General features: G+C 35.8%; 2 long non-coding RNA genes across 10 annotated transcripts; both read right to left on the reverse strand.

Annotated features, from left to right (window-relative positions):
- Window positions 1–40,905: 40,905 nt before the first annotated feature.
- Window positions 40,906–56,429, reverse strand: LOC147917447 (uncharacterized). Its single transcript, XR_015551705.1, has 3 exons — window positions 56,133–56,429; window positions 42,091–42,197; window positions 40,906–41,141 (listed from the first exon to the last, which is right to left on the reverse strand). It is a non-coding gene; the product is annotated as an uncharacterized LOC147917447 (long non-coding RNA).
- An 8,911-nt stretch (window positions 56,430–65,340) lies between these two features.
- On the reverse strand, window positions 65,341–233,512 carry LOC147917448 (uncharacterized). 9 transcript variants are annotated; one of them, XR_015549772.1, is made up of 9 exons: window positions 233,323–233,512; window positions 167,902–168,007; window positions 167,351–167,431; window positions 102,194–102,236; window positions 101,190–101,649; window positions 76,294–76,337; window positions 75,830–75,953; window positions 73,286–73,433; window positions 65,341–66,161 (listed from the first exon to the last, which is right to left on the reverse strand). It is a non-coding gene; the product is annotated as an uncharacterized LOC147917448 (long non-coding RNA). The 9 variants fall into 9 exon arrangements; XR_015549773.1 differs by having other exon boundaries at window positions 167,351–167,434; XR_015549764.1 differs by adding an exon at window positions 127,553–127,790 and having other exon boundaries at window positions 167,351–168,007.
- Between the last annotated feature and the right edge of the window lie 54,846 nt (window positions 233,513–288,358).

Genomic DNA, 288,358 nt, shown 5'->3' on the forward strand with positions numbered 1-288,358 from the left:
GATATGGAAAAAAATTAAACTTCTTTAGAAGGCTATATAATTAGTCGCATAGCTCTTAATTCTTTAATCCTTTTCCCATGACATTCCTAGTAACTTATCACTTACAAATATTAATCATATATGCTCATCTCTATATTAATCCATCAAAAACAAAGCAAATGCTTTAACATGGCATGGGGATATGCCACAACTAGCTTCTTAGTATTTTAAGTCTCCTGCAGTATTTTAAGTCTGCTGTATTATAAACAAATACATATACAAACACGAAGAGATGAAAATTTAGTATTTATTTCTTACTTGAAGTGTTCCAAGAATAACATTGAAAAGAAAATACACGATGATGCCTAAGAATCTGTACAAAGCCACCTACAATCAATTCAGGATAATATAGCAAGCCAAAACCATGAGGAAACATTTGTCAGTAGCTATCCTCCTCCCCACAATGGCAAAGTCATGTTTTCAGACAGATAACCATCTCTGAAAAATGGCAGGATAAAGTAGAGGAAATGAGCTGTATAGAGATGCTGCCTACTAACCTACATAACAGTATGATAAACAGTATATAATGACTTCTTTCTTACTCCTACTCTGTCTCTGCTACCAGACCCATGGGCACTGCATAAGACCATCACCTCAATAAAATTCTGCACATCATAGACTGTCCATTTTCTGGCTTGAAATTGGAGTTATGGTTGCCATGGTGATACATCTTGCTGTAGACTCTGTTGATACACAAAGGCTGTGCATTTCATTATAGCAAAAGACAGCAGCTTGTCACCTATGTGATTTACATAGAGAAGCTAGGGATGGGAGTTTACACCGCGAGCTCCTATTTTGTGAACCCTACTGTACAGCCCGTCTAGTAGGGTCAGTGCCTCACTTCCTCTCACCCCGAACTTGTTGAGCTATCCCTTTTTTGTAACAGCAAATCTAAGACATGCTTTTTGTCTGGAAAATTGAGAGCACAGGGGTTAGCCACTATTCAGGCCTGGCTCTACTTCCTTAAACTTTCATCCCATCCACTCTTCTCTTCCCATTCATGAGAACCAGGCCTCCTCAATTAGTCAAAAACTTCCATAACCAGCTCCTGGATTTTCCAATTCCAAATCCCTTAAAGATAAGTTATTAGCAATCCATATACATAAAGGATAGAATAATTACCAAAAATTTAGAAGTACTTCAGGGTTGAAAATTAGAAACTTCCTGATACTTGCCTAAAATATTTTCAGAATACTAAAAATATAAAGTTGGTTTAAAAGAGGAAATGACAACTTCACCATGCCATTTATTTTCCTTTGACTTCTATTTAATTCTCAATTTACATCTCCTGACTCCTCCCTTACAACACCCCACTGGTCTTGTTCTCCCCTGACCTAAAATGCACCTTCACACTTTAGAACATTATCTCATCATTACTTCTACCTTAGAGGCTCACCTCTTCTCTCTTCCCTCCCTTCAGCCCTTTGACTGGCGTCTCTTCTCCTGCTTCTGGACCCAGTGTAAATGACATTTCCTCAAGGACTTCTTCCTTGATCTACACCACCCTCCCAATCCTTCCCCACCCTTAAGAAGATTAGGGTTCCCTTACACTTTCTCTAGTAGCAACCAGCACTTTTTACAGTTGTATCTTTATCACTATTTGTATACTTATCTCTTTACCTTCTGTGTTCATCACCACACTTCCAACCACATGAAAACTAGCACTGTGTACACACAATAGGTAGCCTGAAAATAATAATGATCATTGAATGAATGAGAAAATAAATAAATGGACATATGTATAAGTGAATTTCCTGAAGATAATAAAGAAACAATGCTTTTCTTAGCATATCTATCTGCTTTGCTTTAATTGTGGATTATCTATAGCAAAAGCACTTTTAATAAGGTTTAATTATTTTTCTAACATCAGGCAGTGAATTTGTGTATAAAGAGTATCTTTATTGTAACACTTATAATTGACAAGCCTAAGTTATTTTCAGCTGAGACCGTGACCTGCTTTATTTTTTTATAACTTTTTTTTATAATTTTATTTATTTATTTTTCCCCCAAAGCCCCAGTAGATAGTTGTATGTCATAGCTGCACGTCCTTCTAGTTGCTGTATGTGGGACATGGCCTCAGCATGGCCGGAGAAGCAGCGCGTCGGTGGGCGCCCTGGATCCGAACCCTGGGCTGCTGCCAGCAGCGGAGCGCGAGCACTTAACCACTGAGCCATGGGGCCGGCCCCGTGACCTGCTTTAAAGATTCATTACAATACTCACCGTAGAGAACACTTGTATTTGAGGCTCTAAGAAGTCACAAATAAAGCAAGTTCCCTGCCCTGCAGATGCTTGAAATTTATTCCAACGCCCTGTGGGAAACACCATGGCTCTCCAAACGAAACAAAAGAAGAGCTTTAAAATAATGAGAAGGAAGTATAGTAGTAAATTCTTTGTGTTGTGCACATTTAAATAAAACCTTCCCTAGCACTTTGCCTGTCTCTCCCTGGAGCATTTTATCATATGTCCAATATGGTTTGAAGCTCTATGGCTAAGAAGACATAACACCTTTCCTCACAAAGCACATATTCCAGTTAGGAGCACTGACCAGAATAGAGATAATTTCTATCCCACAGAGCCAGCGCTCTACCTAAACTGGAAATAAAGGTCTGTGGGAGCACTTATGAGGAATAGGGATAATTTGCATAGGGAGACTATGACTTTATACAATAGACCACAAAGAGCTGGGTCTTCTTGAAGGATGAGTAGGTTTTGTCAAGTGGACCAACAGGATTATTGGACCAACAGGAGCATTATTAGAAAAAGAAATTGCATGGGAAAAGGCAAACACCCTTTACAGGATATATTTTAAAATAAGTGTGGCAGTCATGATTGAATCTTATTTTAATGAACAAAATTGTTATAACAGAAAATATCAAAACATAAATTGGAGAGAATCATTTCCAAATTTTCTTAGGCATTTTTTATAACTGGTAATTATTCTATTTATCACAATACTAAATTATCACAATACTAAATGAAGAGTATTAATAGAGTGGTCACTGTAATAAACAGAATGATACCAATGTCAATACCAATGTCTTTTTGATACTGTAGAATTTACTCTCTTCTGGTTTTAGTTACTTTACAGCTGTACTGCTGGAGACATCTACATACAAAACCATTAGAGAATATTTCCTCTGATTACATATCTTGAAAAAATGTAATAGCCTAGAAAGCCAAATAACTTAAGATTTCTAGTATATTCCGAACTCTTTGCAATATGGAAAAACTATGTTTAAGACTCAGCAAGTATGAGTTAATGTCCTATTAGATTGAGGGATCATAATTTGCCTTTATTAAATGCCACCATCAAGGCAAATTTCTATTTGGAATAAAACTTAGAAGAATATTTTCTTGGTCAGAAACTGAAGAAATTGGAGTTCTCATAAAAAACCCAATGCAAATCACTGTTTTATGTTTAGATATGTAGATTTATATCTCTGAATATTGGCATCTTTCTTAAAACACCTAGAGAATGTCTGGATAGATTTATTTCTGTCAATTTTATTTAACATAGGATTTGTGAACTTATAAATGTTTTCCTTATAATATTTAAATAAAGCTGTTAATTTCATTTTAAAGCTATATTTATCCTGATTATTTAATTTTAAAAGTATTTTAAAGTGAATTTAGGGTCATTTCTAATGAAAAAATAAATAAATCATTTAGAGATCAGAAATTCTAGCTTCTGTGAATAATGTTTATGAACATGTGACACCAGCACCAGACTGGGGAGGAGGAGAATTTGGGCAATAAAATATCTTCTTTATCTTGACTTAGGAGTCAAAAACTAAGAAATATTGTTATATCATCATAGAAATTTGAAACAGTAACTTTTGACATTTCTCAAGTTTGCCAAAAGATTTCCAAGTATTAAATTTTGCAATACCCATATTTTAATGTTTTATATCCAGAAATGACCTGCCAAATTTGTAATGTTTGCATTTCTAAAATAATAACAATTTTACTATAATTCTCTGAGAAATGTTTACATATTCTGGGTATTTGTTTGTGGAGTTAGATAATTCAGAATAAAAGCATCATGTAGGCAACCTCAAACATTCTGTGCATACCAATTAGACCTCTTATCTTTCTGTATCAATCCAAAAATAGTTGTGATTTGATGGCCTTACTTAGAGAAGATAGTCAGTATGTTTAGAGATTTTTTTTTTTCCAGAGAGCTAACTGGGCTTCTAAGAGTTAGTTGTATTTATATCTAGAACATTTATCTTACTTGCTTACTTTCTGAGATGAATCACTGGAAAAACATATGCATAAAAGAAAAATAGACATGCCAGCTTAGTACCCATGTGCAATTGTGGGTGTGTACAAAAATATATTTATCGTCATTCCTACAGTTTTCCTTACATACAGTGCATGGACAGTGATGCTATTGAACCAAGTTCCCATATGGACATATAGAGAATAGTTTATAAATACAGAAATAGGTGTAGTATGTATTTACATGGGTGCAATCCATTCTTATTGCAGTGAACTCCACTGGGCATTAGAGTTTTCATCTCCTTTTTTCCCCCTGCAATAGTAAGATTTCATTGTATACTGCTGGAAATCATATTCTCAGTTGTGGCTGAGAGTAAACAAACTCAAAACAGGATCTCCAGGTCTCTTTATTGATGCTGCCCTGGGAGGAGGCAGTGCATTAACAAGTGGGAAAAAAGTAGAGGAGGAAGGATTCTAAATTCAATGCGGTGAGAAGAAGGAAAGAAACCCTCAAAGGAAAGCCATTTACTTTCTGACACTACCTGATAAACAAATTTCCTCTTTCTTCCTCCAGGCCCTAAAACGCCCGCCTGTGTTGGGGTGTTGGGGCTAGGGGTGATGAGATCATGGATAGGAGGAAAAGGGGCATTAGGGAGGAGATGGAGTTCTCTGGACTGGATGTTTGTAATTATTTAAGGTGACTGTGATTGAAGGAATTAAGGGTGCCTTGTTACAGATAGCTTTCTTTTCAGAATAAAAGATTCTGTTCTGTTTTAAAACTGCTTGTTTAGATCTAACAGTGGAAAGAGACTCACAAACAACTGGCACTCATATGCAGTCAACACATAAGTTTGTCATTAGGCACTTTTTTTAAGAGTTAGAGAAGGATAATAATAGGAATTTCTATGCAAAGTATATTTGCTGTGAATATTTACACAGAAAATACACTTGTAACCGAATTAATAAAGCTGTAGTCTACAGATTATATATGGAAATACGGAATTTGGGGTAGCTGTTGTTATAGTTTTTGTTACAGAGAACTTTCTTTGTGCAGACGTTCTTTGAAATCCTGATCTGCATTTTGTTGATGAGGTATGAGTGTATATAAGATCATCCCCTTCTAGTCTAAGAGAATGTTCATCTAAATGGTTAGAAACAGGAATAGTGGTTCTAAAAACTAGATTATGTGGTGACTTCCCCTAGATATACTTCTTTTCCGGCTGCTCTACCCACATGTTAGTTTGGGAAATGGATCCGATGGATCTGTTGACATCATTTTTATTTGGGAGGCTTAACCTCACCACCTTGTAGCGCTGTTCCCACCACAGGTGACTGCCCTTCCCTTTTGTTTGCTTCACCACAATTAGTTTCTTACACAGTGGAGGCAAACGGGAAAATTTCAACTGTTGGTAAATAAAGGGCTCTGCATGAGTGCCTCTTAATAGCTTATCATTGTGTGTAATCAAACTGAATAATTGCCGGAGAGGAGAGTTCCTACGCATTGGCAGATGCCCGTGGGCTGAGCTGTGTTCTGGAATGTCATCACGCAGCAAAGCCCTGGATGGATAATGCATCAGCAGTACTGGGGCTCTAGGCACGTCACGCAGGTGGGGAGAAATCAGCAGGGTGAGGCAAATGTAAGTGTGCCAATGACATGGGGATGGTGTTAGATGGATAGGGGGCAAGTAAAAAGACAAAGAAGCCAAGAAATTGAAGAAAACAGCTTTCACCACTAAATGGAAATTACCTTGAATGCTGCATTGCACCAGTGACTTTGACAGCTGAAGCAGCAGCAAAGAGAACTTGACTAAGATATTGGCCATGCTGTTTGCTTTGCAAGGGGCTAAGTGTGGTTGACTTTCTCCTGACAAGATCAATTACCATTCATACAACACAATGAGCCAAATTCAAGAATATTTTCTTGGGGGCATTCATAAAAAGATTGAAAAGCAGTAGGCTGTTCCTATGCCTTGAATCCACAGGGACACAGAAACACATTCTCCAAAGGGCTATTTACCTAAGAATTTTCTTATGCATTATATAAAATTATACTTTGTGAATTTTTACTATTTTATGTCATATAATTAAACTTTAATGTCATTTATCAATCAGAAAATAGATTCACAGATTCCAGATAATCTGAAATCTACACTTATTTCGCCCCATTTTGAACTGGATTTTACAGACTAGAGCCTTGTTTTCTTGCTCTGTCTGTTCTCCATGTTCTCCTACAGAAGACGGTATGTATATGGCAGATTGGCTGGCATTTGTTATTGGGTTTTGCAGTGAATTAGCTTTGTCATACACATGCTCATACATACACAGGCACATCAAGTCAAGTGAGCCTCATTATAGGCTGGCATTCCCTGTGACAGACAAGTAACATCTGTGCTGCTTTGTCTGCAAACAGTGTGTCTGCTGGGGAATCTTATTCACAAATCCTTTAAAACACACAGGCTCCCCCTTTCCGCTCTCTCCTTTTTGCACAAGGATGTGAATACGAATTGAAATTCCAAATTAACTATTCCAGATAAAGCTTAAGGTTTTCATTAATATTTAAATTGAACTATCAGACGTGATGTTGTGATATTTCATACCAACAGCTTGCACAGAAAGGTTTTTAAATATTAAGGTTTCATCATTTTCAAAGGAAAGGAGGAATTGTTCTTTTCTTTCAAACAGTGATACTGTGGGATCTAACGTAAGCCATGTAAGAAACAAAAAAAGCATGAAATTAGCCACAGATCCTTAGGTACTATCTCTGCCTTTGAACATCGCCTTGAATACCAAAGTTCTGTGCTCTGTCAAACAGGCTCATTCCAGCCTAAAGAGAAGCGACTACAGTTGTTCAACCAGTAGGTATTCGTTTGGCTCTTTCCAATGCCTGTCTCATAATAGCCATTCAATAAATATCTATTTAGTATTGAACAAATAGAGACGTGAGCTAGATTTTGTGGGGGACATAAATACATAATAAACAGCCTCCATCTTTGATCATATTAGAGTATTGACAAATTATTCTCGTGATTCTCAGAGTAAAAATGGGAAGACTTTCTAGAAGAGGAATGACTAGAATTGTTCTGACATTGATTGAATGAAGAAGGCATCAAAGAAAAATAAAATAACTATAAGCAAAGAAAAAACTATGAATATTCCAGACTGTTGAAGAGACACAAATAGCTAGATGGTCCCGTGCAGTAGGTTCATGTAGGGAAGCAGAAGTTCATCTAAGAGAACAGTAGAGGTCACAGTTGAAAAGAAAAGTTGAGACCAAATCATGGAGCACCCTGATGTCAAGACTTTGAACTTTCTTCTCCAATTCATGAGAAAGAAGCCATTGAAAGATGTTTCAGCAAGAGGTGTGTTGAGGAGAATTAGCCTAGCTATCCCAGAGGTCTGTCCATCTTTCTAACGAGAAAATATAAATATTCAATCCAGACAATTTCAAAATTTTCTAAATAAGAAGCAGCACATCTTTAAAGTGCTATGACCAACTTTCTTAGAGCTATTGATCTTTTAATCATCTTATAATGTCTACGTCAGTCCTTGATATGCTCTTATGTCTAATTAACTGCTCCTTCTGTCCCCTTTAGAGAATCATCTTTCTCTATCAGGATATTAAATGTTGAGGCATCTCCGTGCTAGGATTTAGACTTCTTCTTCTTCTAACTCCATACTCCCTTCCTAAGATCCTTCTTTGTGTACTCATGATTAACATGGCTACCTACCAACAAACGACCTTCAAAATTATACCTTCAGCCCAGCTATTTCCTTTGAGGTCTTAGCCCTTATAGCTAACTGCTTACTTAACATTTCCTCTTGAGTATATCAAAAAAAATTATCATATCCTGAGATGCTAAACATGTATTTAATATTGTCAATCTCCCCTTTGCAAAAATGTAGGCTCTTTGTGGGCAAGAACTTTTATCTTTTTGTTTACTGATGCATTCCCATGTCTACTACAGTGCCCAATACATAGATAGTACTCAAAAATATTTGGAATGAATAAATGTGTGAATCTCCGTTCCAAGCTGTTATTTATCATCTCTCGCTGTATGCTAAGCGAATAGACTATTTTCATCACCAACATTGTTTAGAATTATAGGAACATACCGATAATAGAAAAATGGGCAGATTTTTAACTGGTTACAGTATTCTTTTTTTTTTTTTTTTTTAAAGATTTTATTCATTCAGCTTTTTCCCCCCAAAGCCCCAGTAGATAGTTGTATGTCACAGGTTCACATCCTTCTAGTTGCTGTACGCGGAACTCGGCCTCGCGTTGGACGGAGAAGTGGTGCCTCCGGGCGCTCCCGGGATCCGAACCCGGGCCGCCAGCATCAGAGCGCGCGCACTTAACCGCTAAGCCACAGAGCCGGCCCTACAGTATTCTTTTTAAATTCTTTACCGATAACATACTCCTTTATTACCCAGTCTTAAGGAGAACAGCTTCCACCACCTCCTTCTTGGTAAATTATTGATCATCTCTCTCCTGGACTGTGTCATTCACCACTTTTCCCATTTCTAACTCCACGCTGTAGTCATATACACCATTTTAAAACATATATATGATCATGACATCACTCTGCTTACAACACCAAAAAGGCTTTTTATTGTCGTTAAGATAAAAACAGCGCGTGATTAACACAGACAACACAGCCTTGCGTGATCCAGCTCCTACCTAACACTCATCTGCCCTTGAGTAACACTCCTCTGCCCGTGCCCACTCCTGCTGTCTCTGCTCCAGCCACACGGGCCCTCTTGCTTTAGATGCTCACACTTGGATGCCCCTGCACTCCTCAGAAGACTTCCGTTCCTCTCTTCACCTGATTAATTGCATTGCACCCTCCACATCTAGGCTCAGAGATGCTCTTCCTTAGGGAAGACTGTCTTAATCTCCTTGACTCAGTCAAGTGTCCTTTATAGAATTTAGGACTACAATTTGATATTTGCATGTGTCTAGTTTTGTTCACCTTTGCAAATGCTTAATTACTTAAATTACTTAATTACTTAAATACTTAACACTTATTAGGTGTCATGCATGAGCCATGCACTATACTGGGCACTTGAAATACAGCAGTAAACAATTGCAAATACGGAACTAGCATTCAGTGGGTGGGGTGCAGATAATAACCAATATAATACATATTATAATGTTAAGCAACACTACGAGATAAAAGAAAAATAAAGCAGGATAAGTGGTTAATATAGAAAGCATTATATCAGGTAAGGTGATCTGGGAAATTATTTCTAAAGAACAGATATTTGAACAAATAACAGAATGAAGTAAAAGAGAAAGTGCTATAAATATTTGGGCAAAGATCACCCCAAGTAGAGGGAATAGAAGGCGAAAGGCCTTGAGGTATTAGTATGCTTGACAGGTTCAAAATCCAGTCAGAGCACCGGCGTGGCTGGAAGTAAGTGAGCAAGTAGGAAATGAGAACAGACACAAGGCGTTAAGATCATATGGAAGATTAGAGGCCAAGATGAAGAGTTTGAAATTTGCATTTATTCTGAGTGTGCTAGAAAGGTGTTTGAGAACAAGCATGTAATAATCTAATTTTAGTTTTAAAAGGTTCACTCTAGCTGACATGTGGAGAATAGTTTACGATAGCGAAAGAGCAGAGACTAGTTAGGGTGCTATTGCAGTAGTGTGGACAATGAACTCAGAGGATAATGATAAAAAGATGATGAGACGATATTAGACAGAATAAATTTTGACAGTAGAGCCAACAGAGATGTTTTGGGTGTGGGATATGAGAAAAAGAAGAATCAAGGATGACTCCAAGATTTTTGGCCTGAGCAACTGGATGAATGGTGGGTATCATTTACTGAATGAAGTAAGAGTTATTGGAAGAGGGACAAATTGATGAAGATTTGGACTTTGGACATAATAATTTGGTGACGCCTATTAAGAATTCAAGTAGAGATATCAAGTATACAATTGGATGTTTAAACCAAAGTTCAAGTTTTAGGACATTATTTAATGCTGCTGATTTCATTTTATTTTTTATTTTATAATTCATATATAACATTATATTAGTTTCGGGTGTACAACATAATAATTCAATATTTGTATATATTGCAAAATGATCACCGCAATAAGTCTAGTTAACATCCAGCACCATATATAGTTGCTGCAATTTTTTTTTCTTGTGATCAAAACTATTAAGATCTACTCTCTAAGCAACTTTCAAATATACAATACAGTATTATTAACTATAGTCACCATTTTATACATTACATCCCCATGACTTATTTATTCTATAACTGGAAGTTTGTACTTTTTAACCCCCTTCACCCATTTAGCCTACTAATGTTGCTGATTTTAAAAACATCAAAATGAATAGAACTGAAAATATGATTGGAATTCCCTCATAGTAGCTTAAAAATAATTACTTGGTTTATAACATTCAAGATAAAGGCAAACTATTTGACTTGGTATGTGCTGCCATTGGAGACATCTGCGGGCATGAATATGCCTTATATATCTTTTCTAGCCTCAAATACTGAGGGGCCCGAAGTAGGTGCTAAGTAAACATTGACTGTTTCTTTTTTATTTTCTCTTGGTAACCAAGATAAGCAGAGAAAGAAAAGGACAGCAACTCATCCTTTGGCATAATGTAGCCCTAAGAGAATTTACAGAACAAAATCTGATAAGCTGTTGAAAAGCAAAGTATTAGGACAGATGACAGAATACATGTAATAGAAAGAGTAACGGACAAGGAATTAGCCTTTGAGTTCTGGCTCTTTCAAAAATATGTTTGTTAACCTTCGGCCAATATTCTCACCTCTCTGGCCGTCAATAAAGTCTGTTCAAAAAAGCTACACAATCTTAGTACTCTAATGAATTCAAAAGAAATGAGCCTCATTTTCTTGATCACTTAGCTTTCAAAATGGCTTGGTTTTTGTTTGCAGGTTTACTTTATTGTGGACTGCAATATTAATATCCATTTCAGAAACTCCTGAATCTGGGCCATATGCCATTACAGCAATATTGTTCTACTAACCAAAATTAACACATCCTCTTTAGTCGTATAGTTAATAGGGAACTGTCAGCTTATATAAATTTTTACACCTTGGTTAGCCATTTTGTGGGGACATAAATTATCTCCAATAAACAAAGAAATTGTGTAAACAATTGAGAATTTCAGGAGGAAAGAAGGTACTGTTGGTGTTTAAAGGACAATTTCATGATTATTCTCACCCCCATGGACTTAAAAAGCAACACAAAAACTAAATATCTAGTATGGGCACCATCATTTAATTAATAATGAAAGGATAATCCAATTAAAACTTAAAAAATACGTCTAATACAGTCTTCCATTGACTTGGTAGTCTAGAAATATTTCAGGTCACTCATTCAAATAGGAGAGGCTCAAAATAAATATGAGAACTATAGGACTTCTTGAAAATTGCTTTTTGGTGAAATGAGAGCTCACATTTTGACAGTAGGAGCTAGATGCCTTACTACAATCAAGAGATTCTTTTTGTCCTTCTGAGAAGCAGCCCTAATATAAAGAAAGTATATTCTACAGGGACCAGTCTAATTTATATTTAATAGATATAATATATGATATTATTAAATAATATGAAACATGAATAAATTAAAATTATGTATTACCATTAAAATGGTTATTTATAACTTTATCTATCTTTAACTCTCCTTCTTTAGCTTTCCATGAAATAACTCTTTCCTTACTCCAGAAAAAAACTGATTGACTCCTTTACTGTGTTTTTCAGCACATAGTTTCCTAAACTGTGTTCAGCAGAATATTAGCACTCAAAAAGGTGTTAATAGATACTTTATGAAAAAAAAAGTAATAGTAAAGAAATAAATAAAAAAGGAGACCATGGTCAAAGAAATTGGAGAAATGCTGCATGATATATTAATGGCCCTGGAAAGTCTCAGAAAAAATAACTAATTGAATTTGTTTAAACCAGCAATTTCCATATTTATTGATTACAGAAAACTTTTTTCGCTTAGCATCTATGAACAGTTCCCGGAACCCCTGTGTTATATAGAGTCCAGTTCTGAAAACAGTCTCCAGAACTTGACAAATACCTCTACTGCAGCACTTCCTATATCGTATTGTAGTTACTGGCCAATGACTCATGTACATATAGGACCTTGTTTTATTCTTACTTTTCTAGCTTCTTTGACAGGTTCCGATCTACAGTAAGTGTTTACTAATGTTAAGTTGATTACGGTAAGAAATATATTATTTAATGACATTATATATAGAAATCCACTCATTTATTACTACTATTCAAAAGCATGCTTTGGTCAAATCTGAATATATTGGGCTCATGGTGCTCTTTCTGCCTGGTGTGACTTTCCGTGCTATATTGGCTTGTTATAATCATATCCATTCTTCAAGACTTAGGTCCAATATCATTACCTCTGTGCAGTTTTCCTAATGCTCCCACTGAAAATTCTGTCTCCTCTCTCCCTCCTGATTTCTCATAGCACTCCCCACGCATCTTGGTTCACAGCAGACTTTCTACTTTGCAGTACACTTTATTTGTGAACATGTCTCATTTTCCATATGCCTGATCCATATTTGCATCCATCCGTGCACCTGTACAAACCAATATTCAAAAAATTACTTATTAAAAATATGAAGGAAAGACTACCCTAATAAGACAAGATACACTTGTAGTAGAGTTACCATTTGATTTTTTGAGCAGGACTTCTGAAATTATTTAATCATATAACAGAGTAGAGAGGGCAAATGTTTGAAAGGATTTAGTCCAGTTGTTTTCAAACTTGACTGATTATCAGAATCAATCTGAGCCCTTTCAAAACTACAGATACTAAGACCCTATTGCAATGTTAGCTCAGAGCCGGTCTTCCTCAGCAAAAAAAAGAGGAGGATTAGCATGGATGTTAGCTCAGGGCTGATCTTCCTCACAAAAAAAAAAAAAAAAGACCCTATTGCAGATCTGAATTCTGATCTCCAAGGATGGATTTAGAACTCAGATTACACAGATTGCTTCTAACCTCTCTGTCTCAATTCCACATTCCACACCCCCTTCTCTTTCACCACATCATCATCTGAGAGGCTGACCCAAGAGACCCAGAGCCTGCAAGCAGAACACACAGAAACAGTGGTTGCCATCTTTCCTGCAGACACAGAGGTTTGCCAACAGGAGTCACTTGCAGATTCTTTGCCAGGGATGAGGACTACGAGGCAGTTGGAAATAGCATGGTATTACTTACTGTTACCTACTGGCCCAAAGCATCAGAGTCACTGGAAAAACTGGTACAATGCGGGTAACTCAGGCCCAGCAAATCGGAATCTCTGGGGCAAGGTCACGAATCTGCACTTCTCACATATTTTAATGCCCACTGAAGTTTGAAACTAATGCTGGTAAGGATATGAACTTTGGGGTCAGGAAGACCCGTTTTGAAATCCCAGATCTGCCACTTGCATATGTTGCTCAATACTGGGCAACTGTATAACGGGAATTTTTATAACTGTTAAATGTGATGTGGCACACTGAATCAACAAATCATCAGGACTTAATAAATAATAGTACTTTAATGTTGTTGTTACTGTTGGTAGCGGTGGATACATAAAGCAGAACATCTGGCCCAGCCCTGAGTGTACAGTGGCCCATTTGTGCTATGTGAGTGACACTCACCTTTACCCTACTTTCTACTCATTGACTCACTCCCTGTGGGTCTGTAAGATTCTACTTTGTATGTATATAGCAGTTCACACAGCATTTCTCTTTTGGACTCCTTATCGACAGAGCAAAATGAGTAACTCTTATTACTACAAATATTTCTGCTTCAAAACAAACTTTTAAAAATTTTGACTTTACAAAAATTTTGATATGCAAATATTTTACTTTTTTTTTTTTTTTTGGTGAGGAAGATTGGCCCTGAGTTAACATCTGTTTGCCAGTCTTCCTCTACTTTGTATGTGGGATACCACCTCAGCATGGCTTGATGAGTGCTGTGTAGGTCCGCGCATGGTACCTGGGATTGGAACCCATGAACCCCGGGCCACCAAAGTGGAGCACATGAACTTAACCACTACACCACCAGGCCAGCCCCTACAAATATTTTTGATTTCTAAAAAGTGGTTTTAACTATTATTCCAGTTTTGTGGGTGAGAAAAATAGAGGTTTAGAGGTGTTAATGGACTTTCCGTAGAGCACGTGGGAGGTACATATGTGGCAGAGCTGAGACTCAAAATCCTTGTTTCTGCCACTGTACCCAAAGCAGGCTGCTTGAAAAATTTTCTGAAAAATTAAAGAAATATTTATTAAACTCACTTTATTTTATTTTAACCCATTGAATATTGGTAATGCCTGTAAGGTAACTCTGTACATCAGAATATTTTATTAACCATGCTATGAGATTACAGTCTTAAATGTATAAGGAAAAATCACCTGGCTCACCATGATATGAAGAAACTCCTTGTTTTATACAGGAAATATCGGATATATTTAATTTGTGCACAGGGCAAAACATTCATGTCGTTCAAATATCAAAACATATTAAAGCATATGCAAATGAACATTTCCTGCTCCGCCCACCTCTGGGCCCTACCCACACTGCTGCCCTCTCCCACGAGCATCATACATTTTCCAGTTCCTTGTGAATCTCACCTCCAAATGTTGTGTCCATATGCAGAAGCTCTGATCCACCTCTTCTCAAAAGCTAACCATTATTATAAATTTTAAGGTTTTTTATGCCTGTGCAATTCAATATATCATATACTCTAAGTTTCCCTCATTTTTACACAAAACACAGTATATGGTACACATTGTTAAAACTCTTGGTTTTTTTCCCCACATAACTTATATTGGCAATCTTTCCATAGGGGTATGAAAAGATTATCTTAATTATTTTCATATAATTATAATTATATCTTAATACAACATAATTTATTGAACCACATCCTACTAATGAACATTTTTTTCAAACTTTTGCTATTATAGGTTGAACCATATGAAATCGCCAACATTCAACCATTTTTAATCCATATAAAATGTCGATTTCATGTAGTTCAAACTAATATAAACAATTCTGGAATAAATTGCCTTATATATTTGCAATTTTGTACAGAGGGAAGTAGAACTCTAGTATTAATTCCCAGAAGTGGAAGTACTAGGTCAAAGGATATATAATTTTAATATATTTTTCTATGATTTTGATATATTTTGTCAATTTATATGATAAATTATACAAACTAATACTCTCAATAGCTGTGTATAAGTGTCTATTCTCTCATAGTTCCTCCATCACAGTTTTGATAATAACATTTCCTTTATCCACTTTGGATTTTGAGTCAAAGTCCAAAAGTTTTTTCCACCCCAAATTTATAAATGAATCACTTCATGCTTTTTCCTAGCACTTTCACAGTTTATTTCTTGTATTTCAATCTTTCTCCTATTTGAAATATATCCTAATGAACATTGCAATATTGGCCCAAATTTATTTATTTCAGATGTCTTCCCAGTTGTTCTAATACCACTTACTAAATAGTCTATCTTTTCCCCAGTTGATTATAGATATCACATTTAACATATACTTAATCCTCGCATGTATTTGTTTCCGTTTCTGGAATATCTTTTTCTTTGATATGTCTCTCTGTTGTTGTACCCTTATCAGATCATTTTAATTTTCAATGCTTTGTATTTTAATATCTGTTAGACTAATTCTTTCTCACAATCTTTTTCAGAATTTTCCTAGTTATTGTTTTAATTTTCTACATTTTTTATTTATAACATTTTTAATTTTCTTGTTTTAAATTTAATGTACGGTTTATGACTAGGTAATACATACACATGCTTCAAATATAAAAATCAAACAAAATATATTCATTACTATCTCCTCTGTACCCAGTCACTCACGCTCACTCACGCACAGTAACAATTGTTGGCAGGTTTTATGTATCATTTCATAATTTATTTATCCATATACAATAAAATGAATATAATTTATCCCCTCCATTTTATACACAATAGTATACTATACACCCTGCCGTACAGCTTTTGCAAGCAATCTTTATCCAAAGAGAATCTCAAGGAAGTCAAAATATATGTTAATTTAATCCTCATAGCAATCCTCTGAGTTAGGTAATAATGAAGAAACTGCAGCAAAAAGAGGTACAGTAAATGACCCAATGTCACATAATTTTAAGTGATAAAACTGGGATTCAAATCCAGTCAGCCTGATAATTTTCATCCTTGGTCATCTTAAATGTTTCCAACCATTACTGTTTCTTTTGTGTTTTCCCCATTTCCTTGTGCAATTGTTCTCCCATTTAAATCTTGTACTTAAAATAGTATAATTTGCTTTTGGACTGAAATTCTGGTCAATAACCTCTTGTTTCTGAGCATTGATTTAACTTTTTAAAGAAAACAAGTATGATATGTATCTGTCAAGTGTTTGCAACCTGAAAAATGTTGAGTCATATGGTAGTTGGAGGGTGGGTGAGGGGGGTAAGAAGGGAAGGATGGCTAGCTGGATAATCACTGTGCCATGTGGAGAAGTGCAAATGAGCTGGTAAAGAAAGACTCAATTTATTCGGTGTTAGCTACAGAAACAGGAACTGGGGATGATGTATGACAACATCTTGTATACATAAACCTTCCAAATCCATCTCCAGGAGATACTTGAAGTAGACATTTTTTTTTTTTTTTTTTCTTTTTGGCAGCTCCTGTTCTAAATCTTCTTTCTGTATTTGGGTATTCTCCCATTTTAGGATTCCTGGTGGGAGGCATAGCCCATCTCTCACTCAAGAATCTGAAAGTGGTAGATTTTTATATTCACCAGTTCTCTTATGCCTAGGGAGTGGGCCTTTGGCTCCTCTAATCACGTAAATCGGCTCCAGACTTTAGATGTAAGCTAAGGAATCTGCTCTGCCCCCATGCTCTTTGCACATGTCTCTGGGCCACAGGAACAGATGGTGGTAAAGTGGCATCCAGTTTCTTTTGTCAGATGTGTTGAGGGGTAAGCTGCAATGAATAATGCTCAACACTGGTGGCATAGTGTTCTCATAGGGCCAGTCATGCTTTGTTATTTTTGCTTTTGTTCCTGATCCTGTCACCTCAGAACCACAATCTCTGTTCTACGCGCAAGAAACTCCCATCACATCTGGTAGGAGGTCCCATAAACCTCATTCATCAGTTTTCCATAATATCTGAAATTCCCACCACTCTAACAATGATTCTGAGTTAAGGTGTTGTATATCCAAGTGACTGTACTCACTAGCATTTCTCTGAAAATTTTCCCAATTATTCATTGCATTCAATCTTCATTCACAGTAATTAGTTGAGTGGATCCATCATTGTGACCTTGGAAACTAAAATTAAGGAAAACTGAATATATGTCAATTGGAGAGAGACTATCCACAACACCTGCCCTCCAAAACTGCTCACATTTCTTGTGCTTGTCTTGTCTACATCCATCCCAGGCAAGGGATCCCATTGTTGCCATCTTTCCATAAACTTCATGGAATGACCTAGGCAACAGCATATTTCCCCCCTTCCTTCCCTCACTCTTATAAATTTATGTCTCACTCTTGTAAATTTTACTTTGGTTGACTGGTTATACCTTTGTTAAACAAGTTGGATTCATAGTGATTTTATTGAGATCCTATTCCTACCTCTGCTAAAAATGCTGACTGCATTCTCTGGCAAAACCACCTCACCCCCTATTCTCTTTGAAAAATGTTATAGCTTGGAAATTATAGTACTTTGCTGAAAGTAGTTTCAAATGACAAAAATATAGGAAATAGCTTTAAAGAAGACTTATCACATTATCATAAAACATGTATTTGTTTCTGTTTTTTATCCTTTCTAGCAACCCAATCAACAACTGCCAAAGAAACCTTTCTGTGTTATATCTGTGTTACACAGAGCTCTCATTTGGGAGTAATAGAAAACATATTGAGCTATAGCGTGTGTAGTCTGAGGATATTTAATGTCATGAAACTCAAGGGCAGGAGTACAGCTGAACCTTAAAAATGGCCTGAAATAAGGCATGAGAATGCTGTAGAGAAAAAAGAAAGGACCTTCTCTCTATTGCTAATCTCTGATTCTCTCCACGGATGTGCTGTATTCTTCCACTGGCTTTGGGCAAGTTTTCTCTAATTCCCAAGCTATTTGGAATAAAATGTTCACTGACAACAGCTCCCAAGTCCCTACTTCTCTGCTTTATTCTGTATTTTACGTTCTCAAGGAAGAAATCTATTAAGCCCAATATAAGCATACTGACTACCATTGGAAAATTGTTTAATTTTGTCTCGGTGCAGGTTCATGCTGATCACTGTCACCTCCACAACTCTTCATTACATGGTGTTCTCCTACACTGACCATCACTATTCCGGTGTTACGGTGTCTCTTCTGAGAAACTTTCCTAAGCCTGCCACCCCGTGGGCTGAGTGACCTGTCCCTCCAACTGTTTCCCACAGTACCCTGGGCAACTTTGTTTTATTGTATCATGTAGACGAAGAAGGTCAAAGGAAGTTCCCAGAGCAGGGATATGGAAGGAGCAGAGAAAGAGTGGCCAGACAGGTAAATAAATCTGGTGAACACCATAATGTATAATGACATATTTGGACAATGTTTTTTTGTTCGTGTTTATTTTGTTTGTCTTATTTTTTCTCTTCAAAGGGGACTAAGCACAAGAATATAAATGAATCAAAATGCTCCCATCACTAGAATAAGAAAAAATATGTTTAATATATTTTTTTAAATATATGTTGAAGGTAAATTTTATATGTGTGTGCGCGCACACACACACACACACACAACATATAAACACACAGATCCCCAAAATATAAATTCAGCAATTGCCCTTAGAATGTAACCTTAGAAGAAATAGGAATACCATTGGGTTGTATGTAATGTAAAGGCTGTAGATATAAATACTGCTGCTGCCGAAAAAAATGCCTCTCTTAATAGTTAGACTTTAGGGCCGGCTCCGTGGCTTGGCGGTTAAGTGTGCGCGCTCTGATGCTGGCGGCCCGGGTTCGGATCCCGGGAGCGCCCCGAGGCACCACTTCTCCGTCCAGCGTGGGGCCGGGTCCCACGTGCAGCAACTGGAAGGATGTGAACCTATGACATACAACTATCTACTGGGGCTTTGGGGGGAAAAAACTGAATAAATAAAATCTTTAATAGTTAGACTTTTTACCAGCTGCTAAAAGATTCTTGTCTGTCATAATAGTTTTAGGATTTTGAGACTAAAACAAAACACGAATATTATCTTATATTCTCTCCTACTCATCCACATTCACATTTGCAAAATCAGATCCAGAGAGACTGTTCAATTAGCAAATTTCATTACGTTTTACCATTAAAATCTCTTAGTTCTTTGTACCCCAGAAAAAATGTTGGTAATATTATACTTATGAGATTACAGAGAGTAAACATATAAGAAACAAATAATTATGATCGATCAGTCGAATATGTTAAGTGTTATGTTAGAGCTAAGTACAAAATAGCACATATCTTGGTGAATAATGTTCTGTCCCTGCCTTAACCCCATACTCAATAATTTATCATATCTACCTAAATACATTTCTACTTATCTCATAAATTGTATCATCTTAATATTTCTCAAAAATGCTCCCTCTTCACCTTCGTTTGTTCTCATCTGGATTTCCATGAACTTTTAAAGCTTCTTCTCCTCCCTGACCACAGTCCTACAATCTGTTCTCCACATAGAATCCAAGAGACGTCAGGTATGACCGTGCTACTCCCCTCATTAAGTCTAGTGATGACTCCCCACTACACTCCCAACAAAATATGAACATCTTAACGTAATGTATAGTGCCTAGATGATCTGTCTCCTATCTGCCTCTCCAATTTCATTCTTACCATGTTCCAACACTGAGCTACGAGTTGAACCATGTGCTTTTTTTCTGAACCATCTCTGTTCTTAGATGGTTTTGAATATCCAATCTTCCCTGGGTCCAAAATGCTATAAACACCCTTCCCCCATCAACCACTGTGACCCCTGCAACTCTTCATTATCTGGTGATCATCTACGTTGACAATTCAGGTATTATAGTGCCTCTTCTCAAGCTTTCCATCCCCCTAAGCTGAGTGAGGGCCATTCCAGTATTTCTCATAGTATCCTGTGATTCTTTGTTTCCTTGCATTAATTGTATTTAATATGTCCATTATTATGAGTTCTTAAGAAGTCTGTCTTTCTCACTAGGGTATTATCACATGACATCATGCTTTGCTTTATCATTTTTAGATCTTCTCAGAATTTACAAACATATAAATATGTAAAGGGAATTGCCCTATCGTTTGCCCATGTTCTTATCTCAGACTGTAAAATGGGAGTGCCTAAGAAATAGTGGGAGACAGCTTCTGCTCTTCTTTTCCACTCTCCTTCTCAAACCCGTCAGGTACTCACTCCTTCCCCACCACCTCAGACAGAGGAGGAATGATATGATCTGACATGAGGCTTTAGGAAGGAGGGGGTGAGTGCATAGCTCAGCTTCTATTGGAATCTGCCTACCTGGAAGTAATGTGCCATCTCCTTTGCCCCAGTTTATGCCTACTGGGACAGACCCTGCCCCTTGAAGAGATGGGGTTGAGTTGCTGAGTTCTTATGCACTGACTAGGTGAGTGATGTCAATTCAGAGCTAAACCTGATTTAGCTTTAAATCCAGGCCAGATGCCATATTCTGATTTTACTAGGAATAATGATAGACATTCTATCTCTATTTGACTCTTATTGATTTCTCAATTTAGAATTTGGAAGGAACAAAGATATAATAATTAGTCCCTTCAGAAACCCTCAAAGTTATATGAAGGTAATATGAAGGGAGTCAAAAGGTACAAACTTCCAGTTATAAAATAAATAAGTCATGGGGATGTAATGCACAGCATGGTAGCTGCAGTTTTAAAAAGAGTATATGAAGTTTAACACTTAAAATTGCACTTAAACTAACCTTTAAAGGAGGCTTTCCAGTAAGAAAATGTACCTATATAGAAATGTAACAGTAGAAAATCACTGATAATAATAAAGTTGTTTTAAAATTTGTCTTCAATAGCTAGTTATAGATTTGTAATGTATGTTTAAAAATAAATGAACTCCCCACCAACAGAAGCACAGGTTTGAAAATTTACAGCTCTTTAGATGCTGTTGGAAGAAATTAATGAGGCTTTATTATTCACTACAGTCAATACTCAACTTCTACAGCTTTGATTTAAAGAGTTAATTTATCTTTGCTGAGGAAAATTATCAATACAAAATCTAAAATTAATTGTACATTGAGTTAGAGGAGACTTGAGTAAAGTATTTTAAAATAACCATTCCCTTGAACAGTGAACTCTATGTGACCTTTACTAGAGCCATATGATGTTAAAAAAATTAAGTGAGTAGAAAATTAAAAGGAAAATGTTCTACCATTTTTCTTTGGTCTCACTGACACCATTGCCCTCTATTTATCTACAACCAAGAGGCACTTAGTACTTCCAATAAATAGGAAGTAAAATCATTTTAGGGCTAACATAAGAGTAGCAGAATCAAAGGGATTCTAACTGCTGGATAAATTTGAGGCAGCTCTCTGCAGTGGAAAGAGATGTAAATTGAGAGAGAGGGAATCTGAATTCCAGGATAACCTACGCTAAGTTACTTATGTCTCTAAGCCTCAGTTTCTTCATTTATAAAATGAGGATGATGATGAGAATACAACGGTTTCACAGGGAAATGTAAGGATTTGAATGAGAATTATAAAAGGTTCAAATATGTAAAATGTTTTCAAAGCATCTAGCATATAACTATTAAATAGTTATAATAACAAATACCTATAAAGCACTGGATACTTCCAGGCACTGTCCAAATGTTCCACATATATTAACTCATTTAATGCTCACAACTCTATGAGGTAAGGATTAAATATCAGTTGAGATTATTGCTTACAGTACTTGAGTCTCTAACATGCTTATATGTCTCTTCTGCCCCATTATACACATTATCCTTTTGCACTCCCACCCCCATTTATTTTGAAGACACCTCAAGGGAAGGAACCATGTTTTTCATTATATTCCATAACTCCCAGGATCTCACTGTTTAATCACACAGCAGTAAAAGCAGCCAACAAAGGAAAGAATGCGGTAGGCAAAGGCATACCTCAGAAATCTAAAAGCAAACTATGGGCAAATTTTTAGTTCTGTAAAAGCACTGACAGTTCTTTGTGGCCCTGGGGCTTATCACTCTACCTGGTACCTGGCAGTTATGATATAGATGCGAACTAATTACAGGAACAAATGAGGGACACTAACAAGTGTCACATATGGATTCTTCCAGCTACAGACTTGAGCAGAGACAAAAAAAAATTGAGGACCCCACATTCAATATTGGCATATTTATTACCCAGGGCTAGATCGTGGCAAGCAGCAAGGAAAGCCATTGGGCTCTGGCACACGTACACTTTCCAACAGGTAGAGAGAGAATTTATTTGTCTATGCACAATTTATTCTTGGAAGGAATCAAAGAGAGCCCAAAGAGGGCCACCTACATCACCACATACCTGAAGATATTGTTTTCAAAGGCACAGCAAACTAATTGCCTGCCTTCATTCTTGTCCTCAAGAGGCTCAAAGTTGAAGGAACAAATGGAACATTAAAATATAGCATTGCAACTCACAGAGAAAGGAAATCTGACTCAGAATCGGTAGATCAAGAATGGTTTCTTATGGAGAACAAGCCTCAGCTAAGACTTGAAGGTAGAGAAGACAATAGTCAAGTGAAAACAGAAGGAAAGACATTGCAAGCCAAAAGAGCAGCCTGTCTACTTCAGCTGGTTCAACATGAATGGAGAAGTTGTGGGTTATTGAATGTTGGAATGAGAAGCTGGAAAGTGAGGAAAGGACAGTTAGCGGAGGAGCTCTTGTTTCACACACAGGATTTTAGCTTTAGTTCCAGAAGTAACAGGGCTTGCTGAGGTATTTTAAGCAGAACCATAATCTAATCAGGTTTTCTAGGTATAAAAAAATCTATGTTAACTTTTTAAGAGTTTAGGTTATAATATATAAAACAAAATGATAGGAGCATTTAAATTTGTATCTTCACAAAGCAAAAATGTGATGAGACTCAGTTTTTAAACAGTACACCTAAAAAATGCAACTCTATATTTATGAACTTGGGAAAATAATGCTCCAACAGTGGTCATTCCATTCTCAGCGTAGGTGCTATTCCAAATACTAATGAGATAAATGGAGACTAATTACACAAATGAATGAGGGACACTCATTATAGAAGCCTCTAATCCTGCAAAATGAGAGGATGACTGGAAGGGAGCGACCGGTGAACAGCCGAAGAGCTGCTTTCAACTCTTTTTTAAAAATGATATGATTTTTTTAAATGCTTTGTTCAGTAAGACACATGTTCATTTCGAGATCATCTCTAACTAAAGGCAATACACAAAAGAGAGGATCCAAGAAAGTTGCTTTCAAAAAGGTGATAATTAGAAACTATGCAGCCAGTAAACAAGATATTATGGAATATTTAGGTGACATGGAAAAATATTTGATATATATTATTTAGTGAAAAAATCTATATGATATTTTGTACAAATAAAGTATGATAATGAAACAAAAAATCTGGGTAGACTATTAACAGTGCTTTAGATGAAAGGATTATAGATGTTTTATGTTCTTTTTGCTTACTTGTATTTTTATAATATTCTACAATAGACATATATTTCCTGGATAAACAAAACATTAAACATCTATTCAAATTAAGGAATTTGTAAAAAAGAGCCATCCTATGAAATTGAAGAGTTATAAAAAGAGAAGATATGCTTTTAACAACACAAAAGTAAAAGCACAGTGTCCATATGATTCAATAAATTTTGTAAATTTAAAAGTATTTCCCTCTTTCAAAAATGTATCAGTGTCTTATATTCATAAATAATTTATGCTTAGGCCAATTTTTTAAATTATTTTTAATGTTTACAGTTTTACTGTTTTGCAGTAAATGCTCTCATAATCCCTGTTATAAAAACTTTCAATGATCCCCGAATCACAATGTTGAATAACTTAAAAAACAAACGTAATAACTGCAAAGACAAACCAAGAAGATAGCTAAAGAAATACAAATGAGCTCAAAGAATGTACAATAAGCAAATCTAGAAGTATTTTTAATTTAAATTTTTAAAAATCTCATTTTATGGATAATTTGGTTTAATTTGAGTTCTTTAAATGTACAGAAGTAAAGCTGCAAAAGATTGTTTCGGTTCTAACTATATCTTTTGATATGAGAACTATGTAAGCATGAGCTAAGAGTACTTTGCATATATTCAGGTAATGTTTCTGAGCATATTACACCTACATATGCTATGCAAAATGTTGCAGAAGATTAAATTATCCTAGCCACATTTGGGAAGCGGCAGTATGTCTGTCATTGCATGTAAACATATGCAGATTTATGCAAAAGATTCTCAAATATGTGTACCTAAAGTCCCAAACTCCCCACAGACATGCAAAGCCAGAAGGTTTTGTTTATGTTCAAATTATTGGAAAACCTATAAATGCGACTAAAGAAATAGATATGCTTATGTTGTATGTTCAAATTTGGGGCATCTGTGTGTGTTTTTTTCCTTTATTTCTTTGTTAAGTCATTTGGCCAAGATTTTTAATTCATCTGTAGCTATCTGTATGGCAGAGTTAGTGCAAGTACAAAATTTCCATTTGCTTCAAAAAGTCCTCCCAGTGTTAGGGAAAGAGTTCATGCACAATTTTATATAATGAATCTGATTTTTTCAGCACTTAAGTCCCTTGCTGATGGTACTTACTGTTTGTTAGCCTTTCAAGGGGTGCGTTTAACTCTTTCAGGTTATTGCAATAGAATATGAAATATTGCTAATGTGGTTTGCCAGGATGAAGTCACTTTCCAGAATAGGTGATTTATCACAGCATTATCAATTAAATTCTATTTTGGTAAATCAGGTAGAAATCACAAAAGTGGCTCTGATGGGGTTAGGAATAAGGTAGTATTAATAAGGAGAAATAAACAATAATATGAACATTTTCTAAAGGAGTCATACTAGATTTTATACAGTAGACAGTGTCCAAAACTCTGCTGTACATTGAATCCTCTTTTATATCAAGTGGTCGATTTTCCCAAGGGAGTTTTTAAAAGAGCTATGTAGTATTTTAAAATTTGGACCCCAAATTCTTGACTCCCTTCTCATCAAGAGGTACAGTATATACTTCTTCTTCTTGAACCTGGGCTCTGTAACTTCTTGACTAATAAAACAGGGAGGAAGTAACACTGTTGAATTCTGAACTCAGACTTCAGTAAGCTGGCAGCATCCACTTCCTGAGTCCCTTGGGATGCTCACTTTGGGGATCCATCCACTACACCAAGAGTAAGCCAGGCAGCCCGGAGAGAATCAGGTGAAGTCCTTGAACCTTAGCCCCAGCTAAGCTCCCTGCCAACAGACAGCACCACTTTGCCAGCCTTATGAGTGAGCTCTGTTGAAAGTGGGTTGCCCAGCCATGTGGAACAGAGCGGAGCATCCCTCCACTAAGCCCTGCCCAAACTGCAGACTCATAGCTACACCAACAATTATGGATTTAAGTCATGAGGTTTTGAGGTTCTTTGTCATGCAGCAATAGTTAACCAGGACAGGATATTTTTGTACAGTGACCTTTGTGTGGGTGTGTGTGGGTGCACATGTTTGTGTGTGTTTTAAATACATTTACATTTGCTCATGTTGTGGCTTTTTGGAATAATGCATACCCCCAAAGAGTTGGTTCCTACTTAAGGAATCTGAGATCTATTGTCACTGTCTAGTAATGATTCTGAACTACAAAAAGCATATAAATAATTTCTTATATAAAAGATACAAGGGCCAAGGAAGAGTGTGTTCAAGGACCTGTGCTTTAGAGTTACTGTAATATTTACCCGAGTTGAAAGCACTTATCTTGATTAATCAAACCATATTAACTTTATCAAGAGTTGTTCCTATTTCCCTCCTTACCAATTAAATGATAAAATAAGAAACTGTGTTTCTGTTCACAATATTTAACCAACTTCTGTTTGACTATTTAGGTTTAGTAAATTTATTACTGGTGCACTTCGGAGGAGAGGTAGCTTAAGGTTGTTTTTCATTCTATGATCAACTTTCCTTTCCTTTAAAGATATGTGGTCAAATTCAAATTTGACTTCACCTCCTGTGAAGTACCTCCCTACCAGTCTCAATAGGATGTTGCTGTGACCAGTGACTCAAGTTTGCAACCACCTGACAAGAACCAGGCAGATACTTGTGCAGAGTGATTCAGGGCTATCTTCAAAAATATTTTCCCAGAAATCTATCCCTGATGCCTGAAATTTCCCTTTCAGAAAGAAAGGGCAAATCAAACAGTTGTGTCATGAAATCCTTAATGTGAATTGGTTTCTTTTATCAGCTCCCATTATACGTAACACCTAGCTCAAAGTTTGTTTCGACGGCAAGGGCGGAAGCAATGTAGAGATACTGTCCTCAGAAAATCAGGTGTTGAGCTGAGGATGGGAAAAAGCTATTGAAGTCAAATTTCACAATCTTGCCTCCTGACCTTGTTGCTGTAAAGCTGAGTCAAAGAGAACTTATATATGTGTTCAATGGGATTTTTATCTTCCTGGTGCTACAGTGTATTTTGGTAGCATTTTACACTCAGGGAAGCACATTCGGGTTTTCATCCCACTGGGGGGCACTTAGCGCAATACTGCTTCCTTGTTCTCCTTGTCTCCAAGAGTGAATGAGCTTCTCTGTATCAACTTACTACCAGAGAGTGGCTTAGGCAAGGGGAAGAATCAGGTTAGGACTCTTAAGGCTCCTTAAAATTCTTGTTACTGTTTAAAAGTGAAGTTTGCATGGTTATATGATCAAATTCTTAAGACAAAGACTATTCTCTGTTCTGGCAGTTGCTTTATCAACTACTGGTCTGTGCTGTCTTGAAAATACACATCATTGGCAGCCATTGTCCTCCTCCAATTAGAGTTGGTGTCACAGTAATTCTGCAATCCCTTGTGATCAATGTTCTACAGTTTTTATAGGCATCTCTCCTCTGCATAAATATTTCCTGATCTGCCTTCCTGCTCTGCCCGGGAGGTCTATAACCATTTCCTAAAATGGCTTTGAAAAAGAAAAGTATTTCTTCCACCTCTATTAAGATGTCTCTGCGGCAGTAGATAGGAGGCAGGAGCTGTTTCTGTCATCATTATTTCTGTCAATCTGTTGTGCACAGCTATGTGTCCCCACTCCGTAGAGTCTGTCCTGTATATTAACAGCTTCTTGATAACCCAGAGCAAAACAGACATATATTTGCCAAAGTGAGGCGGTATAAAAACAGCATTTTCTAATTAGATGATGATTTCTAATTAGATGAAGAAGTACTTGTCACTGTGTCCTTTCACTGGGCTTTCTTCTCTGCTTTTCAGTATATGTGCACATATTCACATGTTTTCACTTATCTATATCTTGACATAATAATAATCTCCTAGTACTCATTTTCCTTACAACTGCTTTCTTTTAGGAGTTGATGCTATTGCTGCGTAAATAATGTCAATTCAAGACTTTTGAGGGAACTTTAAAAAAGATAACCAAAAATGAGCAGATCAATTGAAATTAGGAGTCCTCCTTTATAAGTAAACTCATTTGACAGAATTTGAAAAGTTTTAGATTATTTAAAACATTGACAACAACAACAACAAAAATTCAGGCTGCATAGCCATATTCTACTGCATATGATGTTGTAGCAGCTGCCGAAAAAGTGCAACCTGGTTTTATTTGGGGAAAGGAAACCAGCGGAGAAAGGATAGGGGAATAGCATTTTTAGCCTTTACATTGCCAGGACTCTCCTTAGTCTTTTCTACACATTCTTTCACTGCTACCCACAATAATATTATGAGATAGGTATTGATTTTTCCATTTTATAGATGAAGAAAATGAAGTTCAGAGAGGTTAAGAAAATTGTCCAAGTGCAAACAGCTGGTAAGCTTCAGATCCATAATTTTATTCCTGATCTCTCACTCTAATCTGAGGCTTTTCAATAATGTCACACAAATAGCTAACCTAAAACAATAAAGAATGACCAAATATTGCATAATTTTAAGATAGGAGTTGAAAGTTTCAAAAGCATGGGCAAAAAATTCTAAGGTTTAGTACAACGGCAAATGATGGAGATAAAATCCCAGGACTGAGAAAATGTAGTGACTTTTGCTGAAAGTGACCAGCTGGGAAAAGGAACAATCAAACAAGGAAACAAACAAGTAGCATCAACAAAGAAAGGTCAGGTTGTAGACCGCTCAGTGATAATGGTGAGCTTGTCACAGAGTAGACCGGGATCTTATACTTCCTTCTTCCAAATGTTTTCAAATCCATGGATTTCAGCATCTTTTTCCTATACAGAGTACCACACCTCCCTTTTTAAAAATATTGTAATTGAATAAGAAAATAGGTTTTTCTTGAAATTGGAAATGTGAAGTCCATCAAACAGAATACTAGATGTTTCAAAAAGAGCAACTTTTAAGATATGATATTATTTAGGTTTTCAATCTTTCACATTTTAAACTTGGAATGGATGAACAAAGTAATTTTAATATCAACTAAATTCCTAAGCTGATAATTTATTTTCTTAGATTTTTTTGAGGTGAGGGTAAAAGGTAAATAAAGAGATCATATTCAAAACAAACCAAAGTAAAACACTCTCTACTTAGAATGAAAAGAGCATCATGTCTAATAGTTAATATTCACCAGGGTTTTAAGGAGTATTACATCTGATATTTGTCTTCAATTTGAAGTAGGCTTTGAAAAAGCTTGGATAGTTTTTAAGAGTTTTGGAAATTAGATGGGCCTTTAAACAGATTCTAGAAGAAATGATTTTATTAAGTCATTTTTCTTAACAGTGAGTTAATAACAGTTGTCAAGAAGAAAAGAAAGAACTGATGACTTATGCTTTACAATTGTTTCTTTATTCCAATGAATAGTAATGCAACAAAGGATGAGTTTACAGAGGAGCAAGAATTCCTGGATATGAATACAAACTTCCAGATCATTAGACTGTAAGATACTGATAGTTCTTTTAGAAACCTAGCAGTCTTTGGTCTGCTACATAATAAATATGAGGAAGCATTAAATATTTAAACAATTCCCACAAGAGATGAATGGTTAATAAAATGAATGAGTAAGAATAAAGTAATGTTTTGTCAGAATAAATGATTTTACCGGATGTGTATGCCAGTGGCCCTCTAAAGGAGGAAATTTATATGATTTCCTAAATAAACAGGTTCATTTGAAACAACTTTAACCTCAAAAGGTCCCTGGAGGTGATAATTCTTCTTTTTCAAAGTGTCTAAATAATCATTTATTTGTTGCTTTAATTCTGATTAATGAGCTTGACCTATCCCTTGATTGATTTTCTACTTATAACTTCCTTATAGTTTTTCATGCCTGTCAGGAGTTTGTCTTTGGAACTTTATCTCTCCTTCATTTAATTTCTCAATCCTACACACCACTGTGAACTCTCTTTGTAATAAAATTTCCCAGACTGGAAGATTCCTGAACCTAGGCTGCCCCCACGTCAAAATGGCATCAGGATTCCTACAGACTTAACATTGAAGTTTTATTACATCAAAAATGATTCTTGAGCCTCTTACTGTGTTTCAGGTCCTGGTGATGACCAAAATATAATAATGCCATCACCTCATTCTGCCACCTACTCAGTTCAATTTCTGGACTCCTTTTTATATTCTGTCTAGGTAATGATCCATTCTACTTTATTGTCCTCATGACTTTTTTTTCTGCAAAAGCCCTATGGATCACATCACAAATGTTATAATTCTCAGGGAGATAATGCACTCAGAGTTGAAATGACCTTCACAAGGTGACTTAGCTTCCTGCTGGACAAATGCATAATGTGATACTCTTCTGAATTCATTCAAAATATCTTTCTGATAGTTGCCCTCTTCTATCTGTTTTAACTCTTTACACAGAGTTTACCATCCATAGTGGCAGTAAGGAGCTAAGAAAACAGCAAGCTGCTACAATTGCTTTTACCCCAAGCTATTTCACAAAACCATCAGAAGAATGAGTCAAATGAGTTGTACTGTCCTCCAGCTGAGGGGTTTTCTTCCATGAAAAAAAAAAATGGACCCAAGGAGAAGAGGTGAAATACTGTGGTTTCTTTACACTGATTACAAGAGCATCTATAGGAGTCACAGCCAGTCTAAGGAACCGGGAAGCTCCCTGGGTTGCAAGCTCAGGACAATATCTTTTACTTATAACCAAGGTCACTTCCTTATGTTCTCCAAAATGGCTCATAATTTCTTTCCAAAAGGTTATTCCAAGGTGAAGCTAGCATGATCTCTTGGTATTACACACTTTATTACAATTTACTTCATTTGAAGGAAGCATTTTCATGCTAATATCATTATCGTGAAGATGGGGTCTTATAGCCAGGCCAGCTCTGGATTGGACCTGCACAGTTCACTCTAGTTTTGTCTCTACTGGGCGCTCTGCCCCATTTGATAAAACACCGATCGTGTTCTTGCTTCACGTCATTTTTGAGTTGTAAAGAGTCTAAGCATTCTGGCTTTCTTCTTTTTAAAATGTTCTGATTCTTTATAATATCTTACTGATCAGCATAGGTTTTCCTACAACCACTAAATTAGTACATTAAATTTCTACTAAATAACATTCATTTTGTATGGTTATGAATTCCCCTAACGCGTTCTCTCCCACTCATTTCACTTTCCATCTCATCAACACTAACCAATACTTGATTATGTACCAAGCATTATACACGGGCAAGGGTATACAATAATAAGCAAAAGATAGTTCTACCATCAGCAACATTCTAGCAGAGGTAGAGAGATAATAAACAAGTAAAAAATGAAGGAGTAATTACAAAACTAAAACTTAAATTACTACAAAGGAAACTGAGGAGGTACCTTTTAAACTAAGGTTGGAAGTATGACAAGGAATGAGCTCTACAAAAAGGTGATGCCAGCTTATGCAGAGGCTTGTCAGCCATGGGGAGAGAAAAGAAAAAGTAAAATATTACATTACTAAAATAATAATACTAAAATAAAGGACAATTAGATAACATGAGATACATGTTAAAAATCTCAAATATAAAATTAAATTTTTTTTAAAAAAAGGAGAGGATGGAAGATAAAGTCAAGGAAAAGTCCCAGAAATGAGAATGAAAAGATGATATTAAAAATAAAAGAGAATAGATCTTTAAAAAACTTAAAAGACTATTCAATATGTCTATTATATCAGTGATAGGAATAAAATAAAACGAGACTAATAAAAACAAGTAGAAGAAAATTATCAAAGAAATAATAGAACAATATTTCCTATACATGACAGGAAGTCATTTGTGTCTCAAGGATAAAAAAAAGTTTCTAAAATCGTCAGAGAGTAAAAAAGGCTCCACACAAAGGAATAGGAGTCACATATCAGAGAAATTCTGTATAGGAGCAGCCAGAAAACCATGTACTAATGCCATCACAATTCTGAAAGGACATGACTTTCAATTTAGAATTCTGGATTCAGCACACTTATGAATTAATTGGGAGAGTAAAATACATTCATGTTTAGACACGTAAAGTTTCAAGAAATATATAGCCCATTTTTCCTTTTCATAGAACTACTGGGAGATGTGCTCCAGCTAAACAAGGGAACAAACTAAGAAGGAACAAGATTCAACAGAAGAGGGGAAGAAAGGGAAGTCTCTAAAGGACAGGAAGTCCCCAAAGACAGAGCAGCCAGAGAAAGCAAATGGTCCAGGCTGCTGCAAGAGGATGGAAGATGGTCTTCAGGAAAAAAAGGAAATGATAAAATCTTTAGTGGAATAGAGCTTTTGGACCATAATGTTATTCATAGATTGATAACGCATGAATATATTTACGTAGAAAACTAAGCAAATGTAAAGCGAAGCAAATATTAATTTCAGGGAAAACAAACGACATAGCTGATAAAACATACATTTTATACAACTTTGCTTATCAGAGGATAATATTTATATCATCATAGAATACAAAGAGTCACAATTAATTTAACCAAAAACTTTGATTGAAATCAAACAGATGCACCAAGAAATAGTACATGCATGTTATTTTGTCCAGTGGAAATAAATAACCCAAGACAAGGCTAAAAGAGTCAAATCAGGACTCCTAGGGAGCAACCTTTGGGTGGGGCAGAGAAGAACAAAGCACCACTCCTTATTTTTACAAAAACTTTTAGTGCAATTTGACTTTTTAAAAAGTGACCATTTTATTGATTAAAGTAAAAACTAATAAAGTGTCAACGTGACAAAAATAAACAAAAGATATGTATATTATAACATAAACCTTTAACACTCAGAAAGATGTAGAGAGGAAAACCGAAGTCATTCTAAATCCCACAGCCTAGAGATAATGACTATTTCTTCCCATGAAATATTTTCATATATGTTTGAACATAATTAGCATCGTATTTAATATGGAAAAAATTGTATATACCAATTATCCTCCACTCAATTTACTGATTATAAAGAGGACAGTACATAGTGCCAATGATATTTAATATAGATAATACAATGAATCTACTCCATTCTTAATACTATGAATTCAAGTTACTTAAAATTTTTTTTGAGAATGTAAGTATGTACATACACATATATATAATGTAGGGCACATTTTAAAAAATGAGAATAAAAAAGATAGCAAGTGAAGGAGGGCTGCTCCTGTTCTGATTTGAATAAGCATCCACTCCATTGCAGGTGTCTGGGAGAAAAGTGATTCTGGCAGAAGGACAAGCAAGGTTAAAAACCCCTGATGGGAGCAGGCAGAAACATTGGAGAAACAATCAGGGGGCCACTGTAGCTGGAGCAGAGGCTGAGGGGAAGAGGAGTAGGCGATGAAGTCAGACAAGCAATGCCTTGTTTCTGCAGACTCAAGGGACTTGGGTATTTTTCTGATTGACTTGGGGGCTCATTGCAGTTTTGAGGAGGAGAAAGACAGGGTCAGATTTACACCTCACCGGGCTTGATCTGGCTGCTTTATTGGGTTCAGTATTCCAAGACAGAGGTAGTAAGAGCTTCATCCAGGGTCTTAAAGGTAGAGAGGTAAGAAGTGGTCAGATTCTGGATGTATAAATGAAAGGGAGAATTGTCAGGATGTTCCCTGCATTGATGGTTCCCTTTTACCTTCCTCTTGCCTCCACTTTACCGAACAGATCATCAGATTTTTTAAAAACGCTCAAATTGCATTCAAAGACAGTTCAACGCCAAAATTCAGGGTTCCAGATATTTTCAGCACTTTTCCCTGTAGTCATTGAGGTTTTATGTCATAAGACTTATGTCTTAGTTGTTGGTTCCACCCCCTTCAACCTCCCACCCCATACAGAGTATAACAATGAAAAAAATCTGTTTGACAGCATAGCACTGTGAAGGCGTTAACTCACACCTAACGGCCATGGAAGCCTAATGACACAGAAAAGATCTGGCAGGGATCCTTAGAGGATTGTGAATCGCTATGAACACAAGTTTCCCAGGAACATCATGTTATCTAGTTTTATACACAATTATTTGCATTTCCCAGTGTTAAAGACTTTGAAAATGTAAATTATGGTTAAAACTTATACACCTGCATTGAGTCTCAAAGAACATACAATTTCTACTTTAAAAAATGGGAAGAAATATTTCCCTGAATCTGTGCTTGCCCATCCCTCCACTCCCCAAATTGCAGTAAGCGATCGGATCTGCCAGGAGGGAAGGAATAAAAGCATCTGCGTTTGACAGGTCCCAGTTAGGTTGTGTTGAGTCACAGAAGACAAAAAATACATGAGCAGGCTCTCAGTTACGCTTTTCAGTGGCTTCCTCTGCCAATCAGTGTGGTAAGCATCTAACGTGGGAAACGGTGTTCTGGAAGTTGGTTGCATTAGAATAAAGATAAAGCTCTTTAGATTTCAAAACAATTATATACGCATGTTCTATGCATCTCATTTTTCAGATGAAGAGAGGTAGAGGCTCAATAATCTACCCAGGATCACACAGTCAGTTAGCAACAGAAACAATCCTTAAACGCTGACCTTTCACCCTACAACTGAACACTCTTTCACAATGAGAGAATGTCCAGCCTTAACCAGAGCCTCCTATTTCAGTTATATATATATATATATATACGCTCATACATTTAATAGAGAGTCTACTGCCCTTTTTGAAATGGCTTCAGTGTGTCAATGCACCATCCTTTTCCACAAAAGAATGAAATTAAATTAAATATTGGTAAATTAACTGGCAGTATAACAGTGGTATCTACATTCAAATTCCCAAAGCATACTTACTATGTGGATGATACCAGTCTAGTTACTTCAACTCTGTACATTTTCAGGGTATTTTTCCTCTATATAACAGAGAAATTAATGGTATTTACCTCAGAGTTGGGTTGTGAGGATGAAATGAGTAAAAACATGTAAATCACTTAATATAGTCCCTGGGCATAGAAGTGACTGAGTAAATGTTATTAATCTTATTAAGCAGTTGATTGCACTGAACTGACAATAAGAAACCCTCTTTGCTATACTCATTTTAGTTTGATTCTGCACATAGTTTCCTTCTGTTGAAAAAAAGCAACATTTTAAAGTCAGTAAATAAGGCAATATATGGCAAAGTGCTTGGTGGCTTATGTGTGCCCGGGAGGTGCTGAGGTTTGTTGTATTATAAATAATACTGTTCACGTTATCCCTCCTGAGTTTCTGCAGCATGGTAAAGGTAATAATGTGTAACTGATGGAATTTCAAATAAAGCATTATTAAAATATTTGTTCAGTGACCTTTTTGCTCTTTACCTTTTGTCTTCTCGTGGCTGTTAACATTCTGGTGCAATCTCCATCCATCTTATACATTTTTTTCAGTTCCACTCATGATGTCCCCTTAATTGGTTCAGGACACCCATTTTATTTTATTTTTGGAATTGAGCAAAGATATGTGAGAGTACTTGTTAAGAAGTTTATATCCTAAGTTAGGAGATCCAGGCCTAGAGAAAGACACAGCAGTGAGTAGATCTCTTATTAAAAAAGGGAATAAAACATCAGTCAGCTTCTTACGGTATATGAATTACAATAAGTGCTTTGGAGGACCTTTTCCATTCCACAACCTAGCAGGGTGCCATATGGTAAAATCCTTCCTTGGTACTAAAGGATGCTTTTGCCCGTGTGGGGTGCTAAATCTGTCAGTGGTATTTTATTCCTGACAAGTGAGAATGCTGAGATAGTCTATAAACCTATTTACATATTTACGATATTCTCAGGATATAATTCACAGATTGGAAAATTTTAGATGAAAACAGCAGAGGAGGGCAGAAACAAGAAAGCATAATTTTTCAGGAAAAAAATGCTTAAAAGAACAAGAAAAAGTAACTTCTCATGATCCATGGATTAGGGATGACTCAGAACTTTCTCACAATAACAGTCTGTTTCCACAAGGCATGAAATTCAAGGTAACTCAGAGAACTGAAATCGTGCTTTATGAGGATGTCAGGGAACATTGTAGGGATGAGTGGGTACCTGTTAAGTTTACCAGGCACATGAATATTCCAGAATCTAAGTTTGTGATGTAGAGAATCAGATTCATTAAGAGCCTTCGAGGCAAAGAATACTTTCTTTAGAATACCACTAGATTTATAAAAGCAAGAATAACAGTTCTAGAAGTCTCAGTTTCCTGGAGAACAGATTTACAGAAATAGCAAAATATACCTTAATTCCAAGTTGATATCACCTGTGAATTTATCTTTTTCTGAGCAAAGAGATAAATAGCTCATAACAGTTAGTACTGCATGACCAGAGGAGGGCAATGGAAAGACAAACATCTCAAAAGAAACAGGCCTAAAGGAAGGCAGGGAACTCATCAAGTTGTATGTCTAAAAATGTCTAACTGGATGAAAATCACAAAACTGAAATTCAGTAAAGAATTTGCATGTTTTATAAAAAAAGGAAAGCTCTTCTAGATCCAACAATATGGCAGACTAAGTTAATATCACAACCCCTTCCCCTACAAAAACTTGGAAATTCTGCATAAAATAAAACAACAATAAATGAATACTAACGAAGTTTAAAAGGAAGAGAGGAAATCAGCAGGTGCTGGGATGAAGAGGAATCACAAACCCAGAGCGATAAGGGTACAAGTTGATATTGTGGTTTATGTGAATGCCTATACTGAAAAAAGTACACACCACCTTACAAGAGTTAAAAATTCTCATTTGAATTGCTCAATTTTTTATTGTTTGCCAAACTTGGGCAAACAATAAAAGCAACTCCCCTCCTTTCTGTGTTGATAACAAACAATTTTAGACAGAGAAATGCAAAACAGTGTAGGTGACGGGGTCACTGATATGAGACCATTTGACTTTATTACCTGGCGGATAAATTCCTACTAGATACAGAGCTACCTGATATTTGGCCAGTGCATTCAGTAACATGTGACCTGATGGTGGATCTAATAAAAAACATACTTTTGGCTAACGATGGATGTAAACAAGATTTTGAGATATTTGCAAAAACTGCAATGTGGTATAAAAATATCTGTGATTTCTTTTTTTAAATTTTTTGTTTATTGCAGTAACATTGGTTTATAACATTGTATAAATTTCAGGTGTACATCATTATACTTCTATTTCTGCAGAGATTACATCATGTTCACCACCCAAATACTAATTACAACCCATCACCACACACATGTGCCGAATCATCCCTTTCACCCTCCTCCCTCCCCCCTTCCCCTCTGGGAACCACCAATCCAATCTCTGTCTCTATGTGTTTGTTTGTTGTTGTTATTATCTACTACTTTGGTGATGCCACAGCTCCTGCTAATACTGCTGTGATTTACTGCCCATACAGAGGGAACAGTACCTTCTAGTTACAGCTTGATCAAAATGAAGATGTAATTTTTCCATCAAATTCCAGACTCAAAATCTATTCATCAACCTCCTGGGTAAGAACCTCTACTTTACGTGTATTACCTCATTTAATCTTTACATGACCCCTGTGAAGTAAGAATTATCATTATTTAACAGATGATAAAACTGAGGGACACAGTTTGAATCTTTCTATCGATTCATATCACACAACAGGTAAACCGTGGAGCTGGGATTCTAACAGAGGCAAATTGACTCTGGCATATTTGCTTTTATTTTTTTATTTTGAACTAAGTTATTATGCATTGTTGTGTATTTATGCATTAGGTAGTTCTAAATCTACCTAGCCAATTGTTCTTTCTATTGACTCATGGGTCACATCCATAATGCTTTCATTGCAGTTTGATAACATGTTTACTATTTGGTAGGATAATTTCTCTCTCAATATCCTACACATATTTTTCAATATCCAAATTAATTATCTGAATTTGAGGCATTTTTAGAATTCAGATTTATTGAGGTATAATCTTGCACACACTAAAATTCATCCTTTTCTGAGGTACAAGTTGATGAGTTTTACAAATGTATAATGCCACCACAATGGAATCATAGAACATTTCCATCCCCCCAAAAAGTTCCCTCATTCTCCTTTGTAGTCAATCCTTTCTGATCTAAACAGAGTAAACATTAAGCCAGAGAAAATTACATTTTTAGTTTATATATTTAAGAGCCTCTTTAAACAATTTTTAAAAATAAGTTTAGGTAAATAGAAACAATATTATGTAACAATAACAGACTTCTCCAAACAAAGCAGATTGGATAATGTTAAGACTAAATTTAAGGTTTGGGAGGGATTATGTTGGGTAAGGTTTAGGAATAGAATTGTGTAAGAAGAAAAGTCAAGTAGGGATGATGACATCTACCCTAGGTAGGGGTATCATACAGTGCCTGATAAATTGTAGACTTAGAAAGCTGGAATTTTAACCTTTTAAAAGCCAGAGGAAGTAAGAAGGAAGCTTGTTGCTCTGGACTTAATTCTGGCTGCCAGGAATATACTTGCTGAAGTGAAAATAGCAAGAAATTTGTAAGAAATCAAACACATTGCCTTTGTGTTAACCAACAGAGATGTCTGATACAGCCAACTATAGTTCTTAGATTTTTAAACATATAATTTCATAAAAACCCAGTGAAGGTAGGTTTGGTCCCATAGCCTGAGATTTTAAAAAAGATGACTCAAAGTAATTCAAAAACACAAAGTCAAGATTCTATAAAATCCTTTTCAATCCCTTCTATCAGAAATAGCAAAATCAACTTTCACAAAAGGGTAAGGTGAAATACATATTACGGCACTTACAAGTTATACAACTCGTATTTCCCACTTTGGGTAGAAGAGGGTTTCATTTTATGGAAAAAACTCATGCACTAAATAAAGAACTCCAATTATAAAACTTTGGATATTAAGTAGCAGAAAAATGAGGTAATTTACGGACGGATTACATTTCCTTTGCATCAGTGATAACACATCATACATCTCTTATGCTAAATATTTGACAATGTGTTCTGTCTTTACAACCCCCCTTTCTCATGCCCTTTCCTCCTCAATCCACTGCAATCTCCCTTGTGCCTCCATTAAAACTACTCCTAATCCAGACATTACTGACTGCATAATGCAACACACATTTTCAGTCTTCACTTCTGGTAACTGATTCCTCTGCCATTCTTGTAGACCTCTTTCTATTTCTTAAAACTTTCTACTCCCCTCATTTCTACAAACCCAAATTCGTAATTTTCTTTTGAATAGTGTTGGTCTTCTCTGTCTCTTTTATGTCATAAATGCTAGTGCACTCAACTCTTGCCTCTCCACTGAAGAAATTTTCTTATACTGAATTTCTCCTTGAACAATCTCTACCACTTTTGTGATTTTAACTCCTACCTAGATGCTCTTATGATTTCGAAAGTCATAGCATTAACCATGATCTCTCCTTAAAATATTAAACATGTGTATATACTTAACTTCTGGACCTCTCCATTTTGATATCCCAGGGGTCTTTCAAAATCTAGATATCTAAAACTGCACTCATATTCCTTCCAAAATCATTTTCCCTCCTAAATTCCATATTCAGTTGATAGTTCCACCAACAATCCAAACACCTAGCCAGAAATCTTAGGTGTTTTTTTTTCAGTGGCCCCTCAGCCTTACCCCTATGATTAATCTACAAATCCTACTGGACAATTTTACCTGGTAATTATGCACTGAAACTGGACAACCACTTTTATTCCTGAGTTCACTCTGCCAACTTGACCTTTATCGTTTTGGCCTAGACTATTAGAATATACTATTGATTTTATATCCCAGGCCCTTCAAATCCATCCTCCCCACTACCAACATATTGATTTATCTAAAGCATAGAGCTGATGCCACTCATTTCCCTAAAATTCTTCAGTCTCCTGTTTATCTAAAAATCTAAATTTTTTAATTCATAAAATTATCTGCATGGCCTTGTCCCACCTGCCTGTCTAGCTTCATCTCCTCCTGTGTGCCTTGCACTTTAGCAACAATTACTTGGAAAGCACTGAACACATCGTGCTAAGCCATGATTACATCATTTGCCCAAACTCTTCCTTCTGCCTAAAACAGACATACTCATGCCATTCTCTCTTCCCTTGGTAATCAATACCCTGTCTTTTAAGATTCAATTCAGGGCCGGCCCCATGGCTTAGTGGTTAAGTGCATGCGCTCCACTGCTGGCGGCCTGGGTTCGGATCCCGGGCGCGCACCGACGCACTGCTTCTCCGGCCATGCTGAGGCTGCGTCTCACATACAGCAACTAGAAGGATGTGCAGCTATGACATACAACTATCTACTGGGACTTTGGGGGAAAATAAATAAAGAAAGAAAATTATTAAAAAAAAAAAAAAGATTCAATTCACAAGTCACTTCCTCCAGAATTCTTCTAACATTTCTCCCTTGTTAGCTTAACTATAATTCATCTATTTTTCACAATATCTTACACAACACATTGGTGACATTTTGATCATTGCAACAAAATATTGCTTCATGGTCCTCTCTCTTTTTACTCCTTTCTCCCAATAATCAAGATTCTATAAAAAACAGTTTTATTCTTCTTTGTATCAACATAGCCTGATAATTACCTGATATATAATAGGGCTCAAGAATGATGGTTGAAATCACATAGAAAAAGAAAGAGCAGCTGACATGAGTTGTCTTGTTAAGGGGGTAGAAATATGCCTTCACTGGAAATATTAAAAGATATTTAGATACTCCAGTGCCTGTTATATCTCTTCAACTATTTATCAGGGGTGTCATAGAGGGGATTCATATATCAGACAGAGTTTCCGGCTAAAGTAGAGGTTCTCTTAACTATAATAGTCCATGATTCCAATTATGCTGTGTCTCCCTTAGAGCCTAATTTCCAGCCTCTAAGATTTAGGCACTATTAGAATTTCAATTACTAAATAATAATCAGTGTGTGAAGACACATAAAACATTGTATATGTTAATTTGTGTTTGGCATTTTATTTCTTGGAACCTCTGATATTTGATTTCTTCTCCAAAGCCAATTGCCTGTTTAATATTCTTCAATCATCTTTTACTATTATTAAAGATGATGTTCAGTTTATACAAAAGGACACAGAATTCAATTTATACAATTAATCAATTTACACTATTCAGTATGCACAAGGGATATCATTTATTTTTCAAATGTATAAATATATTTGAAAATAAAATTATGAGAAATATGGTTTTATGGTTAGTTTTATATTATCTAAGATTTCAAAACTCAGCTATCTCAGTTCTTTACCTTTTATTGGATCCTTTACTGGAGAGTGCCGTGTATTTTCTATTTAGTGCTCTTCTTCCCTGATTAGACTTTTTAAACACTTACCAAAGAAACGTGTGATTAATGACAGTTAGAACTTATTGGACTTGAAGGACAAATGCTTGCTTCACCAGTTAAGGGAATGAGCTCATCAAGATGAAGAAGTGCAGGGCTGGGGAGAACAAGGAGAGAAAGTAATGCAGTGAATCTATATGGATTCGCTTGAAGTGATGAGCTGAACTGTTAACTTTTCATTTACTGCATCACAAATTTGACTCAACCTTTGTCTGTATTAAGAATAATGGAGCAGTTCTTACAAGAAAGTATAAGACTTCTCAAATGAAGCCTCCTCCCTCTTATTTGTATAGCTACCGGTTGGTATTATTCCAGCTTCTTCACAGTAAATGTTTCACAATATCTTGCACAGATTGGAAAAACTTTTCCACCCTCCACGGTTACAAATCCTACTATAACAAACTGAACTGGCTGTCTCTTCAGAGACTATACTTCATACTTCAGCACAAAATTGAGACTGAACTTTTTATTTGCTGAGAAGGTGACACAATTTTCTTTTATATGGTGTGGTCTCACTCTTTGCCTTTCCAGTGACCTCAGAGGAGTGGGTGCCTCTAATATTTCAATGCTAGATTGTTTGTGAACTAGAGATGAATCAGTCTTGTGAAGGAGGCAGAAATCCTTTTTGGTGGAAGGGTGCCAGGTAACAATTCAGAGTTTGCCATGTGGGTATTTGCTATGTGTTTCATCAAAAAATTGCACTGTTGATAGAAACTCAGGCATCTAGCAAGGTAACCTAGCTGGGTATGTGTTCTCCCTTTCCAACCGATCTCTGCAAAATCAAGAAGGAAGGGGTTAGAAAAACAGGGATGAAGTTCACTACTGTCTGAAGATTTTTTACATGTACAATGGTACTAATTGCAGGGGGGGCAAAAACTGTGTGCTTCCTACATGGTATGGAAAAAAATTACTAATCAAAAAATTATACCTACCCTGACTTTCAGGACAACTTCTGTGAGAATGTGATATGTTAGGACAGAATATAAAAGGGGCTTTACTGTACTTGAAAATTTAAAGTAGCTAGGAGCTTACTTTCCTTTTGTTACCTTTGGTTCTCCAGAGAAGATTCATTTGCATGTTTCTTTAAAATATTTCTGTTCTAGATGCGCTGGTCAATCTAGTAAACCACCATACGGACCAAGTAGAATGACAGCTATAAGGTGACACAACATGAAAAATACAAAGTAATTCGGCCATTTTTATTTCTGTATTTTTTATTGTCTTAAATATCCTTCTCTTCCCTTAATAACTTTCCAGAAAGAGAGCACTTGTTGTTCCATTTGAGGTCTCCAGGGGGCGATGAAGAGAAACATCATATCCCCTCTGCAAGTTACTCAAGGGCTCCAACAGACTAGTAGGAACAATGTTCCCAAAGCTGTTCTAGGATGCCAGATGCCTGTTTGGTTTGGCAGACTCAATGGCTAGTACTTTTCCTTCAGCCAATTTACTGGGAGCCCCTCCCTTTCTTCCTCCTTTCCCTCTTCTCATACACATAAGCTCCCTATGGGTTCACAGTACTTTTAAACATTTTTAGAATGCTCATTTTGTTCTGTTATTAACAGAATTTTTTATTCTAATATACAAGCATTTCATACATTTCCTTTGTTAAAACAACTCTTTCATGTTTCAGGAAACTACTCTGTAGTTTATCTCAGAGGATAAATCCTAATACCTAAGTACAGTCTTCAAAAATCACATTGACATATTATTACTAAGTTTACTAATATGACTCAACTTTCATCTCATTAGTAAGAATTCAAGTTTCCTATCTCTTTGTTGAAATTGTGTGATATGTTTTTAGCCCATTTCTTTCTTAGTCAATTCTCCTCATGTACAACCTAGAAATTGAGAAGGGAAAAAAGCTACATTTGAAGCTCAAGGGAAATTTATCTATGAAGCTGACTGTAAAATTTCTTTGAGACGGCACAAGAAATAGAATAACAAAAAGATGGGCGGAAAAGAAGAATGAAGTGAGAGGAATGACACTATCTGATTTTAGGACTTATAACGCTATAGTAATCAAGACGTTGTGATATTGGCAAAAGGATAGACACATAGATCAATGGAACAAAAAGAAATAGACCTACACAAATATGGTCAATTGATTTCTGACAAAAGTGCAAAGGCAATTAAATGGAGAATGGAGATTTTGTCAACAAATGGTGTTGGAACAATTGGACAACCATATGCAAAAAAACGAACCTCAACCTAAAGCTCTCTCCATATACAAAAGGTAACTCAAAATGAATCATAGATCTAAATATAAAATGTAATACTATAAAACTTTTAAAAGTGAACATAGGAGAAAGTCGTCATGATCTGTGGTTAGGCAAAGAGTTCTTAGACATGACACAAAAACATATTCCACTAAAAACTAATATCTATAAATTGTAATATATCAAAATTAAACTTTTGTTTCACGTAAGGCACGCTCAAGAGAATTAAAAGACAAGCTATAGACTAGAAGAATGTATTTGCAAAGCACATATCTGACCAACAACTTGTATTCAGAATATATTAAGAACTCTCTAGGGCCAGCCCGTGGCTTAGCGGTTAAGTTCGCGCGCTCCACTACTGGCGGCCCGGTTTGGTCCCAGGCGCGCACCGACACACCGCTTCTCCGGCCACGCTGAGGTTGCGTCCCACATAAGCAACTAGAAGGATGTGCAACTATGACATACGTCTATCTACTGTGGCTTTGGGGAAAAAAAGGAGGAGGATTGGCAATAGATGTTAGCTCAGAGCCGGTCTTCCTCAGCAAAAAGAGGAGGATTAGCATGGATGTTTGCTCAGGGCTGATCTTCCTCACACACACACACACAAAAAGGAACTCTCTAGACTCAAAGTAATAAAACAATCCGATTTAAAAATGAACAAAGACTTGAACAGACACATCACTAAAGAGGATGTACTGATGAAAAATAAACACATGAAAAGATGTTCAACATCAGAACATCCTGAAAGTTATTGGGGAAATGTAAATTAAAACTGAAATGAGATTCCACTGCACATCTATAAAAATAGCTAAAATAAAAAATAGTGACGATACCAAATGTTGATGAGGATGAGGAGGATTGGAATTCTCATAAATTGCTGCTGGGAATGCAAAATGGTGTGGGTACTTTGAAAACTAGTTCATCAGTTTCTCACGAAGTTCAACATACATCATAAGACCCAGCAATCTTACCTTAGAGAAATGAAAATTATGTTCACACAAAAACCTATACACAAATGTTTTTAGCAACTCCGTTTCATAATTACCAAAACGAGAAACAACTCAAATGTCCTTCAATGAGTTAAACATATTCATAAACAAATGGCAATATTCATACACCAGAATTCTACTTATCAATAAATAATGAACTATTACTACAACCAACAATGTAGATATATCTCTAGAGATTATGCTCAGTGAAAGAGCCAATCTCAAAAGGTTACATACTGTATAATTTCACTTATATGATATCCTTGAAAAGACAAAAATATAGTGATGGGGAACAGATCAGTGGTTGCCAGTGATCAGGGGTGAGCAAGTGTGTGACCACACGGAATAGTTCAAAGGAATTTTTGGTAGTGAAGGAGATATTATATATCCTGAAAGTGGAGGTGGTTATACGAATATATACATGTATTAAAATTCATATAATTTTACACAAAAAGTCCATTTTACTTCATGTTAATTTCTAAAAATAAAATTTTAAAAATTAATCTGTGCAAAACTGAAAATAAATTTGCAATTAGTTTAATTTTTTCTTTTATTAAGACAAAGAGGAGGGGAAGAGACAGAATGATTAATTCAATTAAGTGCTTCAAATATATGACATATTTTGAGGATAATAACTTTCCACTTTTTTTGAGTTGAGATGAAGAGTAAATGGGATTTAATTTCAGCAGAAAATATTTTGAACACTATTAGGCAAAAAGAACTTGAGTTAATGGCAGGTATGGAAGAAAGTCCTTCTCTACGTATCCAAAGTGCTATATGATTAATTTTTATTAGCCTCAGCATAATCAATTGGTCAAGAACTATGAAAATATTCATTATCTCATATGGTCAGCAAGAAACAACATTAGGATTGAGATAAAGGAAAAATCAGGCAACAGCAGCGGTTCTAAAAAAATTTAGTGTTTTCCTCCTGTGAATTTTATTTATACATTTTTGGAAATGTATAGTTTAGAAAACCTTTGACTTTATTTATAAAGATAGTTACTTCACCCTGTTTAGCAATGAAGGAAAGAGATGAGAGGACATCATTATGCTCAGATAAGATGTCAGCCCTGGTGGTCTAGTGGTTAAGTTTTGGAGCTTTCACCACTGCAGCCCAGTTTCCCTCCCAGGTCAGGGCCACACTACCTGGCTGTCGATTGTCGTACTGTGGTGGCTGCGTGTTGCTGTGATGCTGAAAGCTATGCCACTGGCATTTCAAATACCATGAGGGGCAGGAACAGGTGTCAACGGAGCTTCCAGACTAAGACAGACTAGGAAGAAAGACTGGCCACCCACTTCTGAAAAAATTGGCCATGAAAACCCTATGAATAGCAGTGGAGCATTGTCTGAGATATGACCGGAATGTGAGAGGATAGCACCAACAAACCAGGCAGGGTTCCGCTCTACTGTACACAGGGCCCTAGGAGTCAGAATCGACTCCACGGCACTAATACCGACAAATAATGTCATTAATAGATAAAAATTTCATAAAGTAAATATTGTATTTGATGCTTAAGTTATCCTTAAAATCTACTTTAAAGCATGCCTGGGTGATCTTTCAAATCCTACCATTTATAACCACGGGTGAAACAAGACTAGCACTCAACATGGGCAAACCTAGCCCCAAATTCCCTTGTTCTTTTTTCCAAAATTAAAGCAAAACGCTAAAAATTATAGCCATAGTAGTGCAAAATCATTTTTCTTCCTATTTACACTGGTATATTGTATATTCCAGTTTACATGGAATAGACAAAATGTCCTCATTAACAAAGCAAAATATGTTCGAGCAATAAATTACTGAATAAAGCAGTCTGAATATAAAGATATAGACATTAATGAATGACTTATGAGATCATCCTGATTCTGTATATAATTTACCAGTTTTCAAAGACTTCGAGTACTAAAAAATGGAAAAAAATACTCTAATATAATTTTATCTCTCTCTGACAATTTCTCAGCATCATTCACGAAGTAATCGATCAGCATAGTCTTGTGCTTTGTTTTTCCTGGCTTGAACTGATATTTAAATGTTCTTTTGGGGGCTGGACCCGTGGCCTAGTGGTTAAGTTCGGCGCGCTCCATTTTGGCAGCCCGGGTTCAGTTTCTAGGCATGGACCTACACCACTCGGTGGCCATGCTTTGGCAGTGACCCACAGACAAAATAGAGGAAGACTGGCACAGTTGTCAGCTCAGGGCGAATCTTCCTCAGCAAATAAATAAATAAATAAATAAATAATAAAAATAAATGTTTTTTTGGTATGAGAGCAGCGACTGTTGCCTTGCCCTTCTTTATATGGCCTTCAGGACCTAGTAGAGTATAATTCTTTAACTCATTTAATGTTTTTTGATTTTATTCTTATTTTGTGATTGGTAACAACCAATAATTTTAATATGCAAGAGCTGTCATTGTGAACATGTTCTTTTACTGTATAAAAATAGAAAATTCTGGGGACAGCCTGGTGGCATAGCTGTTAAGTTCGCACATTCTGCCTCGGTGGCCCGGGGTACGTGGGTTTGGATCCCAGGCGCAGACCAATGCACCGCTTGTCAAGCCATGCTGTGGCGATGTCCTATATAAAGTAGAGGAAGATGGGCACAGATGTTAGCCCAGGGCCAATCTTCCTCAGCAAAAAAAGAGGAGGATTGGCAACAGACGTTAGCTCAGGGCTAATCTTCCTCAAAGAAAAAATAGAAAATTCTTTTGCATGCTTTAAGTTTATAGTTATTGGATTCTGGAAAGAAAGGAGTTTGGTTTTTTTTGTTGCTGATTTTATGCTTCACTGTTATGCTTTACTTTTGTTGATTTTATGCTTTACCTGTTAGAGCATTACAAGACTAAATTAATTGCCTTATAACATTGGAGAATAACCTTTAAATTAACAGTTGTGTGTTATAGATCATTTTTAACTTTATGGATAACACTATATGACCATGCGTCCCAAAGAGTCTGAACACAAAAAGCACAGAATCCATAGGCCACATTGTTATAACTATTAACCATGCAAAGGTTGGTATATCCTTTCATCTCTCTGTGATAATATTTCTTGCTCATGCTGTAAAGGACAGGACGGCACCAACCTTATGAGGGTTAATATGAAAGTTATTGCCTGGAGGTATTCTCTCCTAAATGTCACCCAGAACAGTATTACCCCTTTAATTCATCAGACTCCAGACTCAGGGTCATAAAATAAGCGCAATAAAGTGCCTTTTGTGCCCTCCAATTGTCAACAGCTTCCTTCGGAACCATTCATCCCCATAGGTGATAGATTTCTTGTCTTTTCCCTGTTTCTTTTGGCTCTTGACTCTATAAATAATTTCCTGTTAACAGCTTTGTCTCACAGTTTGGAAATGATGTTTCCTATGTCTTCCGTGGCCTTGACTTCTGGCTTCCCTCGACCACAAGAATGATATATACCCCCTTAATTACGCTGCCTCTAGCTTCTCTGGGTAGATATCTCAAACGCTGTAGCCTGGACCACAAAGTCTACAGTCTGTTAGCAAAACTGTGCAATCAGCTTTATCATTTGGTTTACTCTGAATATATTGTAGTAGTTTAGAACGTACAAAATGCTTTCATTTATGTTATTCATTTATCTTATTGTTATTCATAATAACTAGTTTAGATATTCAGTGTATATATAATCATTCTCATATAAAAGAAAACCGAGGCTTAGAGAAGTAAAGTACCTCGACTAAGGACTTGTTCCTCCCTAGGCCCACTGACTCCTGTTTCAGTATCTTCTCACAGGTCCACATGACATCTAATTTCTCTCCTGGGAGAATGAAACCATAAACAAAAACTGTTGCTTCTTAAAGTTTCTTTGTTTTTTTCTTTAACAACTTCCAAATTCTAAAATTTCTAACAGTGGTCTTATGAACTTACTTTCTCTTTTTTGAATATAAATATTTAATAGCTATAAACATGCCCGTATACCCTGCTCTATGCCCAAAGGATATATGATTAGGCCCACGAAAAATCAGGTAGTAGTCTAATAGGAAAATTCAATGCACTCAGCCTCTTATTTCTTTTCCATTCTTATTAATTTTGCATGAAATGTGCCAGTAAATTAACTCTTAGTATCCACTGGTTGTAGGATATGCTGATACATGTGTTTTCTTAGCTTTATGGAGAATAAAAGAATTGTTTAGTACAGAAAAAGTGAAGAAAAGAGAAAAATGAAATGAGAAGTAAAGTTAAGGTCAACACCTAGTTTTCAAGAGAATTTATGTGTAAAACCCTTCTATCATAAAGTAAGTCAATAGACTTGTCAAGTAAATAAATATATTTGACACTTACTTTGATATTATTCCTTTTTATTCACTCTAATTTAATTGAACCTATGCTTATTAAGCATCGATGAGGACATAAGATACATCCATTGATGCTCCAAAGTTTCTCTCTTTAGTTAAAAAACACAAATTTAACCACATCTTTGCCAAGATGGCTTTGCTGTTCGAATATTTGGTATACTGTTCATAAAAAGAACATACACATATTAAGTCCTGCATACACACTTGCTATTATAATAATTGCTAATATTATGGAATGAGGTCAATAACATTAAGAGAGAGGAATAATTTAGCTCACATTATGCCTAGTGGTTATAACAATGTATATATGCTGCTCATTAAATAGCTCAAAGTTTTCTAATTTCTCTGTAAAATTTCAACAATTAAAATCCTATTAAAAGCATTCTTAGATGTTATTTGTTTCTTGAATACTATTTTTGTCTTTAGTGTTTGTCCCCCAAGTAATTTTTATTTTAATTCTTTATTTTTAAAAATATGAACAAAATCTCATAAAATGTGATTTTGTTTTTTTTAACTCATACAATGTGTCATTGTTTTGGTTTCTTCACTGAGGAAGTGTAATTATTATTCCTTTTCGTTTTTGCTTTTCTTTACTTCCTTTTTAAAAATTTTCATCAAGTTCCTTGTTAATGTGTTTGAAATCTTTTTAAAATTTTACTTCTTACTCCAGAGTTATGTTCAATGCCATAGGAGACTTGCCTGTGTTCTAAAGTGAACTCTCCCCTTGTCTTTTGTAGTTCTTATAGAAAGACACATAAAGAATTATAATTGAGGCATTGTTCACTGTCTTTTTCTTCTCTTTTATTTCATAGAGATATGGGATCTTTGGATATTATTCTTACAATATTGCCAAAATAACAGACACCTCCTTACTCTTGGACAGGCCTAGCTTTGATTCTTTCTATTAAGCTTGAAGTTTTGAAACACCACAAGACACAGACCAAACTCTTTTTTAAAGAAACTATCTCCTTTATTCTCTACTCTAAAATAATGCTAACCTATATTCAAATAGTACCCATACACTTTCCAGCTCTCTGCTAGTGAGATTTCTCCTCTCAAACATCTTAACAGTTCAGCATCTCTACTTTCCTGGGGGAAACCCCTTCTGTCCCATCCCTAAGTTATCATTTTATTTTTTATATAGAAGACGATTTATCTAAGTATTTTGCAAAGCATTTAATATTATATTACCTTGTTGCAAAATTATTATCTTTTAAGAATAGCTATTCAGAGCATGTCAAAAGTGTCACATCAAGAGGATAACAAGTAAGTGGCATGAGTGGTGGCACATGTTTCCAGAGATCCCAGTTGCCAGTAAATGTCTTAAACAGGGAAGAAGTACCCAGAACAGGGCCAGTTACACCATAGACATCCCATGAATGTGTCTGAATAAATGGAAGGATAGAAGATGAGGAAACGAATAACTGTTTAAGGTGAACTTAAAGCAGGCTATATTAAAAAGCAGTGTGGGGTGTTCTTGATTGCCCTTTGGTTCTTTTTAGCTCCCAGAAGATACAAAAATCCCTAAAATGAGTCAGTTTCCCTATTCAGCTACGAGATAATGATTATACCAATGACACTCTACTCTAACTCCTATACCTGGGCAGCCTCATTCTTGGGAAAAAATAATAGTGGAAATAGTGAAAGTAGTACAGTTACAACAGTATTCTTGCAAGATCACTACAATCCCAATTTACTAACCAGGACTGCCAGAGAATAAACTGCCAGGTCTCTTCTCTAAGAACCAGTCTTTGCAGTGATATTGATAGGTAAAGGGGTCAAAACAACATCAATCTGTTTTCTACAATTTTTTCCACAATTAGACTGATAGAGAGAGTTCACTGAGAAAAAAATATCCATGTATAGAACACCAGATGTCCTCAAACAAACAAGCTTAGATTTGCACACAAACACAAAACTCAAACCCAACACTTCTCAGTCCCTTTTTTTTAATTTCACAAGTAAATAAATAAATGAGCAACTCCTGATTGGGTGGTCCTATATTGTCACCTATTCATATGCCTAAACCAGGGATACGAAACCAACTCCTTATGATGATATTTCACTTTAATGTAGGGAGTTGTTGGTGTCCTAAGCTGTATTGTCTAGCACATGTGCAGCCCTCTTTTGGTGACAATCCTAAGGCTAGTTGCTTTTCTTCCAAACATGTGCAAATGATATGATGTGGCTGTTGCCCAAATTATGCGAAATATCACAGCCTTTTCTTCCTTTCATCTTACAGATGGTTTTAAATTGAACTATGTTTTTCTTTACTGACCTTGAACTTATAATTCAAACTCTTCACACTTTATATTTTTGTTTATTTTTTCCTGATATACTATTTAAATATTTTAGTGAAATTTACCCCTTATAATTTTACTCCCAATTAATATTAATTATAAATGGATATTTATTAAATACTGCTTTTTGGACACTGTTATTCCATTTTGATCAATATTTATTACATGACATGGTCATTCATTAAAAATTTGGCTCTCCAGCCTTTAAGTTCAAAGTTTGACTTTATTCTCATTCAGTTATTTAACAAACATATATATTGAGTGATCCTTTATGCCAGATGTTTTTCTAGGTCCTAGGCTAACAGTCGTGAACAGGACAGAAGAGGTCTCTGCTCCAATGGAGCTTACATTCTTCCACAGGAATACAGATAATAAAAAATAATTTATAAAATAAGTAAATGAGAAAACTATAGATTAGAAATAAGTGCAAGGTAGAGAATTAAATTAAGGTATTGTAATAAAGAATGACAGGTAGATACTTTACACTCAATGGCCAGGGAAGTCTTTTTGAGGAAATAACATTGAAGATGAGATTTGAATTTCTAATAGGTAATTTGCACTTATGCCATAAGTTACTTGCTTTCTCTGTGTGACTCATTTTTTTTTCCTGAGGACTGAGCTAACATCCACTGCCAATCTTCCTCTTTTTTTTGCTTGAGGAAGATTAGCCCTGAGCTAACATCTGTGCCAGTCTTCCTCTATTTGGAGGAAGTGTGTGGGTCCCCACCACAGCATGGCTGATGAGTGGTGTAGGCCCATGCCTGAGATCCGAACCCACAAACCCAGGCAACTGAAAAGGAGCACACAGAACTTTAACCACTATGCCATGGGGCCGACCCCTCTGTCACTCATTTTTTTTCACTGTTTCTCATCTAGACTTTTATTATTGCTGTTATTGTTACTATTTTATTCATTTTAAATTTACATAGAATAAATTTCACTCTCTTTGATGTGCAGTCCTATGGATTTTGATAAATACTTACAGTCATATGAACATGACCACAATCAAGATACAAAACAATTTCATCACCCTAAAAAAATTCCTCTTGCTGCCCTTTATAGTCAACCCCTCCTATTACCCTAGCTCATGGCAAACAATGATGTGTTTTCTGTTCCTATAATTTACTTTTCCAGAATGCCACATAGATAGAATCATACTGTATGTTACCTTCTCCATCTGGTTTCAGTCACTTAGCATATGCATTTGAGATTCATCCATGTTGTTATGTGTATCATTAGTTTGTCCATTTTCTATTGTTGAGTAATATTCCAGGTATAGTTATGTCACAATTTATCTATCTATTCACCAGTTGAAGGACATTTAGGTTTTCCCAATTTTTGACAATAATAAATAAGACCATTATAAACATTTGCATACAGGTTTTTGTGTGACCTTAAGTTTTCATTTCTCTTGGGTAAACATCTAGGAGGAGGATTACTATGTCATATGATAAGTTTATGTTTAACTTGATAAGAAACTTTCAAACTGTTTTCTAAAAAGGCTATATCATTTTTATTCTCACCAGCAATGTATGAGAGTTCTAGTTGCTCTACATCCTTGCAAGCCCTTGGTATTGTTTTAGCCATCCTAATAGGTGTGTTGTGGTATCACATGGTTTCAATTTGTATTTCCCCAATGACTTCTGATTTTGAGCTTCTTATTAATGTGCTTATTTGTCATCCATCTATTCTTTGTTGAAATATCTGTCAAATATTTGCCCACTTTTTATTTGGTTGTTTGTTTTCTTACAAGTACTCTTATTGAGTATTACTTATTAAGTATTTTGGATTCTTTATATATTATGGATGAAAATCTTTTGTCATGTATGTATTTTGCACATATTTTCTCCCAATCCATGGCTTGTCTTTTCATTTTCTTAACAGTCTGTTCACAGAGCAGAATATTTTTTGATGAAATAAAACTCATCAAAATTTTCTTGTGTATCCTTTTGTTGTCATACTTATGTCATCCTTTTAATATATTTTAACAGGACCATCCATTGAGAAAAGGGGCTTCCCATAACCTCAAATAATATCCTAATTATTTCTACAAAGTGTTGTGAAAAAGTCCAACTGCCTACCTTAGAGGGAAATTGGCATCATTTTTAGGTGATTGCCAGAAAAGTGTTCTATCTATATTTTTATGTCTCAAGTCAAACAAACAGAGCAACCACTTGACAGAAATGAGATTTAGTGTAAAGAAGGAATAATTGTAAACTGGTTATTCTTTGAAAAGTAAAGTACGCCAATCTGCTCATTCAAATCCAATAAATATATCTAAGTAAACATTATTTAAAACCTCTCAATACATAAATATATGTGTCAGTGCATATATAAGATACTATTTTAATAGTTTAACCCAGAAAAAAATTAAGGTTAAAGCATTGCAATTATTCTTCTTCAAGATTTTTTTTCTGCAAAAATAGTATTTTTGTCATCCATCCAAATATAATATATTTTAGGTGTAAAGAGAATATTGATTTATTTTTTCCCAATAAATTTGAAATTTTAGAGCTGTTAGAGAATTAAAAGTCATCTAATCAATTGCCTTTATTTTAAACACAAGATCCCAGGCATCCAGGAATATAAGTGATTTATTGAAGTTTGAAAAATCTAATCAATTAGTGACAAATCCAAAAGGAGAACCTGATCTCTTCCCTGCTTTCCCACCAATCCTCAATACATCTCTCTCAATGTAATAGGGTAAAAGAGAGTAAGGGTACAATATGATAAGAGGGATTTAGCTCAGAGTAAATAATGTTTTCTTAGCAACAGATATTTTGAAAGGCCAGTGTGGAACCAGAGGGCTCCAGGCTGGGGGAGAAGACAAGAGGAGGAATCACTATAATTAAGAAAATATGTGGAAGAAGGGAAAGAGAATTAATTTCCTTGCCATTTACACAAGAATTAATTGTCTATTTTCTCTGATATTCATTCATTTATTTGTATATTCACACCTATTCTTAACTTACTAAAGCCGTGATATATGCCCATGTGAAGAAAAATATTAAACAGTACTGAAAAATCGAACACAGAGGGAAATATCCTTCTCTCTCACTCCTCCTCTTTCCAGAAACAATATGACCAAAGTTTAATATTTTAATAATTTTATTTCTCTCCATTATCAATTTAAATGATATAACTCAATTTCTTAATTTATCATAATTAGACAGTTATATAATTATTTCCTGCTTTGATGGATGACATAATGCAGTTATAATACCTCTGCCTCCCGTCCCTCCATTTTGGGTTGATAGATATATTTATGTCATAAAGTCCAGTGGTCCGGAACAGGAGCAATTTTGCCCCCCAGGAAACATTCGGCAAGTCTGGAGACATTTTTGCTTGCAACAATTGGACGATGCTACTGGCATTTAATGGGTAGAGACCAGGGACACTGTAGACATCCTACAATGCATAGGATAGCCCTTCACAATGAAGACTCATTCCATCCAAAAAATCAATAGTGCTGCTGTTGAGAAATTTTACTCTAGAATTTGCCTATGTGACTTTAGATAATGTACTTAAAATAATCTTGATAGCAACGTTTGATCTAATTGACTCTTTGCTACTAAAAATGAGGCAATTAGAACTGTATTCTTTTTCCACTTATTTACCTGATATTTTTGTTTTTGTATGATTAATTTTACATTGGTATGATTTATGAAATTTTCATTCTTGATTGTTATTATAATTTTGTCATGTGTGCTTTATTTGTCAAATAATTCTAAGAACTCTGAACAATCAGATAGAATTTAAAATACCATTGTAAAGGTATTCACAATAATGATTCAGACAAAGACCAACAATAGATGTTAAAACCATTGGGTTAAGTGTTATGGGGAACAAGGTATTTAGACAGTCTCAAAATATTACCCCAAAACCAGGTTTGTTCTTGGGGTACAGCTTATTTCTTCTGATTTCTTTTAAAAAAAACTGTACTCATTTTCTTTTTTCCTGAGAACTGTCAAATTTTCCAATCTTCCTGCTACTCCTTTTCCTGTTTCTCATTACTAATTTCTTTTTGTAATTTTGTTTTCACCATTCAAGAGAGACTTTGAGAGAAGAGTGGCAAATGACTTTTCAGTCCTCCATCTTCCACCACAAGATATTATCTGATAATTTCCAAAGAGATTGTTTATCCAAGTAGAATGATTTAGAAAAGTTCTGTCCCTTTCTGAAAGTATGGGGGCAGTGTACAAGATCTCTTTAGTGGCCTTACAGATCAACATATCTATTGTTTTTATTTGGTAAGAATACAAGAAATATAACATCATAGTGAAAGGATAGTTGGGACCTAATAGAGTATAATTATTCCATAGTTTCTCTCTAACTGTCCAAAATACATATTTTTGTAACATACTTGATCCTGAGGTATTAAAATTTCTACTCATGTATTGAAATCTCCAACAAATATAAAACTGAACTTTGTCCCTGATATGATCAGGGAATTTATCTGTTTTTAACCTTTTAATGGAATTAATACATTTTTATATTTATGTTTTTATCATTCTATGTTGTATATTTATAGTTTGCATACAGTTTTTAACTGGGTGAATTTTTACTTGCTGGGCAATAGAAACTCTACATGTTAAAACTTGTTTAGCTTAGAAACTATTTAGTTAATGCTATTTAGGATTTTAAGTATGTATTGATTTCGTTAGTTATTCATCTCAGAATGTTGTGGTGCACTAAATCTGCTATTACAATGAGAAGGTAGGATAATGCTTAATTCCTTTTACATGTAAAGCTAAAATTCTTTATTCCACCTAGATTAGGGTAGAAATTCAACTGAGATCAATCAAAACATAAATTTTGTTTGGCTAAAAAGCTTACATAGCGACCATCAAGCATTAAAAATGTTTATTCTTTTACATCTCATTCTAAATAGAACAAAATGATTTTTGTAATCCATTGATCAATGAAAAATATGGAAATTACAGCTTGGTACATTATTTTACGTCTTCTTTCCACTTTTTAATCTCTCCATTACTCACTCGCAATTTAAATCACTGTTTATGATCATAGCAAAGATTTCAGCCCTACTTCTTTTATGTTTCAACCATGATTATGAAGAAGTTATCAGATCAAGACGGCAAAATGTAAATTATCACCCTATTAGAGAAGGTCTGTATTTGTATTTAGGTGGTACATAGTATAAATTGCTTTAAGGGCTTTTTCTAGATCTCTTTTGAAAAAGCTGCTTAAAAAAATAAAATCAAGAGAGAAATCAAAATAGTCTATGTAACTCCTTATGGGTAGAACATACCTTTAAATTATTTTGACTTTATATCGTCAACTCTATAACTAGTTCATTTCCCTCCTTGCTTAATTATTATTATTATTATTTTTTGTACAATTAGTTTTCGTCGTCTTGTTCTTTCTGAGTAAAGCTGCTGTATAGAGACACCTGCTGGGAAATAAATGAACAGAAGAAAATTCAAACCTGAGCTTTGGAAACAAAAAGAGCTTTCCTCTTATGTAAGTTAAGTATGCTTTCTTCAAATAACATATTTCATTTCAAGGCACTTGCCTCTGAAACTTATCAAAACCCACCTACATCTGGGGTTTTGCTATTGATCTAAAAACCTCTACCTTAGCATGAAGTTTCCAGAATCTACATATATGTGTACCTGCTGTATACAATAGGTATATGATACAAGAAAGCTGAAATAAATATATTTCAATCAAGCCATTTATTAGATGTTCACATGTGTTTTAAAATAAATTTTAAAGGGAATTATTTTTTAGAGTAACTAGGACTTTTCCAATTCATAATTTTTTATATCTTAATTTTTATTTAAAATATTTGCTAAAGCAAAGAAAACTTTTATCCTTTACAGTTTAATGTAAATATTCTGACAATGAAAATGGTCTCTTAATAGTCTATGTATGCCATTGTTGTCAATTTCAATCGAAATGTAACCCAGTAGAGTAAAAATATCAGAAATTATATGTAAAAATTACAGTGTTTAACAGCAAACCATCAAATAGGTATTTCAACTGTGTTCCAATCTCAAGGTCAAGCTTAACTTCTTCAGAACTATGTTGAGGTACCATGTATTATAAGGTCATAAGACTTAAAGATGACATGAGCATATGTTATTTCTTGTGTGGTTTTCAAAATTTTATCTAGGTGCGCACTGAATATTAAATCATAAGCAAGATTATAGCTAGGTCTTGGAGTGCAGCCACTATAGCAGTTCTCAACTGATATTTACCATAATTCAGCTGAACATGGACCAGTCATGTGTGGAGAATGGATGACAGTAGGATTTCCAAGCACCTGCTCTATGCTCCCAACCAGATAGAGGGAATACATTATACGGTGACAAACTGATATCTAGCCTCCAACCATGTGGCAAAGATGCTGACAATTGCTAAGAGGCCAACCAAAGATGTCATGATTCGAGATGGGATGAGCATTGTATAATTTCTGAGGAGAAAAAGAGAATACACTTTGAGAAATCACAGTTATACTTCTTATTAAATGACCTTAAAAACCCACATTCTCCTTTTCAGATCAAATACGCAAACCCATCCCAAGGCAGTCAACAGCACCTTGAAAGAGAGAATAGCATACAGAGTAAGAACATAAACTCTGAAATCAGAAAAACTCAAGTTCAGTCTCTAACACTAAGTAGCTGATGCAATATCCTTTGGCAAGGTCTTTAATGACTTTAAATAGCATTTTCCTCATTAGTACAAAGGAGATATTAATGTTACTATTGGCATGATTGATGTTAAATGAGATAACACATATAAAGTTCTTCCTAAAATATTTGGCACATGGTAAGCGTTCAACTAACATTAATATTTTAACGTTGATCATCAGCTATAGGGGAGATATCATTAAATCATTGTACACAGCATTCCTACTACTTTTGTGAGATTATAATGACATTATTATTTATATTCTTTGGAGAAAGTTGTAGCCAGAATCATAAATGCTGGTTTTGAGAACACTATCAATTCTGTTGGAAAATCAGATTGAAGGATAGTTCTCAAAAGATACGGGTTTAAGTAGATTGAATTTTAAATACTGCAGATTATAGTGTTATTTTCAGTCATCTTCAATGAAATTCAAAACCATGTTGTACCAAAATTTATAAACATGCTGGCAAAAAGAAAATCCCTATTAATTATGAATTATTTACTTCGTTGTAACTTCTGCCTTGCCATTGATATTTGAACGGCTTCTCTTAGGCCTACCCCTTAGCCTACTTAGGAAATTTTTAGAATAATAATGTTTAGAAATGTATAGAATAATAATAATAATAATAATAGTCATGGAAGTTCAAAGAAAAATATTGAAGGAAATTTTAGTTGAGATTCTAAAATGACTGAAGACACATCACAATGTGAATCATTATATTGTTTGTTGTGGGTCCTGAGATTGGAAGTTAAATTGTTAATCTAGGATGGTTGAGTGAAAAAAGCAACAGCTGAACAATTGCAAACTGGAGGCCCTATATAACACCAAGATTATTCATTGTCTACTCTTTTGTGAGGAAACAAAGCCAGTTTTTCAGGGCTTTTTCTTTTGTTTTTGTTTTGCATGTGATTGGAACATATGCTGCTGAACATAGAGAGAAGAGGAGCTTGGAAAACTGGGAATGTTTACTTTGCATAATATTGAGCTTCCTGTTTTGCTTGATGTTCCTCCTATAAATAAGTGAAAATATATATATAAAATATCTATGATCAATCCATCGAGAAACTAATTTAAACTTTTCACTATATGATGCCAGTGATCATATTTGATATGTTCTTTTCTTTAAGAAATGGTATTATGAAGGCACAATTTTAAGGTAGATGGATAATAGATGATAGATAGACAGAAAGATAAAGATATAGATAAAATAAAAATGAATTGATGCAGGTTTACCATTATGTATTCTTTTGATTATGTGGGAAAGTAAAAGATGAGAGAAAAGATAATTGTGATGAAAATCCAGAAGGAGCATAAACCAGAATTAAAGATGAAGTAAAGTTTAACAGAAAGATATCAGCTTGGGAAAATTTTATAAAAAATATTACATTTAGCCAACTATTTTTCTTTAGAAGTAGAGAGCAAATTATAAAATAATAATTTAGTGTTCCACTTATGTTACTTTAACTAAGCAACTTTTCCTGCATGTGCCATACAACCTGGACCCAGATATAAGCAAGACTGAACTCATTATCGTCCCCTGAAGACAGCACGAATGTAAATCAGCTAAAATATAAGGCTCAGGATAACTTTTGGGTTGGTAATAAAATTCATGGTGTTTAAATTGCTCTCTACTAATGCATAATTTACAAGTCTCAGAGGAAATCTCTGAAACTCATAGATTTTCCCCCTTTCCTCATTACTGTTATTTGATGCACTTTCAAACTCTATAAGATGCCTTTAATACTTTGTGTAGCACTGAAAGTACCTATCAGAGAAAACCTGAAGGTTCTATAGAACATTTTCTATTTAGAATAGTCCATTATGGGGCCGGCCCCGTGGCTTAGCCATTAAGTGCGCGCGCTCGGCTACTGGCGGCCCAGGTTCAGATCCCGGGCGCGCACCGACGCACCACTTCTCTGACCATGCTGAGGCCACGTCCCATGTACAGTAAGTAGAAGAATGTGCAACTATGACGTACAACTATCTACTGGGGCTTTGGGGAAAAAAAAAAAAGGAGGAGGATTGGCAATAGATGTTAGCTCAGAGCCGGTCTTCCTCAACAAAAAGAGGAGGATTAGCATGGATGTTAGCCCAGAGCTGATCTTCCTCACAAAAAAAAAAAAAAAAAAGATTGAGTAGAAGTGATATTAAAAAAAAAAAAAGAATGGTCCATTCTGGATCACTGATTGGGAAAACTGAGGATAAATTTGCCAAAGTTAGATGGGTTTAACATCAGAAAGAGCTCAGTCTTTTCAAGTACACTGTGGTGCTGGCTTTTTCCACATAGTCCCTTGATCTAATGACTTCTGAATAAATTTTCACTGTCAATACAATAAGCCCTTTAAAGTAGATTTTTTTATGGTTGGTTACATGTTCATTCTGATTTATTTATACTCTCATTCTTTGCTCTCTGTTTGACAATATGTTCTGGATGTTACTGGGTGATAATCTATGACCATGAAAGAGTACTAAGCTTACCAGTCTATACTGGGGATGAGTATATGACCTTTACTCCATTGACATAATTCTTAAAATAGCTTATCAAACTAACCAGAGGTATCAGAGAGACATTCCACGGGGATACAGAGGTGTCAGGAAAAGTAACAAATCTTTTGGATTCTGCTCTAGAATCTTGTTTTCCTTTAGAAGAATATTAACTAATTCAATTTATACTGACTGTGATTATATACCACTAATTTCTATGGTGAAAGAGAGACTTCCATATCTTTGAGTAATATGAGAATTTAAAGCAGGTAGACTTTAAATACTTTTGTAATAAAAAATATGCACCTACCAAAAGTGTAGATAAACATTAAGTAGACAAGAAAACAGCTGATTTTTTTGGAGGGCGATGGGCTGATTATATATTTTACCTTCATTCTTTTAAGATAATTTTGCTGGGTATAGAAAACTACACTGATAATTATTTTCTGTCAGAACATTAAAGAAATCATTTCACTGTCTTCTAGCTTTCATTATCATTGAGAAATCAGCTGCTGCTCCTTGAAAGCTATTCTGTAATTATTTTTTCTTCTGGTTGTTTTGTACTTTAGTTTCACAATATGTCTAGGTGTGAATTTCTTTTTATTTCTCCTGCTCCAGATCCTCTGGCCTTTTATATCTATTCAGCAGTGACTTTCATCTGTTCTGGGACATTTTCAGGCAATATGTAATCAAATATTATTTATTGCCACATTTTCACTGCCCTCTCTCTTTGCATAATTGATTAAACCTTTCACTCTATCTTCCATGTTTCTTACCCTTTCTAATATTTCTTTTTGACCTTTGCTTCTCTGTACTTCTTTTGAAATAATTTCTTCTGATCTGTCTTCCAATTCACTAATTCTTTCTTTGTCTCCATACAATCTGTCCTTAAACATGTACATTGGGTTTTTAATTTCAATTATTGTATTTTCAGGTCATACCTTGTAGTTTATTTTTCTATAAATATTTTCAAACTTGATTTTTTATATCTTTAAATAGAGTAACTATTGTTGGCTTACAATCTGCATCTAATTGTTTCAGAATTGAAGATTTATGAGTCTGCTTTTGCTATTTGTTGTTTTTTGCTGATTTCTAACTCATTTTGCCTTGTTGATATGTGTTTGCTTTTTTTCCATTATTTATCATTTTCCTCAGGAATTTGTTCATACAAATTACTTAAGGCCAAGGATGAACTGTATTCCTCTAGAGATGATTAATGTTGCTTCTGCCAAAGACCTGAGAGGACTATGAATCTGGAATCAATTTAAACTGAATTTCTAGTTTAAGAATTTTGAGTAAAATCAGGTAACACTACTTTTGAATGCATATTTGTAAATTACTAGGCTTGTGGTTACAATTTCTCTGGTGTATTATTCTACTTCTCCATGAGGAAGAGACAGGTTTATTTTGTTTCATCCTTATTCTATGAGTACAGTCTTCTAGAGCTCTAGTTTCATGGATAAAGTGCTGCCTTATAGACTTTTCTTGGCCATAAACTTTGATTCCTTTCATTTTTGTCCTGAAAGGCAATCAAATGCTAAGCTCAGTTTCATTAGATTCAGTAAACCTCTAGTAGTCCACTTACCTATCTTAGTTCCCACTTTCTTTCAGATTATTGTCTGGTAATTTCTGACATTCTCTCAGTACCTCAGTGCTTTCAAAAAATATCTTAAAATATTTTACCCAACATTTTTACTTGTTTTGATAGAAGCATTGGTCCAAATCACCTATCCTGTTAAGAATGGTTCTGGAGCCCTTCTCTTCTTTCCGTTCTACTGTTTAGGGTCAAAATATTTTAATTAAGTAAGTTCCCTTCACAAACAAATTAAAATTGCGACAAGTCAAGTATTGTGAGGGATACAGAAGTAGAATAGTAAAAACTACAAGGTAAGGAATAGTGATAAATTTTATATAGAAAGATAAGATAATAAGCATAAATAAAAAGTGATTTTTATTTTAATTTTGACATGTGAAGGATATTGACCTAAACTGTATAGAAATATTTAGGCTAAACAGCACAAAGAGTTTTAGCTTGAAGAAATAGGAGTGGTGTTAGGAAATCTACTTTAGTAAGGCATTTATATAAGATATATTACCTCAACAAAAATAATAGTATTATTTACGGAGTGGACTTTGGAGGCCAGACAATTTAAATCTATGATTTTACATAATCTTCACAACTTCCATACAATTATATCCTTTTTACAGATGGCAAGATAAGCTCAGAAATATTAAGTAATTATTCAGGCCCACAGCTAATGAGTGAAAGAACTGAGATTAAAATTCAGGAAATTTCACTCTAGAGCCCACTGGACTCTTATCCAAGACACTGTATGATTGTTTAGATATATTCATATTCTCCCCAAGAGTCTATCAGGTAAACTTTCAAAGTCCTTTCCAACCCTATGAAAACACATACAGAGGTAGAAGTACACTACAAAATTTATTAATCATTTGTGTTTGAAAAAAACATAAACACATACAAACACTCTATCTTGTCTTTACTATCTTCACAGTATCATATTCATATCGTCTTAGATTTTCTTAGGTGAGATACTAACACGGGAGTTTCATGTATAACCCAGCCATTCTTAACTCAATTGTAATTGCACAAGACTCTTACTCTTTCAGTTGTTGGATGTTAGTTTGACAGAATAAAAAGAAAAAGAATCAAAGTCAAGAACAATGTGCAGGATATTATTTATTCTGTCCACACAAATACTAAATGAATTATCTCTGATTAACATTATGAGAAAGGAAATGAGGTGAGGTATTATTCTTTGGCCTATTTTGTTAAAAAGGCATTCCAAATATATCTATAATCCTCTTAAATAAGACAAAATACTGTCTACTTATTTTCTACCATAAGATTGTTTTTTGGACTTCAGCTCAATCCAATGAGGTTATGGGCTAAGCAATATCTCAGCTTTCCTGGTGACAGTAGTTAACCTGGAAACCTAATGACAATTTCATGCAGCTAGACTTTCACCTCTAGCCTGAATTTAAAAACCAACCTGAATATTTTCAAATAAAATTAGTTCAATTATTTTAATGCAAAGTATACTAAAAATACTGAATATAGCTTATTAAATGATTGATGTATGACATTACCATTGCATGAAGCTTGATTGATATACTTAGGATTTCTCTGGCAGGGAATCTATATAATGAGTAAGATTATTTCAAAAGTATATAAAGAAATATGAAGAAAATGAAAGGAAGGCTGAGATAGGGAGGGAGGAGACGGCTTATTTATTATGCAGCAATCGAAAAACACTGGAAGATAGGTTAGGTGAATATAATTTTCAACTTTCAATCTGGGAGTGATTTAGTGGAAATAATTCCTCAAATTACTCAAAACTTGAGAAACAAACTCAAAAAAAAAAAAAAAAGTTGGAAAGAAATTTCTGCCTATCTGACCAGGCTTTGTAGATTGAGAGTTAAATCACATATTCTAAACATACACTAAAAACTGTTCAACTACTTGTGAACCCAAACAAAAACTTGCCAGTCTCTGGTCTTGAGCTCAATTGGGGTCATGATCTATGTTTTATTTAGAAATGGCTTATTTTGCCCATTATAAACAGTGAAAACATAAGCTTTTTTTCCTTTTTTTGCATAAAACCACATATTGGTTTGCTTCATGCCTTACAAAGGAGAAAACAGTAGTGTACATTAATCTTTCACAGCAACTATAGATGAAACAATAGGCCTGGGAATTTTATCCCTACTGTAACCACAAGCTTAAATTAATCAAGTAAGCTACTTTAAGGCACTGTGACTGGTTGATTTAAGATTCAAATGACTGAAAGAGTTCACCAAACTTATATTCCTTGTTTTCAGAATACTTGACACATAGTTCTTCAAACCTATCCAAGCCATTATTAAATGACATAAAAGGTGTTTACTGCTTCAAAAGGCAGCCTACTGGAATATTGCTTTTTTCCCCTCTGAGCTATACAGTCCTTTAAACCACACTTTCTATAAATGCTAGATCTTTTCTAATAAGAAGCAATGCTGTAATCTCAGAAAAGCCTCGCATATTGTGACAAATCTTTAGGCCTCTGGGCTGTTTATCTAATGCTGAACTTACACTGTATGCTTCTCCATATCTACGTTTTCCTCTGTACAGTTCATCTTTGTTCAAAAAATAAGTGAAAATATATATTCTGCTCATTTATCAAAAAAAAAAAGGCTAAAAATGAGATATAATCAGCTCTATCAACCCTATTAGAAAGCTACAGTGAGGGTTACTTTGAGTAAACTCAGCCCTTGAGGTCTTATTGAACACCCACAGATGGTGATAAATCTGTCCTGTGCCACCATATACCACAGCTCTTCTACAGAAGAACTTTTTTCTTGTTTTCTCTCCTAAGAACTCACTAAGTATAAATGAAAATATAAGAATGACACGATAATTTAGGATGAATTACAGCGTATTAATGCAATAAGCATTTATAAAGACTCAGTTAATAGAAGGTACTGTGTTATGTACTACGAAGGAAAGCAAGGAAGTATAATACTTCCATCACATCTGTTCTAGGGAAATCTCTAGTTTCCTAACCACTACTTGTTTTAGTCCACCAATCGGCTCTTGGTCTCCTTCCTAATCTCGGCATGAATATTTTGGCCCTTCACTTTAACTACACACTCACACTAGCCCCCCCACACATTCCTCTTTTTTTTTTCCTTCTCTTTCCAATTCTCCACAGCTGCTGTTCTGAATCTTTGTCTTAACTTCCAAGTCCACAATCACATAGCAACTTTTTTGTAGAAACTTAGTGTATCTTCAACTTTACCAAGAAAATAGAGGTTAGTCAAAGCAGTCTTTCTTCTTCCTTATATTTGATTCAAAATCTCTTTTACAGTGACCCATTTTCAACTGTTTCAGTTTCATTTGTTGTGGCACTGGCTAATGTGTCAGATCCATGCCCTTCGGTCTGTCCACGTCAATTATCCCCCATTTAATCTACTTTCCATCTCTTCATCAGATATTTCCTCTTTTATTAAAAAAAACAAAAGTGTCAAACCAATAAACATTTGTTCCTCTGTCCCACGCTTACACCCATTTTCAGTGCTCCCTTTTCTAATGAACGGTAGCACTCATCTCTTCCAACTCTCTTCACCACAAAGTCAAAACTTGCCTCCAGCTGGATGTCCAGAGCTCTCTCAAGATGCACAGGCTGTTTTTCCACTTTTGACTTCCTCATACAGTTTCCTTCTATACTGTCTCCTAAATAAATGCATATTGATCCTTTGAGGTCAGACCAAATATCATCTTCTTGAAGAAATCATTTGGGGTTTCCTTCCCATTCTATCCTCAGAAGAATTAATCACCTCCTCATTTGTAATTCTGCAATGTGTTGTTCATTATGCTGTGCTCGTGTTTTAGTATTACTTGTATAAATACCTTTCTTTTGGTAAATTATGAAATCTTTGTGGGCAGGGGCATTGTCTCTATCATCCTTCCTACTTCAATCACCTCTAGCATAAGGCCTGACAAATAATAAGTGCTCAATGTATATTTGTTGCAATGAACTAGTTCCATCCCTCAAGAAGCTTATCTAATATGTTTATGGAAAACTTCATAGAATGATATTGTAGGAATTTAGAGAAAGATCACCTGAGAGTGACCTAAGAAAATGGAAATATGCTTGAGGAGAAGAGAATTCCAAACAGATAGACCAGGGAACATCTTTTATTGTGCAGAAAGAATAGATTGAACAAAAAATCAAACCTGAAAAGACATATGCTTACTAAAGGAACACTGAACATCTAATCTAGCTGGACTTTAGTTATAGAGAACAAGATAAGATTTGTAAAACAGGATGAAGGGTGAAGAACTTTGCATAGTCAGAAATAGGTTTGGATGCAAGTGACAAAAAAACTGAAAAAAAATGAGCAATTTATTTCTCTCACATATAAATGAAATCCAAAGATAAACATACAAGAGTTAACTAGTCATTCACACTTTGTGCTCCGTGACCATCAACACATGACTTCCCACTTCAGTCCAGGTGACAGTTTGAACTCCAACCATTCTGCATTTCAATAAGCAAAAAGGAGCAAGGAATAAAGATGGTGCACTTTTTCTCTCAGAAGACATGTCCTGGAGATTTCAAATAACTGGTCAGAATTTAGTTCCAGGGCCATACCTAGCTGCAAATGAGACAAAAAATATCATATTTCTTATGGGTAGACATGTTCTTCCCCCCTCATCCCAAATAGGACTTTCTTTCCTTATGCAAGATTTTAAAAGATAAGTTGAAGCATTTGCATTTTTAATGGTGAGAACAGTACAGGTAAACTCAGAAAACATAGATATTTGCTTAAATTGACATTTTTAGGAACTGAGTTAACCTGTTGGTTTGTGTCCTTAATGTTTGAGGGAGAAATTAAGCACTCAGTTTCTATTTACCTAGTAATTGTTCATCACAACTATTCCTCTCTTTAAAAATAAAAGGGGCCTGCCCGGTAGCGTAGTGGTTAAGTTCGCCCGCTCCGCTTTGGTGGCCCGGGGTTTGCAGTTTTGGATCCCAGGCATGGACCTATGCATCGCTTATCAAGTCACGCTGTGGCAGGCATCCCACATAGAAAGCATAGGAAGATGGGCACAGATGTTAGCTTGGGCCAATCTTCCTCAGCAAAAAGAGGAGGATTGGCAACAGATGCTAGCTCAGGGCTGATCTTCTTCACCAAATAAAATAAAATAAAATAAAAACATTCATTATAATGTTGAGCTAAAAGGAACAAAGAAAATCTGCCAAACAGTTCTTATCTCTGTGATTATGTAACAGCTTTTTGCCCAGTTCCATGTGAATGGTCATTTCAGCATATGACACTGGAATACAGATAACTAAACACAAGGAAAGGCTGAGTCCCTACTTCTGTTTGCTGATTGATTTGGTTTTGTTGAATGTAAATAAGCAAAATCATTTATTTCAAAATAGCTGCCAGGGATCATCCCTCATTAATCTCTGCAAGGCTTTTCTTGCCTACATCATAAACCCAGCAGCAGGAGGTACTAACACAAAAGCTCACACACCACCCAAGTTAGCCCGGGAGTGAATGCCATTCCTTCTCATGCTCAGATCTTAAGTCAGGAAATATTCTGGTCATGATATTATTTCTTTAATTATTAAATACTGCCTTTCAGTCCTAAATGTGAGAATAAGAAACAGTGCTTTAAATATTATGTATTTATACACTTTATATAATTGAAGATATCAAATAATTACAGAAAAATAATAATCGAAATTAATTACTACGGGACATAAAATTGCTTTTTTGACAGGTATATTCTCTTTATATACAATTCTAATCATGGGTAAATGCAGGTATATCATGACCAAAGATGAAATAAGAAATCATATTGACAATATAAAAATATACTTTTGTTTAAAAAAGGGCTAATTAGTTAGCTTTAGGCATATGTCTTCTAACATTCTAAACTACCTATGAAGAATAACTAAATGTATAAACAAACTAACTAAATAAATAAAAGCATGTACTACCAAAACTGAGATGACAAAAAAGTTTTCAGAATTTGAAAGAAAATTTTACTAACTCTAAGGAGCTGTCCTTAGAAAAACAAACTGAAAATTAAGTAACCACAACTACATAAAAGAAAGCAGGAATATACATTTTCTTTTGCATGTTATATATCCTCTCTATACGTCCTTGGTAGTTTCATATAGAAAACCACTCAGCTATTCCTCCTTCTACTCTGAGGGAGAAATTTTATGAAGTGACCAGGTCACTGTTCTCAATCCCCTTGGCCTCATATGTTTTCATCTATTTAAAGACTAGAACTTCAAGAACAGGACAGGAAGAAAGTATGGTGAAATGTGCACACGTTAATCCTCATATGCATTATCCCTATACACAAAGCACTTCAGGTGGAGGCGAGGAATACGAAGATTCCTTGAAGTGTATTGTGGAGATTATGCTTTCTCATGGACCCCAGTCCACAGTATCAGAGAACAAACCAGTGCATGAGATTTCTCAGAATAGGAAAAACATTGTCAAGGAGATCCTGTTGGGTACTAGAATCAAAGTGATGATCACGAAGATTTCTCAATGAACAAACTTGACCAGGTTACCCTACACTGAAGGCAAGCACTGGTAAATTCTGTCCATGTACACAGGGATTTCAACTAGGTACCCAGGAAAAAGTTCTGAAAAAAAGACAGAGACCATGCAAACATGTAGATAAAAACACAATAAGAGAAAACAGATTATGTAGCAAAATTACTCAATAATTAAAAAAAAATTCTTATCAATATTTTCAGAAAGATAAGATAGGATGTTGCATCAATTTTATAAAAAGGATTCTATTTTTTAAAAAGTATTAAAAAACAGAAAATACAGACTGGAAATGAGAAAAATGATAGCAGAAATAAAAAACTAAGAAGGACTAGATTACAAAGTTGAAAGAATTTTGGACAAAGAAGAGCAAAAAGACATAAAGATGAGAAATAAAAGAGAAAATACAAGAAAATTAGCAGATCAGTCCTGGAGGTTTAATATAAACTGCAATGAATTTCCAAAAGATAGAATAATTTAAAAAGGAGGAGGAGAAATCATCAAGGGAGAATTTTTTGTGTGTGTGTGAGGAAGATTGGCCCTGAGCTAACATCTATGCCAATCTTCCTCTATTTTGTATATGAAACACCACCACAGCATGGTTCAATGAGCTGTGTGTAGGTCCGCCCCTGGGATCGGAACCCGCGAACCCCCAGCCGCCAGAGGGGAGTGCCCACACTTAACCACTATGCCACTGGGCCAGCCCCAAGGGAGAAAACTTTTTAAGTGTCTCAAAGTAGAAGAACATGAGTTTGTGGACAGAAAAGATTCACTGAATGAATGCCCAAAACCATGGATGAAAATATGGAGATCTCCAAAATATTTCAGACTTAAGAGTAAAGAGTTAATTTGAAAAGCTCTAAAGAGAAAATGAAAATAAAAATAGGCTTCATGTGAAAGATTAAGAGAATGATGCTATCCGACTTTTCAACAGCATCTTTGCCTTCTAGCTTAGTAGAGCAATTGATTTCCAACCTATAATTCTTGACCTAAACAAACTATCAATGAGCAGCTGAATACAGTATGAGAAATGCAGGATCTTAAAAATATTACCTCCAATGCACAATTAGTTTGGAAACCACCAGAGAATGTTCTCCACAAAAATAAAACAAAGGCATAAACCCAAAAAAGAGAAAGATATAGAATGCAAGAAACAAAGAGTGTTTATCAAGAGAGACCTCCAGGATCACAATCATGCAGAACATCTTAAAAGGAGACCAACAAGATTGGAGCACATCAAAAATTTCCAGGAACATTTCCAAATAGTTAAAATTGATAGAATTCTGGATATTTTTAACGCATTAAGCAAATATTTACACAACTTGAGGAGACAAATTAGGTACAAATTAGTGATAAGCACGTAGAAAAAAACTAAACAAACAAGGATATAGGCAAAAAAGACAGTTTTTACTCCAGGAAGATCAAAAAGCCTTGCAAGAAAAGGAAATTAATTACAGTATTTTCCGTGGTTCAGCTCTAAATGGAGTTTATAAAGTCACAATAAACATTGCATATTGAAATAACTATAATTAGATTATTACACTATTGGGATGATAAGAAGATGGGAATTGTATGTGCTTTGGTTAGAGTGAGGGATGAAAAAAAAGTATATCAATATCTTCCATAGTAAATAGATAATCTCTAAATATAAAATATCAAGAATATCAGCAAATTATTTAGAGATGTGGATGGTTTATGTCAAAAGAAAGAGTCAAGAGAAATGAAATTGGATGCCTATTAAAGCGGGATATGTACAGGTAAAGATATTGTTTCACAATAAAAAAACTCAGATAATATATCTACAAAATGGAGAAAAATGAGACTCAGAATTTTCTTTGAAACACTCTCTGACAGAATACAATATAATACTACCCAAAGAAATGTTTAGTACGAAAGGATAGGATCCAAGCATTTTTATGCCCAGTCAAGTAATTCTTTTTTTAAGAGTTAAGGCAACTTTTAGAGATATGCTCATGTAGGCAAGGGCTCATATAATAAATCACATATTTTTCCTTTGCAAAAACTAAAAGAGCATTCTTGTCAGCCAACTAAGAGATAAATCAAAAGAAATAACAATTCCTCTTCTGGCTAAGATGGACTAAGTTAGACTAAATTTGCCCTCTTGCATCAAAGAACCAAAAAATTGGACAAAATAGATGAAACAATAGTTTTCAAGACACTGAACGGCAATCCCTGAAAGACAGAAAACAAATGTGATATGCCCTTTGATTGACCAAGCTTACTGCCTTGAGAGAGTTTCCAGGAATGACACAGGGAGGGGGAAACCAGGTAGAGCCAAGCACACTTCCTGAGTTGAGGACACATAGCTAAAAGGTCCAGGAGACTAACGCAGATAGAATTCACAGAGAAGAATACTAGAAAGAAGAGATCTGAACAGAGAATTATGGAGATCTGCACTGGTTAGGTACCCCTCAAGTATTCAGCAGACCACTGATCAGTGGATGCACAGAAGGAAACTATGTGAGGTTAGAGAAAGAATTGCCTAAAAGGATTAGAAATAACAGTGCTCAGTGTCCACTCAGGCCCGGCAATGACGTCTGTTTCCACCAGCCAGTCTGGAAAAACCTATAAATCATAGGTCATTGGGTAGACTATCCAGAAGTGTCTTGATTTCATAGAGGGAAATAATTAGCCTTAGACTAAACAGTACCCTGGTCTTCACTGAAAAATCTCAAATGGATAAAATTATTTATAAGTATCTTAGTTGCATTCCAGAACAAAATTCATGAATATTGACTAGAAAACAAAAAATATCCAGCATTCTAAAGTTAAACATCAGAATATCTTGCATCCAGTCAACAACAACCAGGCACGCCAAATGACAAAAAAATACATCACAAAGAGATAAACCAATCTATCAAAACAAATCCAGAAATGATACACATGTTAGAATTAGAAGATAAGGACATTAAAATAGACATTATAATTGAATTTATATGATCTAAAAGTTTAATCTAGGTATGGAGGATGGAATAAAATACAAAAATAAAAATCTAAAGATGAACAATACAACATCCGAAATTAAAACCAAAATATAGTGGGGGCCAGCCCGGTGGTGCAAACAGTTAAATGTGCACTCTCCGCTTCAGCTGCCCAGGGTTCTCAGGTTCGGATCCCGGGCGTGCACCGGTGCACTGCTTGTTAAGCCATGCTGTGGTGGCGTCCCATATAAAGTAGAGGGGGATGGGACGGATGTTGGTTCAGGGCCAATCTTCCTCAAGAAAAAAGGGAAGGATTGGCGTCAGATGTTAGCTAAGGGCTAGTCCTCCTCACAAAACAAACAAACAAACAAAACGAAAAAACAAAATATAGTGGATAGATAGATATTACACACGACTGGTGAACTTGAAGACATAGCAATAAGCATTATCAAAAATGAAACAGAGAGAGTGAAGAAATGAAAAAATTAGAAAGACTATCAGTGACCTACAGGATAAGTTCAAAGTGGCACAACATACATGTAATTGAATTCTCCAAAGGAGAGGAGAATGACAGGGACAGAAGAAAATATATTTAAATAAAAAATAGCCAAAATCTTTCCTAATTAAAATGAAGACACAAAATATCAAAACTAATATTACCCAACCTTAAAAAGAAGGGAAATTTTCACACATGGATGAACCTCGAAGACATTATGCTAAGTGAAATAAGCCAGTCGCTAAAAGACAAACATTGTATGATTCCACCTGTATGAGGTTCCCAGGGTAGTCAAATACGTAGAAACAGAAAGTAGAATGGTGGTTGCCAGGGGCCAGAAGCAGGGGGGAATGGAGAGTTAGTGTTTAATGGGTACAGAATTTCAGTTGGGAAAGATGAAAATGCTCTAGAGATAGATCGTGGTGATGGTTGCACAACAATGCGGATGTACTTAATGTTAAAAACTGTACACTTAAAAATGGTTAAAATAGTTAATTTTATATTATGTATATTTTACCACAATAAAAAAAGAGAAAATCTTAAAAGCAGCCAGAGAAACATACAGAGAAACAAAGATAAGGATGGAAACAGATTTCTTGCTAAAAACATGCAATCAAGAAGACAAAGCAACACCTCAAAATACTGAAAGAATTCTATACTCAACAACAAAAAAAATTTCAAAAGTTAAAAAAAATACTTATCATCAGGCATAAGAAAGGTGAAAGAATTCATCTCAAACAGACCCACACTACAAGGAAGAGTCAGGTGAAGGAAAACGACAACAGATTAAAAAGTGAATATACGCAAAGGAAAGAAGAGCACTGAAAATGGCAACTGAATAGGTAAATACATAAGAATTCTACTCATTACTTAGATATCTTTAAAACATCACTGACTTAAAAAAACAAAATGTGGTGTGGATCTTATAAAATACATAAAATTAAAATGTATGATAATAGCATAGTGGCCAGAAGGGGGAAAATGGAAATTTATTCTTGTAAGATTCTTATACTATCTGGGAAGTGAAACTAGACTGTGGTAAGTTAAAGATATATACTATACACCCTAAAGCAACCACTAAAACAACAAAAGTCATATTTAATAAGCCATCAAAGAAGCCAAAAAAAAAAAAAGAAAAAAAGAAGAAACAAAGAAAAAAATGGGACAAGTATAAAATTAGCAAGATGATCGACTTAAGCCTAACCATATGAATAATCACATAAATATAAATAGGCTAAACATCCAATAAAAGGCAGAGATTGTCAGATTGGATAAAAAAGCAAAACCCAACTCTATATTGTCTACCAAAAATCCAATTAAAATATAAATAGACAAATCAGTTAAAAAGTTAAAAGTTAAAAAACATATACCTTGGGGCCCGCCCCGTGACTTAGCGGTTAAGTGCGCACGCTCCGCTACTGGCAGCCCAGCTTCAGATCCCATTGCGCACCCACGCACCGCTTCTCCGGCTATGCTGGGGCGGTGTCCCACATACAGCAACTAGAAGGATGTGCAACTATGACGTACAACTATCTACTGGGGCTTTGGGGAGAAAAAGAAGGACGATTGGCAATAGATGTTAGCTCAGAGCCGGTCTTCCTCAGCAAAAAGAGGAGGATTGGCATGGATGTTAGCTCAGGGCTGATCATCCTCACACAAAAAAATATATATATATATACCTTGTGTATTAGTTTTCGAGGGCTGTCATAATAAAGTACCACAGACTGAATGTCTTAAACAATAGAAATATATTTTCTCACAGTTCTGGAGTTTAGCAGTCCAATATCAAGGTGTTGGCAGGATAATTTCTTCTGAGACCTCTCTCCTTGGCTTGTAGATGGCCCTTTTCTCCTTGTGTCTTCACATGGTCTTATTTTTGTACCCATCTATGTCCAAATTTTCCTCTACCTATAAGGACACCAGTCATATAGGATTAGAGTCCACCCTAACAACTTCATTTTAACTTAATTACCTCTTTAAAGATCCTACCTTCAAATATAGTTATGGTCTGAGTTATGGGGATTTGGAGGTTTAACAAAAGAATTTGAGGGAACATACTCAATTTAACATATGACTTTACTATTCAGCTCATAACGCCTAGCTAACATAATTCAAAAGAAAGCCAGGATAGCTATATTAATAGCAGACTAAGTAAATTTCAGAGCAAAGAATGTTATCAGATATAAGAAATAATTTCATAATCATAAAGGAGACAATCTTTAGGAGGACATAAGAATCATAAACCTCTATGCATCTAACAACAAAGTTTCAAAATACATGAAAAAAAGACTAATAGAACTGTAAGGAGGAATAGACAAATACACAATTATAATTGGACATTTCTACACCCCTCTCTTAATAGTTGATAGAACATGTGGACATAAAATCAATAAGAAAATAGAAGACTTGAATAGCACTATGAACCAACTTGAACTGACATTTATAAAACACCACACAACAGCAGCAAAACACATACCTTTCCAAGTGCACACCAAACAAATATCAAAATAGACCATATTCTGGGGGAAAAGCAAGTCTCAGCTTAAATGGATTCAAGTAAAAAAATCTCTGGCAAATCCATCACTAAATAACACACATTTATATAGCACATGTGTCAAAGAGGAACCCTAAAGTAGTTAAAGTGCATTAAAATGAGGAAAAATAAAAATAGAGTATATAAAATCTGTGTAAAACCACTAAATCAGTAGTACTTAGGGAGAAGTTTATAGCAGTAAATGCCTATATTAGAAAAGAAGGAAGGTCTCAAATAAATGACCCCAACTAGAAAAATAAAAGCAAATTAAACCAAAGAATTTTAAAATATTCTGCATATTTAAAACATATAAGATTTACAATATATAAACTCAGTCATTGTTAAAAACTAATATACCACTCAGTGGTAGAATTTATTTCTTCCTAGGATTTTTTTCCATGTCATTTTCCATCTAGGACCTGGAGATACTGTGCTAATTATTCTTTAAATTACTTTATACAGAATTATCACCTTCACATTAAAATGTATAGACGAAATGACTAAAGAAATATACCAAGATATGAATGCTATTCTGGGAATTGGAATTCTAAGTGATTAATGTTTTACTTTGCATATTTCTTTATTTTCCAAATATTCTCAAATAAACATGCATCGCTTTATAAGAAATTTGTTTTTAATTGGGTCATATAATTTTGTAAACGCCATATAATCACCGTTATGTAACACTTCTAGGAAAATTGCAAAAGCATTAACTAATATCAGTTGTCTTTAGGTGTTGAAAATATAGGAGATGATTTTCTTCTTTAAACTTTTCTGAATTTTCCACATTTTCTATAATGAGTTATATAAATGCTTAAATAGATAACTTTATTTTGAAAACTTTAATATATATCAAAATCAAATAAGAATACAGTTTTGCTAAGAAATTAATCTGTAGAATCAATTTGAGAATGATAATGCATATTAAGTTTTCTCTTATGAAGGCTAAATATTATTAGTTTAACAAGAACTTATACCTTTATTTTAACCATCCAATTATTGATGGTACCTAACTTTCTGCTTCCAAAAACAAGATGAATGAAAAAGTGGCAGATAATAATTCACATAATAATTCTCTAATGGTATCTAATGGCCGAACTAAAGTCCAAAAGCTTAGTTCAATCAAATACATTATTACAGCTTCAGAAGAGGGGTGTAAATGCAGCTTCAATTTTAAAAAATGATGATTGCCTTTTCTTTCACTTTTCACTGTGACTTAAATATTCAGTTAAGTACAGAACATTTTTGTAGTAACAAGTTATAAATTAATATAATTAATATAACAAATCAATATTTTATACATGATATTTAGAAACAGAATTTAAGATTATTAAAAGGATGGAAATACCATCTACTTGGGAAAATGTTAGAAGCCAGGATTATTCGACATGGCAACAGAATTGCATAATATTGACTAAAAATTCCCAAATATATATGTCGCTATATATATATGCATACACATGTGTGTGTATATATATACACATATAAAATATGTATATACTTGTGTGTGCGTATATATACATACACACGCATATAAAATACACTGCTATAATGAATAGTTCTCTCTTGCGTCTACAGAAAGTTGAACCAGAGACATTTGGCTTAAGCACAAGCAGTTTGAGTTCTTGACAGTGAAAAATATTTTCCAAATTGACCTTGTTTACCTAGAGTATGTTTTAGTTATCTCTCTATGTAACAAACCACTCTAGAACCCAGTGGCTTAAACAATAGTGTATTGTCTCCCAAGTTCCTGTGGGTTGACTGGGCTCACCTGGGCAGTTCTCGCTTGGGTTTTTCATGCCTTCTCATGAGATGATGACTGGGGCTGGAGTCATCGGAAGATGTGACTGGGCAGTATGTCCAAGATGACCTATTCACTTACATGTCTGGTGCTTCTGTTGGGATGACAGAAACACTTGCATATTGGTGGGCCATCTCCCTCTCTACACATAGCCTATCAATGTGCTCACTTTGAGCTACCTCACAAGCATCTCCAGATAGAATCTTGCTTGTTGGCTACCTTCCTCCAGAAAGAGCATTTCAAGAAAAGGAAAACCAGAAAACTCATGCCAATTAAATGCTAGGCCAAAACTGACACAGGGTCAGTTCTGGCACAGTCTATTGATAAAAGCAGTCCCAGCACTAGTTCAGAGTCAAAGGGCAGGAAGATTAGCCTTGTCTCTGGATTGAGGGCACGACATGTGCATGAAAGAGGGGAGAATTTATGGGAAGCACCTTTGTAAACTCGTTTCTGCCGCAGATCTTCTTCTTGAAATTGACTAAAAGATAAGATAACTTAGAATCATAACATTGAAAATTATGAGAAGCATTCTGGTTTGATTTCCAAGTCTCCAATCTGAATCTCTAAAACAATTAAGAAGGAACCATATAAAAAACACTTTCTCCTTGATTTGGTCTTCCATAATGTTGGAAAAAATGCTCAATGTGTTTTTATTTATTTATTTATTTATTTTAATTAATTAATTTATTTATTTTTTTGTTTATTGCAGTAACATTGGTTTATAACATTGTAAAAATTTCAGGTGTACATCATTGTACTTCTATTTCTGCATAGATTACATCATGTTCACCACCAAAATACTAATTACAACCCATCACCACACACATGTACCGAATTATCCCTTTCACCCTCCTCCCTCCCCCCTTCCCCTCTGGTAACCACCAATCCAATCTCTGTCCCTATGTGTTTGTTTATTAAGACGTTTCATACTCTTCTTCTTTGAATGACCACTCTCAATCACAATTACCTTATTTTTGTCTTAGAGAATAATTTTACATTCATTTAGTTTGCCTATATACTTTTTTTAATTTAACTTTTAGGTTGAGGCAATTATAGATTCATGTGTAGCCATAAGAAACAATACAGAGAAAATGTTGAATCACTTATCCAGTTTCCTTCAATAGTAACATCTTGCAAAACTATAGTACAAAATATCACAACCAGGATATTGATGTTAATAATACAGTCAAAATATATAAGATTTTTATCACCACTGGAATCTTTCATGTCCTTTTATAGCCACATCCACTTCTCTCCTGCCCCTCTCTCCTCCTTAATTCCTGATCTGGTCACCATTTTAAAAATTGTGTCTGGGCTGCCCCGTGGCTTAGCGGTTAAGTGCGCATGCTCCGCTACTGGCGGCCTGGGCCCGGATCCCGGGCGCGCACCGAGGCACCGCTTCCCCGGCCATGCTGAGGCCGCGTCCCACATAAGCAACTAGAAGGATGTGCAGCTATGACATACAACTATCGACTGGGGCTGTGGGGAGTAAAAGGAGGGGGATTGGCGATGGATGTTAGCTCAGAGCCCCTCTTCTTCAGCAAAAAAAAAGAGGAGGATTAGCAAGGATGTTAGCTCAGGACTGATCTTCCTCACACACACACACACACACACACAAAAATTGTGTCAGTTCAAAAATGTTATAGAAATGGAATCATGTTTTTTGGGATTGGCTTTTTTTCGCTCAGCACAATTCCCAAGAGATTCAGTCAAGTAGTTATGTGTGTATAGTTTGTTTCTTTTTATTGCTGACTAGATCACATTGGTAGATGGTGGTGCTGAGTTTCTTGGATTTCTATCTGATTTTCTGTCTAGTTGTCCAATCAATTGTTGAGAGAGGAGTACTGAAGTCTCCAACTATAATTGTGGATTTGTGTATTTCTCCTTTCAGTTCTATCACTTTTTGCTTACATATTTTGCAGTTCTGTTATTAGGTGCACACACACTTAGGATTGCTGTGTCCTCTTGGTGGATTGACCTTTTTATCAATATATAACGTCTCTCTGTCAATTTTCTTTGCTCTGAAGTCTAGTTTATCTTAATATAGCCACTGTTGCTTTCCTTAATGTTTGCAGATATATCTTTTCCCCTCCTTTTACTCTCAGCCTGCCTATATCATTATATTTGAAGTGAATTTCTTTTAGATAGCATAGAGTTATGTTTTTTAATCCACTCTTCTGATTTGTTTTTAAGTTGGTGCATTTAGATGATTTACATTTACAGTAATTATTAATATGTTAGGGTTTATATGAGCCATTTTATTCATTTTATTTCTGCTTCTTTAACTGTTTCTTGTTTCCTTGTTTTCTTTTTTCCTGAATTCCTCTAGATTATTTGGACATCTTTAATAATTCTATTTTGTTTAATGAATAGTGTTTTTGAGTGTGTCACCTTGTATAGTTTTCTTAGTGATTGCTCTAGGTATTACTTTATATATATATAACGTATCACAGTTTACAGGTGTTATCATTTCACCACTTCATGTGATGTATAGAAAACCTATCTCCGTACACCCTCTTTACCTTCCTCCACTATCATTCTAATTAATTTTCTCCTATAGGTAAGGTCTTGCTTTTCTCTGGCTGCTTTCAAGATTTTTCTTTGTGTTTAGCTTTCAGAAGTTTATGATGCGTCTTGGTGTGGATTTATTTGGGTTATTCTTGTTTAAGGTTTGCTGAGCTCTTTGAATCTGTAGGTTTATGTCTCTTGCCTAATTTGGAAACTTTTCAGCCATTATCTCTTCAAGTATTTTTTTAACATTGTCCTTTTCTCCTCTCTTTTCGGGACTCCAATAGCATGATTCGTTTTTTTTTGTTTGTTTGTTTGTTTGTTTTTTTATGGTTCCTAATGTCGCTCAGGCTCTGTTCATGTTTTACTCAGTCTATTTTTTCTCTGTCTTTCAAGATTGGGTCATTTTTATTTTTGGTTCTCCAGTTCACTGATTCTTTCCTCTGTCCCCTCCATTATTCCATTAAGCCCATCCATCGAGCTTTTCATTTCACTTACTTTATTTTTCAGTTCTAAAATTTCCATTTGGTTCTTCTTTATATGTTCTCTTTCAATGTTGAGGATTTCTATTTCTTTGCTGAGGCTTTCTATTTTTTCATTTGTTTCTAGTGTGTTTTCAATTGGTCATTGATGCATTTTTATCATGGCTGCTTTAAAATCTTTGTCAGACAATTCTAACATCTCTGCCTTCTCAGTGTTGATGTCTATTATCTTCTTTATCATTCAGTTTGAGATATTCCTGGTTCTTGTTATGAAAACTGATTCCTTATTGAAGCCTAGACATTTTGGTATTATGGTATGAGACTCTGTATCTTATTTAAACCTTTTTAAACAGACTTTCTTGTATACTGCTCTCACAAGAGAAGGCAGGGAGGCATCTGACTAGTGACAGGTGGAGGTAGAAGTCCAATTTTCTCTCACACCCGTCATTAATACCTGAAGGAAGGCTGTACCTCTTTACTGCTGGGTGATGGTGGGACTTTCAGCCCCCCAAGTGGTCTACACTGACACTATGGTGGGAAAGGCCTTGTTAGCACTGGGTGATGGTATAAGTTTGACTGACCATTAGGCCTCCTCTGACTCTACCCCATTGGGGTCACCCTCATTACGGCTGGGTGGTATAGATCTCCAAGTTCACCACCTCAAGCTCTCTCCTAATACCATAGGGGGTGGGAAGCCTCATTACTGGTCATCAGGGATGAATAGTTGTCTAAAAATTTCTGTCTTTCTAGGCTGTCCCTTTCATAGTCCTTTGGCTAGAGAGAAGAGGCTTTTGTGGAGGCATTTTTTTTGTCTGCATTTATTGGCACTTCCAATTTGCCAGCTTCTCTTGCTTCAAGTCTGAGATATATAAGGTAAAAGAAAACTCAGAGAACTCACCCTGGATCCCAAGTTCCCTGGCCAATCTTCCTTATTCTCGCCACCTTTCAATCTTCTTATTTTTTTTATGATATACAATGTGCAGGGTTTATAGTTGTACTTAGAGGGAATAATAGGAAAAACTATGTCTACTCCATTTTCCAAGAAGCAGAATTCATTTAAATATCTCTGTATACTTTTTAATCCCCTAAGTTCTATTTAAGAACCTTTAGATTGTGGTGTCTGTTACTTATTTTTGTTGACTGATAAGGAGAAGGGTGATGACAATAGATTTTAACAATTAACAATAAATAGCAGTTCCCAATATATTTCAGTGAAACCTATGTCCTGTAACAAGAGAATATCCTATGATAAAAATATTTACCAGCCTGGCTTCATTGTTGATTTTATTTAGGGACACTATAAAATCTGGATCCACATTGAGTTTGTGGAGTGAAGCGTTAACATGATACCAAAATGCCTTTATGTTTTAAAAAAATCAATATTCTATTAGAATGTATATATGAAGCTTCATTATATTATTCTCTCTACATTTGTGTGATTAAAAATTTCAATAATAAAACGTAAGAAAAAGATTCTGTCAACAGAAAATGAACAAAGATGTTCCTTTGATAATAACCCTGTAAATCCAATACTGGATAAGCTTAATACCTAGAAGAAATTTCAGTAAACTCTGTCACATTAGACAACAATCCAACTTTTTTTGTTATAATTTATCTTCACTGTCTCTCAAATTTTAGTATTTAAAATGTATTCTATTCTTGCTTTAGTCTTATTGTGTTTGCTATTGGCAAATAGAATAGAAAACAGAAAATGCCCTGCTTAAAATAAATAATATAAAGCCCTCTACAACTGAGATTTAACTGAAGGTGCATTAGAATAGATTTTACCTCCTATTTTTCCACTGAATTATTTTCCATTCATTCCAATATAGTGTTGGAACTTTTTTCCAGAACAGAGAACATTGATTTACAAGTATATATGGCTGTCATTGTGTCAAGATTTTCTTCTATAATATTCTTGCTAATCAATTATTTATTTTTCCTGTAGTGTTGGTAGATTTTAGGGTATTTTGTTTTTGTTTTAGCTTTTTGGTCTTGCATGATTTTTTTTTCGTATTATTAAATAAAATTGTATTTGGAAAAGTTGACTCAATTTACTAAAGCATATTGTTTTAAAATAAAAGAGACTTTAAGAAATAATGTAACATAAACATTTCATTCTATAGTTAAGGCCCAGAGGTGTGAATTAATTTGTCTTGGGTAATAGCATGGTAGAGCAAGCCATAGCTATAAAGAATTAGTACCTGATCTTGACTTAAGAATTTCTGCAAACTGGTTAAGCATTTCTCATCAAAAGTTAAACATCTTCATAACAAGACAGACTCCAACAGCACTGATTTTACTTGTTAGTGCATTATAGTACTGTTATTGCTATTACTATATAAAGATATCCTGTCCTTGAATATAAAGCAAGAGTCATAATAACCTGTTTAGAAGACGAATAATAACAATAACCTATGTTGAAATGAATAAGGTATATCACTTATTACTCTGTTAACCATATGCTCACAGTCACAGGAACCATCTAAAGACACGTCTTTTGAAGCACCATATTTTACATACAATTTGAGGATATTGAGAGCCATACAAACTTAAAATTCTTTTGTCATGAAATTGTTTACTAACTCTATCTACATCACATACTGGTGACAATGATCTAGAAAATGTACAAATATTTTGTCCATTTATGAAATTTTATTAAAAATTGTCTTTCCAAAGATAAGTTACTCTTCAGCCCTGGCCTATTATATCATTTTACAGGCACATGTTTGAGTTATAGCAACAAGAGCTAGCAGTTCTAGCATTTATTGAATGCTCACTATCTTCTAGGCTCAAAGCTTTTTATATACACCATCTCATTTAATCTTCATAATATTATCCTTATTTCAAAAATGAAGAAATACATTTTAAAAAGTTAAATAACTTGCCTGACATGAGAAAGCTAATCTGTGCACAAGCTGGGAAATTGCATGGCAGTTTCCGTATAGGCACTCAATAACCATAGTGTGAATAACTGAATCGATGAATCAAGCCTGCTAACTTCAAAGTTACATACTGCCCTTCAATCCCCTGTAAGAACTCAATTACAAGTTATGTTGATAGCATCAACACAACAATAACACAATGAGTAGAATTTGTAAATAGAGAATGAACTACACAAATTCCTAGACTGGATATTTTACCTAGTTCTCTCTGACCACTCCAATTCTACACCAAGACATATCTGCACCAAAGTTTATCTCTTCCCTTTTTCCAACTGTTCAAGAAACATGATGTTTTCCTTCATGCATCTCCAGAAGTGAACAGCAGGAAGACATTTTAGAATCACATTTTCTATCTCCACCGGAGATAGAAACACACATTCTCCGACAGAAATTTAAAAGTGACCTTAAAAATTATCTTTACTTATCCTTTTTTATTTTACAGTTATAAAGGTGAGGCCCAAAGAGACTTGGCTATGAGCTTAAGGTTAGTACGGAGCCAAGACCATAACAATAGTCTTTTCAAACTCAAGATCTTTATATGATACCATAATACCTTTACAAATAAAATAATCTGAGAAAGTGAACTTCTAGAGATTAAAAATTATATACATGCAAAGCTTCCTTCCTTCTGATGTCTGAGTAAGATAGGCAAAGTTTGCAATATTATAGTCATCATCTTTCTCATTAATACTGATCCCATTCAGCTTGGAGCTAGATAAATAATAATAGTTAACATAAACTGAAAGCTTGCTCTGATTCAGAAAATGTTTTAAATGTTTCATATACATTCTCATTAAATGTGAAGCTCGAATATAATTCTTTTTTAAAATGAAATATTCTTATATTACTATGTAGAATCACGAAGTTTTAAGTAGTTGGGAAATTAGATGTGTATTGGCTTTCATTTTGCACTAACATACAAAATACTATGTGACTGCAAGGAGATTGCTAATGTTAGAAGAAACTTTCAGAGAAACTTGAGTTTGAGTGAAGTTAAGAAAGGTTATCTAATTTAAAAACTTTTCAGTTGAAACTCAATCTGGCATAGATGATATTACAAGTACCCAGAAACTATGTCCCAGCTACAACTGACGAAGTTTAAACTGTGTAGTTTTGTGCAGCTCAGGGGGGGTGAAAGAAATAACAAATATATGTATTTTATTAGTCATAACAGGATTTCAACATCCTCCAGCAAAATCCTGAAACCAAGTCAAGAAGATTTGCAAGATTTATTATAATATGGCATATTTAAACTTATGGTATATGATAAATTTTATTTTATGAAAAGAATAGTAGTTTTATTTATATGTAATGACTCACCAGGCAACAACTACTTCTTCAAATAACAAGTGATTTAGATATATGACTACTGACATAAAATATAAAATTTCAGTATACAATGTAAGAATAAATATGCATTATAAATTATGACTGTAATCAGAGAAAGTAAGGAATTTTAACTATTAATTTCTCTATGGCCCAATTATTCCTACTCTGTGAACTTGAAGGAATTATATTCTAAATAATCTTTGTAACACAAAATAACAAAAACTTCTGTATCTTTGGCAATGTGATGTACTATTCTGAATTTTAAAAAGCTTTAACAGCCAATCAATATAAGTGTTTACATTCTATTGCACACACTTCTCTGATCAAAGAAGCATAGTGAGAGACTCGGTCCTTCAGAATCATGCTATCTACTTGAAGAGGTTAAACTAAAAATACAAAATAATTAAAATCTGTCCTTCAGAGTTCTCGTGCAAAAGGGACTCAGAGTGGGAGAAGAGACTAAGAGAGCTAAAATGGGAAAGGATGCCTTCTCGGAGGAGGCAGCCTTGAAAGTGCTTTTTTTGGGATGAGACAACATGGCGAGATGTGAGAATGGGCTTCAGCCCTGGGTCTAGACACAGCTGCAGTTTTCAGAGGTACTGAGAGAGGCAACCTAACTACAAAGCGGTATTTACCATTAGAGAGTAGGTGTATATAAACCTAGATAGGTAGAGTTCTGGATATTAGGGTATTTAGATTTAATTTTGTAAAAATAAAACAAAACCAAAAGTCACCTATTAAATGTGTAAAATAGTGTGTGGAAAAGCCCAAGCACAGATAATACATGAGGTAAAGTAAAGAGAATGAAGCATATTCAAATGCATAAATTCATATTTGCTAACATGAAATAAAAATAATAAATATTAATGGAAGCTGCCTCTTATTTTATAAAATCTCTCCACAGGAGAAGAAAAACATGAATTTAATTATGGAAAACAATCATTGAAAACAGTATGAGAATACTGCTGCTTTGTCTGGAGGGCTTGGAAAAAGTTATACGGAACTATTCCTAAGCCAAAGGAAAATGAATGTAGAACATTCCTATATGAGAATGCAAATATCCACCGGGAAATTACCAGGAGAAAGCTTTTCATTCCTACTCTCAGTTCCAGGAGAACAAAAGGCAAGAAGTCTAGTTAGACAACCCCCCACATGATTACCTTTGAGCAATGAATTAAATAGGAAAACTAAATAAACATTTTAAACTACCCTGTTCGTTTAAAAGGGAATCTTAAAGTTTATATCAATTTCTCTATGATGTTAGAAACATAGAGTGAAAAACTTACATTTCAACCTCTCAGTTGTCTTTAGACAAGGAAAAATGAGAATATATATATTCTTAGAAAACAAAATTTAGAACCACAGCTTTCACAGGTGATTTTTAAAACTTGAATGAAAACGGAGCAGTCTTTGAGCATGAAGTTGTTTTTAAATTAAAAGCTGTGTGTTTGTTTTTATTTAATTGGGGGTGGGCAGTTAATAATTATGGAAATGCTCTTTTACTTATAACCTTGAGATTTCGATGTTCTAAAACTGAAGCAAATTTTTACTGATAAAAACCCCCTCGAAATAATTAATTTCATTAGTTAAGTATCTGACCTTTCAGGGAACTCTGAATTGAGAGGGAAGGAGGGATAGATAGATAGATAAAGAAAGAAAGAGGGAGAGGGAGGAAAGGAGGGAGAGAAGGAGAGAGAGAGAGAGAAAAGGGAAATTGTAAAACATCTTTTTATATGTCCATATTCAGAAATCTTTCAGTTCTAATGGAATAAAATAAATACTAGAGATCCACATTTTATTTCTAAAGGCATGCCAAATATACCACCTCTCAAACACGGATGGCAATAAATCAGCAAGAACAAAATTGTTCAATATTATACCTGGTGTTCTACATCAGGAATGAAAAAATAGTCAGTCACATGAAGTATCAAGCAGCTCTGTTGTAGCCAGCCATACCTCGATAAGACAGAGTAGACTAGCAAACTGAATCACAGTAAAAATGAATGCTTTCCAGGGCACAAGTCTTCCTGGATGACTTGTAACATAGAGAATATATTGTGTTGTTCTTGACTGGTTAAGAAATATTTAACTATGCACAAAATGTTCCAGTAAAATCTATACAGAAAGTGGGTTCCACCAATCTTTGCAGAGTTGTGTTGCAAATTACAGTATGGTGGGAGGGTGTGTCTGTATGGAGAGAGAGAAAGTGTGTGTGTCTGTGTGTCAGTGTGTGGCTGTGTCTGCATCTGACCACGAAGGAAAGCGGATAATCAGGTCATATAAGTTTAATATCTCTATTTTCAGGCAGACCTCTATGTGTCATTGTCTGTTGAGCTTCAGGGATGGGTATCATGAATAGGTTCAGCAGTACAATATCAGGGCTGGAAAGGATGTCAGTAAAACTTTTCATTTCCCCTCCTATTTGCAGGCAGGTTTTCTCTTAAATTAAACAAGATCGCTCTGCTGCCCTTTTCTAGAGGTTTTTGGAGAGGAATATTCTTTGGCCATTCTTTACCATTTCCAATTAAATTAAAACGTATTTAGGCATCTACTCACTATGTGAAAAGTTAACAAGGTAGTTGAGAAGAGGTCACAGATATGAAGATGTATATGCTTTATCCATACAACACCTGGAAGTCAAGTAAGTGCTAACTGTTTTCAGTATAATCTAATAGTAAAAGTACAGTGAGAGTTAAGGAAAAGTAGTTTGGGTTCACCGATTTCCTATGAGAAAGTAACCTTATCGATCTAATCATATAATATTGTTTATTCTACAGAGTAAGAACCTGAGAAATATTTTTAAATAAAAAGAAGAATGAATGAGTGATGAAATAAACAGTATTAAAAATGAGAAAAAAATGAGTGTCCCATCTTTATATGACTCAGCTTATTTCTTAATAAAATCACTACTTCATTTGTTAGGGTAGGTATATGCACGGCTGGATCCTAAGTGTCTTTTTCTTGTTTCCTTTTTTTTTAAAATAAAACGTGAAGATTTTTGGAAGTAAATCTGGGTATTAAAAGCTGACAAGAATCCAAGGACTCTAAAAGCAGACAATTATCATAATTGTTAGTCCTATGACAAGATGATATATTATATCATTTTGCAACTCAGACTTTGGAATTTCTGAGACCTGGGTTCAAATTCCAGAGTAGCAATTATCAGCCAGGAGTTAATAAACAAATAACACTCTCCAATAATCAACTTGTCCAGCTATAATACGGGTAATAAATCTAACATAAACTTATTGTTACTATAAAAATAGTATTCTTAATTTATTATTAATATTATTAATTTGTGTTATTAATCCATAACCTGTATTTCATGTTTATGTTTGAGGCACTCTGATCCATGTTGTACATGCATCATTTCATCAACTCACTCCTCTACTCAACAGCAGGATGCCTAACTGAGTACCTGGCAGGTAGTGGACCTTCAAGTAATGATAGCAGTTATTGTGCAGTGTATGAGAAATGGGTGTTGGCTTACAAAGAGATTTTAATTACACAGTGGACAATTTAGAAATTCTTTGGGAGAATATAACCATTGTATATAAGTAGAAAGCAGATATGAAGTGATTGAGGTGAAGGTAACACTGCTCTCGTTGTTTAATTGCACTTTACCATGCTTTAAAAATAGGATTATAAATATACATATTGGATCTACTTATGAGCCATGTAATCACTTGTAATGTATAGCAAGGTCATGAAGAGAACCAGACAGTTGATAAAAGGACCAGGAAATAGCTCTTAAAAAAGTTTCAATAGAGCTTTTGTTTTGCTTTCGGTAACAGAGAAATTGGAATGTGGTGGTACTTGACTGACATAAAAAGTAACATGTCTAATTGGTCACTCTTCGTACGGATTAAGGAAGTTTTATTCAAGAAGGCAGAATGGAAACTTTTCCTGAAGGTGACAATGCACATGGTAAGAGAGACTATAACCTCTTTGAGGGTCTTATTGGTCTTTACATAATGGTACCTGGTGTACAGTAAGTGTTGAAAAACATTTGTGGAGAGGAAGAGAGAAAGAAGGCTGTAGGGGGGATGGTATCCTCCAACTCTGACCACACTAGTGGTTGAAAATGTGGCCACTCGTGAAAATTGCCTGAAATGCTTCTTACAAAGACAGGGTGCCAGAATAAAACACACAGAATTAGGAATCTGAAGAATTTTTGAAAAGGAATGCTCATAGGTGTTTCTGATGGTTGGTCAGGACTGGCAACCATTAGAGTAGGCTATAAAATCACTGGATCAGAACTCCAAATTCCATTTGGAAGATGACAATGGCCCTCAGCTCATACCTTTGGTGGTGGTATAGGGGCGTGAAGGGTAGAGCTTTGACAGAGGCTGGGGCTAGGACACTCCCATAGCATATTTATGTTAAACTAGAGTTCAAGCAACTTCAAAATGCTTATGAAGGAACCATGTTCAGTAGAAGGTATAGGTTGACAGGCCTCATCCCATTGTTCTTAGTGAAAGAAGAAGCAATGAGCTTTCCTTTTCTATTCCCCAGAGACTCACACTATTAAAATAACTAAACAAGGAGGCCATTAGACTGAGGTGGCTTTAATGCTTTGGTAGCCTAGTAAGCAAACCAAAACCTAAGCCAGAGTCAATGCACTTGTATGTGAGAAAATGAAACTTAAGAACAACCAATCACCAACAGCCAACTAGGTTTCCCAAATAAGGCAACTGTTTAAGCTACAGCCAATCAAATCATTTCCTTGCTTTGCTTCCCTCTCTGCTCTGTAAAAACTTCTCCCCAGCTCCTGTCCAGGAGCATGTCTAACCACTTTCCGTTTGGCACTGCCTGAATTGAACTGATAATTGCTCAAATAAACTCTTCAAGATTTTAATGTACCTCAGTTTATCTTTTAACAACACTGAACCCTTTATTTGGAACTTGACTGTATTTACAAATCCAGAGGTACTTTTACTTTGCAAGGAGGATAATTGAACTTATTTTAAAATCTTCAGCCCCTTCCACATCTTGGGGAGCATCCTCTTGTCTCTCTATAATGATGTGAGGTTATTCCTGCATCATCAAGTGTAAATATGCATTAGGACCATGTTAATTTGCTAACGCTGGATATGCATTCGCAACTTCAATCTGGTGTATTAAAATATATATGTCTATAAATGTTAAATAAAACCAGACAGTTGAATTACACCCAGAGATGCTCCTAGAAATGGCGAGTGTTACATCATGAGAATGGGAAAAAAGCAGGGTTGCCAGCATTGCTTTTTCTTTAGTCAACGTATGATTAGTGAGACTTCTGCAGAGACTTGTCAGGGGTGTAAAGTACACTTGAATTATCAGGTAAGACAGCCTTTTAACATTTTTCTTTCTCCAATAGACATAAGGTTTAGATTAGTGAAGGTGTAGCCTTCTTAGATAAAATTCCTTCTGTACTTAGTCTTACAGCATTCATAATTCTGATTCTGGCCTGTTCTCTAAAGTTATTCAAAGAGATGGACTTTAGGGTAAACAGACATCATTCACTTTATGAATCACCACAACACTAACCAATCTTACTTTTACCATGTTTAGTCTGGTTGGTTTCAGTAAACTGAAACTGAACTTAAACTAGTAGACTCTGCTATACACCATTTTCTTCTGAAACATTTTCCACCACCAAGATCTCTACCACCACCACCACTATTTTAAGTTTGCAAGCCAGAGTTATCCTCAAAAAGGACAGGAAAAGAGAACTTTCCTAAATTTATGGTAAATATATATTAGATTCTAAGTAATTTCTACCTGAAAATGTTTTACATGCTCAGTATGCTTCCCCCTGTAGTATTTAATAAAAATGAAATTGACTACAGATATTAATTTATGAAATATCAAATTTCCACATGTACATGGTATTTGATTCATTTGTAAATGCACACACTTTTCTCAAATCTGTAATAGTCAAATGAAATCTGTGAGACCTTAGTTTGAATCTAGACTCTACTACCTACTTACTCTCATAAGTGTCTTGGGAAAGTTCCTTTAATCTCTCTGAACATCAGTCTTTTCCTATATAAATGTCAATAATGTCACTCTATTTCATGAGGTTGTTATGAAAAGCAAATAAAATAAGGTTTATGAAATGAGTTCAAACAGCATTCATTGAAGAGAAGCTTGAAAATTGCCTACCAGAGTAAGGAGAGCACTTGCAAGACAGGTTATTGGCATGGTAGGTGACCATCGAAGAATATTGGAGATGACAGAAAAATGGAGATGAGAAATATAGTTACCATTTTCAAAAATGGAAAATAAGTAGATTCGACTTGAAATATTTTCTGGAAAATACTACAGGGAATGCAATAAAAGGAATCTTTAGATGAACAAAAGAGTTGAGTCCTAGTAATCTAGGTTCACAGAGAACAAAAACTAATAGTCTTTCTTTACTTGTACATCTTTATTGCAGATTGAAAAACTCTCTCAGGATAACCATCTGAGAAAGATGGAGAAAAATTATCTAAATGCTAGTGTAACTAGATATGCTCCTAAGTATTAAAAAGATTATGCTTGGATATTTTACTAAATTGATCCACGCCAACCTGAGAAATATCTAGACACGTATTAAAATAGCCTGGCCTTGCTTCACTCCTAATACAAACTTTGGCTCTCAATTTGAATATAGAATAGGAAGTAATAATAGCAATAATAATGGCAATTATTAAATCCCAGTTATGGGCAACACACTTTGCAAAGTATCTTTTCTATATTATCCACTGTACTCCTGAAAAACACTCTGTGAAATAGTACTATCATCATCTCCATTTCTTATAGATAAAAAACTTAGGATCTAAAAAAATTAAAAGTGACAATAATAATAAAGGGAATGGCAGGAAATTTGGGGAGGTGATGGGTAGGTCTATGGCCTATCAAGTGGTGCTTGTTTCATATGAATAAAATGAATTCAACAATACATTAAAAAGACCATACACCATGATCAAGTGGGCTTTATCCTAGGGGTGCAAGGATGGTTCAACATCTGCAAATCAATCAACATGATACACCACGTTAACAAAATGAAGAAGAAAATCATATGATTATCTCAATAAATACAGAAAAAGCTTTTGACAAAATTCAACATCCATTTATGATAAAAACTGTCAACAAAGTGGTATAGAGGGAACATACCTCAACCTGACAAAGGCTATATATGACAAACCCACAGCTAACATCACACTACTCAATGGCGAAAAACTGAAAGCATTTCCTCTAAATAGATTAACAACAAGACAAGGATGCCCACTCTCACTGCTTTTTTTCAACATAGCATTGGAAGTCCTAGCCACAGTAATCAGACAAGAAAAAGAAATAAAAGGCATCCAAATTAGAAAAGAAGTACAACTGTCAAGTTTGTAGATGATAGGATACTATATATAGAAAACCCTAAAGACTCCACCAAATAACTATTAGAACTAATAAATGAATACAGTAAAGTTGAAAAATACAAAATTAATATACAGAAATCTGCTGCATTTCTACACACTAATAACAATCTATCAGAAAGAAAAAATAAGAAAACAATCCCGTTTACAACTGCATTAAAAAGAGTAAAATACCCAGGAAAAAATTTAACCAAAAAGATGAAAGACCTGTACTCTGAAAACTATAAGACATTGCTGAAAGAAACTGAAGAGATCACAAACAAATGGAAAGACATACTATTCTTATAAAGTGGAAGAATTGATATTGTTAAAATGTCCATACTATCCAAAACAATCTACAGATTCAATGCAATCCTTATCAAAATACCAATGACATTTTTCACAGAACTAGGACAAATAATCCTAAAACTTGTATGGAACCACAAAAAACCCCAAATAAACAAAGCAATATTGAAAAAGAAGAACAAAGCTGGGGGTATCACGTTCCCTGATTTCAAACTATATTTTGAAGTTATAGTAATCAAAACAGTATGGAATTGGCACAAAAACAGACACATAGATCAGTGCAACAGAATAGAGAGCCCAGAAATAAACCCACACTAAAATGGTCAATTAATCTACAACAAAGGAAGCAAGCATATACTTGGGGAAAAGACAGTCTCTTCAATAAATGATATTGAGAAAACTGGACAGCTATATGCAAAAGGATGAAACTGGGCCACTTTCTTACATTATATAAAAAATAAACTCAAAATGGAATAAAGACTTAAATATAAAACCCCAAATCATAAAACTCCAGAAGAAAATATAGTCAGTAAACTCTCTAACATTGGTCTTAGCAATATTTTTCTGGATCTGTCTCCTCAGGTAAGGGCAACAAAAGAAAAAACAAACAAATGGGACTATATCAGACTAAAAAGCTTCTGCACAGCAAAGGAAACTATCAACAAAACAAAAAATCAACCTGCTGAATGGGACAAGATATTTGCAAATGATATATCCAATAAGGGGTTAATATCGAAAATATATAAAGAAGTCATACAACTCAATATCATAACAAACAAACAATCCCATTAAAAAACAGTCAGAGAATCTGAATAGACATTTTTCCAAAGAAGATATACATAAGGCCAACAGACACATGAAAAGATGCTCAACATCACTAATCATCAGGGAAAAGCAAACAAAAATCACAATGAAATATCCCCTCACACTTGTTATATCATCAAAAAGATAGCAAATAACAAGAGTTGGCAAGAAGGTGAAAAAAAGGGAAGACTCATACACTGTTGGTGGGAACGTAAATTAGTGCATCCACTATGGAAAATGATATGGAGATTCCTTAAAAAATTAAAAACAAAACTACCATAGAATCCAGCAATTCCACTTCTGGGTTTTTACCCAAAGAAAACAAAGCACTATGTATGCACCCTATGCTCATTGCAGCATTATTTACAATAGCCAAGATTTGAAAGCAACCTAAGTGTCCATGAGTAGATGAATGGATAAAAAAGATATGTATGTAAATACAATGGACTATTACTCAGTCATAAAAAAGAATGAAATCTTGCCATTTGTGACAACATGGATGGTCCTAGAGAGTATTATGCTAAGTGAAATGTCAGACAGAGAAAGACAAATGCTGTATGATTTCACTTATACGTGGAACCTAAAAAGCAAAACAAATGAACAAACAAAACAAAACAGAAAAAGACTCATAGATATAGAGAATGAACTGGTGGCTGCCAGAGGGGAGTGGGGTAGAGAGTTGGGTGAAATAGGTGAGGGGATTAAGAGATACAAAATTCAATTTATAAAATAAATAAGTCACAGAGATGTAATATACAGCATAGGGAACATAGTCAGTAATATTCTAATAACTTTTTATAGTGACATACGGTAACTAGACTTATGATCATGATCATTTAGCAACGTATATAAATGTCAAATCACTATGTTGTACACCTGAACTAACATAATATTGTATGTCAACTATATTTCAATACAAAAAAATGACTACTTGATTCTGACTGTGTAATAATTATATTTGGAAAATAATTTAAAACTTATCCTGTGTATCTTTTTTTTTTTTTTTTAAAGATTTTATTTATTTTATTTTTCCCAAAGCCCCAGTGGATAGTTGCATGTCATAGCTGCACATCCTTCTAGTTGCTGTATGTGGGACTCAGCCTCAGGATGGAGAGAGAAGTGGTGCCTCGATGCGCACCCGGGATCCGAACCCGGGCCACCAGCATCGCAGCGCGAGCACTTAACCACCAAGCCACAGGGCCGGCCCCTGTGTATCTTTTTGTTAAAAAATTAAAAAGCTATACTGGTGATGTCAGCATCACGGAGGAGTGCGTTGTTCCCTTTGTCTCTCCCCTCTAAGTTACAACCAGTCAGACACCCACTGACTAACAAAGGACTCCCTGCACAGCACACCAGAATGCCTGAGCCATCCATGCATCTATACATCTGAAGGTGGGTGGATTGGACCTCCACAAGGCAGTGGAACTAGGAGATTAGCCCCTCCCTCTTCCCCGGTTATGGAGATCCAAAGCACAGACCCTCACACTGGTGCTTGCCACCAACCACAGGCTGCAACGGCAAACAAGGCACTCACAGCTTGGCCTTGTTCTCCTCTCCCAGCAGTAGCAGATGGTGCACATGTCCTGAGGATTCGGGACACAGAGCAAAGACAGAGACCTGGCCCCCTCTCCCACCAGGAGTGGTGCCAGTCTTTCCAGCAGTAGGGACAACATCTAAAACATGAGTTTCCCCAGTAGGAGCAGGGTGCCCTGACCTGAGGTTTTTGAGCACACCTGCACATGCCAGTGACCAGAGGCTGTATGAGCAGCAATGACACCCACTCAGAGCTTAGCCCCTGCCCCCACAGTGCTGGTGGATGGCGCACACATCATGAGGCTCCAGGACACAGAGTGGTGCCAGTGACCCAGCCCCTTCTTCCTCCCCTGGCAGCGGCACCAGTCTTTCCAGCAGTGGGACCAGCAAGCAAAACACAGATTTCCCTGACAGGAGCAGGGTACTCTGACCTGAAGTCTCAAAAACCACACTGGCATGCTCCAAACCAGAGGCTACAGGACCAACACCAACACTTGCAGCTTAGCCCCTGCTGCTCCCCAGGCAGTGGCAGGTGGCACCTGCAACCTGAAGCTTCAGGAACCACAGCAGAACTCATGACCCAGCCCCTAGTGGTGGCACCCCTGACACTGTATAACAGCAGCAGGGGCTGCATACAAGAGCCTAGGCCCCCAGCAGCAACAATGACACCTGTGAACCCAGCACCCCAGGCAGCAGTGCTGCCAGAACCCCCAGATAACCTAGGGGCAACAGCACAGGTGATGCATGGGGCAGCAGCAGTACCCAAGCCTGAGGAGAGCCCGTGGAGAGCCAGTGGAGGAACACAAGACCCAGGCGACCACAGAAGCAACAGAAGTGCTCACAGCCTGGTGACCCCGGTGGTGAATCCTGAGACTGTAGCAACGTCCTAAACAGCAAGGCACCAGTAACTTCAGAGGCACAAGTGGCACAAGGAGGGCACTGACAATGCCTCTAGCAGAGGCAGTGGAGGATAGAAAGTGCGGGTTCTCAAATAGAACCAGAAGTAGCTCAGAACCAAAGTAACCAAAGCCATACCCAAATAAGAAAGGTTGTTACTACCACAAATGTGCTGGCAGAGGGTCAATTCATCAAGTACCATGAAGAACTACAGTAACAAGGTAGAACAGAAAGAGATTGATAACTCTCCAGAAACCAAACTTGAAGTCACAAAAGATTAAAATCTGACAGGAAATTCAAAATAGCTGTTATGAAGAAACTCAATGAGTTAATAGAAAACTCAAAAAGACAGTTCAATGAGATCAGGAATAAAATTAATGAACAGAAGGAGTAGTTCACCAAAGAGATTAAAACTCTAAAAAAAAAAAAAAAGAAATACTGGAGATGAAAAAACTATTAATGAGATGAAAAATAAAGTAGAAAGCATGAAAAATAGAGCAGATCATATGGAAGAGAGAATTAGTGAGCTCGAAGATAAAAATCTAGAAATGATTCAGCTGGAAGAGGAGACAGAACTAAGATTTTTAAAAAAGGAAGAAATTCTATGAGAAATATCTGACTCAATTAGGAAAAGTAACATTAGGATAATAGGTATATCAGAAGGGGAAGAGAGGGAGAAAGGAGAGAGAGCTTATTCAAAGAAATAATAGCTAAGCATTTCCAAAACCTGGGGAAGGAACTGGACATGAAAGTACATGAAGCTAATAGAACTCCTAACTACCTCAATGCAAGACCTTCCCCAAGGCATATAATATTAAAGCTATCAAAAGTCAATGACTAAGAAAGAATATTAATTGTAGCCAGAGAGAAGAAAACCTACAATGAATCCCCCATCAATCTTTCAGCGGATTTCTTGGCAGAAACTCTACAGGCTAGGAGAGAGTGGAATGATATATTCAAAATACTGAAAGACAAAAACTATCAACCAAGAATACTCTAGCCAGCAAAATTATCCATCAGAGAGGATGGAGAAATAAAAGCTTTCCCAGACAAACAAAAGCTGAGGGAGTACATCATGACTAGACCTGCCTTAAAAGAAGTGTTGAGAGGAGCCCTCCCATCTGAAACAAAAAGGCAAAGGTTTATAAAGCTTTGAGCAAAGAGACAAATAGATGGACAGAATCAGAAAATTGCAGCTCCATATCAGAATAAGTTAGTAAAAAATTATAACTAAAGGATAAAAGGAAAGAAGGCATCAAAAATAACTATAACCACTTCAATTTGGTCACTAACTCACAACACAAAAAAGAATAATTTGTGACAACAGAAAACATAGAAGAGAAAGAGGAAATGGATGGAAACTGCATAGACTAAGGGAAAGAAGAGGCTATCAGAAAAAGGACTAACTCATTTATGAGATCTTTTATACAAACCTCATGGTAACCACAAAAAAAAAAAAATCAGAGCAGTCACAAATCATAAATAAAAAAAAAAACTCAGAAAAACATCACAGAAAACCACCAAATTGAAATGGCAGACAGAAATACAAGGAAAAAGAAACAATGGAAATACAGAACAACCAGAAAACAAAAGATAAAATGGCAGTATTAAGCCCTCATATATCAATAATTACTCTAAATGTAAATGGATTGACTTCACCAATCTAGACACAGAGTGGCTAGATGGAATAAAAACAAGACCCAACAATATGCTGCCTTCAGGAAACATACCTCAGCTCTAAAGACAAACACAGGCTCAGAGTAAAGGGATGGAAGATGATACACCAAGCAAATGGCAACCAAAAAACAGTGGGTGTAGCTATACTTATATCACACAAAACAGACTTCAAGACAAGATAACAAGAGGAAAGGATGGGCATTATATAATGATAAAAGAGACATTCCACCAAGAAGACATAACACTTATTAATATACATGCACCTAACACAGGAGCGCCAAAGTACAAAAAGCAACTATTAACAGACCTAAAGAGAGAAATTGACAGCAACACAATAATAGTAGGGGATCTTAACACCCCACTTACATCAATGGATAGATCATCCAGGCAGAAATCCAACAAGGAAATAGTGGCCTTAAATGAAACTTTAGACCAGATGGACTCAATAAATATCTATAGAGCATTCCATCCAAACACAGCAGAATACACATTCTTCTCAAGTGCACATGGATCATTCTCAAAGATAGACCATATGCTGGGAAACAAAGCAAGCCTCAATAAATTTAAGATTAAAATCATATCAAGCATCTTTTACAACCATGATGCTATGAAACTAGAAATCATCTATAATAAAAAAGCTGGGAAAGTCACAAATATGTAGAAACTAAACAAAATCATACTGGCCAACTACTGGATAAATGAAAAACTCAAAGGAGAAATCAAAAAATACCTGGAGACAAATGAAAATGAAATCAGAACATACCAAAACTTATGGGATGCAGCAAAAGCAGTACTAAGAGAGAAGTTTATAGCAATACAGTTCTACTTCAACAAACAAGAAAAATCTCAAACATCCTGACACTATACCTAAAAGAATTAGAAAAAGAAGAACAAAGCCCAAAGTCAGTAGAAGGAAGGAAATAATAAAAATCAGAGCAGAAATAAAGAAAATGGAGACTAAAATAAACAATAGAAGGAATCAGTGAAACTAAGAGCTGGTTCTTTGATAAGATAAATAAAACTGAAACCATTAGCCAGACTCACTAAGAAAAAAAGAGAGAAGGCTCAAATAAATAAAATCAGAAATGAAACAGGAGAAATTACAACAGACACCACCAAAATACAAAGGATTATACGAGAATACTATAAAAAGCTATATGCCAACAAATTGGATAACCTAGAAGAAATGGATAAATTCTTAGCATTATACAACCTCCCAAAACTGAATCAAGAAGAAATAGAGAATCTGAATAGATCAATCACAAGTAAAGATGTGGAAATAGCAATCAAAAACACCCCAAAAAACAAAAGTCTAGGACCAGACGGCTTCTCTGTTGAATTCTACCAAACATTCAAAGAAGATTTAATACCTATTCTTCCCAAACTTTCCCGAAAAAATGAAGAGGAAAGGATGCTTCCTAACTCATTTTACAAGGCCAACAATACCCTGTTATCCAAACTAGACAAGGACAACACAAAGAAAGAAAATTACAGGCCAATATCGCTGATGAACATAGATGCAAAAATCCTAAACAAAATATTAGCAAATAGAATATGGCAATACATTAAAAGGATCATACACCACGATCAGGATTTATACCAGGGATACAGGGATGGTTCAACATCCACAAATCAATCAATGTGATGCACCATATTAACAAAATGAAGATTAAAAACCACATGATCATGTCAACAGATGCAGAGAAAGAATTTGACAAGATCCAACATCCATTTATGATAAAAACTCTCAATAAAATGGGTATAGAAGGAAAGTACCTCAACACAATAAAGGCCATATATGACAAACCCACAGCCAACATCATACTCAATGGTGAAAAACTTAAAGCCATTCCTCTGAGAACAAGAATAAGACAGGATGCCCACTCTTGCCACTCTTACTCAAGATGGTACTGTCAGTTTTAGCCAGAGCAATTAGGCAAGAAAAAAAATAAAAGAGATCCAAATTGGAAATGAAGAAGTAAAACTGTGACTATTTGAAGATGACATGATTCTATATATAGAAAACCCTAAAGAATCCACAAAAAAATTACCAGAAATAATTAACAAATACAGTAAAGTTGCAGGGTACAAAATCAACATATAAAAGTAGGTTGCATTTCTATACCTTATAATGCAGTAGAAGAAAGAGAAATCAAGAATAGAATCCCATTTACAATTGCAACAAAAAGAATAAAATACCTAGGAACAAATTTAACCAAGGAGATGAAAGACCTATGTACTGAAAACTATAAGACATTATTGAAGGAAATCGAAGAAGACATAAGGAAATGGAAAGATATTTCATGCATATGGATTGGACGAATAAACATAGTTAAAATGTCAATATTACCTAAAGCAATCTACAGATTCAATACAATCCCAGTCAGAATTCTAATGATATTCTTCACAGAACTAGAACAAGGAATCCCAAAATTTACATGGAACAACAAAAGACCCCAAATAGCCAGAGCAGTCCTGAGGAAAAAGAACAAAGTTGGAGGTATTACACTCCCTGAATTCAAAATATACTACAAAGCTATAGTAATTAAAACAGCATGGTACTGGCACAAAAACAGACACACAGATCAATGGAACAGGATTGAGAGCCCAGAAATATAACCACACATCTATGGATGGCTAACCTTCAACAAGGAGCCAAAGAACATACAATGGAGAAAGGAAATTCTCTTCAATAAATGGTATGGGGAAAACTGGACAGCAACATGCAAAAGAATGAACGTTGACCATTTTGTTACACCATATATAAAAGTTAACTCAAAATGGATTAAAGACTTGAACGTAAGACCTGAAGCCATAAAACTTCTAGAAGAAAAAATAGGCAGTAAGCTCTTTGACCTTGGTCTCAGCACTGTCTTTTCAAATACCATGTCTACTCAGGCAAGGGAAACAAAAGAAAAAATAAACAAATGGGACTACAGCAGACTAAAAAGGTTCTGCACAGCAAAGGAAACCATCAACAAAACAAAAAGACAATCCACCAACTGGGAGAAAATATTTGCAAATCATATATCTGACAAGGGGTTAATTTCCAAAAGTATATAAAGAACTCATACAACTCAACAACAAAAATTTGAACAACCCAATCAAAAAATGGGCGGAGGATATGAAAAGATATTTTTCCAAAGAAGATATATGGATGGCCAACAGGTACATGAAAAGATGTTCAACATCACAAATTATTAGGGAAATGCAAATCAAAACTTCAATGAGACATCACCTTATACCTCTCAGAATGGCTATAATTAACAAGACAAGAAATAACAAGTGTTGCAGAGGATGTGGAGAAAAGGGTACTCTCATACTGCTGGTGGGAGTGCAAACTGGTGCAGCCACTATGGAAAACAGTATGGAGATTTCTCAAAAAATTAAAAATAGAAATACCATATGATCCAGCTATTTCACTACTGAGTATTTGTCCAAAGAACATGAAATCAATACCTCACAAAGCTATATGTGCCCCTAAGTTCATCACAGCATTATTCACAATAGCCAAGATGGGGAAGCAACCCAAGGGCCCGTCAATGGATGAATGGATAAAGAAGATGTGGTATATACATACAATGGTATATATATACTACTCAGCCATAAAAAAAAGACAAAATCATGCCATTTGCAACAATGTGGATAGACCTTGAGGTATTTTGCTAAGTGAAATAAGTCAGACAGCAAAGACAAATACTGTATGATTTCACTCACATGTGGAAGATAAAGAAACACACAGATAAGGAGAACAAATTGATGGTCAGCAGAAGGGAAGGGGGTGAGGGGAGAGCAAAATGGGTAAAGGGGCACATATGTATGGTGCTGGATAAAAATTAGATTATTGGTGGTGAAAATGATGCAACCTACACAGAAACTGAAATATAAGGATGTAAACCTAAAATGTACAGTGTTACAAGCCAATATGACCTCAACTAAATAATTAAAAATAAATAAATAAATAAAGTTTACTTGGCTCAAAAAAAATAAAATAAAAGGTTGTACTAAGTTTGGAGGAAATAAATAGAAATTTTACAATAAAAAAAGAAACTTAGGTCTAGTAACTAGCTCCAAGTCTCGACAAGTGGTTATGTAGCAGTGCTAGGCTTGCAACTCAGGCTCATCTCACTCACAATACCACTTAAGTACTACTCTATACTGCCTCTTGGTATATATGTGCCAATTATACTTGCAGGTGTCAAATCAGGAGCAGAGAATAAGTACCTTGGATATCAGATTAAGGTCAAAAAATATCTTGATAAACTGGTATAGGAAGCTGGAGCTGGACTTTAGCAAAAATCAGTAAGTGTTTTTGTTTTTGTTTTTTGTGAGGAAGATTAGCCCTGAGCTAAGACCCGATGCCAATCCTCCTCTTTTTGCTGAGGGAGATTGGCCCTGGGCTAACATCTGATGCCCATCTTCCTCTACTTTATATGGGACGCCGCCACAGCATGGCTTGACAAGCGGTGCATCAGTGCGCGTCCGGGATCTGAACCTGCGAACCTGGTGCCACCAAAGAGGAGCACTCGCACTTAACCGCTATGCCATCGGGCTGGCCCCACTAAGTGTTCTATCTTATATCTATGCTCCAAACTCCAGCGGTACAACTCAAGGAAAGGAGAGAGGTGATTTAGTAGCAAGGGCTCAGTCTGCATATGTGCATATGTGCCTTTGTGTTTGTGTGTGTGTTGGAGTAGGGGCACCCTATTTAATAGCATTATCCAAAGACAGAATTGTCTGCTTTTGAAGAATATAAGTCTCCTGGTCTGAAAGCATTCAAACCCAGGCTAGATGACATTTAAAAAGGTACTACGGCTAGGATTTAAGCACCAGATGGATTGAACATTTAAGTATATTTCCAACCCTGATATTCTGCTCATATGGTATGCTCGACGTTCAGATTAAAAAAATACAATGTTGTTAGGAAGAGAGTCAGAGGGGAATATATACCTCTATTCTCTTCAGCTTGTAGTAAATAGTTGAAAAATCCATCAAAAGAGCAAAATTATATCTCGACTGACAAGCCTCACCCAGCGCACACCCCAGGCAATGCTCTAGTGTCACTGGGAAACAAACTGGCCCACCCAGAAGACAGCCTCACTAATCTTGATGCCTAAAAGCTGGAAGCCTCACTGGAGAAGTGAGCAGTCAAGTGGGGCTTGTCACTGCTGATTAGTTGAATATTGAGAGATGCTGCTCTTTATACAAAGAATAGAAAAGAAAAAAAACAGAGGAAATTTCTCTGCCAAGATGGATAAGATCCACCAGCTGAGCTCTATAGCTGGAGGGTAAAGGTAAGTTGCATCGTTGGCAAGGGTCACTTAGCTGGAGTTGGAATACAGTCTGTAGCATAAAGGCAGGCATAAGAGAGCACCTTTCTCTTCCCTGAAGGGATTGCTGGCTAAAAGAATACTGTCAGCCGCCTTCCGGGGTCCCTCCCCTCAACATATGTGGACTCAGATCACAAGCAGCCAACCTGGGCTTCTCTCCAGTCAGGGGCATATGGTGAGGTCACTGTGGCTGAAGGGGCTGAGACAGAAGATTTGATTTCAGAGCCAGTGTGAGAAAGCCTATCAAACGCAGGCGCAATGAAATTAGGAGATCAGAACAGCTTCTGGCATTTTTGCTGCTCTTCAGTGTTTCTCTATTCCCTCGCTCAGTGACTTGTCAGCACACCTAAAATTGGGGGGTTGATAAGAGAGGAACAGAAAAATAAGACTGAAATATTTTCAAGTAGGACTATGAATTTTGCAGAATGAAAGAATCATTTTACACAGAACAGCAGTTTATGATTATTGAGGCACCAAGGAATAGCACTGTCAAGAATTTACTGTGCAGTAGGGCTTCTCCGACAGGAACTGTGTGGCAACGTTCTCCCAGCAGCCTGACGTCATTCTGCTTTGGTTAGGGTGGGCATGAGAAGAGTGTGGCTGAAGCTGACAAGAAAGAGATGATGCAGGTATGTGAAAGCAGAGGTACATAATTTACATACGGTTCTCCATCCAGCCAGGAATTGTAGTTCAGATGAATGCTGCGGCTTTCTTGTGGCATAGAATTCAGGATATAAAATACGTTTTATACCGGGAAGTAATATTCTGCAACTTTGACCCAATTCACCACCCACCTAAGTCCATTAGGAAACAAATGAAACTGTCTAAATAAAGAGAATCGACTAAATGAGGTTAGGATTTCCAGAACAGAGAGAGAGCGAGCTGAGACTAATTAAAGGAGCCTCCCAACCCCACACACGGAGCAAAGGAACTAAAACACAGAGCACATGAATTCCTTCTGCTCTGCACCACAGTAGCACCATCTGACAAGTCAAGCAGCTGCCCAAATGACCAAACATATGCACAGCCCAGTTTAAAATGACAAAACACAAACATTTAATGCAGAGATATTTGAAGAACTATGTGAGCTTCAGGGAGATACAGAGAAATTAGGATAGAGGAAAACGGGCCTGCCGACTTAGAGACTGACCTTGAATGCCAACCAAAAAAAAACTTCTGGGCTTTCTGGGTTCCTGAAATAAAAAATAAATATTAATTTTAGAAAAGCTACAGACATGAAAAAGTTTCCCTGAAACACTTATCAGGAGAGTTGGGCTCGGCATTTTTGCTCCCCACAATCTAGTGTTCAAAAGAGCTGTACTGGTTGCTTTTTTGTTCATTTACTTCACAACTCAATGTATTCATTCAAATCTTAACAGAATCTATCTTTTCCCTTTTGTTTCAATGGCTAAACAGCCACATCAAGTAATTGTTCTCTGCTACTGAAAATTAGAGTAAAGAACAAAAGCCAAAATAACATAGTTAATGAAAACCCACCAATGTTTTAAGTCATTAGATGGCACAGAAGAATCTCTGGTTTATTAGGAAATGTCACCTGCCAGCAGCTAACATTTGGACCAAGTCTTATATCACTATCCTGGCCAAACTATGACAAAGCGGAGAAATTGCTTAAGCAAAAACAAGGACAATAAAAACAAAGGTTTTCTAAATTACCGTTGCCCGTGTCATTAAATTTCATATTGTGCATGGAATATAAATACATCACTTTGTTCTGCATGACAAGCAGAAGTGAGCATTCATACATTACTCAGCCACTTAATTAAGTGCCTGGGATATTTGCAGTTAGCAGAAACTAATAAGGGAATCACATTTAAATTCAAATCACTCCTCAGGGTAGCTGTCTGCAACATAAGCAAAGCTTGCTGGGTAGACGTTTCACTAAATGCTCAGCTAAAAGCTTAAATTCACTGTATTTGTGAATAAAGAATAACTCTACTTGTGATTAAAGGTGAGAGTAAAGTAAACAATTCTGTTAGAGATTTTTGAGTGACGTTTTATTTCCCCTGTTTTAAATACCCATTTTGTCTAATACTTTGTCTAATAGAACAAGGCTATGATTTAGGGCTTTGCCAGCGTAGAGAGGCGTTTCCATAAAAAACAAATGACTACCCTGACCCTTTCATGGCAGTCTTTCAACAGACCTGACAGTAACAGTTCTTGCACCACAGACAGTAAACAACAAAATTATAAAGTCCCCATTCAGAAAAAAGCAAGCAGGAAATAAAGTGATGGAGGGTCGCAGGCGGCCAAGGAAGGGGAGGAGCGAGGAGGGGTTCACATTTTTATAACAAGAAGCCAAGGACTCAGTATTCCAAATTCTGAGGGATTGCTCCTCCCCTAGCCACTGCCCAAGAATGGGTTTATTTTTAGTCATTCATCTTTATAAATTTTAACTTTCCTGGACTAAAACAGTCCCATATGGTTTCAAATCTGCCCTTGATTCCAAACAGTCTCCACACCGAGCTTCTTCAAAATTTCAAAGCCATCTGGATGCCGGTGGTACAAATGACCTCTCACGATTCCTCCTCACACAAAGTGTGGTTTTTCAGCTTTGGGAAACTCGAATCTCAGGCCCCTAAGCAATTACTAAGGGCACAGGTAGATGTGCACAAAAGACCCTGGCTTGAAGGGAAAAATGCTCTAACCCAAGTTGGCTTATGGTAAAGTGAGTGGAATAACTTAGATTCAGATTGTACACCCTCGTTCTTCTACTCACAGAAATTACATAATTTTACCTGGATTCATGCATCATTTTGCTACAGAAAACATAAATTCCCTAAATTCCAGATTTTATTCCTAAGTAGAAATAAATCAAAGTGAACTTGAATATTTTAACATTGCATTTAGAATGAACATAATATTTTCGGTTAGATGGAAATTTGGCATCTTCTGCAAGTCATAAAATCTTTGAAGCATAAATTCTGATCGTCACAATAGGTACTGTCACACAGCATCACCTCAGATATCGCCAGGGTACCATCTGGCATTAGTTATACAGCAGTGGATGAAAAAGGTGTAGGTCTAGCGCTCAATTCTTAAAAGTATAGGGCTCAGTATTCATACCAGCATCAAAAATCATCACAAGACATACGTAGGGTATATATGCAGAAAAAATTTTTGAGGATTTACATAGAAAATCATTAGCCTAGTTACATCTGAGACTTACCTTTTAATTAATTGTATATCCTTTTATACAATTAGAATTTTTTGCCATGTATACGTATTAGTTTTGGTGGGGGGTAATTAAATTAAAAAATAAAGTTTCCCCACAGCTCTTCAAAGTTTTCCACAATTACCTCTCTCAAATAACTCAGTATGAGAGCACCTTTAAATATCCGTATGCATCCGCTGAAATCCATCCTACCATTATGAATAACAGCCTTCTAAGCATGTAACCACCCTCTCCCTTCAATCTGCCAAATGAAGTGCCTCTGGAAACATGTCCTACTAGATCCACCTCATTCTTGATGGAATTGTTGATTATGATCTCTTATTATTTATTTGAGTCATGAGTAAAATTATTTTAGACACTTGAATAATTCAGGATAGATTTAAAAAGTTGCAGAGTCAAACATGGTAGGCTGGCTGCTATCACAAATAATGCCAAAAATCTGAGAAGATTCACCCAATAATATTTTATTTATCCCTAATGTCATAGACCAATGTGAAGCTACTTAGAGACTCCATTAAATAAAATGAGGTCCTGGTTCCTTCCATTGTGTAGCTCAGGCATATCATTCTAGGTCCTAGGATTCCTCCACATCCAACCAGCAGATGAGTAATGAGAGAGCATGGAGGATAGTATGAGAGATTTTATATGAACTAAACATGGAATTGGCATTCATCACTTCTAACCACATTTCACTGGCATCATTCAGTCACATGGCACCACCTATCTGCAAAGGAAATATAACTTAAATGTTTGCTTAGGATGAAAAGTCTGGTAAACACCATAGTAGATTGGATCATTCTTGTATTTTCACTCTTTCCATGTATCCACACCCTTTATCACGTGACTTTGCAGTACTTCTCAGGAGAATGAGCAGTATAGATTTCCCCATCTCATTGACATTGGCTTTGGCCATATGATTTGCTTTGGTCAAAGGAAAGTTAGCAGAAGTGACGAAAGCAGAAGTTTTAAATGTGCTTAGGGATTTTTGGCTCTCTCTTGTATTCCTTCCTAAACCTTGAGAAAAACATGCCCCAAAGAGGATGAGAGACATGTGGAGTAGACCAAAACCTTGGAGATACAAGTCTGGAATCAAATCCAGCCAACCGTCAGCCTGAAACAGAGCCACTCAGTTTAGCCCAGCCTCGATCAGCTGAACAGCAACTGGCCTACATACCTGTTAGTGTGAGAATACTCTTGTTGCTGTAAGCTACTAAACTGGGGGAGGGAGTGGGAAGCTGTTTGTTATATATCATTATTGCAATAGTAGCGACCTGATACAGATACATAGCAGTCTCTGCTCCAGTTGATGTCTGTGGGCAATTATAAGTTTTAAGTACCTCACTGAACATCATTTTCCAGAATATTTTGTCTGTGTTGCAAGACATTGCTCTACTTTGATAAATATCGAGAGAATCGTGAAATATAGTAAAATTTGGTACAACAAAATGGGTTAACACTAAGAATGGTAATCTGGAAAACACATTATTTTTTCACCATATTTTTTAAGGACTCTCTTCAATAATTATTTACTGTTTTTGTTTTTTGTTTTTTGTTTTTTGCTGAGGAAGATTCACCATGAGCTAACATCTGTGGCCAGTTTCCTCTATTTTGTACGTAGATTGCCACCATAGCATGGCTAACGAGTGGTGTATGTCTGTGCCCAGGAACTGAACCTGGGCCGCCAAAGTGGAACACGCTGAACTTAACCACTAGGCCACAGGGCCAGCCCCTATTTACTGGTTTTTTTTTTTTGTTTTTTTTTTTAGCTTTTTTGAGGTATAATTTATATACAAAAACCATACATGTTTAACCTATATGATTCAATGAGTTTGGAGATATACATAAACCCTAAATGCCATAGGATGCTCATTTTAAAATTGAATACATTTATGACAGGTTAATAATTCTCCCAAAGTCTTTTGCAAAAGGATGAGAAACATAGTATCTATCTCAACTCCTGTAACTGTAGATGACCAGCAAGAGACTGATATTTTTCATCTGTGAATTATCTAGGTTTCTTCTCTTCATGCCTACTTTAGAACATTTATTTCACATCTGGTTAGAACTTTCAACAGAGGATGACCAGAGGCAGGGGAGATTTTTTTATACCAATCATGAACTAAATAATATCTGGCATTTAAAATATATTGCTTCAGGGCCGGCCCCGTGGCTTAGCGGTTAAGCGTGTGCACTCCGCTGCTGGCGGCCCGGGATCGGATCCCGGGAGTGCACCAATGCACCGCTTCTCCGGCCATGCTGAGGCCGCGTCCCACATACAGCAACTAGAAGAATGTGCAGCTATGGCGTGCAACTATCTACTGGAGCTTTGGAGGGAAAAAATAAATAAATAAAATCTTTAAAATATATTGCTTCATTAAATCCTGAAAATATTCCTTCCTATGCAGCATTTATCTTTTTCCCTATTTATAGATGAAGAATCTGAACCTTTTAGTTTTTCCTAATTTTTCCATTGTTATATCCCACTCATATGTGATAGATCTGAAGGGCTAGGCTTAAAACTAAGAGAGTCTTTCTCCAGAGTTTCCTACACTACACCAGGCTGTCTCCACAATTCATGTAAATTCAGTAACTTTAGTTAATAAAATAGAGGCTTACATCATGGGTTAAAATTAGGTTTAGGGATAACCAGAAAAAATACATTACCTACACATACAGATATTTGTGATTTAGATTTATTTTCTTAATTACACAATAAAGTTTCATAATAATGCTTAACTTACATAAGAGAAAATAATTCATTAGCATACGAGTTTAATTGAAGAAACAGGAGATTCATTTGTAGAATAAAAACCAGCAGATTTCAAACCCTGAATTCACCACAACTTGTTATAAATGGAGATAAGAAGATATGCAAAGACTTCCCCCAATCCTTCTCTAAAACTCTCCATGGGAAAGATTAACTTCATATATGTTATAATTATGAAGAAAATAGCTTCCAATTTTAGACGTACTAAGCTTAATAAGTAAAAAGTGTAGGGCAAGCCCCATGGCTTAGCGGTTAAGTATGCACACTACTCTGCTGGCGGCCCGAGTTCGGATCCCAGGCACACATCGATGCACCGCTTCTCCGGCCATGCTGAGGCTGCGTCCCACATACAGCAACTAGAAGGATCTGCAACTATGACATACAACTATCTACTGGGGCTTTGGGGAAAAAAAAGGAAGAGGATTGGCAATAGATGTTAGCTCAGAGCTGGTCTTCCTCAGCAAAAAGAGGAGGATTAGCACAGATGTTAGCTCAGGGCTGATCTTCCTCACAAAAAAATAAATAAATAAAAAGAAGAAGAAGAAAGTGTATGTGTAGCCAACATAAAAAAGAAGTATATTGCAAGAGACTTTCTGTACCTGAACTTTGGTCAAAAAGTGTCATCATCTTTCTTAGCTTCTGATTCATTTACCTTAATAATCAGAACAGGAAGAAATAAACCAACTCAAGATGAGTTTTGTTTAAACTCTTGTCAAGTCAACTAAATTTTTAAGTCAACACAGCATGCTGAGCTTCCACGGGGACTGAAGAATAAGAGCATAGTTGTGACTGGCAATGGGAACAACATTCGCTACTTCATGAGCTCACTGGAATTCGTGATGCGCTCCACCTCTTGAGTCAGCCTGTGGTGGGTGGGTGCTGGAAAGGGAAAAGTGGGTGACAGATGCAACTTCCATGGACCAGAATAGGTTCTGGCACGTTAAGTTCAAAAGATTTCTTCTATTTAACTCTTCTGAGGAAAATTTGGAATAAAAAATGTTTACCATACAAAGCTTTTTATAAAAAAGTACTTTTATAAGGGTTGGGATGTAATCCTAGTTTCTATTGCAATATAACCTAAAAAAAAAACTGTATTCTGATTTCTCAAACCAATTTCAATTACAGACAGTACATAAGATTACCTTTCTCCTAAGATGAGCTTCCTACTTTTTAGTAAAAAAAAAATCAACCAGGTGACAAATCAGCTTTAAACAGGCCTTAAGTCAGCCCAGAATTGGAAGTAAGCTCTTTCTTGCCAAAACTGCAAAGACATCTGTTATCTCTTCCCTAATTTTTCATGTTGAAATTGTAATAGCTGAGCAAAATCTTAACCTCATCTCTCATTAAATTATTAATCTGTGGATAAGAATTATTAAAATTAAATAATATCAGATATGCTCATTTCCAAAATGTTCCTTCTTGTATTTGTGCACTTTTCCAAGGGAAGACTCAAAACCAAATGAAACCTGAGCCAGCCCTGATGGCCTAGTGGTTGAAGTTTGGTGCACTCTGCTTTGGTGGCCCAGGTTTGGTTCCCAGGCATGGAACCACACCACTCGTCTGTCAGTAGCCACGCTGTGGCGTCAGCTCACATAGAAGAACTAGAAGGACTTACAACTAGAATATATAACTATGTACTGGGGTTTTGGGGAAGAAAAAAAAAAGAGGAAGATTGCCAACACATGTGAGCTCAGGATAAATCTCTCCCAGCAAAAAAAAAACCCAAAAGAACCAAATGAAACCCAATTTTGGCCTTGCTTTGAACATTTTCTTGAATATGACCTCTTTGAGATCTTGAGGTCTTTCCCTCTTTAAGATAATGTTGAATGCATGCATTTACATTATAGTACTACTTTAAGGCTCACCTTGGCTGTTTCTCTCAATTCCCATGTTACCTTAACTACTCTCAATTTCCATTTTGTATTAAGTTGAATATATGGTAAATATACAACTAAATCTCTCTTTCTTTAATAAATGTCATTTTCATTATATATTAAAAATGTAACTGATTTATGACAAATTAAAATAAGTAATTCAAAAGTAATCAGGTTTAATTGATCTCTTCAAGTTTGTCATTGAAAATACTCTATTAGCTAAAATTCTCTAGAAGTATTAACTCATGTCATTGTATATGTATAAAATTAGTTTAAATTTTATGATATTAGTAAAAACACATCATTAATTATTTTATTATTTGTCATTTTTATCATTATATAATTGATAGTCATTGTTGAAAATGTGTAAAATAAAAACAAAAAATCTATCATAATCTGTCTCCAACATCTAAAGATAATAATTTTTAATGGAATAAGTTAATAAATGTTTATATATAATTTATCTGTACATATGTATAAAACAGTTCTATAAAATTAGAATTATTCATTATATTCCATTTTTTAACTTTTTCAATATGTGTTCTCTTTGCTTTTTTTCCTCGTTATTTGAAAAACGCATTCTTAATCTATTCAGGCTTATATTCAGTACACGTTATTTTGTCTAGTTATCAGTGATAATAAAAAAACATAATCTATTAAGTCCCCAAGCATAGCATCCAATATTTAGTATGCCAATCCTCATGGAGCCCTCCCACTGACCCAATATCCTTTTCCCATATTTTCAAAAAAAATGTGAAATGTTAGTATCTTGTTATTACTTTTATGGAATCATCTGTTTTCAAGCTCAGAAATTTCCTTTGAAAACTGCATTAATTTATAAGATGATCTTTATTTAATTGGCTCCAATGCCCTCTGTGAGAGCAACTTATTCCTTCATCAAGTCATGATTTTTATGCCTTTATTTGAATGCATTCTTTAGGAAGAGGATGTGAGAAATCTGAGAATACTCTTCTGTTATCCTCATACACAGATATAGAGTTCTTAGACCTAAGGAAACTCTCCAGATGTTAATCCAATATTTTTTATGAGAAATATGACATCAGTGTGATTATCTTTTTTCCTTTTGTCTGAACCTATTTTATATTCCTAACTAGATGCTTGTAGAATCTTTTAAATTTATTTCTAAATGTAAAACAAAAATCCAGCATGTGTGTAAATATCAATTTCTTAAGTGAATTTTGTCTTATGTTCAGCAAAGCTTTTCAATCCAAATATTCGTCTTTCTAAGTTTAGCAGAGTGTACTATAATTATTTATTTAATTATGACCTCTCCTCCATCAGTTATGTTTAATCAATCTGGAACTTTACATTGTCTATCTCATTTGAAATTATATAAACTCTGGTTTAAGACAGATGTATATATAGAGATAGAGAGAGAGAGATAGGTAGATAGATAGATAGATAGATAGCCTGTTACATTAGAAGCATTTAATAAATATGAATAATTATAATGATGATGTGCAGAAGAAATCATGATTTCAGAACACTACAGCCATGTGCCCCACAACAATGTTTCAGTCAATGATGGACCACATATATGACATTGGCCCCATAAGATTAGTACCATATAGTCTAGGTGTGTAGTAAGCTATACTATCTAGGTTTGGGTAAGTACACTCTACGATGTTTGCACAATGATGAAATCGCCTACCAACACATTTCTCAGAACGTGTCTTTGTCATTAAGTGATATGTAACTGTATTAAACAACACTCAATCCAGCGTGGTAACTTACAAATACTAAATAATACTGATATTGATAGTGTTGCATATGTTTACTTTATTAGAAGGGACAACCAACAATTTTCTTTTCAAATATCCAGTAAAAGAAAATAATTGAGTTCATTTGATAGCTGTTATAAAATACAAAATAATGAAAAAATCCAATCTAGAAGAGTGAATCTGAACTTTCAGGAGATAAGAATTATTTGACTTGTTTACAGAATAGAACATACAGTCAGTGTATATATGTAAAGTTAATTTATGGGTCCGGCCCCATGGCATAGCGGTTAAGTGCTCACACTCTGCTGCTGGCGGCCCAGGTTTGGATCCCAGGCGTGCACCAAAGCACCGCTTGTCAGGCCATGCTGTGGTGGCATCCCATATAAAGTGGAGGAAGAAGGGCACAGATGTTAGCCCAGGGCCAGTCTTCCTCAGCAAAAAGAGGAGGATTGGTGTGGATGTTAGCTCAGGGCTGGTCTTCCTCACAAAAAATAAATAAATAAATAAATAAAGTTAATTTATGAAAGTGATTTCAAAACGTATTCCTAGATCATAAGCCTCCTTCACTTAATCAGAATACAGTACTCACAATAAAGAGTCCTTGGCAGCAAAACTTGTAACAATTCTTTCTGAATGGAGATTTAATTATTTGTAAGAGGAATGCCTGGATAACCACCGCCTAAATGAGTAAATGCCGCCAAGAACATAGGCCCTCCATGTAATTTGCATTGCATTAACAGTTCTCATTTTTTTCATCAACAACTCCTTAAGAGGAATTCATTGTGAACATAGTATTTGCATTACTCTGGTTATTACAGTGTATCTGTATCTGGTTGTATCAGTGTATCTGCAGGTGGACCAAGGGCAAAAGTGAGCAAAGGGTGAGTCTTCTGGCCTTTCGGTTTCATATGGAGCAGCTGAGATATTGAGATTCCATCTACAATGTCATTTGTTTGAAACCACTGATTTGTCCGAACTTCTACTTAGAGAAAATCACACACATTTTCCCAGAGTTATGAGGATCTGTGAGAGTTCTAGTACAGAAACAGACATTTCCCTGTCAAGATATGTCTACTATCAGTCTCTTGTATTATTGCCTAAATCTTAGGAAATAAAACAGTCTAAATTTAGCAAATCTAACTATTTATGTATTTATTTTACTCACAGTGTTATGTTCTAAACCTATCATCTTAATGGCTTATCTCTTGTGCTTTAAAAGCATCTGTTGTCACTTCACTTATGAAACTTGGCATTGAGTATAGAAACAGAAATCTTGTTAAATTCAAACACATGCTTCTCTAATGAGACTACAATCAAATTCTGGTCTGCTTGTACTATACATTTTTTGATATGCCTCATTATAATGCTTAATTTGTGTTTTAAAGCTAGTGCTATACTGTACAGTTAATGTTAATCCCCCTTAATTTACTTTTGGCCATCAAATAGCACATAGGTAAGTAGTTGATAAACATTTTTGAAATTAAGCTTGAATAAGATAGTTCAAAGTAAAAGCTGAATAAGACACCATTATGGTGTAATGGAATAGGCTTTTGTGTTTTTTTGGTAAGGAAGATTGGCCCTGAGCTAACATCTGTTGCCAATCTTCCTCTTTTTGCTGAGGAAGATTGGCTCTGCATTAACATCTGTACCCATCTTCCTCTATTTTGTATGTGAGATGCCACCACAGCATCGCTTGATGAGCGGTGGATCAGTCCTCACCCAGGATCCGAACCTGCAAACCCCAGGCTGCCGAAGCAAAGCAAGTGAACTTAACCACTACTCCACCTGGCTAGCCCATGAAATTGTTTTTAACCCTATTCTTGTTGCTTGAATGACAGCTTAAACTGGGAGACAAGAACTAGCCACAACGTAAAATATATGTGAATGAATGGGGAGAACCTTCAGAGCTACACAACACTTACATGATCTTTTCTGCCATTAAAAGTCCGGACAGTCTCTTAAAACTCTCCTGCTTCAGATGACAGCCATAAGCATTGAGTTCTTTTAGAAGGTCTATTACAGTAAGCATTAGTCTATTTGCAGATAAGGAGAGAGAATCCTCCAGACTTCTAAAATTTCTTGCATTGTGTGCATTTATAAAATAGCAAACAGCAATAGGTAAACCTAGAACTATATTAATAGCATTGAAATCTGCATTGGTGAGGTAAAACGCCCATAAACAATGAACTTAAAGGTGTAAGGCTCTCTCTAAGAGACAATTTAGCATTTATATTGAGGAGAGACAAGTCATATTAGAGGCTAACAAAACAAGAAACCAGGTCTCAAATTACTAATGTCCCAGCTACACTCGGCCAGGAATCTCAGCAATATCCTAGTAACGAGAGCTCCGTAGTTAACACTAGAATCATCACTATAGACGATTTCACACAAGGCGCTCAGTTATTTCCACTCTATTCTTTGTTTTATTTATAAATCTCATGCTTAATAGAACTTTTTCAAGTCCTCTTAATTTAAATTGGATTCTGCTACCTAGATATTGAGACTGAGCTCTTTGGGGGAATTTTTATTCTAAATGAAATTAGTGATGACTAGATTTCCTATCTCACCAATCCAACATCGATTTTTGGCATATACGTTTGTGATTCTGTCCAGAGGCTTGGCTGCACGAAGTCTATTCTTGCTGAATGATAAAGGCTTTAAGAGTGTATGTAGAATATCCACTGGGAATTGTTCCAAGACCTAGATCTAGAATACTATATACAAAAATAAATTGAGTATTATTAGATTACTAGATGACCTAATTTTTTCTGTCTTCATTTCTCAATAGAATTTAATGAAATCATTGTAAGCAACCATAACAAAGTAGAGAAGAGGCCAGGAAACCACTCGTATTTGCCCATTTCTTTCCGTTATTTCTCTTTATTTTTTCTGAGTTCTTTTGCTTTACTTTATTAAAGTTCTATGATTCATCATTCCCAAATATCTGTCAGTATCAAATACAAAATTTGTCTTTGTTTGCATCCCTTGACAACTCCGACAGTAAAATATTAGCTCCCTTCTTGTCCCTTCTCCACAACAAAACCATCCCACAAATCATTCCAAACTTTTTCCCTTATCATCACTTTGACCCTTCACACCCCCATTCCTGAGGATACCACTCTTACACATCTGAAAACTACAGAGATAATGAAGACACGGGGATGCAGTTTTACCAAAACTGTTTACAGTGGTCAATGATCTTCATTTTGTTCATCAGGTAAAAATCATAAATAACCTGAAAAGCATGAGGTAGAATAAATTAATGCTTTGCCCTAAAGGATATGCTTGTATATTCTAGTATCTGCCTCTCACAAATTTATTGTGCAACATTTAGCTAACCTAAAAGCCTCTATGTATAATTAATGCACCATTAACAATATGAGATCAACAATAGTAACAAGAGCTTCTATTGAAAATGTCTCCAAAGGAATACTTGCACTTTGTAAACATAAAATGATCAGTCTAAAAAAATAGATTGGCTATTTAGATAATAGTTCAATTGTTTGACTCATCTCTTGGTCAGAGTACAATTCTTTTAAAGTAAAAAAACTTTGCTTGAAAATATACACCTAGGGGGCTGACCCAGTGACGCAGTGGTTAAGTTTGCACATTCTGCTTCTGTGGCCCGGGGTTCACCGGTTCGGATCCTGGGCGGGGACCTCTCATGGCTCATCAAGCCATGCTGAGGCAGCATCCCACATAGAAGAGCTACAACTCTACAACTATGATACACAACTATGTACTGGGGCTTTGGGGAGAAAAAAAAGAAAAAAAAAAGAGGAAGATTGGCAACAGATGTTAGCACAGGGCCAATCTTCCTCAAAAAAAAAAAAGCAACAATTCTTTAAAAAAAAAAGAAAGAAAATATACACCTGTTTTTATGTAAGAATTTTATGTCTATGCCATATATTTTAATCATGTTAGTAAAATAATTGCGTTCAACCAAAATGGATGTTCTCTTCATTTGTGAAAATGTAAGGACATATCCTTATATGCTATTGGTAGCAATAATGGAATCTACATTACAGAATATTTTAAAAATTGGCCATCAACAAATTAGTAGGTGTATGCTGGTTATAGTACTCCTATAGTGACACAATAGCTGTATTTTCTAGGGGAAGTCTGGGTGGAAAACATTAATTCTATACCAAAGTTCATTTAAGAAGAAAACTTTTAACAAGAATCTAACATTATCAGAAAAAAAAAATAAAAGCAAATAAAACTAAAACACCTGAAACCACACAGAAGCCCTCCACTACATTACCATGACACCAATTACAGAAATCCAAGTGAGTTTAAATCCCACCTCTGGCAATGTTATTTATAACACGTGTAAAATATATTCTCAATCCTTGAATTAAAAATTTGCTTCTCTTTAGTTTTTCTCATGGGCTGAGACTACAAAAGCCTGCAGGAAAAAAAAGTATGATTTGGACAATAAATGTTATAGATTATTTGGTATTTCCACCCCTACATTGTGCACTCCTAGGCTCCTTTCTAACTTTGTGTTTCCAAAGAGAATAGAATTTTCCCAAAGCAATACTGGTAGTTGAAGGCAATATTACACAAACATAGAAGTTCATTTGAATTAAGAAAGAGCTATTTCCAGTTGGCAGTTCTCTCAGCTCTATAGCTATTTTTGCACTCAGTTCAGCCATCAACAATCACACTTTTGTTCCCGAGAGATACAACACAGAGATCCCTCTCTTTCTGAGCAGAGACCTTCCAGACAGCTGACAGAGGTCTCTCAGAGCTTCTTCAATAGAGATTGAGTAAGTAAACACAGGTAAGCACAGACCAGAGCAAGGAATAGTAAGAGAGACTATGTGCTCCTATCATAGTGTTGGGCTCTTAGTAGATATTCCAAGAAATGCTAAATTAATTAATAAAAACTGTTCCCATATCTTATACATTCTATAATCAGCATCACTGGTTTAAGAGTTTTTAATCTTTCTTTGTCCTTAACAATTCTCAAGAAGACTTTCTAAATGAATAACATGGACACACCTACAACCACATATATACAAACCTGCACTTGAGTTCATTAGCATTTGGGGAATGTTAATAATATTATCTATAACTACCAGTTTCAATTTATAGAATAACTTATATTGCCAAGTGCTTTCATATAGGTGGTATGCACAATCACAAATACTCTTTTTTGAATTTTGAAATTGTGTTTTGAAAGTCACATTGGTATTCCCCTTTGCCTCACACTCTACAACCTGCTCCAAATTTTTCAGGGAAGTCCCTGGAAGATAGCAAAGGCACGAAACATAACCACCCTAGAACAGAGTCCCACGACGAGGGGAATGAACCTTTTAGTGGAAGGAGGGCAGAAGATAAAACTTCTTGTGATTTCTCCTTTGATTACCTCCTTTGGCTGTGGTAAAAAAAGAAAAAAGAAAAAGGAAGCCTGCAGCTGCATAATATTCCCCTTGAAATTTGTCTTGGGTTTGAAGAACCTAGAGAAATAAAAAAGAGCTAACATTTACTGAGTTATGAATAGAGCACAACACTTCATGGTTTATATATGATAAATTTATTCATGACATTAGTCTTGTGAATTAGTGGTATTAACCCCATTTTACCAACGAAACTGATGCTCAAATAGGTTAAGTGACCTCCTCAAGATCACACCATTAGTAAAAAGGAGGGCTCCATCTGACTCAGTGGCAGCTCTTGCCAGTGAAATACACTGGCTCAGAAGCAAGAAGCAACTGCTTGAGCTGATTCTGGCTTTTAGAACTTATGGAAAGAGAAGCCTAGGTTCCTCGTCAGAACTCTATCCAAGTAAAACTTTGAGGAAGACTTTTTTTAGTCTAATGCAAGATTATCAATTAAGAAGAAAGAACAGAGTGAAGATTTTTCATGAAAGAGAGAAGGCAGAGAAAAGGAATGGGAAAAAACAGGAGGTCTGTAACCCTGAGGACATCTGCTTTGGTGAATATAAAGAAAAGGATGGCATGAAGACTGGTCTCGTCTCTAAAGAACTCCCGCAATCAAAGCAAAACATGGCCCAAAGCTCTAGGGCTTCAAAAAGGGAATTGAGGATGAGCCAGTTTCCCTACTGTTCATATTCATCAACTGATTGATAATTGAGTGATTAAAATAGCTAGAACACTAAAATAGGAATTATTTAAGCGGTTTTAGAAATCAAAGCCATTAGGTTGAACTATGTGAAAATGCCATTTTTTGTGGATCAAAAATGGTTGAATGATGACAATTTTATATGGTTAAACTTAATATATTATAGAGTTAACACCAATTCAAACATAGGAGGAGACCCAAAAAAATGAGTATTCAAACATACTAACAACGCTGGATCATTTTAAAATACAGGTTTGGACTCGAAATCTCTCTGATGAGCCAATTTGCAGGTGGATCATTCCCAAAGGACAGTTGCCCAGAGCTCTGAAATATTATTCAGGGAACAGTTCTTTGCCATGACAGCAATTTGACACACTGCAAAGCAAAACACATGTGAACAAAGTTCTACTTCTCCCATGCCATGGGCAGTTTTTCAGGCTAAGCTAGCTTATTTGTGCTTAACTATTCTCACCGCTGTGGCAAAGCTTTACTTAGGACCTCAGTCTAATTTATATTCAGCCAATAATTGTGTGAAAGAACAGATTTAATTTTTAAAGGGCAGTCCTTCGAGGTTTTAGCGTAACTAAGCCTGAATTAACATGTTTGCAAGAAGAGCTAGGCAAGCTGCTCACTACTCTGGCCAATTCCAGTGTGCAAGCAACCCCCTCAGGTTTTCTACCACGTGCTTGATACGCTGTTCTCCATGGCAAAGACAGAATACATCCTGTAGGCTTCCTATGCCTCAAAAGGCTGAAACAGCATTTAAATTTGATCCTTGGAGCCGAGGGGGAAATACAAAGCTTTCCAATTTCAGAAGACTTGGAATGAAATTCAGCTGATATCACTGTCATGCTTAGAAGAACGAAGAGACAGACAAGCCCAAGAGGAGACAGTCACAATAAACAAGAACCCTGGATCTCAAAAGGGGAAATCTACTGCCAAGTCCTCATCGTCTAACAGTACACAGTGTTAGGTACTCCTGGGAAAACCCAGGTTCTCCGCAGATGCGCACTTACAGAGTGCTGTCCCTTCAGAGTACACTGGAAATGGAGACTTTCCTTTCTGCTTTCCTTCTTTATCTAAAACTTAAAGAGCACACATAGCATGCTAGGCACTGTCCTGGACATTAGGTCCAGATCCCAGATATGGGAGGGCTGAGAAGTGAAGAAATGTAAGAAATATTTAAGAAGAACCATGTCACTATGGGAATGTAAGCAAATGTTGGCTGGACAACATGTCCAATATAGAAAAAATCCAATAGGGGTAAGTATATAGAATTCAGGCAATGAAGATACCATCAGGTAAATTTTAAAGGGTTGCCTTTAAGAGTTTTGTTTTCTCCTTGAAGGCAAATGCACCTCTATGTTTTTCTACACCTTACTTCCTCCTCATCACCTAAACTCTTAAATTCTTTACCTTCACCTTACTTAAAGATCGAACTCTTGAAAATACTTCCCTTAAGGGGTAGGTATTCACATATTACCTTAAAGGCAACCTGCCATTTTTTCACAAGTAGTTTCTTTATAGCGGCTCTACATTTTTTACGTACACCATTATGAATTAGGAAACTAAAGCGTAGTGGAGAATTGGTGAATAGAGTTAGTGTGTGAAAGACTCCAAGACTGTAACTCAGAGCTCCACCAAAAAACATGGCATTTCTTTTCCCCATTATGATTGAAATCAATGACACTTGAATCTGATTTATTTGGGATAAATGTTTTCAAAGGAAGGGAAGATGTATGGCTAAATCAAGGGAGAAAGTATCCTGATGCCCTCTAGATTCAGCCCTATCTGTGATCTTTGAAAATTCTATTACCAGATTCCCAGACACCAAGAAAATTAACTAGAACTTGACTACATTATAAAATTAAATTATACATGACTTAAAATAAATAAACCTTTTATTTTCTAAAAATATAGTTAATAAAGATTGGTTTTCCCATTTTTTTCTGATATTGACTTCTTTATCCAATGTACTTTTTAAGTCATATCTTAGACATTGTGGTGTACGTATAAAGTTTTTCCCAAATATCTTTTTACCAATCTTTTGATAAAGCACCCAAATTACCCTTTGAGAAGCAAGAATAGACTGTATTTTTATTCCCAATATTCCCCCCTCCCTGTATTTTTATCTTTGGCAGTTTTATTCCCAATATTTCCCCCTCCCTGTATTTTTATCGTTGGCAGTGGGCAGAGTATACTTCCCCACTTCATCGATGCAAGATTGGCTATGTTATTTGCTTTAGTTAACAGAAGATTAGCAGATATGATACAGAGCCTTGAAATGTACTTGTATCAGTGCCCTCTGTGCCCTTCCACCACTGCTATGAATAAAGGATATTCCCAGGCAGTGCGCAGGCCCCCGAAAAATGAGAGACATGTGGAGCAGAACTAAAACAACACCTGTCCTAGGGCCAAGCCCAGGTAAGCCCAGCCAAGAGCAGCCAAACTCCAGCTAAGTTACTGAGACATGAACAAGAAATAATTGTTTATTGTTATGTGACAATGAGATTTTTGTGGTGGTTTGTCATGCAGTATCATTGACACCGTATCTAACTGATACAGAAACCAAGCCTTCCCTTTGTAAGTCCTTGTGAGACTTTCTGTAAAGATTCTCTGCTTCCTCTAGATAAGAGATGGGCACAAGACCAAAGCTAGGTCAATTTGATTTTCTCTCCAAAGAATTGCAATCATCCTGAATGACAAAGATTGAAAAGAGTTAGAGCTATTTCGTCCTGGGAGTTCTGAAGAGACTGTTCAATAATTCTTAAAACCTAAATGCCTAAAACTGCTATGGTTCTTGATTTTTCAAAGCCTACCTCTTCAGATTTTTCCTTTATTCTAGTGAATTAGTATCTATTCATTAAATGTATTCATTTATTTTCAAGTTAGCAATTAATTTTTTGTTGCTGATAACTCAAAAACCTTAACTCTTGCAAGGACTCCACTTCTTAATCTTTAAATAATTTGTTAAATAGTAAGAAATCTAGCATTGTTTGTATTTTCCAGGAGTGACAGAAATTCATGATGAGGAGGAGGTTGCCTACTACAGTGGGAACTTCTCCCGAAGAGCTAAAAAAAAAGAAATGCCTCAACGTCAGATAACTTACATATATTCTTGATTTGACACAAGATAATGAATAAGGCCTAACAATGACTCTTTTTGTCCTGGAACATTAACAAAATTGTTTCCACCAAGAAATATTTCATAGGTGCTATTCTTTTTATTTCATTATTGCAGCTATACTTTATGAAATCAAGAAATTCTCTTGAAATGGCAAGTAACATGCCAAATATAAATCGAGTCAAAATTATGAGAAATTTACTTCAAATAACTTACAAAAATGCAAATACTTATTTTAGCCAGTGGAATTGACTTCGGTTTCCAGCAATATGATGATCTAAATAATCTGAAAATTCGCCTGATCCCAAGCAGCTAGAAACATGGGATAAAATTTTAAAACATATTTTTAACTGCATAGCCAATATTTATATTATAATTATGAGAAATCCTCAGGGATCAAAATTGGAAAGGGAACTAAAAGTAGAGGAGGAAATATATGAACTGATAATTTGGCTGGGATGGAGTAGGAGACAACTTATTCCTTTCCTTAACAAACGAAGGATCTTGGATTTTAATGCTCAGATGAGGGTAATGCTGTGTGTCTGAGAGACAAGGGAGTATTACCAATAGTCCCTCATAAAGCTGAGAGCTCACCCTCCATAAAAGAGTGTGTGTGTGTGTGTATGTGTATATATATATACACATACGCATACACACACATACATGTAGGTAAAGAGAAACCATAAGTAAACTTAAGTGGAACATAAGTAAAGCGGAACTTATGTTTCCACTTGGACTTTGAATGAATAAAGAGCCTTATCAGAGAATTCAAAATAGGCCTGAGCCTAACATGAGTTCAAAGCTCTAAACCAAACTGTCCAACTGTATGGTCCCATAAACCTTAAGCTACAAAATTAATATAAAAGACAGCACCAGTTTGATTAACATACCTTTGGCAGGCGGCATATGCCACAAATGTAAATACCTACAAATAGACAATATTAACAGTAAATAGTAAACAGAGCTAGAATTATAGCAGAGATTAAAAATAGTAAGAGAAAACTAAGAACAGAGCCAATGAATATGCATATTTAATAAAAAGGATTACATTTCTAGAAAAATACAACTTGCAAACATGGCTCAGTGAAAGATTTATAACCATTAAAATAATCAAATTAGTCTACACCAGTGTTTCTCATCCTTGATACTACTGGCATTTTGGACCAAATAATTATTTGTTTTCAGAGGCTGCCCTGTACATTGTAGGATATTTAGCAGCATAGTTGGTCTCTATTCACTAGACGCCTGTAGCACCCTCAGAGTCATGACAATTGTGTCTTGAGACATTGCCTTAACGTCCCCTTGGGAGAAAAATGACTCCCCGATTGAGAACCACTAGAACCACTAGTCTAAACTGGCATGTGCGCGCGCGCACACACACACACTCAACACATTACTGCCTAAGAAAATTTTATATACAAGCTCTCCAAAACCACAAATTAACAAATAACCTCTCCCTTAAAAAGTCTGCCCTGAGACTCAAAAAGGAGAATTTACTTTATGCAATGGGCATTATATTAATATGAAATCATATAAGGACAGAATGAGAAAAAACATAGGTAGACGTGATTTCTTAAGATGAAATAATTCTTTAAATTAAAAAAACTGATTCTTTCAATGTACAAAATAATACATCACAACTGAATTAAGAGTACCTAGGAATTCAAGGATACATATTAGAAAAAAATATGATTTTAATTTACCACATACATAGTATTACTGATATATAAAACAACATGGATGCATCTCATAGACATAATATTAAGCAAAACAAGTCATAAACAAATAAATAAATACGGTATTAGTTCATTTATATAAATTTCAAAAACAGATAAAACTAGCATACAATGTTAGAAATGAGAACAGCAGTGATTCTTGACAGATGTGGGCAGCAGGTAGTGAAAGGAAAAGAACACGAGGGGCACTACTGGAGACCTGATAATGTGCTTCTTGATTTGGGGGTCGATTACATAAATGTTTTAACTTCACGAAAATTATTTGAGCTACCTGTTTTTTTCTGTATGTACCTTATAATACAATAAAGTTGTTTTAAAAATTTAACATACACCCCTAATTTTAAAAATTGGGAAAAAATTGGAATTACTCAATCGGATAAAAGGGATCTATAACTAGACTACAAGTAACATAAAAATTAATCTGAAATGCTTACAGGGTGACTAAATTGATTGAATGGGGAATTTTTTACATTGTGTGTAGTTGTAGTCCTTTCATTACCATTGCTGTAGAGTGTTATATTGTGTAACTATAGCACCATGTACTTATCAATTCTATTGTTAAAGAATGCTTATGTAGTTTACAGATTTGTTATTATTATTATTAATGATGATATGAACATTACAGTGCATATTTTGAGGGAATTATATGTATGCATTTCTTTAGGGTATATACGCAGGAGGAATAGCTGAGCCATAATGTATGGACATATTGAACTTTAGTAGATACAGCCAAGCAGTTTTCTAAAGTGATTATACTAATTTACATTTTTTCACTAGCAATGTATGAGAGTTGCAGTTGCCCACTTCTCCAATACTTAATAGTTTTTATCCATTTTCCCCCAATGTGATGGATGGGAGTTTTATTTTGCATTCTCCTGATAAATACTGAAGTTGCAAATTTTCATGTGGACATCCTCTTTTATAAAATATCTCTTCAAGACTTTTCCCCATTTTTCAAGGGGGTTGTTTGTCTTTCTGTTATTGTAGTTTTTTTAAAAAATCTATTCTGAATAGATTTGTCATATATCCTATTGCTACTAATTTCTCCCACTTTGTGGGTTGCTTTTTAACTCTCCTGATGGTATTTTTTTAACCAAGAGAAGTTCTTAATTATAACATTTTACAACTTATCCATTTTTTTGTGGTTAATGTTTCTTGTGTCTTGCTAAAGAAAACTTTGGTTACAGTAAGACCACAAAAACATTCTATATTTTCCTCTAAAAGCTTTATTGTCTTACTGATTGCATTTATATCAGCAATCTATTGGGAATTACTTTTGTATCTGGTATGAGATAGAGATATATCAAAATGTATTTTTTCCTATATAGGCACCAATTGACACAACACCACTTATTAAAAACACTATCCCATCATCAATGAACCTGAAAGTTAATTCTGTTATAAATCAGGCGATCTTATATGTACAACCGTGATTTTAGGCACTCTGTTTCATCGTATATTTTTCCTATCATTTTTCCCATAATATACTTCTAAAATTATTATAGCTTTAAAATATATCTTTATATTTCATAGAGCAAGTCCCACAGTTTTATTATTCTTTTCTCAAGTTTTTGATGGTTACTTTTTCTACTTGTTTTTGCATGTAAATTTTAGAATAAGCTTGTCAATTTCTTAAAAATTATGGATTGTATTGAATCTAGTTGAGTTTATGGTAGAATTAAAAATCCTAACAATAATGAGTCTTCCAATACATAAACTGGGTATATCCTTTATCTACTTAGGTCTTAAATTTTTCTCCATTAATATTTTATGGTTTTAAATGTATAGTTATTATATATTTTTGTTATGTTCATTTTCAGGTATCTGATGTTTTTATGTTATGGAAAATGCTACGATTTTGAATTTTATTTTCTATTTGCTGCTGGGATACAGAAATACAATTGAATTCTTTTACATTGACTTGTATCAAGCAAACTTGCTAAATTCAGTTATCATTTATAATAGTTTGATTACAGAGTATTTAGAAATATCTCTATATACAATAACGTCATCTTCAAATAGATCTGTGTATCTAGGTTTATGAGAAGTGATTGTCGTAAACTTTTTATCTCACAGTCTCTTTGTCATACTTTTGAATCAAGTTATTATGGTCCCAATATTGTTCTAATCTCTGAGTTTGTGCAAAATGGATGTTATTTCTTTCTTTAAATAGATAAAGAAAGCCATTTAGTCCTGAGAATGTGGGAAGATTTTTAATAACAGATACAATTCTTTCATAGATATCAGGCTATACAGATGTGTTTTTATTTCTTCCTCTAGAAGTTTCATAAGTAATTGTCAAATTTACTAGCGTACAGTTATGCATAAGATTCTGTTGTCTTTTTGATGTCAGTAAGAATTGGGGTTATGTCCTGTTTAATTCTTGATATTGGTAATTTATGTTTTTACTCTTTTTTTCTTCAGTAGTCTTATTAGGAATAGATGAATTTTATTAATTTTTTCAAAGAACTAGCTTTTGCCTGTGTTGATTTTTTCTTTTTCTTTTTTTTTTTTTTTTGGTGAGGAAGATTAGCCCTGAGCTAACACCTGTTGCCAATTCTCCTCTTTTTGTTGAGGAAGATTGGCCCTGGGCTGACATCTATGCCCATCTTCCTCTACCTTATATATGGGATGCCTGCCACAGCATGGCTTGATAAGCAGTGCGCAGGTCTGTGCCCAGGATCAAAACCCACCAACCCCAGGCCACCGAAGCTGAGCACATGAACCCAACCGCTACCCTGCCCGGCCGGCCTCTGTGTTGATTTTATTGTATATTTGTTTTCTATTTTACTGTCCTCTGTTTTTATATTTATTAATTCTTTCCTTTAACTTTAATTAATTTTGAAGTGCTATTGTTTTCCCAGCTGTAATGTAAATTTACCTCTGATCTTTGTTTTATCTACATCTCGCAAGATTTGATATGCTATATCATCATTCATATTCAGTTCAAAATAATTTACAATTTGGCTTTGAGTTCTTCTTTGACTCATGGATTATTTACAGATGTATTGTATTATTTCCAAGGAGTTATATTTTTGTTATTTATTCTGGTTTAATACCATCGTGGTCATAGAACATAATCTGTATTATCTCAATCTTTTCAGTTTTGTTGAAGATTTCTTTGTGCGAGCAAATGGACAATTTGGGTAAATGCATCATATGAGCTTGAAAAACGTTTGTGAATTCTGTCATCATTAGTTGCAGCTTTCTAAATATATATATATATATATCAATTAGGACAAGTGGTTAACTGTGTTGCTCAAATCTCTTATATGTTTAATTTTTTTATCAGCCATTGACAGAGGTATGCTAATATCTCCCACTATAATAGTGGATTTGTTAATTTCTCCTTTTAATTCTGTCAATTTCTGCTTTGTATATTTTGAACCGATGTTTTTGATTGCCTACAGACTTAAGATTGTGATAGCTTCTCATTGGATTAACCCCTTTATTGTTACGAGGGGTCCCTCCTTATTTCTCGTACCTCTTGCCTTAAAGTTTATTTTGTCAAACACTAACATAGCTAAACCAGCTTACTTTTTTTTTTTTTTTTTGTGATGAAGACCAGCTCTGAGCTAACATCCAATGCCAATCCTCCTCTTTTTTGCTGAGGAAGACTGGCTAACATCCGTGCCCATCTTCCTCTACTTTATATGGGACGCCACCACAGCATGGCTTGCAAAGCGGTGCATCGGTGCGCACCCGGGATCCAAACCGGCGAACCCTGGGCCGCCACAGCAGAGCGTGTGCACTTAACCGCTTGCGCCACCAGGCCGGCCCCTAAACCAGCTTACTTTTGTTAAGTATTTGCCTATTTCTTTTCCATTAATTGATTTTTAATCTCTCTGCGTCTGTATATTTTAAATGTTTCTCTGAAAAGGAGAATACAGTTTTTTTTTAAAAACCCAATCTAAATAATCTTTACTTAGAATATTCAGTGCAGTTATATAAAATATAATTACAGTTTCATTTATATCTACCCTATTACTATTTTTTTCCATTTGTTTTATGTTCTCTTTACCTTTCTTAACTTCTTCTAGATAAAATCAAATATTGTTATTAGTTCTTTTGCTTCTTTGAAATAGATTATTCTTTTACTATTTTTATAGTAGTTATGCTAGATATTACAACATGCATCATTGACTTATTATAATCTAACAAAATTTTTATTCTTACAAATTTCCTGATACCACCTGGAAGCATAAAACTTTTAAATTACAGTTACCTCTCTTGCCTTTTATATTATTATAGTCATACTTTTTAGTTCTACATATAATTTAACCCTACAAAATATTATAATTATTGTTTTAGGTAGTCCATAGTATTTTATACTTGCCTATGTATTTATCTTGTCTGGTGTTCTTTCTTCGCTACAGTACTTTCACATTTCTATCTGGGATCATTTTTCCTTTCCTTTTAGTTTGTCTTTTAGTGGAAGTCTGCTGGTGACAAACCGCCTCAGCTTTGTTTGTCTCAAAATGTATTTTACACTATTTTTTGAAGAACATATTTTTGGATATAGAAATCTTAGCTGACAGTTATTTTCTAGAAATATCATCTCATTTCATTCTGGCTTTCATCATTTCTTCCGAAAAGTCAGCTATCATTCTGGTATTCCTTTGAAAATAATATATCCCATGTGTCCTTTTGTTTTTTTTCCACGAATGCTTGTCTTTTTTTACCTTTGATTTTGAACGGTTTTACTCTGATGAGCCTTGCTGTGGTTTTCTTTGTATTTGTCCTGCCTGGGATTTGCCAAGCTTTTTGAATAGATGAGTTTGTATCTTTGATCAAACCTTGAAAATTCTCAATTATTTGCTCTCTAAATTTTGCCTCTGACACATTTTCTCTCATGTCATTTTTGGGATTGCAATAATAATTATTTTAAGGCTTTTTAGTAGGCCCATGTGTCCCTTATGCTGTTTTATTCTTTTATTTTACTTTTTATTCTTTTTTCTCTCTGCAAACAGTATTTTCTAGTGATCTAACTTTGAATTAACTCATTTTGTGTTCTCCTTTGTACAATGTTGTTAAACTCATCTTTTGAGCTTTTTGGGTCTGCATAATATTTTTCAGCTATGGACTTTCCATTTGATTATTTTTTATAAGTTTCTATTTTTATTGAAATTATATCTCTTTTTATTGATTTTATTCATATATTTCTTAATTTTTAATATTTCAGTCATAAAGTTCTTGTCTGCCAACTTCAATATTTGGATCATATCTAGGCCTTCTTCCAGTGTCTGAGTTTCCTTTTTATTATCACCATGTTTCATTCCTCTTTGAATGCCTAGTAATTTCTTATTATTTTCTAGATATTATCTATGAAAGAACTATAAGGGCAACAGATGGTGTTATCTTCCATCAGAGAGAGTTCCTTCTGTTTTTGTAAGGTGGTGTCAGGAGTTGATTATGTCAATATAATCAAGGAATTGAGCTGGCACAGGGCATGACTGTGGATTTAGAGACTGAGTCTACCCCTGATTCACCCTGTTCTTCTGGCGTGACCTTACCGTAATGTTTTGATTGAGAGATTCGTGTGTATTTGTTTCCTTTGTCCTAAAAAATGCAGATGATCAAGTTCTGCCTCTCAGAGTTTCCAAAATTCATACTCCCTACAAAGTTTCAAAATCTGGCAGATGTCATGAGGAAGAGTCCAGCAATGTACTTGAGGCCACCCACTGTCTCGATAGGTCATGTTCCCCAGTAGCTAAAGCAAAAGATTTCACTCTGCCTTTTGGCTTGATTCCTCTGTTCCCTGTGCAACCTCCAAATTCATAAAACATTCTGTTGTTAAAACTTGTTGTGTATCTAAGGCCCCTTAAATTTCACCATTGTTGTTCCAGCCCTACTTGATACCGAAAAGCTTTCACGATTTTTCTCTCCTCCAGTAGAGGTTCCCTGCCCAGTCTAAGCACAAACTTCATTGTACTTTTAAAATTCCCAAATTTCCACAGAGAAAACAATGGCTAGTGATCATCACCTCACTCTGGAAAGGTGCTCCACTCTCTACCATTTCATTTTATCTTCATTGCTTTCAAAGCTCTATTATCCCTTAAAAATAGGATTCTTTCAGTTTCTCCATTTTTTTTCTAGTTGTGGAAGAGAGATCATTGGCCTGCCGTGATCTGCTACATCCTCCTCAGAAGTAGAAGTCCTGGGATACCTCTCAAGTGTTAAAAGAAGCATTACTAGTAAGTACGCTGTGATAATAACTGCTCCTGGAAAACAAGGAGATATAATCACTCTAAGCATTATAAGCATTCCCTTTAAAACCAGAAATAAGGAGGAAAAGAAGCATATGATAGTTTAATCAGTTCAACATTGAAAGAGAATCCCTAGCAAACTTGTAAGAAAGGAAAATAAATTTCAAGTAAAAGGATTGTAAATGAATCATAGAACTGTCATTATTTACAGAAAAAAAAGAATTGCCTACATAAAAAAATACAAGAGGATACAAAGTCAAAATGTTAGAACTAATGAGAAAGCTCTGCATTTTTCCTATAAACCATTAACTCATGAAAAAGTTCATATATTGAATCCTTATAAACCAGTAACAAGCAATAGGAAAATATAATTTTAAAATAGATTCTATTTGACATTGAATTTTGGCCACTACAGACTAGATAGTATTGGAATAGATCTCCCACCAAAATTACGAAAGCTATATGATATGTAAGATATAATTGTTGACAAACATTGAAGAGTCCCCTGTGGGGCAAGAATTGGAGGCACTATTATTCTTGACAGAAGATAGGCCTGACAGGAGATCAACATTTACCCTGGATTTTTTCCTGAGGATATATTCCAATTCACTCAGATGAGAGAAAATGTTACCCTAACAGAAAGCAGTGATCTATCTGGGATAAGCAAACGTAGGTTGGAGTTTAAGACAACCAAATTGACTACAACTTGAGCTGCAAATTCCCAGAGAAGAAGGAACCACAGAAAAGTGAGCTCTAAAACCTGACTTCAAATTGTTCTGGATTCATTGGCAGACTTCTAAACTGTGCATACATACGCTCGGGGACACCACAAGAGAACCAGCAGAAAATGGCAGGTCATAAAGAGAAAAAAGATCTACTATTTCCATATTTAACATTTATTTATTGAATATCCTAGCCAATACAAATGTTAATGTTAAGATTTGACAAAGCTTCATACAGTTTTTTATTGTTGGGTATACGCTTTTTTATTATGTTATTCTTTATACTTTTTTAATCGTTGGAAAATATTTATAACTTTAAAAAGAGAAAAAATAAATTACGGTATGGATGAAAAGAAGTTATAATGTAATACTGGTCATTGCCCCACTGGTTCAGTTTTCTCAAGGTGCAACAAGGAAACATTAGTCCAACCAAATCAATTGCAAAATAAATTTTTCAAATTAGGAATGCTACCTGCAAGTACTACCTATGTCTCAGTTAATGCAGCAATAATTAAATAATTATGTATTGAGTATCTGCTTTATGCAAAGTCTAGTACTGAAGGAAATGAGAAAACACATATTAATAGAAAAGAGTGTAAACCAAAATGATGCAGAAAATTCCTTTAAGAATTCAAAGGAAAAACAGATTACTTCTGATGGGGAAAACTTGGTCAATAGCCTATGTTCCTATACGAATGAGAGCAAATTTTTGTCAGTAAAGATGCTCCAGTTAAAGTATTGTTCGGTCTTCCTGTGTATTGTAAAACCTGTACACAATTTGCCACATTGAAACGTGTAGCTTTCACTTAGTGCAAGGAGGGCACATGAGCCAGAGATTAACAAAAACAAACTCAGCAAAATTTAAGGATGATGATTTCGTGTGACTCAGAGTTGTCTACCCTTTGAGACAAATGGTATATGTGTAAAAGGACAGAATTGCGGGTGCATAGATAGATTTTGGGGGATTTTGATTAGTATTTCTTAAATTTTTCACTTCATTATTAAAAAAAAAAATAGTCGTAGGCTCCAATTTACCCAAAATAAGTACCTGGATTACAGGTTGACACCAATTAACTTTGAAGCAATGCTAACCTCTACACAAATTGTTCATGCAGAATGATGTCTAAACGTATGGGTCTAGGGAAATCGCAGATAAAGATCATAAACTTTGTGAGCAAGACTGTCTGTAAGAGGATCGTGGTGTATAGCGAATAAGAATCACATGGTACTTTGAAATGGATGGAGAAATTAAAATATGGAGTCATAAATGACAGCAGGAAAAGGAACTAATCAGATACCTATGTTTATTCAGACTTGAATAAAGCAAATATTGATCACATTCTTTTCAATAGCATCTTTCGAAAGTAAGGACTAATACATAATAACATGTGCATATATACATATATGCAATAGAAACAGATTTGATATTCAGTTGTATACTAATGGAGCAATAATAAAGAAACCTTTAAACCTCAGATAATTCAATTTTATTAATATACTATTGTATTTGAATGTGCTTTTTGCAGTCAATATACATTTTAATGATATTTTAACAATCATATTCCGTGAACACAAATGCATCAATTGATCATATCCTTTTCCTCTTGAAAAGCCTTTAATAATTCCATTTGGCTTTCTAGTGAATGAATTTCAAATTTTGTAGTGCATCATTCAAGGCTCCTAGTGGTCTAGCCTAACCTACTAAGATCTCCCATTGTCTTCTGGATGTTCTTTTTGTTACAGCAGTCAAACAAACTACTCAAATCAAAATTGTCCCCAAATCCCCTATACTCTCCTAACACTCTGAACACTTGCCAGTGTTATTCCTTGTCTGCACCTAAGATGCCCTTTCCTCTCACCACCTAGACCTATGCCTTTTAACTGTCCTCTATGACTCAGTCTCTCCCATTCCAATCTAGTATTGTACACATTACTGCTACACTAGACTGACATCATACTGTTCAATTATGTCACTCTCTTACTCAAAAATCTGAAAATCACCATCTCAAAATTAGAAAAAAATTCGTCTTTTGTTTTTTTTAGATTCCACATATAAGTGAGATCATATGATATTTATCTTTCATCTTTATAACGCATCCAATGATATTTAGTCCATGAAGCCTTTCTACACTGTGGTTAGATTTGTTTTTCTACTTCAGAAATTAACACAATCCAAGTACAGTACCTGAAAAATGATACTTAGTATATATTTATTAAGTGAATTAATTTTAAGTAAAGCCCTATAGAACTGAGTTTGTAGCTCTTTATCAGCTGTGTCTTGAACTAGAATTAAGTATAATTCTATTGTTCTTTTTGCTACAAAAGTCCCTGGAAAGCAACAACCATTGTCTCTATCAGTGCTTTCCCCATAAGGTATTTAATATAATAAAATATTTATTGAAAAATGAATTTTAAAATGAATGAAAGAATAAAGTGTTTAAATGAAAAGAGTATAAGAAGTCAATATGAGATTTAATGATCTGTGCTAATGCTAAGGACAAAAAAGGATCTATGTTATGCAAAAAAAAATTAATATTTCTTACAAATGTAATTCCCATATAAGTTTCTATCTGATAGCTCATGAAAGTATGAGAGTTATGTTGCAACTGCTGGCCTTTCTATTGGTTATTCAATGTCAAAAAAAATTCAACCTCATATATGTTTCAACATGTGGCATGAATTTCCTAAAATATTTTGGAAAATAATTTTGGTGTTCATGCCACAAAATGTTATAGTACAATACTTCTATGTAAGTTAGTAGGGAAAAGTGATAAGAAGCTAAGTTAATTAACACTACTTGCTTTATTATAAGTGGAAAAATGTGGCTAATCAATCTCTCTACCAAAGCCATGTCATGAACAGCTATGTCTTCAAACCTACCTTCATTATTGACACTGATAATATCTACAAATAATTTCTTCTTATTTCAGTTATTACGGCTCTGTAACAAACTGCCCCAAAACTCTGTGGCATAACTCTTTTTATGCTTGTGAATTCTGTAGGTCAGGAAATCAAAGAGGACACCACAGGGATGGCTTCTCTCTGTGTAATATCTGTGGCTTCAGTTGGAAGCCTTGAAGGCTGGGAGGCTCAAGTGTGCAAGTGTTTAAAAGCTGATGCTGGCTGTTGGTTGAGACTTTAGCTGGTGCTATCAATCAGAACGCCTACAAATGGCCTCTCCATGTGGTTGGGGCTTCCTCAGAACATGGCGACTGAATTGTAAGGGTAAGTGTACTGAGAGAGAGAAACTAGGTAGAAGCTGTACCATTTTTTATGACCTAGCCTTAGACATCACAAAGCATCCCTTCAGCTCCACACTACTTATAGTAATAGCCACCCACATTCAAGGAAGGGGAAATAGATTCCAAATCTTGACAGGGGCATGGCAAGATTCTGAAAGAGCCTGGAAGATCGGAAATACTGCTATGGCCGTTTTTGAAAAATACAGTCTGCCACAATGGTCGACGTCTTAAATCTGTAAAGAGTAATGAATGAATTCACTACCTGCATTGCTCATTACTGTGTCACTTAACACTTGCTACATAACAAACAATCACCAAAGCTTGGTTGCATTTATTGTCACTCTCAGAGATTTATGAGTCATCTGTGGCTCCTCTGCTTCTGGCTACGGGTCTGCAGAACACCTGTAGTGATTTTTAGGGAATATTTCTAGACTATGTTTTATTCATGGTAATGGCAATAGGGATGGACAGAAACACATGGCCTCTTAAGACGTAAGATCTGAACCGTACACCTCCGTGACCACCACATTTCACTTGACAAAGCATCTGGCCAATCCCAACCTGAAGTAGGGGACACGCTCTGTCTCTAATGGGAATAATTACAAAGTCACATAGAAAAGGGTTTGGATACAGAAAGAGGTAAAGAATTGGGAGCAATAATGCAATCTACATAGTTAATTCCATCTGGTAACAATAGTATAAATACCCATTTCACTCAGAGAAGTTGAGTTACCAGTAAGTTTAATCATATTATATCAAGCTCAGCTGTGCAAGGAATGGGGCCGTAAAGGCTGGATATGGGAGATGGAGGTTCAGAGAAAGAGTCACCAATCTACCAACCTAATAAGCCAAGCACTTCTAACCTGAAGAGTGTGCCGACCAAGAGGGAGCCCATGGGGAGATCTATGGGAAGTTGTGTATTTTGTATAGCTACCATCTCAGTGGGTCCACAGCTATACTTTCAGCGGTAGCCCTGGGCCCACTGTTGGTCAACAGGACAGTAGTTGAGAAGAGTTGGACACCTAGAAGATAAACTGCAACCTACTGGGCACCTTTGTATCTGTCTGCAATAACATCTGACCACGAAATGACCTTCAGAGAGTAATGGCTGCTGTTTCACATTTATCTTTCCAACTTTTCACAGGTGTCTATTTTTACCAACTCTGAACCAGGCCCATATGCAGAAGGGGATTCTGGAAATGTAGTTCCCAGCTTAATCAACTTAAGAAGCAAAATATATCACAGTACCCGTCAAAGTTAAGCACTTCTACCTATGTAACATTGTAAGCATATTTTCATTTATAATGTATGTTATTGATTGAAATAGGATTAAGAATGCTAACAAAATTTCTTAGTTTTATTTTTTTATTTTATTATTATTTATTTATTTATTTTTTGTTTGCTGAGGAAGATTGGCCCTGAGCTAACATCTGTCCCAATCCTCCTCCACTTTGTGTGTGGGTCGCCACCACAGCATGGCTTGAAGAGTGGTGTAGGTCTGCACCTGTGATCCAAACGTGCGAACCTGGGTTGCCAAAGTGTGGTGCACCGAACTTAACCACTACGCCACCGGACCAGTCCCACAAAATTTCTTACAGTTTTATTTTTATTTATTTATTTTTTTTGTGAGGAAGATTCACTCTGAGCTAACATCTGTGCCAGTCTTCCTCTATTATGTGGGTGGGTCACCACGACAGCACGGCTGATGGGTGGTGTAGGTACGTGCCTGGGATCTGAACCTGCAAAACCAGGCCACTGAAGCGGAGCATGCCATGGGGCCGGCCCTTACAGTTTTATTTTTAATGAGGAAGCAAGGGATAGAGAATTGATCTTATAATTTCAAAACTTATAAATTTTAGACTCTCTTCTGAAATTAAAAATACTACTTGTATTTTTAGTATTCTTATATTTTTATTTTTACTTTTTGTATTGTGTAGTGGTTAAATTCAGTGCACTCCACTTTGGTGGCTCGGGTTTGCGGGTTCAGATCCAGGGCACAGACCTACACCACTCATCAGCCATGCTGTCGTGATGACCCACCCACATAATAGAGGAAGACTGGCACAGATGTTAGCTCAGGGCTAGTCTTCCTCAAGCAAAAGAAGAGGAAGATTGGTGACAGATGTTAGCTCAGGGTGAATTTTCCTCAGCAAAAAAAAACAAAACTTCCATTCACTGGATGACAGAAAAGCTAAAATTTCTATCTATATTTACGTTATCTTGGAAAATTCAAACAATTTTAATTCAATTATTAATTTTCTGACTTCTTTCATCATTCTAGAAGTTAATTTGTAATACATCATTAATCAATAATATATCAGTAGGAGAGCGCATGTTTTGTAATCTTTAGGATATAATTATGGAATATTAATTTTACCTCTTGGAACAAATCTTGTTGACTTTTAGGACTATCTTATCTTTTTGGTTGACCTTGAGTCTTTTTTACTTCTTTGAGAAAAGCATATCTAACTGAATTGTCCCTATTGAAATCCATAGAAAGTAATAAACCAAAATATTTAAATTTGATTTCAGAAAATGGGTAAACTTTAAGGGTCTCATCATGCACATCTGGCAGCAATGTTGCGACACACACTGTATTCCTTTTGCTCAAATTTGCTTTTGTTAAAGGAAAGGAAAAAGAGAAACCCCAAGCACCTTGTTGCTCTACGAATTCTCCAGCCTGCAAGTGTCTGAGAAGCTGCCAGAACCTTTGATTTGTTTTGTAATCTTTAAGCTCTTTAAAAGGACCTTGACATTCTGCTTACCTTCTTCATTTCAGCTACCTATTAAACATCAGACTTTAATAATTTTCTAACTATAACTGTAAAATTACTTTGCTCATCTTTCTGATGTCACAGCCTTTCATACAATTCTTCCCTTCCCTTATTTGCTTTAGAGTGACATTGAGGGCATGGATATCAAAATCCTTTTTTGTTTTCTATTTGATTCCCTGGACACACAGTGCTCCTTTCAGCATCCTTATGTTCCCTCAAATTCACAAAACTGCCTCCTGACTGTAAGTCATCACCCAAAAAACAGTCATTTGGTGAGCAGATTTTCTCTCTCACATGAAGCACATACAAAGCACCTTATTATATCTTGGTATGGCCTACTAAACTGCAGAGACGTGATGGCCACTGAGGAGCCTCTGCACTATGCAGTCCTAATTTCTTCATCTTTTCATTTGCATTCCTCCAAGGAAAATAATCTGTAGGATGAAGGAAACTTCTAGGCATCTCAAATTGAACTGCCTCTCTCCCCTATTCCCCTACTACTATAACGTATCTTGTCAGTTTCATCCTACCCTCATCCAACACCCCTCCCTGAAATTAGTCTCATACAAATCTCTTACTCATCCATCGAACCTTTAAAAGAAACTGTTTGAATTTAGTAAGCTCTTTTCACATATATCTCATCCTCTCTGGGAAAGAATTTTATTGATCCATGAATGTCATGACATTTCCAAAATGATGGCAGTTATAGAATTTTTAACATGGGCAAGACTTGGCTTGGGACAAGACAGATGACAAATGGGGAACTGGTGATGATACACGTTATACACCACAGAATATTAGGATATAAGAAAGCACATGTGTATATGCCGGGAAGGCTCATTAATAGATCAAACCCTTAAAATAAAACTGAGTTAAGAATGAGGCACTGAGGGAACAAAGGTATCTATTCTTAAGAGGAAAATAAAACAACCATTAAAATTGCAAGTGAAACTTTTGATTTGGACCAGGCATTTCATGCCAATAAGCAATAATTATGGTGGAGTGTGTTTCCATACTGTATGTAATTAATTTGTAAATGGACAATTATTTTGTATTATATTATGTAATGAGAGGTCCATTCTTTTTCCGTATAGTAATAAAGCAGGGGATTTTAAGTAAGGCTAATGAAATGGTATATTAAATTACGGGAAAGATATAATCATTTGAAAGACTTTGGTGCCTAAGATAAACAGAGAAAGAGAGAGGAAAGAGGAGTGAGATGGGAAATTGGAAGTTAATTCAAGATATTGGAAAGGGACTGAAAAATTGGGGACTGTAAAACCAATAAAATATAAGAGAGAAAGCTTATTTTTGTAAAGAGTATGTTTTTTTTGATTTCCTGGAAAAAATGAAAATAAAATTATTCTTGACTGTAGTATACTTAAAGGTTTATTGACCTTAACTTTATAGTACTTGGATAAATTGCGTATAAAATGCCTATCATCCATGGGCCTGAAAAGCAAAAACTCCTCTTCCTAGTATAATAACTCAGGTGTTCACTGTTGACAAAGGCTGGCCACCTTGCAATGTAGTTTAGTTAGGTCATTCTACAACTTATCTGTCCTTCCCACGTCTATCCGTAAGGAAGCGGGACCTCTCCAACAAGAGGTCCAAGTGTTAGTAATTTTCAGTGAATAAGCAGTCTTGGCGACCAAGTTAAAAGGAAAAATCAAGGAGGGGAAAGCAAAAGGAAAGAATGCCACTCTCATCAATTCTGCCCTGTAGCTGAGACTCCTACCTGCATAATAGGATAGTTAATCAGCATTTTCTAAATGGCACAATATAGAAAAATTTCTTATCAATTTTTAATTGCATTGTGGATATCAAAGCAATGTCTCAGCTACTGATTGGTTTCAGTAACTGAATAGTGTTGTGTTCCATCACAATGTAGTCACCATGTTTATTTCACTTAGCTATCACTCTATTTTTAAACTTTGAAATAGAGAAACATATGCTCTATGATATCAAGGCTCAGGGTTAAAATTTTAATTTATTGATAAAGGTAAATTTTGCAATCTGCTTAAACAAACATAAAAATATCATTTTTAATATCCAGGCTTCTCAAATTTTTCTTGATAGGTTATAATTACAACTAAAGAGAACTTCATTAGGAAGTACCCAAGAGATAGCTTGGGAGAGAGAACACTCCTGAATTACCTTTTGGGAGAGAGTTTCAAATCTTCATTCTAATAGTGGCTAGCTGTGAGAGAATTGTTAATGTAGTCTGACAAATATACACTGAACATATATTATGTTCTCGGCGTGTAGTAGTGTTTTGTCATATACAAAGAGGACTAAAGCTGGATCCTGGATTTCAAGATGATAATATAGAAGGCTTTTGTCATAGGACATCTCAAATTGCCCTGCTTTCTTTTCAGCCAATTCTTATATTTATAGAGCATTTATCCTGCAAATTATAAGATATAGGAGCATATATTTCTCACTGAATTTTACAAGCCTTATGAAAAAGTCCCCTAACTTAAGTATCAAAGTATTAAAATGAACTTGAAACAAGTCACACTGCAAAATCACAAGTACATTATTTCTAGGGAATCAATACCTGGAAAAGGATAATTATTATCTAAGCAGTGGCCCTTCAGTAAAATCTACACATTTGAATTCTTAGTTATTAATCTAAATCTAGCTTTCTTGTCAATCCAAAAATCAAACAATTTTATATGGGAAAAGATGTGGCCAACTTGCTAGGGCAGATTTCTATCCAGTAGAAAATGCCTTTTGCAAGCATTTAGTTTGTCAACTGAGAGCTTATTATCCTCCCCTACGAAAAATGCCAGAGCAAGTCCAATACGTCCAGGATGGACAAGGTAAAATTTCAGCTCTCCCTGCTAGAATGGAAAAGGCAGAAATGGTCAACATAATCAGGCAAATCTAGCAATTTCTAAAGCAAAATATCCACCATTTGAACTTCAATGTGTTTCATCATCCAAAAGACCCTCATTGTTCAGACTGCCTTTGTATGTGCTGGTGGAGGTGGAGGGATAGTTGTTTTCCAGCTGCACGGCTCACTTAAATATGTGTTGACAGTCATCTATACAGAGCAGAATCATTGCTACATCTGAAACCCAAACTTTAGTATTTCCAGTTTCAATGCAATTGAGCAGAGTCAGGGATGCAGCTTATTTCCCCCTATTTATAGCCTCACTCAGTGACAGGTCTGATGCACGGGAGTGGGCTCTTACTCAACACATCTGCTCCCCATGTGATGCTGAGTCACACATACTTTTTTTGTTACCAAAAGTAACAAATATTTATTTTCTCCTTGACAGTCTCACAGAGTTGTTGCAGCAGAGGGAAAAACAAGTGAGATTCCATTCAGCTTTGCTCATAAAAAGATCACTATTGGTGTGTGTGCCTTCACTAGTAACAGAGTTGTGGAAACCTTGGAATATGTCCAGAGTAGAGCAACGAAAATGATTAGGAAAGAGGATCTATGAGAAAAGGTTAAAAGAATTGATATATATGTATATAAATAATATATACATATATATATTTAAAGATTAGCCTACATCTGAGTTTCTCTAAAGCAAACATTTATCAACCTGAGAAAGGCTTCAGGGGCCATTTGAAATCTCCCTCTCAAATATAATAACTGTGTTGATAATTAATTTTCATATAAGCCTGAGATGGAATCATGTAGTATTGTCTAAAGGTAATAGAATAAATTGTATTTTTCTCACGACAATGTCACAGGGCAGAATTGTAAAGCTAGGATTTTCCGTTCTTGTAATTTTCTATCAGTAAGTCTTTAAATAGCAAATTGCAACTTTGGACTTAGACACAAAACCATGTCTGATCTAAAAGACAACGAGTAAAAATGAATAGACAAAGATATCATTTCTCTGAATCCGGTTTATAACTGAGCTACACTTTAACCCATATCTTCAGTCTTCTCAAAAGTCATAAATGACTATCATCCTGATTTGATTGACTGATCTTTGTTTCACACCCTTCATAAAGTATCCCAAAATAGCTGCTGCAAAACACTGCAAACTTGCTGAGTTTTAGCAGTCATCAACTTTATATTGTCATAATTTATTGTGAGTGAGTTATAGTTAGGTTTACTTATTAACTATAAAAGCTCTGGAAAGAAAATTTCACAAATCATGCTGTTGCCATCCTATCTTGCCACTGCCTCTCTCTTAAAAAAGACAACACATCTAATCCACCATCATTAAGGATCATCACTTAGAAAGGAATTTTATGAACTAAGAAGATGATTGACTTCATACTGCGACAGTGAATTTGTCTTTTCTTTACACTGTCTTATTTGCTATCTTAATTGCATATGTGTGAAATCACAAACATTCACAGGATAGGCTCTACAAAGTCATATTTGCTGGTATAATCATCACTTTCCTTATATAATCTTGTAATGGGCTTAGCATGGTTACACACAGTTAGGAAAAAATCCTTCTATCAAGGTGGCCTAAATCAAAAAGAACGTTAGCTGACTTGAACATCAGCTGCTGCTTCGTGACCTTGATTGCGTTTAGATCACCTACATTCCCCTTGCTTCAGAAGAACCCACATTATGCTAATGACTCTACTTCCCAAAATATCCAACCCTCTCACATCTAGTTAAGCTAGTGCTGTACCAAAAGCATGGATCACCCAAATGCTCAGGTGTTTGTGGGAAATGCCTCCCTTCCAATAAGTCATTTTGGCTTGCCACTGCAAGTGTTCATGCATAAAACATACAAACTAGTTCAAGACTTTCCATGAAAATATGTGCCCCAGAATATTCTTCATGACTTTAAAACCATGCATTTTAAATTGTACTCCCAATGTAATTAGGGTACATAGGCTGTGTTGAAATACATTTAAACTTTAAAGAATTATCTTTCTGCCTATGGTTTAACTAATGCAATCTCTTTTCAAAAAATATAAGTAAAAATTTGAAATTCCTTTCATTTTTATACATAAAACCCAACTTTTGGCTTAAATGTAAATTCTCTGTGGGATAGGAAATTCAATCTCAAAATCTAATCTGTTTTCTAGTCTTAAAAATCACCTGACAGCTCTCCAAATGCAAAGTACACATAAATTTTGAAAGTTAACCTTCAGGGAATATAAATAGAATAGAAAAGAGCACCTTGCTGTCTCATTGTATGTGCAAATGGCATAAATTGATCAAAATCTATTAAGATTAATCTTTCAAAACTAATACTTGGTGGTTCGAAGGTTACTGAGATAGGTTCCCTTCACACCTTGACAGGTTTTATCATATCTCGAAAGTGTCTTAAGGACTCACATATAATGTGATGTTTATCTAGGTTATTGGCCCATTCCATTCATAGCCAATCCAAGCTATTTCTTGTCAGAAAGAAAATGATAAATCCTCAATAGCATACAAGAATATTTTTTCCAGTAATGTGACTATCCCAATGGCCATGCAGTAGTCCATTTTTGAAAACTGGTTGTCCATTATATTTAAAAACACCTACTTTTGAGAGACAGGCTTTCAAGTGAATGACTAAACTCATGGTACCATATCTTTGCAAGCTAGTTACTAAGAAAGAAACATTTAACTCTAGGTAAAATAGTACATCTTTAAATATATATCACTTCAAGAAAAATAATGTGGACAGAAAAGTAACTGTGGAATAAGTGTGAAAATAAAGGGAGCCAATATGGATATAACCCAGTTCCCAAATATTTTTCTCAAGAGTAGAATTTTGGCAGAATTCCAAGATTATAATTTCAGCATTCTATTTAATTTTGTATTCATAAAGAGATCCAAAAATGATAACAGATTGCCTTTTTTTTTACTAATGAAACATCCATATAATTATTTTTTGCCTTAAATGAAATAAGATTCTGATAAATGATGAAGACCTGAAAAAGCATATGGAATAAAAATTTTATTCTTTAATTTTATCACTGTTATATCTCATGAAATTAAATTAAACTGATAATAAAACCCTTGGTAATCTATGCCTTCTTGGAGGCGGGGAGGGTAATTTATTTACATTTATTGGGAGGGTAATTATCACTAGGAAGTGGCTGTCATACTAATATTTCCTGAATGTCATAGAAACTTAGAAACAAACAAAAAATATTAAGATCTCTCTTACAGGGATAGTTTGGTTTTCGTTCATTAAAGTAATCCAGCTCCCACCATGATTTCATTATTTTTATCCTTAAACATTATCCATTCCTTCTTCCAAGGAATGATAAATGTGCTCAGAGATGAGCTCTTGAAACCTTGTGTCAACATGGATAGAGGAGTGTCTAGCTGACACAATGAGTAAGGACACTGCAATCAGCCACAAAATGGACTGAAAGGATCAATTTCTTGTCTTAAAAAAAAATACATATTCCTGATGCTTACTGCAGGTACCAGAAGCAAACTTCAGGGAGAGTGAGACTTAAACCATCTTCTAAGGAATAATGAGGTTTTTGTTAATAGCCATCTGAGATTGGAAAGCGGTGTTCCTAGGAAAAACACCATCTGGTTAACATAATGAAACAATTTTACAAATAAAGAATGTCGAGGAGGATCTTGTTTGTATTTGGCTATTGTAAGTATTGCAAAAAACATTTATGTCTGGATTACTAAGCAATGGCATGTACATCTGAAGTAAAAGTATTACACACTACTACACAGTTTCAGGTCTGCAGGCAATGTATTTATACATTACATGCCTATGCAGTTAATCTTTTCCAATTTCTCTTATTTGGTATTCTTTTGAAATGTTTCCACGGATCAAATGAAATGTTCAAGACTCAATAAGTAGAAGAGTAAACTCCAATAGCAGGAGCTCCGTTTGAGTTCTTTTCTCATTGGTCAGGGAAACATAAAAATGTGTAAGTAAATAAAACATTAGCAAACATAGAAAAAAGGACTGACCTACTGGTAATGCCTTATTTAGGAGTATAAGAGTTTAGAAAAGAAAGAGGACAGAAAGGAGAGGTAGAAGATAGAGGAGAATGAGGTTTTTAGAAGTACTTAGAGCTACCAAATTACATGCTAACCATCTACTCTATGAGAAAAGTGAATCTCACAATATTTTTATTAATTCTATATCCAAACATCTGATCAAAGTTAAACCCTGAAGTGGGTAAATGAAACAAGGACATGAAAAGACAAGAAGAAAACCCAAAGATAAGAAGGTTGTTATAAATGTTGATGTAATTCATCTAAAAACTGTCATTTGAGACCCCAATTCAGTGGGAAATATTAACTCTGGTTAAGAGTAGATTAATACAGTCTAGTATCACAGATAACAAAATCAAGGCCCATTCAAGATCATAAACTAACATATGGCAGAATTGAGATTTTATTTATACAGTACTAGGATTAAAAATCAATTGGGACCCCTGATGGAAATCGAATCTTTTTAAGTACCTTGCAATTTAGTATAGAAAGTGTCTAATCATTAAATATTGATTGACAAAAAAACCTAGAATCCTCAGAAACACCATTTAAACTTCAAGGAAATTAAATGATTTATCCCACAATCTTTAATCAGACTTCCTCCCTAATCTTATAACCTAAGACTTCATTGTTTTCTTTCCATGAGACATTACTCTCAGGGAAGTTAAACAAAAAAAAAAAGGAACCTTTCAGATTACTAGCCCTAAGCATATAATATGCCCTCATGAAACTAGCTCTTGAGAGCTATGCTTCTCTCCACTTCCCCCACTGCATTTCACCTGGAATCATATCTAGAAACATTCACAGTGTGTCCAATGAGGGACTCTTTTTAAAGCTAGGAAGAGGCGTATCTGTTCCTTGGTAGCTTTATGAGAAGTTGACCTGAAAAATGAATTTCCTTTTTTGTTAAGGTTCTACCATTTAAAAAAGTAAAAATATATACCTTAGGATAATTGAGGTAACAGTGGTATGGGGAAGAACAATATAGGAAAATATAGGGGCATTCTGTATTTTTATCTGCTAAATGTGGCAACCCAATTCATTAGAGGAAAATGTAAACTCTTCAGGAAATGGAGCAGGGAGTATTTAAGGTAATTTGGATTTTATATTAGATATCACAGATGTTAAGTGCATGCCCAATAGGTAATAATCTATTCAGGAAATAAACAACTTCAGTCTGTTTTAAAAATATTTATATATTTTATTTTATCCTAAATATTATCATTGAGCTAAAATAATTTATACAGCTACAAACATGAAAACATTACCCGTGGATGTAATTCAAGCAAGTGTATGTATCACCTGTCGGTTGTTATGAAAACAAGTTATAATTAAAACAAACTTAGATTAATCCAATTTCTTTAAAATTCTTTGCAAATACAGTACAGCTATTTGAGAAATGAAAACTAATTTAACTTCCATTACTGATAATTAGCAGTTGTTAATAAGGCAAGAACTTTTAAACAAGCTGTAGCATCTCTGCTTCCAAGAGTAGAAGAACTGGCTACCATTAATTTTAAAACATCATTGTTTAGCTTAGGTGACTTGCCTAAAATGACCCAGAACTATGAAATTTAGAAAAGAACTTAGCCACTCTGAATTGTAATCTTCCTGAGGAAAAACTTTGTTCCTGTTCCCAAACATCCCACGCCAAAGTCTGTCAAAATCTATTAATTGATGTTTCTTGATAGACTGAATACCTACTTCTTTTTGTGTAAAAATCAACATGTAATAGACAGGGAATGTAAAATCTGATCTTTCAATTTTGCAGGTGCATAAAAAGTTCTGCTACACCATCAGAGAATAACTAAATAGATAAAGAGAGTCATTTTATGCCTAATACTTTGTTAGAATTTAATTTCCTTTTTACATTTATTTTGGGCAAAGGAAACTACTTAAACACACTGTGTGACTGCACTGGTTGTCACAGACTTCCCTGTCTCTCCGATTGTTCCACTCACAGCATTCAGCGGACGTTGCTCACCGTTTGTGTTGCTCAGTCATGTCATTCATCCTCCCTCTTCTTGTTCAAAAGCTTTTGAAATTTTCTTCCTTAACAGAGATTCCCATGACTAAGAAATACAAAAGAAAGAAAGCTAATCTCTCTGCCCTTAATTTTTTTTCACTACCACATTTCTAACATACAGTAAAACCACTCCCGGATTCGTGCTTGTAGCACGTTCCTATCAGTGCTTGCATAAAGTAAGCTATAAATGCTTCATACAAAATAGATGGGGATGTTTTAGGATTTATATAACAGCGTTCTTTTGTTTGTTAATACATGAAGGCTCTCTTCATTTGAAATACCTTGAAATGAGGAACATTATCATTTTGAAGTAATTTTTTGGATCCTGTAGAAGATGTCCATGTGACATAATAACAGCAAGATACAGAATTTGGTCTAAATCTGCTCAACATCGTAGCTAAAAGTTTGCAGAAGCTCAGAGCTAAATTGTGTGTGCCAGTGAGTCTATTTGCTTTAACGTGACAGCAGATATCTCACTGGCCTAAACTTAGTGGATGTCCCATGTTGTTAATGAAGAGTTTCAAAATTGCTACAAAAATACACGTATAAAGATCTACGTCAGGAAATTATAAAATCTAGGGGTTGAAAAGGATGTCAAATATATTGGTTCTCACATTGACCAGATAATAAAATGCAGGTTGATTTATTGCAAGTAAGAGTAAAAAAAAAAAGGAGGAGAATTTTAGGCCTTCTGGGTAGCATCCTACAATATACTGTTGCATTTCAAATAAAGGATGCAATTCATTGCCCATGATATTCATTTACTCAACTGTATTTTATCAAACATCTTCCTAGAAGTTAAAGCTGATTTTGACCTTTCGGCCTTGCTTTGTTCTACTTTCTTGAAGCTTCTCTTACTTGTAGGCACTTTGGCCCCTTATGACAGTCTGTCTCTCAAATACTCCTCCTTCCACATTGTAGCATCATTGCTAGGAAACAGATTCTCATCCCAGGACTTCATTTCCTGGCCCCTCTTGCATCTAAATGGGGCCGTATGACTAGCCCTTAATGATAGAAAAGGATGGAAGCCATGCGTATTATTTCTTGGCCCAAATATTTGAGAAACAAGTGTGGTATATCTTCTCCCCTTTCTTTTACTGTCTATTGGCTAATTATCAAAGCTTGGGGTGAGCTGCAAAATGAAAGAGCTTCTGTCAACCTGTCTCTAAATAAAAGAATGAATGGAACATGACCCTTTCCCAGCCCCTACCCTCTGACCTGGAACTACCTCTGACTGTTTAGCTAGAGAGAAAAGAAAAGAGAGTATATTGAAGCCTATATTTGAAAAAAATGCTGTGTGTTCCCCTAAACCATTTTGTTTTCCTGGGAGTACAGGAAGACATAATACTGAGACTCCTTCTTTCTTACTTTGGGTTTATATGTCTGAGTTCTGGCTAGTGAATTTCGGGTAGAATTGATGTATGCCACTTCTAGACCCAGCCAGAAAACCCCTTTCATGACCTTCATTCCCACTATTTTCCTGTAGTTTTTTGGAGCTTTATGTTGAAGATGGAAGGAGCCTGGATCCTTAATTGATCAAGTGGAGCAGCTTGCATTGACTGTGACACGAGAGCTTATTGATAAGCCACTGAATTACCAGCTTGTTTATTTCAGCAGGTATCTTACTCTGAAAACATAGAAATTAGAAACTTGAAGTGCAGTTCTGTCATAACAGAAGCATGAAATGTGTGGAACTGGTTTAGTGGTCAGATGGTAGATGATGAGGAAGCAGATATCACAGACTGAATGACTGGAGATGCATATTATGTACTGAACACATTTGGTAAATTGTCACTTACACTCTGTGCCTGCTGAACTTTTTCCAGGGGAAGAGGTTAGAAAACAAAGCCACTAATAGTATGTGTTGGTTATTTCTGCTAATAAAGAGATGGAGTAAGAAAAAAGTAACTAGGTTTACAAGCAAAAATAAAAGGGAATGAGAATCTAGAAATGGGGGGCCTTGCTATATGCTTCTAGTTCCCAAATAGTAAGAGACGCGATTCAAAAAAGTCTTTGAACACAATGACTTAGTCTTGTGCCCAAATTCGGATTAGTGATCCCACCTTCCTAAAAATCCTGATAGCCTCACGGGAACTGGTATTAGGTAGAGTCACAGGCTTGAAGATGAAGAAGAAAGGAATAAACAGATTTGTAAACTATATCTAAGAAAGATCTTTAGGTATGACTACTGGTACAGGGAACTGACAAGAAACAAATAGGTCAGAAGACACTAAGTTGGTGACAGAATTCTATTGACAAAAAAGGGAAAACAGGAGTCTGTTCTAAAACAATGGAAGGTTTGGGGAAAAATTAAATACCAATCATCAAGCTAAGAAGCAGATGGCAAAACCAATGCAGTCCTCAAGAAAAACATGTTCCCCAACACTTACTTCAGATGTCTACAAGGAGGATGATAGACAAGGAACAATCTCTCAGAGGGCAGAGCCGGGGGCACCCCTATGGGGACAACAGATAAGAGAATTCCTCCAAGAGAGTGGAATTAAGGCCTAATTAAGGATACATGGCCTTCACAATGTTCACCAAGCAGGTTTCAGAATTTATCTTTACCAGAGTCTATTATGTGAAGCCCATTCTTCACCTTTTCAGATGAGAGTGTTACCATGTCACTGTTGGTTGGGTTTTGTGAGGAGGGGGCCAGATAAACACTCTTTTCAGTTTATAGGTTGCTGACTCACTGGAAAAGATAGTGCATCATCTGGCGATTCTAGACTTTGAACTGGTGGCAGGGACTGGATTAACTTTGGCTTGTTTGCCTCATTGGAGAGGTCATTAATGTTTTCTATGTTTAGTAGAAAAAGCAAAACAGATACTTCATACTGGAAGGACAGCTGTGGTAGAGAAAACGCTATGTGTTCACCAAATGCACCTTCTTTCTTGGCACACAGGAAAACTATATTTTTCACACATCCTTTTGATCAGGGTGGGTCATATTAAATCCTGGTCAAGAAATGTGAGTAGAAGTGATGTGCGCCTTTTTCCCAAATTTGGAGGCTGCCTGTGCAATAGTCTTGTTCAAAAATATCTACTTCCTAGTATCAGAGGCCACCTTTATTCTTCTTTAGTGCCATCACTATAGTGCCTCCTGCTGCTGTAATTTAAAAGATATCAGAAAAGTCCCCTTGTTTTCAGGAGGCTTTTCTACTGTTTACTAATAGATAGAAGTTTTTTTCTTTCAATTATCTGACATTTGTCTATTTACATGAGATATTTTACATCATTAAGAATGAACATTAAAATGAAAAATATAATTCTTAATATTCACATATTTACCACTTAAAATATTTTAAATACTACAATTTGTGAAACATTGACTTCTGTTCTGTATAGCAACTTTTCTTAGAAAAAATGTGTAGCATAACTTGACAGCTTAATTAATTGATTAGGCTAAATACTAGCAGTGGGTTGAACGGTGGGCCCTAAATCCAATGATAGATGTCACTGGGAAGGCTGGGGAAGTTGTGTGACACACAGAGAAACAAGGGAGAAATCAAAGTGAAAACAAAGGTAGAGATTGGAATGATGTGTTTACAAGCCAAAAAATGCCGAGAATTGCTAGCAACCGCCAGAAAAAGGCAAAGCAAAGAAGGACACACCTCTAGAGTCTTTGGAGAGAAGCTGACTCTGCGGATCCCTTAATTTTGGATTTCTAGCCTCTGGAACAGAGAAAAAGTTTCTGTTGTTTTATGCTACTGAATTTGTAGTAATTTGTCATGTCAGTCCTACTAAACTAATATTCTGCTGTACCAAATACTTCCAAAACCTAATGACTAAGCTCCCACCTACATCCTCATTTTGGAAAGACCAATAGGTCACACTCTTCTTTTCCAGTATGGACATATAAGGATAGCTTCTTTTGGTTCACTGAATATCAGTAATAACAGAAACTAAAATACAGACATAAGTATATATCAGAAAAAGCAATGCTGAAGAATCACATAGAGTCTGGATGTTAAATCAAAATAGAGCTTTATGCAACAAATATAACATTTTACAATGATAGAACTCATGTCTCTTTATTAGCTCATCAAAATAAGAGAAAAAAGATAGCATAAATTGGAAAGTTATTGTTTGACAGATGATCTTTTGACTCAGCTGTAATCAATAAAAAAATAAACTAAAGCCGTTTCAGCAGGACATGCCAACTGGCCTTATAAAAATCCTCACCAAAAGAAAATATTTCAAAGACCTCATTATAATCTCTTCAATATTAAGCATTTTTACTTGTATACTCATTACAGATATTTCAACAAACATGAGCCCTATCATAATTTATGTAAATTGACATCAATTGTAAATTGAACATTATTTGAACAAATATGTTTTTGTCTTATTATAACGATATGGAATTAAAGCACCAAATAGCAAGATTAAGTCACATTCTTATAAATATATTACAGCCCAAATCTTCCTAAAGTCAACAGAAAGGAAAGATAATTAGCACGTTCTTGATACTCATGTTAATTTTGTTCTCATTTCCAAAGTTATTCATTTAATTTGTTAATAATGCTTTGGCTAAAGGTTTTAGTCAAATAAAGTAAGTTTATAATATTCCCCTTATTTATGTACTTAACATTACTTAAGAAAAAAAGTATGTTAACTTGAAGATAGGACTATAAACTGAAAAATAATAGTGAAATTGCTACATTTTTTCCCCATTCTGACCATTAAAACAAAAAAAAAACCTCTCTTAACACTGCTCTGGACATTGACTGGTAGTCAGGTACACATCACATGATAAGATAGCTAATACTGTCACATTTCCTCTCATCTTAATTTCCATTTGATCTTACCAAATAATTTATTTCCTGACTACTGTGTAAAGGAAATATCAACAGGATTGCAATTTGGTGACTTCTGGACAATATCTTTTAATTTTCTCTATTATTATCTCTCATCAAATCTTGAAACTTTGTTAAAATAAATATTTTTATTCAATTGGTTTGGGGCAGGGCTAGTAATTGTACATTTCTAATAATCTCCTCAGAGATGTCAATGCTGCTGGTTCATGGACCACACTTTGAATAACAAGGTTGTAGTCACACAGGGGAAATACTCAATTTTCATTTCATTAAATTCATATTGGCTATAATGATTATAGAGTCATATAATATTAACCTACAACAATAGCAACATCTGAAAAGGAAAAAAAATCACGCAAACGGAAATACAACTTCAGTTTTTCAAGCCCCGTTTTGTACACTTTGAACTGTTTTAACTGTGCAACAAACTAGTTCAATAGCCAACACTTCTCAACTACACTAACTCTTCACAACTACCCTAACACTTTCTCAACTTCAAGATGTCCTTGCATCTTGCTCATTTATTTATTTTGCATATCTTCAGTGTCCATAAGTACTCTTGGCAGCTTAGTAGGAGCTCATCTCTCATTTCCATATGCTGCTTAAGTAACAAGAAAACCCGTTCGCACAAATGGAAAAATGAGCATTCTTAAAAGCATCTCTCTTGAGCTCTTGACAAAAGGTGCCACTTCTTTGAGATCATTGCTCAAACCTAACTTGGAGGAATATTTGCCTGATCTCCTGCAGTGCATTCATTCAGTTTTGCCACAATGTTATCCGTTAAGATCACCTATTCAAGAGATCACTTTTCAAAAAGAGAAACTTGTTTGAAATCACGGTCTAACAATTCAACTGAGAAATTATATCCTTTAGAAAAATATCAAAATTTTATTCATTGTTATATGCATGTATGTGTACAGGCACACATACAAATTAAGTTTACAGATGTGGAGAGCTTTACAGTAGAGTGAGAAAATTAAACTATTAATAGCAGAAATACTTAAGAGAAGTATTAAATAGTTCTGGAATTTTCTGAATAATGTTTCTTTGTACCTGAAAATAATATGTTTACTTGGAAGTAGCATGGCATAATGGTTAAAGATACGTATATTGGATTCAGAGGACCTTAGTTTGAATCCCAGTGCTGCTATTCAATAGCCATGCGACATAGGGCACTTAACCATTCTGGATCTCAGTTTCTTCACACTGGTTTCTGCTTCAAAAATTTGTATTGACTTTTGCTGCATAGCAAAAACCACAAAATTGGGGCCGGCCCGGTGGCGTAGTGGTTAAGTTTGCATGCTCTGCTTCGGTGGCCAGTGGTCACAGGTTCAGATCCCAGGTGCAGACCTACATACTGCTCATCAAGTCATGCAGTGGTGGCGTCCCACATACGAAATAGAGGAAGATGGGCACAGATGTTAGCTCAGCCACAATTTTCCTCACCAAAAAAAAAAAAAAAATCACGTAGGCATAGAATAATAAGCATTATTTTCTCACTCACAGCTCTGTGGGTTTGCAGATTGGCTGGGGGAGTCCATCTGTGGATTAAGTCCAGGCCAGCTCCATGAACCTCATTCTGGGGCCTGGGTTGGATGGGCAGTGGCTACCTGGAGGTAAGTTTTCTCATAACGGAGTTCTGAAGCTTCCAGAGGGTTAAGTGGTAAAATGTGCTGCTTCTTAGGACCCAAGTTCTACACAATGACAATGTCATTTCAGCTCACACTTGATTGGCCAAACCAAGTCATAGACCAGGCCCAACATTAAAAGAGATATGGAAGGAAAATCCTCTCCCAGAGGTAAAAAGGAGAGAGGCAATGACAATTATCTGAACAATAATCTAATCTTCCCCAATTTCTTTTGATGGTTTTAAAATGCACTTCAGATGGTTAGAGACTGCTATATACTAAGTACTCAGAAAACACTAGGAAAAGTGAGAGATTTGGTACAATATTGAGTCAGAACCTGGCTGATTGTTCCTTATTTCCCTTTTGCTCTTGGATACACAGCTTAACCACATTTCCCAGTTCCCCTTGCATTTAGGTGCATCCATTTGTCTTAGTTCTGGCCAATGGAAAGTGGAATGAAGTAATATACTAGACCTCAGCCTGGCTCACAAAAATCTCCCTGACAACGCCCCATGAGGCTTGAAGCAGAGGTCCCAGAGGAAGACACAGAGGTTCTCGACAAAAGTATCCAGCAGAATTTTGTGATGATGAAAATGTTCTGTATCTGCACTTCCCAATAGTCTCTAGCCAAATATAGCTATTGAGCACTTGAAATGTGATTACTGTAGCTGAGGACCTGAATTTTTCATTTGAATCCATTTAAATGTAATAGCTACATGGCTAATAACTACCATACTGAACTAGCTACATGGCTAATAACTACCATACTGAACTCGGCAGTTCTAGGGAAGGGCAAAGACTCTAGACAGAAGGAGTCTGCAAGGTTGCATGCTAATCGTCTGACTGAACTGTGACATGAGCAAGAACTAATTTTTTACTTTGTTAAACTACTGAGATTTGGAGATTGTTTGATGGAGTTGTTAGCCAACTCTGACTAATAGAGACTACAAATAATACAGTTAAGGATGCAGGCTTTAGCATTAGATAGAGCAGAGTTTGAATCCTGGCTCCACTATTTACTAACTGCATAACATTGGGCAATTTATTTCACCTGTTCCTTTATCTATTGAATGAGAATATTACCAGAACCTGCCTTATGGGGTTGTACAAGTATTAAATATGTCATGTAATGTTTTTAGAATGATACCTGAAACACAGTAAGAGCTTAAAAACGTCAGTTACAACTATTGCTCTTGTTGTTGTTAACCAGTTAAATAGCTGAAAATATACAATTCATGAAGTCACCCAAAATCCCTCCTTATATTAATGAAATACTTATGATAAAATTTTTACATGAGAACAAGGGATTGAGGCAAGTCCTACCACTAATCAAATAAATTTAGATAGAACGGATTATAGTAGTATAAGAAGACATTTCAGTATTATGTCTAGGACTTAATAAACTGCATAGAAAAAAGAAAATATTAGTAACTCCAAGCATATTATAAAAATGATTAAGGGGAGGGAGTGCCTTAAAGAGATATACTAATTAATAATAATAAAATTTAAAACCATAGTTGAAAAACCACTCAAAAGAAAATAATGTAACATGAAAATCGAAAAGAGATATGTTTGGTTCGTGAATAGTCTTCTACTAACCCCACCACCCCACCTTGACTATAATTTGTTTAGGACCCTCAGCATTAGGGAAAATACAAATGTGTGTAGATGTCCATAAAATTGCTGAGAAAAGAAAGAGTGGATGTGAAGACGGACTGGGTAATTTATGACAGGACACTTAACCCTAAATCAAATGTAAATTAAACATATTATTGTGGAACTGTGAAATTTCCACAAAAGTTTAACAAATTATCACCAGCATAATTTCATATGCATTTTAGAGATATTTATCATTGATTTAGAAATGCCTTATTTCATCTAATTAAAACAAAGCTTAATACATTTTGCAATAAAAATTTATACCGAGAAACAATATAATCTAAAATCATATTTATTATGTCTTAAAGCTAGTGACCTAATTTTAGGCACAGAGAAATCACTCATTTCAAGTGATAACTTCCTTCAATTTCAAATACATTATTAAAACTTGAAAAATTATCAGGAATTTCTGTCTCATGACAATGTATAATTTGAGTGAGGCATTTCACATTTTGTTTGAGTTTCATGTACATCAAGAAAATATACTTTTCAAATGTTGATTAAAGTACCTCCTTGCCAATTTTTGAAATTAAAGTCACTTAAACATTATAGAAACAAAAAAGTAAATGGTCTGTTAGCCATATATTTGCAAGAACTTCTTAGTTTTGTGAGTTTGTTTTTTTGTTTTGTTTTGTTTTGATGTGCCCATTTCTCAACATAACAAACAATTGGAGATCATCATTTCCCTTAGATCATCTCGTCCAGTCCTATGGCTTTCAATGCAATCGATACGCCAGTGACTTCCAAATTTATATTCCATCTCTGATTGTATCAGTCGACTTTGCTGGCATAACAAATAACTGTAAAATCTCAGTGGCTTTCAGCAACATTTATTTCCTGTGCCCACTACTTGAGTGCTACAACCCTGATGGACTTGACTAGGAGCAATGCAGTGTCATCTCACCTCATATCAGGTTTGAAGATCAGAGAATCGCTGGGACAAGCTACACTTACGGTGAAGACTAGGAGAAAGGGACCAAACTAAAACACGGTAGGACATTTATAGCTTTTGTTCAGACAGAGTAACTTTCAAATCTGCACATATCCTACTGGCCAAAGCCATTCATGTGGCCAAACCCAAAGCAATAGTGTGAAAAGTATGCCCTGTCTATAGGGAAAGATGACAAGGGAGAGGAAGGGGCAAATTCCTGCAAACAAATAATCCTACCTACAGCGCTACCCTCTCTGAACTCAAGGTTTATATGTACACTGGAGCTACTTGATAACTCCAACTGGATGTCCAACAACATCTCACTCTTACAGTGTCCAAAATGAACCTTTGATTTCCAGTGCCCTCTCCACGCTGTAATCCTCTGACTTGTCCTTCCTGTCTCAATAAATGGCACCATCATCATGTCTATATTTCTGACCACCACTCTCTAGCAGCTTACCCTATTAACTCTCTTCTTTTAGTGAAGGATAGTATTTACAGACCCAAATCTGGGCACTAGATTGCTTGCTGCACTGCTGGAAAAGTGGTGCTTTTTTCTGTATTTTTAAACCTTTGTATTATGAAAATTTTCAAATACATATAAAGTAGAGGTAATAGCATAATGAATTCCATGTACCTAACTTCAACAAGTATCAAACTCATGGCTAATCTTGTTTCATCTGAACCTCCTTCGCTCCCACTCAACACCTCTCGAAATGGTTTTTATGTAAATTGCAGATATCATATTATTTCATCACTGATATTATTATATATAGAGAGTAGTATTTTTAAATAATCAAACAAATTAATTTATGCTCTTGTGTTAAATCCTATCCTAGGCTCTTATCACTGTTGGAATAAAATCCAATTTCCCTGATACTTACAGAATCAGTCCACATTTACCTCTCCAAACTGTTTTCCCTCATGTTGCCATCACACTTACCCAAAAGGCTTTTGACACTAAGGCATTTCTGTTCATCTAGTTTTCCCTTTACCTCCACGACTCTCTCACACAATCTTACATAGCTATCTCCAACTTGTTCTTTAGGGCTCAGCTTAAATACTAACTTCTCAGAAGGACATTCCTTGACCATCATTGTGAAACAACCACCCAAGCACTCTATCAGAAAACCCTGTTTTACTTGTTTCATAGTACTTCTCATCATTTGGGCAATTTTTTATCTTATTACCTGCTATTTGTCCACTCTGCTAGGATATGAACCTGAGAGAGAGAGTTGGTGTGTTTTAATACTACATCCTTACATCTAGAACAAGGGCCCTTTTCATAGTAAATGCTTCATAGGTTCAATGAATAGACTGTTGAGCTGTCTACTACTTGGACGAAAATCCTCAGTACTTTCATTGAAGAACTAAATCAGCTTCATTAAGTCATATAGTTTCCAGGTCTTACAATATATTCCTGTCCAGGATCCAGAGTTACATAAAACGAGCACCACAGAAACAGGGGAAAGATATCTTGCCATTTTAAGATTAAATACATTGATATGTTTGTGTCTTACTTAATTGAAGGGTGAGGTATGAGAACTGGATTAGGGAATGCACAACACACTGAAGAGCAGTGAAAGGCAGATCCAGCATGCCTCTTGTGATTTACGACAGCTTGAAAATAAAAATGAAAGATCAAAGATTTCAATTTTTATTTTTCTTTTTGAGGTTTCCGGACATAAACTCAGCTCTAACATATCCAACAACTTCCTCTGGACATATTTTCTTTGGTGAGCCTATTCCTCAACATAAAACCATTGAGAATCATCCTCTCTGTCTAATCCTTCACCAAATTTGGAGCAGAATATACTAGCAATTAAATAAAATATGCAAGCAATAAGCAGAAGGCAGAACACAGGGAGAGATAATAATTAAAGATTGTGTCACCAAAACCACATCTGAGGGTGCCCTTGGGTGGGGGATGATGAGTAAATCTTGTTAATTTTTCCATTGTCTCTATCCAAATACCACATGAAGCATGAATGTGTCCTCTTTGCAAATGCAGCCACTTCTCCATCTTCCAGGCGGATTGCCTCCCCTAAGCTCTCTAAGAGATATTTAGGACCTGCTATTGGTTACAGGTATTTTATAACCTAAAAATCATTACCTAGAACCAAAAAATCATTACCAGAAATGATCTGAATTAACAACAAAGTTTCTTTCTACCCATCTGAGGTAGAGAGAGTGAGAACTTTCCTCAAATAATTTTCAAGTGGATAAAAAGGAAGAGAGGAAATACACTGTTCTGCTTGGCATCCAAACATGACACTAGAGAGAACTGGGATGACCCCCCTGCCCCACTGCCCACCGCCCTGATCCCTGCCACAGATGAACTTAGCATATGTCAAAGGAAAACAGGGAGAAAACTTGTTAAGCTCATGCCATTTATCAGTTTTCTTATCCTTCTCTGTTTTGTGTTTACATATATATAGAAACGAGTCACCGTGGTGAATTCTGTGTTAGGAAAAGAACTCCATCAATATAATAGCAAGACTAGTGTAGTAGGTAAAATGTTTTCAAACTCAATTGTGCAAAATAGTAATTTTCTTTATTTTCTATATCAACCTAGTTACAATCTTAACCCTCATTCTGCCCAGGAGGAAAAAAAAAACATCATTTTGCCAATTCAAGATAGACTCAAGGATTCCTCCTACCTTTCCCTTTCTTCCTGGTATTGTGGCTAAATACCAAGGTCACTTTGGTGCCAGGTGGCATAGGAGATGGTGGCATCTTGTCCTCCATTACCATCTGCCTATAGTGACATCCACGAAGGTGTATCCCGCAATCTAGTTCTGGAATTAAAATCCTCACAATAGCATCATCTGAGGGGTCCAATTCTCGTATGGTCTCATCATATGATCCATGCCACATACGCTATTGCAAGTCTCCTTCAATTTTTTTGATTCACAAGCTACGCCAACATCATCTAGAAAAACCATCTGTCTAGACCGTAAGTTTTGGTGCATGGAGAACACATTTAGCCATTTCATTTCTATTCTCTTCTGCCAAGAAGACATACAGAACCTTGGAGGCACAGATTTTACCCAATTTCAGATCCCTAAAGTTATCAGGGGATTCTACTTGGTCCCCATTCATTTCGAATCACCTCGAGTGAAAGAGGAGGGGATAAGAAACCCATACCAACATCTTGATTGTTGAACTTCTCCCTTCGGCTCTAAGGATCTTTCTCTAGTCTGGGGAGGATGCTATGAAAGAACTGCTTCTATGCGACCATGTATTTTGACCCTAATTTTGTTGTCTTATACCTGGATAGTAGCCTTTAAAATTTAAAAGGCAAGAATGTCAGGTCTATGCCTTTGTTCTGCTATTCCCTTGAGATTGTCCTGCCCTAAACAATGGGTGTTTCTTGTGTAGTTACCTGGAGTAAGAAAGAAAAGTGCCTCACTAAAGAAGGAGACAATATTTAACACTTTAAATGTTTTCAGTATTAGTCTTCAGCAACAGTTAGGTTAGTTTTCCAAACTTAATCATTTAACTAAAAGACAGCTTAGTAAGTACTAACTTATGTTAACTGTCTATGAAATTTCTTATAAGGATATAGTTTGAGTTTGCTTCATGTGGGATTTTCCTTTAGTTTATATGGAAAAATAGCATCACTAATTTAAAACCTGTCACAAGTAAAATTTATGCTATAGTAGAATAAGAGTAATGTGGGTTTACCGGAATTTACTCTTAAATACAACTGATGTGTTTAATTTAAAGAATGGAAAAGATTTGAGAGCTTAAATGAGGAATCATTATATTTTCAAGATATCAGTGATATTTATTCATGTATAACAACTGATTCAAATATCTTAAGTGAAACTGAGAATTATTCAGAATATTGTAGCCAAGGCAATTATCAAAGATGTTTCATATCAGTTATGATTTTATTGACAAGCTAGCACCAGCCATTGTGCTCTTTGCCATACAGAATTCAAAAACTGAAGACAAAATCATCTTGTGAATTTATAATAAAAGTAATCTAGTACATAGTAACGAGCAGTTCAAATTTTGTGGATTTGTAATTTTCAAGGTGGCTATTAGACTCAAATTCATTCAGCTCTCACAAGTAATTCTGTGAGGTATGCACAATGGTGTTTTTTTCATTTAAGTGATAAGCAATTAGACTCAAGGAGGTAAATTATTTACTTGAGGTCATAAGTCACAGATATTCAAAAGTAGGGCTAGAACTATATGTTTTGAATGATAATACATGGTTTTTCTACCTCAAAATTACAGTAGTAAAATCTGAATGAGAGTTTTACTAAACTTAGAGATGGATTCCACATGTTAGTAGCACAACTTAATTATGCACTCTTATGAAAGCTGTGATGGGGTTTATAGATTGTAATTTGCTAGGGCTGCAAGAGATTGCCCTATTTTCTGAGTAACACGTTATTCTAAAATATTTTAAAAGAAGTATAGTCTGTGCTTAATAATTCTTCCACAGTTTTATTTACATTACTAAAATGCTTACTATTGTTCTGATATTTTGCAAAAGTTTTATTTACATTACTAAAATGCTTACTATTGTTCTGATATTTTGCAAAGATAAACATATACCTACTTTTTTCCTGAAATATCATAAGTCCTAAGTTAGTCAAATCATGATTGACGAGGATTTATTGCATACTAACATATGAGTCTTCAATAAATGATGGTTATTCTTTTTAACTGGACTGCATAATTCAATAATTAAGGATGGAAACTATGGTAAATAGCGTGCAAACATGATAGAGATTTGAGCGACTGTTTTGTCCTCATAGATCATCAAAGATTTGAACAAATACAGAATTCAATACAGCTGTTCTTCAAATAAAACTAAAGGGGAAAAAAGGATCAGTTCAATTTCTATAAGCGAGATATTGAAATTACTTGAAACAGGCTTGTGGTAGCTATTCACTGGGGAGAATTGTTGTTAACTCAATAGAATCAAGTCCTGAGATGGAGGGGGAGAAAAACAAACCAATCAAGGCTAATGGTTCCTGATGAACCCAGATTAAACACAGAGATTGGTCTGGTTTAAATATACTCAAGGGAACAGTCCTTCAGATAAGAGTATCAGTTTTCACTCTGGGTCAATACGATGAAGAGTGTGCGGTTAAAAATCAGATATTGCAAGTGTATACAGCTTGAGTCAGCATGTCTGTTGTAAAAAAAAAAAAACTTGGCAATCAGAAGACACTCTGAGAGTACATGAAGAATTATAATTAATATAGTCAAATAGAAATTATTAAAATTAGAGAATTGAGAAAAATAGTTAAAAAATAAACATGCTACACAGTAAATTTTCTATATATCTATCTTAGAAATGGAAAAAATCATAACGATAAAAAATATGAAAATACTTATGCATAAACTTTGTCCAAAACGTCTAAGATTAAAATGAAGAAAACTTAAAAGTATTGAATAATATAAACACTTGAATAAACTAAAAGATATCTCTATACATTCATGATAAGTTTAAATACTGTAAAGATTTAATATTTTTCTCCAAATTAATTTCTGTTTTTCTCTAATTTCTAATTTCTATTTTTGTTAATCTTACAAAATGATGCTCAAATTTATTAAAGGATATATTGATAAAAGGCAAATAAATTAAATTAAAGGCTTTTCTGTAAGGATGTTCAATGCAGCATTGTTTAAAATAGTGAAAAATGCAATTATTTAAATATTTGAATTAATTACACTGCAACTGATGGCTATGATTTTTTAGGTATTAAAATTTATTTTTACAATAAATACATTGTTAGGTAAGTTATGAAATGCTATGTATATTATAAGGATGATTTTTATTTTTAAAATACTCTGGATATATATAATAGTTATATATATTTGTAGTTAGCAAAAATACTGGTCCAAAACCTCACTGCTCCCCTCTGGGGGCAGATAAATCTCCCAGGATGGGAGTTGAGAGAGCTAGTCACTACTTTATTTTAGGAACTGAGCAATCTTCAACTTTCATAACTGGCCCCTACCGTGCATTTCTATGTTCACGCTTCCTTCTTCAATCTGTTCCCATTTAATTTTTTCAAGGGAATAATCATAGTTTTGTCCACTGGTTACCAATACATTTATATATAAATATATTTATATATAAACATTTACTTATTTTTATATCTATCATTGCTAAGGTTTTGAGATAGGAAAGGAAGGCTGCAGTGGGATTTAACGCAGGATTTCAGGTGACTGCGTTTTTTTAGGGTTCTGAAAATATGCAATATGAATGACTTACAAGCTGTAACCTGTCCCTCTCTTCATTTTATTAACATGAGTTTACTATAAAAGCAAAAAGTTTACATCTGCTGAAAATATGTACATTCCACATGGGGTTCCAGCAGCTAAGTATGAGAAAAAAATCTAATTTGACTGGACTGCTGATTGATTTCCTAAAGTCCCATTGCTTTCGATTTCTCAGTGATGACATACTTCCCTGCAGTCAATATGCATGTCTTAATTTGTTTGCAGGAAAATTGGCCTCTTTTGCCTTCTCAAATCACACTCTGTAATCAATGGCTATGTTCTAAATGCAACTCAGAAATGTCTTTAGAAATCGAGGGTAATTTCAATAAATTATTTTTAGCCTGATGACCCTCTAGAAACTTATTATTACCATAGCAGAGCAACAAATTATTTTTTCTTCTTCCTTGCATCGGCAAACCAACAGATTCTACTACTACAGGCCAAAATTTACAGAGCAGTCATGTTATGAATATTTTGTTCAATAAAATCTATTCCCAAATCATTTTTGGAAACATGTCATAGTTATATTATTCTTGTGTTAGTTCCTATCTTTTAAAATATAGACATTTATTCTTCTGTCATTTGGTGCACCTGGTAAAGTAAATCTTCAATATCTGTTAGTGGAAAGAAATCTTAAGTTTTAGGAAAACCAAGGGCCATCTAATATTATTAAAAGATCCAGGGTGAGTGAGATACTTCGTCTTGGGATTTAAAGTCAAAATTAGATTACAGTAATAGGTAACAATTACAACTTAGAGTAAGCTATTTCACTTATATTGAGTGCTTCTGTGCCACAAGATAATTGATCTTTTCCAGAGATTGGTTAATGCACAATACTATTATTTTATTTGAATTACAGTATATCTGTATCATTTCAGTTATCCTCCGCTCAGGTAAACCTCACCAGTAGATGGCATATACTAGCAAGCCCAGAGTATAGATCTCTGACTTTGAGCACAGCACCTTAGTAAGTCATCATCCTTGATTGGTCTGTCCTACAAAAAACATTCCCTATAAGCAACAACAAATGCCACAACCTTGAAATCCTACAATAACAGTGGAAGGAGACCCTACATTAATGTCTAGCCACAATATAATCCCACAGTTAATCCATTTGGACAAAAGACAAGTGAAGAAACAATCAAAGCCAAAACCAGAATGCAGATACTGCCAGAACAATTACCAGAAATTATAGTTTGCAATAGGGTCACTTAACATAGGTCACAGAGTTCACCAAGACTGAGGCTCAGCCGTAGAACCACTGCTGATCACTCACAAGTATGATTCATTCACTCACTGACTCACCCAGTGCAAACTGGGCACCAGTGCTGCTGCAGGCACTGTTCTAAGAGTGGGGTTCAGTAGTGATCAACTTAGACAAAGTTCCTCCTCTCATGGAGCTTCAACTTTGAATGGAATCACGTACACAAAAGAATATATATATATATATATATATATATATATATATATATATATATATTCTTATAAGATCTTAAGAATATAAATATTTGTACACACACATATATATACACATATATACATACATATATATAAATGCAAAGTAATGATAGCCAGCCCTGGTGATCTAGTGGTTAAGACCTGGCGCTCTCACTACCTCGACGCAGGTTTGTTTCCCCACCAGGAAACCCAGATTCGCACCACCCGTCTGTCAGTTGTCATACCGCGGCAGCTGCGTGTTGCTGTGATGCTGAAAGTTATGCCACTTGTGTTTCAAATACCAGCGGGGTTACCCAAGGGTGGAGAGGTTTCAGCAGAGCTTCTAGACTAAGACAGACTAGGACGAAGGACCTGGCCACCCACTTCGGAAAAAAATGGCATGAAAACCCTATGAATAGCAGTGGAGCGTTGTCTGATATAGCCTGGAAGGTGAGACTATGGCACAAAAAAGACCACAGGGTCTGAATCAACTTGAAGGCACTAACAACAATAACAAAAGGTGATGAGTGCTCTGAAGACAAAGCAAAGTATGGAATTCTCAAACAACCACGTTTTCTTAGAAATATACTTGAATACAACTTCAGTATAATGTTATTAGAGCTATGAAACAAGAAACATTTTGTAGAGATCATTCATATTCATACTTATATAAGTAATTTTCCTGAACTTATTAGTAGGAGGATTAGTGCAAGATCCAAAATTTTTGAATGCTAGGCCTGTGCTTAGATATATGTCTCAGCTTTCAGCTTTCGTTAGCCATAGGCTACATTTAAGTTTAAGGATTATAGTATTACCTTAAGAAGAGCATTAGAATAAAACTCAGTAAATGAGGATTCTAGAGATTCAAGAGATCATGAGATCACGAGCAAATCTTAATCTCTTTGTGTTGGTTTCCTCTAACTAGCAAATGTGGATAAGCTCTTTCAAATAAATATAAAGGAGTGTTTGAGAATTTCTATTCAATTTAACTCAACACATCATGTACCAGATACTGTGATAAGCATAGAGGTACACTGAGGAAGACAACAAACACTAAATAATTCATTACAGGTGTTAAAAAAGTGGAGACTACCATATTCTAAAAGAAAGATAAGCCACTGTAAAACTTAAGTATAGACTTAAAGGATGAGTAAACGTTAGTGCATTTACTAAGTGGTGTATTGGAACTCTGAGGTTCCCTGGAAGAAAGGCCGTGTGTATTTATTTGTATGATAATAGTAGTGGAAGTCATATTATTATGACATTTTACCAGAAAATTTACAATAAGCCCAAAACTCTATATAAATGATACATATATGAAAATAAGTTTAGGTCTTGGAAGTTAATATCTTCCTCACTAAATTCTTGAGTGAAATGTGAACTAACTATTAAAATTTAAAACATGCCTAAACCTTACAAGTGTTTTCATAGACTGTGTTGAGAACATTCTTCCCATCTCTTCCTTTGCCTCTCATTTTTGCCTTATTTCACTCTCCCAAACAACCACACTAGTTACTAGACAGCACGATCAACATAAAGTAGCACCTGAAATTGTTCATTTTTGTACTGAAGTCACTGGAAAGAGAATGAACAGCTGTAAATAGTTTTCTCTTTAGAAAGCCTTCTAAGTTGTCAAAGAAAAAAAGAAACAATTTCTCTATGAACTTTGTTTTCTAAATTTTTTTCATAAATTTTGTAAAGCTGATCATTCCACTAAAAATGCCCTTTAATTTGATTTAAATATCAAGTTTTGATGATGAATCTGTATATATATTACATTGATAGAACAGAGAAATAAGATTTCTAGGGCTCACAAAAGCTACATCAATTTTCCATTAAAAGCTTCAGAATTCAGCTGATTTCATTTAGCAATAACCTAATTACTGAAAGTAAGGAAATAATAACATTCATTAATCTATTGTCTATTTTATATAAATTATATAATAAAATTCATTTACAATCATATGAATACAGGTTATAAATGACTTTGGTAATGTGTTAACACACTGAGAAACCCAATTTAACCTGTAAGTACATATTTCTTCACTTCAATTGTACAAAATCCATTCATCAAAGTGTTGCATCTACATTCATTTCCTACCAGTAGGAAAAAGTGGGGGAGGTCGGGGGAGGAAGGAGGATGAGAGGGAGAGGAGAGAGGAAGAAAAGAAAGAATTCCTGGTATTATATTCCTGCACCAAACTTTAGGCTTTTCAAATACCCAACACAAAATGGGAACCATTTAGTATGTTGTCATACTAAACATAACCAATAATGGCTCCAGTCCCTAGTTTCAGTTAAATGCTAAGAAATACAATTCTTGCTTTTACCTTTTGTTTTTCTACTAAGAGCTCCAAAGAGCCATTTCAAAAGTATTGTTCTATTAAAAGCTTGGCTCAGTTCCTCTTATCTGCCTTATTTGCATTTATGTTTGGAATAAGAATTTCATGACACAAAATTCTCAGTGTGCCCCTGATGGTCTTTTGAATTCTCCCCAGTAATAACTCACCTTATCTTCAAAAGATTAAAAAGGCCACTTCATCATCCCAAATGCCACAATTATTTTATCTCCTCAAAACTAACCTTTTTTTGCAGTAAAGTCGTAGAAGCACTGCTCCATCATAGGATAAAATAACCCCTACGGCATACTTCTTAGAGCTTTTACTTTCTATAGGAGTTGAGAGCAGAAGAAAAGTAACAATATTTTGCACTGCGAAATTCTAAGTAGAAGAAATGTGTCTTTTTGTTTTGTGTTGTTTTGCTTTATTTGACATTTAACAAGCCCAGGAAAATGGGAGATCTCTCCTCCAGGAGAACATGCTAGACAAGTGGCCGTAGTGAATCCTTCCCTTGTTGATCCCTAAAAGGAGGGCCATTGCCAAGTGTCCACGTATAGGCCAAAGAGGCCTATTTCAACAGTCAAACTAATTGAAAGATGCATCATTTTAATATCCATGTAAAATTTACATTCTACTCCTTTAAATATCCAGATGCTTTCATTTATTTAAAAAAAATTCCCAAACCTTCTAGTAATATTGAAGCTCCAGGGTGCCCTAACTCTCCAGTTTAGGTGAATTTAGAGAATCCCTGGCACACCACCACATAACCCCAGAAGAATTTATAGCCAAGTCTGAGATGCATAAACAAAGGTGATATTTTGGATGAGGAATACTAATTTACAGAAGAATTGCTAAATACGTGGCATAATATATCTTAAAAGGTTATATAGTCAAACCACAGTTTCTAGGTAAGATTATATTTGGCATAAATATAGTAATCGACCATTCTGTTTGAAAATCTCCAGAAGGGGAAATTACATATCCAACTATGTTAGTAAGTATAGTAGTCAAGAAATTATTCAAATCCAAAATGCCTTTCCCAGTTATAAATCATCTATTCCTATCCACCCTAGGATGCAATGAAGGACAGCTAGTAACTGCTACGACATTATCATTATCTCTTTAATGTTAGAAACCAATGGAAGTTGTTTTTTGTTAAGAAACAGTTGATTTTTACTCTAAACTGTGCAAGGCCTGTGAGGTGATAACAGCAGTAAAGATAGCGATAGACTTGAAACAACATCCTCAATACCTCTTAAAGCTCAGGAGGACGGAGAAACCAAGGCATTGTCCAATCCAAGGTCATGCAAAATAAAAAAATTAAAAAATGGAGTCAGTAGGAAGCCAACCCAGGGCTTTCAGTCTCCTGTTCTTGCTGCTTGAATAGTCTCACTATATTTAAAGTTCTTTTCCATTCAGGTAAGACAGAGCCCTATGGGATTCATTCCCCCTTTGTTCAGGCTGCTTAGCAGAGCCATACATTTCTATTGGCCCTGTTGATTAGGCATCTGCTTCCTCTGTGAGGATGGTTTGCTCTTGTGGAACCGTGTTTAGCAGCTGTTACAGTTCAGATGAGTGTTGACAGGATGAAAATTAAATTAACACCCAATAACATTTTAACACCTGGTCCAACAACTGCAATATCATTGAATTTCACCTTTTCGAAATTGCTTCGGGAGTTAATTCATCCTTACTTTGACTTTGACCTAAGGAGATACTCCTATAATTTTGCTTCAAAAGACTCTCCCTTGACTGTTCATTTATAATTTCCATGAATCTTCCCTCCGATCCGTGTTCAGCAACTGCATGGGCAGTCTCTGGAAAATACTCAGTAGATATATTCCATTGGAAGATGTGCCACTCTCTTGATTACAGCTAAGGAGTGAGCACAGACAGAAAATGCTAACCGAAGAGGAAGTATGTTTCACTGTAGCACAAGCCAGATTGATGGGCAAATAACCATCTACTCAGGGAAAATAAAGTTGGAAAGAATACAGGTTTCACACACTTGTGACTTCCTAAGAGTGGATTGGCTTGTGAATATGTTGGCAGGAGGATACAGAGCACAATCCTTAAGCTGGTAGCCTCTGGAGTCAGAAGGCCTTGTTTAAAAATTCAACTGTGCTTCTCTCAAACGTGTGACACTGTGTAAAATAATTAAATCCCTAAGCTTCAGTTTCCTCATAAAATCCAATTAATAATAGTACCTGCTTCATAGGATTGTTTCACGATTATCCAATCCACTTTATATGCATATATATAAATTACACAACTTAAGAGTTGTAAAACTCTTAAAGTGATAGTGCCCCATAGGGTCGACACATACTAAGTCCTAAGTAAATCTTAAGAACTATCATTATTTCACAGACTACCTGAATTGAAAGGGAGCTTTGAGATCATTCAATCCTAACCTCCCATTTTACTAAGTTAGCAAAAGGAGGTCCAATGACTTCCTCAAGGATCCATAGAGTCAGTGCTGAGAAACAAATCCAGGTTTCCTCATCAGAACTCTCATCTTCTTTTTATAAGACTGCTAGCTCCTTAATAGGCTATTTATTTAGAAAAGATTCTGTGACCATGCTATGTAACTCATTCACTTAGGCTCCTTTTATCTGTATTTCTCTTCCTCCTCTGGGAGAAAGAAATGATGTTATTTGCTATTTGCCAGGGCTATTAAGATGCATAGATAATAAAACTATCGTGCTATCATTTGCTGTTTATAATTCCCATCAGATGATAGATGTTCTGCCGAAGACAAATATAATGTAGTGCCTAACCTACATGAAGGCAAGGAAAAGATGTTACCATGCAACATAACCAGTAAACAATTGTTAGAAAATGATAATCCATTTAGTGGATTTTCCATGATCCTCACTTCTTTTCTTGTTTCTGTTGCCTTTAATTTTCGTGCTAATTATATTTGTAGGCAAGGAAGACTAGCAGAATGAAGAATTGCGTCTTTTAATATGGTTAGTGTTAGCATTTGTTAACAATTTTTGGCAATTGTTTTGTCTTTCTAGAGATTGATAGTGTAGACGGTAATGAGATTTTTGGATTAACTGTAAATCGTATTTATTCATCTACTTTTCCCACCTGCCTTTTCCTCTACCAATGCAGACTTTTTGTTTTTGTTCTTGTTGTTTTGTGATAGATTATTCTCCCCTAGTTTGTTTTGTTTTATTTGTTTTGCTTCTCATCCTGAATATACGAGAGTGATAATATAGACACAATTTGCAAGATACAATTTGGGGGTGATAATACTTTCACAAAATTATACTTTTTTAAAAAATTATTTTACCTTAATTCTTTTAAATAAAATATCCCAATCCTATATTGTTAAATTTGCAAAATTCAATGTAAGCATTAATTTTTCAGAAAATGTTTTCGTAAAAGGAGATACAATCGCATGGAGAAAAATAGAATGACAAAGCGGAGGGAGTATGAGGATCTAACTATTCTAACCTGCTAGTATGAGAAAAACAGTCTTCCAAAAGTGAAAATCAAATGGTGGGAAACAGTGAATGTTTTCAAAATGTTACGTAATTGCTTAATTGCCTCATTCTCCTAAATGGTTCCCTCTGTCCCTTCCAGCAAATAAAGACTTTGTTACCTTAACTCCAGAAAGGATCCAATCACCCTGGGGAGAGTATATACACAACTTGAAATACAGAAACATTAAAGATATATAATATGCTTGGGAACACATCTATCACTGATCCCTTCTATATTTCCCAGATAAAGGTATAAATATCCTGACAGGTGTATTTTTCATGAAAAATAATGAGACTAAAAACAGTAAAGAAAATTTCTAGCCACCTGAGTATGCTCTTATAATAGGAAGAAAGGTTACACGATTCTCAAATTCTCATAGATATGATAGTGGTTTTTATCAATCACTTGCAAGTCTAATTACTTAGCATCTGAAAGTACTCCTAGTAAAACTAATATATTTACATCACGATCAGCATTAATATTTTAGTGCTGAATGAGGAGTGAGAAAAGGAAATTTTTATAAACCTTCAACTAAAATATTGTTGGACATTCTTAAGAAGCCTTGGCAGTGAAAACTTTTTTTGGAATATTTTAATTATTCTGCACTACAAAGAGATGTGATCATCTAGGAAAACAAACTATTGTTTCCTAGGAGAAAAAGGGAGGCAAGGGAAAAGAGTAATAAAAATCAGGAAAAGTATTTTAATGCCAATATATGTAGTTATCAAGTAACATTTTATAAAATCATAGAACTGGAAGGGTTCTTAATATTTCATTCAATCCATACCCATGCCTCCTGGAAGGAGACAGAAAATCAGAAAAAGGGGCAAAACAACTATAGAATCTTGAATCAAAAAAAGCAGTTCATCAGTCTCTGGTTTTCTTTAGAAATGTTCCAGACATGGGGAAAATCACATTACTTTAAATGCTGTCATGTTCATAATTTATTTGTCCAGTTGTACACAGTATGATCATTTTTTCAACCAGAGCAGGTAGAGCCCCTCTGCCATTCATCAGACAAAAAAAAAAATTCATTCATTCATTAAAAATTCATAGAATCACAAACCTAGAATTAAAGCTGAGGATCATCTGATAGGAGTGCTTCATTTTACAGATGAAGAGACTATGACTGTAAAAAGTGACACATTTTGCCCACGGTCACACATAGAAAAAAACAAAGATTCAAATGGAGGGATGTTAGCTGTCGGGTCAACATTCATTTTATGACACCAGACTAATTGCACAGCTTCCTTTATTATTTGTTATCAACACCCAAATGGCAGCATAAACTAATAGGAGTCTGAGAAAACTCTAGGACCTTTTCCTCTGTTTGCCAAAGAGAATCGAAATCTTACCGTCTGGGTCGTGAGTCTGACATGGTACGGGAGAAGCCATTCATTCAGATGTTTGCCAGCTTGCTCCTACAGTGCTCTCACCTGCTACAGTGGAAGATTGCTAATAACTATATATCCTAATCAAGAACACTTTGGAAGTGAATGTTTGAATTTATATATTTGATGCCAACATATATTAGCAGAAAAATTACATATGTACAGATTGGATATGAAAATTAATCAAGATATTATTTCTTGCATATATAAATAATATACTGTTCCAACAAAAGACATGGCCACTATTGGAGCTCTCTAAGTCTCTATTTTGGATATCTTATAGAACGATGACACTCAGACCCCCGTTTTGCTATTGGCTTGTCCTCATCTCAATAGACTTTTTAACTTTTTAGATATTTCCCTGATTTCACTTTTAATATAGTCCCATTAAAAAAATAATAAGATTCTCTTGGTAACTGGAATTCAATTTTCTTTACGAAAGATCACCAAGAAAGCAAAGAGTCCCATTTTCATCAGCATTTAGACTAGGGATACCAAGAATATAATGTCATGACCTGGGAACTCTGCAGTGAGACTGTTCTTTAAAGCTGTCTTGACAGATTCACTAATTAAGATGTCGTGTTGCAGTGGCACATCATACCCATCCACATGAAACACAACCTGTAGAAAGAAAAAGCAGAGAAAGACACGGTCACTCTTTGGCTGATGTTTTATTTATTGCGTCACCACCAAATGTTAGGTAAACAGAGGAGCAGATTTTCTCTTACTTAGAACCATGAGAGGAAAAGTCCTTTATCTAGAGATTATGATTTAAGGTTTTATTATCAAACTGGGAATAATAAATGTAGTCATATCTGCTTTCAGTGAACAATCAAGCTTAACACATTTATACAAATATAGCCTTCCTAAGAAAATAGATATTGAAACTGAAACTCCTAGAAGTTCATAAAACTCGGACTCAAGGGAAATTGCCTTTAAAATCATTTACATACCCAGGATGAGCTTCAAGATGAACTAAGAGAGTAAGTGAAAAAAACAAATATAACGTATCTCTAAAGTTATATTAAGTATAATAAAAAAACAAAATACATATTGTCATCTAATACAAAATTTTACAAATTCAATCTATTTGATTCATTTTGGTGATCAAACTCAAAATATATAAAATTATTTAAAATATTTCCCGGGCCCACCCCGGGGCTTAGCAGTTAAGTGCGGACACTCCGATACTGGCGGCCCGGGGTTCGGATCCCGAGCGCCCACAAAGGCATCGCTTCTCCGGCCATGCTGAGGCTGCGTCCCACGCAACTAGAAGGATGTGCAACTATGACATACAACTATCTACTGGGGTTTTGGGGGGAAAAAAAGAAGGAGGATTGGCAATAGATGTTAGCTCAGAGCCGGTCTTCCTCAGCAAAAAGAGGAGGATTAGCATGGATGTTAGCTCGGGGCTGATCTTCCTCACAAAAAAAATAAATAAATAAATAAATAAATATATATATATATATATATACTTCCCATCTAAGCTACTGGTATTTGTGTGGAAAGAATGAGTTACCAAATATTTGAAAAGTAATCACACATTCTGAACAATCTCACAAACTGTAATATGATTGGTGCAGAAAGATAATAGTTGAATGTGAAATACTGAATGTGAATAGTTGAAATTTTTTTTCTTTGTTCTTGTTACATTTTATTGGCATCACGTTTATCTCTTTACAGAAGAATTTGCCAGGATGTAGACCTTTGGAAAAAGGGAAAGTGCTTTGTTAAACAAGCTACAATGCTGGGGCAGATCCCAAGGAGGGGAAGAACCACTAGAGTTCCATACCAAAGAAACAGGCTAATTAATGATGGGCAATATTGAGGAGGTGGTGGGGAAAAGGAGAAAAAGGACGGTTAACCTAAAGATACCAGGACCCTAAAGGAGCGCCTTCTAGAACAAAGGTAACTTTTTCTTATTACAGGACTAACAACAGTAAGCTCCGGCAGTTTCTATATTACAATCAACTTTTGTTCGACATTTGAAACTCAAAATGCATTTACTTACAAGCTCATACAATAAAGTATGAATAGCAACCTTGAGTGTATTTAACCCATAATGCAGCTAACCTGTCCAAAACTAGCATTAGGGATGGAGAGTTAGTATCAACAGCAAAATTTCATGGCTGCAACAAGGGGGGTTCCATTAGGGAGAATGTTCATAGATTCGGGCATTATTTATATATATCTAGATGTTGACTTTCTTTTTAAAGCTTGCTAAAAAGTATATTTCTAACTTGTCTTCTAATATCATCCCATCTCAGGATCTACATGACTTTACATTTAAAAATGCTTCTTGAAGTAACTTCATTTGTTTAGATTTAATCAATTTCTCCCATTCCTATTCTTAACGGAGATGGAAATTCCATGTCCACCATCTCCAAAACAATTTCTAATTGTAATCTTTAAAGTCATTGTAATTGTTCAGGTCATCTGAGAAGCAGACACCAGATGGGATTAGCCTTTCAAGAGACTTGTTACAGAAACACCTGCAAATAAAGGGGAGGAAACGGGAGCAGGCAGAGAAAATCTTCACACTGCAACGCAGTCTGACATCTTTGAAAGGCGTGGGGTGAGAAGGAGGATTGGGCAGGTAGAGTTCAGACTGCAGTGCAGCTCTAAGAAAATCTCAGACAGAAACATAGGAAGCTCCCAAACCAGACCTGCCCGCTAGAGGAGTCCAATATCTCATCTGAATGGGCCAACACTAGTATTCCTGCTGTGTTCAATCATTGGCTGAGAATATCCTAGGGAAGTGTGACCTCATGGTAGACATGGTGCTGAATCCAGAGAGGTGGCAGCTGGATGTGCCTTTAACTATGCTCCCCACAGCAGGAGATCTGAGGTGACTTTCCATGACTGCCACAGTAGTTTTTGGACTCTTCCTGCATCTTTAAAAGGAGGTCTGAACTGTGTCCTAGAATGTGAAGATACTTTATAAATGTCCAAAAAATGTGCCAGAATATGCATATCAGTTTACCCTCCAACTGGAGATAAGGATTCTACCAATATCACAGTGACAGAGGAATTAAACGGACACTACGCAGATTGCCTGCTGACAAACACTGTACATGGACAAATATATCTCTTCATTTACATGGGAAATTAAAAGAAAACCCAAGGGTGCTACTTCCCGACATTCACAGGTGTGTATTTTATTTTTCTCTTGATTGCTGAAACATAACTTTGAATAAGTTTTTTCAATTTTTCAGTAAGAGTAACATGCTTCTTAAGAATGTGTATATCCAAGAATTCCTTTCTATCACTTTTTCTGGAGAAGAGATAAAGGATTTATAGCCTAATTAATGATAATGCCCCATAGGGTGAGGCCCATTTGTCTCCCCTCACATAATTCTTACAGGACCAAGATAGAACTACAAGCATCTGCTGAGTATGTAGGGACATGGGGTTTGAGGGTGAGAAGTTCCGAGTCCACTGAGGAACAACTGGAGACATGAACTTAACTACATAGAAACTGTGGTGGTGACATGGACTAGCTTTTCCAAACTTCATTTTCCTCTCCTCTTAGAGAGATTAGAAGGCTAAAATTCATATGACTTAAATTACTTTGGAAACTAGGTTCCTAGAAGTGAATTAGTTGTATTCGCATCACATTTGGGAGCTAGTGGCGGCTAGCAAGCAAACTCTCACAGGAGTGTTTTTGCCCCTGACGTGCTGAAGGTTCCACTCCCTCGTCTCTGACCGCCTGGATGTACGGTGGCAATGGTAGTAGCCATGGCAATAGCAGGCTTTTGCTCTGTCTTTCCCGCAGCTATGGTGTTGTGATCTTGTAACAAGTAGTCCAATGGCAACCTCCCTACAATGCTTTTGTAAATACTTAACTCCCTTATGCAAACACCCTGTAGTAAGTCTCTTTCTGCTTGGTTGCATTTTCCTCAACAGAAACCTTAACCGATACAATGAGTATAAGAGAGAATTACGTGTTTGACAGGGAGGTAAATGGACTGAAACCATAGGGTAGAGGACTATGGAAGGACCATACTTGCATCAAGATGGAAAGTTAATATGAAAGAGTCATGATTTTGCTAAAGATCTACCAAAGAAGCACAGCTTAGGTGTAAATCCTGGGGAAGGGGATTCCTGGGAGGGACTACTGTAACGTATAAAAACTCATGGGTAGATTTTGATGGGGATAGGCAGAGGAAGGGTTCCAGGGACCAGTTCCTAGTACTTAATGATAATACATCCTTGTGTTGTAGAGCACTTCGGAGTTTACAAAGTGGAACCATCTGAGCATTTTTCCACTAGGGCTCTAGACAAATTGAGCTAAATATGAGAAATATTATTACCTGTTTTGTAGAAAAGGAAACTGGGGCTCAAAGAGATTTTCATAATTGGCAAGCAGCAGAATCTAGATAAAAACTGTTTTTTGGTTCTCAGTATATTTTATCCAGTACAGTGCGTTCTCTCCACATAATCCCTCCCGTACAATAGTAAAGTGTTTTTTGAAAATATGATTTGAACTCATAGATGAAATATCTAGATACTGTATAGAAATTAGAAGAAATCTGAAAAAAATCTTCACATTCACTCAAATAAATAAGAGAATACACTTATCCTTGATCTTTCAGCACAACAACTAAAACTTGCAACAGCAGGTCTAACAGCAGCCTCACTTTCCACGTCTAAGAGCATCCTGAGAGTGCATATATGCTTTCATTTTTGTCTTCAAAAGACACTACACTTCTTCCTCCCTTGGGGTACTGTCATTACCCATTTGTTCCTACTCTTGGTGATTGTACCTCTCCATTCCACACTCATTTGTACAGATTCAGAGTTACTGAATTTTTTTATCACTGAGTATCATGCAATACTACCATGTGGGATTTAAGTAAACACCTTACTTAAGTAAACACTTACTGCAGACAGTAATGTGCACAGCACAAAGGTAATATGTTTTATGAGATATATTAGCACGGATTATACTTCAGGGTAAGCAACAGAATAGAAGCTAAAGAAACAGAGGTGTGCAATCCATCTCACAGCAGTTATCTAGCACAGACAACCCAGACTCAGTGCTTTTGATTCCACAATTTGAAGTGACATGCAATTCACATTTATTCAATCCAAAAAATATTGCAATTTAATAAAATGTAAGTAGAATTAAATCTATATATTATACTTCTACTAAGAGAAATTTTCTGTGGAGAGGGTTACTACAGTTTATATTCAGTATTACTTAAACTTATAAAACAGTTTTTCTACCATGTAATGAGCATCAAATATGTTCCAGGAACTATACTAGGTGTTTCACATAAATTATCACATTTATGCTTCACAGTAATTGTATACAATATTAAAATTCACATTTGTATTTAGATAAACATGCATAAAGTTTAAGAAATCTTCTTAAAACCACATGATTAATAAGTGGTAGCACAAAATTTGAAATTGAATAAATATCTGCACATATGACTAAGCCAGACAAGCTCTCGAGGCTCACACTGGCAGAAACTGTCATACATTACATTGAACTAGGTCATCTGGCTCATTTTTAATCTAAAACCATCAAAAAATACTTTCCGAATTTCTCTTCCATTCAACCCACCTAGAACAGCCAACTTTGAAGGATGAAATTAGTGAATTAGATACAAATCCTGCTATAAGCATGCTGAAGTTGGTAGGCAGGTAAGACCCATACTAACAATGACACAATGAGGGAAGTGATGTAAACCCTAAGAAACAAACAAATGTAATCCTTCAGAAGTCCACAGAAGAAATTATTATGTTTTTCTGCTAAATCAGGTATGACTCTGTGTAAGTGACAGCATATGAGCCAGGCCTAGAGGGATGGGTGAAATTTAAAGTCAGATAATAAGAAGTGTTGGTAAGGACATGGAGAAATTGGAAGCCTCATACACTGCTGGTGAACATGCAAAACGGTGCAGCTGCTTTGGAAAATAGTCAGGTAGTTCATCAATGAATTAAACATAGAGGTATCATATGACCCAGAAATGCTACTCCTGGGTATATACCCAAGAGAAATGAAAACATATGTCTATAAAAATCTTGTGCACAAGTGTTTATAGTAGCATTATTCATAATAGAAAAAAGATAGAAATAATCCAAACGTCCATCAACAAAGGGATAAAAAAATGTGGTATGTCCATACAGTGGACTATTATTCTGCTGTAAAAAGGAATGAAGTACTGATACATGCAACAACACAGGTGAATCTTGAAAACATTACGCTATACGAAAGAAGCCAGTCTCAAAAGTCCACACGTTATATGATTCTATTCATACAAAAATGCATAATAGAGAAATCTATAGTGACAGTGGTTGCTTAGGACTGGGGAGGGAGATGAGTGGATAAGGGTATGATAGCTAAAGGGTATGGGGTTTGTTTTTGAGGTGGTGAAATAGAGGAAAAATCTTTCCTGACACAAGAAACAGCATAAGCCCCCCAAAAAGATTTAGCAATTTCATTTGTTTTTGCCTTGCCCTATTATTGCTTTTTGTAGCATGCTGTTTTAACAACATAGTGTTTATACAGAACATTACCTATCTAAAAACTGACATTTTTTCTTATTTGTACTATTAAGATATAACCGAACTTAAAGTCATCATAAAATCCTCCCTTACACCTTTCCTTCCATGCTTAAATTACAGTTAGCCTATTATTATTTGTTTATTTTGATTTATAGTTGTGTGTTCTGGTATATTTGTTTTCTATTGCTGTGTAACAAATTACAACAAACAGAGCAGCTGAAAATAGTATCTATTTATTATCTCACAGTTCTGGAGGTCAGAAGTCTGGGCAAGCATGGTGGGGTTCTCTGCTCAGGGTCTCACAAGTCCAAAATCAAGGTATCAGCAAGACTAGGCTTTTATCTGGAGGCTCTAGGAAAGAATCCACTTCTAAGCTGATTCAGATTGTTGGCTGAATTCAGCTCCTCGATGTTGTAGTACTAAGGTTCACGTTTCCTTGTGGGCTGTGGACCAGGAGTTACTCTTAGCAACTAGAGTCCTTACACACAGTCCTCTCCATTTTCAAAGCCAGGAATACAACAGCACATCACATCTTTACTGTGCTTTGAATATCTCTGACTTTCCTTCTGCCACCATCAGGAGAAAACTCTCTGCTCTTAAAGGGCTCGTGTGATTAGGTTAGGCCCATCCCTATACTCTTTCGATTAACTCAAAGTCAACTGATTAATAATTTTAATTACATCCGAAAAATCTCTTTTTCAGTGTAAGGTAACGTAATTAGGGTATGTTATCTCATCATATTCACAATCCCAGGGATTATAGCAGGAAATCTTGGGGGTCCATTTTAGAATTTGATCTACTACACCCGGTTTAAATGAAAAGATTTCTATGGACAAGTAAACTTTAGAAATACTGTCTAAGAAATGATAAGTAGATTTCTTTTCTCTTCACAACATCTCCACATGCTTAACTGGTTTCTGTACATTATTATTTTCTAAGAAGGGAATACTCTGTGCCGGTCTTTTTCAAATTGTATATCATGTGTCATTATATCAATTTAGTTCATCATAACCAGCACTGATGATAGAAAAATGAAATTGAATAGAAATTATTAGAATCAATCATAAGAGGTTAAAGGTATTTTTATGAACGATAATTTATTCATCATATATGTAAATATGCCATATTCATTCACATCACATTTATTCACATATTCATTATACGTGTTTATCATGTGTCAGGCAATGTACTAAGAATTTTACCAAAATTAACAAATAATGTCTTAATAATAATCTTCACTGATAACGAAACTGAGGCACAGAGAGCCTAGCCAAAGGTGACACAGTTAGCAAATGGTGGAGCCAGGATATGAACCCAAGGTCCACCTGGGTTTCTAGAATATAACTAATCTAGGTCAGTGCTCTTAAGCTCTATAGTCGTGCTCTAAGTTTTGCTTTTATTTAACTGGTTTTATGTTAAATATATTTGAAAAATAACATTCTATGTAATATTTCCCCAAAATAGATTACATTGAAATCTTTTGTTGAGGCCATCTATCAAGTTCATCATTGATCTTGAGAAACACGGCTTTAGAGATACTTCTGGGTTTATAGCATAACAAAATTGTGAATCGTACACAAATATTTAATTTATAAATAAATTTCAGTAACTTAAAAACCAACTCTGTCATCAAGTGTTGCAAAATATTTTAGAAATCCATTTAAATAGTCTCTGTCATTTCAATATTTTATGGAGAGAACTCAGATTCAGATAACCTTCAATGATTATTTAGTTTATAAAACAGACCAGGAATTCACTGAGGTAAAGAAATTCTCACTTCCCAGATTCAATTGTACTCACAGAAGCAAGAGTAAAAGGTATTAAATACATACCATAACATATTAAGCAGCATGTAGAAGCAATGAACTGCATACTTAGAGCAATACGGAAGAATCTTTAGTGTGTGTGTGTGTGTGTGTGTGTGTGTGCGCGCGCGCGCGCGCGCGAGGAAGATTGGCCCTGAGCTAACATCTGTGCCAGTCTTCCTCTATTTTGTATGTGGGATGCCGGCACAGCATGGCTTGAGGAGCAGAGTGTAGGTCCACACCCAGGATCTGAACCCACAAACCCTGGGAGGCCGAAGCAGAGCACTTGAAATTAACCACTGCACCACTGGGCCAGCCCCAATATGGAAGAATCTTAAAAACATATTGTTAAGTTAAAAAAATAGATGGAAAAAGTCTAAATCACTTAGGTAAAGATAAAGGGCATACATACAGACAGACAAATAAAAATGCCATGTATTTTTTTTTCCAAAATGTGTACATATCTACAATATAATGGGTGCAGATAAGGTTCAAAAATATTTAAAATATTAGAGATACCACCAGCAGTGATTTAAAAATTATCATGACCACACACTTCTGCCATGGAGCCTTGCCAAATCCTGGCTTTGGTGCGGAAACTATCTACTGGCTTTCACTCCCAGGAGAACTCAGGTGGTTTCCTCCCCTTCCCACCTTCCGTCCTTGACTCGCATATTCACAGCCATTGATTATTCAATTCATTAATTAAGCATAAGATTAGCGATTGCACCACCCTATTTAACTGATGTGTGTGCTCCTTAGAAAGTCATCCGTGTAAAGTATAGGTCATATTTTTTCAGTTGGTTACCTATGATATAAGTGATCATTTCTTCTAGAAGTTAGGCATCAAGTTTTCAGGAAAGAAAGTTACATTCTGGGCCAGCCCGGTGGCGTAGTGGTTAAGTTCATGCACTCCACTTCAGTGGCCTGGGGTTTGCGGGTTTAGATCCCAGGGGTGGACCTACCCACTGCTGGTTAAACCACACTGTGGTAGCATTAAACCATGCTGTGGCAGCATCCCAGATACAAAATAGAGGAGGATGGGCACGGATATGAGTTCAGGGCCAGTCTTCCTCAAGCAAAAAGAGGAAGATTGGCACAGATGTTAGCTCAGGGCCAAACTTCCTCATAAAAAAAAAAAAAAAAAAAAAGCAGAATACACAAAAAAAGAAAGTGACTTTCTATAGTAACATGGTTTCTATAAGAATATCAATTTAAATTGCAGATTTTGAGGTATCTTTTCATGAATATAAATTCTCGTAAATTCAGTGTATCCATAGATTTTTGAGGGCTAAAAAGTTAAGTTAATATATTCTTTAATATTTGCCTGTTTATTTAATTAGGATAAAAACTGAGATTATTCATGAAAATTCACATCAAATGTCTATATGTTTCCAAAGCATTTTTCATTAATAATGACTTAAAAATTTCCTGAATGTATTTCTAGAAGTCACTTGTATAAACCACTATATACAAAAAGTTTAGCTAAAATAACCCAATTATAACAGAGAATCTCCTAATCTCAAAAGCAAAGAAATAGCAGTCATGACATCTATGATTTCTGTCATTCATTTACTATAACAATCAAAAAGATAACAATACTTCAAATTCTCGCTATGCCAAGATTTGATGATGTCATTCTATGTTATTTGGACAGAAGTCATATGAAAAATTTTCATTGAACTTATAGCAAAGAGGAAAGCTCAAAAAGCTGAATATGTCAGCTATAGGGTGACACTACTCATTGAGAGTGCTCATTCAGTGGTGAATCCTCGCTTTGTGGTATAGTATTACTCACTGCAATGGAAAGAGTGTAACACTTCCTCAGGTTCCAGCTTAGGTCATAAATATGCAAACTCCTTTCTGACATTCTTATTTAACACTAAGAAATATCTTCCAGATGTTACTTTAAAAATTTAACGGTCCTAAAAAATTAAAGTTTGAACAACAAATATTTGTTTACACTTAATTTGATGAATGAATGAAACATAATATCCTAGAATAGTTATGATCTAAAAGAAGCTTCCCTTCTCCATGCAGGCAGATGTATGATAGGTTACCTTGCAGAAGCTGAGTTACCCATTGGTGGCCCCAGCCTCTATTATACTTCAATAACACACTATAGTACTATATCCTTGAGAATATGAGTATGTTCTCTCACGTAACAAAAAAGTTTACAGATAATACCATCAAGACAGTTGCACTGATTGAGGGGAATCCTTTCACAATGTATATCTATATAAAATCACCACAATGTACACTTTAAATATTTTACAATTTTATATGTCAATTATACTTCAATAAAGATGATTTTTTTAAAAAAAAGACTGTTGTATTGAGTCAAATAAAGTCTTAGGAACAATATTTCAAAAATAAATATGATTTGGTACACCAGGAAAGAGAAGTGTTGGCCTGCTGTCTTGCAAGACCTTGGATTAATATTCACTTTGGTTGATAAGGTTCAGAAACAAATCACATTTTCATCAATACTTTCCTTAATTAACTCTCGTACATTCTGTCTGTCTATTCAGATGGATTCTGCAGTGCTATCCTGTAAATTGACTAAAGAGAAGGACAATTGATTGAAACTCAGAGAAACAGGCTTCCTTGAGACAAAAGAATTTATAGACCAAGAAGTTAAAAAGTCCTAAAATATCCCAGATATTTTAGCACAGATTCAAATGTAGTTTCAGTGAAGCAAGGTAAGTTCTAGAGATCTGTTTTACAACATTGTACCAATAGTCAACAATACTGTATTGTACACTGAAAAATTTGTTAAGGTCAATCTCATTTTACGTGTTCTCAATAAAATAAAATAAAATATAAAATAAAATTTAAAAATAAAATAAAATTACTGGGATTCAACAATGAGTGCTTTATTGTGCATACCTCCAGCTTTAATTAGAGCCCGATTTCTCTAAAGAGTAGTCTACTCCACCTTTTACTTTTTCTCCTTCTTGCCACTTGCTCTTTATTCCCTTATAATTCTCGCCACAGAATTTATACTGTTCGCCTGAAGTTTAACAATAACTTAGTCATCAACTCAAATATATTTTTTTCATCCTTTTCCATGAATTTTGAGTTTCCCCTGGAGACTCTCTGATTATGACCGCCTGCCCCTGTCCCTTTCTGATTCTCCTCTGACCTTCTACAATTATTTATTCTCCTATCTTCTTTACTGGCTCCTTTTTCTCAACCCACCTTCCAAAATCTGTATTCTCATCCCTTTCCCCCATCTCCTCCCTTTTTATTATTTTTTTTCTCTTAGCTATCCCTCACAAAATTTCAAAGCTTTTGAGATTATTTCTCTGTAGTCCACCAGCAAAGAGTACCTTATTTCTTCATGCTCGTTTCTAGCTACATATTTGTTTAATCCATTTCGAGACCATAACACAATCTCAAAGTCCGCATTCACAAAGTTGAACTTCTCAGATTCCAAGTTAAAATACCTTCTCCTATTACATTCCACCTTTCAGCTAGTAGCTTGACCATTTTCCCCAATCCTGCACACTTGAAACTTAGAGTTTCATTTTTTTAGTTCATACACCTTGCCTCCTGCCTGTAGTGAGTTGGGAGGCCATGTTAATTCTTCCGCTACAATACTTCACATCTATCCCGCATACTCCATTTCACTCTACTGACAACATCCCCTGCCTGTTACACTGTGTCCATAGGTTTTGTCAACATTGGCATAAATATCTCACTTTTATTCAAATATTATTTATAACACCTTTTAAATCTCTTCTTGATTCTGTTTTTTTCCTTTGGAACATACAAGTGAAACACATTAATCTTTTCTTAATTTCCAAGATCTCACAGGAGTATATATAAAACTTTTAAATAGAAGCATGATTGTTACCTGCAGGGGAAATATTTATTCATGCAAAAATTGAAGTAGTTTATGGTTAAAGATAGCTTCACAGTATGAGCACTTTTATCAGACTGCATCTAACTTGAAAGCGCAAACCTCTACATTCATTCATTTAGTCAGTCTATTGTTTAATCAGCAAATATTTGTTGAGTAGTTCCTGTGTTCCAGGCACTGTTTTAGGCAATGAGTACATAATAATGAACAAAATAGACAACATGCCTGCATTAATGATGCTTATATTCTAGGGGTAGTGGGGGAGTGGACAAAAAACAAATAAGGTAGGGGTTACCTACAATACTCTGTGTGCCACCACGATACAACACAGATAGGAGAGAGATGCGGTCCAAAATGACCTAGAGAAAAACCAATCTCTCATAGCAGCCGGTATCATATAGGCCGCACACTGAATGAGAGCAAAACTTCTTTTTATTTCAGCACTACACAGTTTAGCACAGTAGAACATGAGTTAAAGGAACAGCTTGAGCTGTAGAAATAGAGGTGTACTTGAAGTGCAAGCTTTGTGCAATTACAGAATGAAAGACTAGTAGGTCTCAGCTGTTGATATAAGTCTTGCTATAAGAAAGTTATCATCGTAGAGGAGGCATTAAAAATTATCAACTGGTACGAGGCCACATTCTACTAGAATAACATTTCCTTTTTTCCTTTGATCACATCTGTTTAATAATTCCCCCCATTTCTTAGTAAATGTATTAGTTAGAATTCTCCAGAGAAACAGAACCAATAGAATGTGTGTGTGTATGTGTGTGTGTGTGTGTTCATGTGTGTGTGGAGAGAGAGAAAGAGAAAGAGAGAGACTGGCTTATTATAATGAATTAGAACACACAATTATGGAGGCTAAGTCCCAAGGTGTGCAGTTGGCAAGTTGGAGACCCAGGAGAGCTGATGGTGTAGTGCCAGTTCAAGTCTGAAGGCCTGAGAACCAGAAAAGCCAATGATGTAGTTCCAGTCGAAAGACTGGAAAAAAACAATGTGATAGCTCAAAGGTAGCCAGACAGAAGGAATGCCCCCTTATTTTCAGGAGGATTAGCCATTTGGTTCTATTCAGACCTTCAACTGCTTGGATGAGACTCACCCACATTAGAGAGGGAAATCTACTTTACTCAGTCAATCAATTCAAATGTTAATCTCATTCAGAAACACCCTCAAAGAAACAAACAGAATAATGTTTGACCAAACGCCTGGGTACTTCATGACCCATAAGTTGACAAATAAAATTAACCATCATGGTCAAGAAGTATGAGTGAACTATACCATGTGTGTATATATATATTAATTACATGTAATTAGTGTATATAGTGTTTATGTTATCTATGTACCTACTGCTAAACCTTCATATATACTATTAATGGTCAAAATGAAATACTTACTATTCTTTATTCGTATATTGCTCATCTATTCTTTTTTACTATAACGTAACACTCTGCTGCCATTTTACACATTCGAAATCCCTCCTACTCTTAGGACTCAGTTCAAATATTATTTCATCTATGAAGTTTTTCCCACCCCAAATAATCTCTCTTCATTTTACATAAAACAATCTATGTACTTTGCACACACAGCACTCTCTCTTTGAATCAACCTCCCAATTTTGGATTTCCAAGGTTCAATCTCTGATCACCTCCTCCTCTTCATCTGCACTCACTTCCTTGGTAAGCTCATCCAACCTCATGCCTTTAAATACCACTTACTTGACAAGGACTCATAAACTGACTTATCCTACTGAGTCTTCTCCTCAGTGTCCCAGACCTATGTAACCAACTGCCAGAAAGTTTAATAGACTTTTCAAACATAACTTGCCCAAAACTGAACTGATCGTCCACTCAAAACTGCTCTTCCAACTAGAAGGATGTGAACCTATGACATACAACTATCTACTGGGGCTTTGGGGGGAAAAAACTGAATAAATAAAAAAAATCTTTAAAAAAAAAAAAACTGCTCTTCCCTATCTCAGGGAGTAAGAACACCATCCTTGCAGTTTCTCAAGCCAAACACTTGAAATAGTGTTTTACACATCTCTTTTTCTCTACAAACTGTACCCAATCCATCAGGAAATTCTTTTGTGTCTGCCTTCAGAGAATTCAAGCCTTTTCCTGACTATTTAAATAGCCCTCATTATAGGTCCTACCTCAGGAAACCTGCCTAGTTCAGCAGATACTGCCGATGGAGCAACCAAACTCACTCAAGCAAGTAATAAAAGGAATCTTGACTAGGTTGAAGAATTCATTCCGACTAATTAAATCAATTCCTTTGTCCCATCCATCATTCGTTCTCTTTACTTTGTCTTACTATAAGATTTATAGCCTTGCATGTTTATAGTAGAGAGAAATGGAAAGACATGGCTAAAAGAAAGTTTCAAGTTCAATAGGCAAAGGGCATATCTGCCAATTTTCACTTGCATAGATGTAAAACCTTTAGGCAAGATATCTTCAGTGATAGTTCTTAAAAAATCTCTATGGACTAAATTTTCACCTTTTTCCTACCTTAAATGTGCATGTCATTACCTCTGGTTGTTATAAAGATACCAGATCCTAGCTTTTTACATAAGCCCTGGGAGAAGACATTATTTAACAAAAACTACAACAAATTTTTAAAGACAGAGAGCTCATCTCTTTGATATTTCTTGTTTCTTTTCTTTTATTTCTTCTAAATGAAAAATGATGTTTAACAACTAGAGGCAGCAATCGAGAAAGCTTATGATTAATGTCACTGCTCATCTGGAGTTTGAACTATCTCCCTGCCTTCTTTCTCCACTTCATCCCACACTGGCACAGTTTTAAAACACGACCATAAATTCTTTGACGCTCCTCCCATTGATAGGTGGGATCTACGTCCCCTCCCCTTGAATCTGGGCAAGGTTATGTATGCTTTGACCAATATAATATGGTATGTGACTTCCAAAGCTAGGTCATAAAAAAACCCATGTAATTTCCATGTTCTTTACTGGAACACTTGCTCTTGGAGCCGTGAACAACTGTGTAATGCGTCTAACTGTTATAAGACTGCCATGTTGGAGTGGAGTTATGTAGATCCCCCAATCAACATTCCTAGCTGAGCCCATTCTTCTGTTATCCTGGTCTAGGTGCCAGACATGTGAGTGAAGAATCTTGAAAGGAGATCCTCCAGCCCAAACTGTTTCAGTTTTTAGCCCTTTGAATCACTCCCTGTCACCAAATCATTTTATGAGCATAATAAAATGGTTGTAGCTTTATACTAATGAGTTTTGTGGTAGTTTGTTATGCGGGAATAGATAACGGGAACGCAGCCCAAGGCAGTAGCTGTTTCTTTTGACTTCTGAACAACCTCTCTACCAACGAAACTTTTACAGCCAGTTATCATCTGTAGAGGAACTGATAAACCTCCCAGTAAGGTATTAATAGGGGATAAATCATTATACACCTGTGAGCCTCCAACTTCCACATTATAAAATCAAGGGTATGTGCTTTGTAATCTCCTGGGTCCCTTTCACTCTTGGTCTTTGAGGCACTCATGAGCAGTGCCTTAACTTAGAACAATGAAGCACCAATTGTGTACTTGAGGGGATATAATTTGATTTCCAAATATTTAGCTTAGAGTCTCTGAAATGCATCATTAGGTTGTCATCTTCATCAGTTTTCTCCAAGATTAACTCTAGTCTAGAGACTGTGTGAATTCAACATTTCTTAAGGGAGAGGTAGACATTTACACCTCTTCTTTAATTACTCTTAAATAAGGTGTGTGATTTCTTTGGATAAAAGATCCAGATCCTTTCCATTTTCACAATAATGGATAGAAGTAGTTCTCTCAGGACCATACTAACACCATTAAATCGGCAAAATATTAGGCAGAAAAATATTTCTGGTTATTTGCCTGGAAGGCAAACAAAAATGTCTGGGAAGTTTCCTAAGGATCAGATTTGCTCAAGCAGTATTTTGCAACATTGCATTCTTTTGCTCATTCCTAGAAATTACAGTACATTGCTGAATTTTTTTCGTTAAATAAGTAATTCTTATCCCTAGTTATGTTTTTTGTTTAATCAAGTATTAGAAACTGAAGAATTTCCTTCCAGATTTTTTATCTCTCCCTCCTAGTGGTAGACCACTAAACCTCAGTAAAGAAACTAGTAAATCCAGGTCATTAGGGTCTAAATGGAAAGATTGCGGCAGATGACCAAGTTATACTAACCATTAAAGCTTAAATCTGTGCTTTTCTGAAAATCTTGAGGTAACTCTCACATCACAGATTGTGTGTGTTGTTCCTTTGGAAGTGGAGAAAGGCTTTAGAATAACTATGAAATTATTTTTGACTGAGGAAATATTGAAACTTATCATTATCCAACTCTGGTGCTTTGACTAAAATGTAAAAACACTTTTTTACTGAAGCACTGAAGCTCTCATTAAGTAGCCTTAGCTTAGTAAAAGCACAATTGTTGACCTTCTGTGCTTAAGGCGTGTGCTGTTTCATGCAGATAGAGGCTTTTCTATCACACTCCCCTTGATGGTGTATAATGGGAGTTACATGTGCATATCAGGAGGAGAATAGACCTTAATTTGGAATATTAAGTGGCATAGGCACATAAAAAGCCTTCATTAAAATATTAAAAGTGTGCTAAACCCGTAGAAGCTTAATAGATGTGTTCCTCTGGGAAGAAAATTCCAACCTCAAGCTCACTCCTTATCTCCGTTTCTGACATTTGTTAATAAGAAAGAACATTAACTTAGAAAGTCACTTTTGTCCAGTGGTTGCTAAAGTGCTACTAGACTACCAAAGAATTAGCTCATACTTTGCCTGTTGCAGAACACAACAGGAGGGTACAATAAACAATCACATTTTCCCTGAAACTAGCAAATCAGACAGACTTGAGTCTCATTTTGTCGTCTTGAGCTAAATGGGAAAAAATGTTCTTGCAGTAACTATTTTCACCAAGACTTTGATAGCCTCATCAAGGTTTTGGTATTATAGCTATGCCAATGGACAGTTAAATGCTCATATTTTCAACTAACATTTAGGAAGCACCTACCATGTGAAAATATCTTGAACAGAGGGCTTTTAGGTTCCCGTTTGACTTTTTAAAATATAAAACAACAAACTATCTAGAGATTAATTGTTATACATAAGTCTCTAAATAAATTTAGTAATTTCTATATTTAAAGAAAATGCATTTCAGAACACTTTTTAAAATCTAACTTTAAAATAAACATTGTTCTAACTACATGGAGTTTTTTTTTTTCCCTCTTATAATTTAGTGCCATAAAGAAATTACTATCATTTGCTAAGTAATGGGTGTCAAAAAAAAACAAATGTAGTATTTATACATACCGAATCTTTAGATATTGTTATTTTTAATGATTTAAAAGTCATATTGCATCTTGGGGCCTGCCATAGTGCTTGAAAAGTGCCTGGTCCATACAAGGCATTGAAGAACTATTTGTTTAATATACAAATATACAAATTTGCTGATGCTTTACTCTTGCTGAGAATATTTTTATAGCATTGTTAGGATAAACATGGAGTGGAACAGCGAGAATTGTTCCAGCAACAATTAGACTAGGGAGGAGTTTGTGGGTCTAGAGAACTGAGAAGAAAGAGTACAGGAATTGGCAAAAAAGTAATGTCTGATAATTAGTGTATTAGTTTCCTAGGGCTGCTCCAATAAAATATCACAGAGTGGATGACTTAAACAATAGCAATTTTTATCTCACAGTTTTGGAGGATAAAAGCCCAAGATCAAGGTGTTGGTAGGGTTGTTTCATTCTGAGACCTCTCCGCTTGGCTTGCAGATGGCTGCCTTCTCACTGTGCCCTCACATGGTCTTTCCTCTGTGCACACACGCATTCCTGGTGTCTCTCCATGTGTCTAAATTTCCTCTTCTTATAAGGATGCTAGTCAGATGGATCAGGGCTTACCCTAAAGACCTCATTTTAACTTAGTCACTTCTTTAAAGACCTTATCTGCAAGTACAGTCACACTCTGAAGTCCTGAGTGTTAGGGCTTTAACATTTGAATTTGGGGGACGTGGGCGGAACAATTCAGCCCATTACAATTAGCTTCTCATCTCCAAGAACCCAGAGACTCACAGTGTTAAAATAGGGATTTTTGAAAAAACTGAGAATCATTTTTTTGAGAATAGATTATAGAAAGTCTTTAAGGTCCTTGGTTATCCAGAAAACATAATAAATTTGAAAAGGTACGAGTCAATTAGGAAATCAATAAAAGCAGACCTTGTATCAACTGCACAATGATCAAATTAATGGCATGGTTTATACTATAAGAATGAAGGGTCACTCTGCTGGAAACAGATTCTTTCATAACCTACTTGAGAGAAGGGAAAAGGCAAGATGTGAACTTGAGCAATAACCAATAGTTACATCTGGAATCTCTCTCCCAAAAGATAGGTGTGGGGAGCTTGGGAGGAAAGGCAAAATTAAATGCTAATTACTAGCCTAAGTCTCACCAACTCCTATAAACCATCAGGGCTTTCCTGATGAACCTTATTTCCTAATCCCTACAATGACAATGACTGTGTTCCAGTTTGCCAGGTCTGTCCAAATTTATGCTTGTTATTTCTCAGTATCATGTCGAGTTAGCATCCCCTCTGATTCTCAAAATCATCCCAGTTTGGATGATATGATCACTCATATATCACTACAGCCCTCCTGCCCCCCAAAACATGGGTAAACCCCCACACCAATAGCAAGTGTTTGAGATTCAAAAACCTTTCTCCCATCCTCTATAGATGCTGCTTCCTACCCATATTTGCACATCCAACCTATTTTCCTCTTGACCAATGAGGAGAAGCTAACAGATCTGAAGTTCTATTTTATCCACCCTTGATAATATAACTTAGGTTCTGAAGAAAAAAGAAAAGAGTATCCATAATATTTTTCAAATTTTCAATTTTAATTTCAACAGGCATCAGGGTATTATGGAAAGGAGCCTGGGCCAGAGACAATATCAGCATTTTGGCCTCTACTTTGTCAACTAATTCTAAGACTTTGTGCAGATCATTTAAACTATTTCAGTCTTGCACTCCTCATTTATATAAAGGGAGTAGGGTGGACAGGAGAGCGTAATATCCATCCTGCCTATCTCAGTATTCAAGGAATCAAATGAAATACTGACTAAAGACTTTGAAATCCTTTAAGCATCACAAAATGACAGTTATTGCTATGCTTATCTTCAGAGAGAGAAATAGACAGGATAATAATTAAATAAGTTTATAAAATGCCTTGCCCATGACAGTAGTGATGTTCTCTAGGAGTCACATCTTCTCACTTCTAGAACACTACCCTTTCACATTATTGTGCTTGACACCATGAAGACTCTTGAGGAACTTAGGGAAAAGTGACAGGAGAAAAGCTGAATTAGGGATTGCATGTGGCTGAATAGACAGCAGAATTAAGGATGCATGATTGAGGCACCTAGACGTTCAGAGTGAAGGGAGAGGTGTGCAATAAGAACGTAAAAATACTTACAAGCTTCCCACTCAGGTTTACGATGAGCATTTGCACATCTGAGTTTGTGATACGTTGGGTCCTCTATGGTTTTTATACTTGCTTGTAGGGGACAGAGAGTTGGAGAATGAATGAAGGGAGGGAAAAGGAAAAAGAAGAAAAGAAACTATAAAATAGCAATGAGTAGGCATTTAGCTTTTGATTTGCTCCATTTCTGACTTTTTGTTAAAAAAAGACATAAGAGAGAATACAGAAAAATAAGAATAAAGATATGAGACTACATCTATCCACATAGACCTGGATGTATGAGATGTTTCCTTGTTTCCTTGTACTACAAAATCCGTTGTTTTTAATCTGTGTGTGCATTTTGTTTTTGTTTTGTTTTTTGGTGAGTAAGATTAGCCCTGAGCTAACACCTGTGGCCAATCCTCCTCTTTTTGCTGAGGAAGATTGGTCCTGGGCTAACATCTGTGTCCATCTTTCTCTACTTTATATGTGGGACACCTGCCACAGCATGGCTTGATAAGTGGTGTGTAGGTCCGTACCCAGGATCCAAACCCGTGAACCCCAGGCCGCCAAAGTGAGTGCATGAACTTAACCACTATGCCACCGGGCTGGCCCCTGTTTCTGTCAAATTTTTGAGAAAAAATATACAAAAATTTGTGGGTTTGTACCAGGAAAGAAGGAAGAAGGACCCGGCCACACACTTCCAAAATATTTCTCATGAAATCCCTATGAATAGCAGCAGAGCGTTGTCTGATATAATGCCAGAAGATGAGAGGATGGTGCAAAAGATCAGCAGGGTTCCGCGCTGCTGTACAAAGGGTCGCTAGGAGTCAGAATCGACTTGACAGCGCTAACAACAACAAACTAGGAAAGACTGTTGCGTATGCCTAATCCTCAATTGTGGCAAAAAAATTTTAAATAAAAAAAATGCATGGTCAATATGGGAAAAAGAAAGTGCTTACCAACCTACATCTAAGCATTAACACTCCCCACTTGGCACTGTCCACTATATCGTTGTCTTCTTCTTTATCTGTCCTGAAATTCCCAATATTTCCATACCCATAATTTAGGCTATAAATTGCATATTAACTTGGGGATATATCTAGTGTGAGTACAACATATGTGTGCTGGTTTCCAAAAAGTAATGTTTATGCTCAGAGAGAAGAAGGTCAACATGGTTGAGAAGACACCTGGCGTCAATCCCTGCAATCATTGCAAATCATTTAAAATGTTTCTTCAAATATACCCAAATCATAATCACCCTTGAGATTGAATATGGTACTATGACTGTATGCTCCTTTGACAGAAAGTTGTTTTGTTGTTTCCTATAACAAAACTATCTCGTAGTCTGTGTTGAATCTATTTGTTATTTGATGCATCCAAAAGCATTAAAATTTGATGATGGCTCTTCTTTCAACGGTGACTCTTGGCTATGACTATGCCTAGTTGAGGAAAGTAGAGTAGAGAATTAAGATTATTATCAGGACACTGTGACTCCCACAAATCTAATAACAAAGCAGTTTCAGATTTCCTACTTGTATCAGTTATCTGTTGCCACAATAATGCTGTGAAACAAATAAACAGAAAGCCTTAGTGGCCTTCAGCAGTAAACATTTATTTAGCTCACAGTTCTGCTGGTTGATGGTTTAGGCTGAGCTCAACCAGATAATTCTAGTCTCAGCTGAGCTCACCTGTACATTTGAGGCTCTGCTGGCTGCCGGCTTGGAACTTGTACTAGATTAACTGGGTTTTAACTAGGGCAACTCAGCTGTGTTTCACGAATCTCTCACCTCTCTCCAGCAGGCTATACACTGGTTGTATTCTCATGGCAAAGGCAGAGGAGTGAAAGCAGAAATGTCACTGCACAAGTGAATTTTCAAGCCTTCTCATTCATCACACCTGCCAACTTCCCATTGTCCAAATCAAATTACATGGATGAACTTAGAATCATGGGGCAGAGAATAAACTTCACCTTTTAATAAGAGTAACTTTAAAGTCACATGGCAAAGGGATATGTATGTAGGGAGGGATGAAGGATTGGGCTATTTGTGCAATTAGTCTACTCTCAATCTTCCTGTTTGAATGTCTCCCTAGTACAGAGGAAGGCATAACATGTTTATTTCCAAGTATTTCGATACTCTGCGAAATTAAGCTAACCTATATATACATTAACTAACTTCTAATATATCCTCTTGTGTAGATATATCAAAAGCCATTCTTAGATAAATGACTTCACAGGTCTTTGCAGGCGTCTCTCCACAGTCTCATTGATAATTCCAATCATCTTCCTTCAGTTCACCTCCTCACCCACCCTGAACTCTATAGCAGCTGCCTAAATGTTTATCAGATTCCTCAAACTGAACATTTTCATTACTGATTTCATCATTCTTCTCCACCCCACCATTACTGACATATTTCTTTTCCTGTATTCCTTATTGTCTATGCTCCGTAACTGATCCCACCATGCACCAGGTCAACTAAGCCAGGAAAATAGCTCTCTTCCTGCCCATCCTATCCCTGCATTTTCAAATTTTTATCATATCCTATAACTGCTACCTCTTTAATATTTCTCTTATCTATCTTCTCTTTTCTATTCCTACCACCTCGGGCTTATTTCATGTTTCACCTTTTATACCTGAACTCTAAAATTGTTTTCTACCCTTTCTATTATATCTTACCCCAAAATAATCTTTATAAAACAAATATTTTCATAGAGATGTCCTAGCTTAAAAATCTTCAATGGCAGCTCACTGCCAATAGGATATAAAATGTGAGCCTCTTCATGATATAGTCCCTTCTTGCTTCTCCCCATCACTCAGTTACCCCTATTTACAGTAATACTAATCTAGAATAATTTAGTCTTGTTTTGACAAGCCTGACTGATTCTACTCATATGCTTCATTTGATCTTAACGAGGTATATAGGCACATAAATGCACACACATACATAAACACACACACACACACACACTGTGGTTGGTGTAGTGTAATCATTAAAAACACAGACTCTGGAATGAGGAAGAGCCGAGTTTGAATCCTGGCTACATCACTTACTAGTTATGTAAATTTGGGCATGTGAACTAAACTCTTTAACATAGTCACTTTATCTGAATAATAATCTATTTATTCGCGTAAAAATATGATAATACCAGCTCCTAGGACTTCTGATGGGGAATGATGAGAACAGTAGGTTAAACACTTAGTTTGGCACATAGCATTTAATAAATTCTCAATCAATGGAGGCCATATGTCTGTCAGGTCTTAGTTCAAAAACTATCTCCTGTCTGAAATCTCTCCTAAATGACTCAGTTCCTTTCTCACTCCATCCTTTATACCTTTACTACATTCTGTGTAGAGCTTTATCATAACAGGTGTAGCTCATCAATGCCCTTATCAGCTTATATCTGTCTCCACTTTTTTTAATACTATTCTTATTTTATTTAGATAACATCTTATTCATCTTTTTAACCCCAGATTCTAGCATGTAAGAGATTTGATACCTGAATGAGCTCAGAGACAAGTGGTAGGAAAAGTCTCTGGTTAAAAAGGAAACATTATAACACATGTACCCATGATGCATGTAATATAGTCTCCTGATATTAAATAATATAGATTTAAGAAAATAGACTAAGCTTGAATCCTTCTCAAGTCTATTAAAAAATATTCCAGTAAATATGCCATTTACTCATTTTCAATCAGAAATTTCTTCTTAGAGCTCTCTCCAGATGTATAAAAGGACTTTGGCTAGCCAGGCTTACAGCGTAACTGCCAGACCTAGCTTTCCAGATGGTATTGAATTCGTCAATAACAACAGCATGGAAGTGTTGATGCTATCCATTTTCCTGTACCTGATGAACCAAAAAAACGAAAGAATGTCAACTCTACCCTGCTGTGGCCTGATTCTTTCAAATGCACAATTTACAATAGAAGAGCCAAGTGCTAAAATAAGAATATTCTTACCTTGAGGATTACTGGCCAATCATTAAAAATTTTATTCGACCCTCAGAGATAACCCTTTTGATCTCTCAAGGATATTTTTAACAGTGAGGAAACAAACATAAAAGAAGGTGAGAGATTTAAAATAAATTTTAATAGACACAGTATACCATATTACTTATTTATTGATTTCAACAAATCATGCACATTCATTTAAATGGTATACTTTCAAATACCATTCAGGGCCTCTGTGTAAGAGTGGCCAGACTCTAAACAAAGCAGAAGAAAGGTAATATTATGGCTTCAGAATCTTCTCTCTTTGAAGGGTCTTTTTACTTCTTACCTTTCCTGTCACAAAGTAGACACTCAGTTATTATATCTTAAACTCAGAATATATCATCTGAGAATAATTAACAGTGAACTGCAGAGTGGGGTTCTGGAGAGCTAACCATGACTCTGAGCTTTGTCCATACCCATTGTCTCCTGCTGAATGAAGATATCAGAATGGCGTCTTGAGTATTCTGAACTTGTAAGGTCATACTGAAATTGGCAGTGACTATCGAACTAAAGTAGAGAAGGACCAAAGAGTAAAGGAACTTAAGAGACTCATAGAAATAAATAAATAAGCAAGAGCTATGAGAAAGTGGATATCATGAGTAAACAGAAGCCAAGAGGTAAAAATAGAAAAACAAGAAGTAGACACAAATAAAAGCAGAGAAATAAATGGAACAGCAGAGAGACTAGAAAAGGGGGCAATGAACCCTCGCCTCTGATGGGACAAATACAGTTTCTGGGGACACACAAACAAATCCTTGAGGCCTGGATATTCGGTTGCTGAAGCAGCTTCTCGGGCTTTCCTTCTTCTCCCGTAAACCTACAAGGAACTCCCATCGTGAGTGGAGATCCAAACATGTTTGTTTCTTATCCCCTAGAAGTACCTTAATATTGAAGTGAGAAAGCATAAAGAAGATAGATGTGTTTGTGGTGGGAAGAATTTACAAGTCTCTTTTCCTCTGGAATCTAACCAGGATCAAAGCGCTGAGCTCTTAACGCTCAGAATCAGATTCGTCTGTTCTGCATCTTTCATCGTACTGTTAATACACTGTTAATTCTGATTTTTCTCCACCGTGGGTCAATATCCCCAAGTAACAAATAGCTTACTAGAAAAATGTGACTTCGCGGGCCGGCCTGGTGGTGTAGTGGTTAAGTTTGCATGCTCTGCTTCGGTGGCCCGGGGGGTTTGCGGGTTCGGATCTCGGGTGCAGACCTACGCACCACTCATATGGCCATGCTGTGGCAGGCATCCCATATATAAAATAGAGGAAGATGGGCACGAATGTTAGCTCAGGGCCAATCTTCCTCAGCAAAAAGACAAAGATTGGCAACAGATGTTATCTCAGGGCTAATCTTCCTCACCAAAAAAAAAAAAAAGTGACTTTTTAAAATAATATCATCTCTTTCAGGTATGCTGAAGCCCTCATAGTTTATTAATGTAAATCAAAATAAGTATATTAAACTACTAGTCATAAAAAAGCAATGTTTAGGAGCCGACCCTGTGGCATAGTGGTTAAGTCTGGCATGTACCACTTCAGTAGCCCAGGTTCGTAGGTTTGGATCCTGGGTGTGGACCTACACCACCTGTCAAGCCATGCTGTGGCAGTGACCCAGCAATGTTCAAACCAAACACAAATGCTATAAGATAGTCTCTCTCTAACATACTTTCCCTAATCAGTATTCACTCTTCTGTAACTCTCAGATTTTAACCAATTGATATTTCCTGTCTTGAAAACCTCCCATCATGGAATCTAGAATGTACAAAGAAGTGATTTTTCACTTCTCCCAGAATCACTTTTCTACAGGGTTGAGCAGATATTCACTGTTCACTGACCACCAACTATGCACAGCATCACTTCCACCATACATTATTAGCCAAAGCAGTTATGGAGCCTGCTCAGATTCACAGAGTAGGTAAATAGACTTCATATCTTGGTGAAAGAGTGGTAAAGTCACATTGCAGAAGAGCATATAGGATGGGAGATATGGTTGTGGTCATCTTTGGGTGATACAATCTGCCGTTCTCCAAAATTAGAATGTAAGCACATTTTACAAAATATCTTCCCACCTTCTCTATCCCCATAGTGTTAGCATAATACTCAGCACATAGTGGACACTTATAAACATTCTATTTTCCAAGCAAACTTTGAGATATTTCTATTACCCACACACAGTATACAAAAGGTAGAGGTGTTTTTTCTTTTTTCAGGTTAAATATAGACAAGAAGAGGCTACCTATAAAAAGAGGTTTAAATTTTTACCTGCAATAAGATTATTGTCTGCCTCCTGTTTTCCCTCATGAAGAAGCAACTTCCACTCTGGGCACTGAAGCTTCTAAAAGCCCCACTTGGTAAATATATTTTCATGATTACATGGCAAAATCTGATCTCCGGGTGTGGAAAATGCATATTCTTAACCTGAGGTTGATTTGTTCCTCTGCAAAGGATGTACAAAATTTATTTTTTTTAAAGGTCCACGTAGTATTTTCATGAGATAAGTTTGTGTTTAGGGGGAAAAAAACAAGAAACAAACAAACAAACAAATAAAAACAGCCTTCAATACTCTGGATAAAGAAATCTCCTTTTGATTGTTGCCAAAGAGACCTCATCTGAAGCTTCCCTCAGAGCTCAATATGCATTGGCTCATATTCATCACTATTGACAGTCTCATATGTGTCACTGTCCGGCAAAAATCCTATGTTACTATTAAAAGCTACCCTTTGCCATATTGATTAGTTGCTTATCTGAGCTTTACAGACAACAACCTCTCTGTTTGTCTCAGGAGCCTCATATTAGTCAGAATGGTACCTCTAACTCTTTCCTTCCTATCTTCATGACTTTATAAGTACACACAGCTTTGACCTTACATATTTTCTCTTTACCTTTGTCTTAGCACGTAGACATCTTCCTGTACCTTGTTGCAGTATTAACTCTCAGACAACTGAATTCTGCTCTATCCATACCCTACAGTGCTCTTTGGAAGCTGGGTATGGAGCCTCTACCTAACCTAAAAATGGCAGAAATGTCCTCAGCTAAAGTGAAACGTTTCTAAATAACGTGTACCGAAGATATTTTATAAGAACACACTCAAATATCCCATTTTCTACATTTCCCATTTTCTAGTCCCATTTCCTGATAACAATAACATTAGTTACATGGAACTGGCATAAACCTATTAGATCTGGTATGGTACATCAGCTTTATAGCACATACACTACACATTAGGAGAGAAAGACGGAGCTTGTTCTCAGCTTAGCCGTAAACTGTGCTCAAACAAAGATTCAGATGTTGCTGAAAATTCCTAGAGAACTAGTGGGTTGAGCCCATCAGGAATTTATTTCATTGGCATCTCCACCTAGAAAATATTTTATCCTGAAGAATGAGGCATGCCAGCTCAATTTGAGAACGATGTTTCAAGTTAGAAGGAGGAGGCAGTTAGGAACAGGTGCTTTATTCTTCAGCCCAGTCTTAGCCTCACATCTGTATTCCAGCGAAATTGGCTTCAAGAGAAAATAAAAGCTACTTTCATCAAAATCTCCACGAGATATTGGGAGCATGGAGCTGCTACACTCTGGGACACACATATCCAAGCACGTCACAGAGGTGAGAGAAAGGGCTTCTCTGTCCCTAAGCATGGAGCAGGATGGCCACATGGAGCTTTTCAACATCAATAGTATCTTTAGTTTCGCCACAGTAGAGCAGCTTCAGTTCAGTAGACGTTGACATAACTCAATTTCAGCGATTATCATCAAGAGACCATCACAATATCAGCAGCCTTAAAGTTCCTTTGAAGGATTGGGTGGGCACCATTTTAGTAATATATATTACCTTAGAAATGTAGAACAAGAACCAGAGCAAGAAGGAAAACAGTTATGCCAGAAGTCCTAAAGTAATTGGGAAAACGTGGAGAGGAGCTGCAGGTCCCACAATAAGAAATTGAGGTAAATACAAAAAATTACTATTTGCTGTTTTCAAGGGGATTTTTCTGCATAGAAATAATCTAAAACAAGAGATGAACTAAGAATTATAATTCAGAAAATCCCCAGAAAGGTAAATGGTAGATAAATATTTGGGATAGGACACAGTGCAAGCCACACCTGGCTTAGCTGGCTGTTCACATCCTGACAAATAGCAATTGGTTCAAAGCATTATCTTCATCCAATGAAATCAGGTAAAATGGATTATTCACGTAGCACAGTGCCTAGAACAGTGCAGTGAATGTTGAATGTTGGCTTCCCTATTCCTACTCCTTTGTAATCTCTTCCCTGTCCACTTCTCCATCTTTCCTTATTTTGTTTATAGATATTAGGAATATTGGACAGGGCCATTGACCTGTGCCTTTACATAAAATAGACCTGATATATACTTATGGAACAGATAAAACTTTTTTTTTTAATATACCATGCATAAAATTAGAAGAAAAAGTTCCCATAGCACATTTAGCTCAAGTTGCTGTTTCTTATTTAGGATGCTATTATAGCTTCTTTGCTAGAATGTTGATTTCTAGAATTGTTCACTGTTAGCACTTCACCATAAAATTCCAGAAGTATGTCATATGAGATTTCATTGAAGATAAGAGTTAATCAGATTCTTTTAATTCTCTGCATACATTTTCTCAAAATAACATACTATCCTTAAGAAAATGAGTTCTAAAATATGATCAAAGCAAAAATAACCTGTTCCCTATGGAAACACAAAGACTCTAGCAAGTACCTTTCCAATTTATATAAAAAGAGACAAATAGGTTAATTTTGTTTATTGTTTTTTTTAATTGCTCTCAGCCAGGATCTCATTTATACAAATGTTTTTTATTAAAACTCTCTTTTAAAATGGTGTTTCCTCAAGACAAAGAAATGTCATGGTAAAATTGGCATGAGTATGTTATGTGAAATAGAATTATGTTAGCCAGCATTCTTCTAATTATCATTTTTTCATGGGCATCCATTTTTCAACAATAATATAGAAAATAATGAATACCTTCAGGACAAGGACCTGAACTTTATGCAAACGTAGATTAGAGAAGTCCAAATTATTTTTTAATGAGCTATATGTATTATGTCTCCCTATCTAGAGTTCATCTGGACCATGGCATTAAATAAGCTTTGAGTTAATTAAGTGTATTATAACTATTTCTGGCTTCTGCCTTTATTAGTATGAATCTGCCAGCTCAGAGGCACTCAGCAAACATGGAAATACTTTATCAACATCCACTCCAAAACACCTTGAAATATTTCAATCCTGTCTATACTCTTGGGATAATTCTAGAAGCTCAAACCTATTGGACCTTTTTCAAAATCCATTACTTTTCTATTTCTATAAATACGAATTGCAGGAATAGAGGAGGCTTTCTTTGTAGATGTTGATTTATAGTAATAAGAGCTACAGTCAAACAATTGTTCTTGATCACATGCACACATGAAGGTACGATATCTCTTGCTGCAGAGATACTGGCTCAGGCATCAGCAGATTAAATGAACAGATTTGCTTCATATTTTAGTGTGCTAAATTGAATACAAGTCATAATAGAAATCTCAACATGCAAATGAAATCAGAAGAGCTTTTCTAATTTTCAGGAAGGGACTGAGAGAATCAATCTTTCAGCTAAAAAAAAGAAAACCTGCAGATCACTCATTAATAGCTGATCACATTTTGGCAACAGCCAAACTAATTTAACTTATACCTGCTCATGTTCTGTTAGTTAGAAAAGCAAACTCTTTCGGAACTAACCTTATTAAAATCTACCCCAAATTTGAAAGAAATATCGCCTACATGAGATAATCTTATGGGGAAAAAACACCGTGAATATCAACAGAAAAGCAATTGACATTCATTTTCTACCAGGGACTCAGCAGGGAAAGTAAAAAAGAGCAGAGTCAAGATGTATTTTCCATGGATCTGGTTCACATTCTATCATACACCCTAAGGCCATATTTCCACAGCTGTGGCAAAATCCTTTATAGGAGTATGATTTGACATTTTAAGAGTTATCTTCCCAGTCTCTTTCATGTAATTCTGTGATGAAATAACAAACTCAGCCACCCTGGAAACGGGGTGGGATATCAAAAAGGCAATGGATTTTGGATTCAGACAACTAGACTTTAAGTACAAGCACTGCCATTCACTATGTGAATTACCTTGGAAAATCAGTTAACTTTTCTCAGCCTCAGTTCTTTCTACAGTAAATAGAATTCACTATCCAAACAGAACCATTGAAGGCAAAGGATCCAGCAGATTTTCTGTAAGATAATAGGTACTCAATAATTATTGGTTCACCTATCTCCCTTTCTTCAGGCATTATCTCCACTCTCTAATTTTCTATGCTATCAGCTGCTACTCAAAAACTTTGGATCCCTTCTTGTGATTTTTTTTTATATTCTACGTTATCCTTAGGTGTTCACAAGTTTTGACTAATTACCCTATCGTTTCGAAGTCCTCGAGACTTTGTCTCCCCACCATCTCATTCCACTCCTTACCTAGGTCTAGGGAAAAAAACAGAACAATGACCAATGGAATCAATACGATTAGGCTTTTGTACTAGAAGGTGACGCTTTTGTTGGAAAGAATAAAGGAATTTTAAAGATAGCCAGACCCAGGTAAAAATACTCTTGGCTCTACTGAATCGCGTTTCTTTTGAAATACACTCCTTCTTAGAATTCCTCGTGGCTGGTATGTTCCCTTCCCTATTTGAAGAGGAATTGCTCTCCATACCCAAAACCCTAGAGGAAGAGCCCAAGAGAAAGGAACTAAGGAGCAGGCTGCTGAGGCCTGCCCATTATATAAGCCAAGGTAGTCCTCATGATACATATGAGGTACAGCTTTGTTCTCTAGAGAGCTGGACACATAAGCATTTCAAAGCCACAGGAGCAATTAATTCTTTTTCTTTTCATGAAATGATATATCTATGCATGTGAGACCCTGGTTAAGATGTACAAGGAGGGCTGCAACTGCTGTATGAGACAGGTAGAAGATTCAGAGGTTCAAATCCTGTCCACAGACTATCACTATACCTCCACTGGTTATATAAATGCAGGCCAGCTTTCTTGAGTTACACATAAAACACTTTACAATATAATTTAATACTTTACTAAAGGCATAAAGATTTCATACCTCGTAAAAAAGAATGGTGTTCTTTTCCAAAAATAAGTATAAAATATCTGATCATATATTAAAAGAACTCTCTGAGGTTATATATTCAGACAATTATTTATGAATACTAATTTCTGATGGGCTAGTGTGGTAGGCTGAATAATAGCCCCCCAAAATATCCATGTCCTAATCCCTGGAACTTGTGAATGTTTTTTTATAAGGCAAAAGGAACCTTGCAGAAGTGATTAAGTTAAGGATCTTAAGTTCGGGAGACTATCTTGCATTATCCAGATAGACTCTAAATTTAATCACCAGTGTCCTTATACGAAGGAGGTAGAGGGAGTTTACTACAGAAGAGAAGGTGATGTGACCATGCTGTTGGTTTTGAAGATGTAGGAAGAGGCCATAGGCCACGGAGCACAAGAGATGCATCTCCAGAAGCCAGAAAAGCAAGGAAACAGATTCTTTCATAGAGCCTCCCTAGGGAGTATGTCCTTGCTGATACCTTAGTTTTAGCCCAGTTTTTGGGGCCCATTTTGAACTTCTGGCCTCCAGAACTATAAGAGAATGCAGTTCTGTTGTTTTAAGCCAATAAATTAGTGGTAATTTGCTACAGTATCCATAGGAAACTAATACACTCTGAAACGTCTAACCAAATAGAAACTTACTGAGGATCAAATAATTTGGGGATGTGAACAAGAACTAAAGCTTTCCCAAACTGTCCAAACCTAGTTAGATGTCTCCTGTGTTACATGCTCCCACAGCATAGCACAATCCCCTCTCCTTGCATTTCTCACACCCTCTGGACTTAAATTATTTAGTTGTCTCTCTTCTCCACAAAACAGAAAGTCCATGAGAGCAGGGTCCGTGTCTGCCTTGTTCATCTCTGTATCCCTGCAGTCAAGCACAGTGGCTGACACACAGCTTCATCTGATAAATATTTGTTGAAAAGATGAATAGGTGAACGAGAGAATGAAAGAATAAATTATTTAAGAATGGTGCCAAGCAGAGAGAAACAGGTGAGGTGACAGAGGAAGAAAAGAGCGTTATCTCAAACACTTATCGAATTGCTGGTCAGTGTAGGGTGAAAAAGTCAACTGATTCGGGGGATTGTTTCATATTTTTTTTGATCACCTTTGCTAACTTTTAAGAAGCAAAGCACAAAAAGATAGTCAGAATGAAACTAAAGTTTTGTAAAATTCACAAACTTTTAAACAGACCTTAAATAATCTCAAAATGTAAGCGCTTATAGATAAGCATTGAATAAAATTAATTTAAATATTTAAAGCAATCTAACTCATTTTATAAGTTATACTCAAAATCTACTTCATTGTTTTATATATAATATAGATATTATTGTTATACTACCATATTGTTATTTTATATTCTAACAATGATCCTTAGTAACAAATTACATATATAGTACTATTACCATTTTACAGAAGCCAAGAATCAAAAGTCGAATTCAAGAAGGAATTCTTATCTCTAGAGCCAAATCTTTTATACATCCCAAATGGGTCTATTTCCCTTCTCTTCACAGGAAGGACAAACAACATTCGCTAAAGCTTTATTCTCATCAACAGCCAACTTCAATAATCAACGTTTCTTTAAAACACGCTCATACATATAGAGATATGAAATTCTGCTTTGATAGCACTGGATCATCTGTCTCGTAGGCTTATTTGTCCAGTGACTTGCTTATTACACGTAGTCATATTGCCCAGTAACAAGGGCTAGGTTTTTTCCCTCTTAATCACTTTAATCTAACATATTGAAAACTTTACACTTGTAAAAGTGTTTACTATTACTATACGCATTTCAGTCACAGAAAATCTAGTAGATATGTATCCCCCCAAAAATGCTTCCTCCAAATAGAAATGTGTATCCTGGGATCTTCTGCACCTGTTAATCTGAAAGCAAAATTTGGATCTGAAATTTTATTTCTTTATTTTTATTTGAGCAGTTTTGTGCAGCTGTTCAAACTAGCATGCAAATATGAAAATCAAATATCATTTATTCAGAAGGGGAATTAACTTTTATAATAACACACATTTCAGAAATTCCCCATGTAGATAAATATTGTTTTTCCTCATATTTAGATTCCCTTTATAAAGATTTGTTCTGTGTCACTGAATTCTTCTTGTCTCTAGTTTGGGAGCTATATATGAATATGCAAATAAACTGGAGCAGCAGAGTCATTCACTGCAAACCAATACTACTACTGTCATCAGTGTCTTACCAAGAACTTCTCAAAGTTAATATATAGTAACATATAGTACAGTGAAAGGCCAAAGAAAGAATCCTAATTGGAATGTTAATGTGTATATTTACCACTATAAAAGATATAAATCCAGATGAAGTAAATTCTCACTGGCATATATAATATACAAAAATATGCTTGCCATAGTATAACCAAAGCTGAATTTGAAAATATTTCCAGTACAGAATTCAATTTCAAACATTTCCAACACTCCAAACAGCAATTAAGAAAATGTGAAAAAATGCAGTTCAAAAGGTTTCTAGTTCATACTATTAATGCAGATTGGAAGGTGTTTTCCTATTTCACAAGTTTGCTTAATTTCCCCAGCACTCCTAAAAAGGAAACATAAGTTTTATCCTAATGTATGCTATAAAGGTTTTGTGAAAACAAATGAGAGCATATGTTTAAAAGTATTTCAAATGTTTTAGACAAAAGTTTCATGACTGTTTAGGGTAGTCCTAGTACCACAATTCCTCGACGCTAAGACGCACATATTTGCATACTTTAACATTTCTACATTTCTATGAAACTTAGATTCAGTGACATTTCCCAACTGGACAAGATTTTTTTTTCTTTTTTTATTAGTGATACATAATAATGGTGCATCTAACAACTGATGTCCTCTTGGATTGATGAAATGTGGAAAATTATTTGGCATATAAGATAAAGCAAATATATATTAATGTATCTTTTATTTTTTCATACAGTATATAGGAAAGTTAATCATAAACTAGTGTTAATTATAAATCAATCATAACCTAGATTTTGTATTAAGAAATGTATTAAATAAATGTTAGATGCTTTTTTTGTGATAAGATTCACTTATGAGGAGAAAGTAATGACATATAAATGCAAACGGTCTGTAGGGCAATATCTACTTATGTCCAGTCTTTAAATCTGAAAGCATTTTCATAAATTAGAGATGGAAAATACTAATTGTTACTTTCCTTTTGCTACCTAAACAATTTTGCAGATTAATACTGCCTCACGGGTCTAAAAATTGCACTGTAGATTAGTGTGCTTCTAAGAGAAATGTATGGTGGTTATTTACAAAAGAAATATCATTTTTCTAACACCAGTAAGCATGAGAGAAGGTAAGCAGGTATCAACCTGTGTCAAAAGATTCTAGAGAATCACGGAAACCTGGAACTTACCACAAATCTATTCCTAAGTCTCTCTGCCACAGTCCCTTAGATCCTCAAACACACATGGTTAAGGCATTGCTGTTGAAACAGTGTTATTATCAGAGACAGCTCATTCCTATACTGCTATTAGCCATTAACACCCTAGGATAAAATAACCTAAAAGATTGGTTAGCCATTAACAAATGACTCCCTAAGGAGTTTTGTTTAGGAGCAAGGAAATGCGGCCAAAAGCGCAAAGATTCATATCAGAGTCTAACTTGAATCAATTAGTCAAGTTAAGGAATATCAATGAATGATATCAATCAGAGGTGAGTGATGAGAGAGCTCCAACTACACTAAGTGACATGGATTCTGGGCTAAAGGATAGAACTGCCATGATCAAGATCTGGCACTGAAAATGAAAAAAACAATCACAGAATGGTATCCTTGATTTAGTGATTATCTGCTAAAATACTAGTTGTAGTAAGATCTTGCTTTTTAAAGATTAAAAAGATTGCTAAATTCTTTTCTCACTCTAGTGCATCACAGAATAATGACCTGGATTATATTTTCATTAAGGTCATAGACCTTTACAGGAAGATAGATGAGAAAAAAAATAATTTAACTTTGAAAACTATAGTGCTTATAAAAGAAGAAAGTAAGTACTAAGAAACAACCTTCTTCTTTCCCTTATGGGTAAGAGAAGAAATACAAGCCAAGTTGGAGCTTGTAAAGAAATTATTAAGAAACAATCTCTCTAATTTTGAACAAGGACTCTATAAACATATTTGAGCTGCTGGATACTTTGCAAATGTAGCTCTGCCAGATTTTTGTGGTCTTTAGTCTCAGTCTGTCACCTCTAATGTTCACACAGACTGTTTCAAAATGAAATCTGCAAAACAAAGTAAAATCAAAGTACATTTAAATATGTGGGTGAGGCTGAAGGGTCTGTCAGTGGAAAAGATCTCCAAGACAGAAACTGTGGTCTTTAAAAGACAGCTACTGTTCACCAAAAGAACCCAAACAAAACATCGTTTTAGTCCAGAAGATGAAGCTGAAATATTTTTGCAGCTAGGTTTGGAGTATGGACTTGCTAATTAATTTCTGACTTCCAGGTCTTAGTAGCAACCACTTCTACCCCACTTATTGAAGAAGAATAACACCACACGTGATAGAAAGTCAAATTTATTAAGAGGCCAAATGTTAGAAATGGGTGGGACCTTAGATATCATTTAATAAAACTACCTCATGATACACACATGAAAACTAAGGCCTGTAAGAGGAAACTGACTTGCCAAAGATTACACAATCACTAATGCAAAAGCAGGAAACAGATCCCACATCTCCTTACTCACTGTCAAGTGCTCTTTTCCCCCAATACCACAATGTTTCCCCCTTAAAGCACAACAAAAAGCAAGTGAATGTAAGGGAATGATTTACCATGTATCATACTTGAGTTTTGGCAGCATATCACTATTTTTTAAAGCCACAGCTATCTGAGTTACTAAAGATTGACAGTACTATTTCAGTGAAGTTTATTGTTCACATGAAACCATTACAAAGTATGGTAAGAGATAGAACAAATTTGATTTTGAAGTTGACTTTTTGTGCTTAGAGCATGTGATCAGGGAAAATGTTCTGACAGTTCAAGCTTACTCAAGCTTAATGACAGATCTAAATTGGAGCTTGGAGATAAAAGAAATTCTTTAGCGATGCCTCAGTTGTCATTGATTGCTATGAGCAATTTTAAAGCTATTCAAGATGAGAATTGCCAGCTTGGTTTTGAAAGGGGAGAAAGTGGTACATAAGATTAGAGGCTGGTACAAATGCTATCTGGGTTTAAAAAGAGAGGACAGTTTTGTATCACATACATAGATGACAATTGTGACTACATATAGACATTTATCAGCAGGAAATGACTCAATGGATGTTCAGAGTAGTGTAAGCACTAGCTGTGCTAAGGAAGATGAAAATGAAAGGCAGCTCGCCTTATAAGGGTCACCAGCAGCAAGATGGCTGAAAAAATATGAGCAGTTGCTAAAACTAAGAGCTAATAAACAATAAAAAAAAAAAAAACTATCTTCATAAATTATAGAATATCTTCCTCCCACTTGCTGAAAATATTTGAATGAAAAAGATATAGAGTCCATTTTGAGAAATTCAATTTCATCAAATGGAAAGTGAAAGCGTCTCCAATTCTGCATATACACTGCAGCCTTCATGCCCCATTTGCACTACTCCTATTGAATCCCATAATAAGTTTCTACCTATTGAGTCCAAATAAATGGCAGTTATCAAATGTTCTATTTTTAACTGATCTTTAAAGTCTCTTTCTCTCTTGTATTTTATCCTTATAAAATATCCTAAGTCCTTAAGACTATTAATTAATAGATGTGCTTTCCCTCAAATAAGTTAAAAGTATCATTAATTTAAAAGAAGAGCCAGAAATAGAGAAATTCAGCAGTCATCAACATATGTTTCTACAAAAAGTATTCTACCCACAGGCAGGATAGATGACTCCAGAAAAGAAAATATAGCCCCAATAGATATTTTCCTCTGAAACTGTTTATCATTCCCTAAATATTCTGTGCATATTCACAATCAGTGCTTTTTTTTAATGAAGGCGTCTGTCTATATTAAATACCTTTTCCAATATTCTTTACCTGGTATATATAATGCATCCTCCAAGCCCTAACTCCAGTGTCACTTTAGCGATCACAAATCTTGTCATAGAGAAATAAATAATCTCGCCTCTTCCATAGCACACACTTCCAGCATAGCAGTATCACATATCGTTTATTTATTTGCCTGTTTCCTCCACTATAGGATAGGGACTGCCCTACAGTATATTATTTGTCTCTGTGTATGTCTTAATATTTAATAAATTGACTAGGACATAAGTATGATAAAATTTGTTGAGTAAACAAATGAAAATGGACCTTATTGATAGGGTTGTGTATTTCTTCACTCCCTATGTAAATTACAACAGAATACGAACTTCAGCTACAGACAACCCTGCCAGGGATTTTTTCTTTTACATATTTCACAAAAATTTACATTTTTACTCTAATATGTCTGATAGAAAGCATTCTATTAGGTCAGTTTCCCACGTAAGTATTTATTGTTCACAAAGAAAATTGCACAGCAATTGTATGAGTCTGTTTGTATTATGAGATAGATAACACTTCTCCCCTTATTTTACAGCAATATAGAAGAATTCACCAAAAAGGTTATTTTCTGTTGGGCTAGGCTGAGATTGATAAATATAGAAATGGAAAGATGGTGTCCAGAAATTCCAGAATCCACCTACTTTCAGAATGATATGTGGGTTAGGGAGGAGAGGAAGTGCATCACACAAATACCTGTGTGTATACACACACATTCATACGTTGTCGTCATTGACATCCTCACCTGCAATATCGTAGCTATCAAGGTATCAGGAAATACAGCCACAGTATCTTGTTATATCATGCTGCCTGCCAATGCATTTCTTTGCTCAATTCTTTTTTAGGAAATAAAAAATCCTCTATGTAATTATTTTTGTTATTTTAGTAGACCTGGGCAGAAAAATCCAGATGATCTTGATAAAGTGAGCTGGTAAAAACCAATATAAATCTCCTGACACACAAAAGCAATTATTTTCAATTGTAAATTATGCCACAACCAGGGAAATCTCATAGTCCACAGATGTTACAAATTTACTAATAATATGTCCAATCCCAACAGTCTGGGTATCTTCAATTGTTTGTTTACTAGAAATAATCCTACTGGCGATATGTCATTGTTTTCTATGCTGACTTGAGGTCTGTAAGGTCTTGCATTACTTTCCAAGAAAGATACTACATTCCTGTTCATTTTCTCAATTTGCTATAATAAGAGAGAAAAAAAGTTTATTTAAATAACCTCCCGGGTGGGTGTTTGTTCTCTGTAAAGGTATACGTAATGATATTATCTCGAGCCAGAGTAAAAATAGTTCTGACCTTGTCAAGAAAGTATATAACCAGTCTAAAAATGAGATAGTTACACTTAATAGGCCCTATTTTTACTCAAATAGACATTAAAAGGATCTACCATGATATCTGAAATTCTACCATAGGATATTTTACTAAAAAAATCAATTTTTTATAATGTTTCTTTACATTGCAAAATTACTGAGAAGCAAAACATTTCTAAGGAGACATTAGGACACGGTAAGTCTATCTGTGTAAAGATCAAACATTTCTCTTTTTTAGTAATCCTCTGAAATTATTTCAAGAATGATATTGATGCTATAGCAAAGTTATACAAAATTGATAGCGTGGCTGAAGTTTGGGTCTTGTAATATTAAAATTGCCCTGTGGCTTTCCGATATAATGAGGTGGAATCTTCTAGTGCCCAAGCCACTCCAGGAGAGCTTTGGAAAAAGACTATTGCTACAAACCACAGGTAATTTAGTAAATTAAAAGAGAAGTGCTGAATATGATTTAGAAGCCTGAAAGAGACAATGCAATCTATTAATTTACTTCCAGGAACAAAGTTAAACACCAGCTACGTACATCACTAAACATTAATAATACAAAAAAAAAAACTTTGATTTTCTGATAAATTTCTGACCACTACTTATAATTCCAGTTTGTGCCCTTACCATACGAGAAGCATTCAATTAAGTGTTGATGGAATGACTGAAGGATTGATTTGGGCTGTGTTCCCTCCACTAGTCTGAATAGTCTGGAATTTATTTTACTCTGTATTTTTACCCGAAAATTGGTTCATAATCCCGAAAGTCAAAAGGTTTGGAATAAAATTTAATGCTCAAAATAGTTCTTTTAATAAACATTTCTTTAACTTTGAAGACATAGCAATTATATTCTCAAAGTCTTTGTTTCACTAATACTGCTGAAAATGAGACTTCATTTTTTTGAACAATAAAATATTGTTGATCTATAGAGAGTTTATTTTTCATTCCTTTTTTTTTTGCCCTTGCTAATTAAAAAATAGAAATCCTTTTACCTTGTGAATATTAAAATAGTTTATTTGCGCTTATAATAGGTATATTCCTTGTTTTTTTAATCCAATTAATCGTACGGGTAAATTATTATATAATCTTATGTTTCCCTCTAAAGCATATTAATATATGTATTCTCTTGTGAAATAAAAGAAAGCATTATGTCAAAGTACACTCACATCTTTAAGAGTCTTAAAGTTTAGCAAAACCTAAAAGTCATCTGATTATTATGCTTTCATTGACCACGCCTCTATAATCCTCAATCTTCTAAACAGTAATGTACTTCTTTTTAAATCTAAAATAAATTAAATGGTTAAGGTTTATAAACAGAGAAAGCCTATATCAGATCTAGAAAAGTTAGATTGATAACTATAACAAAATGATAATCTGATATTATTTGGATTTTTAATTCAATTACCTTTAATCTTCAGTTCACATAACAGGTAGTATTCAAAATTCAAGTATATATGAAGTTATGGTTGAAGAGATTGTTCTGAGTGAAAGAAAGCAATGTAAATAATTATCAAGACACTTCTGTGAGTGCCTTTTTATATAGCAAACTGCTGAAGAAATTTCCCTATATTATGGGAGTATTCTCTAAAGAATACATTGAAAGATGTTCTCTTTCAAGATATCGTGTAGTTTGTGATCTTTTACTGGGTCATCAGTTTTGCTTCTTTTTGGTAGTGTTTCTGCCCCATTTTTTACATCACTATGTAATAGATAGGGAGCTCTGGTCACAAACTCAGGTGTGCAAGAAATGTAACTTTAATTTTCCATCACTTAATATTTTCTATATAGACATTATCCACCTGAGGTTACCCAGAGTTACTCAGTCTATTTGGAGTTTTCCAGTTATTTCATGGTTTTCTACCATTTCAAGGCCTCAATACTACACACTGGCTTACATCAACGCTCTGTGGAGCTTAAGAGTAATATATGTCTGGAGTTTTGTAGAGGTGGCATCTAATCCTAGGTTGTTGTCATCCACTCACTAAAATGTACATCCCTCATGAGTACGAAGTAGATGTAGTGATTAAGAGTGCGGGCAAGAGGTTTAATTTCTCGTGTTTTAGTTTCTTCTTCAGTAAAATGGAAATAATAAAGTATAATCTACATAATAGGGTTGTTGTGAAGTATCTGTGAGTACATAGAAAATGCTTAGAATACTTAGCATCTGTCAAGTAAACAATAAATGTTAGCTATTGATAGCTATTATCCTATCCTACAGTAAATTTTCAATCCACACAAGTTGCTAATAGGCCCCTATTCCTAATTCCACATTGTCCTCATTCATTTTCTTGTCCTAGCCACTTATACATATCCCACATTCCTGAATACAAGGCTTCTTGGGTTGTGATTTCTATTAGCTATGTCTGTATCCTTCTTGGACACACAGAAAACATTTGAAATTCTAAGGCTGTCTCAGTCTGACCTTCCCAGACACATCAACTATCCATCTCTACTCTATTCTCTATTGTCACATCATGTTTGGTAAAGGAAAACGGCTGAGACCAGATCCATTTTGGTAATTTGGCTAGCGTGAAGAAGAAGATCAAGGCAAAGTCCGCTTTTTCAAACACAAACATACACACACACACACACACACACACACACAAATACACGCACACCCCTAAGTGATTCATCTACTCCCACTTTGTTCCCCAAAAGGCAATGTAAATTTTATTTGATCTGAAAGGGAGGGAGGCAGGGAGGTAATTTTCTCTGAATAGATATTGAATTTTTTTCAAATTTATTGTTTATGGGATGAACTTCATGACTGGAGTTCTTTAGGGCTTAAGTACCTGAAAGTCAAAAGTACCACGTTGTTACATTTCTAAAGAGGCGTGAGATGCTCAAAATCTGTAATGACTCTTTTTGAGGCAATGGATGTCTCATAACTCCACATGGGATAAGGGGAGGTGTACTTCTAGGTAGCAAAAATTCCCAGGGGAAACATAATATATTAAAATATTATCCTGCCAGACACAATATGAAAGTAACGCTAATGCTCTTTTATTTGTGTTAAAGAAAATAAGTGAGAATTAAGATATACTTCGACCCAATTCGAATCTCCATTTCAAGAGATATTGAGATTTTCAGAACTTAGATAAACTCAAGGAGGTTATATACTGTTATATAAAAAATTTTCAAAACTCTTAAAGTTGTAAATATATAAAAAATATGATTCAATAAAAATAAAAATGAAGTCTCATTTCCAAACACTAAATTCTGTTATTACAAAGGAAATATAAAAAATCCATAAGTCACAGATTGTGTATTATATTTGTCAGGAAATCTACGAGGAAAAAAAAATGGAAATCACTTACTGTGTCTGTTCTTTAATAAGAATTATTCCAAGATTAAGTAAACAAATGGGTCAACTTTGGCAATATTAGACATCCAGATCCACAAGACTTTCATAATCAATGTTGCCCTATAGTTCTTTAAACTGTGATATATTTAAGCATGTTAGCATAGCTTCTGGAAGGCATATGAGGAAGACACAATATTTTTAGTAATTACTGTCAGTTAAACACCGAAAAGGACTGCAAAACAAGGCAAAAGAATCTCTTTCTCTAGGGTAAAAATAAAACTTTAATATAAGTTGGTTTTTTCCTCTATGTAGGAAAAAAAAGCTATACGTGATTTTCTAAAATTTGTAGTAAAGTCTAGTTTAAAACTACAGATTTTTTTTAATATGTGCCAGAAAGAAATGACAACATCAATGCAAAAGAAAAAAATTTAAATGTTAAAAAACTATTTTAAAGTACCTTGTATTGCAAGGCCCATAAATTGTTAATCCAAAGTTTTATTATAAAAATATAAGCTTGGGGCGGGCCCGGTGGTGTAGGGGTTAAGTTCTGCACACACTGCTTCAGTGGCCTGGGTTTGTGGATTCGGATCCCAGGTGGGGACCTACAACACTTAAGCCATGCTGTGGCAGTGACCCTCATACAAAGTAGGGGAAGACTGGCACAGATGTTAGTTCAGGGCCAATCTTCATCACCAAAAAAGTACATATATATAAGCTATATGAGGACACGGGCCTTGTCTAACATTTCCCCACTGTATCTCTGTTTCTCAGAACATTGAATAGAATATGAAAATCATTCCATAAATTCTAGTTGAGCTAAAGAAAATATATCATTTTATCCTCACTACATATTTGTTACACAATGAAGGGCTCATTTTCACATATTTCATAAACAGAGATGGTGAGTAATTTTTTTTCAAATAACACAGACACGAAACATTATAAACACTATTTAGCCACAGACATGAAATATTACCAAGTCCTAATTTAGTTAAATGTTCTTTCTTTGACAGCAGAGCAAGATTTCTGAAGTTACTAAAGGCATATGTATGTCATTGAATGACTTGAAACTGCCATTTTAATTTCATACAAAACTTGGAACTTTGTCAGATTCAGAAATAATGATGTATTTTTGTTTTGCTTTAAATCTATATGTATTGAAGGACAACCATCATTTCTTCCTAAGCAGTTGTCCATCCATCCATTCATCCATCCATCCATCCATCCTTTTTATCTTAATATCACTCAGCACTAAAATAAGGGATCCATACAAATAAAATAAAGAAGATGGAGTGTAAACTACTACAATAAATAGCCCAACTTACTCTACTTTGTGCTTAAAGAGCACTATGACTTTGTCATGCCTTTGAGCTATCCATAGTATGAAATTAATGTCACATTGGTTTCGTTGCAAGAGGTCCAGCAAAGCCTCAACAATTTGATCATTTCCTAACCTCTTACCACTCTGCATAATTTTTCAAGCAATTCCCTTCTTATTTTACCAGGACAGTTTGATTAGGTAATTCCCTCAATCTACAACTGCAGGATTTCATTCATTCCTGGTATAAGAGGGAAACACTTTAAGAAGAACCTAGACAAAGCAAAACTGATTTAGCAATGAGCTCAAGATTGTGAAGGAAAGTAAAGCCATGTTGAATGAGAAAAAGTTAAAGGAATCAGAGGAAAATTCTAAGGATGGGGCAAGGTCATGGTCTTCAAACATTTGAAAGGTTGTAAGTTTCCAAAAAGGACTACATTTGTACTAGGGATAGAACTAGTACTGGTGGCTGGAAGGTTAAGAGTACATGTTTCAGTTTAATATAAGGAAGTGAGAGCTATTCAAATATAGAATACATTACACAACACAGCCCATGTGGAAATCTTCACTATTTTTTGTCACTGGACTTATCCAAGTGTAGCTTAGAAAACCACTTGGTGGGGTTGATGTAATCCAATTCAATCATTATATTAAGGTTTGGATTTCATGACCTTTAAAGTCCATTCCAATCCTGAGATTCATTGAAGTTCTGAAACCCACTCCACTGGGAGTGCTGCCTGCCAAATTAGTCTTTGCATGAAAGGCAGAAAATGATGTCAATTGTTGCAGCTGCAGTGAGTCAGCTGGAAACTGCTTGACAAAGGCAAGTTCAACCTAGTTACTAAACCCCAACTAATTTTAAATGATTTTAGCTTTCTTAGATGGTTCCAGAATTATACACTCAATTAATGCTGTTGATTTCAGCCGTCTCCACAAAAAGAAGTGGAAAGTAAGGCAAGTATTTGGATAAATCAAACCAAAGAAACTAGATCTTTCTGTTTTAATGCTATCTTGAGTGATCCTAAAAACTCAGACCAAAAGGATTTCACAATTCAGGACATAGAACGTTGAACCGGAAAATACGAGCTCTCAGTTCTCGTCCCTGCCATATTTCACATTTGTAAGAAAAGAGGTCTCCCAGTCAGACAGACCTAAATTTGAATACTGGTTTAACCATTACTAGCTATAGGGCTTTGGAGGAAATACAGATCTCTGAATCTCAATAGTCTCATCTATAATATCAACAATAACAACAGCAACTACTACTTATTGAGAGTCTGCTATGTGCCTGTCACTGTTCTAAAGCTTCAAAGGCATACTTAAAATTTTTACAGAATTTCTATGAGACGGATATCGTTATGCACATTTTAGAAATGGAGAAAATGGATTTTAAAGAGATAAAATAACTTCCCCAGGCCACATAATTAGTAGGATTTTTATCAAGTTGGACAGAACTTTGTTGCATTTCATGGTAAGTTCTAGCCATGCGATATAATAATGCAATATAATAATGACCTATGGATCTTCCGAGAGGATTTCTTTGAGGGAAGGGCCAGGCCTTTGTCTGTGATGGCTAGAGCTCTAGTAATTGCCTACGGCCACACTTAGGGATGAGGAAGTCATGAACTGAAGAGAGTATGGGTCCCTGATGATTTTGTGGAACCACCATATCTGTCTTAAGCAGCTCGTAAATGAAGTTCTCTAACACAAGAGAGAAATACATTTCTCTCATTTTGAACATTGTAGTATACTATTAATGTGAGTTTTAGTTAAATGTTGCTGAATCTGATCTTAAGTGATATACCACCCACCCAAATATATTGTTTCTGGGTCAGAGACTCATAAAGGTTTGATCAAACAACATGCAGATAGCAACAGTAGCAGAAGCTAGAAAGCCATCTAGCAACTGAGAATTTGCGATGTTATTAAGTAGCAAAGCATGATAAAATTTTGGGCACTTTAACTAAGAAGGAGTATATATACAAAATAGACTGGAGTTGAAGACAAAAGTTTGTCTTAAACTAGAACACTGACAAATCAATCCTTATTGTGATAATCCTCTAAAACCAGATAATAATAAATAACAAAGCAGTCAAAATTTCATACTGGAGGGCAATAAGCTCATCCTTTGTTTGATTCATTCTTTAAATAATTGTGCCACACTTTTCTACGTGCCATGCCTGCTATTTATGATCAAGTCCTAAGGACTGACTGAGGATACAGAAATTAAAATGCATGATCCCTGCCCTCTAATGAAAAAGACTTAAAATTAAACAAATAAGCAAACAAATACACAGAAATGAATGCTGGATAGAAGTATGCACAAGATACCTTGGAAGCCCAGAGAAGCACTTCCTACGTGGATGACGGAGAGGGATGAAGATAAAGACTTCCCAAAAGAGATGATAGTTGCCCTGAGTCCTAGCAATATGTGGGAATTAACCAGGCACAGAAAGAGCAGAAGAATGCTCTAGACAGAGTAAACAGCATGTACACATGTACAGAATTGACAGCTTGGCATATGTGGGCTAGTGTATAAAGTGGTACAAAGGGAGATGAGATTGGAGATATGAGGAAAGGGCCAGATACCGAAAGACTAATTATATTGGCCAGAAGAGCTCAAATTTTATCTTTAAAACATCAGAGGTTTTTAATGAGCCTTGAAATGATCAAACACATTTTGCAAGATCACTCTGGCAAGAGTTTGCAGGACAGATTGGAGGTGACAAGACTAGTAGCAGGAAAACAAGTTTGAAGCTATTGATATAATTGGATAAAAGGAATTCTGAGAAACAGAATGAAAGCAGTTGTATTGTAGATGTAATTGAAGGGCACTTTAGAGGTATTAAAAGAACTAAGGGTCTCTGAGATTTAGCAAACCTACAAGCCATTGGGTTCCACAGTGAGAATTTTAGGGGTGTATGAAAGCAGATCCCAGACTGACATGAGTAGATGACTAAATGAGCAATGAAGGAGTGGAGATGAGTACAGGCTATGTTACAGTTCATTTTCCATCAAAGCCAAGCTTCTTGAATTGGGGGAAAATTTAAAAAGATGTTCCAGGAAGGAAAACGAGAGGGATGTATTTTCGCCTAAAGAGGAAAGAACTGAGAATATTCATATTCTGGTGGAGACGGGGGAGTCCTAGAGGGATGAGAATAATAATTGAAGTGAAGACCATGAAGAGTTAGGTCATCCCTAGGCTGACTGGGGCCAACATTCAAACTCAACACACAAGAGTAGAGGTAGAAGGCAATTCATAAAGAAATTGTCAGTATTTTTCATAAAGGCAAACGCTGACAATGTTGTCAGATCAACAGTAGGAAAATTAGGACAGACTCTGTCTGAGTGATTATACCCGCAAAGAAAAACCTCAGGATTAAATCCCAGAGATTAACAATGGTGTTCTCAAGCAGCAGCTGTAACAAGGGTGAAGACGAACTCATTTTCCATTGTTGTATCCTCTGTGCCTCACACTGTGACAGCATCAAGCAGTCACGAATTACTCCTAGTTGGATATCTGAATGGAGAGTATAGCATGAGCTTCATACATTCTCCAATATGTGTCACCATCTTCTCAGTATACATAAGTGTGGGCTATCTCTCTGCTACTTTCTATAATAAAAGTCTACAGCTTTCTGAAGGTGCTAGAGATGCAACAGAGGCTAGATTCTCCAAGGAAATGCTCATTTATTTATTCGTTCATTCAAAAATCATTTAGTGGGCTCTACTATATACCAGGCATGGTGTTAGAACTGTGAATACAAAAGTCAATCAAGTCACAGTGTTTCTTTTCTATCTAGAGCTCCCAAAGAAGACAATAACCAGCTGTGAATGGGGAGCGTGAAACAGCCTCTCTAAGATGACAGAAATTGAGCTGGATCTCACAATAGCATAAATTGTTTACAGCAGTGCTTCTTAAAGTTAAATGTGCACATACCTAAGGATCACGTTAAAATGCAGACACTGATTCACTAGGTCCAGGGTGGGGTACCAGATTCTGCATTTTAACAAGCTCCCAGGTAATTCCAATTCTGCTGGTCCATGTACCATACTTTGAGTATTCAGGAGTCACAGTAATTTAATATAGGTGATGTTAACTTGGACACATATTTAGGAGTTTTGTTTCTAAAATTTTTCTCTTCATAATATTCAATCTTTTTGCTACATTCTTTTTCAGTGTTTTTGATTGTTTTCAATTACAATGGCTAATTGCTATCTCAATTGGACTTTGGACACATTCTTCACAGAAAGATGTACCATAAATCACTGGTAACTATGAGTATCCAAGTATATTTTTAATATATTTTGACTCTAAATACTGTATAACTTAGTTCCTTCAAGAAAAATTCTCAATGATCTATTTTCTCTTATTATTAAAGCATTATTTCATTAAGATTGGAGAGAGGACATAAATGCTTTCTTACTTTCTCCTGACAACTAAATTGTTCTACTTTTTCAGTATTTAACTGGAATGATCTCAATTATCATTGGAGTAATAGATTTGTTACCGTATTCTGTTAAAAACTAGACTAGATAAAACTAAAGTAAAACTCTTTTATATTTGAAGAATATATCTACAGTTTCTAAAAACTATTAAGAAGCTTACAATTGTCACTCTAAGATTTTGCACACTCAACAAAACAAAGCAAAAAACCAAACAAAATCAGGAGCCACTATTACCCAATCAAGTACTGATACTCTGTATAACGATCCTTACACTTAAAATGTTGATATAATACTCTGCTTAATTCCCTGCCCCTATAGCTCTCTAAGTCTAAACTAGAATTACCAACTCATCCCTGAATATTCAGTTGCCCCACCTCCATCTTTTTAGAACAAGGCTCAGTAAACAAAAAGCCCTAGGTTGGTATTTAGCATTAAATCCTCTTGACTGTTGGTTTACCTTAATTTTAATAGCAGCTTCCCCGGTTGCCAGGTGGCTTAGTCCTTACCTGGTACTTCCACACACTCAGGGATTGAATTTCCTAACCCTTAATTTGAATGACCTCTGGGTTAGATCCACATCATCTGCTCCTAGATCATCAAAGTTACAATCTCTACTCTTCCCTGCTATGTAGACACTCTTGATTTGAACTTAATTGAATTTTTGTCTAATCCTCACAATCTACCTGCATGGTTCCACCACAGACTAAATTTATCAGTTTACATTTATTTTTAATAAATACTAATGCCTGAATTTTCCATGTTCTGTTGTAAATTATTTATCTAATACTACGGATATGCCTAGATTTCTAATCTGGGCCCTTTGAGCATATTCATTCCCCTTGTCAAAAAATCTATCCCATCCCTCTGTCACTCCATTCCTGATTCTGATACTGAGGTCCCTCCTTTTTCATTCCTGCAAAAAAAATTTTATTGAGCACTTACTATGTCCTAGGAACTATCCTATATACAGAGATACAGAAGAAAGTTCCCACCTGTGCAGACAGAGCTTAATTTTCAACCACTATGATTCATTCTATCAGATAGGTATAAAAATTAAAATATCTTTGAACTTTATTCCGACTATATTTTATTCTTTATTTTGAAAAGTTCAGGAATAAATCATTTTAAATCCATCATTTGGTAGAAGTCTATAATTTTATGATATACATTCTTAGATTTCTGAAAAGTGAATGAGTTTAAAATCTTTAACCACCCATTCACTTATAAAGAAATAGTCTATAATCATTATCTTAGAATCCTAGATTGGAGGTTTTTTTTAATATTAGAAAATACCTAATTCAACACCCCTGCCCAAGTAAAGAACACATTTCACAGTGTCTGTGTACATTTTTGCTCAGATGTCCAGAAATTGGGAGTTTCTTATTACACAAGGCAAGCTCACGTTGTTGATTCTTTAACTGGTGCCATTTCTGCTCTCACAATCAACAAAGGAAAATATTGTCATAAGACAAGTTCCAAATATTTGAGTACGACCATCCTGTCTCTCCTTAATTCTTTCTTCTCCAACTTGAAGAGCTCCAATTTGTGGCAGGGTTTACAGATCTTTCACCATCCTGTTCCCTGGCCTCTGCATGCACACCACTTGCAATGTTTCTCTAAAACACGTAGCACGCTTAATAGAACAAGATAATCCAGGCAGATCAACACAGAAAACCACAAAAACTCCTGAAACCTGGATAATCTAAAAATGTAAAGATATCACATCTTCAGTTCATACTGAATTCATGGAAACCAAATCCTTTTCTACATGCAGTACAAGCCGGATATCCCCATATCTTGAACTAAATTAACCAATTCTTTATGCCTAAACAGACTAAATTATATTTGTCCTTGTTAATTTTTTATTGTCAGTTTAAGCCCAATATTCCAGTTCTAGAAGGGTTGAAACTCGACTCAATCAGCTATATTATTAACTACCCCTTCTAATTTTTTTCCATCTGAATATATAAGCTTGTCATACGTGACTTCACCCAAATAACTGATAACATTTTTCAATAGCATGAAGGCAGAAGACAGAGCCTTGTGGTACTCCCAGATGGCAACAGGCCATTAATCTTTTTCTTTTCTATTTGTCTTCTTTGTAAGTATTTTCTTATGAAACTAACACATGTGCTATAAAAATTTAAACAATACAGAAATTAATAAAGTAGAAATGGAAGTACTCTTATTGCAAGCCTGCTTTCCAGAAGTAACAGCTGTTAAGATTTTGGTACCTGTTAATCTGTCTAGATAGATCTATCTCTAATTTTACATATTTGTAATTTTTTTCAAAAATGGATGAACACTGTAAATATTGTTCTGCAAGTTTTTTTTCATTTAAATTATCATTGGCCTATTTTTCACACATCCAAATATTTCAAGCCACCTTACTCTCTTAACAGTTGCATTGTATGCCATCTTATAGTTGTACCACAATTTAACTAGTCTCTTTATGATTAACCTACTTCACTTACAATTTTTGCTGTTATAAAATATATTACAATGTATATTTATTGTAATATACAAATTTGGAGAGCATTAATGAGAGAATTTCTGCAGAATTCATTCCCTAAAGTACAATTGCTGATAAAAGATTATGAACATTTTCAGATTACATAGATACTGCCAAATTGCCCTCCAAAAAATGATACTAAATTACGCCTCAACCAATGTTAAATTGCTATGTCCACTTGCCTACATCTTTGCCCCAAAATGAATATTATCAATCTTCTAATTTGTGTCAATATGATAGGTAAAAGTTTATTTCAATTTATTTAGAGTTTTTTTTGTTTATTAGTGAATTTGTTTTTAATACTTCACAGTCATTTAAATTTCTTCTTTAAGTTGTCATATTCTGTCTTTTCCATGTTTTTCTATTGGGTTGCCTTTTGTAATTGATTTTTTAAGAGCTCTTTGAATTACAGAAGATTTATGTTTTGTGACACATTTCTCCAAGTTTGAATATTGTCTTCCTTCATTTTTGTTGTTGTTGTCGTCATATAGAATTTTTAATTGTCATATAGTTAATTTTTTAACTTTTAAAAATCCTCCTGAGTTTCACATTATGCCTTGATAAGCCTCTCCTGCTATGTAAGGATTAAGGAAAAACATTTTCTTCCAATACTCTGTGATTTCGTTGTATATAAGTAAATGTTTAACCTACCTGAACTTTGTATTGGTGTAGAGAATTGAAAGAACCATCTTCTTTGTTCTCAAATGGCTAGTTATCCCACGGTCACTTAATGAATATATTATCCTACACTACTTATGAGGTGAAACCTATATCCTTCTAAATCCGTATAGCTATATCTTGACACTCTAGTTCATTTGACTTGCCAGTATTATGCTGTTTTAAATAATTAGTATTTGGGTGGTAAACATGATGTAATCTATGCAGAAATAGAAGTATAATGACGTACACCTGAAATTTATAGAATGTTATAAACCAATGTTACTGCAATAAATAAAAAATTAAAAAATAAATACATTAGGAAGTAATACATATTTTTACCCTCTCTCTCTTTTTAGGATTTCCTATAAATCACTAATATTTACCAATTGTTATTTATCAGCACCATTGTTAATAATATTAATATTAGAAATTTTAAGTTAATATATTCCCATTGAAAGAAAAAATAGAGAAAAACAGAAGAATATTGGAAGGCAAAAATTATAAGCTAGTTTACAACCATTCTTCTAGCTTCATAAACATCTGAAGATTTGATCAAATTCTTCTTTCAATGGTAACTCAAGGAACTTCAAGGAATACCGGATCTGACCAAGGTTATTCTCTACCCAACCAAGCAGCTGTACCTCAGGGAAAACGTTTTGATCAAATAATGCGTGACCAATATTAACAAGATGTTTACCACCCAAAATTGGAAACTAGGTCCATAAAGTTGAAGACCTCTGAGACTAGCTAGGCATAAAACTTAATGGACCCCAGAGCTGATTAACTCTTTAAACTGAAATGGTTGGCACCATCCCAGTCTCATCACTCATGACTGCATGCATCCCAAGAGTAGACTGAGAAGATTCCAATACTAAAGGCACAAATACATGATGTTCCTTAACTCTTCTTTTCCTTAATTTGTAGTTCCGTATTGGATATATAAAATAGATGAAGTGAAGGCAGTATATTTTTACAAAATAGAAAACAAAATCTTTTCTTCTGCATATTATTTAGCTTTATTATAATGAATGGATATGAGATGTTATCTATCTGAATAAGAAACCAAGGTAGATTTTTACTTTTAGAAAATAAAGCATCAAGTTTTCCTATTAAATCTGTAATGTATGAATTCCTCCACTTATTTAAATATAAAAAATACCTGTTATACAGCAGTCCCTGGTGATCTCAAGTAATAGTTTTCATTATCCAGTTATTGACAAGCTCCTAAATGAAACTACTAATTTTTAAGACAGATAATATAAAGCAGTGAGTCTCAAATCTAGATGACCAAAGAATCCTTTGAGGAGCTTAAAAAAAACAAACAGATATCTGAGACTCGCCACTGGACATTCTGATTTACTAGGGGTAGCATGTGTCATTGAGTCTATGATTTTGAAAAATATTCCAGGTGATTCTGATAATTTGCCTAAATGTTATATATGTCTTTCACCCATTTCTGTAGAATTTACAATGTAGGCTTTTAGACCACCAACATTAGATTATCTGGGGAGATAATTTTAAATGTATATAACTAGGCAGCATTCCAGATACACTGATTCAGAACATTGAGAAGGACCTGGAAAATCTCATAATTGCAAACTCACTAAGTTTCAGTAATACTAACTCTAATACTAAGAAGCATCATTGATACTAAACAGCATCACTGAGGTAGAAATGCAGAAATAGACTAATTGCAGTAAAAGTCCTGGATTTTTATTTATTCTACACTTAGTTTCAGCAAAACAATGTCATCCAATACCAGTTAAATCAATGCTATTAATTTTAACTTTATTGGTATTGTGGTTTTGTTTCTATCTAATTTGAAGATTTGGTATAGACATATAATTTTCAAGGAGCTAAAACTTGAGCCATCTATACTTAGTCATAGATTTAAAAGTATTTAAATACAATTACAGTAAGACTAATCTAAGATGACATTGAGGATCCATAAGAAATTGTATTTTCCTTAAAAAGCAGTTTTTGATTGCCAATTGAATCTTTGACTGTCAATTGACTATCTGTACAAGGAAGCCACTCTGAAAACAGACAATTATCCAAGGAGTTAAAGTATCATCTGTCATTACCTTCCAGGGCATGATGGTTAATTTTATGTGCCAACTTGGCTAGGACACAGTACCCAGATTTTTGGTCAAACACTAGTCTAGATGTTGCCTGAAGGCGAGATTAACACTTAAATCAGTAGACTTTTAGTAAAGCAGATTACCCTCCAACATATAGGTGAGCCTCATCCAAACAGCTGAAGGCCTTAAGAGCAAAAAGACTGACATCCCCAGAGGATGAGAGAACTATGCCTACAGTCTCCCTTGGGACTTGAGCTGCAACAACAACTCTTCCCTGGGTCTCCAGCCTTCCAGACTACCTGACAGATTTTGGCTTGTCAGCCTCAACAATCATATAAGCCAACTCCGTATATATATTTACACACATTACAAAGTAATCAATTTATTGTTTTGGGGTTCAGGTTCCAGGTAAGATGAAGTAAGCACACTTCTCCCTATCTCCTGAACACAACTATAAAACCCGTACAGAAAACATAGGACAGATTTTTGAGAACTCTAAAAAGTGGATAGCAGTAGGCAGATCAGAAAATACCAGAATTAAAAGGGCCAGAAAACTAGTGGTCAACTTACCACTTTTTTTCTTCTGACATGCCCTCGCCAGAATATTAATGCAGCCAGATGCCACCAAGTGAGCACTGTGGTACAAACAGAACTCCAGGAAAAACCTTTTATTTCTGATTTAAAGAACAGGAAAAGAACTCTTAATACTCAGAGACAATGCAGAAATCCCCATATTTTTTTCTTTTCTCTGTTCTTTCATGCTCCAGGCCCCAATAAATCCATGGAAATGTAACAGTGGTAGCCACAGGGACCCCAAAGAGTCAAAATTGTGAAGGAAGGGAAACTTCCTCTCTGTTTGGTGGAGTTGTGGTTCCAAGTGGGTGGGAGTCAGCCCTCACTACTTTTTTCCTCTCTGTCCTCACATCACTTGGTCCTGGATGTAGGCTCAAAAATGGAAGCGTGCAACAGAATAGAGTAACTGCAATACCAATAGTCTGGCCTGAGGACTAAAAAGGAAAACCCTAGGGAACTGGAAAGTTCCAGGGTGATGACAAAGAACAAAGAACTCAAAGAAACAACCCAAAATGTTGTTTATGAACGTCAGATCTTCTTCCCAGCTGCACAGGCGTGGATCTGATCCTAATTAGCATACCAAAGACTTTGAAAACTGAATTAATGGGCAGACCACCACCCAGGTTCCAAACTGAGCACTGGGTGGTACAGCCAGGAAAAATCCAAAAAGTACTACAAAAGCTTCAAAACCTGAACTGATATTAGAAACACCACCCACAGAAGACTAGGTGAGACTTGTGGCCTGAAAATAAGCAAGTTGATTTTCTGCTAAAATATAAGTATCAATACTCTTAATAGGATTAAACAAGACCCAGAGTCTAATAACATAATATTTAAAATGTTCAGGATACAATCCAAAATTAATTGGCACATGAAGAGCCAGGAAAACGTCAACTCATATGGGAAAAGATGTAAAACAGATGCCAACATTGAGATAACACAGACGTTGGAATAATCTACAAAGACTTTAAAGCAGCCATTACAAAATGCTTGATTAGCAATCTTGAACGCTCTTAAAACAAATTTTAAAATAGAGGGACCAGCCCCATGGTGTAGTGGTTAAGTTCAGCGTGCTCCACTTCGGCAGCCTGGGTTTGGTTCCCAGGCACAGACCAACACCACTCATCAGTGGCCGTGCTGTGGGGGGCGACCCACATACAAAATACACAAAGATTGGCACAGATGTTAGCTAGGGGTAAATCTTCAAGCAAAAAGAAGATTGGCAACAGATGTTAGCTCAGGGAAAATCTTCCTCAGCAAAAACAATATATATATATATTTCATAAGTGTATATAAAGCATATAAGAAAATTAAGAAACAATTATAACTCAGGTTTATAAACAAAATATTGTCAGAGTCTTAGAAGCCTCCTGTGTGTCCCTCCCCAGTTACATTTCTCTCTCTTCCCACTAGAAACAACCATTATTCTGATTTCTATGAATAATTCACTCATGTTTTTCTATTTATGAATCCCTAAATAATAGTTTTATTTTTTCAGATTCTCAATTGTATAAAATTATCATACAGAAAGTATCATCCGTTTGACTTTCTTCTTTCACTCAATATTACGTATATGCTCATCCATATTAGGGGATGTATCATAAAGTATTCTATTTTATGAATATATAAAAATCTTAAAATTCTACTATTGATGGATATTTGAATTGTTTCCAGTTTGGGGTTATTATAAAAAAGACTACTATGAACACGTGATGCACACATATAAGGTTTTTTCTAGAGTATACAAATAGAAGTGGGACTGCTAAGTCATAGGATGTGCACATATTTAATTTTCCCAGATAATGCCGAACCTGTCTTCCCCAGTGGTTGCACCAGTTTACAATCCACCAACAGAGTATGCATGTTCCCATCACTTCATATTCTTACCAATACTTGTTATTTCTGACAATTTAATTTCTGCTAATTTGATGCATATGTTAAAATAACTCCTTGTGATCTTAAATCACATTTTCCTGTTTACTAACATGGTTGAGAGTCTTTTTATACGTTTATTAGCTGCTTATATTTCCTTTCCTGTCACTTAATGCCTTTTAAAATTCTTTTGGACTCTTGGGCTCCACTCTCACTCTTTCCCCAGCAGTTTCTCTGAGAATAAAAATTGTCATTGATTTTGGCTTTCAGATCTCTGCAGCTATTTATTTATTTATTTATTTATTTTTAATTTATTTATTTTTTTGTGAGGAAGATCAGCCCTGAGCTAACATCCATGCTAATCCTCCTCTTTTTGCTGAGGAAGACTGGCTCTGAGCTAACATCCATTGCCAATCCTCCTCCTTTTTTTTTCCCCCCAAAGCCCCAGTAGATAGTTGTATGTCATAGTTGCACATCCTTCTAGTTGCTGTATGTGGGACACGGCCTCAGCAGGGCCGGAGAAGCGGTGCGGCGGTGCGTGCCCGGGATGCGGACCTGGGCCGCCAGCAGCAGAGTGCGCACACTTAACCACCAAGCCACGGGGCCGGCCCTCTGTAGCCATTTAAAAGCACCACCAAAAGTTCATAAAAGAGTTGCATCCCCAAGAGGCACCAAGTATTCCCTGCCTCACCGACATATCTGATTTCACACCACTATACAAGCTCCTCCAGAAATAGTTGAGAGTCACCTTCCAGCTGATCACCACCTCATTCAATTCTACCTCATTCGACTACACCTTTACTTCTGAAGAAGACCTATTAGGATTTGAAGCTTTCTGTAGAGTAAATATCTTGGAGATTGAAGGGTCCACGGAAATAATTCGTCATCTATCTTTATCCTCTCATTTTAGAGAGGAAAAAGTAAAGACTATGAAACATAAACAGAACCAGATTTAGAATGTAAGATTATTTCTTTAATGATCTCTTCCAAAATTCTAGATAAAATAGGAAGATCATTTTTCTAATTATGAAAATATATATGCATATACAAAATTTAAGCAATAAGAAAATATACAAAGAAGAAAATAAAATTCATCCAACGTCCTACAAACTGAAAGTAACTACTGTATATTTTCCTGGAACAAATTTCTAAACATCTTTCTCTCTCTCTCTTTATAATTCTTTATTTGGCGTTTAGTTTATTTCTATAAGGAATATAGTTTGAAATATATAATCCCACATTTATTTAATGTTTTACTTATGATAAATTCCTAGAAAACAATTTCTGTATTAAAACATTCATATTTTAGTAGTTTACTCTCATTAACGAACTTCCCTATAGGAAGTACCAATCTACTATAAGAGTGCTAGTTTCCTCTGGCCCTTACCTACATTGAATATCATCGATCCTTTTAATATCTGCCAGTCTGACGAGCAAAAATGTGATAGATCTGGGCCAGCCCTGTGACGTAGTGGTTAAGTTTGGCATGCTTTGCTTTGGTGGCCCAGGTTTGCAGGTTTGGATCCCAGGCATGGACCTACACCACTCATCAGCTGTGCTGTGGTGGCGACCCACATAAAAAATAGAGGAAGACTGGCACAGATGTTAACTCAGGGCTAATCTTCCTCAAGCAAAAAATGAGGAAGATTGGCAACAGAGGTTAGCTCAGGGCTAATCTTCGTCAGCAAAAATAAAATAAAAAAAGTGATGGATCATTGTTTTGTGTGTATTTCCTTGAATACCAGTTATATTGACATACTACAGTATGTGAAAATGTGTCTCTCCTGACATGCTTCAGCATCTAGAATTAGACATATGACACAATGCAGCCAATTAATTAGTAACTGCTACCCAGGATAATGAATATTGGGGGAGTGACATAAAGATAATGGGTCATTTAGAAGTTCTATGAAGCACCTACCAAGGAGTTGAGAGGCTAGTAGCATGGCATAAAGCAAATATTCAAAGATGTGGAGTCCAGCAGCATATCAGCTAATTGTCCAATGGCATCAGGGTCAGCAGTGTCACATGCTCAGTGACAATTATGACAATGGTGATATCTGAAGCAAACACTTCCTGTAGCAAGATCTTGGCTGTGCAGAGTTCCTTAGATCCCACCTGGCCCTGGTTCTCATCCTTCACTTTGATTATGTGAGCCACCTGACACCTTTATCATCATAAATTAGGCAGAATCAATTTCGGTTTACACCTCCACTTCATGGTTAGTTACGTAATTTTCTTTCTTTCTATCTATTTCTAGACCTTCTACCATCTGATTATATAATTGTTATCTTTTTGAACTAATACATAAAGCTATAAAAACATCTTCTCCACTGCTTCTGTCATTAATTTGCATAACAAAATTTCGGGCATAATTTTCAGACAGCTATTTGGCGAATTTGCTTTAGGAAATTATATTTAAACAAGCAAGAGATTAAGTCTGGACTCACATTTGCCTTAACAATTCTAGATTTGAGTATAATGATGTACACCTGAAATTTATACAATGTTATAAACCAATGTTACTGCAATAACAAAAAAAGAATTCTAGATTTGCATTCCTTTTTCCTTTTAATTTCAAAAGGAAAAATATGATTAACTAAAAAAGTAAATTTTTTACTTACATAACCTGTTGATATAGAAACATGGAAGCATTATTTATAATAGGTGCCATGCACCACTACATGTACATGTTGAAAGCGGCAAGCGCTTTGCTGTACTGGAAAGACAAGTACATAACTATTGAAAGTAAGTTTTCCTCTATAACATTATCAACTACAAAATGTCAGAAATTTTGAAGAAAGAAGAAAATAAGTGATTCTTCAATTAAAAACCCCACATGAAGCAAAATAATTTGCAAGTTTAATTGGACACTTACAGACATCTAGAGAAACATTTGGTAAATTTAGAGAAGTTCCACTGGATGTTTCAGAACCCCTTACTACATATTTCTCTCATTAAAACCGAAGGCAAATCATTATTTAAAATGACATCATTTTTCTCCCAGTAATTAAAACTAAAATCTAACTTTTGATAACATTTAACTGTACTTTACTTTTTTAATAACCATTATCTCTTGGTAGGTACAAAACTCCAGAAAGTTATACCAGCTAGACATAAAGGTAAATTGACTTTATTCATTAACATCCTAATTACCATGCCCTTATTGTGGGCTTATTTGTGTGATTCGCTTTTTGGCTAATGGAACGTGAGTGGACGTGACGTATGATCGAGCAGAAGCTTTGAGCACTGGAGTGGTCGGACTCACTTACTAGCACTCGTATTTATACCATGAGAACTGCATCGCCCAAATGGGGACTGCGGCATCTGCTTAAATCCTCAATTAAAAAAGACACATGGAAAAAGGGCAGAGTTGTGACTGACCAGCAGTGGCCTGAAGCTGATATGTAATGAGAGCAACCGATGTAACTTTGTTGTTATGGCAATCGAATTTGAGAGATGTTTGTTACACATCATAACTTAATGCAAGCTAGCTAATACATGTGGTACCGGTCCTCATTGTGATCCAATCTACCTCTTCAGATCAGGTAATTCTGTGTATTATGTAGTACTTTTTCAAAAAACTAATAATAATGAGAGAGCAAGCATCTTAATCCCAGTATTCCCAGCAGAATCCCTGTTATTTATTGTAATTGGAACAGCTTAAGTCATATAGTACCCCTGAATTAGGTTAGGAGAATAGAATGAGATACTTATTTTAGCCTACATACTCCACCCCTGGAGTCCAGGGTGGAAGCAGTTTCTCTAAAACTACAAGGACGACTGAATGGAAATTGGGGGCTATTGGAAACTGAGAAGGAGAAATAAATTATCAGAAGACAGTTAACAAATATTTGTTACACTATGAAAGAAGACATTTTTTAGTGACCTCTTATAAACAATGTTGAAACTTCTAAAGAAAATGTATGCATAGTTCATATTCAAAAATGTTTAAAACACGGACAGAAATATAATTTAGATTACTGGTCATTAATGACACATTCGTCATCTGTAATATGACTGCACTAATTTCAATAAGAGTAAAGAAGTAAAACTTCATAATGGCAGGATCATATATAGCATTCAAACAATATAAATGAATTTGAAGATTATTGAAAAAAGGAAAATACTAATGAGTTTAAAAGATATTCCATTTTTATTTCCACTACACATTTACCCACTAAAGGGTTACATGATTAGTTTGAGACAGAAGTCAGTAAAAAATATTCTTTAACCAGTCAGAAGGTTATGAAGGAAATCTAGATACTTTTACACATATTTGAGTCTGTGGTCCATTTCAAATAAACTAATGGAGACAGCTAACAGAGAACATTTCATCACTTGTATCTTCAAAACATATATTGTCTTACCTAAAAATTAAATACACATACATCATGCAGTATGTCTATTTCACTTTATTTACCGATACTAGCCAGAACAAGAATGTGTACGTTTTTCCTATTTTTAAGTTTACTAGAGATTGAGAAAGATTTTTAACTATATTTAACTGTTCACATGAAAATGGCTAAGTATAGAATCAGAAGAGGAGGATAGCAAAGCATATTACATAAACTTAAGGAACTAAAGTTGCCTTAGGATTGGATAAATGATAAATCAGATGAGGTACCATTAAGAATGAAAACGGTTAAAAATGTAGGTGGCAACAGTGAAAGCTGGTAGAAAAGTAGGTGCCTTACTTCCCTATAAGAATTAGAAGCTGGGAATAATACCTTTGATTGGAAGAATTCGAAAGTTACTTTCCTCTTACAATATATCACATCAAATTCTTTCTCTTCTTTCTATAGGAGATTATGAAAAGTTTTCAGAAAAAAAATGAAGTCAAACCAATGACATATAGCTGTCATATATTTCTAAAAGCCTATAACAGTGAAAAAATCTATAGGTAGAAAAATAGGAAGCAGGGTGTCATTAACATAGCCTTTCAGGATATCTGTTTTTCCGACTTTCTTACATAGGAGAAAATTAAAACAGAATTTGATTGTGAAAATGCCTATCCATCCTTCAAAAAATGCCCTTCGATGAAATTATTAGTAAAAATGGGCCCGACTAAATCATCTACTGTGAGCATACAGCTGCATCAACAATGCTTTTTTTCTGTTTTGACAAAGTAAAAGAAAAATTCTTAGGCATGAGATGGAAAAGAATGAGCAAGTAATTTTGTTGTATTTTTTTTTTCCTTTTAGGGATTAGGTAAACTCACAAAAACGAAATGACAAATGTAACAGGTAATATATGCCCATTGTTATGGATGATGCTATGGATAATGACTTGAAGAGATTACCATGCTATATAACTAAGCTTGTACCTCATGATTGCCTGAAGTCAGCTCTCATAACCAGAACTAAAGCAGGAATCAAAATCTCTTGGCTTCTCTTCCCTTGTAAACTTTGCTCCATCTTTACCATCTTTCTCCTCTGGAAGCTTTCTTCTTTGGCATCATTAAGGAAAGGATTTGTGCAAGTCTTACCTTTAGGCAGGTGGATTCTCACTTGAGACCAGGGGTGCTGTGTTGCACAACTCCAAGGTCTATAATTCAAAATGTAGCAAAAGCCAGGATATATAGATTTTTTGAAGTTCCTGGAGTTCCAGAAGGCACAGTTCACATAGAAAACAATGTGAATGCTGCTCTTTGAGGTTGAGGGACACACTGGTATTGCTCGGGGCATACTATGTGAGCCCCTCAAAACCTTGGGGCCCAATGAAATACAGGGGCTGCAAGACCCTAGTTTTACCACCACCTCTTTCTAACAATACAAATAATAAAGTATGAGATAAGGGCAGAAGTCACTGGCAAAATTTTATTTCCTAAATCTGATCACTTACTCTCTTCTCTTTTTCACTCTGTGGCTATTGCTTTGGGGAAACAGCTGATGAAGAAGTTACATATGAACAAACTAACAAAAAAAGCAGCTCATTCTGCTTATGGATAACGGCAAATTGATAGATTATATTAACAGAGTAAAGGGATCTTAGATAGTCAAAGAATTGGGAATTTGAGAGTAGAAAATGACCATTTTCTCCTATAGCTTCAATTTACAGATGAGAAAACTGAAGAAAAGACGATCAGAGATCATAGACTAAGATTCTAGGTGTCTAATCATATTCACCCAGAAAAGTTCTTCTATAAGTTTTATTTAAAAATGCTCCCATGTAAGATTCCTTCTTCATACAAGATTCCCATTGTCCAGCATGACACTGTCTTCCATCCAAGCCAAGGTACCTCTGCTTCATCAAAAGAAATTCTAAAGGAGGCACTATAGAAGGACACTAAATTCTAAAGGATCGCTATAGAAGTACAGTAATCCTAGAAATGAAAAACAAAGCAAATGGAAAATGAACAATGGCCATATAAAGAAATGATAAATATGTTTTTGCGGTCAAAAACTAGAATTAAAATACACAAAATCAACAACATGTAAGTCTGAAGATGGGTGTTAAGTGGAAATAAAATGTTCTACAGTTCTTATACTGTCTGAGAGGAGAACAAAGGTGTTAAAGTACATTTGGACATTAATGAATTAAGTATGCAAATTCTGATTTCTAGGGTAATCACTTAAAGAGTAGAAAAAGTGTATTTCCAACTGAGCAGAGAAGAAATAAATTTTTCATGTTTCTTCTGCTATTTTCTTTCACATTTATAAATAATTTTTAAATGTTTGTAGGTCTGCTATATCAATTTTAGACACTATCTATTAACTGACTGACTTGCACGTTATCTTATGGCTTTTATGCCAATACCTCACCATTTCCTCTTCTTTGCTTCCTATCTTTTCTCCCAATTTAGTTATATCATAGTTCTGAGATAAATCAACATTCAAATTTAACATTTAACATTATTATGACTATATAAATAATGTTAGTTGCCAACCCAAGTTTATTGAAATTGCATTTCCTTTCTTGTCTAACTTTTTGTCTTTTTTCTGGAGTTAATGATGGCCTCATTCTTCTTTTGCATGGTTCTCTATTACTTATTTCTAATTCTTCACAAAAGAATTGCAAGTAATTGGTTCTGGGGAGTGAGAATTGGAGATAGATAGGAGCAAGGTTGAATTTCAAAATATTTAACAACCAATAACATATAGACATCAATTAATCCAATACTCTCTGTCCATAAACAACCAGTAAGGCCATGCTGGAGTGTACTCACTGGACATCAGCCCTGGGGAGGGGAATCTGGAAGGAAATCGTGGGCTAGGAGATTGCTATTGCTTTGTTACAAGCCTTGCAGTACTATCTGACCTTTTAAATGGTATGTATGGATTATGTAAAATAAAAATGAAAAATAATTTTAAAAATAAATACCTTTAGTTATATTTAGTCCTTTAACTCTATCAGATCAAGTTGAAGCTAAAGAATTCATTACGTGACAAAAACACACAAAATAAAATGCTAGGAAGTATTTGAAACAAAAGTCCATAGGGGGAAAAATGTTTCTGCTGTTTAACAGGACTGCCCAACAACCAAGGTTCTTATTTTATAACAAATAAATATTTTTGCCTCTGTTTAGAGCTAGAGGCTGAATAATATACATCAAATTCTTCTAGGCAAAGCGAATTGAATTAAAGAGATCAGGCAGTTTTCTCCTTGAGGAAACTGTTAAGTAATTGCACCCTATTAGGTGTTAATTTTCAACAGGTGCTGCTTAAATGCAACTTAGTGTCATCCTTGTATTTAATAAGGTCTCTGAGTTGAGAGTCCCTGTGCCAAATTTTAGACCAATTCATTTAAATTGGATAGAGTTACTACACCTCCCCCAAAACAAATAAAGATAGACATGATATTTAGTAACTGTAAGGGGCACCACATTATCATTCTTAATTTCCCTCCAGAAATCATTTCTGTCAATAATTCTATTTCGACTAAGATGAATGAGAGGCAAGGGCATTAGGTTTCAGTAGCAGACTGCTGACAAACTGGTTTGGGGACTACAGCGGATATTAGATCATGAAGTTATGAAATAGAGGAAAAGTGTCTTCCTTTTTGTGGTATACAAACATAAAGAAAAGAGAGACCAATAATCTTTCTTAACACTGAATTATTATCGGAAATATAGAGTATCTATGAATACAAGGACTTTTACAGGTTCTCAGCAAGGAAGAGTTTTTGTTTTGTTTCTTTCAATGGATTACCAAAAGAAATTTTTCTTCTTGTCCTTTGGAATTTAAAGGCAAAAGCTTGAGGCAAGACATAGGAAGAAAAATTCAGAAATAAAAAGCTATAATTGGACATTGAACACAACATGGAATTTGTTACAGAAAAATATTAAAACTGAATATCAAGCAAAAATTAAAATAAAATAGTATTACATGTGTGAGTTACAAATTAATACAAAATTAAATTATTTTATTCAATTCAATAAATATTTAAAAGATGGAATGGAGATAGAAAATGGCATGGTCCTGCCTTTATGATAAATATAACTTAAAAGTGAAGACAGACACATAAGCAAATAATTTCTTAAATAACCAAATAATTGTTAGACTGTGATTAATTCTGCCTGAGGCTGATCAAGTATGACTTTATTTAAGAAAAATCAATTTGAAATATGTATAACTGACCATTAAATAGAGACAAGAAGAAAGGCAGATGGAACAGCAAAAAAGAATCAAAGTGCACAGCATATTGAAGGAAGTATAAATAGTGTGACATGGTTAGAATTTACGACAACCTTTGTCTAAAGAGAGCACATATTGAGAGAAAGTAATAGCAGTCTAATACATTTGTTGCTGTTTCCTGATATTTCTCGAACAATTAGATAAATAACCTATTCTATCGGAATTATGGCTCCAGTTCATGTTTACTTGTGCTCTACATTTTGCAAGGAGTCATCACTTGCACCCCAAATAGAAATCCTGTTACGTAACTTGTACAGCCATGTTCCTTCCTGAACATATCCCTGCACCCACCGACAGAATCCAATGCACTGTCTCAAAACAAAAGCACAGGCTATCAGAAGACTTTACACATTTGGGAAGAAGCCCTTATAAATTTTTCTTCCTTTTTCTATCAGAAACACAGGCATATGCTACCAGAAGCCTTTACAAATTTCTTCCTTTTTCCATCTTGTACCAGCTTATACCATATTATCAAAATATGACATCGACCGTGCGAAACTAAATTTGTAACTTAGTTCTTTTTCCACCACATCAACCACATCAACCAAGACATGATTATTGTCCTCAATGCATTAAACTGCTATTTCAGGGATTTTTAAGGACTACAGAAATTCAACCCATTAGAATAAGTTGTGAGAGGGCCTGGGTGCTAGTTAGCACAGATAAAATAAAGACTATTTTTGGTGCATAATTTTCAGCCCCTTAGAAAAAACAGATGCTTTTCCAAGTGTATAAAAATATACTTAAAAGTTTTGCATCATACCTGTTTGTTATTGTGGCTCTGCCATCCTCCCTGCCTTGACGTAGTGCAGCCAATATTTATAATTTCACATGATAATTCTCTCAATGTTTTATCTACATTGCCAATAAATCCGAAATGTCAATAAAAATTTAACTGAGTCTTTGGAGGTACATATTTTGGCTATTGCTTAAATAAAGGGAATTAGGTGACTCCCAACTTCCCAACTTTTTTTTCTTTTTTCTTTTTTTTTTTTTGGTGAGGGAGATTAGCGCTGAGCTAACATCCATTGTCAATCTTCCTCTTTTTGCTGAGGAAGATTAGCCCTGAGCTAACAGCCATGCCATCTCCCTCTATTTTGTATGTGGGACACCGCCACAGCACGGCTTGATGAGCAGTGTGTAGGTCAGCGCCCAGGATCGGAAGCTGCGAACCCCAGGCCCTGCCAAAGCAGAGTGCATGAACTTAACCACTACACCACTGGGCCAGCCCCTCAACTTCCCAACTTTTGATAGCTGAGTTTTCAATCCTTGCTTTTGCTACCTTGTTCTCATAATTAAGATTTCCACAAATCTCATATTTATAATTATACTGACTATGATGTTGTTAACACTCCTGATTGTGAATTATGGAAACTTCAGCACTTACATTCCTCCTTCAGCACTTAGATTCTAAGACTTTCAGACGCATTCATGTTCATTAAAGGTTTTCAATACTAGTGACTGCAGATTTGAATGCCAAGTATTTGACAGTTGTCTGAAAGGCCTTCCAAAATAACCATGTGTGTATTTACTCTGGCTCTAAGGGAAAAATGTACCAATCATTACTTTCCTTGTACTAGGAATTTCCAGCTATAGAAATAACAAGTGGACATAACTTGACAACCTTTAAATCAAAGCACGTACATACCTACATCGTCTGAATAAATTGTGAACACAAATATTTTAAACAAAATTTAAGAAAGTGAAAATGCTTCTACTATTTTAAATGTGGAATTAGATCATCAACCTTGCATTCAGATTTGTTTGTCAAATATTGGCCAAAACTTCCTGGATTATTGAAAAAGTAACTGCATATAAGGCAAGTGATGAACATGTCAACTTACATTAACTTGTGAGCTGATTTTTATCCAAATTATTCCTTATTACAAATATTATCATTTTAAAAGTATAAGGAGAGGAGAGAAGTCAAGATGGCGGCGCAAGCAGACTCTGAACTCACCTCCTCTCGTGGACACAGCCAATTTACAACTACTCGTGGAAAAATTACCCCTGAGACAGAACTGAAAACTGGATGAGAGGAACTCCTGCAACAATGGACAATCCTAACTGAGGTGGAAGAGGCAGAGACTCCCTTCCGGAGAGGAAAAACGCCGCCTTCACAAGCCGCCAGCTTCACGGCCGCCGGGAGCAGCGCACAGGTCCGCAGCCTCCCTGGAGGCGCGGGGCCCTGAGCCGGGGAGCGCCCCCGCTGTGGGCATATTGGGGACCCAGCACAATCGAGACCAGCGGCATAATATCTGACTGTGCCTGCTACTAAAACACTGGGGAGCACCCCCAGAAAACCCGGTTCACAAAGAAACTAAAACTGGCTCTTAAAGGGCCCGCGCGCAAACTCACCCGTTTCAGAAAGCATCCTAAAATCACCAGAAAGAAAGGTGCACAGTGCTGTGGTGAAAAGAGACTCACCTAATAGGCCCTGAGTGCATCTCGGTGAGGGGTGAGACCTATCCAGGGACTGGGACATTGGCGGCGGCCATTGTTGTGGCCTGGTGTGGGCGTGCTGACACAGACACCATTGGAGTTCTCCCTGAGGCCTGCTAGCCCAGGGTCTGCTCCACCCGCTAGAGCACCAATTTAATCCAGCTCAGCCAGGGCAGGCAGCACACCCTAGAGACTGGCCCCACCCAACAACAAGCCCTCAGGCAACTTGTGGGCCTGCATAGATTGGTGACTGGATTCTCTGCAGCCTGGCAACTGAGCCCACTTGAGCGGGGCAGGGTGTGCACAAGGAGCGGGTGGAGAGTGTGGGACGGTGGCGGAGTGTGTGGGGCTCCCGCCATGGAGATACTGGGTCCGCTTGGGGAGGTCGGGGCTCTCACACGGGGCAGGACTGTGTTGACTGTGTGTGTGGACCTGTGGGCGGCAGGGACTGTCAGCTGCAGAAGACTTGTGCTTCTCAAAGACCCACATAGGAGGTTTGCCCCACCTTCCAAAGCCTGAAACGATTGGGTGCTCCTGTGCCTGAGGCCAGCCCCACCCAGCTGCAATCCTCAGAGAGCTGACAAGAGACCTAATAGGCTAGAGGCTTACAGCAATTATAAGGCCCTGAGCCTAACAACCTGCCACCCTGGGGGCCTACTCACTTAAAAGAAATACTGCAACGCAAATGTGGTATTAGAACTTGCAGCCAACTGTGCTGGGGCTCCCCACACCTGATAAAGAGACCAAAGGGCCCACAACAACTACAAGCAGCTGAGCATTACAACAGCTGGCCAGGAGCATAACTCAGCCTCCCTGGGCACCTACAGGGAGAGCAAACAGGCCACAACAGAAGGACACACGTAGCCCACATAGGGGTCACCCCTGGAACCTTGAGAACTGAGGGAATCACACTGGAAGCCTCCTAAGGCATCACTACATAAGGTCACCTATCCAAGAGCAGGAGACGTTCACCATACACCATACACAAAAATTAACTCCAAATGGATTAAAGACTTGAATGTAAGACCTGAAACTGTGAAACTTCTAGAGGAAAACATAGGCAGTACGCTCTTCGACATAGGTCTTAGCAACATCTTTTCAAACACCATGTCTGACCGGGCAAGAGAAACAATAGAAAAAATAAACAAATGGGACTACATCAAACTAAAAAGCTTCTGCACAGCAAAGGAAACCATCAACAAAACGAAAAGACAACCTAACAATTGGGAGCAGATATTTGCAAACCATACATCTGATAAGGGCTTAATCTCCAAAATATATAAAGAACTCATGCATCTCAACAACAAAAAAACTACCAACCCAATTAAAAAATGGGCAAAAGACCTGAACAGACATTTCTCCAAAGAAGATATACAGATGGCCAACAGACACATGAAAAGATGTTCAAAATCACTATCAGGGAAATGAAAATCAAAACTACAATGAGATATCACCTCACACCAGTCAGAATGGCTATAATTAACAAAATAGGAAACAACATGTGTTGGAGAGGATGTGGAGAGAAGGGAACTCTCATACACTGCTGGTGGGAGTGCAAACTGGTGCAGCCACTATGGAAAACTGTATGGAGATTCCTCAAAAAATGAAAGTTAGAACTACCATATGATCCAGCTATTCCACTGTTGGGTATTTATCCAAAGAACTTGAAAACAGCAATTTGTAAAGGTACATGCACCCCTGTGTTCATTGCAGCGTTATTCACAATAGCCAAGACTTGGAAGCAACCTAAGTGCCCATCAAGGGACGAATGGATAAAGAAGCTGTGGTATATATACACAATGGAATACTACTCAGCCATAAGAAACGATGAAATCCAGCCATTTGTGACAACATGGATGGACATTGAGGGTATAATGCAAAGTGAAATAAGTCAGAGGGAGAAGGTCAAATACCGTATGATTTCCTTCATTAAGTAGTAGATAATAACAACAATAAACAAACACATAGGGGCAGAGATTGGATTCGTGGTTGCCGGGGGGGAGGGGAGGGAGGGAGGGGGGTGAAGGGGATGGTTCGGTACATGTGTGTGGTGATGGGTTGTAGTTGGTGTTTTGGTGGTGAACATGATGTAATCTGTGCAGAAATGGAGGTGTAGCGATGTACACCTGAAATTTTTACAATGTTGTAAATCAATGTTACTGCAATAAACAAAAAATTAAAAAAAAAAAAAGTATAAGGAAAGGAGTACATTGTTACTGTTTGCATTGATTCATTGCCTGGATGTCTGTTCCAGCAAAGCAAAGAACAAAATGGGCCTTGGAAAATAAATCATCTACTCATTATCAGATATCTATGGAAGTAAGTTTATATTTTAATATTTAAACAATCATGCTGTCTTCTAGAATCATACGAGAATTAGGAACATAAAAACTCTTGCCAAAATCTGTGGAAGCCTATTAGCATAGCTAATGTCAGTCATGATACTTGGAAGCTTAAAACAGAAAGGATTTATCTCCCTGCCAAGGAGGATCAACAAGACTGTACAACTCTCACCTTTCCTCTAAGCCATCCAAGGCTAGTGTTAAGAAATCTTGCCCAGTCTCTCATCCACAATAGAAAGGAAAATATTGTACTCAAAGAAGCTTTTTAGTGACTTATTCTCATGGGCAATTTAATTGGTTTTCTGTCATAGAAAGAAACTAAACTCCACTTAAAATTGAACTTGACCATTTTTTAAAAGGAAAGCTAAAAAACAATTCAAAATTTTGAAATTTATTTCCAGATGCCAAGGTCCAGGAAACCCCATGGTTATATTTTTTAAAAGATATAAAATATTAATAGAAAACAACTAGAAATAAATGATATCATAACTAAACTGAATGGTCAAGGAAAAGACTGTGAAAGTAACTAATGTTATAAAAGGAGTCAAGGAATCCTGAAGTTCTAAACTTTATTATAAGCTTACACTAGCAATCAGAAGTGAGGTTCAGGAACAATTTTATATGATTATTTTACTGGAATTTATAATGAAAGTGCCTATCATGTTCCACTGTGTTAGCACAGGGAATATAATAAATAAAATAGACAAGCCCCATGCCCGTAAGCAAACTGCCATTCATGCTTCTCATCATTTTCACATGGCAAGAGCTAAAAAATTGTTAGATATCTAAGACACCTCTGCATTACAACATTGTGATTGGCATTTTCATTTCCCAATAGCAATGGAGTTATTTTCAATTAACAGAAAGAGGAAGGAAGGAAAAAGAAGTGGAAAAGAGAGAATGGAGAAGAGATATGAGGGAAGAGGAGAGGGGAGGAGGGCGTGAGGGGAAGGAAGGGGAGAGGAGGGGAGAGGAGAGGAGGGGAAGGGAGAAGAGGAGAGGGAAGAGGAGGAGAGGAGAGGGGAGAGAAGAGAACTTGACTTCTAAACAAGCAACTGTGCTACCAAGTTTTATGTGAAACTTGTAGACAATAATGTTTGCTTTTATTGAGTTTTTCCTCCCAAACATGATACATTGCAAAAGGATTTAGCAAATGAAATCTTCAAATTTGTTTTTTTAAGTTTTATACTCTTTATGAGTACAAAATATTATAAAGCTATTCAAATAAATGTTTACATACAATTTAAAGTTTAAGTACCTTGAAAAACCTTTTAGCACACTTAACTTTAGCATTAAAGTAAATAGGAAACCACCAACTTATCTAACATTGTTCAACAACTTTAAGAATTTTAAGATTATCCCTCTAATAAAGATATTTTAGCAAAAAATATTTGAATTCCTCTAAAGAAGCAAAATTTGAAAGGAGAATGTTACTTGAAATCCTCAGTGGCTTTAGGCTAATATTTTAAGTATTTTTATGCTAATTAAAAACAAAATTTTGGGGGCTGGCCCTGTGGCGTAGCGGTTAAGTTCGTGCACTCTGCTTCGGCAGCCTGGGGTTCTCAGGTTCGGATCCCAGTCGCGGATCGACGCACCACTTGTCAAGCCAGGCTGTGGCGGCATTCCATATAAATTAGAGGAAGATGTGCACGGATGTTAGCCCAGGGCCAATCTTCCTCAGCCAAAAGAGGAGGATTGGCATCGGATGTTAGCTCAGGGCTAATCTTCCTCATAAAAAAAAAAATTCTTATACTAGTAACACAGGATTTCTCTTATTTGGAAACATATTTTAATTTTCCATTGTTATTAAACTATTTAAAACTCACTTTACTATAATTACATACAATATTTTATACATTTTTCTTCAACATGGATCCATGGGCAAATGATCAAAATTAAATCACAGAAGGATTATAATTACTAAAACTGAAAATGATCCCTGAAATTGGAGCTAAATATTCTTTAGCTAATGAAGCACATGGGAAGCTGTAAATTAACCAATGATTCAAAATTTGTCAAAAGTAATTGTTGATATTGAACCTTAACTATCTTCTTGTCATAGCAAGTCCACGCAACTCTTCAGCCCTCCCTCTGGTTCAGTACAGTACTTAATAAACAACATACAAAACACACTTAACACACACATTAAAAAAAAAAAAACTTTTTAGAGCCTAATATAATAATCCAAGGGGAAACATATATTGCTTTATTTAGGTTTTTGTTTCATATTAAGAGACAGACATAACTTGGCATTTAGAAATATGACTTATGCCCAAATTCATCTTATCCATAAAAATACAAATGGACATAGAAATGGTGTCTATATGTCTCCTAAAATTACTTCTGCAGTGTAAAGAAGTTACTAAAACAGCTGGCATAAAGAAACATTCAGTTTTGTTTTTCTGATCAAGCTTCGCATCTAGACACGGTATAGAACATATGAAATTGAGTGAGAATTATGGCAGTATTATTGGAAGGGAAGACGATGCCACTTCAGATCTGGACTGAAATGTCAGGCAACAAATGAAAAGGAGAACTAGAAACTAGGAGCCCGTTCTCTCATTTCTTTCTTCTCCAGAGTTGATTGCTTTCTTTTCAACTATTATTAGCTTACACCACTCCTAACACACATTTTAGTCAACCCTAAAGCTTGCAAATTCCTTTGAAACATAAGAATTTAAAATTCATTACAGTGATATACTTCTCATTCACTTTTCCACTGACCCCCCAATCTATAGTTTATTTTGCCCTCTGATTGACACTATACATAGCTAATAGTATTGTATGATGGTCCTCTATTACTGTTCTTATACCATTATTACTCTGGCTCCTTATAATATTAACCAAAATGTTCTTGCAAACTCACCAGCCTTTGAGTATAATATAAATTTACATTCTTGTTCAATAACCCCCATCAAAGTGTCCCCAGCTATTTATGAGAGGCCCCTTGGTTATATTCAGAGATATTTCTGAGGTGTCTTTTTGTACTCAAGGATATTTCTTTTCCTCCATGCTTCCCACCAGGTAGCCCCACTGTTGCCATTGCTGCTGCTGATCCTCCTAAGATTACGGCTCCATTTTTCACAGCCCTCCTCAATGGGGGACCACCACTATTACCACTACTTTGGCATCAAGGGCAAAGTCAGAACTATCCCTTGGGTTACTCCATTCCAGGCCTGACATAAGCCCATCCCAATTCCCTACAGTTCAGCAAAGACCAAACTATATATTTAAGATACATATATTTTACTAAAAATTGGGGTAAAATGAAAGGTAAGTACCACATAGATAATTACCTATAAAGACTACTGGATGTCACTACTCTAAGCGTCAACAGGCTAAGAGCCTTCTTCAGTGGTCTTCACTGGGCCTTCTCCCCATATATCTCCAATGCGGTCACAACGAGTTAAGAACCAGCTTACTCGCAACACTGGGATTACTTGGAGTATGTTTATAGTTCCAAGCCCAGAATGAAACAATCACAATGAAACAACAAGAAGATTTATTTTTTTCCTCCAACAGGGTCTAAGTCTGTCTCTTTAGATCTTATGCTTGTTTCAGGAGACCCTCTTAGATGACAGACAGGGAGAATGTACATTCTTTTCAATCAAAGCCCTTCTACCTTTTATAGGAGTACACTCTTATTTGGTTTTAAGAAGATAATCACATTGGAATACAAAAATCTAACAGCAGAAAATTCTGTATTATTCAGTCTTGAAAATATCACCAACTATGGAAAATCAACAACCCAAACTGAATCTGGCTACAGTTGAAAGATGAAATCAGTTCCATAGCATTTTCTCCAGTGGGAGTTGGGGAACTTGCACATAAAATTATCAATACAGTCACAATTTATACCAAGAAAAGCTAAATTTAATCTCTCAGTCTAAGACATCTGTATTCAGGTAACTTCAGCCTTCCCTAAGACTATTGCTTTTCTCGTGCTTAATTAGAAGGCTTATGTTGATGCTGCTTCCGCCTTTGAAACAGCTCTTTTTCTGGCTGCCATATCCGTGGAGGGCAGGTAGAGGGGGGATGATTAGTTTCAGCTGAGGCAACTTATACACCAAGGCGCCCAGCACATGATATAGCTTTTAAAATTAACATTCTTATATCAGTCTTCAGGACCATCCAAAAACTTTCTATCCTGTAATTAATCAATATCTCACTATATCTTTACATGCTAGTTAAGGTAAACTTCATGATCCAACATAACTTGCTGATTGCCACATCACTCTTTCCATTTAGAATCCTACCCTATCTTCTGTACATGTCTATATTCTTTTACTATTCTTTAAAATACTCTAAAATTCAAGTCCAGGGGCCAGCCCGGTGGCACAGTGGTTAAGTGCGTGCGCTCCGCTTCTGCGGGCCCGGGGTTCTCAGGTTCGGATCCTGGCCAAGCACCGACGCACCGCTTGTCAAGGCATGCTGTGGTGGCATCCCATATAAAGTAGAGGAAGATGGGCACGTGTGTTAGCCCAGGGCCAATCTTCGTCAGCAAAAAAGAGGAGGATTGGCATTGGATGTTAGCTCAGGGATAGTCTTCCTCACAAAAAAAAAAAAAAAAATTTCAAGTCCAGTCAATGTTTGTTGCTTGCCTTCTCAGCACTTATTCCCCCTTTCCTCTTCCTAATACTTTGTTGTTTCCATTTGAGATACAGGTGCTTCTGAGGAATTTAATTGCCATCCCAATGGCAGTGATGGAGTATATGCATTCTATCTCCCTCCAGTCACAGTAATTGGTTTAGAGATTCAGAGGTGCTTGGAGAATTCCAGACTTCATCCCAGGATAACATCCTCTGGAGAGAGAGATGAGTGTAGAAGGTCTGGAATTCTGAAATCATTGTTTCAGGCACCAAAAATGGGGTGCTTGACTGGGATGCCAACATGCTAAGGAGAGAAAAGCCAAAAGACTGCAAAGAAATGGAGCCAAACGCTGATGATATTATGTACTTCCAGATCAATCCTTTTCAAAAGCTAGATCTACTTTTGAATTCTTCTGCTACAGAAGTCAATAAATCTCCTTTATTTTTTAAGCCGGTTGGACTTGAGTTTTCTGTTACTTGCAATGGAAAGAATATTATCTACTACACATAATGTAAACCTCATCTTCTTCAAGAAGCTTTTCATTCTTGATCTCACCTGACTGTTGCTCTTCTACTTATCTTTTTTTCAGCTGTTAAGCGGCAGAATACTATGGTAATCTGCAATAATCCACACTAATAGCAATTTAAATTACAGAAAATCAGTTTTGGTATTTCAAAAGTTCCTAATTAGATTATAAGCTTCTAAAGGCATAAGGAAAATCTTCTGTTGCATTTTTTTCTTTCAAGAACCATATACCATGTTTCTCTCTAAAACACAAATTTAGTAAATGTTGAATGCCAATAAATGTGGTGAACAGTGAAGATGGTAAGATTTTGTTTTACAATGAGTTAGTAATATACATCTCGTGATTAACAGATTATCTAACACACCTGAAATTGAGAGATATTGAACTTGCCTGGTCACTTAGTCATTTCCTTCTTTAATTGATTTTAAAACCATAAATATTTAGTGTTTGATAGAATTTCTTCCAACTCTATATTCATTAACTGTATCATTTTGCCTCAATATTTTAGGGACAACTTGCTTCAGTATCGAAGAATAAAATGAAGAGCATAGGTCCTGGCTAAGTACCAAAAAAATCAACTTGTAATTTTACCACCTATCTTCACAAATTGCAATCACCCAGAAGGGCAATTGCAGTAAGACAAATGCAGTGCTCATAGGAAATTTTATACACAACTGTCTAAAACTGGTATGCCAACTGTAACAGCAAAAAAGCCCTGCTAAATTAGCTCAATATTTCAACAATTTTACTGCCGACATGAATAAAACACAGGTGACTGAGAATGCTAATCCATTGACCTAAAGTCCAGTGGTAACACAGAGTGTTCTTCTAAATCCCCTTAATATTCCTTCTTGAATTGTTGCAATCATTGAATTGCTAAAGTATGTTTGAATACAGTGGTATTCGTTTCCTAGACCAGAAATCAAATATACTGAAGTTTGGGAAAGCTTAAAATCCTTTGCTTTGCAAGCAATCAAATCTCTTTTAAAGACAAGGTTTTGCTCAGCAAAGATATGAACAACTGCAATTAGCCTTTCAACACCACTGTTTCCAGCACATGGCTTCCTGACAGATTATACTCCACCTCTGTGTATCACTGGTTTGTTTTCTTTCAGTCCCCTGTGCTAATTTCTATCACTTAAAAACATGAAAACTTGAGTAAAATACTCTGGAGTCTCCTGAGTGTTTATAAGGGATAGCAGATTAGTCTAGGATTTGATTCCAAATATCACAAGTTGATCATTTTTCTTGTGATAAAATTGTCTGTCACACATTTACGTAGTAGTGAATGTTTTTCACAAGGCATCACTTAGTTTTCTTCAGAACATCAAATCCTCAATTCAGACAATGAATGTAATATGTGGATTGTTCAAAAGTCAAAATAGGCTCTCAAATGCTGTATTGAGTTTATAATTTAGATTTAGACATTGCTCTTTCCAGATTTTATATTGGATTGAATCCCACAGCAATCCTTTTCTTTTCCTGATGAGTCTCAATTCAAAAAATATTAATCGAATACCTACACTGTGCCATGATCTAAGCACAGTAATAAGGGAACAACGGTAAACAATATAGCAAGTCCTTGCTCTCAGAGAACGTATCGTTTAGTAGGCGGTTCAGATACATAAAGAAAGCAATTTCAATACAATTTGAGAAATGTCTTGGAAGAGGAAGATTAGGATGCTATGGAAGTATATGAAAGGGGTAAGTGTATTACCTAGGTTTGGCAGAATCACAAAAGACTTCCCAGGGAAATCATGTCTAAATTAAGAACTTAAGGTTGAATAGGATTTAGCAAATAAATTGAGGAGAGTGATAATGCTTGAAGAAGAATACTGCAGGAGGAAAAAACAACATTTGTGAAGGACTAAAACAAGATCTTTAGGCAAAAATGATTTGATATTTTGTATAGTTCTGGATTAACAAAACCAAACTGAGTACACAGAAATGCAAATATTCTGACTTTTGAATTTTCAATATGGTGCATGCCATGTTCATCTCAGTAAGCTAGAGCATTCAAGGTCAGGGCTGGAACCACAGATAAGCAAAACGGGGTGCTGGATTTGGGGCTCTCCCATTGTTTCATTGCATAAAGTATAGCTGTTTGTATGGATTCTTTCGGTTAATTGTTCTAATAGGTGAACATCTAAAAAGACAAAAAAGTGAATTAATTAACTTCCATTTGTCCCATATCAAAGATTAAAATCCATTATGTGCATGGAACAGTCTCAGATTAACCTACTATTACTTTATACTAAGTGTTCCATGGGAGTGGGCAGGCCATTCAGGGAAGAGGGAAATAGAAGAAAATTCACATTTAAGTGCTTCTACATGACAGTGTATTTTATATGCACAGTCTTATTTAATTCCAATGGGGAAGGTTTTGTTATTTGTATTATATGTATGAGGATACTGAAGCTTGTGATGTTTAAATTACTTGTTTAATTAAACACATAAAATCTGTTACATATACTAGAATTTTAAATCATTGGAACACAGTGATAAACTTGTGCAGCTAAGTTAGCCCATTTGTTGTGCAACCTTCACAATAAACCGTGTAAATGAAGTTCCTATGACAGGGTCCTTGATTAGGAAACTTGTGGCTCGAATTGGTATATTTCAGATGCAGGCATGCGCATAACTTCAACATAAAATTTTACAAGCGTGTACACTACCACCGTCCCCATGTGCCACACCCTGTGCACACATGTGTATTTATTTGACACATGCTCTCTACAAAGCAAACTGCCAATTGCAAAACAAGTGAGCACACTATGAGCTCATCACAACATCATATTGTGGACTGTGCTCTTATTGAAAATCATTTGTACTGATTTAGCTCTAATGTTTATGACAGAGATAAGAGGTGTTAAAATGTGCTTTTTCTCAAATGGCTAGCAAGTTAATCCGACAGCCATACGTTTTCCTTTCATCTGTCCTGCTTGAGAGGTCAACATTATTATATAGTCAGTTCTTTATATACATGGTTCTATACCACGCACTAATATTTTCACTGATATACTTGTTCTGTTTGCGTATTTTTAATTATTAATTTCAATGTTCCCTTGATTATTCTATTGTTATTATTCTTCAAAATATATATTATAATCATTTTGTCAAGTTTTACCGACAAAAAGTTGTGTTTGAATTTTGACTAAAATTACAAGGAATTTTTAAGTTAACGGGTGAAATGCAAAATAATAAGGCAGTGATGACTCTACTTATTATGGAATTCCCACTGCAATATACTATAATTTTTCTCCTTTTGGAAAAAAAAAAACAAAAAATCATATTGCCTATGGAAGCTTTAGGAAGTATAATGTTCTGACTCCAAATACATCAAGGACCAATTTTACTAGGCAGTACAACTTAGCCAAAAAATAAGATGGTTTGTATTGTTGAACTTTTGTCCCAAAGAGGAGTAAAGTAATTGAGTATATAATTAGAACTTTACTCCTCTGAATGATGGCAATGAAAGATGGATCTACCTTTTCTGGGGGAAGAAACTTGCAGGAAGTTAGCCTTACTCTGACGAATATCTTTCCCTTAAATGCCTCAAGTTAAAGAGAGGTTTTGATTGAACTAAGAAAGTGGGCTAGGAAGACTCAGGATGCCAGAAATTTATTACCACTCATGTTGCTACATTTAGTGAGGTTTTGTTTATAATATCTTTAAAAATAGTTTTGCAAATTTTTTCTTTGTTTTAATATAGAGGTCCTGCAAAATTCCCCATGAAGTTTAATTCCACTGATATCATAGATAGGATATGTTTATCAAATTTGCTAATTGTTTCTTGTTGGTATACAGAAATTATATTGATTTTATAAAAACCCATTTCATGGAAGTCACTTATTAGATCCAACAGATTTTCAATTGATCCTCTTGGTTTTGGTCCAACAGATTTTCAATTGATCCTCTTGGTTTTCACAGGTAGGTAACTTATTACCAGCAAACCAATAATGATTTTTGCAACATTCATTCCAAAATCTATATGTTTTTTATCTCATTTTATAGCATTAGCTATCTCTTCCAAAAAAACAAAGAAGCAGCAGCAGAATGACAGTAGTGATTAGCTTTGTCTCCAGCACAGCATTTACTGAGGTTATATCAGCATGGTTCTAGTTACATGGCAAGCCAATATAATATTATTATGTGCAAAAATATTCTATGATCAAATAAGTCTAGAAAAAAATTAGGCAAGCCTTATTAGTGAAAAAAAAGCTTAGAATTTTTAAAATAAAGCTTATTGTGAATCTTCTACAGTCTAATACTGTGGGCTGTGTTCCGAAATTATTTGACCAGTTTAGATCACTAATAAATCCTAATCTGTGAGCACATTAAAAACAGATATAAATTATTTTATTTAATTTTATTTTTAAAAAGCGAACCCTCCCAAAATCATAATTTCTCCGTAGATTTGAGAAATCCCTTGTGATATAATATTTACATTTCTTGTCCAGTATTATAGAATTTTTGTTGTTGTCTTTATCAAATACATTTTTCTTTATATTTATTATAGATGTTCTGGTTTTGGTTTATTTTAGTCAGTTTTTACATATTCATCCTTTATCAAGCCACCTTATGAGAACTTTAGCCAAATAAAATGATCTAAATTACTTGATATTATTATAATTAATACAATTTCATGTTTTGTATTAAACATTTGCTTGTTTAATGTGTTTATATTTTTAACCACTTTGTTTTTTAAGTATCTCCTGTAAACAGCTTATGGTCTTTTTAGAAAAATATTTGACTTAAACTGCAATTATGTGTTTTAATAAATAAATTTATCTCATTCATATTTATTATTATTTTATTTTATTTCAGTCAAGTTTTTCTAAATGGACTACTTTTTTCTACTTTTATATTCTCCAGTGCTTTAGATGAAATATATCTTATTTTTAATTTTATTCCTGATTATTTGTAAGGTTAAATCACATTTTCAAAGTATATTACTCAATTCTCAGAATCAAGTATTAATTGCTATCTTTTGGAATATGCTTTTCTGACAACAAATTTCACATACTCAGCCCTAAAATCTTTTCCTTTGCATTTGACTTTATTACCAAACGTGTGCCTCTTTTGAGATTTTAACTAATATCTGTATACACACCATGAAATGAAATGATTACCTCATAATCTAAATACTTCCAAAAGTAAATTACTATAACATATTATTCAATTACAAAAAAAAAAAACAAGAAGCAGTTGGAAGAAAAATGAAATATAAGAAAATAATCAAGTATATATTCTGTCTTGGTTTAATTAACAATGTTGTAGTTTTAGAATTATTTTAGGTTATATTATTAATCTCAATTTCATATTGAATTTGCGTTTCTTTGTATTTTCCACTTCTTTCCCTCTTTCTGTCTCTCCTCATCTTCCTTTTTTCCTTCTTTTTCTTCTTCTCTTCATCTTTCTCTTCCTGACACATCTTTTATATCTCCACTTTGGCCTCCCCTTCTTCCCCCATACTCTCACACACAATTTGAGACCACCCACACAGATATCTGGGCTACTTTAAGACTTTTCCTTAAATAAACCTATACTCAGAAGTAGCTATATTTCTATTTTAACCCTTGACTAGTAGTCACAAAGACTGTTATTAGACTACCTAATGCAGAGAAGCTGTATAAGTGGTGGCGAGGGAATGGAGAGATGTTGCTTCATTCACCTGTCATCTCAGGAAACAGTACCATGTCGTGGGGTGAAAAGAACCATGGCAGTAGTCACAAGGCTTGAACAATGTCCTTGACTTTGCCAAGAAAGCTACACTAGGAGGGGAACAAAGAATTCCTTATTCTCACCACTGAAGCTCCAACACCTATCCCAGTTCTCGCCCAATTATAAAGTTAAAATTTATAAAGTATAGTCTAAATTAGAAGAATGACCAATACCACCACCCACATTCAACATTATTTAACGGAATATTTATTTTCCTTAAATAAAATCAAGGTAGATATGAAATGTATTGTTATGCTTCAGGTTATTTTATGTGTGCCATGTGATGATTCCATTCTTCCTCCACTTTTTCTCTTCAAACTCTATGACACCTTTATTCCCACGGAACAGCATGGCCTTCATTTGATGAGGATGCATTATTTATATACTGAGTCCACCTCTGTTCTTTCTGATTAGCCTGTGACAATTAAACTAGTACTGCACTCTTTTATGACGTCAAATCAATGTTTAAGTCTACTGAATAACATAAGAAACTAAATTTTTATTCATGAGAATGTCTTTTAGTTGCAAATTTATTTTGCAAAAAAATAATGTGTTTATAACAGATAAAATAATTTAAAAACAGTGTATATGAGATTATTGTTCTCATTTTGAAATTAAGACATACCATCTTAACAGCAGCTCCACTTATTTTACCAGCACAATGATAATAAATAGTGTTACTTTAGGTGATCATTTGACATCTATGAAATCATAAATATTTATGCAAATCCAGGAATTGGAATCATAACAGAATGTGATTACATTAACTTTTAAATTATTGTTAAAATAAAACACACAAAATTTAAAATTTCTATAGAATACTCATGAACCATGAAATTGCACCTGCTGACCGCAGTTTGAGAAACAGTGCACTATACCGTATTGAGGATTAAAGGAATGAAAGGCATAAATGATTTCGACGTGAGAACGAACTAGAGATAGGCAGGTTATAGCCGAGATGTCAGTGAGCCAGACAGCTGCTAGAAGTCTCATTTTGCTGAAAATTTCATCTCTCAGCTATTTGATGAAGCAATGAGGGACTATTTCTCTGGACTTAACTTTGACCAAAAAGAAAGAACTGGTTCATGAAATTCAAGTGACAGGAACCTTGGGAGAAAGTCAACTTGTCATCTTAGTGCTTGAAACAGCCGAGAAAGGAAACACTCAGCATAGTCTGACAGGTACCTTAGACTTTAGAAAAGCAGATTTCAAAAATTTTAGAGAGGAGATCTGAGTGATTCCATGATCTTAGTCTTTTAAAAGGATTGGAGTCCTCGAAAAACAAATTCTGATAAGAAAATTATAAATGGCTACAACAAAGTAGAAACAAAAGGGAAAGCTATATGAAGGAAACCAACACAGCTACGTATATTTTCCTGCATTTACTGTAACAGAGGGAAAGAGAAAGGATTATATTTTGAACAACTTTTATATGAAAACAAGATGCTAAGTGGTTTACATAGAAGTGTTTCTATATCCATTTTACTGATAAGGAAACTAAGGCTCAAGGAGACTAAAGAGAGTTCAGAAATATAAAGTCAAATACAGAGGTATTAAAATAACTAAAAATAATAAAAAGATCTGTAAGCCATGTGAAAAGCATTTTTAAAAAGAGAAATGGTTAATTCTACTACTTGATGCTGATCATTTCATATTAATCAAAAATAGCAAATAAGCAGAATAGTTAATGATCACACTCTCTATGATGAAAATGTATCTTCATACTAGTAAGGATAAATCAAATGCAAATAAAAGATACTACCTATAATAAGAGGTAAATTTAAGTGTCCGTAGATAGATAAATTACATACTACATAAGTAAAAACATCTGTCAATATGCTTACCCTGCCTTTGTCCCCTTCTCAGCAGTGTCTACCTAACAAGAAACTCTAGCCAATCCATGGGAAACTAGTAACTAAGGAGATTCTAAGAACATAAACTAAGAGACTCAGAAATAGTGACTAGTCAGATAAAGGTAAGCAGTAGAATTGAAGACTCATTTTAAGTCAGGCCAGGGGCAGCATTTTGGCAAGTCTGAGCTATTTGCACACGGATGTCATGGAGGAGCAAATGCCATGAGTAGCCAAAGAACGCAAGCATTCTGACAGCATCAAGACCATAAGAGATGCACATAGAGAAAAGCATAGATGAGCGACCAGATAGCCCAGGAAAGACAGGGAGCAGCCTCAGTTACTGTCTTTCCAGTTCCAGGCCTCATGTGTCCAGGCTGCCCTTAGTTTCTCATCCTTGGATACCAAAATGAGATACCTGTGTAATGGATGTCTACTGGGTTGTCTGTACACCACCTTTACTTCTGGAAACTCCACTCTACCTCCTACCATCTACACGATTAACGGGGTAGTCAAGTTCGTACAATATAACTTCACCTCCTGACAATACTAATTAATCCAGACATGGAAACCTTAACCAAGTAAAATAGAAACCCTTTCTGCATACAATACGGAATAAGAAATTTCAGCCTAAAGTAGGCCACTTTCTGAAATAGAGAGGACATAAATGTGGGAGTTATTGGGAGTAGCCATTATCGACTAGTGAGCTAGAAAACATAGAAATATTCTCTGCCAAGGAGGTAGAGGAGAAGAAAAAGAAAAAAGGTGATGTGAAAAGGAAAACAGAGATAAGAGATGGAGAGAACTTTTTGGGTTCCCTTCAAATGGACTAATATATGGTTCATTTCTGAAATACAAGTGCATCCTTGCCCTTGGGTACCACAAGACAACCCCTATTCTGCATATAATTACATCACCAATGTAAGAAGTATCTGGATGATGATGGTGAATGGGAAGAATGCTAGAAAATGATATATAGACATCAATATTTTTCTGACTTCCATGTAAAATTTAATGTACATACTGAAATTATACATCATGCAGCATTCCATTAATTCCCAGCAAAATTCCAAGACATATAATTAGACAGATGGCTCATGAACACCTAGAAAAGTAAGTGGCAATCATCAAGAGCCACTTTAAGTTCACTAAGAATAAATTATACCAAATTAATTAAACTATATAGACATAGTAAATCTGCATTTCAATGAGGCATGTCTTTTTGGACAAGATAGATGTGGAGAGGACATTTATAAACTATGTGGATATATGTTAGTGGAACAACTATTCTCAAACCATGATGATTATATGGCTTATTTTGTAACCTGTTGTGAGCTTTATTCAGAATTTTGAGTTAAAAAATGGATTTAGACATAGAAAAGATGTGCATCAATTTGGAGAAATAGCCAAATATTGAATGACAGAATCATGATTGAAAAATCAGTACTTTTTTCATTATAAGGGTTAGAATAATTGAGCAAATTGGGCAAGAAGAAATTCTGGAAGATAAAAATAAAGTCTAATACTTCAGTTTAAAAAGTAAACCTCACCAATACAGGATAGCAAAGATTGTGAATAGGAAAGAAATATCAATGTCCTTTGAGGAATGGAACTATACCTTCTGGTTCCATATTCACAGCTCCTAATACGATTCCTGGAACAAAACAGATGTTAAAGTTAGATAATTTTTTAATTAATGAGACATTTAATATGAGTCAACAAACATCGTGCACACATATATCATATTTATAGGAAGACTATTTAGCAAAGGAGTCAACAATATACCTGTACCTTACATTGATAAGAACATAAGTGGAGCACTGTGTCTGCTTGGGAGCCATATATTAATTAAAGGGAACACTGATAAATTGTAGTGGTTCCAGAAGAAAGTAAACAAGATGGCAAAAAAAACAGGACTTCAGTATTAGTCAAAGTTCTCCAGAGAAACAGAACCAATAGGATGATCTATATCTACATGTATATCCATATCTATATCTAGAGAGAGAGAGAGAAAAATTTTAAGAAATTGGCTCATGCAATCACACGGTTGTGGAGACTGGCAAAATCTGCAGAGTAGGCTGATGGACTGGAGACCCAGAGAAGAGTTGATGTTGCAGTTCAAGTCTGATGGCAGTCTGCTGTCAGAATTCCCTCTTTCTTGGAGGTCAGTCTTTTTCTTAGGGCCTTCAACTGATTGGATGAGGCCCACTCACATGTTGGAGAGCAATCTGCTTTACTCAAAGTCTATTGATTTAAATGTTAATCTTGGGCTGGCCCGGTGGGATAGTGGTTAAGTTCGTGTACTCTGCTTTGGCAGCCAGGGTTCACAGGTTCAGATCCCGGGTGTGGACCAATGCACTGCTTGTCAAGCCATGCTGTGGCCGCGTCCCATATAAAGTAGAGGAAGATGGGCATGGATGTTAGCCCAGGGCCAATCTTCCTCAGCAAAAAAAAGGAGGATTGGCATTGGATGTTAACTCAGGGCTAATCTTCCTCACACACACACACAAAATTGTTAATCTCATCTCAAAATATCTTCAAGTAACACCTAGATTAGTGTTTGACCAAATACCTGGGTACCACGCCCTAACAAAGTTAACACATAAAAATAACCATCACAACTCCATTGTCATATGATAAATGGTGAAGGAGATGAGAGATATTTAACTTAGAAAAGAGAAAAGCTAGGGAAATATATGGCACCTGTTTTAAAATATTTCAAATTTTAAAATAAAGAGAGGATTAGACACAGCCACTATAACTCTAAAGTATTATCTTAAGATATAGGGTAAAAATTGTAAATGAATCTAGAGAAGAAAATTTTTAACAGCTAAACTATCTAATTTAGATGAGAAGTAGGATACACACAAAGAAAGAAATACGTGGCAAGGTCTCAATCCTCAAGGAAATGTACAGTTTAATTATGGAGACAAAAACGAAGATACAAAGTAAAACTAATTCATTCACTGAACAAATATTTATTAATTACATGTGCCAGGTACTTTCCTATATATTAAGAAATACAATAGCAAACAAGAAAATTCCCCTGCCCTCATGAAGCTTATATTGTAGTGAAAATATACAGAAAATAAATAAAATATATAGTTGTAACATACAGCATGTTAAAAGTGATAACCTCTAGGGAGACCAAGGAGTCTGGCTCCTGGCTTAAAAACCTTTGTGTGATTTTTCAGGCCCAACTATAGGTAATTACACAGGCTTTACCTGGCAGGCGTCATGGGGGAAAGCTGCCCTCCCCACCGCAGACGTGGGGCACAGCCAGTGCATTGAAGTCTGAAGGGAGCTGCTGTCAAGGTCTCAGACCCCCTTGGCCAGCCATGCTCGTATGCATATCTACAATCCTAGCCCAGGCACCTTCATTCCAAGTCTTCTTTATTGGGAGCCTTCAGCCGAGGCTTTCTCCAGGCTCCCCTGCCTACAACTCCTTATGGTGGATGGAGATAGGAGACTTCAAAGATACTTTTCCCCACTCTGAATCAGTGCTCAGTACTTTTCCACTTCTAGTACTTTTCTCCCTCCCCCCCTCCACCCCTCAGGTCCGTGATACTGCAGGAACCTTTTGTTCAGGGCTCCCTTAGCAGTGAGACAACCCCCACAGCTGTGCTGATCTACCTGCCCCTTGACCAATGCACCTTTCCATGGGGAAAATGGAACAGGGGGTGTCCATGCTTTCTCCAGTTTAACTTCTTGCTTATGCTGTAGAAGTAAATGATTAAAGGTTTGACTGTTACTTTCACTTTGGCTTGTCTTAGTTGGCTACTCTGACATCTGACAGGTCAGCTCTCTCCAGATCAGCTGAGCTAGAGAGACTGTCTTAGACAGTTCCAGCTTCTATAACAGAATACCATAGACTAGGTGGCTTAAACAACAAATATTTATTTCACACTATTCTGGAGACTCGAATTCTGAGATCAGGATGCCAGCATGGTCAGGTTTTCAGTAATGGCCTTCTTCCTGATTTACCAGTGGTCATCTTTTCATTGTATCTTCACATGGCAGAGAGAGAAATCATCTCTCGCATGTCTCTTATTATAAGGGCACTAATCCCATTCATGAGGGTTCCACCCTCAGGAGCTAATTACCTCCCAAAGGCCCCACTTCCTAATACCTTCACATTGGGAGTTAAAAACTCAACATATAAATCTTGGAAGGACACAACATTCAGTACATAATGGAGATGAAATAAAATAAGAAAGAAAGATAAGCAGGGACAGGAGAGGGGGTACCATAATATGGTGAGGGACCTAAGAAGGTAACACTTGAGTAAACACCCAAAGGAGGTAAAGGAGAGAGCTTGGAGGATATCTGGGGAAGAGCACTGTGGGTAGGGGAAACAGCAAAGTCAACGGACCTGAGGAGGACACAAGCCCTGCTAGACATCGGCCAGATGCTGAATACCCAACTGTAAAGGGGTAGAAGAGCCATGCTTCCACAGTTCTTCCAGCCTAGTTAGAAAAAAGAAAAAAGGATAGTTAGAAAGCTGTGGAAGTGCTGTGACAGAAGAAATATAGGTATGCTTTGGAGACACAAAGCAGAGGTGCCCGAAGATCATGGAGTGGTCACAATAGACACCCCAGAAGAAAAGATGGCTAATCAGAAACAAGAACAGGAAACAAGGAGAAAAGTCAGACAGGGTTCCACGATGGGGGAAAAAAAAGTTAGTGATGGGTAGGGAAGTCACGTTGCACAACTCTAGGGGGTGCCACTCACATCATAGTCTTGATATCATGCAGCACACAGCTCTGAGGCCCTATATGATGAAAAGAACACGCTGGCCTTGGGGAACCAAAAACATTCAATACGACTAGAGTATAGAGTGACTCAGGGAGTAAAATGGTGAAATCAAGAGGGAAGCAGAGAGTTATACAAATTTTTAAAAGTCAAGAAAATATTTTAAACAAGAAATTAATATGACAAAAACTCTGACTGTTATGATGTAATAAATGAAAGGAAGGAAAAGCAAGGAAAACCAGTTATGAGAGTATTACGAGAAATATTTTCTTGGCTTAGACTAGGGTCTTGAAAATAGGGTTGAAAAAAAGCAAATAAAGAAAGGTAGAAGCAAACAAGGGGAAATTTAACAAGTAGTTGAGTCATCTTTGCCAGTATGTAGTTTTCCTTTTCTGCAAAGAGAGAACAAGACCAACAGTGTGGAGGCAGGACACACAAGGCAGTTTGGAGCACAGGAAGTAGAATACCCTGATTAGAGAAGCAGCAGACCCAGCTAAAGCAATTCTGATCAGTTGGGCACTAAAAGAGAAACTGTAAGAGTTACTTGGCCTGAGTCACTTGACCACCCAAATTGCTTCCATTTCCTACTTCACATACTAAAAATGATGATATTCATTTTTCTCTTTTCCTCCCATTCTAGAGACACAGCCAGGCTGTCATAGCTCTGTTTAACGAATGAAAGAATGAATGAACTCTGATCTCTTTGCTACGTGTAATGAATAAAATATTATTGGTATTAATAATGAAATACAGTTATTTAACATTTAACCGGCACAGATTGAGATTTCATTTCTGATGTCAGGAACTGTGCTTTGAGTCATCAAAGGACTTTAAATCAGTTGAATGTTCAGGCTGAATATATTTATATTATATATTTTTCTTTTTTTGGTGTGAGTGTGAGTCAGGGATACTGGAGCTAGAAATATGCCCTGGGAGGAAGCAGGATTTAGTGTGCCCTCTCAAATCTTCTCCCTCTCCCTGCTCTGCTCGTCCTCTCATCTACACTCTACTGAACTCTCAGTCAAAGTTTTTACAAGACAATTTACATGGGAGCAATTTTAGATACTGACCATTCATGAATTCACTAAATAAACTAGAGTAAATCACTATAATTAGATAATATGCAATGATTAAAAATAATATTTCATTTAATGGTGTAGAAAGATGTTAAAAATATGTTGTTAACCAAAAAAGCAAATTCAGTGTAAGCTCACATTTTTGTTTTAAAAAATGCATCTGTGCAGATATATAAAGAGTGCTACTTTCTGAAGATTAAAAAATAGGGTTTTTGCTGTTTTTTATTAATCTATATTTTTAAATTTTTCTATTTATTGTTTTAATAAAATATTTGAAAAATTAAATTAAAAGTTTCAAAGGCTTTTTAGATAAACATATATTTTGAGGTGATACATACGAGTTTTTATTAATAATAGCTGTGTTGGATTTACAAGTAAGTTTGATTTTTATTCACTTTTAGCTTTATATTTACAAAAGCTTTTCTGACATTTGGTAAATATTCTGTTCAATAATCTTTCCACTGTTGCCTTTCCAAACACCCTACTCTTCCTATATTCACTACTCACTAACAAAGAACAAGCAGCAATGGCAACCGCTTGCTAAGTGTCAGTGATTCAGGTAGTCAAGTTTCTCAAGAATTATCCTCTGCAGGCTGTACATTCTGAAAGAAATGGTCTTGGTGAGGCATCTAGGTGAAGAGTCCTGACAGTGAAGGTTAGTTTATTGTAAATATCAAGCACTTTATACAGGCTCTTGAAAAGCGAGTTGTTGAACAGAGCCTTTTTTAATGAATAACTCTGCTTTTTTTGAAAAACTGTACTTTGTTCTATGCAATATAATCCTGAATGGAAAAGTGAGACATTAAAGTGTCAAACCGACTTTCATGAGTCTGTGAAGTTTCAACTTCATAGTAACATTCCAGAAATTTTAATGAACACTGTCTATGTACCAAAAAAAGAGAGAGAAAGAAAGAATTTCTGTGTTATGCTTGCGGTAGGGGATGAAGTGAAGGATGCAACTGGGAATAAAATTATTTCTGCTTTAGAAGTGTTTACAAAGTAAGAACGGAGATGGACAACCAATCATAATGTAAGGTGGAATAAACCAATCTAACCCTTTGAGGATTAATGGGGTTTTGGTGACAGGGAAGAAAGCAGGGAAAAGGTATTCCAAATTCATCAAGACTAAAAGCACGAGGGCATCAAAGTACATGGTATACTTAGAAAAATGGCTAAAAGTTAAGCTTACTGGAAGAATACATTGGGAGGTGCTCTGAACAAGCAAACTAAAATCAGTTGCAGCAGCAGTCTATGAATGCTGTTTTAGGAAATCTGACTGTATTCTATGGGCCACAGACAGTCATCTAAGTTTTTCATTTAAAAAGTGATATGCACACTGACCTACATTTTAAGAAGCTAATTCTGGACTGAGCATAAAAGGTGGGGCAGTATACTGAAAGGCTAAAGACAGAAATACCAACTGGAAAGCTACTGGAATACTTTGGGTATAAGATGATATCACAGCCTGCAGTATGAGAGGAAGAAAGAAAATAAATGATAAACTGATGAAGCACCACTGTGTAGGAAGAACAAATAGAACTTAGTAATTTATCAGTGGCAGGGGTGAGGGCGATGAAAGACACAATGATAACTGAGGTTCATTCGATGAGTGACTGGGAAGATGAAGTATCAAGTCTACTGAATTGAGTTTAATTTGGCTTTGAGACATTATGAAAATTCTTGGGAATTACGGTTAGAATTTCAGGAAAAACATGTAACGTTAACAGTTATTGCCCAAAAGCCAGGGCAGGATATTTCCCAGGAAAAAACCGTGTTAATCAATAAAAAGACCTAGACCTGAAATATAGGGAAAAATTACAAATTTGAGGGTTAATCAAAGGAAGCAGAAACAGTGATATTGACAAATAAGGGGTAAAAAGAAAGATAATAAGCTGCTTTAAAATCAAGAATTAGAAAATGTAATCTTTCTTACCTCTTTGATCAGAATATCAGAAATATGATAAAACTAAGTAAGGAACAATGTCAGGGAATCAACGGAGCCAAAAAGTTAAAGAATGAAGAGTAGCCAATAGTGGTCAAATACAGTAGAAAAGTTGGGGAAGTTGAGGACTAACAAGAATGACTAGAAATGGCAAACATTACATGACTGATGACCTCTGAAACAGCAGTTTCAGTAAAGTGTGGAAGACAGAAGCCATAAAGAAATATTTTACTGGTAAAGAAATGGAGATAGCCATTTAAAACAGCCTTTCAAAAAATTTAATAATGTTAAGAAGAGCTATGAGGTGGCAATTTGGCAGAGAAACAGGATCAGGCAAAGAGTTTTTGTTTTATTTTGTTTACATTTGAAATATGGGAGACGATAATATTCATTGACTGAAGAAAATCTAGTGAAGGTAAAGAAATTAGACATAAATTGAGTGATAAATTACGGGACAAGAATTATGGAACTGAGAATAATAATGAATTCAATCAATAACCAGAATGAATTCAATCCAGGATAAAGGGACTAGCCTTGGAAGCTAGGAGCACTTCTTTAAAGAAAGGACAAATAACGTGGAAGTCCAGAAACAAATAAGTTTATTGGAATTAGGCAGTTGAGGGCGGTATGTTGGCCTGTCTTTACTACCAAAGCATGGAGAAACACTATGGCTTAAGGTAATACATGGATTTAATAATTTCATATCCTGCCAGTGATTCACACAACAATTTCGAAACCTCAGAAAGCTTTGAGTGGAGTATCATCTGACATAACTGGGCAGATAAGGGTATAACTCACAGATCCAGAAGATAAATGGACCCCAAGTAGAACAATTACTGGCACTGCAATTAGTTTCCTTAGGAAACACCTTCTTATTAAGAGACAAAAGTGAAGCTATCCAGTGCCTGAAAAATCCGGTTGCTACACATGACTCAGCGAGCCACACAACAACATACCACTACTTTTATGTAAAGCTACTTTCACAAACACTAACTACCTTAGAAAAAGATGGCATCAGTGAGATGAACAGTTAGGAAAAATGCTACAATCTTTCTATTCAGAATAGGGCTTAACTGGCAAGATGAGTCATACTGCCTGGATTCGAAATCCAACTCTGCCATCTTGGGTGTGACCACGAACACAAGCATGTTACTTAACTTTCCATGCCTCTTTTTCTTCAATGAGACCGATCTGACAGGTTTGTTGTGAGGATCCAAAGAATTTGAAAACACCAATGCGTAAAGATACATGCACCCCTGTGTTCATTGCAGCGTTATTCACAATAGCCAAGACTTGGAAGCAACCTAAGTGCCCATCAAGGGACGAATGGATGAAGAAGACGTGGTATATATACACAATGGAATACTACTCAGTCGTAAGAAACGATGAAATCCAGCCATTTGTGACAACATGGATGGACATTGAGGGTATTATGCAAAGTGAAATAAGTCAGAGGGAGCAGGTCAAATACCGTATGATTTCCTTCATTAAGTAGTAGATAATAACAACAATAAACAAACACATAGAGACAGAGATTGGATTGGTGGTTACCAGAGGGGAAGGCGGGAGGGAGGAGGGCGAAAGGGATAATTCGGCACATGTGTGTGGTGATGAGTTGTAATTAGTATTTGGGTGGTGAACATGATGTAATCTATGCAGAAATAGAAGTAGAATGATGTACACCTGAAATTTATACAACGTTATAAACCAATGTTACTGCAATAAACATAAAATTTAAAAAAAAAAAGAATAGCTAGTGCATAGTAAGAACCCGTAAAAATTAGTTGCCATTTTCCCCCTCTTCCTGCTGTCCTCCTTCTCCTCCTCTTCCTCCTCTACCTTCTCCTCATCCTTCTTCTTCTTCACTACAATTATTATTTAATTCCTTTAACAAACATGTATTGAATATTCACTACATACCAGATACTCAAGTATGCCCCGGATTTATACTGATGATCAAAATAGACATGATTCCTGAGCTCTTTAAGCTTGCAAACTAGATCAGAAGGCAAATATTGAACAAATAAAAATATAAATAAATACATGATTACAAATTGTGATAATTTCATTGAAGGAAAATAGCAGGAAGCAAGAAAATAGAGTGATATGAATAATTATTCCAACATGGAGGTAGAGGAAGGACTCTCTGAAGAAATGACAGTTAAATGGAGATACAAAAACCCCCAACTTTTTAAAACACAAATATTACTTAATTTTCCAAAAGCTGTCATCCAAAATTTATTTAGTCCCAGTCAATTCAACCAATTAACATTTTAAGTGCTTTATCACACATTATATGCTTAGAATTTCTGTGATGAAAAACAAAAAATCATTGCATGAAGTCTAAGATTGTTTCTATGGGAAAACAAGTTAATCAACCAAAAAGTAGTAAATTTCATTTAAAACATCAACAAAATATTAAATCAGAGCTTTAAATGAGTGTTACACGTTTTAACTAAACTTAATTGAACTAGTTTGTGTAGAAGATACAACCTAAAGCTAAACTAGCCAAATCTATAAACTTAAGGAAAAAAGACTTTATATAAGAATCAAAAGTACAACTAATTATAGTTAATTTGTATATCTGTCATGTAGACATTGCTATAAAATTGTCTGAAGTGTCAGGAAAAGGTTCTTAGCTCTTCCTCCTGATATAACATGGGAAGGTAATTATAATTAAGCTGTAAGACCGAGGGAAACATCAATGCTAAAACATTCAAAGAGAGCAGTCGGAAAACTAGGGTGAGATTATACAGGTTTCAGAATTTGAGGTGAAGTAGAAACAGCAAAAGAAAGCAAGTTTGGGTAAAACTAGTGGTCAACATCAGTAAAATAATAGAAGAGATATGAGTCTGATAGTTCAGTCAAGAAGGTTGATTTCATTTTCCTTAATCACATTGCCAAAATGCAGGCGTTGGGAAAAGCAAGGCAATAGCCATGGTTCAGCCTCACAGTTTAGAGCAGAAAAAGAAGAGAAACTTTAGGACCTGACTCTACGTGGTGGATGTGTTCACTGCCATTTGACTTGAATTATGCAAGTAAATGTCAAATTCACTGGTCTCACCTGAAGGCCTTGACATTCATGATTACTAGTGTATAACTATACAAGATCTCGAGAGTGATTTTGCTTTTATAAATCTTTTATTTTGATTTTCTAGCAGCTAATATCATCTCATAGAAAAGAGTGGAACAGTAAAATCTTGGTGGGTATGTTACAGCTAACAATTGAATCAAGGCCGCTATCCACAGCAAAGAAAAATAAAAATAGGTAATTAATGAATCGGGTATGATTATATCACTTATATATTATTATCATGTGTAGTTTAAGCAAGAAACATATTAATTGCAAGAAGAGTGTATAAAAATATTCAAAATAGTTAGTTCCCTACCATAAAAAGAAAAATATACGCAACTTAAGCATACTTGGGAAAACAAATCAAATATAGTTAAAGACAGGCACCAGTTTCTCTAATGAAGGTAGCCATTAGCTTCAAAGTAAAAATGATGAGCTTAAACAACAAATGACTGAAGTAGATTTATTGCAAATTTGCTCCTTTTCATTAGCTTGTAACATTATCTTGAATTCTATATTCATATGTGATGTGTATTTTTCTATATTACAACAATTACCTGTTAATGATTGACCTATAAAGGAGTATTTCAGGAGTTTTTACCTCTACTTACCACCCTTCTTTGCAGTTACTGATTTCAAAATCACGACATCATTTCTTTGGAAAATCTTTAATTACAATTCGAAGCTTTAAATAATTTCTATGCACTGTAGGAAAATTTCACTGTGAGAACTTAAGTGGCTGAGAGTGTGCTTTGGATGTTGTCATGTTCAACAATTTATAGGCTATATTTTTTACTTTTGCTAAATGGTATAAGAAACAGAAAGCCTAAAATATGTATAGATTTTAATTCTTTCCCTTCAGACCTTATATAAACCATAAAAAATCGGGGGGGGGGAAACAATTCTCAGATAGGCAAAAGTAAATTCAAGATTATAATATTTCTGTGTTGAAACTTAGTCCCAGTGATATTACACACATACTGACTTCTCATTGAGATGAATATCAATAAATTGATTAACCTGAGAGATAAATATTGATTTTAGCAAGCCCAAGGTCTACATTCATATCAGACAATTCTTCTTGATATTTTCTAGGATGCAAAGTCAATAAATGAATTGTCATATTTATATTCTAACTAATTTCCCAAGTCTGCAGGAAAGGTAGATTTTTCACTCTGTTATGGAGAAGTGCTGACCAGTTTACATCTATATTCTGTGAGTGCTTACCAAAAATATCCCAATGGAATAGCTCTCACATTTGTTGCTCTAACATTTGACTCATTTTAATAACACTGAATATTATTTCAATTCAGTGCTATTTCTTATATTCAATATTTTTCCACTTACTAAATTTCTTTTTATATGCCACCACTATACTCAGTATTCTTTGACATGAGGTCAGCACATATGGTCACTGAAGTTAGCCCAGAAAATAAAATTTATTTATTAGATGAAATGTTCTGTTTTGATTGTTTGGCAGAGTTAAAATAATCATACAGATCTTTGCATGAATTTTTTTAACTTAAGTGAATAAAGGTTCTGGTATTCTACGCATAAGAGTAAAATTTCTCTCTATACTAGGGATAGTATGCTGTCCTCCCTATCACGTAGGTTTTATGGCTTTGATCTAATCTAAAGGGGCTGACAGCAGCACTAGGTATACATTTGAGTTTTAAACAGACATCAAAGCGTCTGCTTAAAAATAAATTCAGAGTCCTGATGATGATAGCCTGAATTTTTGAACCAGGAATTAATTACTATCAATGGCAAGATAGTATAGACAGTTAAACAAATACATATTTTGAAAAGTACCTCAAAATATTGTTATCCTTTTGTTTCCACACTGAGTCTTGATTCCAAGGAAGGCAACAAGGTATAGTTCTTTTTTTCTCTACTTTTTGGGAGAATATGGTGGTGCAATTGAAGATACATAAAGCTACTGTAAATATAGCATATCTTTCTTGAGTATCATTTTTACCAGATGATAGATATATTAGATTGCCAAGGTTGCCATAACAAAATACCACAGACTGAGTGGTGTAAACAACAGAAATTTATTTCCTCACAGTTCTGGAAGCTAGAAGTCTGAGATCAAGGTATCAACAGGGTTGGTTTCTTCTGAGTGCCTCTCTCCTTGGCTTGCAGATGGCCAGTATCTTCTTCCAATATCTCCAGAGGGTCTTCCCTCTGTGTATCTGTCTGTGTCCTAATCTCCTCTTCTTATAAGAACATCAAGTCATATTAAATTAGAGCCCACCTCAAGGACCTCATTTAATGTTAATTACGTCTTTAAAGAGCCTATCCCCAAATACAGTCACATTCTGAGGTCCAGGAGATTAGGACTTCAATATTTGAATTTTGAGGGGACATAATTTAGCCTATAACAGTAGATAAGGAAAATAATTATTTTTATTTAAAATTAACATGGAAATACTATGGATAGAGTATAAAATTTGCATGATTTAAAGATACACAAGTGACTCCGGAAAATATTTGTTTGTATTAGACCTCTTCAGACCATGCTCCTGGAACTGCAGGGTGTTGCGTTAACTGCTTTGGGGAATTTTCAGCGGAAATATTAAAGGAGCACTAATAGTGATACAATAATGAGATTTAAAATTAAACAATTCTTTGTTCAAATCCTGACTTCTCCACTTGCCCGTCTCATATTGCGGCAAATTATTTGTGATATATAAGCCTCAGTTTTTCCTCTTATAAATATAAATAATAATACCTAGTTCATAGAAGTAGTATGATTAAAGGAGATACTATTATAAAAAATAATGAGCACAGTTAAGTACCTGTATAAACAGATTTCCTTTCAAGGAAAGGAAAGTCTTCTATGTCTTATAAAATCTTAAAATATGACCTTAATCTAAAAGATATTTACAGGGAAGTTGTATTTGATAAGACAGTAAAAATTGTAAGCATAGAAGAACAACATTTAAAGATAACTTGCTTCAAGACTACTTCAGTATATCGATGTTAAATACCATACAAAGATATTCAAATATTAAAATGGATACACTAAGGAACAGATGTACAATAACCTCTATATTATTTTAGGGAACTTCAGATCTTCTTTGCTTTTAATTTTTTGCAAATACACATGTAGTATAGATACATACATACACATACATATACATTTAATTCATTCATATGTATGTATATATACATACAAACTAAATATACATTTAATATATATAAAAAGATGAAAGTTTTGGAGCTACTATAATAAATTATTATGTATAATTATACATAGTTATTTCCTAATGATAAGTATAAGGATTAGAAGGGCTGACATTAATTAAGCATTTACTGATTTAGTACGTGGAAAGCCCTTAGAAGAGTGACTGACATCTAGTGATCAATGAATGAATGATTGTTATTAGTAGTTCTATTACGTATCAGTTACCATGCTAAGAAATTTACATACGCTATTGCATTTTATTATCTCAATATCCTTATGAGATAAGTGCTATTATTACCTGCATCTTATAAGTGAGGATGTTGGGATTCAGACAGGTAAACTCAGCTAGTTAATGGAAGAGTAATGTTCAAAACAAGGTCTTTCCGACTTTAGAATCCACACTATTAACAACCATGCTATAATTCCTCTCCCACATTTCATTATTAGTGGTGATAGTTGTCAGTAAAAATTCTCCTATTAGGTTTCAAACCATTTCTGCTTTCAATCATTCTTCTTCCCCGTCTCTTCATTTAGTTAGGTGACCATCTTTATTCCAAAAGGTCCAAGGCTTCCAAAATATATTAAATAGCACTAGCATAAACAAAGGAGATCCTTCACCCATTCCTCTTCTCCTTTCTATTTTCTTTTGGTTTAATTTTAACAAGAATTGTGTATTTCTGGGAGATATATGATTATATTTGCACATTCAACGAACAAATCTGATTCCTTTCTCTTATCAAAATGGTATAAACTCAATCAGAAGGAAAGAGAAGGATCAAACAGTGAAAAAGATGACTATCACAGAGCTGTGCCTCTGAAAGAAACAATACAGATGAGTGATGATTTATATTATTTTCCTATCTTCCAATCCAATATACTTTCCACAATAGCAAGATGCTTAGTGAATCTGAATAACTAATTGTACAGATCAAATATGTTTTTAATGGGTCTCAAATTTCTGAAAAGTTATTTGCAAAGATTCTTAACTATTGTTTGTGAAATCAATATGCTGTCCCGAGTTCTAAAGTCTAACTACCATTTTTCAATTTTTGTTCCTCTCTTCTTATTTTCTGGTTGCTTATACTGCCTGCTTTCCTTCAGTATGCAGGAGTATTTCTGAATCTCAGACTTAAAAAGCATATAACAGATTCCCTGAACCTTTCTTGAGAAGACATTAATGAAAAATAGGATGTCAGTTTAATATAATTTGTCACTATTCACCCCAAATCCTCCCTGTTGCATTCCCATGAGGAAGCTGTCACGCCACATTTATACATTTTTTTGTTTAATCTGCTCACCTAACCTTGAGAGAACTTAATTAAGTACTTCTAAAAATAATAGCATATACTTCATAGAAAGTGAATTTTCCATTAAAAGTTACCAAAACAAATGGATAAGAGCTTATATAGTTGTAAAGAAAGACAAAATGAAGATGTCAGCTAAAGGGAGACAAAAGATGGAAAGAAAATTACCGTGTCATCAAAAAGATAATGAAGTTTAAAAGAAATAAAAAAGATGAGACATTTTGTAGGATATATAAAACAGTCTAACTAGAGCCAATAAAAAAGAAAGAAACTTTGGTGAAGGAAATGTCACTAATTAGATATTGTTAAAGCCGAAATGAACATTTTATTTTATGCTTTTATAGGCTAACAAATAAAAAAAAGGTACTTAAATAAGCAATATCTGATTTTTCCACAGATCAGGGTACAGATTGTATGACATTATCTCTACAGGAATACAACCTAATCACGTGGCGCTATGACACCATGAGGTGATGTGAAAATACATTTTGGAAAAGACCTTGAACTTGCCTGCCATATACAGAAGGAAGCAAATGCATTTTTGAATCTCTGAAAAGAAAGAGAAGGAAACTGCTTGAATATATGTCTTTGAAAGTAACCAACAAAGAAACAAAAAAACAGTTCTATCGCAAACACTTTAACATTAGTCTCATTATCAGCTGAAGTTAAAAAAGTAATTATCATAAATATATCACCTTATATTTTTAAAATATAATCTTATACTTCAAATAAGTGTAATACCATATAATGGTGAGATATCATTTGTCATAATCAGACTGACAAAGGTGAAAATATTGCCAACTTCCAGTGTAGGCAATGTTGTGTGGAACAGGTACTCTAAGGCAAAGTTGGTTGTAGTGCAAAATATGAACATCTTTGTGGAGTACAACATGATAACATCAGTGAAATGTTAAATATAAATATCCTTTGACTCAACAATCCTATTCCTAGGAGTTCCTTCTAAGTGGAAACTTTAACAAGGATGTAAAGATATAGTCACAGCTGTGTTGTTTGTAATAGCAAAAAAAAAAAATCCTAAATGTTTCATTAGTGAAATAGATATCATCAAATGAGATAGTCAGTATCCTTTAACAATAGAGATGCCTTATTCATTGACATATCTCTAGAAAATATTTTTAAGAAAAATAAATCTATACATATGTATACATATAACATATGTGTTTGTAAGCATTTGTGTGTGTGAAATTTTCTTTCTTCTTTTATTATGTCCTTTAATATTATTTGCATTTTCTACAATGAGCATATATTTAACATTCTGAACAGAAAAAGTAAAAAATAAAAAGCTATTGTATTGGATACACGGAATCAAGAAGCAGAGAGATGAAATAACTTGCTCCTGTTCTCACAGTTAGTTAACAGAACTATTACTAAAGCTCGGATTAACTTGCTGCCTCAACCGGTATCCAAGGAATGATATAGAAAGGTTTGGGTTTGTCCCCCATTAACATGCATTAATATGCAGGATTACACTGAGCTATAAAACTCTTCCATTTCAAAAATGGCTAAGAAAAAACAGTTGAAAAAGAGAGTAAAATAACCGTACCACAGATCCTAGAGATCTTTACTAATCCAACCTTGCATATTTTTGTATGATGATTACAGAGTTCACTCTTCGTGCCTATTATGTTACCAAAACCTCACATAGCTGATTGCCAGCAAAGGAATCTCAAATAATGTAATATATTATGTAAGTTTTCAATAAAAAGAAAAACATTACAGACCACTAGAACATATAATTTGTTCCTGGAAGAGACCTTAGTTTAATCTTGTCCAAACTCTTCATTTTAAAGATGAAGAAACTGAAGTTCAAGTCTGATTTGCTCAAGCTCACAGCAAAATAAAGCACCTTGTAAGATTGTAATTGTAATTGAAATGGCATTCAAAGTGTATAGAAAGCATTACATCTACTATTCATGCATCTCATTCAAAGACAAATATTTATTAATCACCTAAAGCACGAACTTCAGCCTGCTAATGTTTATTGGTATCACTCTTTTCTTTTCATAGACAGTCCCTTCTTATGTTTATACCTTCTCTGCCTCTGTGTCAGCAGTACAGAACACAAATTATCTCTCTGCCTATAGGAAAGCCACTCTAAGTTCCAAATGCAGACACTGAATTTTAAAAGAAAATAGAATATTAATGTCATATTTCCTCTAAGATTTTGACCTGTGAGAATTTAGATGATCACGGCATGCAAGCAAAATAATATGAATATTACATATATTAATAAAGTTTAAATTTATAATTAAATACAACAAAATTGAATTAAACAAAACTAAAATAAAGTACCAGTAATACTACCTGATATTTAGGCATAATTGGGGCAGAGGTGTAAAAGCAAATTTCTGTCCTCTCAGTTTTGCACTGCTGATGGCCCACTTACTCTAACCTTGCCCAGATGTCACAGGATTTACCTTTTTGATCCAGCAGGCTCAACAAGAGTGGTGCCAATATAAGAGGTTTCTCTGTGGGGTTGCACCTCATTTGGACATTTAGCCCAGGGAATCAGAAAGTTGGGCCAATGTTCACTTAATTAGTCACAGGATGACCTCAGGAAAAAACAAAGAGGTTAAAAAATGAAATAAATCATTTGTTTCTCACCCAAAAGACTAAAGGAGACTTTTAAAAGTCCTTCAAAACTTACCTAGATCCGTACACCAGGGGATGCCCGTGACTCAATCTCCTGATTTCTCTGGAATGGAGCATTCTGTATTCCTTAAGGTGAATCAACTTCTTGGATCATGTCTTAGTCAGCCCAGGCTTCTATAATAAAATGCCACAGACTGGGTGGCTTACACAACAGATATTTATTTCTCACATTTCTGTAGGCTGGTAAGTCCAAGATCAAAGTACCAGCAGAGAGGGGAGAGGTGTCAAGATGGCAGTGTAGGCAGACTCTGAACTCCCCTCCTCCCACAGACACAATAAATTTACAACTACTCTTGGAACAATTACCCCTGAGAGAGAACTGAAAACTGGATACAGAGAACCTCCGCAATAAGGGACAGTCCTGACTGAGGGGCAAGAGGCAGAAATTCCTCCTTCCTGAAAAGAAAAAAAGCCACCTTGGCAAGCTGCAGCACTTTGAGACAGGCCAGGAGCAATCCTAAGGTACACAGCCTTCCCTGGAGGAGTGGGGGACCTGAGTGGGGGAGCATTACTGCTATAAGCATCTTTTGGACTCAGCACAACCAAAACGAGTGTCATAATATCTGGCTTTGCTGGCTATTAAATACAACAGGGAATACCCCCAGAAAAGCTATTGGACATAAGGGAAAAAAAGCTGGCTCTTAAAGGGCCCATGCACAAATTCACCTGTTTCAGAAAGCAAGCTAAAATCACCATAAAGAAAGGTGCAGGGTCCTTTGCTGAAAAGAGACTCACCTGATAGGCTCTGGGTGCATCTCGGTGAGAGGTGAGATCTCTCCAGGGACTGAAACATTGGCCGCAGCCATTATTGTGACCTAGTCCAGGCGTGCTGACACAGACGCTGGCAGATGCCATTGGAGTTCTTCCCCTGGCCTGTTAGCCCAGGGTTTGTCCCACCCACTAGAGCACCAATTTAATCCAGCTCAGCCAGGGCAGGCAGCCAGCTCTAGGGACCTGCCCCACCCAAAAACAAGCCCTCGGACAACTTGTGGGCCTGCATAGCATGGGTGCCTGGATCCTCTGCAGCAAGGTGCGTGGATCTGCCTCTGTGGCACAGGGTATGTGTGAGGAGCAGGTGGGGTGTGTAGGGTGTTGGCCTTGGAGTGACTGGTTCCGCTTCAGGGGCTTGGGGCGCATGCACAGGGCAGGACTGTGTGGACTGACAGTGTGTGTGGCCCTGTGGGTGGTGGGGCTTGTCAGCTGCAGAAGGCTTGTGCTTCTCAAACAGCCACATAGCGGATCGGCCCTACATTCCAAAGCCTGAAACAATTGGGTGCTCCCCTGCCTGGGGCCAGCCCCACTCAGCTGCAATCCTGAGATAGCTGACAAGAGCCTTGCAGGCCAAAGGCCTAGAGCAATTGTAAGTCCCTAAGCCTAACAAGCAGCCATGTGGGGGGCCTACTCACTTAAAAGAAAAACTGCAACAGGAACTTGCTATTAGACATTGTAGCCAACTGTGCTGGGGCTCCCCATGCGTAATAAAGTTACTGAAGGGCGCATAGCAGCCACACACAGCTGAGAATTACAACCAGCCAGCCAGGGGGACAGCCTAGCCTCCCCTGGCACTTGCAGCAAGAGCAACCCTACCACAACAGAAGGACACATGTAGCCCACACAGGGGCCACTCCTGGGACATTTGGAACTGGTGATGAGAGAGAAGCACACAGCTGGGCCTCATAAGGCATCTCTTACATAAAGCCACCTCTCCAAGATCAGGAGACGTAGCTGACCTACCTAGTACATAGATATAAGCACAGAGAAAGAGGCAAAATGAGGAGGCAAAGGAATATATTCCAAGTAAGGGAACAGGACAAAACCCCAGAAAAAGAACTAAATGAAACAGAAATAAACAATCTACCTGACAAGCAGTTCAAACAAAAAGTCATAAGGATGCTCACTGATCTTGGGAGAAGAATGGATGAACTCAGTGAGAACATGAACAAAGAATTGGAAAATATAAAAAAGAACCAATCAGAAATGAAGAATACAATACTGGAAATGAAGAATTCACTAGAGGGACTCCATAGTAGAATAGATGATACAGAAGAACAGATCAGCAAGCTGGATAAAAGACTAGAGGAAATCACCCTAGCTGAACAGATAAAAGAAAAAAGAATTGAAAAGAAGGAGAACAGTCTAAGGGACCTCTGGGACAACATCAAGTGCACTGACATTCGTGTTATAGGTGTCCCAGAAGGAGAAGAGAGAGACAAAGGGGTAGAGAATCTATTTGAAGAAATAACACCTGAAAACTTTCCTAACCTAAGGAAGGAAACAGACATCCAGGTACAGGAAGCACAGAGAACACCAAACAAGATAAACCCAAAGAGTCCCACACCAAGACACATTATAATTAAAATGTCAAGAATCAGAGTACCAGCAGATCCACATTTTAGTGAGAGACCTCTTCTTGGTTTGCAGATAGCCATGTTGTCATTGTGTCCTCACATGGCAAAGAGAGAGCGAGCTCTGGTCTATTCCTCTTCTTTTTTTTTTTTTTTTTTTGAGGAAGATCAACCCTGAGTTAACATCTGATGCCAATCCTCCTCTTTTTGCTGAGGAAGATTGTCCCTGAGCTAACATCCGTGCCCACCTTCCTCTACTTTATATGGGATGCCGCCACAGCATGGCTTGACAAGCAGTGCGTTGGTGCGGCGCCCGGGATCTGAACCGGCGAACCCCGGGCCGCCGCAGCGGAGCATGCGCACTTAACCGCTTGTGCCACCGGGCCGGCCCCTATTCCTCTTATTATAAGGACATTAATCTCATCATGGAGGACCCACACTTAAGACTTCATCATGATCTAATTACCTCCCAAAGGCACCACCACCAAATATCATCACATTGGAGATAGGGCTTCCACATATGAATTTGGGGGGCGGACACAAACATTCAGTCTGTAACAGATCACAAGTATGCTCTCGGATATTACATACTGATCAGAGTAGTTTCCTAGGGAACAAAACATTTTTGGCTCAGGGAGAGGCTGGAAAGGAAAGCAGAGGGTGCTTACTTCCTCAGACCTGTGAGAACTAACAAGGCAACCAGCACTCCCTTCCAAAGCAAAATTACCTATGGATGAATAATCACACAGTATAATTCAAGGAACAACAAGAAGGCTTCCCAACTACAATGTCTTCCCCACACTAACTCAAATAATTATTAGGTTGAAAGTAAACAGTCCAGGAAAAGATAAGGTGGTGATGTGTGGAGTGGTTACCAAATATTTCAAGTTAGGTTAATTATGATTACTCAGATTTCTTCCTCATATTTAGCTAAACTTCCCTGAGAGATTTGATGAAAGGGACTGAGGAAAGAAAAGGTAATTTGAGACTAGAGGCACTATAGATAAAGGAAGGCATACATATAGGGCATTGAGCAGTCGAAGGCAATAGGAAAACACGTATGTTAAAAGAGAATTGCAGGTGACCAGAAGGAAATAGAAAAGGAAGATAGGTAGGTGGAAGGAGTGAACTTTCAGATTCTACTGATGGCTAGCCTAGCCCTCTCGCTATATTAAATGAATCACAGCACCCACTGAACACCTGTCAAGAACCCAGCACCCAGTAACCTTGAGATGCATTGTGATGCAACAAAACCAGCAATAGAGAGACAAGGGGCAACTGGCTTGGGAACCAGGAGACTTTAAAACAATCTGGTAATTCTGGAAGGGCACGTTCTCTTCTGGGGCCTAGTTTCTAAGCTGCACTCTCTTAGGCGGGGTTTCTCAACCTTAACACCATGTACATTTTGAACCAGATAATTCTTCATTATGGGGGCTGTCCTGTGCATTGCAGGATGTTTAGAAGCATTCTCGGCCTCTACCCGCTAGATATAGTAGCACTCCTCCAGTTATGACAAGCAAAGATGTCTCCAAACATTGCCAAATGTCCTGTGGGGAACAAAATCTCCCCCAGTTGAGAACCAATGCCCTGCTACTTGTAATTTTTTTCATTCTACATTTTTATGTATTTAATATGTCAAAGTAATATAGAGTGAAGCAGTAAAGAGCACAGCCTCCAGAGTCAGAGTACCTGGGGTGAAATCTCTCTTTACAACTTGGAAACTACTTTTGGCAACTTATTTAACTCATTTGTAAAATGAGAATGGTAATATCTACCTCACAGTGCTCATGAGGGGCTCAATGTATATAAAGTATCAAGAACAACATCTTGTTCATTGCGTTCAATTTTGTAAGTGTAGCTCTTTTAATTATTATAGCTTAATCCTTCGCCTGGGACATTGGGGTGGTTCTTTGGCGACACATAGAGGATTCTTTTGCTTCGCTTCCCAAGGTTAACTGTACATATCAAATCCGAGTACACATATATAATATGTGTAGCTATTCTTTGGAGGAAATGGTGGCTAGATTGTAAGTACCATGAGAATAAGAACCAGATTGACGCATTCATCTCTATATCTTCAGGACCCCAGCATAAGACCTGGTATATAGTAGGCATTCAAGAAACAGGTGCTGATCAGTAGATCAACTGATGGAAGAATGTTGCAGCACACTGATAATTTCAAGTGTATTGTCTGAGATTCCAAAACGCCTAAAAGTGGGTAAAGACTTATTATATATCTGATACTATCCTTTATGCCAAAAGATAAAGAAATCATATATCAAAAAATCATATCCATGTGCTTCAGAATTTTACAGAATAGCATTACTCAGATATTAGAAGTAGTTATGAAAATAACTCTTTAGCCATATTTCTTGCGACACTGGTGAATCAATAAAAAGAATCAAAAATTAATTTGTCTGCATCTGTAGCCTGCATCTCACTCTCCACTGAAGACATTGGATGCTTAAACTCTAGTGGAGCTGTTCAAATTCATTCTTTCTTTCTCTCTCTCTCCCTCCCTCCCTCTCTCTCTCTGCTCATGCCAAACAGCTCTATGAAAGAAAATGGAAAAATGGAAAGAAGAAAGTTGTGAAATATAATTCTCCCAGCAATAAGGATTTTTATTGTCAATCTAAAAGCAGCTGACACTGCCTCAAAGTGGGACCATAAAATTAAAACACAGCACAAATCCTCCATTTGCCTACACTTGAAGGAAATGAGAAGTTCTTACAATTGCTATGGCAGCTAATGTACTATGTTTGGTAGTTTTCAACAAAGGAAAAATGGGGAAAAAAGAGCCCCTGAGCCTTAGGATACCTCCTTGCTTTTCAATTGAAACAGTTTAATTTAAGAAGCTATACATCGAAAATACATCTTCAGGATGAAAGTGTAGTTCATCTTCTTCACAGTTCTTATTTGACGATCATTTTCTGCTAATTATAGGCCCAGAAAAGCAATTCTTGCACTAAGATTGTTGGAGTCATTTCCTTTTCTACTTTCAAAACTAAAATTCTTCATAGCCAAAACTCTTTGACTCCCTCTTCTATTGGTTTCCCCAAATATTCCAAACTTCACCGTTCTTCCTGAGACTTCTACTCCTCCTGTCTCTGGAGAAACCTGTCTTCCTACTTCCCTGAAAAAGACAGTCAACCAGGCATTAAGTGCCTCAATGTCCGGCTTAAAAATGAATTTGTATTTCAGATCTTCCCAGATTAGCTATATTTTACCTCATCTCCATCTCAGAGACAGTGATTCATCAAGTCTTCTCTTTCCTACCCGAACCCGGATCCTCTTCTTCTCAATGGACTGTTTTCTTCAGAAAGAAAATCTGCTCAAATTTTTCTAATCATAAAAAACTTTGACCCTGCTTGTACCCCTAGCTTCCCTCTGGCTATCACTCTGGTTTCACATCCCTTTGGAGTTATCATCTTAAAAGAGCAATTTGTGAGGGGCCGGCCCGTGGCGTAGCGGTTAAGTGCGCGTGCTCTGCTGCTGGCGACCCGGGGTTTGGATCCCGGGTGCCCACCGAGGCACCACTTGTCAGGCCACACCGTGGTGGCGTCCCATATCAAGTGAAGGAAGATAGGCACAGATGTTAGCCCAGGGCCAGTCTTCCTCAGCAAAAAGAGGAGGATTGGCATGGATGTTAGTTCAGGGCTGCTCTTTTTTTTTTTTTTTTTAATTTTTTTTTTAAAGATTTTATTTTATTTTATTTTTCCCCCCAAAGCCCCAGTGGATAGTTGTATGTCGTAGCTGCACATCCTTCTAGTTGCTGTATGTGGGACTCAGCCTCAGGATGAACGGAGAAGCGGTGCCTCGATGCGCACCCGGGATCCGAACTCGGGCCACCAGCATCGCAGCGCGCGCACTTAACCACCAAGCCACGGGGCCGGCCCATGGGCTGCTCTTTTTAACTGCCTCAGTTCCAACATTGCTCTACCCACCCTAACAGAGCCTCCGACCCCAGTCACTCAAGCCATTCTTGGGAACATCAGTAACAAATACCACATTTTAAAAATCTATATTCCTCATATGACAAATCCAAAACAATAATTTATGAGTATTATCAGGCTTTCCCTCTCCCCAACCAAAGGTTTCTGGTTTTGCCCTGTCTGTTTCTCTTACCTTCCCTCCAAAGAGGGTTCTCTCTTGCCAGATGGGTTTCTCTGGGATTTTATGATGGAGAGTCAGGAAGAAAGAGGCAAAGGTATAAGTTAAAAGGCAAAGAGTTGAAGATGGTGAAGGAAATTTGGGAGAAAATTTTTTTAAAGTGTACCAAAAGATCAATTATATTGAGAGAAGAAGATGAGACAGAAAGTGAGAAAGTTAAGAAGTTTGAGTGTGGTTATAAATTCCCTCCATAATATTAGACCAGAAAAAGGAAAAACTAAGTTGAAGTAACTTTTCATACTTCTTGAAAATGTGCTTTTTATTATGACATTTCTCAGAAAGTGGACAAGTATTATACGTAGCTTACCTGACTTCTCATCATTTTACATGGCTAATTAAAATCTTCTTCTTGAAAGTCTATTTTCTTCACTCCTATAACATTCTTGGACCTCATTTTACATCTCTGGCATCTTTATTAATATTATTCATGAACTTCTCTTCTTTCCTATCTAAGGAAGTCCATGATTAGAGACTGACCTCAATTCTTTCCTCTCTCCACTAAAGCCATACCCACCTCACACTGAAAAGATACTTATTACAGGCTGAATTGTGTCCCCACAAAATTCTTATGTTAAAGTCCTAACCTCCAGTACACCAGAATGTGACTGTATTTGGAGATAAGGTCTTTACAGAGACGATCAAGTTAAAATGAGGTCTTCAGAGTGGGTCTTAATCCAATCTTACTGGTGTCATAAGAAGAGGAAACAGACACACAGAGAGACACCAAGAGCAGGCAAGCACAGAGGAAAGATCATGTGAGAACCCAGCAAGAAGGCAGCCATCTACAAACCAAAGAGAGAGGCCTCAGAATGAAACTGAACCTGCTGACATCTTGATCTTGGACTTGTAGCCTCCAAACTGTGAGAAAATAGATTTCTGTAGTTCAAGCCACCCAGTCTGTGGTATTTTATTACAGCAGCCCTAGCAATATAATACTTACTCATTTTTGTACTAGACCAAATAAAGATTAAGTTCCTACTGAAGTCTAGTCTGATTCTACATTCTGAAACAGAATTGCAGGATATTAAAGCTGGAAATTTCTTAGAGATCATTTAGTCAAGCAGTTTTTCATTTTTGTAAGGATCACTAGGTATTTTTGTAAAATTTATGAAAGCCAGAGTCCCTCTTCAACATAGTGAACATGAGAACATATACATAACTTTTGCATAAATTTTATTTCATTTCATTAGGAACTGATTTTCTTCACACAGGCAGAATATTTTTTAAAAAACACTTTATGAATAAATAACTTTTTCACTCTCACTTTTTAGGGAAAAAGTAAGTCACTTTTCGAAATAAAATAGAAATGAAGTGCATTGTGGAAATAAAGAGAAAACTAATCTGGCTCAATAGTAAATTTCAATAAGAAATCCAATTAAGAAGTTTTAGCTTACTTTAACATAGCAGTGTCTTGGATATTCAATAGATTTGTGAGTTTGTTGTAGTTTGGTGGCAAGAGGCAGTGAAAAAACCTAGCTTGCTGTATAAGATGGCACAGCCAAATTATAGAGAATTAGAGTAACCATTACTCTCTTTGCCAGTCAAGGATAGTGTTGAGTGAAGAAAGAAAACATTCTCCAAGACCCTTTGGAGAAATTCTAGTCACATCATTTCCTCCAGTCAATAAGGTCACCTTTGGCAAGTACTGCATCACTGATCCTGTCTATTTCAGCAAGAAAATAAAATAAATCCATATTTCGATGTAAAGGTCATAGAAGCAGGGGTAACTTTCAAAAAATTTTTTCAGAACTTTGATACATTCAAAGATTTCTGCCAATGGTTAATGTGACAAAACTGTCACTCTCAACTCCAGGCTCTAGAAGCACTTCGCCTGGAATTGGAAAGTTTGTGTATTTGTCAGCAGCCGTCCTCCTCTAGCAGAATGAAAACTTGGCCAAAAGAGTTCCTTCTATTCAACAGCATTCACAGGCAATGGAAGGGCCTTAAATCAGAAGATTTCCCTTATTCATTGGACCAAAATATCTGCCAAGTGAGCCAATCCATAAATGTATTTCTCCCTCACAAGCTTTTCTGTGATTGAGCTTTCCTATTCTCACAAGAGAAGTGAAACTTCTGCTTAAAGTTTAGTCAAACACTTAAAAAGGCAGTAAACTTCTCGGTACTCAAAAACTTTATGTTATGCTTGAATCTGTGACAAAACTTCTTGAAAAGACAATGATTTAAAAACCTGGCTCTGAGAAAATTGGTGTCTTTCATGACAGTAAACAAAATTCTTTTCAAAACTGCTGGCTGGGTCTTTTGACACCAGTGCACCCTTGTGTCAAAAGCAATGAGAACTCATAATGATGTGACTTCTACAAAGCAGGAAATCCAGATGGATAGTCAAGACTGTTTATGCTTCATTGGGGCACAATAAACTAAGTTGCTGGGTTTTTCCCCCCTAGCCAAAGGCTTTCTCAGAGAAGAAAATTCTTACCATTTTGAAAGTATCTATGGCCAGTGACGTTTCTAAAACTGATTCAGAAATTAGAACATTCTTTTTGATAGTTTTAGTGTGCACATAAATAAAAAAAAAAAAAACAGGGTTTGACGGCACAGAAAAATAATAGTAGTGTCATCTAGCTGTATACTGGAAGGAAAATGGCACAGTTGTGAATTCCTCCTACTTCAGGGTATTAGAAGAAATGTCAGCAAGTCTGATGTGTGTGATGTCATTTGTTAAAGACATTGTTTCAATTTTCTTCTCTGGTTTCAATCACAAAATAGCTCAATAATTTCCAGAGAATACGACAGTGCCAAATGTCTCTAATTTTATGGGGCTTCTTGCACTTAGCAATGTTGCAAGTGAAATTTTATTTATAGAAAACCATGTAAAGCCACAAACCTCACCCCCCTGTCAAAGAATCATCAGGAAAAAGACAGAATGTGCTCAGCAAGACTCTCTTGTCAACTACCATGCAGTATTGGCCATTTTTCCCTCTTTGGCTCAGACTCCTGCAGTGACCAGTGGTAATGGTGTGAAAGTATTATCCTTATGCCTATCCAATTCATTTTGCCATTGCCCACACTGTGTGTGATGGCTGCCAGTATGTGCCAAGGTGTCTTCTTCCAATCTCAAAGGAAATAATATCTGCACCAATTGGGTTTTTGTCACCATCAAACTTTCTGTAACTACCCCCCACCTCACCACAGAAGCTATTGGCACAGCCAACAAGCACCAAAAGCAATCTAGGGCAGGGCTGTGTTCTCTGCTGAGGTGAATGAATTCCTTATAGTCTTGCTTTAAGTTACACATGTACTCTCAACACTCGCCAGAGTGTTGAGTGGATACAGTCTTTCAGCTTTACCTGAACATCTAGGACTCAGACATGAATACTTGGAGGTTGAGATTAGAGAACTATCTCAGTAATACATATGACACACACAAAATTTGGCCACATGGATGTGTCTCAATCTCCACACATCTGTTTCTCTCCACATAATCTTTCAATATGCCTGCCTACTCCTATGGGTGACACAGTTTAGACTCAAGCAAGTTGTCATGCTATGTTGTTAACCTAGTTTGGGGTTTATTTCCTAGTTGAATCCTTCTACTTACTGCTTACTGCTTTCCGTTTAACACTGTCAGGAAAATATTCTATGAGCAGCTAGATTTTACAAGGCTTTAAACAAATGCTTCAGCTATCTTCATAAACTGACGTTAAATAACAGGAAATTAGAACACCGTGTCTGCCATTCACATTCACACACACACACACAAAACCACAAACGTATTTCTTCTCACAATACCTATAATTAAACTATTCCATATTTTTAAATTGCTGTAACCACAATCACTATGGAGACCTGCTCTACCCCCTAAGGCACTATTTCAAGGAATGACACCACCATCTACTCAGTCAGGAAATTAAAATCCTGGAGCCATCTTATATTCCTCCACCTCCCTCATTCTTCACACCCAACAGAGTATTTCAATTCTTTCTTTGAATTTTCTTTCAAATCTATTCTCTTCTGTCTTTTACTTTCCATCCCTATCTTCATCACTGCTTGCCTCGATATTACAATGAGCAGTTAGGTCTCCCTGCCTTTCTCACCATCTTCTTTTCCACCTTCCACATTGTTGCCATAAATTTGCTAAAATTAGCCACTTCAGGTTTTTTCCCTTTGTCATATTTATGCTTATAACCTTGGACAGCATCTGGTATACAGTAGCAACACAACAATTGTTACCCCATAGGTAAATAAATTCTTCAAAAAGAAATGCTCAGCCAAAACAGATGCTTTCATGAATAAATTTTTAATTCATTAGTCTTGTTTGTTAGACATCCCATTTTCCACTCCTCTACAACTTTCTGATACTAAGTTGCCAGAATCAGCTATGACTGCTCTTTTCCCTGTGAACTGGGAATACTTCTAATGTAACCAGAAGCTTCCAGTTTCCAAATTTGATATCTAAAGGAAAGTTTAGGTGTAGGGACTGAGCTGGGAGATCCTCTCTGCTCTAACACTGTGAAGGTAGCTCCTGAATATGGACTGTCATTCACAAAAGATGGCAACTTGTTCAGAAAAATAATCCATATGTAAAAAAAAATGAGACGTACATTCCAAAAAAACCTACTTTCTCCTGGCCCAAAATATTAGGGAAAAAAAAAAAAAGACATAGGGGTCGGCCCAGTGGCATAGTGGTTAGGTTTGCGTGCTCCACTTCGGTGGCCTGGGATTCATGGGTTCGAATCCTGGGCGCGGACCTACACCACTCATCAAGTCATGCTGTGGTAGCAACCCACATACAAAATAGAGGAGGACTGGCACAGATGTTAGCTCAGGGACAACCTTCCTCAAGCAAAAAGAGGAAGATTGGCAATGGATATTAGCTTAGGGCCAATATTCCTCACAAAAAAAAAAAAAAAAAAGATAGCAACTTGCACAGTACCATGATCCTCCAAATATGGGAACCAGCTGCCATCCAGAATGGAAATGGAGCTCCAAGGCAGCAAGGTCCTTTCGTTCATTAATGGTAGACTTGTCTGACCAAGCAAGAGGGAATGATGGCAGGTCCATAGGAGATTTTTAGAGTGAGATGAGATAGGAACTTATTGTACTCATTATTTACTTTACTCTCATGACTCCTATTGAAGTACAGTCCTGCATAGAAATATAGGAACCCTATGTTCTTTCTGGTTCTACTGTCAGGGCATTACATTCTCTCTAGGAATGACAAATTAGAGTTCTTTTATCTTGGTCTACATATTAAACTTTGCTTTAGGTTGTATACTGCTAAATCAGACTTTTAAAACATCTTGTAACAGGTCATTTTTTAGCTAGCTGATCCAGAGTTGAGTAGTTAGTTGAATAGCTAGTAGGTAGAAGCTACACTAATAGGTAGAAGCTACTAGTATAAACACCTATACTCCCAGTTACTAGTATCCATTTGTATCCACCGATGAGCATAGAATTTTTTACTTTGTGACTGGAAAAGGATGGAGGAACTTGAACTGGAGTCAGTGCGTTAGGAGAACAGAGGAGGATGAGAGAGCGGATGACGTGGCATCTATCCCCAACCTGTTCTTTGGGATTATTTTGGAACTTCTCTGAACAGAGAGATTGAGGCAGAATCTGACAATATTTTCAAGTTCTGAATGCAAGCAAAGCTGCTTGGGACCCAGGTGACAGGGTGGGGCATAGAGTAGGGAAAGAAACCATTCTCCACATGTATTTGTCAGGGTTCTGCAGAATAACAGAAAAAACAGGAAATATATACATATAGATATAGATATAGATAGAAAGAGAGAGAGAGAGACATAGAGAGACAGAGAGAGAGAGAGAGAGAGAGAGATAGGTAATGAAATTTAGTATAAGGAATTGACTCACAGGATTATGAAGGAATTCTGCCCACATTCTGCCATCTAGAAGCTGGAGAACCAGGAAAGCTGGTGGTATAGTTCAAAGGCCTAAGAGTCAGAGAGCCAATAGTGTAGATTGCAGTCTGAATCCAAGGATCTGAGAACCAGGAGCACCAAGGCCAGGAGAAGATCAATGCCCCAGCTCAAGTAGTCAGGCATTCAAGTAATAAATTCAGCCTTCCTCTGCCTTTTTGTTCTGTTCAGGCCCTCAATGGACTGGATGAAGCTCACCTACACTGGGGAAAACAATCTTCTTTACTCTAAGTCCACCAATTCAAATGTTAATCTCTCCCAGAAACACCGTCACAGACATACTTAGAAATAATGTTTAACCGTATATCTGAGCATCTCATGGCCCAGTCAAGCTGCCACATAAAATTAACCATCACACCATACTTCACATGGAACCATGAATTGCTAAGATGTCCCGAGGTTTAGAAGGTTGGAATAAAATACCGAAACAGAATCTTTGACCTTTACTCCAGTGCTGTGTCGTTCTTATGGGCGGTATTGACGGCAGTGAAACCACTATAAGCAGCCCTGCAGAAAGCAGATGTGAACACGTGAAAACTGAAGTAGGAGAAGCAGAGCACAAGGAGGACACTGCGTCGTGATGAATTTATCTGACAGATAGCTAGTGCGGGGCCTACGAGAGACTGCCTCTGAGGGAATCTCAGAAATAAACGGGAGACATTTTAAGGATGCTATTTGCAGGCAGTCGATACAATGGGGATGCATCTCATTACGCTTGGGGTATAAAAAGAAAGTGCTGTCTTTCCTTATAGTCGCAAGCTGTAAGGCCTAGAATATTTGGATTATATATTGAGACAATATAAGCTCTTGATTTAGCATAGAGAAAGACAACAGAGAATCCCAAGCATAAAAGTAATTGGAATGATTTAGAGAACAAGTAGGACATTGAAACCAACCACTTTACCCAAAAACAATTTAAATCTGGAAGTTTTTAAGACAAAGATAAGAATGATAATGTAAATGTATCATGACCTAGTGATAATGAGTAATACAATTTATTGCCCCTGGAGTTAAAATAAAGAAAAATAATCAAAAGATGACTTGAAGCCAATTAGTATAATGGGGGCACCATTGTTTACTTATATACTATAGAGTCATCCCTTCACAAACATAAATATTGCCTTCACGAGAGGCATGAATTACATACAGATATACGAAATAAAATTTATAATTATTTTAATAATTAATGGTATAAATGTTAGACTTAAAAATGAAAATAATGTGCATGTTCAAAGAACTGAAACTAGATTTTTTAGCACCATTTATTGTTTGATCCTATTTTCCTCTACCTCATTCTAAATATCATCATCAAAATGTGTTCTGTTTCCCCAGAAATTTCCCATAGCTACTTTGCTCCTTGAGCAGTTTAGTGGCAGTTTGCATACAATTTTTTGAACAGTATAGTAGGTTACAGCACCCAAAGAGATTAAGAAGTCAACCTGGAAAGACCTGAGGCTCCTGGATACACAGCTTCTATCTGCTAAGTGCCAGAAAAGGCAGATCATTCTTCAAGGATCCTAATCAAATTATACTGTTGCCCCACATCCTTTAAAGTCCCTGCCCACACACATACACACCACCACAGCCACTACCATTGCCTCCACATTGTCAAGAGGCATGAGGAGATCTTCTGTGCAGGAGAAAGCTGCACCAACACTCAGAAAAGCACTATAAGGCTCCAAGTATCTCATAGGTCACTTCAGGAGAATATTCTGGATATGCCCCAGTAACATAAAATGGCCCTTGGAGCAGTAGCAAGTAGTTTTCGAGAGCTTGTACTTCCTGCCAGTGCCTTGAGTCAAGTTTTGGAACACCTCCCAAGGGCTTAGAAACCTCTAAGAAAAACTTCCCTGGCATTTGCCAGCTTTGCTTCCAATGCATCAGTAGGTACCTGGGTACTAATCCACTGTAAATTGGGGGGATACATGTGCATTTTCCAATATGCTGGTCATTAAATGTGCCTTCATTTTGGTTACAAGTTTATTGGCTTCCAAGTTTTAGCTCTGAATAAATTATTGGTTTTATTAAGCTATTATTTAGAACAGATATTTATATCTGTATGTATTGGTCAGGGTTCTCACACCTGTACAACACTGATATATTTCTAAGACCTAAGGATTAAAATTTATGCCCATCCAGAATAAATGCACACAGTGCATTATGCTATTTTACAACATGATGGCATGGAGCAGGAAGAAAACTTGAGAGTTGGCATAATTTACTCCATTGTTTTGCACTGGATCTAATACTTTCAAAAAAGATGTGGCTTCATTTTTTCAAAAAATGTCAATTTCCCTGTCTTTACTTTTTTAACTTAAAAAGAATTAAATTTACAGAAAAGTTGCAAGAACTGTCACATGTCCTTCACCTAGAAGCCCCAGTCAAGTTTCATCAACTGTCCCAATAATATCTTCTGTGAAGTGGTCCAATACAGGCTTACACGTTGCACCTAGCTGTCATGTCTCTTCAATCCCCTTCAGTCCAGGATGGCTGGTGTGGACTGCTTCCCTAATCAGTCACCCTCCTCATGAGGGTTCCTGCCCCTGTGGTGTCATGCTCTTCAATCATCTTCTTCCTCTGAACCAAGACTTCACCAGGGGCTACTTCCTTGCTCAAGACCTAACTGCTCCTTCCACAGCTACCTTCCTCACTCTGACCTGCCTCTTGAGTTTGGACTGAATTATTTACATTATATTGTCTTCCTTAAAGGTGCTGAATTCTGATCTGGGTGGCAGTTAAACTCCTGGCAGGTCTTCTTGATCCTATAGGGTTTGTTTTATGCTTTGTTAAAGAGGGTGTATTTCGGCTTTGTCCTTGGTCCTGGAATGTGGCCCTTACTTTATTATCTAGTGGTTATTCCTAAAACATGGCCTTTCTGGAGTACTAGCCAAATGGCTGAGGTGTTCACGAAGGCTCTCTGCTCTGCCTGGCCCCGAATACAAACATCCGCAGCACTGCATGAACTCTGATACTTCCCTTCAGCTATCAGCCCTGTAGCAGGTGCTCTCTGCGACGCCTCATAGTCTTGCCCTGCACAGGGGCAGCAATGTCTCCACAGAGACCCCCGTGCAGACTTCTGGAGCTCCCCTCCATAAAGCTCCTCTTCTCCTGACAAATTCCAGCCATTTGAGTAGTCCCAACTCTGATCTCTATGTGCTCAGCTCAGTGACACTGTAGCTCTGCTTAGGCTTCCTGTCCCTACTGGGCAACAGTGAAAGTGCTCCAGGCAGAAAGACACAGCGACCCTGGGGCGCACCTCACAGGTTTCCCTTCTTTCAAACGTCTGCACCGCCTGTAGTCTAATCTCAGAAAATAGGTGCATTATATATTTTGTCCAGTTTTGTAGTTGTTTACAGCAGGAGAGTAGTTTTGCCACCAGTTACTCTATCAGGGCTGGAAGAGAAATCAACTCTGTTTTTAAAGGTAAAGTTAATTTAATGCAAGAAAATACAGTCAGATACACTGAACATAAATTAAATTGAAGTGTACATGATTGGAATTTTTTAAAGGGTCTTAGAAAGCAAAACAGATGAGAAAATACTTTTAAAAATTTAAGTGAATTTGAATGACTAAAGCAGTACTTTATTTAGCACAGCTCCGTAGTTACAATTCTTCACAGCACAGATCAGCCAGTATGGCAGAATTTGCTCTCATGCAAATAAACGCTTAGCTTCTTTACTGCACTTTCCTCCATTTCCCTGGCACTTTCTAATCTCTTTATTTTGTTTACTCCACAAAGGCCCCTTTTAGTGCTATTACATCCTATTATCTGAAGACGCTTTGATTATTTTACAAAGAATAAGCAATCATAGATTACAGCATGGGTTGCATTAAAATGCCAGTTTTACTATGAGTCTAGCAAGTGAGTTCTCAGATTGAGGTAAATCATATGCCAGCCCTAGCGAAATCCACCATTAGAACAATTCTAAAGGATATAGAAAGATAAAGTCATCAACCAGTAAACCCCTAATTGTATGTTGATTGATCTGAATAAATGATGTTAGGGATGCAATTCCATAGGGACCATGCCAAGTCGACTGTGATAGCACAGATTCATTCAGTACTGCCATTTCCTGGAATGCATTCACAGTGCTAAGCTTAGTACAACAGATTATTGTTAATGTATACCTTACTCTGAAAAATATCATCTTCAGCACCTGTTAAACTTTTACTTCAAGTGTGCCTAAGAAACATAATACAACTTATGGAAATTGATCACAATATTAAATTATCTACCTTATACACACGCATAAGTAGCTGGTTTTTAAACATCAATTTAATCATATGCCATGGTTGAAATGGATGTTCTTGAGGCCTACCATTGGAAGAGAGTTCCAAGAACTCCAAGAGTGACAGCTGGGTGGTTGTCCTAACGGAGCAAGTGGTGAGACATGTATGTCCTCTTGCGTATACATCCCCTAAGATTTTCCCCAGTGCAAGAAAAAATCTACATCTACAACTCTGATTATCCACACACTACAGAGAACAGAAAGCATTATGGCAGGAAGCTCACTTTTCTCATATAGTCACTTAGGACTCTCAACTAATTCCAAGTTTTCACTAACATGAAATGGATCAAAACCACTGTTCCTTCAAGAGATACAGATATCACTAAACAGTTTTCATTGAGACCCAGTTGGACAAAGAAATCTTTGTCACTCGGCAGTGTGGAATGTAAGCAACATGCAAAGGAGTCTCCTCAGAGACTACGGAGGAATCTCAGCTAGGAATTACATTCAGTAGTATTTAATGAAAATCTGACTAGAATAACTTACCAAAATAGGGAATGATTTTTCTCATGTAATTGAGGTACATAAAAAGGAAACCCAAGGTTGATTCAGCTGCTCAAGAAAGTGTTCATGACTTGTAATAATGATGCTTATAAGAGAATTCCTGAATTCTATGAAGATAAAAGTGATTTCTTAGGTGAAGGGATGTGTTTGCCATTCTGTACTGCATTTAGAGAAGTGTTTAAAAACATGTATTGATGACGGTTATATGAGTGTTCTGTGCAAGCTACTTTGACAACAGTGTTATGTCAGGGAATGGATATGGTAGCTCTTCTGCAATGCATTTAGAGAAGTGTTAAAAAACCCATGTAATAAAAATGTTTGAAAGAGTAGTATCCGCTTACTACAAAGACAAAAGTGTTTTTTAAGTTAAGGAATGTTTTTGCCACTCTGAAATGCATTTAGAGAAGTGTTTAAAAACACATTAAAAATTTTAAAAGGAGGGCCAGCCCCAGTGGCCTCGTGGTTAAGATCAGCATGCACCACTTCAGCAGCCTGGGTTCAGTTCCCGGGTGTGGACCTACACCACTCATCTGTCAGTGTCCATGCTATGGTGGAGGCTCACATACAAAACAAAGAAGATTGGTAGCAGATGTTAGCTCTGGGCCAATCTTCCTCAAAAAGTGATAAAAGGAAAGTGTTCATGGTCCTAGGGTCTTTTCTCATATCAAAAGATGGCTACTCCACCTCCAAATACCTGTGTTCTAGGCAGGAAGAAAGTGGAAGAATAAAGGGCAAAAGACAAAAGGGGCCAAAGAAACAAGCAGGCCTATCCCTCTTATAGCACTTCCTCAAAAGCCTCTTCTCCTACACACAGAAACTTCTGAATGTATCTCATTGACCAAAATTGTGTCACCTCATTAACCCTAATGGCAAGGGAAGTTGAAAGGTAAGTATTTAATCATATTGGATTCTACTATTAAGCAATGGGAGAATAGTTAGTGGGTAGGCAACTAGCAATGTTTGTCCTAGGGTCTTTTAACATTTTTGCATTTCATTAGCTGTGTCTGATTTAATCTTACTTATCTCTGCAAGATCAATTGAATCTTGAATCTTACTGACTCTCTATCTACTCCAAGTGAAATCTTGAATTTTGTTGACTCCCTATGTACTTCAAGTTCCAAACTGGATATTCCTCTGCCTCATTACTTGGATATTAGAAAAGAAAGATAAGTTGAGAGCTAAATATGTCACAAAACTTTATATTTAAATAAGTCTGGCAATTATTAATATAGTAAAAACAGGAGAGTACTGATTATTAATGATTTAATGACTATTAAAATACTGTAGATTTTTAAAACTAGATACTTTGTAGATTAGCTATAAAACCATCTAAGCAATATAAGCCTTAAGACAGTGGTTCGAAATCTATATTTACCCATATTAAACAGAGTAAAACCTTAGACGTGTGAGCTGAAGCAACAGTGGAACGAATACTATGTCTGTGAGCTCAATGTCACTATCACAGGAATTGAAAACTCCATGACATAAAAGATTAACGAGATTGCTCTGAGGAGAACATGCCCAAGACTAACTAGACAAGAAGCAACCAACTTTACCTGGATCCTCTGAGGAAGCTCCTCCATGCTGCAGCAAATTATTTTTGGAAAGGATTACTGCACGTGAAAAAGACAAGAAATGCTGGTTCCTGAGTTTATGGAAGCCTTTAGCTATCAATTCAAGTTGATCAATAGCTTTAGATCCTACATTTTATGTCATAGGCACTGGTTTATTTTGTTATTCCTTTCTCTTCCTCCACTGAGTGAAAAGCAACTACTTGTCTAAGGTCTTTTTTCTGGGGAAATTTAGGTATCAGGGAACCAGGTTGTAAATTTGAAGCAATTAAAATTAAAAATAAAATAACAGTTTTTGACACGATGGCACATGATGGCAAAAGTCTATTCTCAAAGAGTACCATCTAGCACCATAAATCTAGTGTTGTATTTCAGCTAAAGAGTTTGTTCAGGATAAGCATTATTTAAGAATTCTTAATAAAAACATCTGGAAATTATATACAAAATTACTCTTGTCCAATTAAAATAATGTTAAATCTGGACAATCACTTGTCTAAATCCTAAACACATCCAGAGGAACTTTTAAATGGGACAGGTGGCTAGAATATAATAGTCTACTCTGCCTTAGGAATAGGGAACTCCTGATTTATTAACCACATATTAAAAGCTACGATACATTTATAGATGGAAAATATAAAAGATGAAAACTGTCTGCAGAAGGATGAGACCAATAAGAATCAACTTAATTCTTATTTTGATAGAAAATCTCATTTTAATGGCAAAATCCTGGAAAAGCTCATAATTTTGAAGCATCAGATATCTCTGAAAGCCAGAGAGGTGTGTGAGGCTGAAAACAAGAGGTTAGGTGGATAATTTGCTTCAGAAGTTTGAAACTAGATCTCCTCCATCCTTCCAAAACTGCTTCTCCCTCACCTAGGAAGAATAGATCAGGTTAACCTACAGATAGATTGAAAAACAGAGCTATGGACCTAGGGACATCGAGCAAAAATGCAGGCCAACATGTGGCCATATTCAAAGCAAAGGAATTCATGAAATCCTGCATTCTGAACAAAGTGATCCTAGAGCCCCAATCTACTGACAGCCAGACTAAACCCCCAAAAAGGGGAATGGAGGCTTTGTCTCTAAAAAGTAATCAACCCAAGAGAAAAGACATATAAATACTAACACTTAGAGATTCCCCAATCTGAGAGTCTACTTCTTATGCAATAACCCTGTATTGCAGCTATGTAATGACAAGCCTCAGCCATACCCACAATTTTCAAACAGCTTTTTGGTGCCTCACTCTTAAATTAAAATTATCAGCTTAGGATCATTAAGTATTCAAGGAAAGCCTCTAACATGAAAAACATACTAAAACAAACAAAGGCAAAAGAAACTTGAAGGAAGAAATAAGCTTCAAAAATATAACCAATTAATGACATCAGAGAGAGCATAAAAACATTGAATCAAGAAAATAATATCAGGAGGATATGAGAAAAGAAAATATAAGAGATCAACAAATAAGGCCTGCTAGAAATTACCACTATTATAGCAGAAATTTTAAAAATTTAATAGAAGAGCTGGAAGATATGGTCAAGCTAATCTCCTGGAAAATAAAACAAAAAGACAAAGAAATGGAAAACAAGAAAGAAATTATAAGAAAACCAGAAGACCATCTCAGGAGTTCCATAAAAGGAGAATAGATAAAATAAAGCAAAAAAAAAGTTCAAAGAAACAAGACAAGAAAATGAATTAGAACAGAAAAAACTAAGTTTCCAAGTTAATAAATAAATAAGAAAGAAAAAACAATGAAAAAAAGATGCATAAAACATTATGTTGTAAAATTTCAAAATAAAAGAATAGAGAGAGGATACTAAAAGGCTGTAGACATAACAAGGTCATACACAACGACTCAGACTTCAGAATGGAATCACTCTCAGCAGCAGCAATATATGGAAGATTGAAGACATTAGAGCAATGCCTTCAAAATTCTAAGGCAAAATTATTGCCAATCTATAATTTGTTACCTAGCCAAAATATCATATCAAATGGGAAGTTAAAATTGTCATCTTTAGCTATGTAAAGATGTAAGATATAAAAAAGTTATGCAAGATGTAAAAATAGCTGAGTTTATTCACCTACCCAATCTTTTTTTTTTTTTTGCCTTTTCTATGCAGCTCAATGCATTTTGCTGCACAATATTTGTCAATATTTCCACTTGTCTCAGAACCATAAAATCTCCAATGCTCAATAGGCTTTAGGGAATACAATGCCAAGGGAGACATAGAGAGACAGAGATAGAGACAGAGACAGAGACAGAGACAGAGACAGAGATGATATCAAACTTCCCAGCATGATAATTTCCCCGAACAAGATTTCTAAAATACAGTAGAAAAATAGAAAGAAAAAAGCGTAGGGTCCAGGAAAATGGTGATGCAGACAGGAATTAGGCAAAGGGAATCCTGTGTATGATGGTAAATGAAAATCCTTAACAGTTGTGCAGCAGGGCCAGAAAGTAACAGTCCAAATTGGAACATGAGGTCAGAAGGCTCCAGAAAGTATTTCTCAAAGAAGGAGGACTGAAGTATTTAACAGGGTAAAAGAAGTGTGCTTTACTCTGTCAGCTAGTATAAGGCTGAATATGTGCTAGGAAAAAAATAAAACAAAGAGATCATTATGTGGCAGACTTTAAGTTGGCCCCCATAATCCCAGCCTCCTGGTATTTAAACCTTTGTATAATTCCCTCCCCTGGAGTTTGGGTGGGACCTGTAACCTGCTTCTCACCAATAGAACATGGCAAACATGTTGGGATGTCACTCCCATCATTACATTTTATAAGACTCTGTCTTGCTAGCAAACTTGCTTTCCCTCTCCTGCTGGCCTTGAAGAAGGAACAAAAAGAGAAATAAAAAACAGCAATAGAAAACATTAACCCTAGGGGAAAATAAGAAAATAAATGTACAGTACACTATGTGACTTAGCCATGAATAATATTTATGGTCATAATCATGTAAATTATGAATGCTGACTCCACAAAAATTCTGAACTGAGAATGAGGGGGAAAGTATGTATTTGGTAAAAGGGAGGTTTATAAGAAAACTAATTCTTCATCCTCATAGTAGTAGTAATAAAAAAATCAACTTTTGAATTTCCATACACTGTGACATTTTCAAGCAGCAAGGTACACTATTTCATACACTGATCAGAGCTTTATTCACCCTTCTTGGCTTTCTGAGCAGTCCTTCCTCCAGCCCTTTTCTCCG

Source organism: Ceratotherium simum, chromosome 3 (genome assembly GCF_057802395.1).
Source record: "Ceratotherium simum simum isolate JZ-2026a chromosome 3, ASM5780239v1, whole genome shotgun sequence".
Taxonomy (NCBI): domain Eukaryota; kingdom Metazoa; phylum Chordata; class Mammalia; order Perissodactyla; family Rhinocerotidae; genus Ceratotherium; species Ceratotherium simum.